This window comes from Anolis sagrei, chromosome 3 (assembly GCF_037176765.1).
Source record: "Anolis sagrei isolate rAnoSag1 chromosome 3, rAnoSag1.mat, whole genome shotgun sequence".
Classification (NCBI taxonomy): Eukaryota; Metazoa; Chordata; class Lepidosauria; order Squamata; family Dactyloidae; genus Anolis; species Anolis sagrei.
The window spans coordinates 203,973,001-204,261,358 of record NC_090023.1 but is presented as its reverse complement, the minus strand read 5'-3'; the positions used below and the strand labels follow the sequence as shown (position 1 = coordinate 204,261,358).

Here is a 288,358-nt window from a genome sequence, read left to right as displayed (position 1 = left end):
GGCCGGGTAAATGATCTTGGAGGGCTGTATCTGGCCTCCGGGCCATAGTTTCAGGACCCCTGCACTAAGGTATCAGCATCTACAATTGCACAACTTTTCTCTTCCTCTCCCTCCTGCTAAAAAACCCAGATATTCTGGGGTCAGAGAAATGACACATTAGCCTTGGCATACAGATCAATCATTGAATATAATGTAGCAAAAAGCAAATAAGGCAATATGGTCATTCCACATAACACAATGCATGAGGGCTATTTCCTGCATATATGTCAGATAAGCAAGTATCATTCATTAAAATGGTGGTGATGCAATACATGCTGTAATTATCACTTTTGTTTCTGAAAGGTGGATTTGGGGCTTGTCTGCATTCATCCTATTCTACAAGTCCACAATGTGTTAAGAGAGGTCATGGAACACTCAACAAAACTCTCTAACGGCCCTGCACTTTCTGGTTAGTGCTGATAGTTGGACCAAGTCTAATCCAAACTGGCCCAGTTTCTACATGCTCCAGTGCCACTATCTACTTTTCCTGTCACCCTACAGTTTCCTTGGCAGAAGGCCATGGATCTCAGGAGAGCCCCTGGCCATTACTGGATGCTTTTGCTGACACCAGCAAAGGTGCTCACATACCCAGGGGAAACATTTCATGGGCCCCTTCTCCTTGGTCAGTGATGGTCAGTCCTTCACAGCTAGATGGCTGGTTGTCATAGTCACAGGAACAACAGGCCAGATAAGGGTCTCTGTCCATCAGGGCTCAAGCAGTCTAGCCCAACTGGACAGTCTGGACTTTCCTCTCACTTCTGCTGCAGCTCAAGAGCAGCTTTGTAAGATCCAGGGCTGGTCTGACGAAGAAATGCTCCAAACCAGGACCAAATTTTGCTGTACTTGTAGATGAGCCCCAAGACATTTTATTGTCAGAAACCTCACATTGAGAACAAATGAATGGAGCTACTCAGGGGAAAGCATAAACTTGGGAAGTTGTGTTTGTTCTTTGTTAAGATAAATGTCTCTGGGCACCAAGTAAGACACTTTTTAAAGTTTCATTTCTTTTCCACTGTGATTTCTCTTCTCAATTGGATGTGCTGAGGACTTTGGAAGAGAATGTGCATGTGCAAACAAAATTAATGCACAAAGATTCCCTGCAATCACGGGCGCTATGGCAGCAGAGAATAAAACTCTTCTTTTTCCAATTGCAGACACTTCATAACTACTATTATTTTCTGAACAATTTAATGTACCATAAAAATGGAATAACTTACTATTTGTACACCTCAAGCTGAACATTCCCTTTGAACAAGACAGCTTTAGCTTCAGTGTTAGAAGTAAAATGGGATTTATTTTTGTCCAACTCTTCAAATGAGAATGTCTTTTTTATATTATTATTTCTAGGTTTATAAAAAGTGATGCATTATCTGTAGTTCAGGATAGATTGTTATCAAGGAACTCAGCCTCACTGCTGTTTGAAGCATTGTGTTGAAGCCTAGACTCCAAAAAGGTGTGTGTGGGTGCAGGGCGGGGGGGGGGGGGGGGGATTTATCTTGACTGTGAAGCATTGATCCAGCAGATCCATGAAGAATCATGTAAAACTGGATTATATGTATTTGCTGTCCTCATTTCAAAGTCTAGCCAAGTCATAATCTACAAAGAGATGTACAAACTCTACATACATGTCAGTGCCTTAATCCAAACTAGCCATCTCCAATACGGTGTCTTCTAGATAAGTTGAACTATGTCCCCCATTAACCCAGGCTGCATCTACACTGTAGAATTATTGCAGTTTGACACTACTTGAACTGCCATGGGTTGATGCTATGGAATCCCAGGAGCTGTAATTTGGTAAGGCACCCAACACTTTGGCAGAGAAAACTCAAGTCCTTGTAAAATTACAACACCCAGATATCTGTAGCATTGAGCCATGACAGTTCAAGTGGTTTCAAATTGCATTAAAGCTGCAATGTAGATGCACTCTCTGACATAATGGCCATTGATTGCAGAAGGGTTGAGTACAGTTGCAGCACATCTGGAGGGCACCAGGTTGGGGAAGTTACTCTAAACCTAGCTCTTTCCTCACACAGCTAAAGGCTGCTCTGGGTTCCAAGGACGAATCTCATCTGAACTGACCAATCAATAGGAGCCCCTGGTGGCACAGTGGGTTAAACCCCTGTGCTGGCACAACATAACACCGACAGATAACAGGTTCAAATCTGGGGAGAGCACGGATGAACTCCCTCTGTGAGCTCCAGTTCTCCATGTGGGGACATGAGAGAAGCCTCCCACAAGGATAATAAAACATCAAAACATCTGGCCGTACCTGGGCAACATTCTTGCAGATGGCTAATTCTCTCACACCAGAAGCAACTTGCAGTTTTTCAAGTGCTCCTGACATGACAAAAAAAATCATGACTCAGCTGTATCAGAAAAACATTGCTCTTTCTATAAAGCAGTAGTGGTCACTATCTTTGCACAAGGTCTGGGACCTTCACCCAAATTTTGTGTGTGGAGCTTAATCAGCTACAATTCAATCAGAGATCATGGAAAGACTATTACCTTAAAACTTGTACCAAAGTCTTCTAGTGTCTAAACTCCAGGAATCTGCAAGGCTTCATCTGCTGCATCACAGACTGTTCAACCAGCCTTTGTGTCCTGGAACCAAATAAGACTTCCTGAATTACAAGCATCCTCTAAAAATATAGTTCCTTTCTACCTCACTATAGAAGAGATGGATACCTATGTGCCAACTGACTGTTTCTTTCCCTCTCCCCTGCTTTCATCAAAATGCTTTTCTAAAACCACTAACCAGAGTCCTGGGTTACTACATCATGAGTTTGTTCACTGAAATGAGTATTTTGACTATCTGTTTGCTTTGCATTCCTCTAACTCCCCATTTACTATGGACTTTTACCCCCCTCCCTATTTTTAAACACTTAGAATCCATTATCTGAGTGTGGACTCAGATAACCCAGTTAAAAGGAGATATTGTGGGATTTTCTGCCTTGATATTCTGTGATAGAGGGCTGTGTGGAAGGGCCCTTAAGCTGTGGCCTATCTGTAATCTCCCCTTTGTAAGCATGTAAATTGTTAATGTCCCCATCATGCACTGTAATTTAAGATCCAAAAAAATAAATGTTTATTAAGCTTATGTTCACATGTACATGATCAAAGACATGTGCAGACAATATGCATTTTGGATACTCTACAGTGTACATTTGACATATAATATTTGAAGTCCAAGCTGAAATATTTGTGCAGTGAATGCTCACTGTGCAATGGACAAAGGAGACAACATGAACCAGCACTGCTATTCATCTGCACTTGTTTATGTCTCTGGTGTTAATTGTGTTTTTGCTACTTGACCTTGAAATGTTGTAAGCTGAAATCTGAAGTTTTATAGATGTCCTCTATCCTACTTCTTTTAGTCCTATCCTATTGTTCCTTATCTAGACTCCACATCAACCATCTTAGAAGGTGAAGAGACTAAGAGGGGTTATTACCATAAGAGACCACTGAAGGAGATACAGCAAGCACTACAGAATGACAGAACGTGAAAGCAGTATGACAACGTCAGTGGCAAAAGATACCCACTACTGACTCCCTCCCATGTTCACTCAGAGGCACTTCGATACTGAAGGTGAAAATGATAATGCTAAGGAGTAGCACTTTCAACTTGGCAATGCTATTTCATTGTTCCCTGCTAAGACATTTACACTTTTACTTTTCTTAAACTTATGCATTTACTTTATGATATTCGGGATGATATTTCAGTTCCCAACCAAGTACTCTTTGTAGAATGTATTCTGCTTTTCTCAACCTAGTGTCCTTCAGATATATCACACTACATTTACTATCATCCAAAATTATACCTTATCCATTCTTCCAGGCAGTCCCGTAGCCAGGATTTTGATTCGGGGGGGGGGGGGGGGGGGCTGAGTCTGAGTGAAAGAGGGTCTACCCTAGCAAACCTTTTGTATCATTACCCCAATACCCCCATGCATATGGGATATATTGAGCATGGTGATCAGATCATGATATGAATAAACATAACAGTTTAAAGAATGTACCAGTAAGGCCTTCTCACGGACCAACATGAGAATTTCGGGGGGGGGGGGGGTGAAGCTCCTCAAGCCCCCCCCCCCCCCCACCTGGCTACATGCCTGCTTCCAGGTCTCTCAGATTCTAAAACTTTTAAAAATAGAAGTGTCCGAGCATATATGTACTACAACTCTTCTTGTTAAGAGGAACAGTTAGTATCTGCATTCTGATCCCTACTCGTGGGAAGGGCTTCCTTTAACCTTTTTTGGTATGGAAGCGGAGTATAAAAATAGACAGCTAGATCTTCACACACAATTTTTCTCTATTTTGGGGTTTCTTCTGTAGAAATGCTAGAAATACATGTTATTTGTTTAAAATAAAGCTATCCCTCCATATTATTTATAGATTTAATTAAAATGTTCTCTCTAGGAATCTTTAGCTCCTCCAGTGTCAGTCTCTGGTCAATTTCCAGTGGAAGTTGATTACATAGGTTAGAGAATGCCTCTCTAAGAATCTCTAGGTCAGTGGTTCTCAACCTTCCTAATGCCGTGACCCCTTAATACAGTTCCTCATATTGTAGTGACCCCCTCCGCCCAACCATAACATAATAATAATAATAATAATAATAATAATAATAATAATACTTTATTTGTACTCCACTACCATCTCCCCAAGGGACTCGGTGTGGATTACATGAGGCTAAGCCCACAATACATCAATACAAGCAATAACAACAACAATAAAACATTTAAAATAAAACTCATAAACAAAAAAGCAATAAAATGACAATAATACAACACACATTTAAAATCTATTTTCGTTGCTACTTCATAATTATAATTTTGCTACTGTTATGTAAATATCATAATGTAAATATCTGATATGCAGCATGTATTTTCATTCACTGGACCAAATTTGACACAAATACCCATTACACCCAAATTTGAATAGTGGTGGAAAAAATGCACAATTTTATCCAAGACTATTGTTTCAGAAGACTGAACACACATAAATTCGATCTCTTTCATACTAATAATATTCCCCTCCCTAAATGATTTAGCACTATAAGAGCCCCAATTCAGTGAATTTGTAGCCATGCATTACCAAATTTTGTGTGTTTATTAAAGAAAGGTAGATAATAGATACAGATAAATATATAGATCAGGAGCAATATCGTGTTGCATCAAAAACATGTTGTTGCAATATCTTTGCGAGGCCAACCATAAAGCACACAATATATCACAACAGCTCTCAAAGCGCACAGGGGGCATCAAGCAAAGAGATTAAAAATCATGCAAACCAAGAAAAGTGAAGTCACTGGTCTACACTGTTTGCAATGTTCATTTAAGTTGGTATTTTTTGGTTATTTTAATAAAAGAATTATCACAATATTGACAGTTTCCCAAGTTGATTACTCAGCCACCCGGTGATTCAACACAATTGAAAATGTGAACTGAGAGTCTTTAAAATGGTAATTGAAAGTCTATTTTTTATCCTGGGTTAGGCAATGGTGGTGAGTGTGGGGGCAAATCTCCTGTATGGGAAGGGCTTTGTGGATCGCCAAAATATTAAAAAGGAAGTCAAGAAAGAAATAACAGAAAAGTTGGTATCAGTACAGACCAGAGTTTTGAGCAGTAGGTTCTAGGAACTATAACTCCAAGAATACCCTAGATAATTGTGTTCTGTTGTACACTGGGCTTGAAACGAATTGCTTTTAAAACAGGACGTGCAACTTTAGCCCAGCGGGAAACCAGCCCCCCCCCCCCCCCGAAGAGAAATTCATAAGGAATTTCACCAGAAACAGTCTCTAGAGGGTTTGTAAAATATAACAAAGCCTTTTATTGGTGAACAATCAACAGAAACTTCTTTTGTCTTCAAAAGATTAAACAAATGCTTCCAAGCTTTGTGCAACTGGTGGCTTCTAACTGTTGCTATTACTCTAAAGGAAAATCCCTTTCCAAACTTCTCCCAGGCTAATTGTGATCCTAAACCTAACTGATGTGGATCCACTACCGGGCTGAACTGCATCTCAAAAGGACCTACCAGTAGGCCTGTACTCACTTAGCTGGAGTTCTTGATGTTTAAAGCCTCTGAAATTCCTCAGGGCTGTAAGGCTGTTTCCCTGGAACCTTTGGGAATCTTTAGATGCTCTTAAGACTGTTCTCCCCCAGGAAGTCTTAGGGGTTGAAGCTTTTGCACAGGAGACCTGGACACATCCTGTACATTAGCTATTCTTGCAGAGACTAACTGAAAATGGCTCCCTTCCCTTCTCTAAACCCAAAAAGGGGCGGGACTGGAGAACCTAATGATGATGAACAGGTGGCCTGCCCTATGACTGCAAACTTTAACAGGAAGCCACCCTGCTGCAGAATCCCAAGCCTAGGATTGCAAGCAAACATTTAATACAAAGCAAATAAAGTGGGAACTTCTGGTACAGCTGTACCAGCACAGATTGACTAGATAGTTCTGGGAATCACAGTGCAAACATCCTCATCATCATCATCATCATTTATACCCCACCTTTCTCCCCAAGGGACTCAAGGTGACATTCTTCTCATCTTCCATTCAGATGTCTAGCACAGGCCTTACCTGGATATTGAGGCCTCATCAGCTGCCCAAACTAGTGCATATCTTTTACTATTTATTTATTATTTACTCTATTTATATATTGCCTTTCTCTACCCTGAAGGGGACTCAAGGCATCTTACATAGAGGCAATTATTCAACCTCCTCAAATTAAAATTAAATTAGATTAAAATTAAGACATATTAAGCATTTCATATTAAAATCACGCCATCCATAGTCATAGTCCAAACCGTTCCATAGTCATTCCATATATTCAAACTCTGTTAATTGCACTCTGTGTGTGTTTTGCTTGCTGAAATTCTCAACTTACAAGAGTCACAGTTCAATGGACTTAAGATCAAATTCTTTCTTTTATGACTTGAATTCAAAATATGAAATGAATTTGAAATAGATAATTGCATTTCTCTATTGGGCATTTGTATTGCGGGTTAACTACTAGGTTAATCAAATGTATTAGACACCAACTCCATTTGTCCCAAGCCAGTGTAGTAAATACTGGCTATAGTCCAACATATCTGAAGGGCTTGAAGTTGAGAAAAGCTGGAATGAAGTGTAAAACATTAGCATCTTTTTTGTGTCAAAATTGTAATGTGCAAGTAACACATACTGAATTAAAATGACAGTTTCCCATGAATTATGATAATGATAGTGTTCATGAAAGAGTGTAATAATAACAGAAATTCAGCAGAAATGCTTGAAGGAAAGCAACATAATGATTATAAAATAAATTGGGGAGGAGTGATATCTATGGCCCATAAGCCTCCACAGCTTTGCCTGGAGCCTGCCAAAATCCCAAGATTGCAATCCTAAATACATGTATTAAGAAGTGAGCTTCACTGATCATTGTGGGACTTTCTTCTGATAATCATGTCTTAAAGATGAACTCTGTGCAGATACAGAAAGAGAATTAATAGTTCAACTTCAACTTTAATCAAGTGGCAGATAGAACTTTACTTGTGAAGCCTTGAATATTCTGTAACCTTCTATTGCAGATGCAGACATTAAAACAATTCAATTTATGGAGATCCTTGTGGATTATTCTGGTTCCAAAGTGAGTGTGTATTCAGGAGGGGATGAAGAGAACAACTGCCTGTTTAGTGCATGTTTTCTTGGAACATTACAGTTTTTCCTTGAGTAAAATGTTCTATAAGAACGGACTTCAACTAGGTATTTCCCCCCATTACTGAGATAATGCTAATCTTTAAAATATTTTGAACCAATTTTAAATGTGTTACCCCAGAATTAAACAATTTAAATGCTCATTACTGCTGCTGTTTTTCATATTTTATATTTATATTTCATTGATGGTACAAAGTTAAACTGTGCATTTCACTAACAGAAGACACAGTGATGCTTTCCAAAAGCAGATTGAGTCAGTTAAAGGGGAATGAGATTACAATCCCAACAGAGATATATTTCCCCATCAGTACTAGAGACAAAATGCTTCTGTGTATCGCTGTGTATCAGGACCAGGCTGTGGCGCAGCTAGTTAGTAGCCAGCTGCATTAAATCACTACTGATTGAGAGGTCATGAGTTTTAAGCCAGCTCAGGTCAGAGTGAGCTCCTGACCATTAATAGTCAAGCTTGCTGCTGATCTGTGCAGCCTGCAAGATAGTTGCATCTGTTAAGTAGGAAATTTAGGTACCGCTTTATGCTGGGAGGCTAATTTAACTAATTTACAACACCATAAAACTTTCCAGCAGCATGCATAAGAATGAGGAAGAATTCCATCAAGGACTCGGTGTCACAAGTGGACAGTGAAGTGGCAGCTCCCCCTGTGGCCGGAATCGAGCATATTCTCATGAAGCCAGAAAGCTGGAATGTTAAATGGCCTCTATGTGTCTGTCTATCTATGTTGTATATCTAATGGCATTAAATGTTTGCCATGTATATGTACATTGTAATCCACCCTAAGTCCCCTACAGGGTGAGAAGGGCAGAATATAAATACTGCAAATAAATAAATAAATAAACAAATCACTTGTTGTGGAGCATAAAGTGGGTGGTCTTGTACTCATGTCTTGCTTATGGGCTTGCTATGGAGAACCTTTTGGCCAGCACATCAAGAGAATTTTGAAGTGGCCTTATTCTCATGTTCTAATAGTGAATTAAATGTAATGTATTAAATATAGAAATGACATGGCCTCTCTTCATAGATCTATTTGAGAAAAATGCAAGATGTAGAAGTATTGGGAAAATGGTGGTTAAAAAGAATAACATATCTATCTATCTATCTATCTATCTATCTATCTATCTATCTATCTATCTTCTCCCCACCCCCTGTACAATGTGTATACATGGAGGAACCTTACCCAAAAGTTAATTACCCTTTCTTTCCTATTCACAAAGAGATGTTGCTTGTAAAAACACTTGAATTTTTGGAATAATTCTGCTACCACTTGAGTGAGTAATTTGTGTGAGTAATTTATCTGTGGGATTTTGTTATTATGCTTGTAAGTAAATATGAGTGACAACTCATTATTTTTTGTATTGAATTGTTTGGAGTGTCCCCCTTCCTCCCCACCCCATGCCATTCACATAAAACTATTAGAAAACAGTATTAACCTTGAAGAATAGTACATATTAGTTGCATGCAGAGAGGTTTCTACAAATGCATTTTCATCTTGTCCTTAGTTTCCTTGAGTTTATCTTTTGGATATGTGTAAGTAAATTATGTTTGAGGGTTGGAAGACAAAGTCTAACTCGTCGAAGTATAATCCCCTAATTCATCCTTATATAAAGAAAGCTCTTAACTTCATGAGGATGTAAAGGAGGGATTTAAAGATTATAGATAGAGTGTTGATATAGGTGCATGAAACTGGGAAGGTGGAAGGAGATTTACCTGATCCTATCTTTTCCATGTCAGTCCATGCAGTTCTCTTTCCCATGCCACATGGAAGGTCAGGGAACTGTGATGAATGGAGTGGCCCTGATATGATGGGAAAGGTTCACTTCTCAGTATCAGATAGAAGTTCCCTCTGGAAGTGGAGCTCTGTTCATAGAATATTTTAGTATGTGGAGCAGATGGGGGTGGTTTAGAGATAAAACAATTTTCTTTTCTGCCACATCATACAGTTTTCCCTGGTCAGTCAGGTTCTCTAAAAAAATTCAGGAAAAGAGGAAAACTAGAAGAGAAAGAGATGGCTAAGGAGTTTACCTCTGTGAGCAAAGTGATTTTGGATCCAGTTCTCTGCTTTCCACAGGGAATATGGTTTAGGATACTGCCATAAAAGAAGTGTTGGTATCAAATGGCCCTCCAGATGTTGGACTACACCCCCCAGTAGACATTGTCAGTATAGCCAATGCTGAAGAATGCTTCAGAGAAAACCTATCACCATAATAATCATCCAAGTTTATGCCACAACTACATAGGCAAAGGGAGAAGAAATTGAAATACTCTGTGTGGGAATCCAAGAGGAAATTGACTACACACCAAAGGACTTCTTGTTAATCACAGGCAACTGCAATGTAAAGGTAGTAAACACTACATAATCAAAGATTGCAGAAAAAGAAATGAAGAAAGAGAGCAATGGGTTGAATTTTTTTTGAAGCCAAACACATTAAAAGTTCTAAACAACTTAGGGCCAAGTTATCTGATATGACCTCCCATATGAGCTTGCCCAAAATTAAAGAACTTCAGAGGAGGCCTTATTGTATGTTCCATCATCTCATGAAGTTAAGTTGGTGAGTACACATAACAGGGCTTTTCTTGTATCAATGCCTCAGTTGTGGAACTCACTACTCAAAGAAAAGTAGATTGGTCCCATCTCTTTGAAGTGAATGGCAGGCAACTAATACAGTGCTGTTCCACATGAAATTCAATGTCTGAGTTCCTGGTTTAATTGTTCTAGTTTTAATTGGCTTCCAGGATTATTTGGGGGGGGGGGGGTTAAATAATATTTTAACATGTTTTAAATATGTTTTAAGCTTTGTATTGTATTGATTGTTTTGTATTTGTTCATTGCCTTGGGAGCCCTTGTAGACAATGAGACAATACAGAAATACTTTTTAAAAAGGATATGTGTTGTACAGTCTTGGACTTTATTTTCCCTTCTGAGCATGTCAACAGCGCCAACTGCGACCATACCTTGGGAAGTCTGACTTAGCCACGGTAGTCCACGCTCTGGTTACATCCCGCCTTGACTACTGCAACGCTCTCTACGTGGGGTTGCCTTTGAAGACAGCCCGGAAGCTCCAATTAGTCCAACGGGCGGCAGCCATGATACTAACAGGAGCGGGGCACAGGGAGCACACAACTCCTCTGCTGCACCAGCTCCACTGGCTGCCGATATGCTACCGGGCTCAATTCAAAGTGCTGGCGTTGGCCTTTAAAGCCCTAAACGGTTCTGGCCCAACTTATCTATCCGAACGTATCTCAGCCTATCAGCCCACCAGGACCCTAAGATCTTCTGGAGAGTCCCTGCTCTCTATCCCGCCGGCTTCACAGGTGCGGCTGGCGGGAACGAGAGACAGGGCCTTTTCTGTGGTGGCCCCTCGGCTTTGGAACACCCTCCCTATAGAGGTACGATCAGCCCCCTCGCTGATGGTGTTTCGGAAGAGATTGAAAACATGGATGTTTAAACAAGCATTCGGTTAATCCGTTGCAACGAACTTTGATGACTAAGGACTGGCAATCATGGACGACGAATTTTGGATTGTGTTTTTAGTTACGAGACGCTTGTGATTATTATTGGTGGCCCAATAATTTGTATTGTATATATGTTTTATGTTTTTAAATTGAATACTGTTTTTAATTGTTGTAAACCGCAATGAGTCGCCAACTTAGGCTGAGATATTAGCGGTATACAAGCATATAAATAAATAAATAAACAGCTGGATGTCTTTTTGGCTTTAGTATAGTTGCATGATTAGCCACAGTGTTACTTGAAGTTGTTATCTACTATAACCCTTGTAGCTTGCTGAGTGCTTTCCAACCTGGAACTGCCATGTTCTGATACTATCATTTTTATTTAGGATTTTCTGATCATAGGGATTTTGTAGTAAAAAGACATTCCAGTGTCACATACACATCACTACTGCTGCCGCTATTTGGCACATTCAGTCTAACTCCTCAGCAGAAAACTATTTGACATGGGACAGCAGTTCTGTTGCTGTCAGCAATGTCTCTTGTCTATGAGGCGCATGCAATTCTATCACCACTACAGAATGGTCCTGCCATTGGGGGTTGCATTAGTCAAATATTTCACTCCACGATTACAATTAAATATTGCTCTAAATAACGACTCTGGCCTATAAATGTTGCCTTACATACACCTTGCTGACAGGCTTTTCTTTCCAGGAGTTGTCGCAGTAAGGTGACAGCTGAATCTATATCATCCATGTATTTATGACTTATATCTTGCCTTCATGCCATTGAACTACAAAACCAGTGTGTGTGACTTGCTTCATTCCTCACTTTTTATTCACAACAACTTCATGAGATAGACTAAGTTGAGAAAGAGGGAGTGATTAACCACCTAGTTAATTTAATGGCTCATTGAAAACCAAAACCTGAACAATGAACACTTCAACTTACCAGTAGCCAGTATATTATACCATTCTTGCTTGATTATCATGAATATGTACCATGATCAGGCCATTGTGATACTCACTTTCTTGACCCGTCCCTCTCATTTGATACCATTACACAGGCTCCAAGACATATTATTGTGTTGAATAGTGACAGCATTAATTGCATGGAAGCATTATCAAAACAGCCAGAGCAGAACCCTTCTTGTAGGATGGTATGAACTAGATGTTTCCTAGTCACTAGGTTATGGGAAGAGAAAGGTGCCTCCTTTTGTATATGGCTATGCCAGAGCCTAATGATCCAAGTTTATAGCACAAGAATTTCTGCATCCAGGCAGAGAAGATTGGGTCAATTCTGGCAAAACATTCAAATCCCTAAAGGTACCAGATCCTGTCTCCTCTTGCAGGTTAAGCTGGATTATCCATGGGTAGTGCTTGGATATGAGACAACCAATAAATACCAGGTACTGTAGGTTATATTTCAGAGGAAGGAAATAGCAAAACCATCACTGAATTTTTCTTGTCTTTAAAAAACTTGTGGAATTAATGGGGTTGCCAAAGTTGAAAGGAGAAGGAGGCAGGGCCATAGTAAGACAAGGAAATGTCAGGACCCTGGACAGCACACTACAATGTCTTCTTAAAGAGGGCATTGGCCCAGTAATGGACTGTGGACAATTTTGCTCTTAAAGAAGTCTGGTAGATGTAGAAGTTTTAGAAACTCCCACTGTGTGCTGCTTGCTGTAACCCTGAAAGTGTCCACTATGGTTTTGTGTGGTCAAGAAAGTCATCCTCCCACTGACTGAGTGGCAGACTTTGTCCTCAGATTTGAAAGATATGTGAAGTAGTACCATGGTTTCTCCCTGAAGTGAGATCCTTTTGGAGAGGTATTCCTGAGTCTCTGACTCTCTATGTGTTTATGGGTGCAATGGCTTGAATGATATTATCCCTCTGTTAATGTCAATACCACATGTGGATTTGTTCTCTCCACACATGGTTACATTGGAAGCTGTTGCAGATGTTGGATAATGACACAGATATCCCAACCCTCAATAAGTGTCTATGTCATTCTCCTTCTCAGCCACAAAACTAGCATTGTGCTTCTGTAACTCACCAAACTTAAAATCCCAAGACTTAATAGGATGAAGTCATGGCAGTTAAAGTGGTATCATTCAGTTGTAGTTTTGCAGTGGGGACACATCCCTTGTTACTGTGAATATATCTCCCCAAAGCCTAAGGGGTTCACTGACTTCCATCCCATGTCCAAACATTGTGCTTCCTTTTAAAGACATATAGAGCTCATGAGCTGAGTACTATCTTCTCTCAGATGAATACACCCAGACATTAAAATCAAATAGAGATCTACCTATCGTCATAGTGAAGATGACTTTCTCTGTGACAGCATCCAATTCCTGAAATTGTCTTCCCAGGAATGTTTGTCTGGCACTTATCCTTTTAGGTGCTTAATCCTTTTTAAATGCTGGTTTTTAATATTTCTGGCTGGTTTTAATATTCAGTAAAGCTGAGAAATAATGTTTCATTGTTTACTGCCCTTATTTATTATATACTAATGCTGTGAAGCATATTAAAAACTTCAAATTAAGCATATAAATCTTTTAAATAAATACATTTGGCTTATTCCAGATTTGTTATATAGACTACAAGGGGTTTGTGTCATAAACAGTCCTGTGTGCAGTGCATTAGTTCAGTCTATTTAATATTTAAACAAACAATAATACCCATATTTGAAACTTCTGTGGTAACCCTGTGTTCTGACAGTCCAATAATGCTTGGTCACTCATGCTTAGTCTTTGACCAGGGGTGGGAATCTCAGACCCTGGGGATTAAGCCAATACTCTGGGGTTCTCCAGATAGTCATACTTCCTATCTTTTCACACTACCTTTTTAAAAAGTGAAATGCTTCTCCTACAGATTTGTTATGTGCAGTAAGAATTGTATGGTAACATATGCTGGTATTTATGATCTGTATCTTTTGCTTTTGGCCTTACCTACCATTAAAATATGCTTCTTCCAATGGGAAAATATCTCTGAAATTCAGACTTTTATTTAGCTTGAAAGAGACTTTCCATCTTCATTTCACAGCCATTGGAAAGAACCTCACCAACCTTTCTCCAAGGATAGATTGATTCCCCAACTGTCAATTAGAGGAGGGTGCATCTGCAACTTTAGAATTAATGTAGTTTGGTGCCATTAATAACCCAGGATATTAGAGTATCCTGGGTTTGGTGAAGCACCAGCTCATTTTTGGCAGAGAAGTCTAAAGATCTTGTCAAACTACAGATCCCAGGCTTCCATAGCACTAAAATATGGTAGTTAAAATGCTGTCAAGCTGCATTAATTCTATAGTGTAGATTCACCCCAGGTCTCTTTTGGCCCTGCAGGCAGTTCTCCTACTCTTTTGCTAAGATCAGAGGTGCAAGCAAAAATACATGAATCAAGACAGGTTTGGGAAAATGCCATCGTTTTGCTTCTCTGCTGCTTCCTACAAATTGTTAACCTAAAACGTCACCCAAGATTGTCTTCAAGGAAGGCCAGGCTAAGGCATACCACATCATGTAATTAATACTCCTTTGGAGGAAGCCTACTATATTTTCTGAGCATGTATGTTATTTTGAGTAGATTTTGCTTAATATATATAACACTATGTAGCAAAATTTGAAAACAAAAACAGTTCCTGGTTTGAAAGTGTAATCTCCTGTTTGTGTAGTGCTTACTTTGAAAGTAGTTGTTATACTCCAGAAACTTCATTTTTTGTGGCTTCCACAAACTATGTTGAATTGGTTGGGACTCAATGAGAGATTCATTGACAAACTGTAGCAAAATGTGCCACAGGATTTGTAATAAACTTTTTCTAGGTTTTATAGTAGAACCAATAAGGAGATCATATTATTATTATTATTATTATTATTATTATTATTATTAAAAGGTAAAGGTAAAGGTAAATGTTTCCCCTTGACATTAAGTCTGTTGCAGAAGTGGTACCTATTGATCTACTCACATTTGCATGTTTTCAAACTCCTAGGTTGGCAGAAGCTGGGACTAACAGTGGGAACTCACCTTGCTCCCTGGATTCAAACCGCTGACCTTTCGGTCATCAGGTTCAGCAGCTCAGAGGGGGGGGCATTTATTTATACCCCACTTTAATTTATACCCCACTTTATCTCCCTAAAGAGGACTCAAAGTGACAATAATCCAGGAACAAAAACTGCTTCACATAGTGTAATGTGGCATGCTTTTGCAGCTCTCAAATATCTGCCTACTCATGGAATAGGCCACATATTATGGTAAACGTGACATTTTGTACATGGATGTCATCTCCATATAGTAAAATACTAGGATAAGTAATTCTAAACTTTAGGGCTGAGCTCTGGGGAGGGAGGCATAGAAAACTATATCCTGCTTTAACTGAGTATTTCAGCCAATCCATTTCCATATGGACTCACACATTACAGTTTCAACTCACACATCACATCTGAATAAGGATGACATCTGCTTCATTGGAGAAAGGTTGGCCATGGCTGAATTCCCAAACTGCATGAATAAAGTACCAATCAGAAGAATCGCTGAGGTGAGATAGTTAATCCAGACTTACAGGGCCCTTGATGATGATGTTAGAAGTAACCATGACATACAAGCAGCTAATGTGATTGGCACTTTTCCATGGTAGCCATGTGGTGGGAACCCATCTGGCTCTAGAGAGAAGTGTTGTTGTGGAATGGAGTGAAAAAGTAGCATGTTAACTGAAATATTTCCACTTGAGAATGTAATTGCCTCTCTGTGTATACATAACTTAGTTTTGATTTTTTTAGATGAAATGGCAAGAAACAATTAAAGTGCTCTTCCTAACCATCAATTGCAGCTATTTCACGCAAACTCATATTTTCATAATGAGAAAATAGAGATAGTAATAAGCAAATTGGGGATATAGCCTGCAGCAGGATTTGTCTAAGGTTTTGACATGCAATAGCCTTTAAGTCCCTCACTTCTATATATCAGAAATACCTGACTGGAAGGAATGTCAATCATTTTCAGAAAGAAACATTTTTACTAAAAGATCCTTATCTTCACAAGTGGGCTTTCCCCCCTTCCTCCGACTTAGGCAAAAATCTCTCTCATATCTCATGTTTTCACTGACATTAAGCTCTTCTTCTCACTTAATCCAAATCCCCCTTTTTTGTAACCTGAAGCAGTAAACTTGCTGACTGAAAGATTGAGCCTATAAATAACTTCTATCAACCTTTTGTCCAGAAAGTCAATGAACTTTGTCTTCCTTTTACTGTGTCTGAAACTGAGGTTTAGGGTCTCATCCTTCCACATTCTTTCTGATTTTAGATTGTTCACATCTTTAAAAACCATTTCACACTAGACCTTTTTTCAAAATGAGATTGTTTCATTTAAAAACAGGCTGTTTTCAGTGTCCATGCAGTTTGTCCTAACTGCTCACTTCGTCTTTAAAAAAAATTGGTTATTCCTAATCAACTGAATTAATAAATTTATGAGGAAGGGAAGGAAGGAAGGAAAGTAAGAGGGAGGGAAGAAGGAAGGAAGGAAGGAAGGAAGGAAGAAAAAGAGGCGCGAGGGAGGAGGAAGAAAAAGAAAGAAGAAGGGAGGGAAGGAAGGAAGGAAGGAAGGGAGAAAAAGAGGAGGGAGGGAGACGAAAGAAAGGAGGGAGGGAGGAAGGCAGACAGGCAGACAGACGGGAGGAAGGGAGGGAGAGAAGGAAGGAAGGGAGGAAGGGAGGGAGGGAGGGAGGGAGGAAGGAAGGAAGGAAAGAAGGAAGGAAGAAAAAGAGGAGCGAAGGAGAAGAAAGAAAGAAAGAAAGAAAGAAAGAAAGAAAGAAAGAAAGAAAGGAGGGAGGGGGAGAAGGGAAAGAGAAGGAACGAAAGAAAGAGAGAAAGAGCTGATGATGCTGAAATGCCTTTATCCATGTTTGTGGTTTAGCTGGATATTTTCTTCTGTTCATGAACACAAGACTCAAACACTTCTCTTTCTACTGAGATTTTAAGGATGATCGGGATTTGTAAAATAAGTGCCACTCAAGTCAATGTTCCTCGGAGTCGTTAAGGAAAGCCGAGCTGAAATTGAACATTGTTTATACTTTTCTATCGCTCATTGTGCTTCCTTGATCACGTCTATTTCATGCTCAGTCTCAGAGCATATGAGGCCAGGACCAGACCCATTCTGGATATTTCTTCTAAAACAACCCCCTCCGTTCTTAACCATATCATCACTCTCTCGATTGTAAATATGGACAAGTAGGAAACAGATTTTGAAGCCATCCGTTGGAGAAATATGTCAGAATAATATGCCAGAAGGGAGGGAGGGAGGAAAAGAGGAGGGAGGGAAGAAGGGAAGTAGGAAGGAAAAGGGAATGAAGGGAGGAAGAAAAAGAGGAGGGAAGAAGGAAGGAAGGAAGGAAGGAAGGAAGGAAGGAAGGAAGGAAGGAAGGAAACGAGGGGGGAGGGAGGGAAGGAAGAAGGAAGAAAAAGAGGAAGGAAGAAGGGAAGAAGGAAGGAAGATAACGAGGAGGGAGGGCGGGAGCGAAGAAGGGAAGGAAGAAGGAAGAAAAAGAGGAAGGAAGAAGGGAAGAAGGAAGGAAGAAAACGAGGAGGGAGGGAGGGAAGAAGGGAAGAAGGATGGAAGGAAGGACGGAAGGAAGGAAGGAAGGAAGGAAGAGAAAGAGAAGGGAGGGAAGATGGGAAGGAAGAAGGAAGAAAAAGAGGAGGGAAGAAGGGAAGAAGAGGAGGGAAGAAGGGAAGAAGGAAGGAAGAAAACGAGGAGGGAGGGAGGGAAGAAGGAAGGAAGGAAGGAAGAAGAAATGAAGCGAAGAAGAAAAAGAGGAGGAAGGGAGGGAAGAAGGGAAGAAGAAAGGAAGAAAACGAGGAGGGAGGGAGGGAAGAAGGAAGGAAGGAAGGAAGGAATGAATGAAGGAAGGAAAAGAGGATGAAGGGAGGGAGGGACGAAGGAAGGAAAGAAGGAATGAAGGGAGGAAGAAAAAGAGGAGGAATGGAGGGAAGAACGGAAGAAGGAAGGAAGAAAACGAGGAGGGAGGGAGGGAAGAAGGGAAGAAGGATGGAAGGAAGGAAGGAAGGAAGGAAGGAAGGAAGGAAGGAAGAGAAAGAGAAGGGAGGGAAGATGGGAAGGAAGAAGGAAGAAAAAGAGGAGGGAAGAAGGGAAGAAGAGGAGGGAAGAAGGGAAGAAGGAAGGAAGAAAACGAGGAGGGAGGGAGGGAAGAAGGAAGGAAGGAAGGAAGGAAGAGAAAGAGGAGGGAGGGAAGATGGGAAGGAAGAAGGAAGTGAAAGAGGAGGGAGGGAGGGAAAAAGGGAAGAAGGAAGGAAGAGAAAAGGGAGGGACGAAGGGAAGAAGGAAGGAAAAAAGTAAGAAGAAATGAAGCGAAGAAGAAAAAGAGGAGGAAGGGAGGGAAGAAGGGAAGAAGAAAGGAAGAAAACGAGGAGGGAGGGAGGGAAGAAGGAAGGAAGGAAGGAAGGAATGAAGGAAGGAAGGAAAAGAGGATGAAGGGAGGGAGGGACGAAGGAAGGAAAGAAGGAATGAAGGGAGGAAGAAAAAGAGGAGGAATGGAGGGAAGAACGGAAGAAGGAAGGAAGAAAACGAGGAGGGAGGTTAGGAAGAAGGAAGGAAGGAAAGAAAGAAGGAATGAAGGGAGGAAGAAAACTAGGAGGAAGGGAGGGAAGAAGGGAAGAAGGAAGGAAGAAAACGAGGCGAGAATGTGGGAGGGAGGCATGTCCACAAGTTAAGAGGAGGTATAATATTTAGATTAATTAAAAGGAAGACAGCAAAAAAGGAGAGAGAAAACAATTCCCCCCATCTCTATTACATATTCAGTGCTTTAACTATGGCAGATCTGAAATTAACATTTGACCAAAAAAAGGCATAGTGTTGTCCACACTTAACAACGATTTGGTTCCGGAAAGAGCTGATAGGGCTAAATCTTCAAGGAGGTCCTATTTTGGAGGAGAGCGCGACACGGGAGACGCAAAGAAGACCTCACTCTGGTCATCGTATAGATAGAATATATTTCACTCTCACCACATAAATACAAAACATTCAAAAATTCAGAACAAGGGTTAGTCGAAGAGGGGGGCGGTCGCACCTTCATTCATGTTTTATTTTTCCATCACTAGTTGCCTAGAAACTTCAGACGCAAATAATTTACAACAAAACCACGATGAGGAGGAAGAGGAGGAGGAGGAAGAAGAGGAGGAAGGCGCCTTTCGTGCTGCGCCCTCGGACGCGCTCTCTCGCTGCTCTTCTGGGTCTAGGAGGAATGCTATAGTATTATCATTATCATTATCATTATTATTATCCACTACATCAACCATTCCACTTTTTTGCCTTTTTTGGTTAAAGAGTTTGGTGGCACATGTGTCATCGCAGTCTGTAAACGCAACGCACCCAAATGCTTTTTTTTTGGAGGGAGATAAAAATTGAAAAGCCGAAGTAGCTAAAAACGCGGTGTAGTTTTGTTTCTCCTTGGTTTTTGTTTCCTAACCAATTTCAAATCCTGGTATTTCATGTCAAAGAGAGAAGGGGGGGGGGGGGTGATCCAGGAAGGCAGAGTTTTAGGAAAGACAGAAGAGTGTTTTTGTTTTGTTTGTACAAAATCCAATCCTAGAATAGGTTCGTTGCCTTTAGCATTGGTTTCCATTTGAAAGGGAAGCCTTTTAGGGGGGAAAATGTGGTCAGAAAGAGGCGAAAAGTTCCTAGTTTCAGGTCGGATTTAGGTTTGTTAGAAAGCCAAAGCGCTATGCTGGAGTTGAAGAGATTCGGGTTTTTCTTGTGCACACCGTTCTCCACATCGCCATCTCTCCGGGTTTTGTTTTGATTTATTTGGCCTCTCAAGAGCTTAAATTTGGATTCAGGCGGGTAAGAGGCGATATTTGACCTCCATTTTCTATTGTTGAAACCATGGACTGGATTCGTCGCCCCTCTGAACTTGGAGAGTTAATATAGAGCTGGTTTTTTTCGGATTTTCGCCTCAAGAAAAGCTTGTTTCTATCCTCTTCTGGGCTGCGTGATGGAATAATGTTCAAAGTCAAATCTGGAAGCCTTTTTGGGGTGTTTGCTTGTTTTTGGCGGGAAGAGGGTTGGAAGAAAATCCACAATGAGGTGAAGAAACATCTCTTGGGTCTCAGCTGCCTTTGAGGGAAAAGGGGAACCCCAAACTCCTATTTGGAAGAGAAACTGTAAGGTCTTGGAGGGTTGACTCCATGGGAAAGGGTTTGAGGGGTATCTTCTTTATTTTCATGTCTCAAAGTTTCGCTTCCAATTATGCCTGAGGTAAAGGGGCATTCCTTCAGGATAGGATACGAATGAGCCCCAAAGCCAAGGCAAAAAAGGAAGCGCCATCCTTTCAAAGTCACACTTAAACATAAATCAATGCGAGAGGTCTGTTTTGTGTGTTTTAGACTCGCGAGCCAAATTTCCCATCGTGAGGGAGAGAAAGACGGCGCCTGTGTGTGTATATATACATATATATGTATATACACACACACATACACACGTATACACAGAGAGAGACGCCGCCTTTCTTTCCCACACTATATATAATGCTTTGATTTAGGCGGGAAGGGCTGAGTGAGGGAAAATAGGTAGATAATAAATACATATAAGGTAAAGGTTTTCCCCTGACATTAAGTCCAGTCGTGTCCGACTCTGAGAGAGTGTTGCTCATCTCCATTTCTAAGCCAAAGAGCCGGCATTGTCCCTAGACACCGACATGTGGCCGACATGACTGCATGGAGCGCCGTTACCATCTACATATATGTGATTCCATCTGATCATGAAGAAGAACTTCCATCTGAACACGAGGAAGAACTTCCATGTGAACACGAGGAAGAACTTCCATCTGAACATGAGGAAGAACTTCTACCTGAACATGAGGAAGAACTTCCATCTGAACATGAGGAAGAACTACCATCTGATCACGAGGAAGAACTTCTACCTGAACACGAGGAAGAACTTCCATCTGAACACGAGGAAGAACTTCTACCTGAACACGAGGAAGAACTTCCATCTGAACATGAGGAAGAACCTCCATCTGAACATGAGGAAGAACTTCTATCTGAACATGAGGAAGAACTTCCATCTGAACATGAGGAAGAACTTCCTGACTGTGAGAGCTGTTCAGCAGTGGAACTCTCTGCCCCGGAGTGTGGTGGAGGCTCCTTTGGAGGTTTTTAAACAGAGGCTAGATGACCATCTGTCAGGAGTGCTTTGAATGCAATATTCCTGCTTCTTGGCAGGGGGTTGGACTGGTTGGCCCATGAGGTCTCTTTCAACTCTATGGTTCTATGTATATATACATATACATTTTTTAAAAAAATCCCCTTGGCATTGAAGTCCATCTCTGGGGGGTGGTGCTCATCTCCATTTCTACCCCGAAGAGCCGGTGTTGTCCATAGACACCACCAAGGTCATGTGGTTGGCATAACTGCGTGGAGCACCGTTACCTTCCCACCCGAAGCAGTACCTATTGATCTACTCATATTGGCATGTTTAGGTTGGCAGAAGCTGGGGCTAACAAAAGGAGCTCGTTCCCTCCCACTGATTCGAACTGCCAACCTTCCAGTCAGCAATTTCTGCAGCTTAGTGGTGGTGTCCCTCACATTCCCCCTCACTTAGCTTTTCCCGCCTAAATCAAGACATAATATAGAATATTCTCTTTCTCCCTCTCTGCAGCTGCTCTCCCTCACTCAGCTTTTCCCGCCTAAACCAAAACATTGAGAACTCTCTCCAGGTCTATGAGTCCAATTGAGGTCTAAATAAGCATCGCCAAGATTTCTTAATTCGCTTTCCCTCCATTCCCCCGGTCCCTCCTTTTTCTCAAAGGCTGTGCAACGTGGGAAGTGAGGAGGAAACCTGGGAAGTTTGGGTTGGGCTGGTTTGTCTTCTATTGCCAGCCTCAGGCTTCATTTCTTGCCTTCCTCGTTCTTCTGAGCTGAGATTCTGGATGCGATTTCAAACTCCCAAAAGCAAAAAATTTAAGGCAAGAGAGAGAGAACACTCACATTTGCCTCCTTTCTCTCACCTTGGACCTTCCTCAGAAATATTGCTAGGTTGGCAGAAGCTGGGGCTAACAACAGGAGCTCACCTCTTCCTGCGGATTCGAACTTCCATTTCAAATCTATACCTCACAACCTCTTAGTTGCTTAGTTTCAAATATACCTCACAATCTCTGAGGATACCTGCCAAAGATGTGGGTGAAATGTGAGGAGAGAATGTGGGTTGTTGTAGGTTTTTCGGGCTATATGGCCATGTCCTAGAAGCATTCTCTCCTGACGTTTCGCCTGTCATAAATAAAAAACAAAACAGGGGAACTCCAGACGAGAAACAATCACCTCTCAACAAAGGAATTCCCCAGCCAGTAAGAAGCCAGACCTTGAAACTGCTAGGCCATTAAATGCTAATCAAGGTGGCCAATTGAAACATTCACACCTAACTCCAACAGGCAAGAGTTCTTTCTCCCACCCTGGACCTTCCACAGATATATCAACCCAATTTTCCTAGTTTCCAACAGATCTGAGGGGGCTTGCCAGAGATGCAGGCGAAAGGTCAGTAGAAAATGCTTCTAGAACATGGCCATACAGCCCGAAAAACCTACAACTCAGTGATTCCGGCCATGAAAGCCTTCGACAACACATTGAGGAGAGAATACTTCTGGAACATGGCCATACAGCCCGGAAAACTCACAGCAACCCAGTGGACAAAGCAAGAGTTGGGGGGGGGGGGCGAGGAGGTCAGGAGGGCGAGGAAATGAGAGGCCACGTTGTTGGGAAGACGGGAAATGTGAGGACTGAGGCGGGAGACGGTGGCCACGGAGAGGGTGGGTGGATTGGATATATATTCCATAAAGAGTCGCCACAAAGAGATCAGTATCAAGCGAGGCCCAGTCAGTCCAGGGCCTTCTTCTCGGCGCCTTCTTTGCTGGCCGTCCGCGAGTAAGGCTCGAAGGCCGAGGAGCTCAAGTAGCGGGCGGAGAGTTCCTGCAAGTTCCCGGCCAGCGAGCCGGCCATGGCGAGGGGCGCCGAGGAGAGCCGCCCGGCCACCGAGCCCAGCAGCGAGGGCACCGGCAAGCTGAAGAGGTTGTGCGGCGGCGGCGGCGGAGGAGGAGGGCCCGGCGGGGAAGGGTGTCCCGGCCCCACGGCGCCGCTGCTGACGGAGGGGTGGTGCGGGGAGCAGCCCCCCGAGGCGCCCGTCCCCGCCCCCCCGCCCCCGCCCAGCCCGGGCCCCCGCAAGGCCGAGCCCAAGGCGGCAGCGGTGGTGGCTGCGGCGGCGCAGGGCGGGAGCAGGCCCGGCAGGCCCGGCGGAGAGAGGAGGCGGCCCTGCTCCAGCAGCCGGAGCACGCTGCACGTGGCCGCCGTCTCCGACACCACCGACTTCAGCTCCGAGTCCTTGCCTTGGTCCTTCTTCTGCTTGGTGCGCCGGTTCTGGAACCAGACTTTGACCTGAAGAGGAGGACAAGAAGAACAAGGTGTCACTCCAGCCAGTAAGGAGAATCGGGGCCCATCCCTATACAGTCCTGATCATCTTATCTCTGAGGGGTTCTCAGCAAGCCAGAGTCCAAAAGTGGCAGGCTAAAACCCAGAACCTCGAGTCATGCCTGATATCGAACGAGACTCCCTCCTGGGCACAGGCACAAGGTGTGACTCAAGCCAGCAAGGAGAATGGGGCCCCATCCCTATACAATCCCGATCATCTTATCTCTGAGGGGTTCTCAGCAAGCCAGAGTCCAAAAGCGGCAGGCTAAAGCCCAGAACCTCAAGTCATGCCTGATCCCGAATGAGAGACTCCCCCCTGGGCACAGGAACAAGGTGTTACCCAAGCCAGGAAGGAGAATAGGGACCCATCCCTATACAATCCACACAGGGCTGTAGCCAAAGTGGGGGGGGGGGAGGGTTAGGGGTCCAACCCCCCCCCCCCCCAAGTTTTCAGGTCAAAACAAAAACCTGGTTTACTCCTGAATTTTAATTGGTTAACCAAATCCCCATGCTAAATTTATGAGAAGCAAAAATTAAAGGAGTCCCTCCAGAACTGCAAGCACTATCTCAAGCAAGTTTTGACAATTTATTCAGTCATTACTTGCAGCGATAGCTGATATAGTGGAAGCAACCAAGTTGGCCCACCCACAACTGGTAGGCATAAGGCATGGGAGGGATTTGAAGCCCCCCATGAAGGAGTCGAGAAAATTGATTAAGTCTCTATAAAATATAGAATGAACCATACTATATAATCAGGAATCCTCAAACTGTGGCCCTCCAGCTGTTTGGGCCTTCAACTCCCAGAATTCCTGACAATTGAACAAGCTCATTAGGGCTGCTGGGAGTTGGAGGCCTAAACAGCTGGAGGGCCACAGTTTGAGGATGCCTGATTTAAATTATGTTATTTTATGGAACCACTTCTCATGATTCGCTAAAAAATAATTAATCCCCTCCCCCCAAAAAATTTTCTGGCTATGGTCCTGAATCCAGATCATCTGCTTTGAGGTGTTCTCAGCAAGCAAGAGTCCAAAAGTGGCAGGCAAAAACCCGGACTGTCAAACCATGGCTGATTCCAAATGAGAGACTCCCCCATGGGCACAGGCACAAGGTGTCACCCAAGCCAGCAAGGAGAATAGGGGCCCCATCCCTATACAATCCAGATTATCTCCTCTAAACTGATCCTAAATGAGAGATCCCCCCCCCCCCCCACACACACACACAGAGAAGACTGCGGGGCTTGGAAGGCGCTGAACAGGCTGCGGTCTGGCACCACCATGTGATGTAGAGCCAATCTCCAATTTTAAGAAATGGGGTCACACTAGACATGCAAGTGTGGAGAAGAGGGTAGAAGAGGGGCCACAGATATACAGAGATACTCAGCAAACAAGAGTCCAAACGTGTAGGAACAGCCAGATGAGAAACTCCCTCCTGAGCACAGAAAAGATTGGCCTGTGGCTCTGGTACCAGGAGATGCAAAGCCAATCTTAAGCAAAGGGGCTATAGAGTGAAGCCCACTACATGACAGTGTGGAGAAGAGCAAACCACAGACCACCTATTACAATGCAGTCTGAGCCACATGCACAATGCACAATGGAGGACCTTCTTATAACAACACCAGAGGCACTCCAAGTGGCCAGCTACTGGTCAAAGGATATTTAATAGAATGCCAAATTTGCAAACTTGGTGTTTTTTAAACACATTACAACTGTACCCTTGGTTTGCAGTGTGGGCTATATTATCCAGTTCAAAGCAGATAATGTGAATTATCTGCTTTGATAAACGTGGAAAATAGCATTCATAACCTGGCCTGTAGCCATGAAGGGGCCAGGGGTTCTACCCCCCCCCCCTTGAAATTTTTCAGGTTACAAAAAACCTGATTTATTCATGAATTTTAACTAGTTAACCGAATCCCCATGCTAAGTCTACGGGGAAGCAAAAATTAAAAGAGTCCCTCCAGAATTGCAAGTACTATCTCCAGCATATGTTGACTATTTATTTATTTATTATTTACTGTAAGTATACTCTGCCCTTCTCAAGGGGGGGGGGGGGCTCAGGGTGGCTTACAAACTATGGCAATAATTCAATGCCAGATTCAGACAATAACAATAACAGTAAAACACAATATTATAAATCTTTGAAAAACATAGACATATCACTTATAAATAATCTTTCAGATTATTAAAAACATAAAAGATCTAGCACCAATTTAACTTTATAAACATTAAACCAATGGCTTATTCACACTGTCATTCACACTGTCAATACTTGCAGCAATAGCAGATATAGTAGAAGCAACACAAGTTGGCCCACCCATAACTGACAGGCAAAACCTAAGGTATGAGGGAAATATGAAAAAGCCAAATATTGAAGACCAAGAAGACAGCAGGTTGGGAACCATTGCAGCAGCTGGTCCTGATGCAGACCCCAGAACATGCACACCTGAACTACAGGTGAAAACTGTGGAAACTGCAGTGTCTCCCACTGATTCATCTAATCTAAGCCCTGCCAAAGAAACCATGGAACAAGAGCAACAACAACTTCTTTTTATACCCTGCCACTATCTCCCCAAAGGGACTGGGGGGCTTACATGGGGGACCAAATCCAAGGCATATAACAAAGTATCAACAAAACACTGTTAAAAACAATTAGTGCAGAATCCACAGACTCTTTGCCAAGATATGTATTTCCTGTGGCTAAGAAGAGGCATCTAATATTTCAACCCAAAGGGTTCAGTAGATTCCCCTTGTTAGCCTGCTCATTTCATGTACAAGGTGCTATCTGTAGGTGTTGTGTGGTGCTTGGAGGGTAAAGGTGGCCACCAGAAGCTTGGTGCGTTGGTGGTGAAACCATTGGTGTGATGGAAAATGCAATAGAAGTCTTCAATAGACACAAAAAACCAAAGTACCATCAGAACAACTTGTGCTTGGTTGGAAATTTCTTGCTAATTCACAGTGGAACCGGTAATAGGAAGAAAGCAGAAGAAAACATTGAGAAACTGCCAATTGTGGAAACTACTGTCCTTTGTCAGGAGACATTGACCTGAGAAGTCATCTGGGGGGAGGAGATTTAAATCCCTCCTGATTTTTTTTTCTGGCTATGTGCCTGGTGTGGACCATATCATCCAGTTCAAAGCAGATGATGTGGAATATCTGCTTTGATAATTGTGGAAATCTGCATTTATAATTTTTGGAAAAACACCTTTTGGAGATCATAACTTTAGAAAAGCATGACCTTTCATGGAAGAGCCAAAACCCCTTTAGAGTAGAATCTTCTTTTGTGGATAGAACCAGATATAATTATGCAAGGCAATGGTTTCAGTTGTTAGACTGAATAACCTGATGTGTTAGGAAAACAAGAGATTTTGCCAGTGCATAAAAACAGCAGAGCTTTAGAAGTGTTTAGAAGTGTTTTTTTCCGGTTTTATGGGAGACTATAGATAGATGGATGGATGGATGGATAGATGGATAGATGGATAGATGGATAGATAGACAGATAGATGTTGTTGTTGTTCATTCGTTCAGTTGTCTCCGACTCTTCATGACCTCATGGACCAGCCCACGCCAGAGCTCCCTGTCGGCCGTCACCACCCCAGCTCCTTCAAGGTCAGTCCAGTCACTTCAAGGATGCCATCCATCCATCTTGCCCTTGGTCGGCCCCTCTTCCTTTTGCCTTCCACTTTCCCCAGATAGATAGTCTCCCGTAAAACAGCTTGTTTTATTTCATGCACTCAAGAGACAAAAATTAAATAGACTTTGATAAAAAATAACATATTTGGTTTACTCACAACCTTCATGTGTTCAGCATACACAACTACAAAACCTATCAGTCCAGTTTCAGATATGTTTGAGATGGTTCTCTTATAACAAAACAGCTATCAACATGTCACATAATCAAAAGGAGGGAGGAGGGAGAGCATGTGGTCTGCAGCCCCCTTATAACTTCTTAGGAACCATAGAGTAAAGGAAGCTGCATACCAGAACATATATACATGAAACAGTAAGCAACAGGATCATAGATAAACTTTACTAGAAAAGGATTGAAGAAGGTTGTCATTTCCAACAGGTAATCTGTATTCTGTGACCTGAATAGGACTGGATGGTCTTTTGTGGTCTCTTCCCATTCTAGGTCCTTTCGCTTTGCTGCTGAATTTGCATGCCAAGTGGGGAATACATCTCCAGTTAAAACAGTGGATGTGCCTCCTCTTAATGAGACATGCCACATTATCTGGTTATCTGTCCACACTGCCATATATTCCAGTTCCAAGCAGATAATGTGGAATTTTATTCAGCTGTGTGGAAGGGGCCTCATTTCTAGAGATATACTCCAGGGACATCTCAGCAAGCAAGAGTGGCTGATTCCAGATGAGAAACTCCCTCCTGGGCACACAGGAGACTGGGCGACTTGGAAGGTGCCAAACAACTGTGCAGATGCAGAGCTAACCTTAAGAAATGGGGCTACAAAGTGGAGTCCACCGACATGCCATGTGAGTGTGGAGAAGAACAAACCACAAAATCACCCACTACAGTGTAGTCTAAGCCCCGCCACATGCACAATGGAGGACTTTCTTACAGCGACACCAGAGGCATTTGAAGTTGTCAGCTTCTGGTCAAAGAAAATTTAGGGATGAATGCAATTTGGTACCACTTTAACTGCCTTGCCTCAATGCTATGGAACCATGCGCTTTGTAGTTTTGGCAGCCTTCTCGGCCAGAGAGGGAATGGGTGCCTCACCAAACTGCAACTTCCACAGGTCTATGGCATTGAGCCAGTTAAAATAGAGTCAAGCTGCATTATTTCTATAGTGTAAATGCACCTGTGTGAATGGTGCCAGTGAAGAAGAAAAGAGTCTCTCTCCCTCTGCCATTTTTTGGAAGAACCCAATAAATAAAATAAATAAATAGCACCACAATAACAAAAATTGTGTCTCCAGTGCCTCTCTGCATTGCCTACATCAGCTACGACCTTTTTAGGAATTTGCGGGGAGGAACAGTCCTATTTGCACCTTAAGGAATATTTCAATAATAATAATAATAATAATAATAATTTTAACCCATCAATACTTGAGATCCTGCTGGAAGGATCTGAGCACCAACCCTTTCTGCTTTGAGACAAACCCCTTCTCCCTGGACCCTTCCACACAGCCCTATATCCCAGATTTCTCAAGGCAGAAAATCCCACAATATCTGCTTTGAACTGGGTTATCTGAGTCCACACTCAGATAATGTGGGATTTTTTTGGCTTGATATTCTGGGATATAGGGCTGTGTAGAAGGGCCCCTGTTCAGATGGATCTTGGGCCTCTTCTGAATGGGCCACTGGGAGCAAAAGCCCTTTCTAGCGTCTGTAGAAACCTCGGGTTTGCCCTTTAGTGCTTCCCTCTTTTTTTACTCTGGGGTTGGGCGTCTCCCTCCAGGCCTGATGCGTGGCAAAAGCGGCTCAACTCTCCTCCTTCCAGTTTTTCGGCTTCAGGCCCGTTAAAGGGCACCACCCTCCTTTTCCAACCCGTCTCTCACTTCCACCCCCCTCCCCTCTTCCTCCCCTCGAGCGACTTTAGATCTCTTCTCCTCCACCTCAAATATGATTTCACTCAAATCAATATCACATGCCACTGGCTCTGGCTTCGGGAGCCTGTTTCCTTCGTCCTCCAACCTCGGCTAAATCTGACAGCCAGAAATGCTAATGAGCTTGTTTGTCATTATTACAGGAAGGCATCTTTTCAAGAAAACCGAACCCTTTCCCTTAATGCGCTTAGTCTTTTTATTTTTGGCACGGATTGTTTCTCGCTTTCTCTCTTGACCTTGGAAGGATACTCCCACCGGACTTTCCGGTCAAGAAATCACACCTCTCTTTTCGCCTCGCTTTCGCGCTTTCTCTCTTCTCTCTCTCTCTCTCTCTCTCTCTCAGGCCCAGTATCCCTTCAACTAAAAGTGATCTTAACCCGAACCCATTTCATGAGCTTGAATGGAGCAATCGACCAGTGATATTATTTTTAGATCTAACTAGAAATGAGAAACCTATCTTTTGCCTCCTCCTCGTCGCTGAGGCCGTTTTGCAAGTTTATTTTATCTATGCACACACAGAGGCATATGCGTCTTGTCATCTTTTCTTAAGGCTTCCTGAATATTTCCTAAATACCCCCCCCCCCCATTTAACTCTTTCATTCCATTTATTGCTATTTTTGCACAGATATTTATAGTATTTGGGAAAGACAGGAATGGCTCAGTGGTCCTTTTGCGAAATCGCCAAAACGCATTTACGAGCCCTTCCACACAGCCTTAAATGCCAGAATATCAAGGTGGAAAATCCCACATTATCTGAGTGTGGACTCAGGGCCCTTCCACACAGCCATATAACCGAGAATATCAAGGCAGAAAATCCCACATTATCTGAGTGTGGACTCAGGGCCTTTCCACACAGACCTAAATGCCAGAATGTCAATACAGAAAACCCCACATTATCTGAGTGTAGACTCAGGGCCCTTCCACACAGCCATATAACCGAGAATATCGAGGTAGAAAATTCCACATTATCTGATTGTGGACTCAGGGCCCTTCCACACAAACCTAAATGCCAGAATGTCAATACAGAAAATCCCACATTATCTGAGTGTGGACTCAGGGCCCTTCCACACAGCCATGTAACCCAGAATATCAAGGCAGAAAATTCCACAAATATCTGCTTTGAACTGGGTTATCTGAGTCCACACTGCCATATATTCCAATTCAAAACAGATAATGTGGGATTTTATTCAGTTCTATGGAAGGGGCCTCAGATAACCCAGTTCAAAGCAGATATTGTGGGATTTTCTGCCTTGATATTCTGGGTTACATGGCTGTGTGGAAGGGCCCTACAAAATATTAACGTGCTGCTATCTGCTGGCCTCTGTTGTTTTACATTGCTAGTATATTAAGTGTCTATCCCTCCAGCTATAATTCCCCCTTGTATCTTTATTTTGCCCCTATTTCTTCCTTCCTTTTTTTAAATCCCAAAATGGCAGGATTCTTCTAAAATTACACACAAGAGACAAGAGTTCATTACAATTTAAGCTATACCTTTCATTGCGTTGCTTCCCAATTAGGCCTACATTTAAATAGCATTTCTATCGAGAGAAGCCCATTACATTAAATGGAATTTACGCCCATGTAAAACCCACACTTATCTTCTTGGGGCCCTTCTACACAGCTCTATATCCCAGAATATCCCAAGGCATAAAATCCCACATTATCTGAGTGTGGACTCAGATAACCCACCTCAAAGCAGATATTGTGGGATTTTCTGCATTGATATTCTGGGATATAGGGCTGAGTGGAAGGGCCCTAAGAAATGAGCCCCTTTTCACACAGATGAATAAAATCCCACATTATCTGCTTCGAACAGGAATATATGGCAGTGTGGACTCAGATAACCCAAGGCCCTTCCACACAACCCTATATCCCAGAAGATCAAGGCAGAAAATCCCATAATATCTGCTTTGAACTGGGTACACAATCTGATAATATAGGATTTCCTGTCTTGATATTCTGGGTTATAAGGGTTGTGTGGAAGGGCCCTGAGATCGGTTACCGAAAGGAAAATAAAATAAAATACAATCTGACAAAAACATAAATAAATAGAAGAATTGTGAGCATGGAAGGAATAAGTGGGGCTAGGGACACAACAGTGGCAACTTGAAAGAGGCCTGTGCGGATTTCCTGGCACTGTGGATCACTATGGAATGAATAATCGAAGGGCCCTTCCACACAGCCCTATAGCCCAGAATATCAAGGCAGGAAATCACACATTATCTGAGTGTGGACTCAGATAACCCAGTTCAAAGCAGATATTGTGGGATTTTCTGCCTTGATATCCTGGGATATAGGGCTGAGTGGAAGGGCCCTAGACTCGGATAGTACAGCGTCCCAAGTTCTGGTTTTAATTTAAAATTGGGCATCTCGAAATTCGGCTTTCTCCGGAGTTGTCCAAAAGAAGTAACTTTAATTCTTTAAAGACAAGCAGCCTAAATGTACTACTAGCCCTTAACCCGTCTTAGGGCCCTTCCACACAGCCATACAACTATACAACCCAGAATATCAGCCATACAACCCAGAATATCAAGGCTAAAAGAATCCCACAATATCTGCTTGGAACAGGGTTATCTGAGTCCACACTGCCATATATTCCAGTTCAAAGCAGATAATGTGGGATTTTATTCAGCTGTGTAGAAGGGGCCCTAGACGCTTTTAAAAAACAACAAACAACAACACCCTCGGATTGTTGTAGGTTTTCCGAGCTATGTTATAGAAACATTCTCTCCTGACGTTTCGCCTGCATCTCTGGCAAGAATCTTCAGTAGTTGTGAGGTCTGTTGGAACAATGAAAATTTGGTTTATATATCTGTTGGAACTAGAAAAACCAATTTTTCCTAGTTGCAACAGATCTCACAACTTCTGAGGATGCTTGCCATAGATGCAGGCGAAACGTCAGGAGAGAATGCTTCTAGAACATGGCCATATAGCCCGAAAAACCGACAACAACTCAGTGATTCCAGCCATGAAAGCCTTCGACAATACAACAACACACTCGTTTCTTTTCCTGGCCAGAAACATCCTGAGAACTTTTTGTGCATCTTGGGCCACTCTTGGGAACAAACCCCTTTAAATCCCGTAAGCGAAACCTGCAAAAGGTCATCCTGGTTTGCAAGGTGGGCATCTTTCGAACTCATTTGCCAACCCATTTGTGTGTCCTTATTTGGAGATACAGTTTAGACGTCAAGAGGTCAACATGACACGCCTAAACTCACCAGATCCCTCCTGATCTTGGAAGCTGAGCAAGGAGAGCTCGATTGAACACTGGGATGGAAGGCTGCCAACCAATACCAGTGTTGTGGGAAATATTTTAGAGGAAAGAACCGGCAAAACCACCTCTTGAATGAGAAAACCCTACAAGAAAGGCGCGCGGTGGGCATATAGGTCGAGAGGTGAATCGAGGGCACGCACACGAGCCTGAATTTTAAATAAATTCCCAGAGAGGCTCGGGTTTGCGGGGCAAATGGGGATATTATTCCTTGGAAACAGTGTGAGAAAGTACAACCTGTCCTCGAAGGCTTTCATGGGCGGAATCACTGGGTCACTGTGAGTTTTCCGGGCTGTATGGCCATGTTCCAGAAGCATTCTCTCCTGACGTTTCGCCCACATCTATGGCAGGCGATGCCTGCCATAGATGTGGGCGAAACGTCAGGAGAGAATGCTTCTGGAACATGGCCATACAGCCCGGAAAACTCACAGCGACCCAAGATATAGTCTGTTTCTGTGTCTTGAAAAAAAAATCTTCCGAAATATATTTTCTTAGCCTATCCTCCCCAGGAGCTTTTACTCAGTCCATCCGCTTACTATGGGCCTTATTTCCCAACACACTCTTATTTCTCTACTTCTCCTTAGAATGTATTGCATCGCCAATATTGAAGGTTGCAATCCACACACACACTGAAACCAATGGCTTCCACAAGCTCTCCAATCTGACAAAATGGAAATGCTTGTATTATTGCATTATTGTATAATTATGTTGTAGTATTTTGGGCTTGGCCTCATGTCAGCCGGCCCGAGTCCCCTTTGGGGAGATGGTGGCGGGTTATAAAGATTATTATTATTATTATTATTATTATTATCATCATCATCATCATCATCATCATCATCATTATTTTCAAATGCCACCTATTTTGAATCTTCTCTGTCTGCCTGTCTTATTTGTGTTGACCCCCCCCCCCCGCCACATCCAGGTGTTTTGTCCATTACTTGTGCTCTCCTGCATTCCCGTTAGGACCACCTTCAAATTGGGTTGTTGTAGGTTTTTTCGGGCTATATGGCCATGTTCTAGTTTCGCCTGCACCTATGGCAAGCATCCTCACTACCTCTGAGGATGCTTGCCATAGATGCAGGCGAAACGTCAGGAGAGAATGCCTCTAGACCATGGCCATATAGCCCGAAAAAAACTACAACAACCCAGTGATTCCGGCCATGAAAGCCTTCGAACAATACACCTTCAAATTATTATTGAAGAACATTGTGTGGAAGGTAAACAAATATATCTCTGAACTCTGGAGGAATACAGTTGAGAATGGGGTCGATTGAGAATTTTGGGATTTTAGGAACACCCCCCCCCCCCGTGGTGCAATGGGTCAAACCCTTGTGCCGGCAGGACTGCTGATCCGAAAGGCGGCGGTTCCATTCAAGGAGCAGGGTGAGCTCCCGTCTGTCAGCTCCAGCTTCCCATGCGGGGACATGAGAGAAGGCTTCCACAGGATGGTAAAACATCCGGGCATCCTCTAGGTAACGCCAATTCTCTCACACCAGGAGCGACTTGCAGTTTCTCACACAAACACAAAAACCCAACATTTTATCCTGGAGACCACCCAATCTAATCTGGGCGTGTCAGTGGGTCAGAGAGGAAAAAATCTCGTTGTCTTAGGCCCTGTTTACACTGACCATTGAACGCAGTTTCAAACGCTCCATAGGAAATCCAGTTTGTGTGATTATTTACACAAACCACAGAGCCCATTCAGAGCTTCCTTTCGCGCTCTTTGTTGAGAGTTTGAATTTAGTTTGAATTTAGTTTGGAACTGCATTCGATACAGTCAGTGTAGATGGGGAGCTTCGTCCGGAGGAGTAACTCACTACCTGAGTTTCGGAGAGGTTGAGCTGCCTCGCCAGCTCGGTCCTTTCTCGCCCGACCACGTATTGGCACCTCTGGAACTCCATCTCCAGCCGGTAAAGCTGCTCCGCCGTGAAAGACGTGCGGGTCCGTTTGGGCCGGTCCAGATCCAGCCCTTTCGGGAGGATAATCTCGCGGATGGAGCCTTTGGCATCTGAAGGAAGGAAAGACAGAGAGAGAGAGTGGCAGCAGGAGAAGGAGACTTTGGGAAACCCGAGAGGAGGGAGAGAAAAGGAAGGAGAAAGCGAGAATTGATCCCAGGGAGAGTCCAACCTTCGTTGTGTACATATTTCCCATATGGAGGCCTTGCAAATGCAACCCCTCCTACCCCAAGATCTTCGCCAAACAAGGCCTAGTTCGTTCGCCTCTTTCCTCTCGATTTACCGAGGCTGTGGCTCTCTTCTTTAACCACAATGCAGTGGCACATACTGGCCACACCTAACCCTTTTTGTGTGTGTGCAAAACACGTCCCTTCCACCCCCAGCTGCCTTTCTTTTCCTTCTTATAGGAAGGGGAAAGTGAGAGTTGAGGGCCTCCAATGCCACCCGAACAAACCCTTCCTTGCCTATCTCGCCGCCAATTCCTTCTCTCTTTACCCCAACACGGTTTGCATCGAAGAGAAGTCCAGATTTTAAGAATCAGGACCCACTATTACAATTTATTAGTCTTGCTTGGCCTTATTTCTATTTATTAAGTGTCTCTCTTTATTTGGAAATTTTAAAAAGTCATGCAAAGACATAAATGCGGGAAAGAGAAAGAGATAAACAAATGAAGGAAAGAAATAAACACATAAAGGAGGGAAAGAGAAAAAACACATAAAGGAGGGAAAGAGAAAGAGATAAACACATAAAGGGGGAAAGAGAGAAACACATAAAGGAGAGAAAGAGATAAATACATAAAGGAGGGAAAGAGAAAGAGATAAACACCTAAAGGAGGGAAAGAAAGAGATAAACACATAAAGAAGGGAAAGAGAAATATAGACATATAAAGGAGGGAAAGAGAAAGAGATAAACACAGAAATACATGTAGAGGAGAGAGAAAAAGAAAGGAAGGAAGGAAGGAAGAAAAGAGGTCTTGTGGAATTATAGCATTGGGGACTTGGAAGAAAGCAAGAGAGGAAGGAATCTAACAGGAAAAAGAAAAGACCACAACAAACCCAAATACTATGGAACAGGAATGTTTGTAAAATGGAATAAACGGGTTTTTCCTCCTCGCTTTTGTTTCTAATCACATCGAACTGCTTGTGATTGGAAACTCTATGAAAAATGACCACAATCGCACCTTTTTCAACCCCACCTTCAGACCCCAACTCTCCCCAATCGTTGAACGAAATGCCTCCCAGGAAGGGGCTTCCTATGGGTGTCTTCACCGTTTTGGTTTGTGAAGAATGGTTTCCTTGCCCCGGATCGAAATCGGGGAGTAGGAAGGGCCTTAAGAGACGGACAAAATAGCCCGGAAAAACCTACAACAACCCAAAAATAGATCTCCTCTCTCCCAGGAGCTATTTCTGTATATTGAGCTCCAGAGGTTGTCTTTCACCTTCTCCTCCAATAAATAATAATAATAATAATAATAATAATAATAATAATAGTTTGTGATACGAAATCCAGCATATAGATTTCGTTTGCTGTGACATGCGGTGCTTTTGTGTCAGTAAAATGTATAATATTAATAACAATAATAATACGAAAGCCAGCATATATTATATATATATACATACATACACACACACACATATCTAAGCACAGTATGACACAGCAAACGGTGTGTGTGTGTGTGTGTGTATATATATATATATATATATATATATATATCGTTTGCTGTGTCATACTGTGTTTTTGTGTCAGTATAATACTAATAATACTTTATCTGTGTTGCTGTGAGTTTTTCGGCCTATATGGCGATGTTCCAGAAGCATTCTTTCCTGGCGTTTCACCCACATCTATGGCAGGCATCCTAAGAGGGTTTTTTTAAATACTGGTAGCCAGATTTTGTTCATTTTCATGTTTTCTTCCTTTCTGTTGAAATTGTCCACATGCTTGTGGATTTCAATGGCTCCTCTGTGTAATCTGACATGGTAGTAAAAGTGGTCAGTTGAAACATTCACACCTACCTCGAACAGACAACAGTTTTCTCCCACCCTGGACATTCCACAGATGTATAAACTCAATGTCCCTAGTTTCCAACAGACCTCACAACCTTTGAGGATGTTTACCATAGATGTGGGCGAAACGTCAGGAGAGAATGCTTCTGGAACATGGCCATACAGCTCGGGAGACTTACAGCAACCCAGTCATTCCGGCCACGAAAGCCTTCGACAATACTTTATTTGTACCCCACCTTATCTCCCCGGGGGACCTTTGGCCTCCTTTGAATGCAAACTAGTAACTAGCGACAAAGTCCCATCAATATCCCCACTGAGTTCAATGGGAAGTAAGTCTAGGGACTAGAGAGGCGCAGCATTGCAAGCGAAGTCTCCCGAAAGTTGGGGAGAAAGACAAGGAAAGACCTGGCAGGCGAGGCAGATATTCGCCTCCCTCCACACAAACACTTTCAATAATAATAATAATAATAATAATAATAATAATAATAATGATAATAATAATAACACGAGAGTGGAGAAAATAGAACTGCTGATCTGAGATGCCTAGCCACCTCTTAGTGCCTACCAAGTAGCCTCGATTGGAAAACAAACAAACCAAACATGAAGGTTGCTGTGAGTTTTCAGGGCTGAATGGCCATGCTCTAGAAGCATTTTCTCCTGACGTTTCGCCCACATCTATGGCAGGCGTCCTCAGAGGTTGGGAGGTTTGTTGGAAACTAGGGAAATTGAGTTTATATATCGGTGGAATGGCCAGGGTGGGAGAAAACTGTTGTCTGTTCGAGGTAGGTGTTGTAGGTTTTGTTGTAGGTTTTTCGGGCTGCATGGCCATGTCAGTTGCAGGTTGTGAGGTCAGTTGGAAACTAGGCAAGGGAGGTTTATATATTTTTATACATTTGTGGAAGGTCCGAGGTGGGAGAAAGAAGTCTTGTCTGTTGGAGTCAAGAGTGAATATTGCAGTTGATCACACTTTTCAATGATTAATTGCAGCATTCACTTGCCTCAAGCAGACAAGGCTTCTTTCTCCCACTTTCCACAAATATATAAAAATATATAAACCTCTGGGTTGTTGTAGTTTTTTTCGGGCTGTATGGTCATGGTCTAGAGGCATTCTCTCCTGACGTTTCGCCTGCATCTATGGCAAGCATCCTCAGAGGCATAAACCTCCCTTGCCTAGTTTCCAAATGACCTCACAACCTCCAACTGACATGGCCATACAGCCCGAAAAAGCGACAACAACCCAGACCTCACAAACTCTGCGGATACGTGCCATAGATGTGGGAGAAACGTCAGAAGGGAATGCTTCTGGAGCATGGCCATATAGCCCAGAAAACTCACAGCAATTCCGGCCATGAAAGCCTTCGACAATACAAAACAGACACTGCCGGATCTGGGATGTCCAGCCACCTCCCAGTTCCCAAACAAACAAACCAAGCAGAGTTGTGAAAGAGAGAGTGGAACACACCTAGAGAGCGAAAGGGAAGAAGGAAAAGTCACACACATACACACAAATGCACGCTCTCAGGGCCAAGAACGCGGCGCTCCTACCTCGGACTAATATTCTCCGACAATAATCCGGATCAGTCGAGCTGGATTTGTTTTTGTTGCAGTCTTCCCCGGGGGCGCCGGAAGCCGAGAAAGCGCCTTGCTGCTGCTGGTGCTGCTGCTCCTTCAAGAAGGCCGTCGAGAGCGTCCCTTCGGCGCCCTTCCCTTCCTTGCCCTCTTTGCTATTGTTGTTATTGGCGTGGTTGTTGTTGTTATGCCCGTTCTTGGACACCCGATTGACTTCCATCTCCGGATTGGGGTTGCACCTAACGTCCATTTTGTCTGGTTTCCCAAACATGTAGTGTGAGATTTAGTTTTGTTTTCGAAAGGAAAGTACCCCAAAAGAAGAAGGAGGGGGGGGGGTTGGGGAAGGAGGGGGAGAAGGGGTGGCGGGGTGTCGCGGTTGGAAACGAGGCGAAGCCGGTGTGTTGGGTGAGGGCACGTCTTCTGACCAGACCGGGGTCCCTTTGAATCCGGCGAAGGGGTCTGCAGAGAGAGAGAGAGAGAGAGAGAGAAGGAGGGAGAAAGAGAGAAAGAAAGAGAGAGAGGCAGGGAGCCTGCGCCTTCCTCAGTCCCCGCGTCCTAGTGCCAGTGTCCAGCTTTCTCCGGCGCCCCAATGATCAGGTACTCCACAGTGCAACTCTAAAGTGATTTAATGCCTCCCTTATTACAGAGGGGAGAGAGAGAGGAAGGGAGGGAGGAGGGGGGAAAGAGAGAGAGGGAGATGTAGTTGTTAGATACCCAGAGGGACGCGCACTCGCTGCTTCAATTGATTACGGGTAATTTTGCAGCCTCCACATTTAGGTTACCTCATGAATACACTAAATTGTTTGGATAATATATCACATCGTAATGGGTGGTTTGTATGCTTGTCCCCAATCAAGTCGAGTTTAGCCAGTGAATAAACTGAAATGATTGGCCTTGCTTTCAGGAAACACACAATCAAAAGACGGAGACTTCCAGAAGAAGGGGAGGAAAGAGAGAGAGAGAGAGAGAGAGAGAGGGAGGGAGGGAAAGAGAAGGGGGAATTAAAAAAAAACTTTTGACAAGATTCAGCCCGAATTGTGAGCAGCCATTATGAACTTTCTTCTCCTTTGCCTTTGACCCTTTGCCGATTGCGGAGAGGGCTTCCTCCTTTAAGACACGCCTCAGAAAAGGCATTGAGAGGCACAGAAGAAGGACCCATGAAGTTGGCTCAAGGAGCCCTTGATGGCTCCACAAAAACAGCCACCCAGGGCACAAACCCCCACCAGTGACCAGTCAAACACGAGAAGAAGAAATGTCCCAGGGGAGGGAATCTTTCTTGATTCAAATGAATACCCTCCCTTCCTCCCTCCCTCACTTTCTTCCTTCTTTCCTTCCCTTCCTTCCTTCCACCCTTCTTTCTTTCCTTTCTTTCTTTCTTTCTTTCTTTCTTCCATTCATTCTTCCTTCCTTCCTTCCATTCATTCTTTCTTCCATCCATCCATCCTTCTTTTCTCCCTTCCTCCATCCCTCCTCTCCTTCTTTCCTTCCTTCCCTTCCTTCCTTCCTTCCTTCCTTCCTTCCTTCCTTCCTTCCTTCCTTCTTTCCTCGCTTTCCATTCTTCCTCCCTCCCTTCCCTTCCCTCCCTCCCTTCTTTCTTTCCCTCCTTCTATCCTTCCTTCCTTCCTCCTTTATTTCCTTCCTTCCTTCCATTCATTTATTCTTCCTTCCTTCCTTCCTTCCATTCACCCATCCATCCATCCTTCCTTCCATCCTTCTTTTTTCCTTCCATTCATCCTTCCTTCGTTCCTTCCTTCCACCCATCCATCCATCCATCCTTCTTTCCTTCCTTTCTTCATTCCTTCCTTCCTTCCATCCATATTTCTTTCCATCCTTCCATCCTTCCTTCCTTCTTTCCTTTCTTCATCCTTCCATCCATATTTCTTTCCATCCATCCATCCTTCTTTTCTTCCTTTTTTCCCTCGGCCCTTCCTTCCATCCATTCATCCTTCTTTTCTTCCTTCCATCCTCTTTTCTTCCTTCCTTCCTTCCCTAGTTCTTTTTCTAGGAGGAGGGAAACTGCAAGTAAAAAAGAATCCTTCCCCTTTCTCCCCAGCCAGCCATCTTTAACTCGTCTCCCCCCCCCTTCATTCAATTCATACATTTGTGTGTGTGTGTGTCCCTCTTCCTTCCTCCTTTCCCATTCTCTGCACCTTGACAAACACAGAACACATTTGCTTTCTTTTCCTTTTTTTAAAAAAGCCTGTTTTGTATTCAGATGGATCCAGGAGAGTGAGAGGGAAGGAAGGAGGGAGGGAGATCTCAACTGCGTGATCCACTAAATAAAAAAAAAAAGGGGGGGTGTTAAGCGAGAGAAGTCCTCCCCCCTCCCGGACTATTTCATTGTCTCTGCTACAATATCTTTGAGAACCGCAACAGCCCATAATCCAATAAGACCATTGATTAGGCTACAATGATTCAATTCAAGCGCCTGGCTTTGTGCGGAGAGCATGCTCCGGCCTTTCTTGTCACCTTGCAGGGCAGAAGCCCCCTTCATACTGCTCTCCTTATTCAGGCCTTTATGGGAAATGTAGAGCCAAAGGAGTGAAAGATGGCAATTATCTAATTGGACTATTAACAAACAATTCTCTGAGTGTGGCTGTCTGGCATTGGTTCTTGGGCGGGGTGAAAGGCCACATGTTGCACTGGCCTCCTTGACAAAAGAGTTTTAGGGGGCCAGGCAGAGAGAGGGAAAGGAGGGAGGGAGGCAGGGAGAGAATGGAAGAAAGAAAGCCAGGGAACTTTTCACACAGCATCCAGGCATTTTTTTGGAGTGAGATTACATCCTTTCCCGCACTCTCAGACTCAATACTTCTATATGAGGAGGAGATGGGGAGGGGACAGGAGGAGAGAGGCTTTTAGTTAACTTTCTCAAACTAAGAATGACACCCAAACTGCAAAACAAGACATTTTGAGCAGTGGGATAGAGCAGGGCCTAGTTAGACCAAAGCTGTCTCCTTAAGCTCTCCAGATCAAAACAGGGAAAGAAAGAGGCATTCTTCGAGGAAAATAGGATCTTGGGTGGGTGGGGGACCAAAAACAACCTCAAATTCGGCCAAGGACCCACTTGAATGGATTATTCATGTGCTGGGCCTGAACAGCAAAGGTACAGAGAGAGGCTTTTCAGTACTCCCACCACACACACACACACACATTAAGCAGGTTTGTTTCTCCTGGAAACTCATTGAAATCTGTGTTTCAATTTGATCACCTCTTCACAGAACCACTTGGGCCTGTGGAAACTACCTGAAAAACTTCCACATTGAAACAGGGAGCTAATTATCCCGGCAGCTGTTGTGGTGTTGTGGTTAAGGTACTGGACAAGAGACAGGGGAGACTCTGTTTTTAGTTCCCATTGAGCTACAAAACTCCTTGGGTGATCCTGGGTGAGTCATGCTGTCTCAGGCAGTCTTTGCAGGGTTACTGTGATGAGAAAAGGAGGTGGAGGGTCTTGTATGGTGCTCTGCTTTGAGCTTAAAGAAAGGAAAATAGCACACAAATATAGCTAAACAGTAATGTCTGTGAATCATCAACAATATTTGCTCATGTACCTATTGCTATGGGAAGATTTGGATTTAAGTATGCATTTACCATCTGCTCCTTGGACACACACCGTGGGGTTAGAAGCCAGTATATGAAGGCACTATATGCTGGTAACCACTCCCACAATGAGCCTGAATCACCAACTTTGCATCTATATAATAAATGAATTGTCCAGACTAATTCCTAATAGCTGAGATTAGTTTTAAAAGGTAATGGTTTATTTATTTATTTACAGTATTTGTATTCCGCCCCTCTCACCCCAAAGGGGACTCAGGGTGGATCACAATATACACATACACAGCCAACATTCAATGCCATTTTTTAGACATACAAGACATACAGACAGATAGAGGTAATTTAGTATTTTTTCCAACTTCGGCTCCTGGAGTTTGCTCAATTCTGGCCACAGGGGGAACTGTTGCTTCATCCACTATGATGCTAATTGCTCCCCAGCATTTTTATGGTATCATAAATTATCCCCCCCCCCCCTTTAAACAGTTCCTAATTTCTCTACTCACAGCTCAGCTATTTTTGAACTGCTTAGGTGAACAGTAAGTGAGGCTATTAACAGTCAGGAGCTCAAACTTAACTTGGGCTTTGAACTTGCCACCTTCAGGTCAGCAGTAATTTATTGCTGCTGGTGATTAACACTTCTGGTTAATCCCCTGAAATTAACTCTAGTCATGTTCGACTCTGGGGGGTGGTGCTCATCTCTATTTCTAAGATGAAGACCCAGCATTGTCCGTAGACAACTCTTAGGTCATGTGGCCAGCATGACTGCATGAAGTACCATTACCTTCCCAGAGAAGTGGAACCTATTGATCTACTCACATTTGCATGTTTTTGAACTGCTAGGTTGGCAGAAGCTGGGCCTAACAGCGGGAACTCACCTTGCTCCATGGATTCAAACTGCCAACCTTTCAGTCAGCAAGTTCAGCAACTCAGCTGTTTAACCCACTGCACCACCAGGAAGCCCTTGAAATTAGTTAGGTATGAGATAATTCCAATCCTTTTTAATATGTAGTGTTGTTTATTTATTATTATTATTGTTATTATTATTAATCCATTATTTTACATGTGGCTGTCCACTACAGGCAGAATGGAATAAGCTACAGTAGCAACAACTTCAGTATGAACAAATGGATTTCCTAATAGTTTCATTGGAAAAGGGAGAGAAGTAAACATTAAGAAGGAATGCATTTTTCCATCAATTTACCAGTTCAATTAAACAATCCAACCAACAATCAATCAAACTGAGTTAAAGATGCCCTTGATTAATCAGACAATATTTTACACAAATTGATTATTGATATGAGTACCTACGCAAACTACAAATGGGAAATCGCCTTGTAAAAGAGGCTTTCCTTTTTTCTCATATCAGAAGGATTGGACCTTCTAAGACAGTATTCCCCTATTATGTGCTTTTGTATGTTGGATTACAACTCTAAGAGTTATTGGCATTTACACACACTACAATATGGGGCTTCCAGGAGACAAAGTCCAGCAAAATGTGCATTCTGAGGGTTGGGAATCAGACCTTTAAGTTGATGTTGCTACAATGCTTCTACACACAATCCAAAAACAAAATATGACCCTTGCTTGTGTGCTCATTTTTTTTTCTAAAGCAGAACTATTCACATTTGATCAACAAACACACTGTCAATTCACATAGTGAACCAATTAATAATGCAGTCACACATTTTTCTGTCCTAAAATGTTGGTGCCTTCTATGTCACGAGGGCAGTGAATTTACTCCAGGTCTTAACTTTAAGGAGGCTATTCAAGATGGCAAACCTATTGGAGTGATCCAGTTCAGTACCCTGGATAGCTCTGTCAACGTTCAGACTAAACTCTAGGGTAGATTCACTAACATTGGGGCCACTAGCTACTTCTGCCTCCCACCAAATGCAAGGAAATGTAATCCCAGGAATTGAGCATGAACCTTTAAGTAGGTTATGATAACCAACTAACCTAACTAAATGTTAATGGGTGCCTTTTAACATGAGAAACCATTGAGAACTTCAGTTCAATATATAATAACAGTTTTCCTCTGTGCTGGACATATTGCTCCAGGGAGCCAGGGCTTCTTGCACTGAAATATGCCTCACTTACTCTGCACTGTTGAATGTCAGTTATATGAACCTTACCTATTAGTCTCCTCATTGTCCACATTAATGGCATCTTTTATGTGCATTGTACTTTACTAGGCTGTAGCCTTTCACAATGGCTGCTTTTCTCCTCTCTCGCCCTCAGACCATTTAGATAAAGGATGTAGCACTGTACATATTTCCTAGGGACAATGACAATAAAAAGCATTGCAATGGTTCATGTAGGAAACCATTAATATCTCTGTCTGAAGGACACTGGTTTGCAAATGCAATAGTCCCCTTAATTTATTATCTCTTGAATGCTCAGCTCTTGATTACTGACTACTCAAAGCATGTATGAACTGACACTGTTATGTCTGAACTGATATGAGAGTTTGGTCTATGGTGGGGCAGGCGGTTTGGTTCATGATGGATCAAGGAACTATTGCTATCCAAGGTGCTGAATTCTACTTCAATAACAGGTTAACAACTCAGGTGTCCCTTGAAAATTTAGAATTCAGAGTGAATTAACCATTGCTTTGGAAATCATCATAGCTCATCCACACATGCAATTCACTGCTTGAGGTGGCAACCTTTTAGTGAAAAACATGCATATATTAACCAAACTGAGTTTTCCATCTCAGGTAGTACTGCGTGGTATGTATTTGCTCTGCTGTTGCTCCTATACACATATAAATCAATACTCTATATGAATATAAACATGTGTGCTGGCTTTAGTGAAAAGTCAGTTTTTTTATAAAGTCATTGGAACTGCTCCAAAATAAACATGCTTGAGATCAGAATAGTTACCTCCCTAGTACATGTATTTTAACCCGATGGTATTCCGTAGATTGTGTATGAATTGGTTCACAATATTTCATCCTAACACACACAAAGCTATGTGAGACTGTGAGAGTAATAGAAAAAGGGATCATGTGAGGAAAGGCTACTGGCATCACTAGACTGCTGAGTCTCTCTGACAATCTTCATATCCAAACCAGATCTAGAAAACCTTGGCTGACAACCAAGATAGTCTATAGGAACATGGAAGAGCATGCCAATGTTGGTAAATAATGTATGATCCTTCAGAAAAGTCAGTGTGGTACACAAACTGAACTTAGTTCAAGAGAAAAGTCAAAGGAATTGTCCTAATTTTTTTTTAAATGCTAAGCAGATTTTGCCCTCCCCAAGACTAGAGAAAATATGCAGTGGTTTCCACAATTGCAGATTTTTCTTTTTCTTCATGATGCCCAACATGAGGTGAATGCGTTTCATGTCGATGATGATAGTAGTGTGTGTATGCATGGATGTATGCATATCTCTGTGAGAGAGAATTGCTTTGTGTACAAAGGTTGTTGCTGCTGCTACTGCTGCTCCATACCTTCAAGTCATTTCTGAGTCATGGTAACCTTTCTTAGGAAGATTTATTCAGAGGGGCTTTGCCTTTGCCTTCCTTGAAGACTGACAATATGTGACTTGCCCAAGTTCACCACTGGGTTTCCATGCCTGAGTAGCAATTCAAACCCTGGTACCCAGAGTTGTAATCCAATACACAAACCACTATTCCTCACATGCAATAATGTGTATGATAAGTACAACTCCTGTGGCTCTCATCCCAATTTTTTACTGCATTCCCAAACTGTACCAATATAGGCCCCACATAGTAGCCATTGTGTGGTGCAGTGGTTCAAGTATTGGAATAGAACTCAGAGAGAGTGGAGTTAAAAACCTCTCTCAAGTATGGAAATGCACTGAGTGAGTTTGGGCAGGTCAGACACTCTCATCTTAAGAAGAAAACAATGCTAAACCTCTTCCAAATAAATATGGCCAGGAAAACCCTATGATAGGGTTCTTACCTATCTTACCTAAGTGCTGGTTCTTACCTTTAAAATCCTAAATGCCTTGGGTCCAGACTATTTGATGAATTGCATCTCCCACTATAGACCAACTCGGACACTGTGATCATCATCAGAGGCCCTACTCTCAGTCCCACCCCTGTCCCAAGTATGGCTGGTGGGAATGAGAGAAAGGGCCTTCTCCATGGCCGCCTCCCACTTCTGGAACTCTCTTCCTATGGAGTTAAATATGGTCACCTCTCTCCTAACTTTCAAGTAACAGCTGAAGGTGTAGCTTTGCTCACTGGCCTACAAGGAGGAGGAAGAGCAGTTGATAATACTACCATTACACCTCTGATTAATAGCTACCATCTGTATCCATGCCCTGTTCACCCCACCAGCTCTATAGATTTCTTGAGCAATGATCAATCTATTTGCCCCCAAGGAACTGGGAAATTGATGCTTCTGTATGATGTTTGATGCTTTTTCTTATGTCTGATACATAAGAAAAAGGCTGTGTTTTTTTATTTAATTCTAGTTGTTAAGTCATAATTTGTTTTTATATGTTGGGTTGCCAAATTTCATTATCATGGATGTATTGTTGTTGGTGTTCGTGCATTGAATGTTTGCCTTTTATGTTTGGAATCCGCCCTGAGTTCCTCCGGGGAGATTGGGCGGAATATAAATAAAGTTTTATTTTATTATTATAGGGTTGCTATAAAGTCTGAACACACACACACAGACATGAAATAACAAATTGGCCCCAGGTGAAGATACCAGTTTACATAGCAGGCATCTCCACAAAATCGCAAACCACTATTTCCATATGTCATCTATATATATGGACACTGGAAATCTTTAAGGCACACACAAGGTGCTAGAATATCCATCACCACCCTACAACTAAGCACAAATAACTCTGTTTGTATCTTAGCAGAACATTAGGCCAGAAGGGCTATAAAAAATGTAGAGTCCTCCTTTTGTACAGATAGCTTGTATAACTTACATGCATGCAATTTTTATGTCTGTATATGCCTTAAAGTGCTTGTGACACTGTTCATCTGTATAAAATAAACATGTAGTTAAATTAAAGAATGTCTGGAATCAGCTGTCTGTTGGGAACCTTTATTGCCAACAAGACAAAAGGATTGCACTTGAATTCTGTTCTTGTAAAATAAAAATAACAAGTGTTTTCAAATAAACCATGTAACATAGGTCTATTATAAAGCAGAGAGAGAAAATATAGTGGTAAAAAGTATGTGGGTGTCTTGATGACATTTCCCCCATGCTTCAGTTATAATATTTTCTACACTTTTATTATGGCATAATAAAAAGATGGAGGTGTTTGGTTCAATTGTGCCATTTAAATAAAAATATTTTGAATTTAATCAAAGTGCTTGAATGCTATAGATGTAATAATAATTAAAAAAAACCAGGTACCTCAATGGGTCAGCCCTCCTTGACCTAAATATACCAGTCTTCCAAATCAAGTGAAAACAGAGTTGGTGAAAAGTTATTCTTCTGCTTAAATAGAAGTCTTCTCCCCACACCCCACCTCATTTATTGTATTTATAGAGAGCTGAAGTGTGCATATGTTTTTTTTTAAATCCCTGAGACACACACACAAAAGGAAATCTCACAAGTTTCCATTCCAACCAACACATTTGTGGCAGTATGATCCCATTTTAAATGCCATGACAACATTCTGTGGAATCCTGGGATTTGTAGTTTATGAAAATACATTTCAAATAATTTTTTGCCAACGAGCTCTAGTGCCTCAGCAAAACAACAAACTCCTGTATTTTATAAGACATTATCATGGTAATTAAAGTAAAATCTTAATACAACCCAACAAAAAAAATCTTTTGAGTCTTGGTTTTTAGGCCTGTTCCTGGGCTTATTTGGGGCACTGATTCAGAAATTTGCATTGGATTGCCACCTCAGTTCTAGTTTCTTAGATAAGGTTATCATGATGTTCTATGAAGGCTGATAGATGGTATATGGTTTGTCCCTCAAAAATTAATGCTGATTGGGAAAAATTGATGCTATTTTTGAAATCAGCAGGTCATGTATACCTAGAAATAGGTCTAACATTTGAGGCACCAAAAAATGTGTTGGCCATTGTAATATTATAAAGGTGTAGCATGAAAGGACCCCTGGTGCAAAAATTTACCTAGATGCGGCTAGTGTGTGAACTAAAGGTAGAAATCCTCACTTTCCATGCTTCCTCTCAAGAGGAAAGGCAAATGTCTCAGGAAAGGCAGAGGTCTCAGATAGACTATTAGCTGGCCTTAATATGTTGGTTTTCTATGTAATGAAAACCAACATATTAAGCACTGTTCATGGAGCACTGTTCAGAAAGATTCACCTGTAAGAGCTCATGTTGTACTACTGGTACAGAAATCTATTGTGAGACTATGTTGCAAGTTGTGATGTTGTGGCTAGCAATACACGACTGTATATAGACATTCAAAGACTATTAGAGTCATTTTGTGCATGGCATTTGATGAGATGGTTTGAATGTTGGACTACAACTCTGGAGGCCAGGATTTGAATCCCCAATCACCCACAACAACCCATTGGATGATCTCGAGCAAGTTATACTCAGAGGCGGCCCTAGCTAATTTTCAACGGTAAGCAAACAGTATTTTGCCCCCCCCCCCCCAACCAATCATTGATATATATTTTCTGTTTGTCGTGGGAGTTCTGTGTGCCATATTTGGTTCAATTCCATCATTGGTGGAGTTCAGAATGCTCTTTGATTGTGGTGAACTATACATCCCAGTAACTACACTTGCCGCACTTGCTCCCTTGCCTGGCCCGCTTTGGGTCCGGAGGTGTGCACCAAAAGTCTCCTCAGCCATTGGGACCAAGAGAGAGAGAGAGAGAGAGAGAGAGAGAGGTGGAGATGCCCACCTTTCCTGAAGGTAGGCGCAAAAACAAAGGAGGGAGTGAAGGTGGGAGATACCTCCAGCCGGAGGGGCTCTTTCTCTCTCTCTCTCTCTCTTGGTCCCAATGGCTGAAGAGAAAGCTAGAAGAAGAGGTGACTTTTGGTGTGAACGCTGGGGTCTTCAGACATGCCTCCGGACCCGAAGTGGACCAGTTGTGGCGGCTCCGCCCCTTGGCCGACCCGCGGATTGGGGAGAGGAGGCGGGTGGAGTGCCGGGGGATCGGGAAAGGGAGCCAGTCATGGGGAAGGGATTGAACGCGGAGAATGATTGAGCGCCAGCTCTGCTCGCACACCCGGTGGCCAGGCGGAGCAGGAATGAGAGGGGTGAGGTGAGGCTCAAGGGCCCAGCCCCTTTGGGAAGAGGATCGTCTGGCAGCGAGGCAAGAAAGCCGAGGCTCCCCCCGGACTGCTAGGTCTGTTGTGAGCTGAGGGGGCGCTCCTCAAGTGGCGGTCGAGGGGCATTTACAGAGGCGCCTCTGCATCCCTGGCAAAAAAGTGTTCTGCGACTGCTTACTTGGCGTAATGGATGAGCCGCCCCTGGTTATACTGTATTTACCATTGTTATCTCAGCATATTAGCATATAAATGTTTAATAGCATTTTAACTATCATATTCAATACTTGGTTTTAACATTGCTTTTGTCAATGTTTCTTAATACTTAAATGTATATCATGTTCCTATTCCAACGTTTGTTTATTTTTCGGTGCTGGTCATCGACCGTAACAAATAAATATATATGTAATTTAGAAAAGAGAAAACAAAACCTCAAAGCTGAAGAACATTGCTTTATTTGTTCTTTAATACAGGCCACTCAAACAAATGTGACTTAAAGCAAAAACACAGACTCAGAAAGACTCAGAATCCACTAGCTGCAGAAAAAACTGCTGATCAGAGGGTTAGCAGTTCAAAGCCATGAGCCAGGGTAAGCTCCCAACTGTCAGCTCTACCTTCTGCCAACTTAGCAGTTCGAAAGCTTGCAATGCGAGTAGATCAATAGGTACCACCTCAGCAGGAAGGTAAAAGGGCGCCCCATGTAGACATGCAGACGGTAAAACATGATTGGAGATGTGTATGGACAACAGACTCCTCTACATGGAAAAATGGAATATGAGCACCTCCCCATGGCCGGAGTTGAGCATCGCCTCCAGATGCCAGAGATGAAAAGAGGAAGGTCTTTACCTTGTCTGTGAATTGTATGTCATTCTGTAAAAAGGCATTGAATGTTTGCCTTATATGTGTACTGTAATCCGCTCTAAGTCCCTCCAGGGAGATAAAGCAGAATATAAATAAAATGTATTATTATTATTATTATTATTAAGAATATAATCTTTCCACAATGTTAATAAAACAGCATCACAGTCCAAAATCAGCTATTAAGCTCTATCTGGTTAGAGAACTGTGGTTCTATCTACCTGTGGACATTTATTTATTTTTATCCATATTCTCTATGAGAATTGTCTAGGTAAATCATGGAAAGTTTTTTTTTAATATCTGTGCTAGTCCTAGAAGGATAAAGTTTTTTTAGACTGAACCTAGAAGGTTTTTTTTTAAAGACTTAGACACTGAACCACATCATCCAGCAATATAAGCTTCTCAGCTTTCTCACTCTTTATTGCCAACTAAAGTTATGCTTCCTCTCTTAATCTCATACAAATGCTTCAGAAAGAAGAAACACCACTCAGGTGTGGTTTAGTTGTACTACTCAACTCTGAAGTGTAATTCCAAGATTGTGCATCAGAGCCTCTGATGCACAATCTTGGAATTACACTTCAGAGTTGAGTAGTACAACGAAACCTCACCTGAGTGGTGTTTCTTTTTTTAAAATAACTTTTAACAAGATGTGGGTGACTACTTTTATTGTTGTGTGTCTTCAAGTCCTTTCCAAGTGAACCTATTACAGGATTTTATAGAGCTGAGGGCAATGCCTCACCCAGTGTCACCCATTAAGTTTTCATGGCAAAGCGAGGAATCTCCAAAGTTTAGCCTAATACTCAAACCACACCATGACAATGCTATAATGAGTGTTTCTGGTTGAACTACGAAAGGCAAGAATAAAGTGTTTGCACTTCAACAAAGTAAATACAAAGTGGGGATAGAAAGAATAAATAAATACCATGGGAGAATATCTAGCAATTATTTCTAAATTAAACCAATCAGGCTCAAGGTCAAAGACTACCTTCTAGTATCTAGTCAGCAGGGCGTATATGTGTCTCAAGGACATTTTTTAAAACCTTGATTTACTCTGGACCCCTCCCAACTCCTCCTTCTAAAGATCACAGTAAAGTCTAGGTAGCTGCTAGGTAAAGGAAAGGTTCCTCATTGACCCTGTTCCTGATTAGTTTAATTTAGAAATAAGTAAGACGCTTAGATGATATTTCCATGGTATTGATTCACTGTGGTCATTAGCATATATGTAATCAGTAATCAGTGTTGATATATATATCAACAGATTTTAAAAACATCCTGAGGTCTACCTACACTTTGCCTTCGCTTTGGTGATATCAAAAACCTTTCTTTTTGTCTTAGAAGCAACATCTTAAACTATCTCTTCTTGAGTAGTTTGATCTTTCCTGAGTAGAAAGCAATTTTTTCCTGACTGTAAATGGTAATATAGCCAGTATGATGTCATAGTTTAGGCATTAGATAACTCTGGAGACCAGAGTTTGATTCTCATCTTGGCCATGGAAATGCATTGGGTTATTTGGGGGAGTCACACATTCTCAGCCACAAAAACCCTGTGATAGATTAATTTTTAGGGTCTCCATCAATCGGAAATTATTAGAAGGCACACAACAATTAAAACATTTTTCAGAATGAGAGCTCCAAAAGATGTCTGAATGCTTTTGTTAAAGGTTTCGCCCGTGTTAGGCTCAATGTTTAGACATTTGCAACAAAGTAAGCTCACCTTAACCAGTCACTTCTACTTTGTTTGAGGTGAACAGTGGGATACAAGGCAAGAAAACTTTGCTGTTGTGACACAGAATAACAGGAGTCTACATTCACCATAAATTCTTGGCTTTGACCTCTGACTCTGGAACTGTGAGAGCCACATTATCTTTAATTGACTCATTCTTCAAATGGGCACTTCATATAGTTCAATATACTTCCTAATGACTTGTAAGCAAGGTTAGCAAGAGAAACTGCCCATGGCATTAGTTATTAAAATCTATAGAGGATTTCAGGGCAGTTTAGGGTTATCCTGCCTTCTGACAGAGGTACATAAGCAGATTGGGAAACTGGGCAGCACGTCAAGAAGCCACATTGATCATGGATAAATGCAAGCTAATGCACAGTGGCCACAACATGTTAAATGTGTGAAAGGATCTGATGGCCTCTGAACATTTGGGACTCTCTGAAGAAAAAGTAACTGTTGTAGATATTAACTGCACCACTTTTATCTGGATCCTTGACCGTGATTTTTCAAAAGCTCCAAAAGGGATCGTTTGGATGCTGAAAAGTGAGATGGTCTAGAAAAATGTCCCAAAAAGAGACATCTCTTCCCCACCCTTCTTAATACCACGATCAGTTTGGGTCATTTGCACATTTATTGGCAGTCTGAAAAGCTTCTGGAAACAGAGATGAAAATGACTGATTATAGGTATGGAAAGAGGCATGTACAAAAGAAGTCTGTGAAGTATAGAATTATTTCGCTTGGCATGAATGAATTAGAGAAGGCCTGATGGCAGTAATCAGACTTATACTTGTGCATTGGACAGCGAACATCTCTCTCCCACATCTCCTTCATAACATAATGTAGGAATAAATTCCAGGTTGAATTAAAAGAGAGTCAAAGATATCTCAGCAAGAGGTATATTTTCTTAGAATTTGCTTCTGTAGTGTGATTCTGCCGCCAACATTGTGATTTTAAAAATGGGGTGTGTAATGGCATGGTTGTTTAATCAAGCATAGCACTGAAGCAAGTCAGAAACTATTTCACAACAACACAATTTTTATCAAGTACACAGGATAAAAAATATCATGGGCTCAAAGTGCATAATTTTATCAGCAATTGTCTGTATTTTTTTAAAAATGAGACACAATGACACAATGTCTAAGTTCAGAAATTATCTGGAATTCCCACTTGTTGGGCCATCTACAGGCAGATGCTGGTTTCCATAAGACTAGAATTTAGACTCCTAAAATTCAAAGATTTCATAAACAAAGGTACTATTTAAGGTCGACCTCAATCTTTTGCATTATCTTGCTAAGTGGGCAAATGACATTTCCTTTATCACATGACCCCAAGTGGTGCAGCAGGTTAAACTGCTGAGCTGCTGAACTTGCTGACCAAAAGGTTGGTGGTTGGAATCCAGGGAGCGGGGTGAGTTCCCACTGTTAGCTCCAGATTCTAGCAGTTCGAAAACATGCAAATGTGAGTAGATCAATAGGTACCACTACAGCTCACCCATAGAAAACCATATTTAATAAGTCTCAGCACTATATAAGTGTTTTGCGTGACCAGTCGCTCTCCTTGCAATGGTGTAGTAACAGTGATGCTGCAGACCATATTTTAGTTCTTGCAAACCACAGGTTGGGAACCACTGCCTTAGTGGGATGTTGTTGAACTGTAGTTTTGATGCCCTTTTCCCAGAATAATGAATAATAAGGGTTGGTGTGGTGTGTATGTACAGTGGCATAGTTTCTTAAAGGCCCACAGTTATTTGTGTTCTCTAGACTTGCAGGCTGATCTGCTATTGAACATAATACAGAGGAAAGAGCTTGAACTTGAAGTTCCAGAGAGAATACTTCTCTTTTTTAAGGTACCATCTCATTTATTTTAGTACCTTAATCTCAGAATTCATTGGTTCTCCTTCTAGCTTTGGGACAGTTGCAGTTATTCAGTAAATGATCCCCCCCCCCCAATTAAAAAAGTAGTCTTTTCTTCAAAAAAGATTTGGGAACATTAAGGTCAGAAATGCTTTTCTCCCAATTTTGCTTGAGAAAGAGTGCTTAGGTTGATCAGTTGCTGACTGCAGGTTTCTTTGCTTTTTTGTTTACCTTGAATTCTGATGGAAGAAACATGATGGACCTATGTTCCTGGAGTTACAAAGCTACAAAACTGGTGCAACACAAAAATGTTAAATTTTTATTACTTCTTAAGTCTCAATGGAGAAATGTATTCATCAATTTTAGCTAGAAACATTAAAGAGGTGAAGATATCTGGAGAGAATGAAGGAGACATGGCTGTTTGTGTTATGTCACTGTACTATCCCATCTGGTATGAAGGAGTTCTCCGAGCCCTTTTAGTGATAACCTCCCATTGCTTTTCTGTTGTAAATGACTTGTAGAATTACAACTGACTTTCCGAATTGCATAGGGAAATTTTGTGTATGTGTATATTCTGCTACACATTGTATTGAGACTCTGGAGCACAACATAATTGCAGAACTTGGAAAGACGCTTTTAAACAGAATGAACATACTGACAAACAATAACTAGAGATGTGGGTCATTTTATTTTTATAATGTTTTATTTCTTTTAAAAATGTTTAATAGGTTTAGTTTTATTGCTCATTTAATGGTTTGCGTTCCATTGTTTTTGCTCCATCTGCTGTAGTTATAGTTTGACTCCCTGATATCCATGGGAGGTACATTTCCAGAGTTCATGTGAATACATGAAACTGTGGATAAAACAAACACTATTGTTTTCAATGGGGCAAATGGCAGAATGGTTTTGAGAAGATGGTGTGACTGTTTCAGAAGGCTCATAGTGAATAACTGAATAAGTGAAACCATGTTTATCTGTTCTGTAGATATAACAACCATGCTGTACTCTTGGCTCTTCTATTGAGTATATATGGGATATTAAGGAAACAAGATCAGAACATCATTATACCACTGTTCAATTATGGCTGTCATAAGCACACCATGTAATAAATAGCACTTATAATGATAATCACACTTTATTTGTAGTCTGCTCTATCTCCCTGAGGGGACTCAGGGCAGATTCCAAGCATATACAGACACAAGGCAAACATTTAATGCCTCAAAACAATGAAGCACAGATACACATATAAAGGTAAAGGCTTCCCCTTCATCTCCAGCTCTGGAGGGTGGTGCTTATTTCCATTTCTAGGCCAAAGAGCCTGCATTGTCTGTAGACACCTCCTAGGTCAAGTGGCTGGCATGACTGCATGGAGCACCGTTACCTTCCTGCCGAGGTAGTACCTATTGATCTACTCAGCGCAGACAAAACCCTGCGCAGACAGTCGGTCAATGCAACTTAAGCAATGTGCAGTCATTTCATTCTTGACAGCAGAATGTTGTGTCACCTCGACATCTTTAAACTTACTCGCCCAATGACACACAGTGCTCACATCAACACAATCACCATAAACAGCTTGCATTCTCTGATTAATCTTCTTTGCGATGACACCTTCTGCTGTCAAGAATTCAGTGACTGCACATTGCTTGAGTCGCATTGATCGACCGTCTGTGCAGGGTTCCATACTTCGTACTTTAACAACACAACCGTTCAATGCTAAGGCTTGCCACCAAAATGGAACTGTAGAGGAGAGTCTACTGAACAAGCCAGTACCTGTTGCATACCAGTACTGCCATCTGTTGAGGAGTTACAAAGGTGGAGGCATTACTTTTCATTCAATCCTTGTATAAACCACGCTGTTGAAGGCCTTTCCTCTTGAGAAACAGGATGTAAATATCTAAATGCACAGATTACCAGGGAATGATCTTAACTCTAGAGTTTTACCGGAATATATTCTTTCAAAGCTCAGCATTCCCACTAGTAAAATACTCTGAGAATTAAAGGCAAATGAACAGCAGACAGAGATGTAATATTATTTTAACAGTGTTATGATTTAGCTGGTTTCATTCAATAGTCTCCTCTTGGATGGAGTCTTTCTGGAAAGTGAAAGCAGAATCCTAGCTAAGTAAATCCAAACGCTGAACAATTTTGTGAAATGCATCTTATTTTCTGTGTAATACACTTGAGATGTGTCTATAAATTACTCATAAGAGAAATGTAGTTCTCTGTTAAGAAATAATGATTCAATTATGAAAAAGGGAGGGGGAGTGAATGAGAAGGGCTTGAAGACCTTGATGCTTTAGTGAAATAATCTTGCCAAACAAATGAAAAAGAAGCCATGTCAGTGTGGTTCAGGGAAGGAGCCAATGTAATGCACCTGAATTATTAGGCTGGCTGCTTTGTAAATGGAAGCCAGTTGTTAATATCCATAAAAACATGATCAAGTAGAGGTACAGTGGCAAAACAAAGGAGTGGAGTGATTGTGTTGGCATAAACAGTAATTAAGTCATTTAAGGAGATCAAGGCTGAGTTGGTACTCAGAGGTGCTGCATATACATCCTTATGGCAACATAAGAAAGGGGTACTACATTGGAGAATGGTACATGTGACATCATTTGTGATTCTCCTGCTTTGTCTCCCCATCTGTAATTTCATGACACCTCCTCTTCCACATCTCAGTATGATCCTTTTCTACAAGGATGCAGAGATGATGGCCACCAATTTAGATGACTTTGAAGACTAAATCTAATTAGGACAGGTCAAGGAAGATAATAAGGTCACCACTGGCATCTAATCATGGGGTTTGAAGTAGTTTCTCTGTGTAAGTAACACAGGGCATCGTTCTTTGAATCAATAGTCCAAAGCATCTCTCAGTTCTAATAGAGTCTCTGTAGTCTGTTTCAACTTACTTCTAAAAGCATACATGTGTTTCTACTGAAGTCTCTAAGCATACAGTTCCTGCACTGAAGTCTAAGCATACTGTTCCTACTAAAGTCTAAACTGTGTTGTTCTAAAATGGAGTGTGCAGCCCCTCCCACAACAAAGAGTTAAGGTAAAAAAAGGTTTTTAAAAAGGCCCAGCTTACCTGTCCAAACATATCTCCTCCTATGAACCATCGTGTGGGGAGGCCCTGCTTTCAATCCCGTCTGCCTTGCAAGTGCAATTGGCAGAGAAGAAGGACAGTGCCTTCTCAGTGGTGACCCCCCCCCCCCCGGCTATGGAACTCCCTCCCCAGGGATATTAGATGGGCCCCCTCCCTCCTGACTTTCTGAAAAAAAGTAAAGACCTGGCTCTTTGAGCAAACTTATGAGAATGCAGTGGAATAGATAAAGGTTTTTATTTATGTTTTATATTGTAATGTTGATTGTTTTTAATGGCACTTTTATGAATGCCTGACATCAAATTGTGTCAATCTGTAATCCGCCTTCAGTCACCCTATGGTTCAGAAAGGCGGGCTATAAATATTGTAAATAAATAAATAAATAAAATTGCATACCAATACACATATATACAATACAGCAAGAAATCTAAATTAGGTGTATACATAACAAATAACTAGTGGAGACTTGGAGATGGTTGCTATTTACAATATAATATGTCTCTCCAATGAATTTTTCCATCACTAAATGTATTGATGCAAGCTACTCAACTGGACATTAAAAAAATAGCTATAGGCAAGGATTTAATATGTTAAAGGTGTCAGATGCTGTCTGCTCTTGTAATTTAAGCAGAGAGAGCCTGCTTAGTATGCAGATGTGATTCAATGAATGCCAGGTGCTGTAGGCTATATTTTAGAAGAAGAAACTGGCAAAACCACCTTTGGTATTTCTAAAAAAAGATTAAAAACCTTATTAAATTGATGGGATCATCATAAGTCATGAGGCAACCTGAAGGCACATAAACACAAGCTGTTATGCTGGTTAATACTCAGATCAAAATCTCAGATATTGGAATGATCTGGTGTAAGAATGTTGATGCCTTTATGGGAACACGTGGCATGATATTATGTAGGACATGACACACACCAGTGAGTTGTTTAATTTCATAACAGTCATATTAATAAACTAAACTGTGGGATGGAACAGCACACAGTTTGCTTCACTGAAATCTTCAAGCAATTTTAGTGAGCAGTCAGAGTTGAAAGTGTTGTGCCCACTTTGACTATCTGAAGCCACAGCTGCTGAAACCAATGGATCTAAACATTGGGATATGCATGTTGGGTTGGTGGTGATGGTGGTATTCCTTTGGGTCACCCTAAAAGGAAAATCACAGAATTTCTTGGTAAGCTTTGCTTAGAAGGGATTTGTTATTGTCTTCCTCTAAGGCTGAGGGAGTGCGGACATCCCTGAGGGCACTTAGATTACATTATTTTTTATTTATTTACTAGCTCCCTTGCCATGCATTGCTGTGGCCCAGTCTGGTGATCTGGAAAATAAAGTAACGAGAAAGTGTTGATTTTTAATATATGTAATTTATTTCTTCTTGTGGGTAAATAGTATTTCTTGCTGTTTCTTTGTCAGTGTTAATGTAGAGATTTCTGGTTTGCCTACTCTGGAACATGCAACATATAATTGTCCTTCTTTAGGGATTCCTTTTAAATCTATGATACTACATCTCTGTGTGTGAATCATATATATCTATCTATATTTATGGCTAGTTTGCTCTTTGTCAGGAGGGCTTTGACTATGTTTTCTTGCCCTGGTGAAGGGAGTTGGAATGGGTGACCTTAGCTATTTTCTGTTGGTCATGGGGGTTTTGTGTGGGAAGTTGCCCCAATTTTGTCATTGGCGGGGTTCAGAATGCTCTTTGATTGTAGGCGAACTATAAATCCCACTAACCACAACTCCCAAATGTCAAGGTCTATTTCCCCCAAACTCCATCTGTGTTCATATTTAGGCATATGGAATATTCATGCCAAGTTTGGTCCAGATCCATCATTGTTTGAGTCCACAGTGCTCTCTGGATGTAGGTGAACTACAACTCCCAAACTCAAGGTCAATGCCCATCAAACCCTTCCAGTGTTTTCTGTTGATCAGGGGAATTCTGTGTGCCAAGTTTGGTTCAATTCCATCATTGGTGGAGTTCAGAATGCTCTTTGATTTTAGGTGAACTATACATCCTTAAACTACAACTCCCAAATGACAAAATCAATTTTTGAGTGATGGTCACTCCTTGGGTTAGTAGGTTTTTTTTGGCCAAATTTGGTGGCAATTTGTCCAGTGGTATTTGAGTTATGTTAATCCCACAAACAAACATTACATTTTTTATTTATATAGATTTAAGATATTTCTAGTCAGTCTTTCTTAGCCCTAAGGCAACTCACAGATTGGCAACAATTTGATGCCACATATTCATAAAAATATATGTAACAAAATTTGGAAAAAAATATCTGTTTCTGATTTGAAAGTGTTATTTCCCGTTTCATTGTGTTGTGCTTAATTTGAAAGTAGTTGTTATACTCTAGTAACTTTGTTTTGGTGTCTGCCACACACTATGTTGAATTGGTTGAGACTGGGTGAGATATTCATTGTGCTGAAGGATGCCCCTCTAAAACAAAGTTTAATAAAACTTCTCCATGTTTTTATTATAGAACCAATGAGGGAATTTTATAATTTATAACCCAGGAACAAAAATCGTGTTACATAGTGTTATAGACACAGATCAATGAGGACCAACTCCATTGCCAAATAACATAGATAAAACCAAGGGTGCATCTACAATGCAGTTTGACACCACTTTAATTGCCATGGCTCCATCCTATGGCATTCTGGGAGTTGTAGTTTGGTGAGGCACCAGAACACGTTGGCAGAAAAGGCTAAGACCTTGTAAAACTACAACTGCCAAGTCAGAGCTGTGGCACCTCAAGTTGCGTCGAACTGCATTAATTCTACAGTGTAGATGTACCCTCAATTAGGTTTAGAAATAGAAAATCACAAGGGATACTTCCAAATTATAGTAATGAGGCTTCGATCAAATATGGTAAAATACGTAATTCATTGTGATGCCCTAAAGTTCGTTTAAAATCAGTGTATTTTTGTTTATTGTTTGTTTGTGGTTGTAAAAACACGAAAGGAGATAAGAAAGGGAAGGAGGGGGGAATCTGCATCCAGTTCTGTGGAGTTTTTTGAAGTTGACACACCATAATCGTCCCGGGTCTGAAGATAGGAAACTTAAGCCTGAAGTAAGGAAGTCTACCCATCTGGAAAACAAAATCTCGAAAAAAGTTAAAATACATCCATGTAAAGAATCTATGTAGGCTTTAGTTACCTCAAAGCTTGGCTTTGTAAGGTTGCAGCCTCAAGCCTTAAGGACATCTAAATAACATAGTAATAATAATAATAATAATAATAATAATAATAATAATAATAATACAAAATAATAGTAAAATGCATAATAATAATAATAATAATAATAATAATAATAATAATAATACATCACATAGTCCTAGACACTTGGGAAGCGTCGGACTTGTGATCCAATACAACAGCCAGCAGAGTGATCTTGTCTGTTGTGGACTCATCTTGTTGTGTTTCAAATAATAATAATAATAATAATCATCATCATCATCATCATCATCATCCAGCATAGAGACCTCGTTTGCTGTGATATACTGAAGTTTTGTGTCAGTTAAATAATAATAATAATAATTTATACTAATAAATATTATATTATATCATATTATTATACCATTATAATGTTATATAATATTATATAATATGGTATAATAATATAATGTTTATTAATATAATATTACATTATTATCAAATATAATATAATATAATAATTTTATTATTATTATTATTATTATTATTATTATTATTATTATTATATTTGAAGGTATCTCTGGTGGTATTGCCCCTCTTCCCAGCTATTCCTTACCTAAGAAAAGCCCATGAAATTCATGGGGTTGACAGCCGACTTAAAGGCACACACCGAATTTCTAGTATTGTAGAGAATGAGATACTGAAATTTTTTCAGATCCAGGACTCTTTCAGTAACTATGTTGAGTATTCTCTTGGTAACTTGGTCTACCCCTTGGGGCCTGGATCAAGAGATAAAAGCGAGGAAACAACAACAACAATCCTTGGGTGTCTAAGCTGCATTTCCAAATGCTCAGGTTTTCAGTAACTGCCATTCTAGACATTTGAAGACATAAATGTCCTTGGGACACAAACTTCTTCTAAGGGGGCAATGCCCTCATTTTGTTTCCCTTCCTCATAGCGACACCTCTGAGTGTCTGTGTCTTTGGGGGACTGCCAATGCTCGGGAAAACCCAGTCGCCATTGAATTACACATAACGGTACCGAACCTGCAATCGAAATCCCACGAAAACTGGGCTGTGTATTCTTGAGAATCCCGTTTGCTTGCTGTATTTCTATGCCGACTTTGAGTGGGAGAAAGACCCTCAAGAGGGCAGCTCACATCTATCAACGAACATAAGACCTTAAATGGAGCAAGATCAAAACATTAATTGGGTTTCTTTCCAAAGTTGTGCAAGTCCACCTAAAAAGCGCACAAGAATTGAGATAATTATTAGAAGATGCAGTCCTCTAGGAAATCTATGTTGTTCTTACTTGCCTTCAAGCCTTTCCTCCCTCCCGTGGCATCTTTACCACAGTGTCTCTCATGATGTATCTAATCTATCTACACTGTAGAATGAATGCAGTTTGGCATCCGCTTTAACTGCTGCGGCTCAATGCTATGGGATCCTGGGAATGGCAATTTGGTGAGGTAAAGCTACAACTCCCATGATTCCATGACATTGGACTCTGGCACTTGAAAATAGCACCAAACTACATTGTAGATGCACTCACTGATAAGGTGAAGAGAGCCAATTCTGAATATGTTTTTAAACTCGCGTGGAGTGAGTGGGCTTTTATAAACTCGAATCCTCTGATCCCAGACTGGATCAAGAACATCATGGCAGCAGGCCCATAGCCAGGATTTCATTTTGGGGGGGGGGGGGGGGGCTGAATTTTTTTCAGGAGGGGCTTCGGGGGGGGGGGGGGGCTGAGTTTGGGGGGGGGGGCTGAGTCTGAGTGAAAGAGGGTCTAGCCTAGCAAACCTTTTGTATCGTTACCCCAATACCCCCATGCATATGAGATATATTGAGTATGGTGATCAGATCATGATATGAATAAACATAACAGTTTAAATAATGCACCAGTAAGGTCTTTTCGCGAACCACCATGAGAATTTCGGGGGGGGGGGGGCTGAAGCCCCTCAGCCCCCCCCCCCAAACCTGGCTACATGCCTGTATGCAGGTAGTCCCCAAGTTAGGAACAGGGTAGGTTCTGTAGGTTTGTTCTCAAGATGAATTTGTATGTAAGTCGGAACAGGTACATTTTAAGTGTAACTCCAGCCATATATAGAGATAGATATTATATATATATGAACATTGCATATATATATATATATATATATATATATATATATATATATGCAATGTTCATTTGTGGGATTAACATAATTCAAAAACCACTGGACGAATTGACACCAAATTTGGACACAATACAGGTAGCAGGCCAACGAGTGACCATCACTCATAAAAACACTGAAAAACACAGCAGAAGAGACTTAAAAAGGCCAAAATCCCCATAAAAATACATTACAACGCATGCACAAAACTATACACACACACACATATATACATACATACATACATACACACGCGCACACACACACGCAAACACTCATATATACACAAGTATATACACACACATAACACCTATACACAGACTGGGCCACAGCAACACATGGCAGGGGACGGCTATATATAAAGAGAGAGGGAGAGATGGAGAGATATTGATATAGATAGATAGAGAATATATATATATATATATATAGAGAGAGAGAGAGAGAGAGAGATAGTTATAGATATAGATATAGATAGAGATATGTAGAGAAAGAATAGAGATATGGAGAGATATTGATATATATATATAGAGAGAGAGGGGGGACATATATATATAGAGAGAGAGAGAGAGAGATCTAGAGAGATATAATTATAGTTATAGATATAAATATATAGAGATATAGATATATAGAGAAAGAGATAGCGATGTATAGCTATATATATATATATAGAGAGAGAGAGAGAGAGATACAGATACAGAGATATAGATATATAGAGAGAGATAGAAAGAAAGAAAGAGAGAGAGAGACCGAGATTGATATAGAGATATATAGAGATATAAATAAAGAGAGAGAGAGAAGAGGAATAAGGATAGAGATATATAGAGAGAGATATATAGAGAGAGTTAGAGGCATATATACAGAGAAAGAGATCGAGATATCCAGAGATAGATATATAGAGATATAGTTATAGATATATAGCTATAGATAGAGCTTTGGACAGCATAGGGAAGGCTTGATATCCCTGCGGTGTTTGTTCTGCTGTCTGTGCCTCTGTTCAGAAGAATGGAGCCACCTTTCCCCCATGAGAACTCTTTCAGGAATGAATTTCCCTTCCTAGGGGTAGATTTCTCTCCTTTCCTGTTGTCTCAGTCCCGTTCTTAACTAGGAGTTATTTGAAAGTCGGATGTTTGTAACTCAAGGACGGCTGGTATGTGCCTTCAAGTCACTTATGATGACCCTAAGGCCAACCTATCATGGATTTTCCTGGAAAGGTTTGTTCAGAGGGAATTGCCATTGCCTTCCTTTGAGGCTGAGAGAGTGTGACTTACTAGGCTGGCCTAAGCATGATCAGGAATTCAAACCCTGGTCTCCACTGCAGATCCGCAGTTGGACACTCAAAATACTACCCCAGTCTGTCTATCCTTTTCAGAAATACATCCGATTGGGTTTTATTTCCCAGCACAATCGCATATTTGTAAACTAAACAGACGATTTCCTTCAAATACGAAATTCCGACACCGTTTTTTGTTCTATGTATTTCTTTCAAATGTACACACCATATTTCCCACAAGGAAGTATGTTGCAGTCCTCCCATTCTTTGAGGGATTTAAACAACATCCACAACTCTATCTTTACCATCTTACAGCCAGATGTGCACAAGCTTCTTTCAAAGGAAGTATTGAAAACGGTTGAAAAGCCAAAGAAAAGAGATTTTGAAAAGAATACACACTCATTCTCTTGTTTCCAAGTGTTAATTTTGGGAAGAGTGCATGCTTCTGCTACAACAACAACAACAACTTTATTTATATCCTGCCATTATCTCCCAAAAGAGACTGTGGCAGTTTACAAAAGCACATGGCAGTGCAATGGAATATAATATACAATGAGGTAAAACACATAACAATTGTAAACAATAACAATGTCAATAACATAAAACAGCATATAAAAGACAGCATATAAAACCCCTGCTAATTAAATTAATTATTAATAAAATAATAATTACATAATTAATGATAAAATTAATTAATAATTAATTAATATAAAACCCCTGCTAATTAAACACAACATAACACAAATCAAAATTAATAGTGATAGTATCACTCATTCCATCCCATTTATTCACTATCAACTGGGTTTGTGATGGTTCAAACAAGGAGTCAAAAACAACCCAGCTTTTTTTGGGATTATATGAGTCTACAGTGCCAGATAATCTGGGATAAGAAGATAATCAGATCCTGGGATATAGAACAGACTAGACCTAGCCTGAGTTTCCAAGTTCTGGGTTACTCCCTTCTTTACTATTTTGGAAGTCCCTCTTCAAGGCTGATAGGCTTACATTCCCAGGCTGAATCTACACTGACATATACAATCCAGATTATTTTTGAACTGAATTATACGGCAATGTGGACTCATATAATCCGGTTCGAAACTGATAATGTGGGTTATCTGCTTTGAACTGGATTATATGGAAGTGTAGATTCGTATAATCCCATTCAAAATTTATAATGTGGATTATCTGCTTTGAACCGATTATATGGCAGTGTGGATTCATATAATCCGGTTAAAAACTGATACTGTAGATTATGTGCTTCGAACTGGATTATATGGCAGTATGGATCCATATAATCCGGTTCAAAACCGATGTCAATTATCTGCTTTGAACTGGATTTTATGGCAGTGTGGACTCATAGAATCCGGTTCAGAAAGGATAATATGGATTATCTGCTTTGAACTGGATTATTTGGAAGTGCAGACTCATATAATCCCATTCAAAACTGATAATGTGGATTATGTGCTTTATATGGCAGTGTAGATCCAGCCCCAGTCCCCAGCTCAATCTCCCTCGTGTGCATCTACACTGTATAATCAATGCAGTTTGACCTCTCTTTAACTTCCACGTCTCAATGCTGTGGAATCATGGTTATTATGACAGCTTTCCGGGGTTTTTGGAGCCTCCCCCAACCACGATTCCAAAGCACTACGCATGGCACTTAAAGGGGTGTCGGGCTGCATTCATTTAACAGTGTAGACATGCATCCCACGTCTTTCTTCCCGTCCTGGGCACCCCCTCCCACCTAATCCACTTAGCTGTCCTCCTTTGCTTCCAACTGGCTTCCTTTGCTTGCAACTTGATCCCCATCTTCGCCCTTCTCTGCCATCCGTCTTAAGTCGCTCTTCTGTCTTTTCTCCTCTTCCTGGGGTCTCTTTCTCCTCTCCTTCCTTTCAGGGCTTCACTTCGAAACAAGCCTCCTCAAATGTCACCAGGTAGTCAAGTTTCTGGATTTACACTGCCATATACTGCAGTTTAGACCCATGCAATGCAGTTCAATCCGTATTATATGGCGTTGTAGACCTTGCCGGCAATGTTGGGCTCCTCGGTGTGCTCCTTGCCTGCACCTCCTCCGAGGAATGAGGGAGGAAAGGGTTGGATCCCGCCTTACATTTTCAGTTTTCTCTTTCCACCCACTTCCTCTGCTCAGTTCTTGAAAGGAGGGGAAGGGAGGGGAGAGGAGAAGAGATGTTGGGGTTGTCTTTTCAGGCACTGCCCGTATTGCTTCACATCTGCACCACCTCTATGGCGCACCTACACTGAAGAATTGATGTTGCTTGACACCCCTTTACCTCCCTTTACCTCATGGGAGTTGTAATTTTACATGGGTTGCTGTGGGTTTTCCAGACTGTATGGCCATGTTCCAGAAGCATTCTCTCCTGACGTTTCACCCACATCTATGACAGGCATCCACAGAAGTTGTGAGGTCTGTTGGAAACTAGGCAAGTGGAGTTTACATATGTCCAGGGTGGGAGAAAGAAATCTGGTCTGCTTGAGGCAAGTGTGAATGTTGCAAATGGTCACCTTGAGTAGCATTGAATGAGCCTTCTTTGCCCCAAACTGTAGTTCCCAGGGTCCTTCCACACAGCCATATAACCCAGAATATCAAGGTAGAAAATGCCACAATATTGGAAGGTTTGTTGGAAACTAGGCAAGTGGGGTTTATATATCTGTGGAATATTCAGGGTGGGGAATAATAATAATAATAATTTGTACCCATCACCATCTCCCCAAGGGGGACTCAGGGAGGCTAGCATGAGGCCAAGCCCAAAAGTACAATACAGCAAATAAAATACAAGGCAAAAAAATCAGAATAAAATACATACAATAACAAAATAAAATAAACAGTGTAAAATAACATAATGGAAAGTTGAACTAGTCTACTTGAGGCAAGTGTGAATGTTGTAATTGGTCACCTTGATGAGCACTGAATAACCTTGCAGCTTCAAAGCCTGGCTGCTTCTTGCCTGGGGGATTTTTTTTGTTGGGAGGTGTTACTTGGCCCTGATCATTTCCTGTCTAGAATTCAACTCTGAAATCAGAACAGTAAATAAAAGACAACACTTAGAAAACAGGTGAATTCTCCCACCCTGGACATTCCACAGATATATAAACCCCACTTGCCTAGTTTCCAACAGACCTCCCAACCTCTGAGGATGCCTACCATAGATGTGGAGAAAACTTCAGGAGAGAATGCTTCTGGAACATGGCCATACAGCCCGGAAAACTCACAGCAACCCAGTGATTCTGGCCATGAAAGCCTTTGACAACACATATGTTATTTCTGGTAGAACCAAAACTTTTATTATCATCATCATAATCATCATTTTGTAATAATTGTTTGCCTTCCTCTGACACCCATTCTACACTGTCATATAAAATCCAGATTATCTGCTTTGATCTGGATGATGTGGCAGTGTAGACTCATATAATCCAATTCAAAGCAGATTCTCTGTATTATCTTCTATATTAATACAGATCTACACTGCCCTATATCCCAGGATCTGATCCCAGATTATCTGCTATGTATCAGATTATATGAGTCTACATTGCCAGATAACCTGGGATAAGAAGATAATCTGGGATCAGATTCTGGGATATTGGGCAGTGTAGACACAGCCTCAGTCAGTGTGACTGGCCCAAGGTCATTTCCAGGGTTTCCATGGCTGGAGGGGAGGGCGGGATCCAACCCAGAGTCCTAGTCCAACAATCAAAGCCATCTTTTTAAAAATTCAGTTACAATTCACTCAAAACAGAATGAGTTTTCCTGCTCCTTGGGCTAACTCTATTTCTTCTGCCTTTAGTATAAGAAGAAGGAAAGATAGACACCATAGCTTCAATCTTAATTGAACTTCCCTTTGCAGTTTCTCCAGGATGAAATGCTGGTGCATGGATGGCAACATCTGTGTTCCAAATCTAGATTATGAGATAATCTGATGGAGGGGTGTTTTTTTTTTTGGAAGGAGATACCTTTAGCTATCTACCTGGTCGCACACTGCTAAGAAGAAGAGACATTTTAGGCCAGTGTTTCTCAACCTCATGTTGTGGTGACCCCCAACCCAGGATATTATTTTCATTGCTATTTTGTAACTGTAAATATGCAGGATGTCTGGCACAAATACCCTATACCCCCAAGTTGAAGGGGGAATAGATTTTGTCGTTTGGGAGTTGTAGTTGCTGGGATTTATAGTTAACTTTCCAACAAAAAACATTCTGAACTCCACCAACGATAGAATTGGGCCAAGCTTGGCACACAGAACTCTAATGACCAACAGGAAATGCTGGAAGGGTTTGGTGGGCATTGACCTTGAGTTTGGGAGTTGTAGTTCACCTACATTCAGAGAGCACTGTGGACTCAAACAATGATGGATCTGGACCAAACTTGGCAGGATATTCAATATGGCCAAATGTGAACACTGTTGGAGTGGGAAACTAGACCTTGACATTTGGGAGTTGTAGTTGCTGGTGGGATTTATAGCTCACCTACAATAAGAGCATTCTGAACCCCACCAATGATGGAATTAGGCCAAACTTCCCACTCAAAACCCACATACCTTGTTTTCTGGTGGTCTTTGGCCACACCCCCTTGCAACTGTCCCAACTCCCAGGTTGAGAAACTCTGTTTTAGGGAGTGGAGGGGAGAAAGAGGGATTGGGCAGGCCTTTTCATCCTCAGAAGCAAAACCTTTTAATGCAGTGGTTCTCAACCTGTGGGTCCCCAGATGTTTTTGCCTTCAACTCCCAGAACTCCTAACAGCTGGTAAACTGGCTGGGATTTCTGGGAGTTGTAGGCCCAAACACCAGGGGACCCACAGGTTGAGAACCACTGCTTTAATGTAAAGACTCCTAAGCTTGGTCCAGGCCAGTGTAGATGCATCCTTGGTTCTGCTTGAAAACATGCTGGTTGAGTCGCATCCTGGCTCTGGAAAGAGGAAACACCCCAACCTTTTTTTTTTCTGCTAGGGCACTGAAGCAAGAAAGCCTTCTTGAATTGCCTCTATTCAAGCCACCTTCCGACTCAGCATTTCCCAGCCAGTCCTTCTTCTGTTTTCTTCATTTTCCAGACTCCACGTGGACCCTTTTCTTCTTGAAGCCCTTCTCCCCCTTTTTCTTGCCCCAGCAACCAAGACTTTCAGACTCCATTCTGTTTTGCTGCAAAAAGGAAGGCTCCTACACTGCCATATAAAATCCAGATGATCTGCTTTGAACTATATTACATGGCAGCGTAGATTTATATATTGTGGTTTAAAGCAGATCATGTGGATTATATGGCAGTGTAGCAGAGACCAAAGTATTCTTTGTCTGGTTTCTGCAGAGGGGAAAATGGAAAAAAAAGCAACACACATTGCTGTTAGAAATTATTTTGCAAATACTGTATTTATTTTCTCATAACCTCTCTGAACACAGGCATCTTTTCTCCTAATATTGACCATTTGCAGGCAGCAGCTATTAAGACTACTTAGGCTGGATCCACACTGCCATGTTATCCAGATGTTTATGTTCTTTGAACTGCATTATATGAATTGACACTGCTATATAATCCAGTTCAAATAAAATAATCTGGATTTTATTTGGTAGCCTTTGGATGCATCCTCACTGTTGAATTAAAGCAGGTTGAACCAAATATTGTACACACCATGGCTCTGTATCATGGATTTCTCACAGTTGTAATTTAATAAGGTCTTTACTATTCTCTGCCAAAGAGTGTTGGTGTCTCACCAAACCAAACTCCCAGGATTCCATAGCATTGAACCATGGCAGTTAAAGTGCTGTCAAACTGTACTGATTTTACAATGTAGATGCTGGCATAGAGACAAGACACTTACTGATAGTAATAAAATGTGGGTGGGTGTGGAGGGGAGCACTAGGAGCAAAAGGCCACTCAGTTTTGCCTCTGCATAGGTCAGAAATACACCATCCAGACTGAAGAAGTAGTCTACACCCATTGCACTAATTGAACCAGTGATAATTAAGCCCAGTCCCCACTGGTATTTCTGCGTATTGTTGCTGCGTTGCTGTTGTTTCTACCTCTGGTGACCCTAAGGCAAGCCTGTCACTGGGTTTTCTTGGAAGAAATGGTTTCTCGTGGCCTTCCTCTGAGGCTGAGAGAGTGTTACTTGCCCATGGCCATCTAGTGGGCTTCATGGCTGAGTCCAGATTTGAACCTTGGGGCCCTTCCATACAGCCCTATAATCCAGAATATCAAGGCAGAAATCCCACAATGTCTGCTTTGAACTGGTTATCTGAGTCCACACTGCCATATTTTCCAGTTCAAAGCAGAAAATGTAGGATTGTTTTCAGCTGTGTGGAAAGGGCCTTGATCTCCACAGTTGCAGCCCAACACTCAAACCACTACACCAGAGGTTCTCAACCTTCCTAATACTGTGACCCCTTAATACAGTTCCTCAGGTTGTGGTGACCCTTAACCATAAAATTTTTTATTGCTACTTCTTAACTGTAATTTTGGTACTGTTATGAATCGTAATGTAAATATCTGATGTGCAGCATGTGTTTTCATTCACTGGACCAAATTTAGCACATATACCTGATACACCCAAACTGGAATATTGGTGGGGTTGAGGGGGTGATTTTGTCATTTGAGAGTTGTAGTTGCTGGGATTTGTAGTTCACCTACAATCAAAGAGCATTGTGAACTTTACCAATGATGGAATTGAACCAAACTTGGCACACAGAACTCCCATGACCAACAGAAAATACTGGAAAGGTTTGTGGGCATCGACCTTGTGTTTGGGAGTTGTAGTTCACTTACATCCAGAGAGCACTGTGGACTCAAATAATGATAGATCTGGACCAAACTTGGCACAAATATTCAATATGCCCAAATGTGAACATTTTGGGGAAAACAGACCTTGATATTTGGGAGTTGTAGTTGCTGGGATTTATAGTTCACCACAATGAAAGAGAATTCTGAATCCCACCAACAATAGAATTGGGCCAAACTTCCCACACAGAACCCACATAACCAACAGGAAAATCTTTGTTTTCTGATGGCCTTTGGCGACCCCTCTGCACCTCTCATGACCCCCCCCCCCCAGGGGTCCTGACTCCCAGGTTGAGAAACGCTGCACCACAGCATGCTGGTTCCATTATTACCACTGAGGCACCTTCCACACATTGAATTGGGTGATATGGCAGTATGGACTCGGATACTACAGTTCAAAGCAAATATTGTGTATTATCTGCCTTGAAAATACACAAATATTGTGTATTATTTGCCTTGGGTTATATGGCTTTGTGGAAGGGCCTTAAGACAGATGTGCTTGACTTTATATCCAAATTATTACTAGCTTAACAAATAACATAGTGACCCAAGATGGATATGTGTTTGTGTTTTTGTGTGTTAACAAAAATAATGTATTCAATGGAATATTATTTTCAAAGTGGTTATAATTACATATGGTTCAGAAGCAAAGTGGTTATTATTGTTAATTTACTTATTCTAAGCAGCCTTCTACAAATACCTCACACCACTCTCCACTTCACTCTTTACTCTTTCATCTCCAATTCATACTACATTCAGTGCCTGAACAAAACACCTGTTTTCTGAATCACCAAATACATGCATTTGAAAATCTTTCAAATTCTCAGCCAATCAGCATTTACCCTCAACATTTCTGGCTCTCACCCCTCCCAAGGCAACACTTACCATATTCTGTCTAATAGCCACACTATATAACAATAATTTACCTTATGGAATGTGTTTTTACTCATGTGTGGGCATGTGGGCATGCATGTTTGAGTATGCAAACATGCACACATATACCTGCCTAAGTTCAATACACCCTTTATGCCATGGAAGGAAGAAAAGGAAGAGATGGCAATGGCAAAAGTCAACAGTATGTAAAGGCAGTTAGATCCAAAGCCACTGTGTTTCACACTCTCTTTCTTCCTCCTTCCTGGGGGTAATAATTTCTCGAAGTCCTGATTGAAACCATGGCCCTCCCCTGGCTAACTGATCTATGCTTCTGGATCAGATATTTGCATTCATATGAACTGGCATATATACCCTGCTGTTGCCTGGCTATGCATTTTCTAATGCTATTTATTAGAAATTAGCTTGACAATGTTATAAATGGTCCCATTAGAAAATGCATACCCAGGCAACATTGGGCACATAAGCTAGTGTTTTATTAAAGTTTCCGTGCTCACCTTCTCATTACAAATAACTCCGGATAATTTTTTCTCTATGCATGAAAAATACACTTTGCTGAACATAGAATTCTGTTAAGAAGTGTATCATTGTTCACATTTTGTCATCTTAAAGACTAATTTCTCCCTTCTCCAACTCGCTCCCTCTTAGACCACTCTAAGAACTTCTCCATGGCCAGGCTCTTGTGCCCTGAGAGAGACTCCTAGGCCCCTTCTACACTATCCTATATCCCAGGATCTGATCCCAGATTATCTGCTTTAAACTGGATTATATGAGTCTCCAGATAATCCGAAATAAGAAAATAATCTGGTATCAGATCCTGGGATATAGGGGTAGTATGGAAAGGGTCCTAGAGTGTCTCCCTGTTGATACTCAGCCTTCTTCCATTTATCACCTCTCCCTTTCAGGTGACCTTATATCTATATATTGTTCTCTAGTGATTGCATCTGGGTGCTGCAGCATGGGGCACATGGGCTAGCAATGTAGGTCATTTTTTTAAAAAAAGCAACAAATAAGGGCAGCTTTTAAAAACCCTGCCAGTGTTTTAAGTTGGACCATGGAGAGTATGTGTATCAAGTTTGGTCCAGATCCATCAAGCCTTGTAAGAGCCCCTGATATACAAACATACATACCTATTTTCATATACATGGATAGATAGATTAGATAGACATGCTCAACAATGTATATTGGCCTATTTAAACTCACAGAGGATATGCAATTTGCAATTTTATAGCAATGGATGTTTTCCTGAATAAACACTTCCATTTAGTTCAATATTGCCTGGAAGCCATTTTCTAAAGAAAGATGGGAAATGTTTGTATTTCTAGATAATTTGTCTACCCCCCACCCCCAATGAGCTGTGTATATGTGTGTGTGTATATATATATATAGAGAGAGAGAGAGAGAGAGAGAGAGCACAAGGGCTGAGAGTTTTGCAAATTGCTCCTTGCCTCACTGTTTTAATTTTCATTTAAGAACTTTGTTTTCAAAAGCTTTGGGGATTTCATCATTCTTTTATATTTTGATTATATATATTTACTAGTTGGCTTTATATTATATCACATCAGTTTTTGTATATCTACCTGGTAATTTTCTTTATATTTGTATTGCATTAATTTTACTTTTGTACTACTTCTTCTGCCCCTACCAAAGACTGTATGTCTTTGGTAGGGATGGCTGTTTTTACTTTGTAAAATGCCGTTTATAGTGATGACACTGCATCAATCAATACGAATGATGATAATTACCATCATAACAATGGAGTAAAAGGATGTTTTATGAACTTTTACAGCCCTACCTGAATATATAGCAGCTTTTTATATGCAAAACACTTGCCCTGCCGAATGAAGACCCTTCAGCTCAACAAAGAAGGTGAGCTGAATAATAGAACCAATTACGATAACATTGCCCAACCAAAAATTATTAGTATCTTGGTTTATAGGCCTATTCCTGGGGCATAGTGATAATAATGAGAATGATTTATTGGACTGACAATGGACATACAGAACTAGCACCCTGGTAGAAGCTTTTTACCCATCATATTTTTATCTGGTGTGAAACCCCTGGAATTGATGTTCTTTGCTCTAATCTGGCTCTAATCCAGTGGTTTTCAACCTGTGGGTCCCCAGGTGTTTTGGCCTACAACTCCCAGAAATCCCAGCCAATTTACCAGCTGTTAGAATTTCTGGGAGTTGAAGGCCAAAACATCTGGGGACCCACAGGTTGAGAACCACTGCTCTAATCTGACCATAATATGTGGCCCAGAGATCTGAGCCCAGAGACTCCAGAACCTTTTTTGGAGTAGGGCATAGTCAACAGTGGTGGCTGTTGGCATTTCTGTGGTGAATCGACTCTGGATTTTAGACCGAACTTTGAAAGAGTTTTCCAAAACATTGAACCTTATCGCCATAATGACTTTTGAAACGCATTCATGCAAATCTACTAAAAATGATCATGGGGATGCCTCATTCTCTGAGCCTCAAAGAAAGGCAATGGGAAACTCCTTCTGAATACATTTTGCCAGCAAAACCCAGTGATGAATTCACCATGGGGACACTCTACATTGGAAATGACTTGAAGGCACACAATAACAACGAAAGGAATTTGATAAGGTTGCATTTCAGATCTGAGACAATTACATTCTAGACATTATACAACAGGTGAAGTTTCTGTAACAAATGGTCTCTTATCATCATACCCAATTTCAACTAGGGTATGATATTTTTTAAAGTTAGTGCAGTCAACATGTACAAGGTTTACAAACCTTAGCAGTTGGAACTCTTGTACTTCCTCAGAAAGTGATTTCCTAACACAAGTAATGTCCAAATGTTAGTGAATTTCTTTTATCTTAAGGCCTGTAATTATGTTTTTCTGAGTCTATAGTTCATCTTGGCTTCATGCTAGGTAATTGCTCCCTCCCTGTCTCTCTCTCTCTCTCTCTATATATAATTTATTTGTGGTATTTGTATACCACCCTTCTCAACCTTGAAGGAGACTCAGGGAGGTTCACAGAATTGGCAACAAATCAATGCAATCGATAAAAAACAGTATAAAACATCAAAATTGACCCTCCCCTGATAAAACATTAAACATTATTAAACACGTCACATAAAATAACATCACATATCACACAGAGACATAGCCATTGTCCATTGACAGTCCTGAGTCACTGCACTTTCAACTTTAACTTTAACTTTAAGTATTCCTATGATGGGCCGAACCCTTGGTTCCACAGCTAGGTCTTTAGCTGTCTCCTAAAGGTCAGGAGGAAGTGGGCCGACCAGATCTCACTTGGGAGGGAGTTCCACAGCCATGGGGCCACTACCAAGAAGGCCCTATCCCTTGTCACCACCAGCTGCACCTGTGAGGCTGGTGAGGCCAAAAGCAGGACCTCCCCGGAATATCTTAACCTACGAACTGCTGGTGAATAGACACTGGATAAAATTAATTTTGGAGAACAACTGAGGTACTGTGCCAGAGTTGAAAGATTATTAATTAAAGCAGGATTTGAGAGAATACTTTTGCATAAAAACAGTCCCCGCACAGAACCTGGTTCTTTATTCTTTGGAACTTTTCACTGACAAACCTTCACTTACTCAACTACATGGACATTCTGCAATTTTGTGGATCTTACACAATCTTAGGCATTATAGATTTCTTTGAAGTATGTATGTGAACAAAAGTAAGATCTTCAACAAAATGTTGCAGGTCAAAGATCTATATGTTCAGGATGCCAGCTACCTGGTTTCTTTGGCTTCACTTCACAACTTTCATCAGCCTCATCCAACATAGTTCAAAACATCTGGAGGGCCAAAGGTCCTCCCATGTCTGAACTAATATCTGGAGCAGCTGAAGTAACTGCAATTTTCTTCACATCTCTTTGCCTGATCTCTGGGGTGGTCAGCTAGGAGAGGAGGACCAAAGGTTTTTCTGCAATCCTGAAAGAGATCAAGCGCCCTCCTGTGGTAAAATCGATATCACTAATATTTCTGTGCTTACTACACAAGGGCAAGCAAACTTCTTTTTTATTTTCTTGTAATTTTATTCTCTTTTTTATTCTCATAACCAGTCACTGACGATTCATTAAATGATTATGACTTCAGTGAAAACGTTCAATTGTCCCCAAACTAAGGCCGTAGGCAGGATGCAGCCCCTCATCAGCCAAAAGCAGGCCCAGACTTCTCCTTGAAATACCGATAAATTTATGTTGGTTAAAATGGTTCTTCATTTTAAATATTGTATTGCTCTTTCATACTTTTTTGGCACTACAGATAGCATTAGTGCTGTGTCCATAAGAATTCATTCATGTCTGAGGGACCATGAACCGGCCCTGTGCTTAAAAAGTTTGAGGACCCCTGCATTAGAAAGTCAAGATAATCTCAGCCACTCATATGAATGATTTTGGATTTTGGAGTATTTGAGATTTTGGAATTCGAAATAAAGAATGGACAACTGGTATCTTGAAGATGGGACTAAAGTTTAGATATGAAGTTCATCTTAGACACATGGCCTGAAAGTCATTTTATGCAAAATATTTTAATAATTTTGTGTATGAAGTTTGCGAACACTGAATCATCAGAAGGAAAAAGTGTTACTATTGCAATTATTTGTGTTGTCATTTTCAGATTTTGGAGTATTTTGAGGGATGCTCAACCTGCATTTGCACCTGTCTTTGTAAATAAACATGAGATGCCCTCCTTTTTAACTAAACTCCAACTGGCAGAGTAATCCAACATGCGAAACCTTGGGGAAAACAGTGTATATAGATTTACCAACAACCCACTCTCAGACATCAACAGGCTATAATTAGAATTTAATAATATGAGTGGTGGAGTGATCTGCATGCTGCTTGAAAAATTGGAGCCTTTTCTCAGCACTTCTGCACGTTCGGCTTCCTAGATTGGACTCCAACTCGCTCCACACAATGTCTGCCCAACTGAGACAAATGCAACACAAATAAGAACAATGAGATCAGCAATAATCTAGTTTTAAATACTATAAACAAAGGGACTAATTGGTGTACCTCTAGCCCCAATAGAATCTGTGCAACTGGTTAGTCTAGGGATGCAAAAAAAATGAAAACTCTGCTTTCCTTGTAAATAATTATTCTTTTCTGCAGTCATGAACTGCAAATTTGGTCTAATCATTTGTTTAAGTACAGTTGGATGTCTGTATCAATAGATTCAACTTGAATATTTTAAACAATCACAAATCAACCATTTCTGATGTTTTATATAAAGGACACAATTTTACTATATCATTGTATATAAAGGGACTTGCGCATCCATGGGTTTTGGTATCAGTGGAGGTCCTGGAACAAACCCACAATGCAGACCCAGGGCCCAGTGTATGTATTTAAGGCATTCAATTATATTTTTACAACGACATACAGTAACCAATGAGGATAAAATTGATTCTTGATAACGTCCTGAGATTCAAAATGTGATTTTACAATACTACAACTCCCAATCACCCTTGCCAACATGTGACATTACAGTCTAAAAAAGTAAGATCTCAGCACTATTAATGAAGACAACTTTCCCAATTGATTCCCTTAATGAACTAATGCCTGATGAAAGACTGATTCATGCCTGTTCTGTAATTAGTTTTGGTCCTTACATCAATTAAACTAGCAAGAAATTAATTCCATAACTAGTGATAATTCGATAATATTAAATTACATGGTAATTTAATTAGATGTTGTTTAATAGTATCTCTTCTTCTTACTGGATAGATGGGGGAAAGAAGGATCAAAATTTCAAGGTAGCACAGATAACGACTAAAATATTAATTAAACTAATTAAGCACAGATAATGGGTGTGTATTATTTTGGATAAAACTCTGGTTTCATGAACAGTGTGGTGATTCAGACCATACATCCTGTAGAGTCACAAAATATATCCAACTCTTTTTTTCTTATGTATGGTGGGAAGGTGGGTTGACATTGTGATTGTTGGCTTCTTCCCTTAGCTTTACTCAGCCTGCATGTGCTGGAAACCCACTTCAACATGGGCCTATGTGTTTCCTCCCCAAACACAACCTATATTCTTGTTTTTTCAATACTATAGTCTGTATTATTGTTGTTAACTGCCAACATGTTGACCTTGACATATGGCAACCCTATGAATGAGAGAAATTCAAGACACTCTATCATCAGCTCTGCTCAGGTTTTACAGATTTAGGGCCTTACATTTCTTGTCTGGGTTTGGAATGCAGTCTTCCTCTTGTCCCAGTGACTTCTACAATACCTTACCAAACACTGTCTTTTTTATTGAGTCATTATAGATTGTGAATTAAATATGTATTTTAATTCTATTGATTTTAAGTTTAATGTTTGTATATGCTTCAAGGTACTGAATAATTGCCATATGTAAGCTGCATTGAGTCCCCTTTGGGGTAGAGAAAGGTGGGATATAAATAAGGTAGATAAATAAATATAGATTATAGCCTTTTGGATGGATACCCATAGTCTTCCTTACACGTTGGGAAGGGAGGGCTCCAAAGTACAGAGATTTGGCATAATTAGGAAGCAACAATGTTGGCAAAACCTTCTCATGCATAGCTGTATGTACTTTGAGATTATCTACTCATGGTTTCAGTTGTGTCCACACAGTGCAACATGGCTCTTTGTCAAGTCATGCATCCTGATCTGCAGTCATAGCAGACAATGCCTATTCAATGGCCAGAAATGTCACATTATGTGCGGATGCAAATGCATGTCTAGATGCACATCTGAATCCACACTGTCTGCACATGAAGATCTCATTTCACCTAATTTAGGCTAGAAATGTTCTGCAATTGGTTTTTGGCTATTGTGTCCACTTCTCTTTTGTGTCCTGCTTCTTCACTGTAAAGTACAAAGGGGCATAGCTGGCACAGAATAGCATATATCACACTGGAGGAAGAATAAGTAAATATACATTTGATGTTGTGGGTGATGTTATTGGCCTTTGTAATATTGTTCCAAGAGGAGCTGTGGGGATAGAGTTGCCATCTGGGTATGTGGCCAAGTCTTGCCTTCTGTATTACCATCCATGTTATGTATCCAAACTCTAAGAATACAGTGCTTGATGCCTTTTGACAGTTATTTATTTTAATATTTACTTTTTTGTTCTGAATTGTACTTTACTTCACTTACTGCTTTACTTTTCCTTACTTAGGCAATTCCTCATTGTACGAGTAAGATAGTCCTCCAAGTTCAGTATCCTGGCGGTGGGTACATAGATGACTGTGGAGCCCTATTCTTGACCTGCATGTTCTCCCACAGTGAGGGCATCAGTTTCCAGGTGGAAGGTGGTCCCGGTCGGGGTTGGCTTGATGTACCTTCCTCTTTGCACATTTTTTTCTTTCACCCTCCATTTGTGCCTCTTCAAATTCTGCAACACTTCTGGTCACAGCTGACCTCCAGCTAGAGCACTCAAGGGCCAGGGCTTCCCAGTTCTCAGTATCTATGCCACAGGTTGGCTTTGAACCCATCTTTAAATCTCTTTCCCTGTCTTCCAACATTATGTTTTCTGAGGAAGACACCTGCGCATGAGTTTTTTTAATGTGTGGAGGTCGGTCAACACAGAGTGAGGTCCCATCTAGTGGCATGGTTAAGACGACGATGGTGGCTTCTCAATCTGTTGCAGCCTTCTTCCACCTTCACAGTTGTTGTAACATGTACCATGTTATCCTCTGCCTGTTTTGCCATTGAGGTCTTTGGGTCTTCAGATTGTGCTTAGTCTGGAACCTCCCCTGTGGCCACTCCTGGGAGTGCACGACTCCAGTCGTTGCAGCCTAAGGTTCATTAGAACACACAAGCCCCCTCACCATGACAAGGTGACAATCCATTGAGGGGGTTCTGAATTGTATTGTTGTGTTAAATGGTGAGCCTCTTTGAGTCTCAATTTTTGGGGAAAAACAGGGCAACATCAACAGCTACAATGGTCATAGATTTCCAAAAAAGTAGACAATATCCTCTACTTTTGTATATATTAATTTATTTTTTACTTCTTTTGTATTTCCAAACATTGGGTGTTTCTGTGCCATGCTGCAGATGATGGAGGAATCTAGAGCAGGTAAAACAAAAATCAAGAAGTATTTGTGGCTGTGTCGTGTCTTGAAAAGGCCTTGTCACCTTTTTTCAGGATGAATAAGCTTTACAGGATTCCTGGAACAAACACATAAAGGTGATTGGCATTCCTCAGCATCCCACATCAAGTCACAAATATGCTTAGAAGCCATTCTGGTCAAGTGAAGGCCACATAACAATAGATGATCGCCTTGTCTTAAACAAGTCCTCCCTCCATTGTTGATACCTTATAATACCGTAAACAAAGTGAAAGTGAAGAAACTGCAATGCAGCTGATTTTGGCCAGTCTAAATTTACAAACTTGTCCATCAGCATCAATACAATGAGTCGATGAAAGCGTAAGACTGGTGAGCTATTTTCATAAAGAAACTCAGCTTCACAGTGGAAATGCTCCAAGTACAAAAAAGCACAGGTCTTGGTAACATAAAATGATTTTTTACTTTGAATGCATACAAAAAAGCACAGGTCCTGGTAACATACAATGATTTTTTTTTTACTATGAATGTGTGATCCTTGGAAACACCCTGAACCAAGGCCTTAAATGAGGCATTTTTAGGCTTAAACCTTGTTTTCACCATTCATATGTTCCTTGAGTGCCCTCTTGTGGCCTTTAGATAGGGTTTTTGGTTGTTGTTGGTAGTTAAGAATAGTATTCCTATAGATTTTCTTTTCTTATACAGAAGGCATAGCTGTATTATTCTCAGCAGCAGAGAATTTTAAAAGAATCTTGTGCTGGAAGCAAAAGTGGCATTCTGGTTAACACTTTATTATATCTTGTAGTGCTGGTCTTTGACACTGAAGACCAGGGATGAAATCCTGGCTCAGCTATGGACACCCAACTGTGTGAACTTGAACAGGTCATACATTCTGCCTCAGAGGAAGACACACAGAAACTGCATCTGAACAAATCTTGCCAAGAAAACCTTATGCTTAAGACTACCTTAGGATTGTCATAACTTGGAAATAACTTGAAGGCATATGGCAATATCTGGTAGTCTACCAAAGTTTGTGCTTTGATATATTTGTTTGATTTTAAAGTGTCATGCAGCTCTTCTTTGGTTTTGCTTCAAGATACTAACAAGACTACTCTTTGGAAATTTTATCACATTACACAACCAAAGGCAGCTTGAAGCTTGTACATCAGCAGGATAGTGAATCCATTCTGGCTTTCAGTGTGAAATTGAAATAAACTATTCAAACTGCTGACTTTTTTGGGGGATAGTGCTTCTGAAGTCAAGGAGCGCCTGGTGACACTGTGGGTTAAACTGCTGAGCCACTGAACTTGATGACCAAAAGGTTGGCAGTTCGAATCTGGGGAGTGGGGTGAGCTCCGACTGTTAGTCCTAGCTTCTACCAACCTAGCAGTTCGAAAACATGCAAATGTGAGTAGATCAATAGGTGCTGCTCTGCGGGAAGGTAACAGTGCTCTATGCAGTCATGCCAGCCACATAACCTTGCAGGTTTCTATGGACACTACTAGCTCCACCTCCCCCCCCCCCCCCAAGTTGGACATGAATAGACTTACTTTATACCTTTACTTTGAAGTCAAGACTAGGGCTGCATCTACACTTGCTACTAAATGCCACATGATGTTGATCCAGTTTAACCTAAGGCAAGGCTTCCATAATGTAGCCTTTTCCCTTGGTTAAGATAAGTTAGGGGAAAGCCCAAAATTTGACCCATGATACAGACTTTCCCCCAACTTAGGTGCTGTGAAGACAGTTGGGCTGTCTTCATTGCCATTCTGTGTTCCCTGGGCTCAGGCAGCCAAGGACATGGGATGGCAATCCCCTACTATCCCATCCCCATCCCCCATGTCGCAACTGCCCTCAGGTGCAACACATCACTTGCCTTCTTCTTGTGTGCTCAGGTTGACATGAACTAGAGTGCCTATGAACTGAATGAGATGGTTCTCCCTGCCTCCTAACTCCCTTAGCACAGCAATGTTCTGTGTCAACCTGAATGCTGGGGACAAGGTAGGTGGCACGTCACAGCTCAGGACATGTCTGGGATGACTTCTAGAGTGACTGTCCAGTAGAACTGAAATGTGTTTAGCCTAACTGGATAGTAGGGACACCCTCCCTCCTCCAAGGCAGTCAAGGGGGTCCCCATAAAGAGGCCATGTGTGCACAATCTGTCTTCTGGGGTGCCAGATTCAACTCACATCAGTTGTCAGTGTAGAAGGGTCCTAAAACTCAGAGCAGATGTATGGTCCTCCTGGTGTGGGATCTGTTAGTGACCACAGCATACAATTTGAGGCACTTAACCTTCATTGGGGGCCTCATTACTATGTATTATCCAAGACTTTCATGGCCAGAATCACTGGGTTGTTGTGAGTTTTTCAAGCTGTATGGCCATATTCCAGAAGCATTCTCTCCTGATGTTTCACCTGCATCTATGACAGGTATCCTTAGAGGTGATCTCACAACCTCTGAGGATGCCTGCCATAAATGAAGGTGAAACATCAGGAGAGAATGCTTCTGGAACATGACCATACAGCCTGGAAAACACACAACAACCTGACCTCATTACTGCTGCTGCCTCCATTGTAAAAGAATATTTAATATACCAGTTAATCAAGCTTTGACCGAAATGTTTTCATTATTCTTTGATTACCACTGCATCTATACATAATCAGTTAAGCCAAAATAGGAAAAAACAATAAGCATTCTGAAATTTTGACTGACCATCATTTATCAATAATTGTTTCAAATTTCTCTTGTTTCTTTTATACACTCAAACACTGGAATGATTTAAATATAAATGACATCAGAATTTGACCACAATCTAGGACAGATTGACCAATACTAGGAAAGCTAAGGCCGTTACTTAACTTTAATGGTCCATTGGTTCCTGCTATTTGTGGTATGCTTCCAAAGAGCTCTCAGTCTCGGATTATTAAACAAAATAATGATGGAGGAGGCAGGTAGATAAAATAGCTCTCTAATGGAATGGCCTGCTGAGCTAATCACTTTTCTCTGTATAAACATTTGATGATATAGAAGGATACGTCTTTGTGTAAGGCAACAAAGAAATGCTTTGGAACAACAGCAAACAGGGTTGATTTTTCTCCTGGGGTGCAACTATTGCACAATTCATCTGATTCTGGATCAATTGTAATTATACATGAAGCTGCTTAGGCATGACCTTCTATGGCTTCTTGCTCTGTGGCAGGATCTCCAATGAAGTGGGTATCTGTGGAGGCTGGTAGTTTCTTATCCATGGAGTGGTAGATCTACTTTAGGTTTCATCTGCTCTTTAAAGGAACTATATGAAATCTTGAATTTTTATCCCTCAAAGAGGTTCAGGACCTTGGATAACTCCTTGGTGCTGCCCAGCATTTGGAAATGATCTAGTTTTCTACTATTATATTTTTAACCTAACACACAGAGTACTATTTAATTGTTTTTAGTTATTTCATTTTGTTTAAATTTTATTTATTTATTTATTTAACAACATTTATATTCCACCCTCACCCTGAAGGGGACTCAGGGCAGAGCACCACATATATACGGCAAACATTCAATGTGGTAACATACAATAAACTACAAACATTTATGCAGTTTTATATTTTTACTAGCCATCCCCTGCCACGTGTTGTTGTGGCCCAGTCTGAATTAGAAATGACCCAGGAATGGCCCAAGACGATGGAACGGATAAGGACTTGAATGAGAGGATATAGTTTTTAGTTTTTAATGTTGTTATTATGCACTGTCTTATGTCTAATTGCACTATAATGGCTCTTTTCGTTTATCAATGTATGTATTTTTATGGCATTGAATTGTGCCGATTGTGTACACTGCTCTGAGTCGCCTTCAGGCTGATATGAGCGGGGTAGAAATAATGCAAATAAATAAATAAATACATAAATAAATAAATAAATAATTTGGAAAATAAAGTAATGAGAAAGTGTTGGTTTCTAATACATGTAATTTCTTTATTTTTGTGGGTAAACAGTATTTCTTGTTGTTTCTATATCAGTGTCGATGTAGAGATTGTCTGGTTTGCCTACTTTGGAACATGCAAAATATAATTGTCCTTTAATAATAATAATGATAACGATAATAATAATAATAATAACTCTATTTATATTCTGCCCTTCTCACCCTGAAGGGGACTCAGGGCGGATCACAGTACACATACATGACAAACATTCAATGCCGCTTTGTATAGACAATACACAGACAGACATAACAGAAGGAGGTGCTATGGAAGGTTGGGCTTGCTCTTGTTCCATCCTCTATGATGAAGAGCTGTCAGGACTTCCTCCTTCCTTTTAGTCGCCCAGCATTTTCTAATCTTCTTTCTTTATGGCATTGTAAAATACCTACCCCGCTTTTTTAGCGGTATCTAATTTCTCTAATCACATCTAAAGCTGTTTTCAAATTGCTTAGGTAAACAATGAGCTGGGGCTGACAGTTGGCAGCTCATGCCAACCTGGGGCTTTGAACTTGCAATCTTTTGGTTGATAGATCTTATAATTGCTGATGATTTACCAGCTGTGCTAAACTTCCAGCCCCTGTGCTAAACCTCAGGCCCTTTAGGGGTCCCTTTCAAATCTATGATACTATATCTGTCATACACATGTGTGTGTGTATGTGTGTGAATCATATTTATCTATCTATATCTATGGCTGGAGGGCTCTTTGTCAGGAGGGCTTTGATAATGTTTTCTTGCTAAGGTGGTAGGAGTTAGACTGGATGGCCTTAAGGCAGCATTTCTCAACCCAGGGGTTGGGACCCCTAAGGGAGGGGAGGCTGTGAGGGTGTGTCAGAAGTGTCACCAGAGACCACCAGAAAACACAGTATGGGGGTTCTGAGTGGGAAGTTTGTCTCAGTTCTAATGTTGGTGGGCTTCAGAATGCTCTTTGATTGTAGGTGAACTATAAATGCCAGTAACTATAATTTCTAGATGCCAAGGTGTATTTCCTCCAAACCCCATCTGTGTTCATATTTGGGCAAATGGAGTATTCATGCCAAGTTTGGTCTAGATTTTCATTTTTTTTAGTCCACTGTGCTCTCTGGATGTAGGTGAACTACAACTCCAAAACTCAAGGTCAGAAAATTTTTGAAGACCCCTCATAAACTATAGCTCAAAATGAAACAATTGGTGGATGTTGAAAATTTTTGAGATGATATCTTAGTAATTTTGAAGGCCTTAAAATGGATTTAGACAAATCCATGGAGGACAGGGATCTCAATACTATGGTACCAACCACTGACCACTATCAGAGGTATATAGGGCCTATGATCTCATGGATGCCATTGCCCCCATTGGCCTAATTTTGGGCTTGCTGTTGGTGTCTGTTTAGACACAGTGTGAAGAGTATGCCAGACTAGTTTAAGTCTTCAGTCCAATTTGCCAGAACTCTTCCGTTTTAAAGCTTAGCGTCCTCTTAAGTGTAGTGGTGGCATGCACCCAGCCCTCTTAAAACATAGTTTCAAAATCCAGCCCAGTGAAATACACTCTTACTACTTTAAATGGCATTGTTCAATCAGGTTCATCAATAATTGATCTAAGAGCAATATTTGTAGAAGCATTAAATTAATCTAAGCTGCTACAGGGAATTCAAAGATCATCCGTGCCAGGTAATTAGGAAAGAACATCAAAGTTCTTGGTGAACACCACAGAATATCGAACTGAACTGCTTATTTAAGGTTTTCTTAAAACCTTTCAACCAAACAGGTTTTAGCTTTAGCGAATGAAGTTGAGTTGTTCCTGGGAAGTAACAGAAAGATTGATACTAGAGGCAGAAATAACATGGAAAGGATAAGGATATGTTCTTACACTGCCCTGCCCTCCCACAAAGAGATCAAAGTTTTAATTCAAAACACATGTGAAATGGGCCGGGGGGTGGGGGGTGGACCAGGTTAGGTCAGTCTGCATAAGTAAGCAAGACAATGTTGGACCTTCTAGAAATCACTAGAAGACCCATGTTGGTGGCCTAGCATAGAAGTCGATGCCTTTTAAACATGCCGGGCATAGCTATTGTTGCTGGCTTATCTGCTTTCTCGTTTTCTCTCGTTGGCTATTCACACATGCCCAGTAAGGGATTCTGGAAGCAGCTGCTGCTTACATTGCCTTTTGTAAGCAAGCTCTCACACAATAGGATTGGTTTGATTATAATCTCATTCTTTTCCAGTTCAAGACTTATTGTACTGTTTATTTATTTATTATTTAAACTTATATGCCGCCACTCCCCTGGGGCTCGGAGCGGCTTACAAGAATAGCTAAAATCTAACAAAGTTTAAAAGCAATTTAAAACAATTTAAAAACAACAGTATCAAACATTAAAAGCCTGTCGAAACAGGTATGTCTTACATGCCCTGCGGAAAGCTGGTAAGTCCCGCAGGGCACGAACTTCGGGTGACAGAGCATTCCAGACTGATGGCGCCACTGCTGTGAAGGCTCTGCGTCTGGTTGCCGTTAGACGCAAGGTCTTGACACTGGGGACTTCCAATAGATCTTGGTCCTCAGAACGGAGGGATCTCTGGGGTTGGTAGGGGGTGAGACGATCCCTCAGATACATTGGCCCCAGACCATGCAAGGCCTTAAAGGTGAGTACCATCACTTTGAAAGTGATCCGGTGCTCAATTGGTAACCAATGCAGCTGTAGTAAGATTGGTGTTATGTGGCATCTCATCGGAATTCCCGCAGCTGCGTTTTGTACCAACTTGAGCTTCCGAATCACCGACAGAGGGAGGCCAATGTAGAGGGCGTTACAGTAGTCCAGTCTTGAGATGACCGTGGCCTGGATCACCATAGCTAGGTCGTCCCTGGACAGGTAGGGGGCCAGCCGTCTAGCCTGCCGCAGGTGAAAGAAGGCGAAAGAAAGCTGTCCCCCTGATTCCAGCAACAATAAGGCGGTGGGTCAAGAGATTGTGGTCGACTGTGTCAAATGCTGCTGTGAGATCCAATAGCACAAGCAGCGCTGACCCGCCCTGGTCAAGCTGGCATTGAAGGTGATCCGTGATGGAGACCAACACAGTCTCTGTCCCGTGCCCCACACAGAAGCCGGATTGGAAGGGATCTAGTCCGGCTGTGTCATCTAGGAATTGCTGCAACTGCTCCGCTGCTGCCCTCTCAATCACCTTGCCCAGGAATGAGAGATTTGAAACTGGGCGGTAACTGGAGGGAACCGAGGGATCTAAATCTGGTTTCTTCAGCAAAGGAGAGAACACCGCCTCTTTTAAACCCACTGGAAAGACTCCTTGCTAAAGGGAGCTGTTTATGATCTTCAACAGAGGGTCACGTAATCCCTCCAAGCAGGATTTCACCAACCAAGAGGGACACGGATCGAGGGAGCAAGTGGTCGGTCTAGCTGCAGCTATGAGCCTATCGACAGCCCCTGCATCCAGCGGGATGAACCGGTCGAGGATGGGCCCAGCAAGTGGCCACGGGGTCTCAAGTTCTCTCACTGTATCAATTGTGGCGGGGAGGTCCCGGCGAAGTAGCGAGATCTTGTCTGCAAGATAGCTCTGAAAAACCTCGGCTGGAGGGGCCTGATCACCACTTTTTGGGACGGTAGGAACCGTCGTTAGAGATCGAATTATTTCGAACAATTTTGCCGGGCGTGAGCTAGCAGACGCTATCAAAGAAGCATAATATACTCGCTTTGCCTCAGTGATAGCATGCTCATAGGATTTCCTGAATGCCTCATAAGCTGATCTCGATGCTCCGTCACGGAGTTCTTGCCGCACACCCTCCAGCTGTCTCTTTTCCCGCTTCATCAGTCGAAGTTCCTCGGTGAACCAAGGAGACCGATTTCGGCGGGGTCTGAGAGGGCGTCTAGGGGCGATCTCATCAAGTGCATTGGATAGCCTGATGTTCCATGTGTCCACCTGCACATCGATCGAGTCGCTGGCAGGCTCCAGATCCCTCAGAGCATTCCGGAACCTACTGGGTTCCATAAGTCTCCTTGGGCGAGCCCAAATTGGCTCGGCGCCCTAGTAGCGTGGGGAGGCATGCTCCAACCGGACTCTCAGGGCGCAGTGATCTGACCATGGAACCTCTATTGTGGAGGCTTGGGTCACTTGAATTCCTGCGCTGAAAATCAAATCTAACGTGTGCCCCGCCCGATGCGTGGGCCCAGTAGTACAGAGGGAGAGTCCTAGTGTCTCCATGGTAGACACTAGGTCCACAGCCGCTAATGAACAAGAGTCTGCATCAGCGTGGATATTGAAATCCCCCAAGACGATAAGTCTGGGGAACCTCAGGGACCACTCCCTGCTGCAACCTGACACTGAAATCTGTGTTTTTCTAGCTCTATTTCATTACTTTCCCAATGTTCATGTTTCTAGAACACATCTAACTAGAGAGACAATAAGGAAGAGATTGGGGGTGTGTTAAAAGAGTTTGCAAAAAGGAACTTCTTTATGAAAGGTTCTTTTTTTGTTTTAATTTATTTTAAATTATCTTGTACTGGGAGAAAAGTAGAATGATCATTCAATCAATCAATGCACTCTACTTCTGCTGTCAGAAAGATTGTCCAAGTACATCAGCATTTGTATTATATCATTAACCCTGCATTAAGAATTTGTCAGATCTTAAAAATGTTTTAGACTAGATATCTGGGGGTTCTGGAAATTGTAACACAAACAAGAGGAACTTTCTCAAACCTTAGAATCTGTGGTTCACTTAGACAATGAGTAGATCAACAGATAACATGTTTGTAGAAAGGTAACGGCACTCCATGCAGTCATGCTGGCCACATGACCCAGGAAATGTGTATAGACAACGCCGGCTCTTCAGCTTAGAAATGGAGATGAGCACCATGCCCCAGTGTCAGACTCGACTAGACTTAATGTCAAGGGGAAACCTTTACCTTTACCTTCGAAAATAGCCTTAATGCAGTGGTTCTCAACCTGGGGTCCCCAGACGTTGTTGGCCTACAACTCCCAGAAATCCCAGCCAGTTCACCAGCTGTTAGGATTTCTGGGAGTTGAAGGCCAAAAACACTTGGGGAGACCAGGTTGAGAACCACTGCCTTAATGCAAATGGTGTTCATGGTACAGAAAAATGCAGCAAGAGTATGAACTGGACCAAAAGTGTTGAATATCTTTGGGAAAACTCATCCCATCAGTAAAAGAGTACATTTAGAATTTGTAAAATTCTCTGAACATATTTTTCTCAGAAAACAATGTGATAGGGTGGCTTTATAGTTGCTGTAAGTTAGAAGCAACTTGAAGGCATGAAACAACAACAGCTTTCCAAAATTTAGAGGATGAAATGGAATGAACACAGTTCAAGACTCTCAGTGGATGCCTCACATATTGTAGATCATAACCATAGTGGTCATGCAGGATTTTTTTTTGTCGTGTCAGGAGCGACCTGAGAGACTGCAAGTCGCTTCTGGTCTGAAAGAATTGGTCGTCTGCAAAGACGTTGCCCAGGGGATGCCCAGATGATTTGATGTTTTATCATCCTTGTGGGAGGCTTCTCTCATGTCCCCGCATGAAGAGCTGGAGCTTATAGCGGGAGCTCATCCACCTCTCCCTGGATTCGAACCTGTGACCTGTCGGTCTTCAGTCCTGCTGGCACAGGGCTTTAACCCACTGTGCCACCAGGGGCTCCAGGATAAAAAATACTTTGAGTGTGTGCGTGCGTGTGCATGTGTTAGCCCCATATAACCTTTGATAGCGACAAGTGCATGTTGTTGTTGTTGTGTGCTTTCAAGTCATTTCCAACTTGCAACAAGCCCATGGGGGTTTCTTGGCAAGATTTTTTCAGAGGGTTTGCTTTTGCCTTCTTCAGGGGGCCCTTCTACGCAGCCATATAATACAGAATATCAAAGCTGAATAACCCACAATATCTGCTTTGAACTTGAATATCTGAATCCATACTGCCATATATCCCTGTTCAAAGCAGATAAAGTGGGATTTTTTTCAGCTGTGTGGAAAGGGCCTGAGATTGAGAGAGTGCCCAAGGTTCCTCGGGGGGGGGGGGGGGTGTTCCAGTGATTAAGCAAGGCTTTGAATCCTGGTCCCAGGATGTCTTAAATGCCCTAAAGGCACCAGATCCCATCTAATCTTGAAAGCTAAGCAGATGTGGTGCTGGTTACTACTTGAATTGGAGACCACCAATGAATATCAGGCAGTAACTATAGACTATATTTCATAAGAAGGAGCTGGAAACCTACCTCCGAGTATTCCTTGCCTATGAAATTCATGGCATTGTTATGAGTTGACAGCTGGGTTGAAGACACATATACACACACAGTGTATACTGACAATTATTCTAGGTTGATGCAAAGGGAAATGGAACTCCTGTGCAGAAGAGAAAGTTTCAGCTGACATCATTTACCTGACCATTTTATATATTTATGGAAGACACGGGAGCTCTCCTCTTCTGCATCTGGCCACTACTTAACATATCACGTAGAAAAATAATTGGGAAGAACAGGAACTGTAATTTAATGCTGTGACCGATTCTGAAGCTATTGGTAATACTCTTGATGCAGAAAAATGAAATGTAAGTTCATAATCCTACATAGAGTTGTGTTAGTGTTAACATGTTGGCTTTTATTCCTTCAAAATGCCTTGTACAGCTACTTTCTTGAGTTATGAGTGACTAATGGAAGATGGAAAAACCTATCTATTAATATTTCAAGAGAGCATCTAGCAAGGAAGATCCAAAATATGAGAGGAAAATCAATGTCCATCTAAATGAAATGCTGTTATGTGGTTACAGGCTTTGGTCACGTTCAACCACACAGTCACAAGCAGTGCCAATTATAGTCTATAATTTGCCTTTAACTCTGCCTCTACCATCATCGCTGTCATCACCATCACCACAAACACCATCAAAAATAATAACAGTATTGCATTGTTAAAGAAAGAGCTTGCAACCATGGGTCAAACACTGGCAAATTATCTGACAAAATAAGCCTACATCCAATGCTAGTTGCCCTTAAAGCAGATTTAGTCAAATCAATGGGTCTATGAATAAACATCACATCATTTTTGAATTGGCCACTGTGATTACAGCAGGAATATCATGTTAAATTTTGAAGAGCAGGAACCTATCAGAATACAGTACAGCTTTGTTCCAAAGATTGGAAGTTCATAGCATAAAATCCAGGTCATAATTCAAGATAGATGTATGAAATGTAACCTTATTCATATATAGTGGTGATTATAGAACTATTATCATAACTGTAATTGTATCTTGGGAAGTCGGATTTGGCCACGGTGGTCCACGCTCTTGTTACATCCCGGATAGATTACTGCAATGCACTCTACGTGGGGTTGCCTTTGAAGACTGTTCGGAAACTTCAATTAGTCCAGCAGGAGGCAGCCAGATTGCTCACTGGAGCATCATACAGGGAGCATACCACCCCCCTGCTTTGCCAGCTCCACTGGCTGCCAATCCAGTTCCGAGCACAATTCTGGTTTTGACCTACAAAACCCTATATGGTTCCGGCCCAGCTTATCTGTCCGAACGCATCTCCCTTTACGTCCCATCTCAGAGTCTAAGATCCTCCGGGGAGGCCCTGCTCTTGGCCCCGCCTCTGTCACAAGTGATATTGGCGGGGGACGAGGAGCAGGGCCTTCTCAGTGGTGGCCCCTCACCTATGGAATTCAGTCCCTGGGGAGATTAGATCAGCAACACCCCTCCTTTCCTTCAGAAAGAAATTAAAAACATGGATGTGGGACCAGGCGTTTGGGCAATCTGGCAGATGAATAAAGGCTGTGATGATGGATAGGAATTGGACAAGGGGGAAAGACATATGAACTCTGAGTTGGCGAACGCTGTGTCTGAGATTGGCTATTGATTGTGTGATATATTGTTGTTTTAATTGTTTTAATTGTTGATCATTTAATTGTTGGTTTTATATATTATTGTATTTGTGCAGGCACCAAGATGTGCCTTTTTGTAAGCCGCCCTGAGTCCCTCCTCGTGGGTTGAGAAGGGCAGGGTAGAAGTATATGAAATAAAATAAATAAATCTGTATTACCAGGAATCAAGAAGAACAGGACCCCTGTTATGTTTTCTTGTCACAGCTCCACTGGTTGGTAGAAATATCAGCTATCGAAACCCTGACTGTTGGCAGTAATGAACCATCTTCTGTGCAGCTGATGCTTAAAGTGGGTCAGGTTGGGAGGTGCTACTTAGAAATGTGACTAAGTGATGCATGCAGATCTCTCGCCCTTTATTAGGACCAACATAACTGCATAGGTCCAGAAAGAAGACTCTACTGAACTCTGTGGTGCTTATTTTGAACGGTATGGACTCAAAGCAAGTTTGAGCTTTAACAAATTATCTTCAGGGAAAGGAAATGAAACATTTCACTTTTAATTCGGAAAACTGATCATCTTGCAATGAAACATTGTCCTTTCGATGGCTGGAATGAAGTAGAAACTCATCAAATGAAAGTGTTATCCAACCTCGGCTCATTTCCTTCATGCTCTCATCTGTGCTAATTCTTCTCAAACAACAGCAGAAGTTGAAAGCTGTGCTATCCCATGCCAGAGCAAGGAGGGCATGCTATTTACCTTGGTGCCCTGACAGAATAATGTAACTCTTAAAAACAACAGCAGCAATTCAACACCTCTGGAGGACACTAGGTTAAGGAAAAGTTGTAGTGCTCCTATTGGAAACCTCCCTGAGTACCCCTGGGGAGATAAGGTGGGGTACAAATAAAGCCCGAACCTACAACAACCCAGTGATTCCGGCCATGAAAGCCTTTGACAATACAATCCCAGACAGAATGGTATCTTAACTTGAATGCTTTTAACCCAGGTCTTAATGAAGGATATAAGGGCAAACAATCCCAGATAGAGTGGTATCTTAACTATGATGCTTGTAATCCAGCCCTTAATGAAGGATATCAGGACAAATGATGCCTAAAATGATGGGAAGGGGAGACTGGAATATCTTCTCCCCCCATTGCCACCGGATTGAAAACAAATCGTTCATTTTTCCAGATCAAAAAAGCATTTTTGTCCTCTGAAAAGGCTTCTGAAAAGGCTTCTGAAAAGGCTTCTGAAAAACAGATTGGGGCCCCCATTGAAATCCGGGACACCGAAATGGATTGCTGTTTACTCGAATTGCACAACCTTAGTAGGAAGAGAAAATCTACCACATATTCATAACGGACATGGAAATCTGAGCATTTAATGCTTAGAAGTACAACAGTTGAAGATAATGGAGTGCCTAAATAGAAGCTCATTGATAAAATAATGCAGGGAGAGTTACTATTGATTATCTAAAAGCCTTCTGTTATGCAGAGAAAGAGCTTTCTAATTTGAACTTCTGTGATCTAAGAAAATTAGAAGAACTGCATACATTCTAATCTACACTTATCTGTAGAGTTAATTGAATTTGGCTTGGCCATCTGCAATATTCCTTCCCCACCCACATTTCAAAGCATATTTTTCTGTACATTTTTTCTGCTAGGAAACAGATCACTTGAACAACATGAAGGGCTTTATAAGGCAGAGATGAACACGAGAAAAGAAAACAAGTATGTGAATCTTTGATCAGTGTGGTCTGGAGATAGATTGGCAGCAATGTCAACCTGCCTCTATTATAGGCCAAATTGAAGAAGGGTTTTTTAAATATCTAGCCAGACTATTACCTGCTTATTACTTGGGCAAGCTACTTGCTCTATGAAATGTGACCATGCCTTACTCTATCAAGCAAAGCCAGGAGGTTAATCAGCATTCTAGATGGCTCAGAAACAGACTGCAACATCTGCCTCTGAGATGAAACAGCCAATAGCATATACTGCAAATAGTATTCTTGTTTGGGAATAACTGGAAATGTTTTTTTCAACTGCTGCTCCCAGAATGTCCACCTAACATGGCTAATGGCCATGCTATTTGGAAGCTTCTGGCAGGAGCTTTCCAAAAAGACCAGAACAATGAATGGAATCAGGATGCCGTCAGTTTTTGGATAGAAACATGGTTTCTCAAGGGTAGAAACATAGTGGAATGGAATGAACAATGGGGACTTCTCAGTGGCTGCACCCAGATTTTGAACTACCTTGCCCTTTGAAATGTGGACAACTCCATCCCTTATTTCCCATTGTTGCCAAGAACAATATAATTCTAGTTGTTATTATCATTGTTAGGCAACAATAAATTTCTCCATTTATGAAATATATTGCTGCCTTAATTTACCTTGGCAGTATGTACTAAGTTACCTTGGCAGTGTGTACTTAGATAATCCTTGGCAGTGTGTACTAAGTTACCTTGGCAGTGTGTACTTAGATAATCATTGGCAGTGTGTTCTTAGATTTCCAGTTCAAATTAGATATTGAGGATTATCTGCCTTGATATTCTGGGTTATATGGCTGTGTGGAAAGGCCCTCAAACATACCCAGTCAACAGAGTGCTGAGTGTGGGATTTTAAGAGCTGTAATCCAACCCCCCCCCCAAACAAACAACAATTTATTTATTTATTTACAGCATTTATATTCTGCCTTTTTCAGCCCAAAGGGGACTCAGGGCAGATCATAGAATACATACATGGCATTCAATGCCTTTAAACAGGCAGGACAGAAAACAGATAGAGGTATTATGTTGGCATTTTCCCAACTTCGGCGTCCTGGAGGTTGTGTTCAGTTCCAGCCACAGGGAGGTAATATTGCTCCATTCTCTATGACAAAGAGCCCTTGATCACAGATCTCCTCCTTCCTTTGATCGCTGGCATTTTTTGGCATTTCTTTTATGGTACCGTAAAATGCCTCCCTGCTTTAGCGGTGCCTAATTTCTCTACTCACAGTTCACAGCTGTTTTTGAATAGCTTAGGTGGATGGTAAGCTGGGCTGAATGTTGGGTGCTCACCCCAACTTGGGCTTTGAACTTCCAACCTTTCAATATGTAAGCTCTATTATTGCTGGTGATTAGCCAGCTGTGCGAAAGCCTGGCCCTTTTGAATGCACTCTTCCTTGTCCATCAGAATCTAGAAGGGATTAGATGGTCAGAGAGACAGAACAGTTTTTTTCTGCCCACCCAGTTGCATGCTTCTAAATCTGGATACAAGTTTTGGTTTCGATTTATGACTCCTGTTTACTTAATCATTTTATAGAGTTGTTGTGTGAGACTGTAAATGTTAAATGTCCTAAATGTCCCTGAGAGCTCTTTTTACACTTGAAAGCAGATAATGCATAAAATTTAAAAGTGGAGAAAACTTTGTTACGGGCGTGAAATGAATTCAGGGTCATTCAATACAGCTGGTCGATGGCTGATTCAAGACAGACCAGGAGTATTTAAAATACATAGTTAACCTATGGAGTTTGATACTACAAGATGTCTTGATGTCAGTAGGTAACTTAGATGACATTTAATTAAAGATACATTGGAAGACGAAGAGTAGAAGACTATCCATAGTAGGGAATAGTGGCGATGAGGTTGCTGCTTTTTGAATACTAGTTGCTGAGAAATGACAATAAAAAGGACAATTGCCATCATGTCTTGTTTATGGTCTTGCCATGGCTGGCTACTGTGGGACTTGGGATACTAAACTACTCCTTAGTTTGTTACCATTTCAGCCAAGAGCTAAGTTATGGCTGAAGCTGGTGCTGGAGGAAGTGATATGGATGTAGTAAGAAATATATATAAGCAGCACACACATAATTGTATGTATTGATTATATTGGTTGCACAAGCACATAGAAAATATAGGAAATTAGATTCTTAGAGGTAGTAGCTGGAAGGCAAAGGAATGTTCAAGTAGTCTGTTCAATGACCTGTTATCTATAAATTTTAAGAACCAGGAACAGGCTGACACAACCTAATGGAAGGAGAAGTGGTAGGGCCTCTTTGACGGATGGGCTGAACATGGAATGCTTATCTATAACCATGCTTAAAGTGCTTTAGAAAAAAGAACTGGTGTATGTAACATGTTGAGAGGGCAAAAGGTATTCCTGTGATGTAGGATTGTGTAATGTGTGTAACTTGCCTGCATGTAACCAAGGAAAGGTATATAATGGGGAAATTTCTTTTGTTCGGGGCTCTGGCTTTTTGGAACGGATTACACCAGAGTCTGCCAGCTGGTAAAATAAGCGTGTCATTTTCAGGTCCCAGAAAGGCACGTTGATGTGCCAACGTCCACATCAGAAGCACTATGGAATGAAATCCAGAGTTGTAAACTTCTATTTCTGGCTGTAGATTTGTACAGGTGAGTTTCTGGTTGATTCTGGGGATTGTGTTCTAAACAATAAAAATTCTAAGTACCACAAGGCTTTTGTTAGAGAAAGCAATGCTTAATGAAACCAAATATTGCAAAAGTCTTCTAGGAGGTGGATTTGTGCAGGTGGCTTCTATTGATTCTTTGAGTTTTAATTTAAACAGGAGGATCCCCCAGTGGTGCAATGGGTTAAAACCCTTGTGCCGGCAGGACTGAAGACCGACAGGTTGCAGGTTTGAATCTAGGGAGAGAGCGGATGAGTTCCCTCTGTTAGCTCCAGCTCCCCATTTGGGGACATGAGAGAAGCCTCCCACAAGAATGGTAAAGACATCAAAACATCCAGGCATCCCCTGGGTAACATCCTTGCAGACAGCCAATTCTTTCACACCAAAAGCAACTTGCATCTTCTGAAGTCTCTCCTCACACACACACATACACACACACAAATTAAACAGGAATGTTTGCATGCTTTGATGCTTGACCTTTTGCGTAATATTTTCAGATTGTAGAAGCTGCATTCCATAAAGTACCTTTTTCAAGCAATGTATTACTATTATTATTATTATTATTATTATTATTATTATTATTTTCTTCCTTGAATTTTCAGGATTTTGTTCTTCAAAGTGATTGCTCTTTTCAGAATCTGTTCCAGAAAATCTCCTAAATCTACAGGGCAGATTCCGAGGATCCATGAGGAAATTACATTGGGGAAAGAGAATAACCCCTCTCTGTTATACTGATGGTTCTGGCCTGCTCCAGTCTTTTACTATATGGTAGATTTAGGTACCCCCTTCTCAATCTTTACATAGGGCTTATTATATAGATCGGGAGTTCCCAACCTTTTTTTGACCAGGGACCACTTGACGAGGGACCACTATCCAACATTAGTACTCAAAGGGTCATGAATCAGTTTTCAGTCAACTTTAGATTCAATTCAGTTATTTGAAGTATTGATTCAGAAAATTGCATTAGATAGACCACATCAGTTCTAATTTCTGATACAGAACATATGCCATCCAGTGGTTGCCATCTGCTCACCCACAGAAAACTGTATTTAATAATCTAGAGCTGATGTGGTAGCAGTAATTTTTCATGGGTAGTCAGCCTCTCCTCATTGCTTCAGCACTATAAGAGGGTTTCACAAGACCAGCCACTCTCCTTGCTGTGTGGTTTCAAGGCAATGGCGTAGTAATGGTAAGGCCGTGTACCATATTTTCGATCTTGTGGACCACTGGTTGGGAACTATGATATAGAGGACAGAGAATCTTTTTATTATGAAAGTACACTGTCTTTGAAGGACTGTGCACCACATGCCTGGATTAAAGATAAAGAACCAACGATAGGAAGTTCAGGTCCTTGAAATGAGGAGCTAGTACATACATGGGTCATGGGCTCCCAGTTTTCTCCATCATGGTTAGGTGCACTATTTTTCTTTTCTTTTTTTTCAGCTGTAGAAATTGTTTTTAAGTACTGTTGGCCTTCCACATTTGTGAGATTAAGTTTTGTGGATTTCATGATTCACAGATTTGAATATTATTTATTTATTTATTTATTTATTTATTTATTTATTTATGGCATTTCTACCCCACCTTTCTCTACCTTGGAGGGGACTCAAGATGGCTTACAAGTAGGCAACCATACGAAACCATAGGATATGTATCATTAAAAATATATAGAGTTATAAAATACATCAAAATAGTTTTAAAACATATAAAACAATACATTAAGAGTTAATCACATGATCCACTAAACGTTGTCAGTGCACATCAATTCCATATCTTTCTATTTCTCAAGTTCTCCAAACCCTTGGTTGCAAAGCCAGGTTTTTACTTTCTTATGGAAGGTCAGGAGGGAGGGAGCCGATCTGATGTCACTGGGGAGGGACATCCCCACGCTAGTATGGTCACTCTAGGATTCTCTGGGTCCTCCAGGGCAATTTCATGGTCATTTGGATGGAAATTGAGCATAGAGTCACACTGGAGGACTTAGGGATTCCAAGAGAGGTCTTAGGCTAAAAAAGATGGGGGTTTTTTGGTTTGCATTTTTTTCCACTTTCATGGAGTCCTAAACGTCTAATGCCCATGAAAGCAGAGAGCTGTAGTACAGTCATGCATAACAATTTGTGTCTCTTTTATTCATTTTTAGTGATGCATTTTTTTTGCTTTTTTAGCAATGCACAAGTGGCCATTCCCTCCACAGGATTCTTTCTTTGTGCATGTAGCCAAGGTCCCAAAAAAAGCTAGCAAAGAAGCACATGAATGGAAGACAGTAAAACAGAATGGGGGTGTTGTTTCTGAAGCTCTGAGGAAATAGCCATTAAACCCTAAGATGACAAAGGCATAGTAGCTCCCGGGGGGGGGGGGGGGGGGATCAGATGCTACATCTTCATTCCCTTATTACATTGCGATCCATTAGGGTCACTCATTATCTGCACTCCGCCGTTCGTCTCCTCTTATTGGAACTCTTCTTTCTGTTGTTGCCAAAGTGCTGGGTACCAAAAGCTATAGTTATGGTCGAAAAACTGTCAAATATCAGGTGACTGACTACCAAGGCTGTGTGTAGCAGGCAGTCATCTCTATGCATTACAGCGTTAAGGGAATCAATAGCCATTCTGTATGCTATATTAGCATCTGACAGATCTACATTTTAAGTCATGATTGGTTGCAAGCTCTCTCCAGGTTCCTTTGGGTATTGTGAGAGGAATTCCTGTTATAAAATCAGGAGCACTTTCCCCAGTGAAGCAGAAACGCAGCATCCTTTCGTTCTGAAGGCAGAAGAGGAGTGCCGGACTCTTCCCCCACTCTGTTCTTGAAAGCTTTTTCTGGCTTTGTCAATTAGAAAGTTTTGAGAAGATGAAATCTGAACCGTGTCCTCCCCAGACACAGAAAAGGACTTGCAGCCAGGTATTTTGGACTGTCTTTCCTCATGCCTGCTTCCTCTGTGCTTTAGTTATCTATGCATTGCTGGGCGCCCTCATGTTTTCCCATGTGGAAGGCAACAGAGAGAGCAACGAAAGTGAGGCGTACAGGAGATTTATGCTGAGTCTTTGGAATCTCTCAAAGGATTTGTCAGGTATGTGTGCATAACATCAACAGAGAACTTGGAAAAATTAATTGCTTCAGAACAGATACCAGTCTTCTTTTCATTTTGAATGTCTGGGTATATTTGAGAACCTGGAATTGCCACCAGTGGCTATTGGTAGGGATTGGCTCTGGAATTTAGTCTGAACTTTAAGTGAGTTATTCAATGTGTTTATCCTCATGCTTCAGTTCTAAAAGCATTTGTTTGTCCTCTTCGAGTAATGTAATTTCTAAAGGACGTGCATTCCAAAACAGATTGCCTTTAGAATAAAAGATAGCACCGTATTTAAAATGACATGGGGGATTATATATGTTGGAGGAGGGGAAGAGAGTTAAGATACATTGTCATTTCAATTTATAGAACTTCCTTTGGTGTGTGTATGTGTTTTTTTCTTGGGTTTTTTTTTTGCCTTTACAATATGGCAGGCATGTAGCCGGGGGGAGGGGGGGGGCTTAAGGGGCGCGAGTAGGCCTTACTGGTACATTATTTAAACTGTTATGTTTATTCATAGCATGATCTGATCACCATGCTCAATATATCCCATATGCATGGGGCTATTGGGATAATGATACAAAAGGTTTGCTAGGGTAGATCCTCAGCCCTCCCCCCTTTGAATCAAACTCAGCACCCCCTGAATAAAAATACTGGCTACGGGCCTGCAATATGGGCATTGTTTCATCTACTTTTGAAAATAAAATAAAGGATTTAGGGGATTGGTTTTAAAGCTAGGGACCATCCTGGAATATGCAAAAAATACATTATGAAAGTAATTCCAAATACATTAATTGTATACTTCTCTCTATACTGAATAACTTCAGAGAACCCAAATATAAGAATTAGGGAGAAGAACTTTTGGATTTCAAGGAGTCGTTCCAAGTCAAAATTGAGTGTCAACACAATATTCTCATCTACTGGAATGTCCATAATTTTCTGCTATTCAGCATGATCTATCTCCCTTATCAATGAGTTATCACTTTGTCTCACATTCTTTTCAACAGAGAATGAGACCTCAAATGAGATATTTAAGAACAGAATGCATGAATTACTCAATGATATTGACTTCATATGGTTTTCCAATCCCAAAAAGAAGTGGTCCTTCCTTGGCTCTCTCTTTTTCTGTTGTACTGTCTTCACAACAGTAGGTAAGTATGATATTTAAAATTTCGTGTTGGGTTTACTCAGATATTTGATCTTATTGGTATATGAAAGAAAGAAAGAAAAACCTGAAGGGGATCCATGAGTCCTTCAAAATTAGCATACCCACCACCATTATCTAAAACACTGTTTCTTAAACTGTGGATCTTGACCTCAAATGGGTTCCTGTAAAAGAAAATAAAGGCCACAAAAATTTAGCAACAATAAAAGGTTTCTGAATGCCACCTAGTGAACATTTTAAACATTTACACAAATCTGTGAGAAACAGCATGAATTGCTTACAGTGTACTCTGCAGAAAATATTTTAGTTGTACTTCATAAAAAGTATTGCCTGTTTAGCAAGCTTAGAAAATGCTGATTTATTATTGTATATTGTATATCTATTTTATGTACCTGTATATCTGGGGTTGCAGAAAACATTCTCAGTCAGAAAGAAACATAAGGCTAAAATTCTAATAACATTGTATAGGAATAAGAGTGGGAAGCACTTCAAGAGAAGGGAGGAAACCCTGAAAATTAACCAAATCTGGCTACCAGTATTTAAAAACTCTAAAATCAGAATAGTAAATAAAAAACAGTACTCAGAAAACAGGGCAATTCCAGACAGGAAACCATCAGGGCCAGCTAACATCTCTTAACAAAGGATTCCCCCAGGCAGGAAGCAGCCAGGCTTTGAAGCTGAAAGGCCATTCAGTGCTAAAGAAGGTGGCCAACTGCAACATTCACACTTGCCTCCAACAAACAAGAGTTCTTTCTCCCACCCTGGACTTTCCACAGATATATAAACCTCATTTTCCCAATTTCAACAGACCTCACAACCTCTGAAGCTGCCTGCCATAGATGTGGGTGAAACATCAGGAGAGAATGCTTCTGGAAAATGTCCACACAGCCTGTAAAACTCACAGCAAGTGGGAATTCTGTGTTTAAATCATGTCTTGTCCTAATTCACAATTGAACATTCTTGCCATTATCCCAATGTGCATCTTCACAATTCACTGGCCAGATTTCTTAGCATCTCTGTTCCATAGCTAAGTATACATCGAGTTACATTAAGTTAAAAATGATAGGATTGCAACAGAAGTCTATTGAACTCATTTAGACTTTTATATCCATTAACTAGATGTATATATTGCTTTTCCACTAAAACACAGCTTAAGCCAATACACTTTAAAATAGAGATATTAAAAATGATAATTAAAACATGAAAAAACATTAGAGTAAAACATCGGTGAGCAATGCATCCATTAAAGAACAGCAATAAAAAATACATGAACTCCTTCTATCAAATTAAAACTTACTTTAGCAACAAGATTGCTTTTAAAAAACAAAACAAATGCCTTTGCGAATAAAAATGGCTTTGCTAGTCAGCGGAAGAACAAAAGCAGAGCCAACCTTGCCTTCCTTTGCAGCATGTTCTAGAGCAGCGTTTCTCAACCTGGGGGTCAGGACCACTGGGGGGGGGGGGGGGGTCGGGAGGGGTGTCAGAGGAGTCGCCAAAGACCATCAGAAAACACAGCATTTTCTGTTGGTCATGGGGGTTCTGTGTGGAAGTTTGGCCCAATTCTATTGTTGGTGGGATTCAGAATGTTCCTTGATTGTAGGTGAACTATGAATCCCAGCAACTACAACTCCCAAATGTCAACGTCTATTTTCCCCAAACTCCACCAGTGTTCATTTTTGGCATATTGAGTATTTGTGCCAAGTTTGGTCTAGATCCTTCATTGTTTGAATCCACAGTGCTCTCTGGATATAGGTGAACTACAATTCTAAAACTCAAGGTCAATGCCCACCAAACCCTTCCAGTATTGGGTTGTTGTACGTTTTTTCCATTGGTCATGGGAGTTCTGTGTGCCAAGTTTGGTTCAATTGCATCAGTAGCGGAGTTCAGAACACTCTTTGATTGTAGGTGAACTGTAAATCCCAGCAACTTAAACTCTCAAATGACAAAACCAATCCCCCCCCCCCAACCCCACCAGTATTCAGATTTGGGTGTATTGGGTATTTGTGCCAGTGAATGAAAATACATCCTGCATATTGGATATTTACATTACCATTCATAACAGTAGTAAAACTGCAGTTATAAAGTAGCAACAAAAATAATGTTTGGGGGTCACCACAACATGAGGAACTGTATTAAGGGGTCGTGGCGTTTACTTACTTACTTACTTTACTTACTTACTTACTTACTTACTTACTTAGGTGATCCCTCATTGTCCGAGTAGGTTAGTCTTCCAGGATCAGTGTTCTGGTGCGTCCGTAGGTGACTGTGGAGCCCTATTCTTGATCTGCATCTTCTCCCGCAGTGAGGCCATTGGTTTCCAGGTGGAAGGCGGTCCCAGTCGAGGTTGGCTTGACGTGCCTTCCTCTTGGCACGTTTCACTCTTTCACCCTCCATTTGCGCCTCTTCAAATTCTGCAGCACTGCTGGTCACAGCTGACCTCCAGCTGGAGCGCTCAAGGGCCAGGGCTTCCCAGTTTTCAGTGTCTATGGCAGTTTTTAAAGTTGGCTTTGAGCCAATCTTTAAATCTCTTTTCCTGTCCACCAACATTCCGTTTTCCGTTCTTGAGTTCTTGAGTTCGGAGTAGTGCACCTGCTTTGGGAGTCGGTGGTGGGCATCCGGACAACGTGGCCAGTCCAGCGGAGTTGATGGCGTAGGACCATTGCTTCAATGCTGGTGGTCTTTGCTTCTTCCAGCACGCTGATATTTGTACGCCTGTCTTCCCAGGAGATTTGCAAGATTTTCTGGCGGCAGTGCTGATGGAATCGTTCCAGGAGTTGCATGTGACGTCTGTAGACAGTCCAAGTTTTGCAGGCATATAGCAGGTTTGGGACGACAATAGCTTTATAAACAAGCACCTTGGTATCCCTACGGATGTCCCGGTCCTCAAACACTCTCTGCTTCATTCGGAAAAATGCTGCACTTGCAGAGCTGATTGTGGTCGAGGCATTAGGAAGATTGAGAACCACTGTTCTAGAGGATTGGTGCAGCTGTGAGAAGGCCTTCTTTTGAGTTCTTGCTAAAACTGACTCCAGTGCTAGTAGGATACAGAGAAAGGCTTCTTTCAATGCCTGAAAACCCGAGGAGGCTTGTATGAGAAAATATTGTATTAGCTAGTAATTCCTTAAATTTTAGTAGCAATTGTTTTGCAGAATGTTTGGGCAACACCATGTGGTCACAACATTTGTAAGGAATTTGCAGCCTGAAAATTCGATTTCCAGCAGTTAGAACTGTGCACTTTAAGGCCAGAATCCTATATCAGCTACACATTTAATGAGCAAATATAGATCATAGAAAGTGTTTTGCATTCACAATCACTAGTCAGTCATTGTTTTGAAATTATTGCCAAAATCTTAACTCCCATCTCATTCGAAACCTGCTTTACTGGACATCAGCTGTAAGGGGAAAAGCAGGTCCATTCTGTCAGTGATCGGAGTGTGCATTAATGATATTTCCACCAGGTTTGGGATGAGAGTCAAGTCAAGAGGGAAATAGTCTACACAGCTGGCTGAGATAGTACCTCATGCCATTATTCACTGAAAATGGATGGAGACATCTTTCATCTTCTTAATGTGGTGTTTCATCTTGTTGTGTTTAAAAACAAATTATATTATTTCTCAGAACCCATCACAAACTCTTATTTCTTTGTTTTTCTCCTGAAATCATCTGTTTTCTGAGGCCCCTTCCACACATTATCTGAATTGGATTATATGGCAGTATGGAGTCAGATAACCCGGTTCAACAAGGATATTGTGGTATTTTCTGCCTTGATATTCTGGGTTATATGGCTATGTGGAAGGGCCCTGATACTGTTTATCATAAACCAGATAATGAGAAGGACACTTTATGGTTTCACTTTGCAAAGGGATGTATTTTGAGAAGGACAAACCATGCCATTAATGGGAAAGGAAAAGCTTAATATCACAAGGAAGGACAAAGACAACTTGCTATATCTACCAGTATAATACAAGTTTTTTTTCAAATGTACACTTTTATTTATACCAATTGCAATTATTACTATTGAAATCATCACTTTTGGAAACAAAATGAGATAAGCACTTGTAATTCTTTGATCAAATTTAAGGCAGAACAATCGTATTAACTATTCCAGGGCTTTCTACAGATCACTTGTTGTTGTTCATTCGCTCAGTCATTTCTGACTCTTCGTGACTTCATGGACCAGTCCACGCCAGAGCTCCCTGTCAGCCATCACCACCCCCAGCTCCTTCAAGGTCAATCCAGTCATTTCAAGGATACCATCGATCCATCTTGCCCTTGGTCGGCCCCTCTTCCTTTTTCCTTCCATTTTCCCCAGCATCATTGTGTTCTCTGAGCTTTCCTTCCTTCCAAGATGTGGCCAAAGTACTTCATCTTCTACAGATTACTACCTCTAGTAAAAGGCAGCAAAAGTACAATTTCAAAATGTAAGAACAAGAAATTGCACAATGCAGGTAATTTTGACAGATCCCATCACATTTGTAAACTAACACCATCTCCCGTTTCTGAGCAAATCATGAACTCTCCCAAGAAGCCAAGATGACTAGACTGAGACTGCTGTACTTTGACCATAGCCCCTTCCACACAGCCATATAACCCAGAATATCAAGGCGAATAATCCACAATTCCTGCCTTGAACTGGATTATCTGTGTTCACACTGCCAGATAATCAAGTTCAATGAGGATTGTATATAGCTGTGTAGAAGGGGCCCTAATCATGAGGAGAGATGACTCACTGGAAAAAGCAATAATGCTTGTTAAGGTAGAAGGCACTTAGAAAATACCACTAAGACCACATTCCTGATGAATAGACCCAATCATGGAAGCTAAAGCCTTGTGTCTGCAGGACTTGAAGGATAGATTGTATAGAAGAGGAATTTGAGGAGAGAAGAAGAGGAAAGACTAAGGAACAGTTATTTATTTTATTTATTTATTTACAGTATTTATAGTCTGTCCTTCTCACTCCGCAAGGGACTCTGGCAGATTACAATGAACATATACAGGACAAACATTCAATGCCATTAGACATACAACATATATACACAGACACAGAGGCAATTTAACATTCCAGCTTTCTGGCTTCATGAGGTTATGCTCGATTCCGGCCACGGGGGGAGCTGTCGCTTCACCGTCCACTTGTGACACCAAGTCCTTGATGGAGCTCTTCCTCATTTTTACAAGCGTGGCTGGAAGATTTTATGGTATTGTAAATTAGTTAAATTAGCCTCCCCGCATAAAGCGGTACCTAAATTTACTACTTGACAGATGCAACTGTCTTTTAGGCTGCATAGCTCAACAGCAAGCTAGACTATTAATGGTCGGGAGCTCACTCCAATCCAGGCTGGCTTCGAACTCATGACCTCTCAGTCAGTAGTGATTTAATATAGCTGGCTACTAACTAGCTGCGCCACAGCCCAGTCCTAGATGAACATCAGATAAATTAAAGCAATCTACAAAAAGAGATCTTCCTAGCTTCTATTTCAAGAGCAAACAGTATCTTTCTCCAATGTTTTTCTCTACTCGATAAACAAGGAGCAATCTGGAATTACATATTTCATCAAAGTTACAAACTTTTATCCCAAAGCCATATCCCTCTAAATGTGATCTAGGATTAGAAGATGGACTAGTCAGTCATTGGTTTTGTCATATTTTGAGAAAGACAAGTGAAGAAATTACAGTCATAATTTATCAGCTATGGGAAAATGAGCAGTAACAGATCAAATAACACTTTATTTTTCTCTTATTTGGTTTATTTTCAGGTTATGGTCATACCTATCCTGTGACAAGACTTGGGAAATATTTGTGTATGCTGTATGCCTTATTTGGCATACCCCTGATGTTCTTGGTTCTCACTGATATGGGAGATATCCTTGCAGCTATACTATCTAGATCTTACAATAAAATGAGACAGCTACAGTCAAAATTGTTAAGCAGACTCTCTCGCGGACCTTACTGCAAAAAGAGGAGAGAGTCAAAACCATCATCACTGAGACAAAACAAAATAGTGCTTCACGAACCTTTAAATATTAAAGAAGTGCTACAAAGCAATTCTTCCTTTAAAACAAAGCCTGGACAAGATCAAAATGTTGAAATGTTTGAAAGACTTATTGCTAGGGAAAATGATTTTCTTGCACCGCCAAAACCTAACAAATTTGAACGGTGGAGTTCGTGTCCTGAACTAGACAAAAGGCCCATGATGAATCACATGGTTGGCAACATTGACAATATGGGGAAAGGAGTAGAAAAGCTGGATGTACCCTTTTTACTGATGACTTTTATTGTCTTTGCATACATTTCCTGTGCTGCTGCTATTCTTCCTCATTGGGAACATGACTTGAATTTTGAGGGTGCTTTTTATTTTTGCTTCATCACCTTAACCACCATTGGTTTTGGTGATGTCAAACTGCGGCATCCCAACTTTTTCTTGTTCCTCTCATTTTATATTGTGGTGGGCATGGAAATTGTGATCATCGCTTTCAAGCTGGGACAAGACAGACTTCTAAGTCTTTACAAAAAACTGGTTTCCTTCATTGGCCGGAAAAACATTCAACATGAAACAGTATGACAGATATCAATATAACCAAAAGGAGAAATGCCAATGCCAGTTTTGGAAGCATGTCCACAGACATCTGCAAGTTAAAATGGATGAAAGATCATACAGGAATAGACTGCTTCACGGGTAGTGAGAAGTGATTGTATACTGGTGGGATGACTCATTTATATGGCAGTCAAGTACAGAGGGTTTGCAAGGGTTTCCTCTCTTTGCAGGATCAAACAGATAGAATAACACTATGTATATCTACCAAAAACAAGCTCCATAGAGCTTGATGGAGCCAGTGGAGTCTGATGTCTCCTATGCCAGTGAAACAGTGAATCTGTTCTAGGTTTCCTTCTGAACTTTAAAGAAGCTACTTGTGTCACTAAATCTTGTGCCCAAAATAGTTAAGCACCTAACAAAGCATTTACACTGCAGAATGAATGCAGTCTGACACCACTTTAACTGCCATTGCTCAATGGTCTGGAATCTGTAGTTTGGTGAGGCATCAACACTCTTTGATTGAGAAGGCTAAAACACATATAAAACTAATGACTCCAGATAATTGGACCAAGACAGTTAAAGTGGTGTCAAGCTGCATTCATTCTAGAGTATAGATGCACTCTTAGAATGAGCATTTAAAATTCAGACTAAAACTCAGATCAGATTCACCAAAACAACTAGCACTGACTGGAACTTATTCAAATGCAAGTATGATAGAACTGCGGCCTATACATACTACTACTTACCTATACACAGTTACTTGGGATAAAGAACCAACTAAACACAGGAGGACTTCTGAGCAAGAAATATATAGTTTTGCACTATAGAATCATTATTTGACAATCTGCTCATGAATATGATAGCTTTATTTTAATTAATTAATTTAATTCATGTCTGTATGTTTAAGGTGATCCTTTGGCTTCGTCACAATTGGGAAATGACACCCACTAGCCAGAATAAGCAAGGGAGAGCAACCATAACACAAGAGCAGTGTTTCTCAACCTGGGGGTCGGGACCCTGGGTGGGTGGGTCGTGAGAGGGTTTCAGAGGGGTCGCCAAAGACCACCAGAAAACATATATTTTTTATCGTTTTAGGAACCCCTTTGTCAGAGAAGGCTAAAGCTCTCTCTGGCTGTCCTTCTCTTCCTTTTTGGAAAGAGAAGGCGAATTCTCTCACCAAAAGGCTTCCTCCTGTTGTGATTGGTTGGCCTCTCAGACAAGGGGAGGGCCGTTTCTGAGACTCCAAGTGGGGAGGGGAGAGCAGTCGTGCTTGGTGAATTGTTGGCGTGGTGCGCATGTGGGGGTCAGAGAGAGTATGCAAGGCTGGAGGGAGCATGGCATGCCTTCAAGGCATGGGAGTTCTATGTGGGAAGTTTGGCCCAATTCTATCATTGGTTCAGAATGCTCTTTGATTGTAAGTGAACTATAAATCCCAACAACTACAACTCCCAAATGTTAAGGTCTATTTTCCCCAAATTCCACCAGTGTTCACATTTCAACATATTGAATATTCGTGTCAGGTTTGGTCCAGATCCATCATTATTTGAATCCACAGTGCTCTCTGGATGTAGGCAAACTACAACTCCAAAATTCAAGGTCAATGCCCACCAAGCCCTTCCAGTATTTTCTGCTGGTCATGGGAGTTCTGTGTGCCAACTTTGGTTCAATTCCATCATTGGTGGAGTTCAGAATGCTCTTTGATTGTAGGTGAACTATAAATCCCAGCAACTGCAACTCCCAAATGATCAACTCAATCCCCACCCCCACCCCCACCCCACCAGTATTCAAATTTGGGCGTATCGGGTATTTGTGCCAAATTTGGTCCAGTGACTGAAAATACATCCTGCATATCAGATATTTACATTACGATTCATAACAGTAGTAAAATTACAGTTACGAAATTTCAATTAAAATAATGTTATGGTTGGGGTTCACCACAACATGAGGAACTGTATTAAGGGGTTGTGGCTATCTCATAGTGCTTCTGCATGGGATTTCCTGGGATTTCAGCTCTTGTACAACTACAAGCAGAGTCAGAGGTCAAGAAAAAAGAGGTTAAGAAAAAATAGGACCCTTCAGAAAGAGAAATGCAGAAATCCAGCAATGTCCTTTAATAAGTTATCATATGCTCCCCTATATGTTTTTACAGAAGTGTAGAGAGAGAGATGCCTTGCCTTCAATAAAACTTCTACAGAGGAAATTGGGTTTTTTTTTCCATGTCAGGAGCGACTTGAGAAACTGCAATTTGCTTCTGGTGTGAGAGAATGCGCTGTCTGCAAGAACATTTTCCAGGGGACGTCCGGGTGTTTTGATGTCTTACCATCCTTGTGGGAGGCTTCTCTTATGTCCCTGCATGGGTAGCTGGAGCTGATAGAGGGAGCTCATCCGCACTATCCCTTGATTTGAACCTCCCATCTGTTGGTCTTCAGTCCTGCCGGCACAAGGGTTTAAACCATAAGGAAATTGGTAAACAGAGAGAAAACCAAAGCATTGTGGTTCAGAAGATTCCGGACCATTGAATAATAATCCAAAGTTTCAAGAAGTTTGCATTAAAGGCAACAACGGTTTCTGTAATGTTTTCTATCACTAGTTAGAATGCTAATAATATACTGGAGAGTGGGGATGTGTCATTTTTCTTTCTATGTGTGGTTTGTATGAGTCTGAGAAAAAAGGACCCTAAAAGAAAGAGTAGCATATACTTCAGGTTTCTCTCATATTATTTCTGTTTCCCTTTTCATTTTAGATTAACTACCATTGATATAATAGTAGTTTGCACTCAACTAATCCAGCAAGAGGGAAGGAGAAAAGGGAGTGAAATCTTACACTTCTTAGTGGGCACAGGTAAATGCAAACTGCTCCAGTATCTCTTAGCTGCAGTTCATCATGTATGACTTGTTGCCATCTTCACCACCCTCAGGCGTTGCTTGGCCGCACATGTCTTGTTTTTCATCTGCTAAATGTTGGAGGGTATGCCAAGGTGAAAAGAACCCATCATTGGCCAGAGAAGCTGAGAATGTAGAAATGAAGAAATGGTGAGAAAATTTGAATGAATCATTCATATTTGTATCAGATTCTGGTTTGTTTCTATTTTCTTGCAAAGTGGCGTGACTTCACTGTTACTGTTACGCTGGAAATAGATGGGTTGCATGTATTTTTGTGCTACTAATAGCTTTTCTGTTATGTAGGGATGAGAAGTTAGCTGATCCTCACTCTTCCTTGAGCTGGTGAATTGGGACATGGCTGGGAGCCAAGCATTATTTCTCTTTCCAACTGCCGAATATTAAACAGATTAGAAACATACTTATGAAAGACAGTGAATGCATTCCTTATCAGCAATGCCATTTGAAGGTATACTATTTCATTGACTAGGAAGGATGGGTTAAAACACAATGAAACTCTAAACAAAAAGTGTGTTATTGCAATGGGTCTGGGGAGCCATTTTTTCCAGTTCTGGGGCATTATTGGGAGACATAGACAGCTGTCCCAAAAATATCCCCAGAAAAGTTCAGAAGTCCACTTCCTGTTTGATAGCACAGGTATTTTTAAATGTTAAACATTGAAAGAAATGTTGTAGCCTATTTAAAAAGTGAGAAGGTGCTCCTAAAGTCTTCTGGGGAAGGAATTTACTCTCCCTTTTGGGGGGTTGGAAAAAGAGCAGCAGAAAAAGACTAGAAAAAAAATCTCTGAGAGTTACACACAGCCCCAGGGCTCCACTTTGGGTACCATCGCCCTAAACCTCTAGGATTTCCCAAAAAATGAGAACGTATTATTCTAAAATGTACATATATATATAACTTGAAACTTTGCCCCCATTTTACTTTAAGAGGCCTCTGTTCTTTTGAGCCCCCAAAGTAGGGGCAGACAACTGCAGTCCAGGAGAATGTTTTCTTTCCCTGGGATTCTCAGAGCTACACCGAGTGCCAAATACCTTCCTTTAATAGTAGAGATGTGCAATTTGGCTAAAATACATGTATTTCATGGTCCATTTTCAGCTAACCCCTCATTCTGTTTACTAGAAAGTTACTCAAATTGGGAAGAGTTTTGTTGTTTTCATTTGGCAAAGATTCATCTCATTGGCTACAATGGAAAATGTTAAGGCTCAATCCTTGGCCATTTTAAGGCCTATCTGCATGAAACCTACCTCGGTTTTAGACCCCATTTAAAACTGAAAGTCTGCCAAGTTTAAGAATAATTCACCAAATTACTGAGTTTTTAGAATTATAAGTAAGTTTTTACCATAACATTTTTTAAAATACGACATACTGCAAGAGAGGATTCTGGGAATTGGCTGGTTGTGTACATTCTCAGCCAATCATAGCATGGACACAACCAGGCTTTTTATTGGCTGAGAAAAAAACTCTCGTCATGCTCCAAGATGACCTCAGAGACTTCAATTCCTGCTCCATGCAAGTGCTGCTGGGAAAGTGAGTTCCCAACAAGGCTCTCTCTGGAGGAGAAGCCTAGGGAACTTTTCCACTGGGGAGGAAGAAAAGACACTGCAGGATCCTCTCCAGGAGCCCCTGGCAGACCTCTGCTACAGATATTATGCAAATTTAACACCTTTTTTGACATTAGCAGATTTTATTTATTGTATCAAAAGCAGATCAAGGGTACAGCTGTAATGTATTTTTAAAAAACACAAAGTTTAAGAAGTTTAAGAACTTGGATTATACTAAATTTCCTTTGACCAGTAGATGGCCACTTGGGGTGCCTCTGATGTTGCTATAAGAAAGTCCTCCATTGTGCCTTCCAAGTTGACCAGTCTTCTGTGCACCCAGGAAGGAGTCTCTCATTTGGTATCAGCCATGGATTGAGGTTCTGGGTTTTGGTGTTCCTGCGAGTATCTCTGTAGATCTTAGAAAACTATGTCCAGTAGCAGATAAATCCAGTTCTCCTGAAATGGACCACCGAATATTACAAATCACTTTTGATCAAACTGATTCGGGCCCAAGCCTACTTAATAGTAACAATTTTTAGGCTAGCTTTGAAAAATAGCCTAAAATTGTAAAACAGTTAAGGGGTTCTGGAACCTATTTAAAAGCAGATGGTGTGTCAAGGTGGGTTAAGAGCTGCTGAAACATCTAGGGAGCCTGTTTTGTGCTCCAGAGTTTGCCCACTCCATCCTAAACTGCTCCTTATTTAGTTTGCATGTAGCTTAGGCACTGCAGATTTGAAACATATTTTAACCCTATCATACATGCAAACAAGCTGCATTCAAATTGTCTGCATTTAGGTATTCATTCACAATCATTTTAATTTTGTGCAACTAATTTGAGATAAAGATCCAAGCTATAACTGGTCAAGTAGAGAAAAGGGTGGCTGAGTATACAATGGTAATGTCTGCATGAAAATGAAATCAAAAGCGCTTTAAATTCTTATTACATTGTAACCGGTAATGGCTTGGCTAAAAGGGCGGATCCTTTGCCATTTACCTATTTCATTTAAATAGTGATATTGTGAAGAATGCATAAACAATATTTACTGAATACCTTGAATAGAGATAGGCCTTTCATCAAAGTTGATTACAATGGATGCTTACACTTGAATATTTGTGGAAGAGACTTTTTTTTACCTTGCAAGAATGCATGTAAACTACCAAAAAGAAAAAAAGATGATTATCACAGATTACAAGCACCAAACAAACAGACAAACAAACAAAAACTGTGCTTACATCCAAGTAACTTCCACCATCTGAAGTATTCCTGGTAAGCTTGCTACCCTGTTTTGAAACCTCCATGTCAACATTTCTGGCCGCCCATTTTTCAATGTGTTCAATTCAATTATACACTTTCCTCTTTTACTAGATGTATTGGAGTGAGTTCATGCTGGTGTGAGAAACGAGAAAGCATCTTTGCACATACCTAGCAGCTTACTAAAATTAATTATCTGCCTTTGAATGGCAATGATGATGGTAAATGGCTGTCTATTCTCTTCTGGGAAAACATACGCCTAAATAAGTGGGGTTTTTTAAACCTTTACTTACATCTTTTTCTTGTGAAGTGTAAGGGCAAGAGAACAGATGGAAGGATGTGTTTACTCTGCAAAACAAAGAGGGAGAAGCTATAACCTTTTGCATATTGTACATGAACTTGCAACTTCCGTAATCATGATCAGCTGCTAGGAATCATGTAAGAATGGGCTCGTATTATTAAAGACCGTACCTGTGTAATATTGTTTGCGCGGTTTAATCAACATTCTTATGTTGTACTTTTAAATCTTATTCCAGAGAGAAAGATGTTTTGTAATATGGATTATGACTTTCTATTTTTAGGATAGCTAATAGCATCAGTATCAATGCTTCTTTACTAACCATATTTTTAGTTTGCTTTTGAAATGGAAGAATAATATGCCTAATGCCATCCCCAAAAGTTTCGCTAGAAACCATACAGAAATATAAACGGGGCTAAAATTATTCCTCATATTATCTATATTTAAGGAGTCTCTCATCCATAATCACGTTGGCCTAAATTCATGTGCTGTGTAATCAGAGGTGGCCCTAGGTAATGTTCAACAGTAAATAAACAGTATTTTGCCCCCCCCCCCCCCCCAACCAACCACTGATATATATTTTCTGCTTGTCGTGGGAGTTCTGTGTGCCATATTTGGTTCAATTCCATCACTGGTGGAGTTCAGAATGCTCTTTGATTGTAGGTGAACTATACATCCCAGTAACTACAACTCGCATATGTCAAGGTCTATTTTCCCCCAAGAGTGCCTCAAGAGCGCCCCTAGGCAAAATCAACTATACTACAAATTCTTACTTTGCGTAATGGGTTGAGCTGTCCCTTTGTGTAATCCAATTAAATAAATGGGATTTCCTATGTATTGACCTGTAATTTAGCAATTTATTTCTGATTAGTAAAAGTTGAGTATCCCTTATCCAAAATACTTGATACCAGAAGTGTTTTGGATTTGAGAATGCTTTTTTGTCTTTTAAAATGTTTACATATACATCCTGGAGATAGGACCCAAATCTAAACATTAAGTTTGGTTTGTTTCATATAGGCCTTATACACACATTTTGAACAATGTTGTGCATGAAAAATTGAAGTTTCAGAAAACAAAGGTGTCACTATCTCAGCCACCCATGAATTTGGAATAATTTGGATTTCCAGATAGTCAACCTGTGTAGTTATCCCATTTTTTCTAACTCTTTCTGTTTGGACATGTCATTCTCTTCCTCTTCCTCCTCTTTTTAAAAAATATATGTCAGCGCCCAAACACGAATCAAGGAACATGAAAGGCACTGCAGGCTACTTCAACCAGAGAAATCAGCCATAGCAGAGCAGCTGAAGCACCAACCTAGACACAGCATATTATTTGAGAACACAGAAATGCTGGACCATTCTCACAACCACCATGTCAGACTACACAGAGAAGCCATTGAAATACACAAGCATGTGGACAATTTCAACAGAAAGGAGGAAACTATGAAAATGAACAAAATCTGGCTACCAGTATTAAAAAAACTCTAAAATTACTACAGCACAACAACAGAGAGGAAACAAACAAGGACATCTAATCACCTCTTAACAAAAGTTTGCTCAAGGCACTGTCAGGCCATTATATGCTAATCAAGGTGGTCAGTTGAAACATTCACACCTAGCTCCAGCAGACAAGAGTCCTTTGTCCCACCCTTGTCATTCCACAGATATATAAACCCTTTTTCCTAGTTCCAACAGACCTCACTGCCTCTGAGGATGCTTGCCATAGATGCAGGCGAAACATCAGGAAAGAATGCCTCTAGACCAGTGGTTCTCAACCTGGGGTCCCCAGATGTGTTTGGCCTACAACTCCCAGAAATCCCAGCCAGTTTACCAATTGTTAGGATTTCTGGGAGTTGAAGGCCAAAAACATCTGGGGACCCCAGGTTGAGAACCACTGCTCTAGACCATGGCCATATAGCCCGAAAAAACCTACAACAACCCAGTTATATGTCATGTTGATATTAGCTGATAGCAGAATCGCAAAGGATTACACAATATCTTTCTCTGTTTGCTGATCCTTATGTAGTCATGTCATGTAGAGGGGGAACACATAAATACTGTCCCCTTTTCCCACTGATTTCCCAGGCAGCCATGGTGGTGCAATGGGTTAAATCCTTGCGCAGGCTAAACTACTGATCTGAAGGTCGGCAGTTCAAATCTGCGAGACAGAGTGAGCTCCCATCTGTCAGCTGCAGCTTCTCATGCAGGGACATGAGAGAAGCCTCCCACAGGATGGTAAAAACATCTGGGCATCCCTGGGCAACATTCCCTCAAATGGCTGGTTCTCTCACACCAGAAGTGACTTGCAGTTCCTCAAGTCACTTCTGACATGAAAAAAAACTGTTTTCCCATGTATCTAAACACAGAGCAATTTTCCAAAGAGGAGAGCTGAAACCATGATCTTTCCATTGTGTTTATTCCGGCTTTTAAAAACGGTAACATTTCTTTGTCAGACTCTTAGCATTTTGATTAAAAGCTATGACTGCAATTCAACTGATGGAAGATCTTTTTGTTAAAGTTCAATCCATGCAAAACCTAAGTGGCTTATTTCCAGGTAAAAATGCCTAATACATTACTGAATACAAGTTGATATGCATAATTTAGTATTATGTTATGTACTGTTGCCTTTCATGCACCATTCTATAGTTTCAACTTGTACCTCTTTGTCTGTCATCTGTCCATCCACCCATAAATGCACACACTCATTATAAGCGCCTGCACTCCAGAATTCAGCACTATACAACTATATAAAATAGATTTTATATCAGTTCTTACCATTTGTAAAATAATTGCAAGCGATTGGGAAAATAGTTCCCAAGGAAAATAATAATAATAATAATAATAATAATAATAATAATAATAATACTTTATTTGTGTTCCTCCCTAGCTCCCCAAGGGGACCCAGGATGGATTCCAGCATAACAATGGCAAACATTCAATGCCTACATAAAACACATAAAATTCCAGAAAAACTCCACATATAAAACCCAACATCAAATTAAGACCTAACATCCATAAATTAAACCTGACATCAATAAATTAAACTACACGTAACCAGACAAAATTCTATAATAACATAAATATAAACAAAACATCCACATTAGTGTACAACAGCCAGCAAGAGTTCACAAAAGAATATGGGTTGGTTATATAGTCAAATGAGGTCATTGGGCTGGTGTGGACCAGGAAAGCCCAAATAGGAATAGTTCTCAACCAGAGGCCCAGGAGGGATCTCTCGACCATCTAATCCTCCTCCTCTCCATATGCTAGTGAGCAAAAGTAGGTCTTCAGTTGTTTTTTAAAGGAGAGGAGGAAAAGTAATGGTGGCTTCAGCTTTTAGACAATGTATTAGTAGTATGTTAATGCCAAGTCATGCAATGTAACCTAGTTGTTAAACATGAAGTAAATCATACTCAACAACTGAGTGGCCTGCAATGCTTATGCAAAAGAATACCATTTAAATTGTATAGAAAACATTTTAATCACACATAGATGTGTGTGGTGAAACAAATAAGTTACAACACATATATATCCTTGCTGTCTGATTATGAGATGGTAACAACAAAACTTTTTTTAGTGGAATAGAATACAGATCAGATTTTTTAAAAATGCATGCTTAAAGTAGCATCCTATGCCAGTCAGGTACAATGGGTGCCAATAAGTGTTTGTGTTCTTATTGGTTAAACAGAATAAACATGCCCGATGGTGCAAATATATATTTCATAATAAAGGCGAAGGAAAGAGAACTGAAGTATCAAATCTCATAATGATTCTGAGGTTTGAGCTTTTATGGCGGATAACCAAAAAAGAAAGAAAGAGAAGAAAAAGATCAGCAATATAAAACAGAATATATTCATTGAACAAGCTTGAGATTGAAAATCGAGCAAAGCACACCAATTATGTGTTGTTGAGTAGGGGAAAGAAAGAAAGATAACCTGAACCATTATGTAATCCCATGGAAACAAGAAACACTTCAGGAAAGACCAACTTTGAAAAGCTAGTGTACTTGATTCTCTGATTCAACAGAATTGCTTGGCTTTTATACTGTGTTGACTGCTGGCTGCCTCTAAACTGAGTACTTTGAAGGAGCAACCCATTGACCTCTAGATATAAGTGAGTGTAGACACTGCTGTTTCTTGCCATATGGGATGCGAAGTCTTAAAAAACAATCATGGATTTTGAGGGCTGTGCTTCCAGATGGCCCACAGTGCTCTTCTGTGAGCCTCTGTTGCTATTCATTGTGAACAATGGGTCAAGTACTGGGGGACTACAATGGAACCAAGGCTCACTGTGTTCATTCAGGTGGAGGCCTTCACACTTTATGTGGATTTGTTTCAGTTGTTCCAGCAGTATGAGAAGGACACAAACATACTTCAGCATTGGAAACTGTCACTGGGGCATTCTGATTTGCTCCACCTGCTCTATTACAAGCTCAACTGAAGAAAAATATCAACTGAAGATGAAGATCACAAAATTGAGCAACGCTTATGTAGTGTTAAGAAAGGACTCGCCTTATTAAACTATGTTCTTAAGTGATAGTTAAACACTAAATATTGCTAACATTAAAAATGGCTATGGTGCAAAAAAAAAAAAACACACCAAAAAACTCTGTAAGGGTGCATCTCTCCAGTGGTTCCTCCAGGTGTTTTGGACTTCAGCTCCCACAATTCCTAACAGCTGGTAAGCTGGATGGGATTTCTGGGAGTTGAACTCCAAAACAACTGGAGGACCAAAAGTTGGGAACCACTTGATCTATACAGACCATATAATGTAGCTTGAAGCCAGATTGAGGGTGGGATGTCCATAAAATGTATACTGCAGGGTGCATTCTGCCAGAAACACCACACTAAAAAACTCACCAAAAAGTCCAGAACAAATAAAAAAAAATCTTCTACAGCTGATCAAAGTACAGGGTTAGTCAAAATGAATAGGCCAATTCGGCTACAATTAATTTTCTTATTGGCCTATTCATTTTGACTAACTCTGTATACCCAATCAAGGTTTGGATCTGAGACCAAAAAAATTAGAGTACTTCTCAAGACAGCCCTAACAGTGATGCACTTTTTAAAAAACCAACCCAAAACACAGTTCGCCGGAAGGTAAATAAGAACACTACTCCCTCTGAAGAAATCATGAGCTCATTCTGAGGGGAAGGCTCACTATCTGCCCTTTGCTTCTCTTTTCCTGTGTCCTGCCATGGTCTTGCACTCATCTTGAATGGTCATGTCGATGTGAAAGGATAGCTCTGGCAGCAGTTTAATGTCAGCTGGGAAGTAATTTTATTTTTAAAGTTTTTTGCGGGGGGGGGGGGGAGGTGCTGGCAGGAATCTTGGAACCTACATAAAGAGTTTGATTCTATACACATATCCACATTGAATGCATTGGTTCAATTTTATGGAATTCTGGGATCTGTGGTTTACAGTTTAGGGAGGGGTTATTTTAATTTTCAGCCAGAGAATTCTAATGCCTCTCCAGTCTACGTATTGCAAAGGATTACCTTAGGAATCTTGGGGCCCTTCCACACAGCCATATAACCCAGAATATCAAGGCAGATAATCCACAATGGTGTAACAGAAGCGCTCTGAAGCTTTAGTGCTCTTACTGAACTTGAGATCTGAGGATTACCTGGGAAGGAATCCCACTGGAGCATTGCAGCACACCCAAATACCTAAGAGTTACCCTGGACCATGCTCTGACCTACAAGAAGCACTGCTTGAATATCAAGCAAAAAATGGGTGCTAGAAATAATATCATACAAAAGCTGACTGGCACAACCTGGGGATCACGACCAGATATATTCAAGACATCTACCCTTGCGCTTTGCTATTCTGCTGCGGAGTATGCATGCCCAGTGTGGGACACATATCACCACGCTAAAACAGTGGATATGTTTCTTAATGAGACATGGTGCATTATCACAGGATGTCTACGCCACACACCACTGGAGAAATTACAATGTTTCGCTGGCATCACACCACCTGACAACTGCTGGTAAGCAGCAACCAGCGATGAAAGGACCAAGGCATTGACATCTTTGGCCTGCACTCTGTTCATATATCAGCCAGCATGCCAAAGCCTTAAAACAAGAAACAGCTTCCTAAGATCTATAGAGATACTTGTAGGAACACCTCGGATGAGAAACTCCCTCATGGGCTCACAGAGAAGTGGACAACCTGTAAGGCGCTGAACAGGCTGCACTCTGGCACCACGAGATGCAGAGCCAACCTTAAGAAATGGGGCCACAAAGCAGAGTCCATGACATGCGAGAAGAGCTAACCACAAACCTTCTATTACAATGCAGCCTGAGTCCTGCCACATGCACAATGGAGGACCTTCTCACAGTGACACCAGATACACTCCAAGTGGTCAGCTACTGGTCAAAGAACATTTAGTATAATGCCAAGTTTTTAAACTCTGTGTTCTTTAAAAATACATTACAACTATACTCTTGGTTCGCTTCGGATATGATAAATATAATCCACACTATCTGCTTTGAACTAGGTTATCTGAGTCTATGTTGTCATACAATCCAGTTCAGTGTGAATTTTAGACAGTTGTGTGAAGGGGCCTTAGTAGTAGTGCCTCAGAAAACCCTTTCCTGTGCCTGGCCCTTTAAAAATGATTTCCCCCTTTTATTCAAGGAAGCCCCCTGTCTGTAATTTCCCCCCAAATCTGGGTACTGCTACTTGATTTGATCTCGAGCTAAAATTTAGGGGTCTTTGCCAGGAGGCAGAGACCAATTATACTAATCAAAGAGTCCTTTTTTCCTGGCGAGACAAAGAAGCATCCCATATTTTTCCCTGATTTCCCAATGAAAGATCTCACCAAGTTGAAGAAAAGCCATTGAGGTTTTATTTGCGATTCAGCTGAAAAGGATGCAGAGCTGCAATCATTCGCTAGCAGAGCATGAGGAGAGTACACCAATACAGTCATATTTATAGTAAATTCAAAATTGTAGAGTTCAAACTCCCCACCCCGGCTTCCCTGTTGTTCCCCGTCGTGATTGTGCGATGGGCAAACAGCTGGGAGGTGGCCCTCCCACCCCCGGTGCCTCTGGACCAATCAGGAAGCTCCAGTGGTTCGTAGGATCCAATGGGGAGATCTCTGCCACCTGGTGGTGACAGCAAATCAGGAGAGAGGGAGGCGGGATGATAGAACACAAAGGAATCTGGGAAGGAGTCTTTAAACAAAGGAAATGCCATGTGGCCTGTGAGACAAAAGCTCAAGCAGGGCTGCTTTGAGTGTTGTGAATAACATGTGTAAAAATATCCAGATCTTTCCTGGCTGTGAGACAGGAGAACAATGAGGGCGAGTGAAAAGAATTAATGATTTGACGAGTGATAGAAACTTTGCCAAACAATTCTTTACTCTAGTGGGCCATCTCCAATGCTAGAGATAAGAATTTCCTTCTTTTATCCATGCAAGTGTGTCTTTGGTGGGAGGTTTCAGTAATCGCTAGTGGCTTTTGTTTCTGAAGGCCAGGGGGTTCCCTTACATATTTCTTTGGAGGGAGAAGGGGCAAAGGGTCAGGAATACAAGGAAACATAAAAATCATATAGAAATTATACACAGGGAAATCATATGCAGGTATCTTCCCATCCAGGACCCCAGAGAGGAATTAATAGTACCAATTATAAAAAGGCAGACGATATCAGGACACAGCATGAATTCATAAGTTGTCTTGAAGAAAGTTCATGGGTAGAGAGCTATTCCTTGAAGAGAGTGAAGTCCAGGAATATAGCAGAAATCAAAAAGCCACCAAAAGGAGTCTATGAAATTCCACTGGGCCAAGACACAAAGCCCTGCAGCACTGGGATGGAAGCCGGTCCCATGGTCCTTGGAAAACTACAGCTCTCTCGAGAGAGAGGCAGAGACCCCAAGGTCTAGCCATTCCCAAAGTCTCATGGGGTCCTCATTGTTGTTAGGGTCTTGGCAAATTGACCAAGACTTAATCCCTATTGTGCAATCTGGTACCCTTATCCTTTGCAGAACTATAAGTTACCATCCCTTGTTGGGCGGGGGGCATGCTCGACTTCAGACTGACAATCCCAAACGTTGTGAATTTTTGGGAAGTATACAAATGTTCCTGATGGGTTATGACTGGCTTCCTTTTTGCATTCCCATTTTGAATTTTGAGTTCAATTTCAGAACCAAAAGAAAAGAAATACATTTTTTTTCACAATGGGTCATGGATGCTATAGACAGACTCACATACATTAATTCTTTTCAAAATTAGTATTATGGTGTCATCAGTATTGATATCTGTCCATGTTTAAATGTCAACATTTAAAAAGCATAATAGGTAAAGTCTACCTGTATTGGGGTGCAGCTTTAGACTTGAAGCGATGCGTCAAGCTGTATTGCTTTTATTCTTCAAATTACATCTTGGAGCCTAGCCATTTGACCAGCATTTATTCAAAGGCCAAAATCTGATCAGAGCATTCTTTTTTGTGTGTGCTTCCATTAACAAATACACTTTATGATCGTTGTGCAAACACATTGGAGCTTTCCAGCAAACAGCAGGGATAAGAATGAAAAAGGTTTCATAATATAGCACTTCCTATTATGAATCAGCTATCTTGATCCCTGTAGGAGAGCAGAAGTGGGCTGTTCGAAAGGAATAACAAAGCACAGCGAGAATTTCTTCCCTTTTTAGAAAATAAAGAAATATGTACATAGTGAGCATTTTCAGAACAGTTTGTAAACAGTGGTTTGTAAAAATAGGCATGCACTTTGGAAATGGTTTCCAGGTCTATGTTTATTTTATTCCCAAATTTTAGTCATCATTTACAAAGGATAATCGATTTTCTATACATGCCTTGTATCTTCTTTCTGAAATTTAAGACGTGCCCTAGGGTTAGGCACAGTGAGGCAGCCGCTTGCCTCTGTTGTGGGGCAGACCTATGCCTTGCATACAATTTGCCATGCCATGAATCCCTCAGACACATTAGATAATTCTGCCCCCATCACCACCATTAAAATTAAATTTTATTTTTACTCTTTTTCTGGATATATTGAATGAAGACACCATCTTGCATTTTTCTTCCTGTAGCTACACAAAGATCTTGGGTAAATCCTTGTGTGTGTGTGTCTGTGTGTCAGAAGCGACTTGAGAAACTGCAAGTTCCCTCTGGTGTGAGAGAATTGGCAAGGACGTTGCCCAGGGGACGCCCAGATGTTTTGTCATCCTGTGGGAAGCTTCTCTTATGTCCATACATGAGAAGCTGGAGCTGACAGGTGGGAGCTCACCCCACTTCCCAGATTCGAACTGTTGATCTTTCGTTCAGCAATCCTGCCAGCACAAGGTGATAGGGGAGATATCCAAAGCTAGCAATTCAAAGCACTTTGCAAACGCGCCTAGTATGTGTTAATCTATCCTAGGCCAATTCTGCAAGGACTTTTATAGACAACATGATCCCCAGAATACACATACTTCAGCATTCTCATCAATCACACAAGTTCCTGCTGAGAAATTTAAGCTGTTCTTCTATATGAATTGATTAATAAAGCGTGTTCTGTTAACTACTTACCTACTTTTACATTTAACTGGTGGTTGGTACAAGTTTCTCCCTATGTTCTAAGGCTGTTGCAAACATGGACTAATGCTAAACATGGCCAGATGTCAAGGTTAAATAAGTACGACATGAGCAAAAGCCAAAACCTAGCTGCCAAGTGCTGGAAGAACCAAACCAAGATAGTATTTAAGAAGCCAAGAATTTTAACATAATGGAACAATTAATATGTGTCATCCCAATGCTCCTCATAAAAGGATCTTCCAGTTTCCAATACATTGCTTTAGAGCACAATTCTCAACTGGCCAAGAGTGAGAACCAGGTTTTTTTTTCTCTTCCCATTTTTCTTCAATTTCCCTTTTTGCACAGACAGATGGACTGGCCCTTTCCGAAACCCCCCACTCACTCCTTCCCCCCTCCCATATCTTCATATCAATCTATCAATTTTCCAATCTTTCTATCACACCGATTGTTCTCCCTCTTTTTTTTGTTATAGTGAAAATCACAATAAAGATTACTTTTAAAAAAAGAGTGAGAACCAGGTGAGCTATGATGGGCTAACACTGTGCATTGGTATTATGGCTATGTCGTGCACTGGAGAAGGTTTAGAGTAAGCACAACTAAACAACTTCATCACCAACCTTTATCTTTCCCTGTTTTTTACTCTTCTGGTGGTAATGTGTAGCTAAAAGAGAGATATCAGCCAACTAAAGCAGTTTCATCAGGAAAAGGGGACTGTGTCTGATACCTAAAATGCTATAGCTACCTCTGATTTAGGATTACATTGCTCACCTATATTCATCCAATTGCATTTAATACTTTTTGATACCTGTATAGTACTCATTTTAGCTGTGCTTTCCCAGAGATGACAAGGGAATTTGCTATGATAGAACGATACAAGTGTTATCCATTGGTTATAATTTGCCATGTTATTAAAAAAAAAAAAACAAAGGGGGAAAAAAAACAAGATGCAGTTGCCCTGGACTACAAGTGAGCAATAACCATAATATCACAATCATAATTCAGAACTAATACATTTGACAAAAACAATTTCTCTCCTTCCGTTTCTCATTTGACCTTGGCTAAATAACTTGGCAAGACCTGTAATGCGGAAAAAACTTTTGCAGAACCCCACAGCCTGGCTCACTATAGCCTTTGATTCCTGCTGTGGCCTCTGGTACCGTCTCCCATTTATTCATGGATGCAATCCAAATCTGGCTCATTATCAGGACTTAAGCCTAATTTATCACCGCCACCTCACTCCTGGATATTTTCAGATTTGATTGGCCTACTGGAACCTTAAGTAATTTCTTAATGGACTAAATGTTACTTCTTACATTCACCTTTCCATATGCATTATTATGGACTGTTCATTAATTTAGTCAATACATATTGAAAGTTGCTGCACATCTATTAAATATGTATGAACTTTTAAAAGCTATTAATATAAAGTGCTATTTTATAACACTTTAACTTTCCTCAGGTAGACACATTTTAATTATCCTATTTAGACTCTTTCTTTCTTTCTTTCTTTCTTTCTTTCTTTCTTTCATTCAGCAAGTTGAAAGAAGACATAACGCTCCTCTAAATGGGTCAAGTATAAAAGGTAGTTGTTGTATAAGTTCTAATAATAATAATAATAATAATCAAACTGCAAAAACTCTGGCTCAAGCCAGTCAAGGTGGTCCCAGTGGTGTTCGGCACACTGGGTGCAGTACCTAAAGACCTTGGCCTGCACTTAAACACAACTGGCGCTGACAAAATTACCATCTGCCAGCTGCAAAAGGCCACCTTACTGGGGTCTGCACGCATTATTCACGGATACATCACACAGTCCTAGACGCTTGGGAAGTGTCTGACGTGTGATCCAATACAACAGCCAGCAAAGTGTCTGCTGTGGTCTCATTTTCCACCGCTTCCACCTGGAAACCGATGCCCTCATTGCGGGTCAAGAATAGGGCTCCACTGTCACCTATGTACCAACCGCCAGGACACCAACTTGGAGGACAATCTTACTCGGACAACGAGGGAATCGCCTAATTAAGTAAGTGGGAGAGTATGGAATTATAGTCCAACATTATCTAGAAAACTTGAATGAAACTCTCACCTTAAATCATGATATTCAACAACAACAGCTATGTTACCACATTTTTCTGGCAGGCTATCTATATATTTAACTGCTGCCAGAAAGAAAGAAATGGAATAGTTTTTGTCATTTCTCATGTGAAAGTAACACATAATGCTATTGTGGTAAATCTCACACTTAACCTCCTGATCTTTTACCTTTTGCTCAGTTGTTGAGGCACATATAGCCTATGAAGACAAAGTGGCCAACCAAGCCATAGTCTGCTGTTTAAAAATCTTTCTTTTGACTAAGGATGAAACAGAAAAGGAAACATTCAGTATCATTCAGTTTTATGTCTGTTTGGATTCTATACAACCTTGGCTGATCAAATATTGAAAATCCAACCATTCCTACTGACTCTTTGTAATTGCCTTGTACAATTGCCAAAATTCCCCAAGGAGACCACAAGGTGGCACAGCCAGACTTGTGGTCTCCATTTTTTGCAACAATAGCTACTACCACCAGATGGCAACAATGAAATACATAAACCATTTGCAAAAACAAAAACATTATTCAGGGTTTTTGTTCTTTGAAAGGAGAGATGGGTGGAATTCTTTGACAGAAATGACAATGATGATAGTTTGGGGTGCAAAATGATTATACAGTATATATCTTGAAGTATGTTTTATCAAATTGGGACATTTCAGCTACTGATTTGGGAGGGAGCCCCAGTTAATTCAACTGGACTTCTAAGTAGAAGCCACAGTGGTACAATGGGTTAACCCCTTGTGCCAGCTGAACTGCTGACCTGAAGGTTTCTTTCATTCAGCAAGTTGAAAGAAGACATAACGCAAGAAGACATAAGACATCCTGGTTTGAATCCACGAGACGGGTGAGCTCCCATCTGTCAGCTCCAGCTTCCCATGCAAGGACATGAGATAAGTCTCCCAGAGGCTCCCCTGGGCAATGTCTCTGCAGACAGCCAAATCTCTCACACCAGTTTCTCAAGTTGGTTCTGTATCAAGTTGGAATGTATGTAAGTTTCTCTGAGTTTCACTGAGAAGTATTCAATAAGATTTCTTCCCAAGAAAATGCATTGGATGGGAAATTAGAATCATAAAATTGGAATACACCATAAGGATCATTCTGTTGAACCCCCTGGACACAGTCAAAGCATTCTTGGCCGATTGTCATCCAATCTCTGTTTAAAACCCTCCAGAGAAGAAGACTCTACCACCCTTCAAGGCAGGTTATTCTGTCGGGGGTGCTTTGAATGTGATTTTCCTGCTTCTTGCAGGAGGTTGGACTGGATGACCCACTAGGTCTCTTCCAACTCTAGGATTCTAGGATTGTATGATTCTATTTTCCACTGTTAAACACCTCTTAATGTCAGTTCTTCCTAATTTTTAGCTGGAATCTCTGTTCCTTTCAGAAGAAATAACACATGAAAGATAACCATAACTGCTCAGTGGTAGAATGATGCCCTACTGCCTACTATTCAAATATGGAATGAAATAATAGGCAAGCTTGCCCAGAATTGCTTGATCCAAATCATAGAATCATAGAATCATAGGATGCAATCTAAATGTAAATTTAGATTGCATCCTTAATTTCCAAATTATTATTATTTATTATCTCCCACCATTTTTGACTTTACGTTGAGAATGATTACACATGGCACAAAGAACAACAATTCAAGCATGCCTTTTAGTATTATGTGAAAATGCTTTTCAAATGGAGATTGTTCCTCGCCCCATCACAATGTCTTCCCCTGCTCTGCTGTCAGAAGTTGGAATTCCTTTCAGATCTTTCCTTATATGACCAATCAACATTCTACAAGCAATAACGAGGGACACATCTACAGTGATCACTTAGATCAGTTTAGAATTGGTTTGGGATAACTGGTTTTGTTGTGTGGATGATTAGATTGCCATGCCTGGAACAGGTTAGATGCTGATTACATTGAGCACAGAAGCTGGCCTCAAGCATGTTCCAGAATCCACCGTATTTTAAGGGATTTAGCTCAGACTTTCCTGCAATTTGGCTTGATGCACTTTAAACCTTTTAATTTGCACTGCAGGATGCTTTAGAAGGAGCTCCCGGTGGTGTAGCAGGTTAAACCACTGAGCTGCTGAACTTGCAGATCAAAAGGTCAGTGGCTCCCCATGTTAGCCACAGCTTCTGCTAACCTAACAGTTCAAAAACATGCAAATTTGAGTAGATCAATAGATACCACTTTGGCAGGAAGGTAATAGCGTTCCATGCAGTCATGGCGGCCACATGACTTTGGAAGCGTCTACAGACAACACGACTCTTCAGCTAAAGTCCTGGTGGATTCATAAACTGGATGGCCATCTGCACCCCCGACAGATGGCCATCCAGCTTATGAACCCACCAGGACTTTACAATTATCTGGAGAGGCCCTGTTCTTGATCCCGCCTTTGTCACAAGTATGTCTGGCGGGGACAAGAGATAGGGCGTTCTCAGTGGTGGCCCCTCGGCTGTGGAATGCTCTTATAATAATAATAACATTTTATTTATATACCACTCTATCTCCCTGAGGGGACTCAGAGCAGTTCCCAGGTAACATCACAAAACATACAAAGTAAAAAACAACATAATTTATTATTTATTTGATATGCTTCTATACTGTCATTCCCTGAGGGCGACTCATGGCAGTTTACAAAACGGCACAATTCAATGCCCACAACATTTTTAATTTAAACATTAAAAATATTTAACACAGGTAAACAATTCATTACAATTAACATCAGTAACACAATAAAAACCATAAGTCGTCTGCATTTCATTACCAGTCATTATCCAATCACGTTGTCCAACCGTTCCGAGATCAGAGTTTAATAGCTACACTGCGTTTGGGAAGGCCTGCTCATATAGCCAGGTTTTAACTTTTTTGCGAAACGTTAAGAGGGTGGGGGCTGATCTAATGTCCCACAACCGAGGGGCCACTGCTGAGAAGGCCCTATCCCTCGTCCCTGCCAATCAAGCCTGTGAAGATGGCAGGGCCAAGAGCAAGGCCTCCCCAGAAAATCTTAAATTCCTAGAGGGTTCATAAGGAGAGATACGTTCGGACAGAACCATAAGATTAACAAAACAAAATATAAACATAAAAATTGTCGCCATAACACACATATTAAAAGAATCCTGCCTGTTCAAGGCAATTTAAAAATTTAAAAAGGCCAGGCCAAGATTTGTGCAAGCCCAAAAATTCTAGGGGGCCCAGGAATTAAGTGCAATGCTATGGCAGGCAACAATAATATTAGGTATGGGTCTGTGGCTGTTCATTCCAGGGACGATTAGAGGAAATGATCTGGGTAATTGGTAGGAAGAATAAGGCCGTATTCTACAATGTGTAGGGCTGAGTTAGAACTGGTCATTTCAAAGGCTTGTTGAAACCACCAGGTCTTCAAGCTCTTACAAAAGGAGGGGAGGGATGGGGCCTCCTTCCCTTTTAACATTTTTTTAAAAAAGTCAAAACTTGGCTTTTTGAGCAAGCGTTTGCAGCCACAAGATAACAGACATAGAGGAAAAAGGAACGACTGGACAATGCTTTTGGATAATGTTTTTAAAAAGGAGATTCAAACTGATATATGTTTTTATTGATATTGTTGTTTTATTTGGTTTTATATTTAATTAACTGTTTTTATTGTATTTTATGTTTCTTATGTTGACTGTACACCACCCCGAGTTGTCTGAGGGCTGAGAAGGACGGTATATAAATATAGTAAATAAATAAATAAATACCCACCAGAGTCAGCTAGACTTAATGTCAAGGGGAACTTTTACCTTTGCCATGCTTTAAAAGTGTATGGTTTTTAAACACTGAAACTGAGAGGCAGCTTGAAGCTACATTATATGGTCATAGAATCATAGAGTTGGAAGAGACCTCATGGGACATCCAGTCCAACCCCCTGCCAAGAAGCAGGAAAATTGCATTCAAAGCACCCCTGACAGATGGCCATCCAGCCTTTGTTTAAAAGCTTACAAAGAAGGAGTCTCCACCACACTCTGGGGCAGAGAGTTCCACTGCTGAACAGCTCTCACAGTCAGGAAGTTCTTCCTAATGTTCAGATGGAATCTCCTTTCTTGTAGTTTGAAGCCATTGTTCAGTGTCCTAGTCTCCAGGGCAGCAGAAAACAAGCTTGCTCCCTCCTCCTTATGACTTACTCTCACATACTTATGCATGGCTATCATGTCTCCTCTCAGCCTTCTCTTCTTCAGGCTAAATATGCCCAGCTCTTTAAGTCGCTCCTCATAGGGCTTGTTCTCCAGATCCTTGATCATTTTAGTCACCCTCCTCTGGACACATTTCAGCTTGTCAATATTTCCCTTCAATTGTGGTGCCCAGAATTGGACACAGTATTCCAGATGTGGTCTAACCAAGGCAGAATAGAGCGGTAGCATTGTTGTTGTTTTTTTTTTTTGTTTCTTTGCTGCTGCATCACATTGTTGGCTCATGTTTAACTTGTTGTCCACAAGGACTCCAAGATCTTTTTCACACTTGCTGCTCTTTTCACATGTAGTGGTCAGTGTAAATGTGCCCAGCTTCTCTCCTTCTGTTTGTGCTTTTTCAATGAGTGATGATTATCCTGTTTTATTTATTGCAAGTCTCGGGAAGTTTAAGCCTTTATGCAGTTTTTCACTCGCTTATATTGTGTTTCACCTGGTAAGACATGATGCTTTGTAGATTGTGCTCCTGATTTGAACAGCACCAGCTGTTGCACAGAAATCTAATTGTTGAAGGACAAGGGCCTTCCCTCCCCTTTAAGTGCTACTCTGACCACTAAACAATTACCGTCTTAAATGCCCGTCAAAGAAAACCTTGGAAGGGCAACACACCAGTCATTTTGCCTGTGTGGGGAACACAGTCAACTGGATAGTCCTTTTAAATTCTGAAAAAGAAACATTGCTTTTAAGAGGTATTAAAAATGACTGCACGAGGATAAGAAATGAGTAAGGATCTCAGTGTACAGTTCTGATAAAACAGTTACTCATCATTGCTAAACCAGAATGACTCTGTTGTGGGAAAGAATGCCCTCCACACCTTTGTCTTTGAGCATGATTGAGCAGGGGAGAGGAACTCATGGCACTTCAGATATGGTTGGACTCCAGTTCCCATCATCCCCAGATTAGTTTTGCCTGGGTAAGAGAATCTTTAGAGGTAACATGATATCCACATTTCAATATTTGAAATCTTTGTCTTAGTGAAAATAGAGTAGGCTTGTTGCTGCTGCTTTAGGATCACGGAGTAACAGATTCAAATTGCAGGACAAGACATTCCATCCAAATTTTAGGAAAAGGTTCCAAATTGGAAGAGCTGTTTGATAGTGAAATATGATGCCTTGTAGTATGGTGGAGTCTTTTTCTCTGGAGAAGTGGTTCCCAACCTGTGGTTCATGGACCACCAGTGGTCCCCAAGAACTAAAATATGGTCTGTGGCCTCACTGTTACTACACCGTTGCAACGAAAGTTACTGGTCTGACGAAACCCTCTTACAGTGCCAAGGCAACAGGGATGTTGGGAGAGGAGAGACTGACTACCCACGAAACGGGTAACAACAAGCCTCCTGACTGCTTCTCCTCCTCCTCCTCCTTCCCCCTGAGCAGAGCTATTCCATGTGGTACCTGGAAATGGGGGTGCCTTGGTGTCTTCATTTTTAGGCCTGTTCCTGGGATTATTTGGGGTGCAGATTCAGAAAATTGCATTGGATAGACCACATAGTCCAATGAGAGGCAGCCAGGTTAATAACTGGGGCAGCATACAGGAGCATACAACTCCCATGTCACGCCAGCTTCACTGGCTGCCAATTTGCTACCGGGCACAATTCAAAGCGCTGGCTTTGGTCTATAAAGCCTTAAACCGCCTTGAGTCGCCGATAGGCTGAGAAAGGTGGTATACAAATACAGTAAATAAAATGATAAATAAATAAACGGCCCCGGCCAAAATTACCTATCCGAACGCTTCTCCCACTATGAACCATCGCGGAGATTAAGATCCTCCGGGGAGGCCCTGCTTTCCATCCCGCCATTGTCACAGGCATGACTGGTGGGGGCAATAGACAAGGCCTTCTCAGTGATTGCTCCCTGGCTATGGAACTCCCTTCCTGTGGGACCAAGCTTTTGGGACAGGGCAATAAAGCGGCAATAGGAAAGATGACCAGGCCAATTAGATTTGACGCGGGTGACTAGGATGGTTTTAAATGGTGTATTTTAATATTTTGATAAATGTTTTTTTAATGTTTATGTATTGTATGTGAATCTGTGTGCTGCCATTGAATGTTTGCTGTGTATATGTTGTGCTCCGCCCTGAATCCCCTTCGGGGTGAGAAGGGCAGAATAAATGTTTTAAATAAATAAATAATAATAAATAGATGATCAAATATGGGTTTTTTTTAGGTGAGCAGATGGTGACTACAGCATTGCATATGTTCTGTATCAGAAATTAGAGCTGATGTGGTCTATCCAATGCAGCTTTCTCAATCAGCACTCCAAATAATCAAACCAAATCTAAAGTTGACCAAAAACTGATTCGTAACCGTTTTGGTAGAGTGGTCCCTGATCAAAGTGGTCCCTGGTAAAAAAAAAAAAAAAGGTTGGAAACCACTGCTCTGGAGGTTTTTAACCAGAGGCTGGATGGCCATCTGTCTGGAGTGCTTTGATTGTGTGTTCCTACATCACAAGGGTTGGACCAGATGGCTCTTGTGATCTCTTCCAATTCTATGATTCTATCATTCTTCACCTTTTTTAGTTGACCATGACTCATGGGAGTTGCAGTTCAGCAACCACATGTTCTAAGGAAAGATGTTCCTTGCTACATAATCAGCAGTGCTGAGTTGGTGACATCAATCCTTTGATCTTGTTTGGCTCAGTGTGATTATCTCCCTCCTGCTATATCTACACTTTCTCTGCTGAAAAACCGTGTGCCACTCCCAACAGTGGAACAACATTATTGTTTTATGAGTTTGCCCAAGGCACTTGCTTGGCCAGTGCTGGAAACTGAATGAAATCCTTCTCTTATTGAGTAACACTGTTCTAATTCTTTTATATCATATCATATTATACTTTTTTCAAATATCATTTATTTGTTATCTTCATCCTTACAGACTATGCAATAACCTAAGCTTTCTGGGCACCAAACAGGTAAAATAACTACAAACATTTAAATGAGACAGCTATAAAGAAAGTAGCACAAAATAAATTCCTAATTTTTATTGATGCCCATCAGAGCTGGTAGGCATTCCAGGTCTGTGGCTCAGATTTAAAATCATGCCATGGCCATAGATTCAGTATCTACACATTCAACCATCACAGCTTCCAAATATCCACATGCAGCCCTCCAAAAATTCAGAGACCAAACCTTGATTTTGTTAGAAATAGCAACCCTTCAAGTTGGGGGGCTGAGTTTGATTTTGGGGGGGGGGTCTGAATCTAAGTGAAAGAGGGTCTACCCTAGCAAACCTTTTGTATTGTTACCCCAATACCCCCATGCATATGGGATATATGGAGCATGGTGATCAGATCATGATATGAATAAACATAACAGGCCGCCAAGCCCCCCCCCCCCCCCCCCCCGGCTACATGCCTGGACCAAGGACTCCATTTTGTCATCATGTATGCTTTTGGGTTCAGTGGAAGTATAAATAGTCTACTATATGTTTATTTTGAGAAACAGTGAGTACAGTTACACAGTTTGGACTACCATAAGATGAATACTTAAATACTTTGGACTATGAACTATTGATTAAGAACGATGCCCTGTTTTCTCAACACAGAAACTGTATCTATAACTGAACTTTAATAAGAAATGTGTATGTATGCTAAATTAATACAAGATGTTTATGAGTAAACAAGATGTGTTCCTGTTTTAAAAAGACTTTATTTTTTTTTTGTCTCTAAGTGTGTTCTGTTGCACGCTGGGCCTGTAATAGCTGTCTTTTCTATAGGACGTATACTTTAAGCCCAGCGGGAAGCCAGGGACGCCTCAAAGAGAGAGGGATTTTTCTGAAGTGATGGTCTTTTGAGTCTTTAAGGATACAACAAAGTCTTTATTATGGAACAAACAACAAATCTTCAAAGGTTCAAACAACACTTTAAGGCTTTCTTAGTCTAGTCTTCAATGGACTGGCACCTGACTTTGATCAACTGAACCTTCTCTGTAGCAAAAACCCCTTTTTACCTCTCCCAGGCTGCTTTCTATCGATGCCTCATTGGTGTGGGTGCTATTACCGAATCCAAGTGCGTCTGGGTATCAAGCAGACCTTACCGGCTGAGGCTTGAAGATATTTCAGCTGAGTTCAGTGAATTTCAGTTTCCCTGGATGGTCAGTTTCCTTAGATGATCCTTTTCTCTGGGTGATCCTTTTTCCTGAATGGTCTTTTCCCCTGGAAGTTCCTTTTTCCCCTGGATGGTCTTAAGAAAGGAATTTTTTCTACGGGATGAGCTGGTCTACGTCCTATAGCTTAGCTACCTTGTGTGAGACTGCCCAAAATGGCTCTTTTCCCTCTCAGAAGCCTGAACAAAGGGCGGAACCAAAGCTTAATTAAGATGGACAGGAGGCCTGCCCTATAACTGCAAACTTTAACAGAAGGAAATAAAGTTGGAGCTCCTGGTACAGCTGTACCAGCACAAAGTGCATGTTTTTAAACTAATAGGTTTCAAGGGATAGTATATGTTTTTGGACAACTGCAATTTCAACTTCAAATAAACATTTTCAAAACTCTGCTAGCTAGTATTTTTTTGTGTGTGTGTGTGCAGCGGCATGTCTTTGTCACTGGCAGTTCAAAGACATGGCTTATCAGTTTAACAACTGAATTCCCTGTGTGCCATTACATGAATGCTTGTGAACATCACTTTTTCAAAGGATTGACTCCTAACAAGGTCATGCTGTTCCTTGACTAGTGGTTTTCAAAATGTGGCTTCCAGATATTAATGGAGATTCATATTTGCCAAAAGGATATGACATCATTTTTTTCTTTTCCAAAAGTTTATGAATGTCATTTTTCCAAAATATCTTGCTACATGATTTAAAGGGCGCCATTTTATTATACCAATGCATACAATGGATTTGGGTATCCATAGGACATCCTGGAGCCAAACCCTAGTGAATATCTAGGACCCACTGTATGAGTAAATAAACACAAAATATGATATTTCCTGAATGATATATAGGTCTCCTTAGCCCATTATAAAAAACCCCTAAATATTTGTGTAATTCAACCCCTCAAGCCACTTTTCACTTTTCTTTTTTAAAAAAATCACTTTTCTAAGCTCTTATGTCAACTCCGAGAAGTCGTAGCTCTTTAAATTACAGTTAGGGGTGACTTGGCAGGGACAGAGATTGCCACTTTTAATGAGTTCAGCAAGTCCAGTCTCATCTGGTTCGATATCTCGTGGTTATGCAAATAAATCTGCAATATTTTTCTAAACAATGAAATTCTGCAGACCTGGTTGAACAACTAGATTTTATCAGAACATAACTATATTAGCTCCAATCATTAACGTCAACATGAGCCTGATCTGCTCTGGTGATTTTGGTTTCATTTTGTTCCCTTGTAAAAAAATATTTCGCATTTTGATGGCTCTAGGATGTGCAATTTAGTTGCTATGGATGTTGAAACAGTCCTCTGTTAAGATTCAAACTTTAAAGTTGACTTACACAGAAGAACAAAGGGGCAGCATGATGTACTGAGTAAGCCAATGCTTACAAATTACTTCTTTTATCTCTAATTTGCCCTTTATCCCTTTGCCCTTTACAGAAGGGGGAGTCATATTAGTTTCATGAAATTAAAATGGAAGCAAAAGACAGCCTTTTTCTTTTGTTTTAAACAGTCATAGAAAGCCTTTAGTCCAGTTCAGTGAATCCAAAACTGAAATATTTGAAAGGGTAATTACTTTCTATCATGGTAGATAGTAAGGATATGGTTCATGTAGACAGTGATTCCAATACATCATACCCCACTCAGAAGTAGTCTGCAACAAAACAAAACTACAGTCTATCCTCCACATCTGTTGGAGTGCAGAATGCTCATGCAAGTGGGCAAAAAACATGAGTAAAAACCTACCACTCTACTTTTTCAAAGAGGACCTTATGGCTACCTTCTGCTGAAAGCTGACAATAGAGTCACACTGGAGAACCTACAGCCTTATCACACGGGCCTTATTACATGCTCCCACCTCCGTCACAAGCACGGTTGTTGGGGACGAGAGAGAGGGCCTTCTCAGTGGTGCCCCCCCTCCTCTGGAACACCCTTCCAAGGGAAATAAGACAGGCCCCATCCCTCCCCTCTTTTCGTAAGAGTCTGAAGACTTGGTGGTTTCAACAAATCTTCTAGACATGACCTAGTCCCCTATATATTACCCTGGTCATTCTCCTTGCAGGCCCCTGGAAATAGCCCATCCCAGCTTTTGTCGTTTACCTATTACAGTACTGTACCCAAATGCCGGTCCCATCTTATTTCAATTTGTACCAGTCTTGATCCAGCCTTTTTAATTGTCCTGACACATTCCTTTTCCATGCCCTAACAAATAGACATGAAGAGCAGGCAGGATTTTTTTCTTTTAATATTGATGTGCTGTTGGGTAATTCCATGCTTATATTGCCGTTACTGTTATTTTTTGTTCATGTTGTGACTCTGTATGTTTTGATGTTGTTACTTGGTAACTGCCCTAAGTCCCCCCGTGGAGATAGAGTGGTATATAAATAAAGTTTTATTATTATTATTATTATTATTATTATTATTATTATTATTTAAAAATGTCATAGGATGCACCCAAGGAACCCCACTTCACCCATCACATGACATAGTGTGACTTCTAGTGGGGCTTCATGGGTGAACTGGGGCAGTAGCTTGGAAGGATGCTGCCACCGCCAACACAAAAGCCTCTCTATGTTCTGTAAGGTACAACAGGGCTTCTGTGAGTGTGTCAACTGCATGGTGATGCTTCCCCGTGTGTGTGTGTGTGGGGGGGGGGGGGGTCAGCTGCCGGCTGGTATGCCTGGATTGCTCCACTGCCAATGATGACCAGATTTTATTTATTTATGTATTTATTTACAATATTTTTACCCTGCCTTCCTCAACCCAGTGGGGACTCAAGGTGGCTTTACATACAGGTAATGATTTGATGCCTCAAAACACAATGTACACTTAAATAAATATTAAAATAGAATTTTAAAAATACATTAAAAACAATCAAAACATTTAAAAATGATACATTTAGAGTTGAACACGTAATCCATGAGCGTAATCCGGGCTGTTTCAATGGTCATTGTAAAATGTTCCAAGTCTATCTATTGCACAAGTTCTCTAGAGGCTTGGTCACAAAGCCATGTTTTCACTCTCTTGTGGAAGGTCAAGAGGGAGTGGGTTGATCTAATATCCCTGGGGAGGGAGTTACACAGCTGAGGGGCCACCACAGAGAAGGACTTGTCTCTCGTCTCTAGCAATAGGATTAGAGAGCCCATTTTCAGTAAGAGGGTATGAAGATAAATGGTGTCTGTATCACTATCAATACCATGTAGGCTGGTGAATCACTACGCCAGACCAAATCCGTGTGATGAGGTCATTTGGGATTCCTAGAGATAACATTTTTAATCAAATCCTCAAATAATTAAATCTGAAAAAGCCAAACCCACAAATGTGGAAAACCGACTGTAGTTATTATTTGTTTTTAGAAGGTGTCATGGAGTAAAATAGCTTGGAAAGTCCTTTCCCGACAATAAGTCTAGCTGTAGATAAGCTTATAAGAATGACTCTGTGGTGGGGGAAGTTGTACCTAATGTACTCAGAGCCTCTATCACCCTTCTTATGCAAAGCAAACATAATTCTTCGAAAGTAACACATGTCATAGAGTAGGGATCTTAATAGTGATATCGACACCATTTATGAAGTTCTTACTGAAAATAGGCGCTCTAGTCCTATGCTCTGATTGTGGAATTAGCTGCACCTTGCCGTTTCTGTTTTTGGAAGCAAATGATCTTGGATCAGTCATGTAGTCAAAGGTAGTGCCATCTTTCTTCTTATACTACTTATACTACTTGCAATGCTAACACCAACCCAATTTATGAAATCTTTCTTTTCTGTTACCATATTCCTTCCCATTGCTTGGTAAGTATCCAAAAGTAAAAAAAATGGCCTTCACAGCCAGACTCTGAATGGGGTTAGCAAATGTGTGATTAGCAATGTGTCTCTGTTGCCAGGCTGGGGCCTGAGATATTAAAGATCTTGTATAATCAACGCCAAGCACGCTATCCACTTCCGTCAGTTCAGCACCACTTGTCTTTCAGTCTTGCAGTCTTGATTTATCTGATGATGTTTGGAATAAATATGTAACAGGGGTTTTTCAAATATTGTTTATATTTTAAAGGGTTTCACCCTTTAGAACTTCTTGGAAGATACTGAATAGGCATTCTAGGACTGTGCTCATTTGGTAGTTGAGTCTTGTAATCTCTTACCTGAGAAAAAGTTCTACTGAGTGAAGTGGAGGGTAGGATTGCACTATGGAGCTGCTATTGTATTCACGTGTTGTTGTTGTTGTTACATGCTATTGAGTCCATTTTAATTTATAATAATCCTATGAATGAGACCTCCATGAGCTCTGGTCAGTAACAGCCTTGTTCCTTGCAAAATGAGGCCCATTCTACAGTGCCATAAAAATCCAGATTATTTACTTTGAACTGGATTATATGGCAGTGTAGACTCATTAATCCAGTTCAAAACCAATAATGTGGATAATCTGCTTTGATAATTTGGATTATATAGTCGTGTAAAAGGGCTGTGGCTCCTTTGATTGAGTCAACCCACCTATAGTTATCATCTTTTCCTACCAGCTTCTACTTTACAAAGCCTTTTTGTCTTTTCTAATGAGTCATGTTATCGCATGATATGCCTAAAATACAGCATGTCTCAGTTTAGTCATTTGACTTCCAGTAAGAGGTCAGGCTTGAATTGTTTTTAAATCAATTAATTTGTTTTTTTGGCAGCCCATGATATCCATGCAATTCTCCAGTCTCATATTCCAAATGAGGTGATTTCTTTCTGTCAGCTTTTTTTTTTAGAGAGACTGGAATAGTATGGCAAGAATGATACTGATTTTGGCATTCAATGATATATCTTTACAATGGTATTCATATTGCATATACAGTATCTGCAGGTGTTGGTCTGTGAATTCACCTCTAGCTGAGCTGTTCAGAGTAGTAAGGGGTTTAACTTGGGTACCCTCCACTCTTAATCCATATTCAGTAGCTCACTGTGATGCCTTTAATAACCGTTTCACAGATAAAATCTCTTGGATAAGAGACGCCTTAAATGATATCATTGGAGCAGAAGCCAACAATAAAGTGTCCAGCAACTCTGTGAGTAGGATTACACTGGATCAAATTCAAGTAATGAGTACTGCTGATGTGGACAAGTTGTTGGGGCAAGTAAGGAGGACAACCTGCTTGCTTTATCCCTGCCCCTCTTGGATAGTCATCCAGGGAGCAGATGCAATTCAATCTGAAATTCAACACATTATGAATGCACCTTTCAGGGAGGGGTACTTTCCAATCTGCTTAAAATAAACAGTAGTTAGAGCACTGATGAAAAATCAATCAACCACCCACACCGCCCAGCCCCGTGGACCTGAACAATTACAAACCAGTCTCTAACGTTCCTTTTTGGGGCAAGGTGATTGAGAAGGCAGTTACCCTCCAACTGCAAGCAGTCATGGATGAATCACACTAGTTTGACCCATTTCAAACCAGCTTCAGAGCAGGATATTGAGTTGAGACTGCTATGGTCCTAATCTGAGGATGGAAGTGTGTCAACCAGTTCTGGATGGGTTACACTCCCCCTGAAAGACTGTGTTCACAGCTTGGGAGTACTCCTGGATCAGTCTCTCTAAATGTCAGCTCAGGTAGATGTGATGGTCAAGAGTGCTTGCCACCAGCTTTGACTGATATGCCAGCTGTGCCCCTTCCTAGATTTGGAGGACCTGAAGATGATAGTGCATGCACTGACAGCCTCAAGGTTGTACTTTTGCAATGCAGTTTACATTGGGCTACCTTTACACCAAGTTTGGAAACTCCAGCTGGTTAAAACATGGCAGCCAGTAGGAGGGAACATATTACACACATATTAAAGTCACTCCATGGGCTGCCAATTAGTTTCTAAGTAAAGTACAAAGTTTTGGCCTTGACCTTTAAAGCCCTACATGGTTTGGGTCTAGGTTACCTACAGAATTGCCTCCTCCTGTAGACTTCACCCCAAACTCTTAGGTCATCAGGAGAATGCTTACGCCAATCGGCCAGAATCTGACTGGCAACCGTTAACCAGAGAACCTTTTTATTGTCCTCTCTCAAGTCTGTGGAAGGACCTTCTCAAAGAGATCTGACAGCAAAATCAGCTGTCGGAATTTAAAAGACAATTGAAGAACTATCTCTTCTGGCAGGCCTACTCAGCTCATTTTAATCACAAATTTTAAACTCGTGCCTTGTGTTTTAATCTTTATTCTGCGTATTTTCATATGTACTTTGTAGAAATAATTTTTAATATGGGTATTTTATAGAATGTTTTAACTGCTTAATGTAATGAGTATCAAATTGGTTTTAATTTAAATATGTATGATTGCTGTACATATTTATTTCTCAAATAATAAGCATATTATTTGAGAACACAGAAATGCTGGACCACTCTCACAACCACCATGTCAGACTACACAGAGAAGCCATTGAAATCCACAAGCATGTGGACAATTTCAACAGAAAGGAGAAAACCATGAAAATGAACAAAATCTGGCTACCGGTATTTAAAAACTCTAAAATTACAACAGCAAAACAACAGAGGGGAAACAATCAGGTACATCTAATCACCTCTCAACAAAAGATTGCCCCAGGCACAGCCAGGTCATCAAATGCTAATCAAGGTGGTCAGTTGAAACATTCACACCTAGCTCCAACAGACAAGTGTTCTTTGCCCCACCCTGGTCATTCCACAGATATATAAACCCACTATCCTAGTTCCAATAGATCTCACTACCTCTGAGGATGCTTGCAATAGTTGCAGGCGAAACGTCAGGAGAAAATGCCTCTAGAACATGGCCATAGCCCAAAAAAACCTACAACAACCCAGTGATTCTGGCCATGAAAGCTTTCGACACTACATTAAAATGTACATATTATGTGTGATGTCTCGGCCTAGGTTTTACCTCTCTGTTTGTTCCCTGTAGTTGGACTGTTCCATTTTGATAAGTTTAGGGGAGAAGCTTAGGTTCCCCCTAGAGGCCGAGCTCAGTTGGTGCAGCCCATTCTGACTCAGAGCCAGAATGGGCTGGTGATAGAACTTGTTATGCCATTCCTTTTGGTCATAGTTTTATAGATAGTTAGCCAGATAGTGTCTGGCCTGGCCTAGCAATTTGAACAGGCCATCCTTATCACATATTTGCCATAGAATAGATAATATTTGCCTATAGATAGATAGTTTATAGACAGTACATATATTTGCCCCAGAGTTTATAGTTTGTTACCTCAGAGTTATACCATCATAATCAATCTTCACCTTTGTACATTGTTGTAATTCATCTTGTTTGTTTAGTAAACTCAATTTGGTTAATTTAGGCTTGTCTGTAGAATATCATTTTTGGGGGCATTAAAGTAATTTAGGGCATACCGATGGTAACTGGGAAAATAGCCAGACACATTTAGTTTTTCATTAGATCTTCCTGGTGTGCCACCATATTATGTATGGATCAATTTTTATCCAATCAATTTGCACTATGAATTTTTAACCCATGACTTGTGTTTACTGTAGTCTTTATTTTGTGTGTTTCAATATATGTATTTTATAGAAATAGAGAAAGGAAGAGTAACAGAGGCAAGAGTCAAAGCAATTCTTTCCATCAGAAAGGACTGCAACTCGCTACCATGCTGATAGGAGGCAGGGAAATGGAGGCTAATCTGCTTTGTTGCTTGCTCTGAGGGAAAGACACCTTCTCACATACCTTGAGTGAGATACTAAAAACCTATCATGGCCTGAACAGGTTTCGCCTATTTAATTTTGATACTTACTACTACCAAATAGTGTAGGCCAGACTTATGATAACCCTATCCTAGGAGTTTCTTGGAAAGATTTCTTCAAAGGAGATTTGTCATTGCCATCCTCTGAGGCCGAGGCAGTATGTTTTGCTCAAGATCATCCCATAGGTTTTGATGGCTGAGCAGGGATTTGAACCACTCAAAGAACTACACTACACTGTTGGCTACCTGTCCAGAATTGCTACTACTTGCCTCTGAAAGAGCTCCCTATCTACTACAAGAAAGCATGCTTTGGATTGCCTAATAACAATTTAAACCTAATCTGAAAATGTCTGGTTGGGGGAAATTGATTTTACGTGCTGGGGACAGTGTCCCGTTAGCAGTAATTTATGGTCTTTAAGGGCATCACAGGAACACTGATTAACACAACGAAACACAGACATCTGTAGTTTGTTGTAATTTCACATTGCATTTGTCCATTCATGACTCTCCACTATATTGTTCCTTTTATTCTGAGACCATTACTAAAAGTCTGCTAAAAATTCATAGAGCAACTTGAGAGAAACAAGGCAAGAATGTACTCTATTGATACCTCGATAAACTATAAAGGAAAGTGCATAAAACTAGGCACATAAAATTCTCATCAGTTTTAATACATAAAAGTACACATTTTCCTAAGAGGTAATAGTTATGCTTGAATAAGCTAGAATGATTTGCAATTCTCTGTAAACTGCTTTGAGTTGTTGTTGAAAAGCAGTGTAAAAATATTCTAAATAAATACTTTCCCAAACCTGAGGACATGAATTAATGTTGTATGGCAAGAACATTGCCATATATTTACATAATAATAATAGTTGTTGTTGTTTCTTCATTCAGTCGCTTCCGACTCTTCGCCACCTCATGGACCGGCCCATGCCACAGCTTCCTGTTGGCTGTCACCACCCTCAGCTCTTTCAGAGTCAAGCCAGTAACTTCAAGGATGTCATCCATCCATCTTGCCATTGGTTGACCCCTCTTTCTTTTTCCTTCCATTTTCCCCAGCATCATTGTCTTCTCTAAGCTGTCCTGTCTTCACATGATGTGGCCAAAGTACTTCACCTTTGCCTCCTTTCTCTAATGAGCAGTCGGGCTTTATTTCCTGAAGTATGGGCTGGTTAGATCTTCTCGCAGTCCAAGGCACTCTCAGAACTTTCCTCCAACACCACAGTTCTAAAGCATCTATCTTCCTTCACTCAGCCTTCCTTATGGTCCAGCTCTCACATCCATAGGTTACTACGGGGAATACCATTGCTTTAACTATGTGGATCTTCGTCACCAGTGTGATGTCTCTACTCTTCACTATTTTATCGAGATTGGTCATTGCTCTCCTCCCAAGAAATAAACGTCTTTGATTTCCTGGCTGCAGTCTGCGTCTGCAGTAGTCTTTGCACCTATAAATACAAAAACAACAACAACAACAATAACAACTACTCCTACTCCGGGACTTCTGAATTCAGACTGACAAGAGTTTTGGAGCACAATACTCCTGACCTCACGATCATGTTAAAAAACCAAATATGGATCGTCAATGTTGCAATCCCAGGTGACAGCAGGATTGAAGAGAAACAACTGGAAAAGCTGACACAATATGAGGATTTAAAGATCGAACTGCAAAGACTGTGGCACAAGCCAGTCAAGGTGGTCCCAGTGGTGATCAGCACACTGAGTGCAGTGCCTAAAAACCTTGGCATGCACTTAAACACAATCGGCGCTAACAAAATTACCATCTGCCAGCTGCAGAAGGCCACCTTACTGGGATCTGCATGCATTATTTGCCGATACATCACACAGTCCTAGACAGTTGAGAGGTGTCCGACGTGTGATCCAATACAACAGTCAGCAGAGTGATCTTGTTTGCTGTAGACTCATCTTGTTGTATTTCAAATAATAATAATAATAATAATAATAATAATAATAATAATTTATTCATAATCCACCCTCTCTCCCTGCAGGGATTCAGGGCAGTTTACAGAAATAAACAAAAATGGCAAACATTCAATGCCAATAAACAAATAAACAACAATCAAAGCAAAACATGAAATCACATAAATCAATATAATTTATAAACAAATCAAAGTCAAGGATCAGACTAAATAAATATGATGAATACAGGGAGTCAAACTAATTAAAACACTATACATTAAAAAGACAATATAATACGTATATTGTTGAGGAGGTTAAGGAAGTATTCAATGTTAAGTGATAATATATATGAAAGGTCCTAATCTTCCTCCTTTTCATAGGCTAGGTTACACAGATGGGTCTTTAAAAGCTTTTTAAAGGAGAGGAGGCGGGGTGGGGGGCACTTTTAGTTCTTTAGGGAAGGAGTTCCAGAGGCGGGGAGTGGCCACAGAGAAGGCTCCCTCTCTCATTCCAAACAGCTGCACTTGAGATGGGGGAGGGACCGAAAGGAAGGCCTCCTTGTGCGGACCACTGTGCTCATACTGGTTGGTACACAGAGATGCGGTTTTTCAAATAATCGGCATCTCTGCGTTCAAACTAGCATGAGCACTGCGGTCCATGGAGGAGGCCCTCCTCTCAGTTCCACCTCTGTCTCAAGCGCATCTTGTGGGAATGAAAGAAGGGGCCTTCTCCGTGGCCGTGTCCTGCCTCTGCAATGTGAATACAGTCTATGTGGAAGGAACATAGAAGCTGCAAAGTCAGTGTAATGTATGGTCTGTCTTTTCCAATATAAGCTTGCCTGAGAATTTAGGATAACCAAGAGAGGCCTTCTTAAAGGCAGAGCTGGCCAAACATATTTGGCCTTTTCTGATGATTTCTATCCCCCTCCCCCCAAAAAGGAGGAGGTTTATTTACATATTGTACATAGTATCTGGAATTTTGAGTGCCTGCAACCAGACTTTGAGATTCTCTGCTGAAAGGCCCTTGACCTTTTCTTTAGAATCCAATAACAAGTGTGCACTGTCTTTTCAAAGGTGAAAACATTACTTTTTTTGCACTGCCACTCCCAGAATCCCACTGACAAATCAGTCTGCTTCACAATCTTCTTCTCAGCTTCTTCTCTGCAATACCATAATATATCAATTCACTTCTATGCACCCCATGCATTTTCTGCTTTCTCTCTCTCTTTTTTCAGGCTCAGAAACTGTGCATTTTAGCATTCTTTTTACCTGTGTGCTCCTGCTGAGGTCTGGTTTTGGGCTGAAGGCAAGATATGACATTTTCTTTCCAAAGTTCAGGCCTCAGAGGGGCATAGATGACGGTTTCTCTTTCTGATCCTGTCTTTTACATAGTTCAGCTACATCCCAGGCAAATGAACTCAACAAGAAAGGGCGCACACCGGTGCAACCAACATTTAACTCTGATGGAGCACGTTGCTATTTATTTTAATTTTTTTGAAAACACATACTTGGAAGCACAGGTCATCATGCAAACCATGGCATAATCACATTTGAAACACAGATTTCTCCTTCCATCAATTTGAACTTCCGCCATGCCTGGAAGGTGGTATTTACTGCTCGGTGCTTAGTCAGTGAAATGCCAAAAGGTTTCAAGAGCAGTAAACAGTCAATATAAACCCAATTTACATGTAATGACTGGATTCCTCTAACCTCAAAGGACGAGGAAGATTATTTGTCAGATGCCTTTTAGTTGGAGAAAAAATTCGAGGGGAAAAATAATAATTAGGTTTGTAACACTGCAGTCAGTGTGATCTTTTATTGATTCTAAAGTTAAGGCAAAGTTGCCCTCAAGGCTCTGTCAAGGGCTAAGAGAATACTCTGTTTGAAAAAGACAGATAAAACAACATGCGATTTAGCCTGGTTGTTAGCCAGCTTTTATTTTGCTTGACAGAACCTCTTTTCTTGTTAGAGTAACAAGAACTGGCAATAAGAGACCATCCTTGCCTTGTGCTCAGTCTAGGTTATATTGGCAGCTCTCATCAGCTATTAATATCTTCTTATTAGCCTGTATTATTTGTTTGGATTCACATTTATTAGGATTTGATCTGATACCACCAAAGAAACATTTCTAAGGTTTCAAAAGAACACAAAGAAAAGGTTGCAATTGGAGCTAGAGTTGGGGGGAAAGGATAATTAAAGAGGGGAAAGAAATGCCATAGGAATCTATCCAGGGCTTGGAAAACAGGAAAAATAATTTTAAAAGCAGTACACAAGTCAAAGTGCATGAGGTTAACTAGCATCTGCAGGATTAAATATAAAATAGTTTTTTAAGTTGTGGAGCTGAAATATCACATCCACAGTGCTGGTTGTGGAGCTGAAATATCACATCCACAGACAGAAAGAAAACCCCTGAAAGGCTGATAAAAGTACAAAAACATCCCAAGGAAGGGTAGTGAGCCCTTCATTGCTTATTTATTTTGTAATAATTATCATCTGACTTTCCTCCAATGAGCTTAAGGAAAAGTAGATGGCTCTCTTCCTTCTTGCTTTAGCCTCACAATAACATTATGAAGTAGGCCAGGCTGAGAAAGAGGGTTTTTTTTTCATGTCAGGAGCAACTTGAGAAACTGCAAGTCGCTTCTGATGTGAGAGAATTGTCCGTCTACAAGAATATTGTCCAGGAGATGCCCGGATGTTTTACCATCATGTGGGAGGCTTCTCTCATGCCCCCACATAAGAAGCTGGAGCTGACAGACAGGAGCTCACCCCACCCCCTGGATTCAAACCGGCGACCTTTCAGTCAGCAGTCCTGCCAGCACAAGGCTTTAATCCATTGTGTCAACAGGGGCTCCTGAAAAAGAGTGATCCACCCAAAGTTACCCTGTGTTGTAGATCAGTCTGAGGCTGCTTCTGAGATGATGGGTCACTGATGATTTAGAGAGGACTGTGGGATTTCCTGGGGTACCCAATGATGAAGATTCAAGCTAGGGGAATGATGCTTCTCTCTGTGAGAAATCTGACTCGGAAAGTGAAAGTGCAGGGCAAGGTCAATCATTGGAGTCAGAAACTGCAACATTAGATAAAGAGTCAGGCAGAGAACTAAGTGATACAGAGGGCTCCCAGGAGAAAACACCTGAAGCTACAGAAATCGGCAAAGGTCTTCGTTTACAGATCAGAGCAGAGAATAGGCATTGCAAGTCAGAGCTAGGGAGAGAATTCAGGGGAAACAAAATGCTTTCACGGGTGGCTATTAATTAGCAAGTTGCTTACCTAAGAGTTAGTTCAGGCAATGTAGCATTTGAGTGAGAAGCTAGGCCTGAGTTCTCTGGTTCTTGTTTCAAGTCAAGCCATTGCTTTTAGATTCAAGTATTCTGGTAGTTTCTATGTTCCTGTTTTGTATTCATGATCATGTTTTTACTAAGTATACCTTGTGCTTGTGGACTTAAGCAATTCTTGTGATTTTTGGCTATCCCTGGACTGTATTACTTTTGAATCTGTATGAGACATTTGGATTCTTATTGGAGTATAGCCTACTGAGAAACCTTTTTGGAGATACATCTTTCTTTATTTCTGATTTTTCCCCCTAGACTTTTGATGCGTTTTTACAATAAACTGTTTGCTTATATTCTGGACTCCTGTGTTTCCAGGTCTGGGGTGCAACACCCTGTGGGTTTGATGGCTCAACTGACACCAGAATCTGGATCTCCCAATTCTAGGACCAGAATCCTAGAACTTGTCTACATAGATTTAAAAGACTGTAGTTAGCTCATAGACACTTTTATTCTGACACCCCATATTTGCAATGATTTTTTAAAATCCATTTCTCTAGTCATTAATCAATTAAAAATAACTTTGCAGTAAACCTTAACTTTTAGGCCTGTGAGTGGCCCTCCAGGCAACTTTGTTTACCTGTAGAGCTGGGAAGAGGAGTTAGCTTCAGATAAAACTGGTTGGTGGGAGGTGAGCATTACTGTGAGAAAGTAGCTCTTTCCCATTTCTTTTAAAAAAGAAGTTTTGTGTGTGTGGATGCTTGTATAACAACATTAGTGCACCTCTGCTTAACAGAAAATACAATATTCATATGCATGACGGGAAAAACTAAAGTGGAATGTCCATGGCTATGAGTTTGAAAATAATGTGAAGGACTGGAAATGCGGACTGCCCCTTAATGGCCAGGTGAGTTAGTCAGGGAAAAATGTGTGGCCAGTTAAGGCAATCTCAACTTTAATATGATAATTCTGTACCTACTGTATACTCTCAGCCTACCAATTCAACTTGTATTGCAGAACACATCATGTGACATGCTGGGCTTGATTAATCCAAGGCTGGAGTTAAAATTGCAACCTTAGATATGCAGATGATACCACTTTGATGACTGAAATTGAGGAAGAGCCGAGGAGCCTTATAACCAAGGTGAAATAAGAAAGTACAAAAGCTGGGTTGCAGTTAAACATTAAAAAATCAAGTTTATGGCAACCAGACTGATCGATAACTGGCAAAGGCTTTGTATTTCTAGGAGCAAAGATTACTGGAGACACAGACTGCAGCCAGGAAATCAGAAGACGTTTACTTCTTGGGAGGAGAGCAATGACCAATCTCGATAAAATAGTTAGGAGTAGAGTCACTGTCAGCAAAGATCTGCATAGTTAAAGCAATGGTATTCCCTGTAGTAACCTATGGATGTGAGAGTTGGACCATAAGGAAGACTGAGTGAAGGAAGATAGATGCTTTTGAACTGTTGTGTTGGAGGAAAATTCTGAGAGTGCTTTGGACTGCAAAGAGATCAAACCAGTCCATACATTAGGAAATAATGCCTAACTGCTCACTGGACAGAAGAATATTAGAGGCAAAGATGAAATATTTTGGCCACACAATGAGAAGACAAGAAAGCTTAGAGAAGATAATGATGCTGGGGAAAGAGGAAGAGGTGTCAACCAAGGGCAAGATGGATGGGTGTTATCCTTGAAGTGACTGGCTTGACCTTGAAGGAGCTGGGGGTGGTGACGGCTGGCATGGGATAGTCCATGAGGTCATGAAGAATTGGAAGCGACTGAATGAATAAACAACAACAACATACCAACTGCAATAATACTGTGGTTAGCAAGTAATATGATTAATTTTGTCAAGGAGCACGTCCCATTTTTTTTTAGGGCCACAAAGGTTCCTGAATTGTGAAAACGTACAATCATATAAAATTTTACATTGTAATTTGGTTTGTCTTACTATGAATCAGATATTTCTGTAGCAATATGTAGATTTCATGGTTAATAAGTTCTAGTTTAAATTCAGTAATTTTGATCTCAATATGTAACCTGCTGGATGTTCTTGTTAGTATGGGCCTTATAGAGTACTTGCCACATGATGCTTTCCTTTCAATTTGCCAACTTAGAAGACTTTTCTAGACAGACTGTGTTACTTTATCTATCTAGTCTTAGCTTGACAGTGAAAGGAATGGTTGAAATGGTTGGAGGCTATATGCTGTCCTGATGCTATACTTGAGAGACGTGCTGTTTCACACTTGTCTCAATACTCATTGATGAGATCCAGACTTCACTACAATAAAATTAACACTGAGTGGATCCAAACAGTCAATGTAATGTTTACAGTGCTTGACAGCATACAGCTGTTTCCGTGTTTTATTTCCCTATTCAAAGAACATAGGGAGAAATCTGCAGGGTTTTTTTTTTTTAAAAAAAAAGTATATGGAGTAACCAAATTGCATTCAGTCAGCACAGCAGGAAACACACAGAATGTAACATAACCCAATATCATAATTACCACTCATTGTAATACTTAATAATTTGCATGTAAACTTTGTCATAAATTACTGTGTGAAACAGGTAGGCAATACTCTCTGGTATTATTGTTAGAATAATTGATAAATTGATATATTATTATACATTATAAAGAATAACTTATGTAGACAGTTCTTTTTATGCACTTACATGGGCCCCTTCTACACTGTCCTATATCCAAGGATCTGATCCCAGATTATATCATTTGAACTGGATTAAATGAGTCTCCACTGCCAGATAATCTGGGATCAGATCCTGTGATATAAGGCAAAAAGCCAAAAAACAAAAATTACATTACAACGCATGTGCAAAACCACATATATACACAAACACACATATATATACACACAAAACACATATACAGAGACTGGGCTACAGCAACATGTGGCAGGGGATGGCTAGTAGTAAATAAAAGTAAAGTGAGAAACTATGCTCAATACCTGGTTATTCTGATTGTTCAAACACACTGCAAATTCCACATCCACCCCATGTCTTGCTTGCTTATCAGTTCTACTTTTATCCAACTTGTTAGTCAAATGGTGACTTAAAATGGGTTATGTCAATAAAAATGGGGCATTCATTCAGGTTAATTTATTGAAAGGGGGGAAAACAGCTAAGATACTAAAGGGAAGTAGAATGGATGTAACAGAAGAAAACAGAGATCAGCTGGATAAGATCAGAACAGAGTGTGCATTAACAGGCAGAGCCTTGAGTTTGGTTCTTCCTTATTGCTTGAGTTCCTACTTCCCTGTTACTGGAATTACTGCCAATTTGGCCAACAGATAATAATAAATAAATACTAAAGCTTTACTAGATTGCTGTAAATTTTCTGGGCTGTATGGCATTTTGCCAGAAGCATTCTTTCCTGACAGTAAAGTGCAAACAGGTATCTAAACATCAGGAGAAAATGCTTTTGGAGCATGGCCATACAGCCCAGAAAACTCATAGCAGCCCAGTGATTCCGGCCATGAAATCCTTTGACAACACAATATTTATATTCTGCCCCCTCTTACAACAGAGAAAACACAATATAGAATATAAACACATGACCACATCACAAAATTAAATCAAAACAACAATAACAACAAATCCTAATACATAGAGGGAAGTAAAACACTATAAACATAGTTATAATTCAAAGGAGGGCATTGCAGTGTGTGTTTTTCTTCCATCATGTAGTCCTGGAAGAGCTACCCATTTCCAATGCTTTCCCAGGGCAAGATAGAATGTCAAATGGAAGGGACTATTTTCTGCTGGGTTATAATTCTAGGTTTCCGTTCACTGTTCTGTTTGCCTATAAATCACCTGACAAACTCTCTGCATCACCTGCAGAATTTCTTAACTGTATCATTTTGCCATTCCTTCCTAAGCTAGTTATTTTTCAAGGAAGAAAGAAACTGCTCTACAATATTGAAAACAGTATTCTAATGAAAACAGCCACTCAGGATGTAGCGCACTGTTCCTCTCATAATGCTATTGTTGCTATGCTCCTCTTGGAGTGAATGATTTGTTGACTGATCTCGATTCACATGGATCCTTGTGAAAGGACTGTTTGTTTAAATACACCTGTATGCTCTGCTGTGCCATGAGCCTGACTGTCTTGACCTTTAGAAGGTTGCTACCACAATATAAGTATTAATAATATATCTGTGCACAAATAAGTGCTCTCAGAAACAATTACAGCCATTTGTGCCAAAGGTGCTGACAAGATCCCTTTTAATATATTTTGGCTTTTTGTATCTGGTAGTGTGAATGTCAGCTCCTTGGAGGCAAAGAGAGCCTGAGATACTAAGCAAGCCAATGATTTAAACTTGAGAAATACTAAATAGCCATTGTCAACATGAACCGCAGTGAGGAGAAGACTGCAAAAGAGGCAGAGGAAAAAATAACCCAATGAACAGGAGGCCTTTCATGTCGAGAGGTTCACAATACAGTGCATCCTCTTAGAAGCGAATTTGCTCCTCTCTGTTTTATACATAAAACACATGAAAATATCTTCAGAAAGAGACTGCATCACAACTGTAGACCACATTTTCTTTGATGTTTTGTGAAGATGTGGTTATTAGTTTTTTCCCCCTGAAGTCATTCCTCTATTGATGTTCCATTAATATGCATTATTTGCTAAAATTCAGTCCTCTGTCACTGAAGTATTATGTAAAGAACTATATTTTATATCTATTGAATGGAATTTAAACACAACTTCAGTTACACATCTGTTTGCAAAATTATGTTATAGATATGACATGCTCTGTATTTAAGCCTGAAATTCCACTTGTTTATATAAACAAGGGTCAGAGGGAATTTGTGCATGTAATACCAGGATGATGAAAATTATTGATGAAAATTAGGTTAAAAATCACAATTAGGTAACATTATTGAATCTTGATAAAGATGAACTATGTAACACTAAGGAGTATTTGTTGTCATGTGTCTGCAAGTCATTTCTGAATTATGGCAATCCTAAAACAAAGCTATTATGGAGTTTTCTTGGCAAGATATCCTCAAAAGGGGTTTGCCACTGCCTTCTTCTGAGGTTGAGAGAACATGATTTGCTCATACAACTCTTTCCCACAGCTAAATGAGATTTGAAACCTAGTTTTCCAGAGTCCTAATACATTTCTCAACCTACTACACAGCCTTTTCCTACAATGCACCTTTTAAAAACTTTGAATGAATGAAAGACATCAAAGCACTTTTCTTTCAAAGCATTTTTTTCTTTCCCTAGACCCTTTGCTTGATATATGTTCTGGAAAATGTCTGCTATTTTGTGTCATTTCAGTTGCTCTCAGAAATATTGCCTGATTGTGGACTGTGGAATCTCTCTTTTTCACTTTTTGAATACTGCTTTAAAGACACAGACTTTGTGTCTCTAAATCAATACCATCACTGTAATGTTGAATATCATCTTATGTTACTTGGAGAAGTGGGTGTACTGCTGTCCGAGGTGCTGAATCCTATCCTTCAAGTAAGTTCAGCAACTCAGGTGTTTCCTTTAAAGGTGAGCCTAATATCCGGAATAGCTTTATATCCCCTCCGACCTGGAAGATGTCAGCCGCCACTAACATATGTTTTTGTTTGCTCTCCCTTCCCTCTCTCAAGATATTTGATCTTCACTGCTGAGTTTATTAAATTGTTAGATCACAGATGGACAAAGTTGGGGCCATGGACTGCATTCACTCCAAAAAGCCCTTTTTGTAGTCCTGCAAGAGCACCTGCGATTCATTCCTTTGTTGTTGTTTATTTGTTAAGTTGCTTCCCACTCTTTGTGATCTCATGGACCAGCCCACACCAGAGCTCCCTGTCAGCCGTCACTACCCCCAGCTCCTTTAGAGTCAAGCCAGTCACTTCAAGGATAACATCCATCCATCTTGCCCTTGGTTGGTCCCTCTTCCTTTTTCCTTCCTTTTTCCCAAGCATTATTGTCTTCTCTAAGCTTCATTCCTTAAGGATTGTATTGTCTTCCTTCACTAGAACAATAGCACACTTTGAAGCTTCTGGGAAGGACACGTGGCTCATTTTGCCTATTCTCCATCCATATATTAACTTGTCTAAAGTCCATACAAATCTTTTATCCAAATATGAAGCAACACTTTTGACACTTCTATTTCTAGAAACAGGATTTCTACATAGGTTTTTTTGTTGTGTCAGGAGTGACTTGAGAAACTGCAAGTTGCTTCTGGTGTGAGAGAATGGGCCGTCTGCAAGGACGTTGCCCAGGGGATGCCAGGATGTTTTTTGATGTTTTATCATCCTTGTGGGAGGCTTCTCTTGTGTCCCCGCATAAGGAGCTGGAGCTGATAGAGGGAGCTCATCTGCACTCTCCCCGGATTCGAACCTGCAACCTGTTGGTCTTCAATCCTGCCGGCACAGGGGTTTAACCCACTGCGCCACCGGGGGATCCATAGAGATCCTTAAGCTTCCTGTAATTCAGTTAGCTTTTTCAGTGTCTAAGTAGGTAAAAGGACACTGAAAAAGCTAACTGAATTACAGGAAGCATAAGGATCTCTATTGGATACATTTTACATTTTTAAGAAATTAAAATTGGTTGGACAGCCCTTCTGAGTTCCACAAAATAGTGACATGCTTCTCCAAGCCTTACTAATTGTCTCTCTCCAGAGTTAGATCAAAATCAAAATCCACAGAAAATGACTATTTATTGTATAGGTAAATAGATAGTTAATTGAACCCCAAAAGGAAGAGGGGGGCGACCAAAGGCAGGATGGATAGATGGTATCCTTGAAGTAACTGGCTTGACCTTGAACTATGATCCAAAATCTTGTCCATGCACTTTATTATTGTTCTGCACTTAAATTAATAATGCTGTATTCTCATACTGCCCTCTATTTCCACTGTTGTCATGTGATCGATGCACTTTATCCATCAGCCCTATCATCACAAATGTCCTTGCACCAGTCCCCCGCTTGTACCCAGAAACTGATTGTTATTATAGAACTCATTGGTTGTTGGTTAATGTCTTGCTTTTATACTCTGTTATAATGTTGTTGTTTTATCTTGACATTTGGGAGTTGTAGTCACTGGGATTTATAGTTCACCTACAATCAAAGAGCATTCTGAACCCCAACAACTATAGAATTGGGGCAAACTTCCCACACAGAACCCACATGACCAACAGAAAATACTTAAGGCCAACCAGTCCAACTCCCTTCACAAGGGCAAGAAAACTTAATCAAAGCCCTCCTGACAAAGAGCCATCCAGCCACAGATATAGATAGAGATATATGATTCACACACAGAGAGATGTAGTATCATAGATTTGAAAGGGACCCTTAAAGAAGTACAATTATACATTGTATGCTCCAGAGTGGGCAACCAGACAATCTCTACATCAACACTAACAAAGAAACAACAAACAAACCACAAGCATAAAGAAATTACATATATTAGAAACCAGCACTTTCTCGTTACTTTATTTTTCAGATCACCAGACTGGGCCACAGCAACGCATGGCAGGGGACGGCTAGTATAATATAATATAATATAATATAATATAATATAATAAATATAATATATTGTATATACATATAATATTGATAATATTATAATGTAATACAATATACTACTACTACTAATAATATTAATAATAATAATAATATATTATTATATATTTTATATAAAATGTAATATTACTAATAATATTACAGTATGATGTTATGGTACAATATAGTGATGTGTAATGTTGATATTGTGCTATGGTAATAGTATAATATATTGTATTTACATTTTACTTGTAAGCCGCTCTGAGTCCCCTTCGGGGTGAGAAGGGCAGCATATAAATGTCGTAAGTAAATAAATAAGTAAAAAAGGTAAAGGTTGTCCCCTGACATTAAGTCCAGTCTGACTCTGGGGTGTGGTGCTCATCTCCATTTCTAAGCCGAAGAGCCAGAGTTGTCTATAGACACCTCCAATGTCATGTGGCCTGCATGACTGCATGGAGCACTGTTACCTTCCCACTGGAGTGGTACCTATTGATCTACTCACATTTGCCTGTTTTCGAACTGTTAGGTTGGCAGAAGCTAGGGCTGACAGCGGAAGCTCACGCTGTTCCCCAGAATTGAACCTGCGACTTTTCGGTCAACAAGCTCAGCAGCTCAGTGCTTTAACCCACTGTGCCACCGGGGGCTCCATAAAATGTAATATTACTAATAATATTACAGTATGATGTTATGGTACAATATAGTGATGTGTAAAGCCTTTGACTGTGTGGATCATAATAAATTGTGGCAAGTTCTTGGTGGGATGGGCATACCAAGCCATCTTGTCTCTCTCCTGAGGAATCTGTACAAGGACCAAGTAGCAACAGTCAGAACTGACCACGGAACAACAGACTGGTTCAAGATTGGGAAAGGCGTACGGCAAGGCTGCATCCTCTCACCCAACCTTTTTAACTTGTACGCAGAACACATCATGCGATGTGCGGGGCTGGATGAATGCAAGGCTGGGGTGAAAATTGCTGGAAGAAACATTAACAACCTCAGATATGCAGATGACACCACTCTGATGGCCGAAAGCGAGGAGGAGCTGAGGAGCCTTCTAATCAAGGTGAAAGAAGAAAGCGCAAAAGACGGGTTGCAGCTAAACATCAAAAAAACCAAGATTATGGCAACAAGAATGATTGACAACTGGAAAATAGAGGGAGAAAATGTGGAGGCCGTGACAGACTTTGTATTTCTAGGTGCAAAGATTACTGCAGATGCAGACTGTGGCCAGGAAATCAGAAGACGCTTACTTCTTGGGAGGAGAGCAATGTCCAATCTTGATGAAATAGTAAAGAGTAGAGATATCACACTAGCAACAAAGATCCGCCTAGTCAAAGCCATGGTCTTCCCTGTACTTTAGCCACATCATAAGGAGACAGCAAAGCCTAGAGAAGACAATTATGCTGGGGAAAGTGGAAGGTAAAAGGAAGAGGGGCCGACCAAGGGCAAGATGGATGGATGGCATCCTTGAAGTGACTGGACTGACCTTGAAGGAGCTGGGGGTGGTGACGACCGACAGGGAGCTCTGGCGTGGGCTGGTCCACGAGGTCACAAAGAGTCGGAGACGACTGAACGAATGAACAACAACAAATAGTATAATATATTGTATTTACATTTTACTTGTAAGCCGGTCTGAGTCCCCTTTGGGATGAGAAGGGCGGCATATAAGTGTCGTAAATAAACAAATACACAGACTGGGCCACAGCAACACATGGCAGGGAATGGCTAGTAGTGTCATAATATGGTAAATGTGAGGACACTGTAATTTGGTGGCAGGGAGAGGTAAGCTTGCCCTATTTCTCCATTCACTTGTTTTAATGAGAGAATAAGCAAGATGGATTCATTTCATGGACTAGGAAAAAGGGGGAGGTGTGGCTGTTCAAGAAAGCAGAGTGAAAAGTGTGTGTTTTGGTGGAAGAGAAAGGAGAGCGGAGGGGCAAAGTGTCAGCAGCATCTCTTTGGCTCCTCTGGCTAAATGAGCACTTCCTCCGATGCCTCCCTAGCATTTATCCCTCCCAGAGCAGCTGGAAAGAGGAGCAGCCATCAGGGAGCCGTCTGATCCACGACAGAAGTGGGTTTGAGAATCCATCAATGCGCCAGGGAAGTTCTTCCTGGGCTTCTCAGCCATAAGCGCCTTTGGGCTCTTCACCGGGACACTCCCCGCTCAGGATACCTGTGTTTGAGCTCAGTGGAGTGCTTGTTGTGGGGCTTGAGCAGCTGGAAAAGGGAAACAGAGGGGAGAGGAAGGGAGAGCGGGGGAAAGGAGAAAGAAGCGGGGCCAGGCGCCTCCTCAAGGAGTCCGATAAGGATCGGTGGCGTGACGTCAAGGAGGAGTCTGGCAAAGCGGAGCGGCGGCTGCCCAGAGGCGCTGGGAGCTTCGCGGAGTTGGTGAAGAGCTCAGCAGGAGCGGGAACAGGAGCAGCAGCCTCGGAAGGAGAGAACTCTTGGGGAGGCAGCCTCACCTGCAAGGTAAGGGGAGCTCTGCGCACGCGCACTCCAAGAGGGACAAGGCAAGGGGCCAGTTGGCAACCCAAAGTTGAGGAGGACTGGTGCGAAGGGGGTTGAGAATGGATGTATCTACACACTGTTGATTAAACGCCCTTTGATTGGCTTTCCACCGAACTTTCCACCACCGTGGTTCCATGCTAAGGGGTCCTGGGAGTTGTAGTTTGACAAGGTCTGCACCTTAGAATGAATGCAGTTTGATTCCACTTCATGTTATGAGAGTTTTGTTCAACAAGGTCTACACCATAGAATTGATGCCCTTTGATAGCATTTTAACCATGGCTCCATGCTACAGGTTTGTGTGAGTTGTAGTTTGACCAGGTTTACATGGGAATGAATGCAGTTAGATAGCATTGTAACCACTGTGGCTCCATACTACAGGGTCCTGGGAGTTGTAGTTCAGCAAGGTCTACACTGTAGAGTGAATGCAGTTTGGTAGCATTGTAACCACCGTGCAGCCAGGCTATGGGGTCCTGGGAGTTGTAGTTCGACCAGGTCTACGGTGTATAACGAATGCCATTCAATAGCATTTTAACCACTTTAGTTCCATACTATGGGGTCCTGGGAGTTGTACTTCAATAAGGGCTACACTGTAGAATGAATGCCATTTGGTAGCATTTTAACCACCATTACTCCATGCTATGGAGTCCAATTACTTGTAGTTTGACCAAGTCTACACTATAGGCTGAATGCCCTTTAATAGCATTTTCTACCACCATTGCTCCATGCTATGGTGTCCTGGGAGTTGTAGTTTGACCAGGTCTACACTGTAGCCTGAATGCCTTTCAGTAGCATTTTCTACCACCATGGCTCCATGCTATGGTGTCCTGGGAGTTGTAGTTTGAGAAGGTCTACACTGTAGAATGACTGCAGATTGGTAATATTTTAACCACCATGGCTCCATTCTGTGAGGTCCTGGCAATTGTAATTTGACCAGGTCCACATTGTATAATGAATGCAGTTTCATCCCACTCGAACTGCCATGCTATCCTGGAAGTTGTAGTTTGACAAGGTCTTCTCCTATGATTCTGTATCGTGCAACTCCTATGATTCCATAGCACGGAGCCACAGCGGTTTAGTAGTGCGGTTCAGTAGTGCATTAAACTGCATTCATTCTGCGTAGAGTACATCTGAGTAGATGTACTCAGAGAGAGATCTGGAACAGTGGGGTAAGAATAGGGCAGGAGTGGAGAACTCATTGATGTCTTATGGATTTGTAGGGATTAGGCAATGGGTCAAAAGAGTAGAGCAAGGCAGGTATGAAGGGAGTTGAGGAGAGTGTTGTGGAAACACTGGAAGCAGAAGTAGTTGAGTGGTGTGTCTGAATGCAGCTCTTTTACCGTTAACATGAAGGGTCATCAAATAATATATCCGTGGGTGCACCTACACTACAGAATTAATTTGGTTTTGATGTCACTAGAACTGCCATGGCTCAATTCTAAGGAATCTAGGAAGTTGTCGATTGACAAAGTCTTTTGCCTTCTCTGCCAATGAGGGTCAGTGCTTCACCAAGCCACAACTCCTAGGATGCTATAGCATGGAGCCAGGGCAGTTAGACTGGTGTTGAACTGCATTCATTCTACAGTGTGGATGCACCCGTTGTCATTGTTCTGCAAAACCCCTCAAAAAGACTACTAATGACTAGACCTCTTAATTGTACAATGTAAGGGCTCATTGTGCAGGGTGTTATGGGCTTGTTTTTGGATAAATTGGCTTATGTGCCAAAACAAACCTTTGGGATTGTGCTGGGACATTTGTATCCTCAGGAGATAACTTTGGAGGAAGTAAGTGTTCCTAAAGCATGCACAGAGTGTGCTTCCTTCACCTTCATGGACACTAAACCCATCTGAGATCAGGAGCCAGTGTTTTCAAGATAGAGAGGATACTTCTGGGCAGGCTGGATTTCTGGATTTATTTATCCATTTGGTCAGTGCTATGGCACAGCCTTTAGTGGCCAAAGGAAGAGCAATATAAGACACGTGGAAACTGAATTACTTGCTTTGTAAGTTTGCTGCCAGAAAGTCTTTTAGTAGTGACAGCTATCTATGCAGAAACTGTTTTTTTATTATGAATGGTAGCACCTGCTTTTCTTCTTTCTGGAGAGGCTCAGAAATATGTTTTGCTGCATAAATAGTAATGCAGCCTGGAAACCAATTTTATGGATCATTTCCTCGCAGTGATTGCAGGAAAACTATATTAGATTTGGCAGTTCAACGTTAAATGCAAATGTGGATCAGAGAGAATGCATGGTGTGTGTTTACCATTTTTGGGTTCTGATTTATTTTTTTTCAACAGTGACAGATGCCAACTTTTGCATGTTTGCCTTGTTTTTTCAATGTAAATACAGTTTCCACCTGTTGATCTAGACAGTATTGACAAGTTAGTCAAAGCTTCGCCTTTTTGTCCGTTAGAAAAAAGAGAGACTGCTGTGAGAGATGCATCATTACGTTGATGTAGGTGATGTAGTGGTCCTGTGTGTCTTGTCATTACTTCTCTGTGTTGTGTGCCCATGCCTTCCAGTTGAAGCAGCACAAGTAGATCTGATATTTCTGATCTAGATTTTTGAAACATAATCCTTAGCGATCCAGGAGGTTATGTGTTTGTATTTGTAATTGTAGAATGCATTTGTTGTTAACCTCAGCTGTTTATTGTTTATACAAAATGGCAAAATATGATTCAGCAATCAGAAATTATAATTAGGGATTTTTTTCTGAAATGTGGATTGTCTGGAGGAAACTATAATTAAGGAGAACTTTGTTAAACAAAAGTGATATAACGGGAGTTGTAGATATTTATTATTAAAAGCTGAATGGGAATGTGTTCCAAGAAAGTGAAACAAGCAAATCATATTCATTGCATACATGCTGATCACTCATGGTGAAGATTGTAAAGGAAGGGATAAGTGCTTGGTGTTCTTAGGGGATTCTGATATAGAAGTAGATGGCAAGTGCACCAATCTGAGGTGCCTTAGCATTTTATCATGTTGGACAATGCTCATATCTTTTTCTATATCTTATTATACTTGGATGTCTAGACTCTTTTTATGTCTATTTGTGTACTTTTTGTTTTTGTCTTTTACTATTGATATGGTCAATAAACTAATCAATAAACTTTGCTATTTCTAACTTTACTGCATTTATTTTTCTTTAAATACCTCTTTGTTGCATCTCGTACAATTTAAATGTTTTTAACTGAAGTTTTATGACAAATTGCTTCCACTATATAATAAATTGGAATTGTAACAACCATGAAAGGTTGACTGGAAAAAACATGCATGATTTCATTGTGTGTGTGTATGTGTATGTGTGTGTGTGTGTGTGTGTGTGTGTGTATGTATGTATATATCTTCCCCACTGATTAAACCAGAGATTTTAAGTAAATCCTAAACACAGAAGCAAGTGTTGACCCTTTTTTATTATAACCAGGGATGGAAGAAAAGTAAACATTTTTACTTTCATTGTGGTAACTTGGGAATCATGTTCTCTCTCGAGAAGACTTCAATAAGAACAGCAACAAAAAAAAAAAGATAATGCTTCTTAATTCTGGATTTCTATTCAAATATCCTTTTTTAAATGTTTGCAGAATAAGCCATTACTCAAGGGAAGCTAAACCATGGCTTGGAGTGAATTTGGTGTCCTCAATTGGCTCAGAGAGAGCCGACAATCCCGGAAACTAATCTTACTGATTGTCTTCATCGCTCTGCTTTTGGACAACATGCTGCTCACTGTCGTTGGTATGTAGTTTTCTCCCTCTCTCCATCCTACATTGTATTTATTTATTTCGCATTGAAGAACACAAACAAAAAAATAGATGGTATTTTGAAAATCAACTGGAAACCAGTAATTTGAGATGCATTTCTAAAACTACTTTAAACATTTTACTACAGCTATTATAGTCCTCTTTGTATATGTTTGCATAAGCTGTTAAATGATTCCATAGATAAAAAGTAAAAAAAAAGAGTATTAGCAATGTCTTTTTTTATTTCTATTGTAACTTCCGTTGTTCGTGGTTTTACAAACTAAACTGATGGAGAAGATAAAACATGAGATGTATGCTTCCTTTTGATGATCTTGTTTTGCTCCTTTCTTTTTGTAAGATTATTTAATGTCAGCAAGCCACAGCATTTAGTCATCATAATTTTTGAAAATAGGATCAAATTTAATTAACTTGCTTGTTCTCGACCATTTTGGTCAGAGAAAGAAATACTGTACTGAAATCAAAGTGGAATGCTTTCCGACTCCATCACTGCATAATTAGTACTAAATATGTTTACAGCTTGACTTCACGCACACACAGCTCGTAATAAAACCTCTTTCATTCATGTGGTCTTATATTTGCATGTCTACTTATGGAAGTGGGTTTGAAACAAGGTTTATCTTGGAATAACACAAAACTTCTGTTGTGACTCATTTCTGGGAAGGAAATTGCTGTCGATCATTTGCTTGTATAGCCATTTAACGTTCTATATTGAGACTGCAGGAAAAAGGCCTTCTCTGCCATAAAATAAAGACCATGAATGATTAAAAATGCAATTGCTAACACATGCTGATTACTATAGGTTGATAAGATGTCACCATGAGGGACCATACACACAGCTCACCAAATCTTTCATGGCTGTATTACCAATCCTTGATCCACCCCCTTTGTAATTCTAGTGATTGTAGGGGGATACTTGCACCATATTTCTATCTACCCTGGAGTGGTTCCAGCAAAGGGTCTGCCATATTCCAGCTCTTCAACACTAGACCTAATTTGCATGTTATGCAAATTATTACAAGTATGCATTTTATTGTTTTTTCAGTTATGCAAATTCAGCACATTCATAGTTGCATTTTTACAAATATGTCATGTGTTGCAGACTTTGTAACATTTTTTTATTACCTACCCTTCTAAGAGAAATAGTGCTGGACTTGGAAAAGAGAAGCTTAAATTTATGTCTATCTTTTGTCATGGCATTTACCACATGACCATGTAGTATCACTACCTCTCAGCAACTCTCAGCAATTATTACAGGATTGTTGTGGATGGTCTTGTGATGACGGTCATGACATTTTATCATGCAGAGGACTTCAAAAGCTACTGTATTCTCATTGTGTGGGTTTTTTTTTGTTTTTTGATTGTAATTGCAATGAGATTATTATTTTTTGACAATAGTAGAAAGGTATAGATCTAAGGAGAGCAATGACCAATCTCGATAAAATAGTGAAAAGGAGAGACATCACACTGGCAACGAAGATCCGTGTAGTTAAAGCGGTGGCATTCCCCGTAGTAACCCATGGATGTGAGAACTGACCATAAGGAAGGCTGAGTGATGGAAGATAGACACTTTTGAACTGTGGTGTTGGCGGAAAATTCTAAGAATGCCTTGAACCGCAACAAGATCAAACCAGTCGATACTCCAGGAAATAATGCCTAGTTGCTCACTGGAGGGAAGAATATTAGAGGCAAAGGTGACTTTTTTAAAAAATCAGGAGCGACTTGAGAAACTGCAAGTCACTTCTGGTGCGAGAATTGGCCATCTGCAAAGGTATTGCCCAGGGGATGACCGAATGTTTTGATGTTTTATCATCCTTGTGGGAAGCTTCTGTCATGTCCCCACATGGAGAGCTGGAGCTGATAGAGGGAGCTTATTCATGCTCCCCCTGGATTCTAACCTCTGACCTGTCAGTTTTCAGTCCTGCTGGCACAAGGATTTTACCCACTGCTCCACCGAGGACTCTATAAAGATGAAGTACTTTGGCCACATAATGAGAAGACGGGAAAGCAATCACAGACAACGAAATTGGATTATGATTTTAACTAAGAGATGCATTGGTCTGTATTGGTGGCCCAATACTGTGTACTGTACATGTATGTGTTTTATATTTTTAATCGGAATTATTGTTGTTTTTAAATGTTGTAAACCGCAGTGAGTCGCCGTTTTAGGCTGAGATATTAGCGGTATACAAGTGTACCAAATAAATAAATAAAATAAATAAAGCTTGGAGAAGACAATGATGCTGGGGGAAATGGAAGGAAAAAGGAAGAGGGGCCGACCAAGGGCAAGATGGGTGGATGTTGAAGTCACTGGCTTGACCTTGAAGGAGCTGGGGGTGGTGACAGCTGACAGGGAGCTCTGGCATGGGCTAGTCCATGAGGTCACAAAGAGCTGGAAGTGACGGAACAAATAAACAACAACAAAAACATCACAGGGAACCCAAATGTGATTTCCATTTGATTAACAGTGGAACATGGAGGGGAAATTAAGAAGCAACACAAAAGCTGTGCCATCTTCCCTTGTATTATACTTCACTTTGTACCTTCTTCTCTTGCTTTTTGCACTCTCTCTCTGTCTTTGAAGTCCTTACTCTTTCTTCCCTCCTTTTATCTTTCTTGCCTTACCTCATACCTTCACAAGTCATCTCTTCCTCTTTCAGCTCACCTTCCTTTACCTTAGCAACTAGGGCATGCTTCTCTTCCTTACTAGTTGTACTCTACTACTTGCACTCCCATCATTTCTTTCCTCCTTGTTCCATGACTACTCTTCTCTTTCAGGTCCCTACTTTTCTTGCTCCTTGTATTCTGGCAACGTATGCCTTCCCCTCCCCCCCCTTTCCTTGCCTAACCGTACACTTTTCCTAGTAAATCTATCTCTTGCGCTTTGCCACGAAAATGTCTGTCTCTCCTTCCTCCCCTTCCATTTCACCTTACCTTGTGTTGCTACATCTCCCTCATCTTGTATCTTGCACTTTACGCACCTTTTAGCTTCCCTCCCCAGTTTGTTTCACTTCTTGCCCCATGACATGCTACCTTCTCTTGCTTTGGCACCTTTGAACTTTTCTCTCTCTCCACTGCTTGTTTCACTTCTTGCTCTCTAGAGAAGAAAGAGTTGCCTAAAGCTGCCAGTGTTGCTTTAAAGATTGGCCAGATGAAAGAAGTAGTGACACAGCTCCAGTGACATAGAAAGCAGATGGAGAGCAGATGGAGATAAAATAAAATGGTGGAAAGTGATAGCAGAAGCAGTGGTCAGTCCTGGGCAAAGTGGGCGAAGGGGAAGTGGCAATCATGGAGATAGTTCTTTCTCTCCCACATCAGGTAGAAGACCCCTAAGTGACCCCCATAAGATGGAACTTGCTTTTTTCTTGGTCATTTGAGAAAATAAATAATATTGCTTCAAAATAACAGACTCAATGGAACCTTAAATACTAATTATATTTGTCTTGCAGCTTTTACCCTGCTTTGTTGCACCAATCATTATTTTTACAAGCAACACAAGGAGCTTTACAAAGCAGACTTTAGCCAGACATCCCTCCAAAAGCCAGACTTTTCTCCACAAAGTTGTAATATTGACCTAGAGAAGTGGAAAATGGAACTAGTGAGATAACAGGTCACAACTATCAATCATATCAATCTCCTTGGGGAGAGAGGGCGTAATATAAATAATCTGGGCGTAATATAAATAATCACAATATCTGCTTTGAACTGGGTTATCTGAGCCCACACTGCCATATATTCCAGTTCAAAGCAGAAAATGTAGAATTTTATAGAGCTGTATGGAAGGGGCCCCAGTTATTCTGCTGATATATTGTCTTCTCAGTGCTTTGTGCCTTTTTCTACACAATTCTCTTTTCATTGCTTGGCTTCTTTTTTGTGTAGTGGTCTTGACAGGAAAACACCAAGCAGCAATGCAAATAGGCACCAGATGAACACTCATTTACGACCTTATTGTCAATAGGATTGCTTTTATAACAGCAGTGCTGTATCTTGACCAAAGAGTAAGGGCCAGCTTACTTTGATGTTATACTCCTGTCAAAGTTACCTTTCTGCTCTTGAGTAGAAAAATATGCCTCTGCAAATATACTGCTATATCACTGGTTACACAGTAATGGGCATGCTGTGAAAGCCTTTCACTTATCACATCACAAAGGCTTCTTGAATAAATATAATTGCTGTCACAGTAAATAAATACAGATGCTTGTAAGACACTATGCATGTAAATGACTGTTGATCTTGTCACTCATATTCTCTGATAAATGTGCAGCCTCATCCGTTTCCGTTTTATACGATCACATGTTTTTCCTTAATTATTGACGTAATTAGAACGCAGTATGCAATTAGGATTTGAGACCGCATGAAGAATTTTACTGTTACCCCTTTATTCTTTCTGTTTCATTGATTACTATGATAATAAGCAAAGCCTTACTCTTTGAGCAACATGTTCAGTCCTAAGCACATTACCGTGAAATGGAATTTCCAAATTTCCGTTCCATCATTGGATTGTACTTTATTTGTAATATTATTTAGTATTTCATCTTTGCTGAGACACCTACAGCCTGCTGCTACATACTGTTATTTCTGAAAGAAAAAGTATTATAGCCACTGTACTACATTCTATGGTTTGATAAACAAGTTATATTTAAATCCAATTGATATTCATATAAAGAGCTAGTCATTGTTTGTACTGGTGATAAAGCTTCAATGTGAATTAGTTGACTATCCAGAACAAACCCTAAAGGCATATCTGTTAGTACAGGCAATCCCCAAGTTATGAACAAGGTTCTAAAGGTTTGTTCTTAAGTTGAATTTGTATATAAGTTGGAACATAAACCTTTAAAAATCTAACTCCTGTTATATGTGTGTGCAAACACACACACACACACACATATGCATGCATACATGCTTTGGATAGCATTGGGAAGGGTGAACACTCCTATGGGGTTTGATTTGCTATCTATGCCCCTGTCCAGAAAATTCCATCTCACTTTCTGTCCCTATGACTATTGGATTTTGAAAAATGTGGCTTGTTGTAGAAGCAAGAATTGGTGATAAAGCTTCAACAGAGGCACCTTTTCCCCATGATAGCTCTTTCAGGAGTGAATTTTCCTTCCCGGGGAAGATTTTTCTAATTTCCTGTTGTCTCACCCTCATTCTTAACTATGAGTCATTGGTTAGTCAGAAGTTTGTAACTCAAGGATTGCCTGTATATCCTTTATGATGTTGAGTAGACTGCAGATGGAGAACTTTTTAAAAGACTTGTAAAAGTTGAAGATTTTGTTAATAAATGTTAACTGCCACCTCTTGTACACTAAGGCAGTTCTCAAGGAGGTATATATCTCTGTTAACTTAGGCCCCTTCCACACACCTGAATAAAATCCCACATTATCTGCTTTGGAATATATGGCAGTGTGGACTCAGATAACCCAGTTCAATGCAGATATTGTAGGATTTTCTGCCTTGATATGATGGGTTATATGGCTGTGTGGAAGGGCCCAAAGACACTAACAAAAAGGCTTCATTTTGCAAAATCTTTTTGCACCTCCAAGTACTCTGGTTTTCCTCCAAGTGCTCTGTCTAGTTGGAAGCCTTTTAGCATCATCAGCATTTGGAGAATAGTGAAGGAAGGCTGGAGTAACACAAAGTTTTGGTATTGCATTTTAGCAATATATCTCCGGTAAATGTTACAATAAGCTGGAAAAGAATGGGAGTCTCCTCTATCTGATACCACTGTCGTTGTGGGTGCCAGCTTACAGCAGGCGTGGTGAACAGCATGTCCCTCCAGAATCCTTTACTGAGCCTGCATGAACAACAAAACAGATAGAAAAGGGGGAAAGCAGAGAAGCCTGCTTCACTGGCTTCCCCACATTTGGCAACATAAATAGAAATCATAAGAAAAGTAAAGGCTAGTGAAGGAAATGCCATTCCTAATGCGTTTTGGAAGAAGCTCTCAAGTTATACCTAGAAGGTTGAACATGTTTTATTTGCCTGACCTGTTTTTTTCCCCACGAGCATTTTGTTAGTTTTGAATATTTTTTGTTGAAACCTGTTGAACTGCTCTCTTTTTTGAGGTATAGAAGCTATCCTTATTCTTTTAATGTTATTTCTATATCAATAGCACATTTCCCATTAAAGAAGCAATGTTCACTTAACATCTACTTCATTAACTGTACTGTATTTCAACAAACATGAATTAAGATGGGAGAAAAAAATCATACTCATGCCTTGGTTTGCTTCTGAACTGTCTTCCTATGATTCAGCTTATTATATATCTTTAAACTATCTATCCTTACATGTTTTCTGACAAAAACATACTGTATATACTCGAGTATAAGCCGAGTTTTCCATCTTTTTTTAGGCTGAAAAAGCGCCGCTTGGCTTATACTCAAGTCATATATTATTTTTCTCTGTTCTTGTTGTTGTTGATGATGACGATGTTGTTATTATTACATCATTATTTTACTCTATTTATTATCCTTATTACATTTACATGATTTTACTCTATTATTATTATTATCATTACATTTATTATTTTACTCTATTTATTATTATTGGAAGAATATGTAAGCACATTTACACTGAAGAAGGTTAGAATAATGAGTTGGACAGTCTTATCTTAAATTGCAGTTTATTTAAATATTCAAAAACATTTAACCTACTGATGCCTCAATTAATGTAATTTTATTGGTATCTATTTTTATTTTGAAATTTACCAGTAGCTGCTGCATTTTCCACCCTTGACTTATACTTGAGTCAATATGTTTTCCTTTTTTGTGTGGTAAAATTAAGTATCTTGGCTTATATTCAGGTCAGCTTATACTCAAGTATATACAGTACAAACCGAAAGCTACCAAAGTCTTTATTTATGTATTGGTTCAGTGAAAGTACAACCTTCAATTTATTTTTTCTATCCTGATTGTGAAATCCTTGTATTTCCTGGCATGATATTTGTTGTATCTATTTTTTTTCAGTGCCGATTATTCCCAGTTACCTATACAGCATGAGACACCATAAAAATGCAACAGAAATCCAAACCATTCGGCCAGACACACCGTCACTAAGCCCAAACAGATTTCAAAGTATATTCTCCTACTATGACAACTCTACGATGATTACTGGAAATCATTCTGAAGGGACAAGGCCAGGAGATTTTTATCATGCACAGACAGAGCAAATGGTGGTAAATATGACTAAGACACCACCACCAGCATCTGACTGCCCCAAGGAAGACAAGGACCTACTAAATGAAAATGTACAAGTCGGTTTACTGTTTGCTTCCAAAGCAACCGTGCAACTTCTCACTAACCCTTTTATAGGACCAATGACAAATAGGTATGCTTTTCCTTTTCTGTGCTAAAGTGGTCTTTAATTCTGAACTGTCATTTTGTGTGTCTGAATTTTGCAGAGAGATATTCCTTCTTTCTTCAATTATTCCTATTGCACACAAGTGATTATTGTATGTGTAGACTGCTTTCTCTAGTAGAAGTATATGAATACTAAAGCTTCAATATACCTGCAATATTTCCTAAATAACAGGGCCTTCAGTGAAGTAGATGTCAATTGATTTTACTAATTCTAAGTTACATTCCTTTTGTACTCCTTGAGAGGCACCATTTTATGGCATTTCAATACCAGAATATGGAATATAGAACAGTGATTAGACATATAAAACTGTTGTAAATTGATTTAGACTTTGATGTAGACTTTGGAATACCCTAAAGGTAACAGATACTATATGCTCTTGGAAGCTATTCAGAGTTAGTTCTACATTTGGATGGTAAACTACAAATATTGTCAAAGGCTTTCATGGCCAGAATCACCTTCATCTATGGCAGGCATCCTCAGAGATTGTCAGGTCTGTTGGAATCTAGAAATATGCAATTTATATATCTGTGGATTATACAGGGTGGGAGAAAGAACTCTTTGTCTGTTTGAAGTAGGTGTGAATATTGCAGTTGGCCACCTTGATTAGCATTTAATGACCTAGTAGTTTCAAGGTCTGGCTTCTTACTGCCAGGGCCAGCTAATCAGCTCCCAACAAAGAATTCCCCTAGGCAGTAAGAAGCCAGACCTTTAAACTACTAGGCTATAAAATGCTAATCAAGGTGGCCAACTGCAACATTCGCACCTACCTCAAACAGACAAGAGTTCTTTCTCCAACCTCACAACCTCTGAGGATGTCTGCCATAAATGAAGGTGAAATATCAGGAGAGAATGCTTCTGGAACATCGCCATACAGCCCAGAAAACTCACAACAACCCGAACTACAAAAAAATGCCAAGTTGTAGGGTATATTTCCGAGGACAGAATTGCCTGAACAATCTCCAAGTATTCCTTATCTAAGAAAATCCTGTGAAATTTATGGGGTCACCATAAATCAACAATGACTCAAAAGTGCATGTGCACATGCACACACTCTCATATTTTTCATTATTTCATATGGATGCAAGAAAATTCTGTGATAAATTCTCCCTAGGGTTAACATGAGTTGGAAATTACTTGAAAGCACTTTGCAGCAACAACAATGAAGAAAAGTATAAGGTTGGGGAGCCTGCGAATGGCATCATTATGGCTTTGGACATTCACCTCTGTGACAGGTGGTAAGAAGCCACCATTTTACTGTAAAGCAAAACTGGAAAGTTGGTTATTTCAAAGCTGCTTGGAAGTGTAGAAGTCTGATTGAAAAGCATGGGAGTCTTTATAACTGGTGTGTATTATTTCAAAGCCTCCAGTGCCACTTTTGAGAACAAAATTCTCCTTTAAGCTGAAATCATAGCTTGTGGTCTGGAAGCAGAAATGGCTGTAGGCTATTTTAAGCATCAAGTGGTGGTTTTGTTGTTTGGTCCAAACCTGTTTGTTGGAGTCTTCCCCTCTAGTCTTTTGTTTCTAATGACAGCAAACCACAACATAGGAAATGGATTAAACCTGGGGATATGGATTGCAGCTTTGCAGGAGACTAAGGCCACATCTAACACTGCCATATAATGCAGTTTCATAATGTAGCTGAAATGAACTGCATTATGTGACAGTGTAGATTTATAGAATGCAGTTCAGTCCAGTTAAACTGAATTATGAAACTGTATTATATGGTCAGATGGGGTCTGTGTTGCAGAAAACCCATACGGCAGAACTTGTTCTGTGTGGATTCTGCAACAAAACGTCATTCTTGAAGTCTAAAACATCACATTCTGTTGCACGAGTGTGAAACATTAACAGGTCTTATCTGACAGGAGCTTTTGTACACTCCATCAGATTTGTTTTGATGAAGTGAACTGTAATCCTCTGGCAATTAGCTCACTTGATGTACTGGGAAAGGCCATTGCGGATTGACTCGAGCAGAGGATGTGAGGACCACCTTGTGACTTTGTGACCACGTGTCTCCTATTCTCAGTTTGCTCTGTGCTCCTGTACACCAGATGGGTTTTGAGGAGGTAGCCAATGAGATAGAACTGTTTGGGTTCAAATTGCACGGAGTGACAGGACTCAATGTGATTAAGTTTCAGGTTGGGTGGGATGAGATAGTTAGGTTGTGTTGAGCTTCCAGGAACTCCTTCAGGGAGTTGACTCTGGAGCTCCGGTTCTATTACCTTGTAGGTTTGTATTTGCTATGTATGTTACATACTGTCACAACTTTTTGGACTAGCAGAATAAGGATCCTCTTTAGGGACTCTTGAGTTTAGGCAGTGGAGACAGGTCTGGATTGTCTTGGGGACACATGCCTTTATGGCACCTCCTGGTGGCAGGAGAAGATGTCTAGTGGAGCTGTTCCAGTGGTCATTTCTCTCTTCATTCTCGTGGTCCCAAAGTATCGGTCTCATCTATAATTAGGCAAGTTGGATCTGGGACCCATGTGTTTGAGGCAATCCCTTTCACAGCTGTAACTAATAAAGTTGTGCTCTGTTTTTCCTTGTATATTGAGTTGCATATATATCAAAGACAAAGTGCATGCAATTAAACCCACAAGTGTTGTTATTGATTTGATAATTTCAGACCTAGGCCAATTTCTTTCCCTTGTTGCAAAAATTGGGGAATATGAAACAAATGAGAAGAATAAGATGGTGTTGCACAAAATTCTTGCCAGAATTGAAGGAATAGCATTCTTAGCGGAGCCCCGTGGTGTGTTTCCAGCTCAGTAATAGAAAATGTTTTCATCTTTCCTTCTTATGTTATGTCCAGAGTGTGCTTTCAAAGCAAGAGGGAGTAAATCCTACATTGTTTATAGGCATATCTACAGTACATAATTATAACATTTGATACGCCTTTACTTGGTATTTTATAATCCAAACTGTTTCAGTTTTTGTTTTTAGGGGGGGGGGGGGAAAGGGAAATATTACAGGAAAACCTGTATCTCCCCAATTTATATATTCCGATTCAAAGTACTCAAAGTATCCCCTTGTAGCTTGAGGATGACTGTCTTCCAGATGTGTTGTCTTGGCGATGGGTCTGTAGGTGACTGTGGAGCCCTATTCTTGATTCACATCTTCTCCCGCAGTGAGGACATCGGTTTCCAGGTGGAAGGCAGTCCTCTTGGCACATTTCTCTCTTTTGCCCTCCGTTCACACCTCTTCAAATTCCACAGCACTGCTGGTCACAGCTGACCTTCAGTTAAAGTGCTTAAGGGCCAGGGCTTCCCAATTCTCGGTGTCTATACTATAGTTTTTAAGGTTGGCTTTAAGTCCATCTTTTCAAAGTACTGGGGTTGGGGAGCCCTAACCTTTTATTCTGATTTAATATTAGAGTTGTAAGTCACAAATGTAATTTCTTTCTCTCTTACCCATTTACAAAAGCATGTCACCACCATTATAGCTGGTCACCACTTTCCCTTGTCTCCATCCTACAGAACGCTAGGATTTTGAGTTTGATTAGGACTTTAGAATTCTCTGCTTGAGATCGCTAGCTCATTCCCTTAACACTTTTTCTATGTATCTTGCCAAAACAATTTTCAGAATTCTGTAGGAGGGAGCAATGACAGTTGAAATTATATCAAACTGTAACATAGCTTTCCTCACTCCTTTGTTTCATATTAGGGGAGCCTGGTGAGAAATACATCACTTCTGCAAGACACACTTTGGGGGGGGGGGGAGTATATCTACACTGTAGAATTAATGCAATTTGCTTCCATTTTAACTGCCATGACTCAATACTATGAAACCCTGGGATTTGTCATATGGTGAGGTGCCAGCACTTTTTTGGCTGCGAAGGCTAAAGACCTTTCCCCCCATGGTTCCACAGCATTAATTTATGGCAAATAAAATTATGTCCAGTTGTATTTATTCTACAGAGTAGATGTACTTTGGGTTTCTACATTGCTCTGAATCATAATTTTCAACAAAGCTTCTGTTTTAATTGAACCACTTTGGCGGGGCCTTGCTTCAAATGAGGCAGTTGATCGAGGTGAATCCAAAGTAAACCTCTACTATCCTTCTTTAAAGAGCTTTTGGCAATACTATATGTAAAGGGACTTGCAAAAACAGTAGTTACAGAATCAAGCACAGCGATGCTGATAGTGCCTCCTTGTACATTCTAATAATTGTTTCCCATTGAACTGTGATTGCATTTGTTGGTGATGTGCCCAATTATCCCTTAAGACCACCAGTCAAAACATAGCAAAAACAGAGACTGTTATAGTGACCTTGTTCTTCTCAAATGTACCATGAAATTAGGATAACTCTTTAAAATATTAACATTTGATAATGGATAGGGATCTGGAACTGATTTTGAGGCAATGGGACTGGGTGTTGACAGATGGGTTGCTAGTAGAGTAAATATGCAGGTTTTTCTACAGGCAAATATGATAAGAAATATATTGCTCCAAAGGAACCAATGTATGAGAGAATTAATATTTTTAGAAGATAAATTACCAACATTCCCCAATTATCATGATCATATGTTACCTCTATATTACGAAAGAGTGTTGCTCCAGAATCCTGTAGTTGTCACTGAGAATGTCTTAAGCATTGGTTTCTGCTCTTTTCTGCTTCCATAAAATATAATAGATGGAAATTGATGCTCTCCAGTTCTACTGGCAGTCAGTGATATGTAACACCCAGTGAAGGCTCTGAGAACAGCCTGATGCTTTAGTGTTGTAACTAAATTGTCATGGCTTGGAGGAGACAACTAGAAAGCAAATTAAATTGTACAGAATGTTCTAAAAGGCCATTTTGAGTTTTCCAAAGGAAATAATTCTTTAAAAAACATTTGAAGATAAACTTTTGAAGATAGCAAGCCAACATTTTGTGTCTGTTTTCTTTTCCAGAATAGGATATCAGATCCCCTTGTTTGCTGGCTTCTGCATCATGTTCGTTTCAACAATTAGTAAGTGTTTTTTTCTCCTGAGTGCTGCAGGAAGGAGGGACAGGGAGGAAGGAAGCATATTTTTATATTGCAGGACCTGCCAGTCTCAGATTAGATAGCCTTTGGCTCTTGGATTATAGTCGGAAATATACGACAACTTGTCAGAAGTATACCTTAATGTGTTTTAACATTGTTATAGAACCTCAGTGTTCTATAACACTGAGGTTCTATAGTGTGGTGCATATATTATTGTTCAGAGTATTATTTCCTTGCTCAAACCAAAGTAGATGGCGAAAGGGGTCTTTCTGTATTTGACAGTGTGCAAACCATAGAAACATAAGCAAAAATATCTGTGGATCCCTCTCTGACAAATGTCACAGAGGCTTATTGAATTGTGTCAATTTTTCTTTTTCATTCATTGGGACTTGAAAGAAGGCTGTTTTAAGCAATAACTTTCCAGAAAGTTCGAACCATATCTTGGCTGGAGCATTTCCTGTGGTATTTTGCATTAAGGCTGCATTGTGAAATATCTGCAAAGATACAGCATTGACAAAGATGTCTCCTAATGCTTGCTTTTCCTTCCTTTTTGTTAGCAGAGGACTTAGATACAGATAAATTCACTGATACATTTAAATGCAAGAGGGGGAAATAATGTCGTTAGCATTGAAAGTGTTGTGACTGTCACGGAAAATGATCAGTTAAACACAATGAATTTATCCTTAACTTGTATATCTAGTTAGATTTAATCTAATTGTTGTCTTAATGCCTTTTCACAGTGTTTGCCTTTTCAGAAAGCTATAAGTTACTTTTCATAGCAAGATCTCTCCAAGGAGTGGGTTCTTCTTGTTCTTCGGTAGCAGGTAGGTTCAAACATAAGCACGATCGCATGGATTTTGACCGCTTGATCTGCCCTTCTGAATTTCACCTATAATTTTCACTACTAATGATGTATTTCATTAAAAATCAATATTCATTTTGATCAACATCTTATAGATAATTTACAAGTATTTTCTGTCTTTGGGCAATTTTAGGATGTAAATCCAGAATCTAAATGTTAGGATCCTAAATCTGGCAAAGTCTGAAAAGTCTTAATATCAGTGTTATAGATCTGATGCCATTATTATATTATGTATCATATAAGATAAGATATATTGATATATATTGATGTGGTTGGTTCTCTTTTCTGATGGAAGGCACTTTGATTCAGTGGACACTTCTTTGTATGTGGAAAAGATGAGGCGTTTTCTCACTATTTCCTTTTCCTCTTTTGCTAGCCATACCATGCCAATGGATTAGCCAGCATTTTGGCACAGATTTAAGGAAGGAGTGCAAGAAATAGCAGAGCAAAAAGAGGAAATAAGAGAAAATCTTGTTGTAACAACTGATCGAGTGCCTTAAGTTTAATTTAGGAATAAGTTGTGAGGTAAAAGTTGTTGACAACATGGCTACCAGGCGGCAGAGAAAGCTGGCTGAGGAAAGAGAGGGAGACCAAGAAGAAAGTTCGAGCTCTGAGGCAGAGACAGAGCCAGTGCCTATGTCAGAAATGGCTTTTAAGTACAAACTAGAGATGAAACGATTGGAAATAGAGGCAAAAGAAAGACAAAGAGAGAGAGAACTGGAGATGGAGGCAAAAGAAAGACAAAGAGACAGAGAACAGGAGTTAGAATTGAAGAGAATGGAGTTTGAGCTAGAGAAGCAAAGATTAGCTTTGTCTCAAACATCCAGTGATATCCAGGAAGGGAGATCTGGAGTGGATACCCCAGATTTGACAAAGAAATTCCCAAAATTTACCAAGGACGATTGTCCAGAGAAATTCCTAATATCTTTTGAGAGATGTTGTCGAGATTTTGGGGTGGCTAAGGAAAAATGGATGACATACCTTAGGCCACAGATAAGTGGGAAACTTTTGCAGATTTATGGACAGTTGCCTGAGGAATCTTATGGAGACTATGATCTGTTTAAGAAACAGATTCAACAAGAGTTTAGATTGACTCCGGAATATTATAGATTTAAGTTCAGATCCTTAAAGAAAGATAAAACTCAAAGTTTTGCTCAGGTGGCCTCAAGATTATCTCAACTGTTCGATAGTTGGATAAAGACGTCTGAGGTGGAAGATTATCAACAGCTGAGGGAACTTTTAAAGCTGGAACAGTTTTTTCAGTTAGTGCCTTATGATATTCGCTGGGTGATTCAAGATCGCAAGCCATCCACTATTGTAGAGGCAGCGGTTATGGCAGATCAAATAACAACCTTGAAAGAAGGATTCAAAGGGGAAGATTTGCCAAATGACAAAAGAACAAACAGGCAGCCATTTTATTCACAACAAACGCACCCACAGCAAGAAAAGGGTGCTGACTTAGAAAACACCATCTATAGGAGGCAGAGTGTAACAAGACAAACTGCTCCTGAGGTAAAAAGACGATGCTTTCAATGTGGAGAATGGAACCATTTAAAATATCAATGTCCCTTGTTAAGGAAAGAGAAAACAACCCTTTTTGTGAATAAAATGAAAGAAACACCAAAGGCAGAACCGGATACTGTTTCAAAGGAGAGTTCAAGCTCAGAGCCTCAAGAAAAACAATGTTTGTTCATCCTGTCAGGCAGCCCATCTAAGGATTACTTAGAAACCATTTCTATTGATAACAAAGACAGGAAAGGACTTAGAGATACAGGTTCCGAAGTGTGCATAGTACACCCTGAAATAATACCTCAGAAGTTTCAGCAGCCAACCTCTGAAATAAGATTAAAAGGCTTAGGTCCTGCGATACCAACAGCAGTAGTAACTTTGCCAATAGAATATGAAGGATGGAAGGGTATGTGGGATTTTGCAGTCAGTCCTGACATACCATACCAATGTTTAATTGGAAATGATTTGGCTGAAAAGATTGAGAGCTGGAGGATGGCGTGTGAGGAGAAAGAATGTAACAATGAAAGCCCTGAACAAAAAGCCATGTGTTTTGCCATACAACAAGATGGGGACGAGAGTCCAGAAACCAGCGCTACAGTGGCTGAGCTTGTTAGGAGGACGGGAGGAGTTGAAGAGATTCGGCAGGAACAAGGAGCCGATGTTTCTCTTAAACCTCTATTCACTTTAGCTCAAAACCCCACAGTATCGGCAGAAAAACAGCCCTCCGAGTTTATGTTAAAGAATGGTGTTTTATATAGAGAAACCAGAAGTGTGAACTCTACAGAAGGATCAGTAACATGTAGTCAGATTGTAGTGCCTCAAAGTTTTAGAGAACAGCTGATGAGGGTGGCACACGAAAACCCTCAAGGTGGACATTTGGGTGTGAGGAAAACCACGAAGAGAATTACTAAGAACTTTTATTGGCCTGGCATGTTCCAGAGGATCAAAGAGTTTTGCCAGTCTTGTGACATCTGCCAGAGATTGAGTACTGGAAGGGATAAAGTTAAAGCTCCTATGATCCCTATGCCAATAATTGGAGAACCATTTTACAGAGTAGGCATTGACATAGTGGGTCCTCTTTGTAAACCAAGCAGACGTGGTTACCGATACATATTAACCATGATCGACTACGCCACAAGATATCCAGATGCTGTGGTTCTGACTAACATCGAAACAACAACAATTGCCAATGCCCTGTTATCCATTTGGGGAAGAACTGGATATCCTAGAGAATTGGTTTCGGATTTAGGAACCCAGTTTACTTCCAGGCTTATGTCGAAATTGCTTGAGCTATGTGGAATCAGACACCTGACTTCAACAGCTTATCATCCACAGACAAATGGACTAGTTGAAAATATGAACAAGACTTTAGTCAAAATGATAAAGTCTTACAGTCAAGAGAAGCCATATGACTGGGACGTCAAATTGCAACAACTGTTATTCGCCTACAGGACCGTCCCTCATGACAGTACTGGCTACAGTCCATTTGAATTACTATATGGAAGGAAAGCTCGTGGTCCATTGGATCTGATAAGAGAATATTGGGAAGAAAGTCCGGCGACAGATCCAGTTCCGGTGTCGGAATATTTAAAAGATCTGCAAGCAACAATGCAGCTAGCTAGAGACATTGCTCAAGAACATTTACTTGCGGCTCAGCAGAGACAAAAAGACTATTATGACTCTACTGCTAAACCAAAGATCTTCAACATCGGAGATGAAGTTTTATTTTTATCTCCCAACAAAACCAACAAACTTCAATTGGATTGGTCTGGACCCTGGAAGATCATCAGAAAGCTCAACCACATAAACTATGATATTTTTGATGAACATTCTAATGTAGAAAGAAGAGTACATGTAAACATGTTAAAGCCTTGTGTTGTAAGATCTGCGAATGTATGTTTTGTTGTTTCAGAAGAGGAATCCGGTCCCTTTTCTTTTTGGGAGGGTGATCGGGAACAGTACAAAAATTTAGATCGGGTAGATATGAATATAGAATTGTCCCAACCACAGAGAAGAGAGGTTGTGGAAGTTTTAAGTAAAAATTGGCATTCTGATAAATGTAGTATGTCAACAAAGGAAAATGGCTAGATAATGTAAAAGGTACGAATAACAAATTGTTAAGATAGAGTTTGTGTTTACAAGATTTTATATTTGAAATTAAACATGTTTCAGGTAAACGAAATTTAGTTGCGGACGCCTTATCTAGGATTCCATAGGTTAAAGGTTTGTATGTATATGTAATTGAAATGTGTTTAACCCTAATATGTTTCCCTTTCAGAATTGATGTATATGTGTATATTGTTGAATAATATGTGGAATTATTTTTTGCCATTCTAGGATTGAGAATGGTCCAAAAATAATTTTTCTGAGGGGGAAGGTGTAGAGATGTGTTTATTATAAAGTGTTATTTATAATGTGTTTGAATCTGTATTTATGTATTACATTGGTTGCCAGGGCCTAGCTGTGAGAGATAGGTTGCCATGGTGACAAGGCAAAAGAGGAGGTGGGCGGAGCTTAAGGAGAAAAAGGTTTGAAAGTGACAGTTAATTTTCAGTCAGGAGGAAGAGACCCTGAGAAGAAGAGCAGAGCCAGTTAAGGGCTCTGGGGAAGTAGCAGAGTCGGGAAAGGACTCTGGGAAAAGTAGTTTAGTCAGGAGGAAGAGACCCTGAGAAGAGGGCAGAGTCAGTTAGGGCTCTGTGGTGGGAAGCTTTATAGATTCAGTTAGTTTTAGTGATTGTGAATATTTCTTCAGCAAGGTAGCTGAAGGGAAACCTCGTTAGATTGCTTGAGTAAAAAGAATCTAACAGAGAGGGTTTTAGGATCGCCAGTAGTGGAAGACTGGGGATCAGTGGTTTGATCCGGTAAAGGACAAACAGTGTGAATATTCACAAATAGGAACACTGAAATAATAAAGCACTTCACTGTAGAAGGAGTTTATAAGAATTGTAACATCTAAAGCCTGAATGTATCACAGCCAAGCCATATTGTAACCAACAAGCATGTGCCAAGTTCAACATCTCAATATTGCAACAATTACGCTTTGTTAATAATAAACTTGTTCTCTTTGTTATTTTAAACCTGCCTCCTCCATTGATTTTATGTTTGGTGCATTCCACTCTACCAAAGTTACCTCACAACGCAAATAGGAGTAAATAGAGACTTTAAGACCAGCGTCTTTACATGGGATAAAGACTTCTTCACATATTTTTGTTGACAAGCGGTGGCATTAACGCTTCCTCACATAATTTTTTGGTAGCAGCGGTGGGATTCGTGTAACAACTGATCTCTAGTTTGTACTTAAAAGCCATTTCTGACATAGGCACTGGCTCTGTCTCTGCCTCAGAGCTCGAACTTTCTTCTTGGTCTCCCTCTCTTTCCTCAGCCAGCTTTCTCTGCCGCCTGGTAGCCATGTTGTCAACAACTTTTACCTCACAACTTATTCCTAAATTAAACTTAAGGCACTCGATCAGTTGTTACACGAATCCCGTCGTCTGCCACCAAAAATATGTGAAGAAGTCTTTATCCCACCAAATGGGATTATCAAAAATGTAAGGAAGTCCCTAGACTGCTATTAAATTAAACTGCCACCAATAAAATGTAAAGACGCTGGTCTTAAAGTCTCTATTTACTCCTATTTGCGTTGTGAGGTAACTTTGGTAGAGTGGAATGCACCAAACATAAAATCAATGGAGGAGGCAGGTTTAAAATAACAAAGAGAACAAGTTTATTATTAACAAAGCGTAATTGTTGCAATATTGAGATGTTGAACTTGGCACATGCTTGTTGGTTACAATATGGCTTGGCTGTGATACATTCAGGCTTTAGATGTTACAATTCTTATAAACTCCTTCTACAGTGAAGTGCTTTATTATTTCAGTGTTCCTATTTGTGAATATTCACACTGTTTGTCCTTTACCGGATCAAACCACTGATCCCCAGTCTTCCACTACTGGCGATCCTAAAACCCTCTCTGTTAGATTCTTTTTACTCAGGCAATCTAACGAGGTTTCCCTTCAGCTACCTTGCTGAAGAAATATTCACAATCACTAAAACTAACTGAATCTATAAAGCTTCCCACCACAGAGCCCTAACTGACTCTGCCCTCTTCTCAGGGTCTCTTCCTCCTGACTAAACTACTTTTCCCAGAGTCCTTTCCCGACTCTGCTACTTCCCCAGAGCCCTTAACTGGCTCTGCTCTTCTTCTCAGGGTCTCTTCCTCCTGACTAAACTACTTTTCCCAGAGTCCTTTCCCGACTCTGCTACTTCCCCAGAGCCCTTAACTGGCTCTGCTCTTCTTCTCAGGGTCTCTTCCTCCTGACTGAAAATTAACTGTCACTTTCAAACCTTTTTCTCCTTAAGCTCCGCCCACCTCCTCTTTTGCCTTGTCACCATGGCAACCTATCTCTCACAGCTAGGCCCTGGCAACCAATGTAATACATAAATACAGATTCAAACACATTATAAATTACACTTTATAATAAACACATCTCTACACTTGTGTCTTCCTTTGAAGACACTTCTGTGCCAAAGAGCCCAAATGCAGAGGGGACATAGCAGTCGGCTACAACTTTCCATGCTGAAAAAATATGCTCAGTTTACTGGGTTGTTGTAGGTTGTTCGGGCTGTATGACCATGTTCTAGAACATGGCCATACAGCCTGAAAAACCTACAACAACCCAGTGATTCCAGCCATGAAAGCCTTTGACAATACATATGCTCTGTTTATGTCATACATGTAATATTATTTCGTTTAATGTGTTTCTGATCTTTTCTATCCTATCATATCAATTCTCCTTTTTCCTGCATACAGTGAAAAATGACAATATTACTGATTTACCTGTGTTTTTTTTTTCTTTTTATGCAGGCATGGGCATGCTGGCCAGTGTGTATCCTGATGATGAAGAAAGAGGCAATGCAATGGGGATAGCTTTGGGAGGCCTGGCTATGGGGGTATTGGGTTAGTATGTGATACTGATTGGAGCAAAATATATAGTTTCAGACAATATGTGCCTCTCTCATAAAAGAGAGCAGTTTATTAGGGTATAATAAATTTGTGGTTTATGACTGCTTTTGCACTCATACATCTAGGAACATGTATACATGGTTCAGTGATTGTGTGCCACCTTACTTGAGAGTAAGCACCGTGAAACACAGTAGGATTTTATTCTCTTTAAAATTCACAGGGTTGCTTAATTCCGGATTATTTTTCACTGTTGGCTCCTAAGGAATTACATCATTAATATACAGATATATCATTGTCTTTTCTCCATTTCATATCTCACCCTAGAGTCCTGGGCAAAATCTATACCAATATTTAGATAAAATATTTCCATAAGAAGTATTAGTTCTTAAAGGCTTTTGAAAATGCTAACAACAGTACTTACTCATGCATCTCTGAATATCAAATACAGTCCTCTCTTTGTAAAATCAACGGTATGCATGGATATGCTCCCAAGGATATGCTCAATCACATTGGCATTTGAAGTGTACTTTATTAACAAGCTTGTATATGTATACCACACACCTGTTCCTTAACATTTGTTCAACAGTCTTTTGCCATTTATTTTTTTCTAGAAAATATTGCCAACCAATTCTTGACTTTATTTGAGAAAGCAATAACCCTTACCATCACTTAGATTTATTGACGTAAACAATATAATTATATAAACACAATAGCCACTAGCTACTGCTGGTAATTTTGATACAGATTTTGCTATGACTAAATAACTGACTCGGTAAATCTGGAAAATAATATCCATAGTATGCTATTGATTCTTTTGCCACAGATTTTGTTATGACTCTATACAATGTAATTTTCTTTCTTAGTGGGCCCACCCTTTGGAAGTGTGATGTATGAATTTGTTGGGAAGGCTGCACCTTTTCTCGTGTTAGCAGCATTGGCTCTTTTAGATGGAGGTATGTCAACAAGTCAGCTTGAATCCCATTGATGGCCAGAACTAGAGTAGCTGTATTGCAGTGGTTCTCAGCCTGTGGGTCCCCAAGATGTTTTGATCTTAAAGTCCCAGAAATCCTAACAGCTGGTAAACTGGATGGGATTTCTGGGAGTTGTAGGCCAAAACACTTGGGGACTCACAGGTGGAGAACCACTGCGTATAGTGAGTCTATGCTCAGTTTTCCTTTCTGCTTCATATTTCTTGCATTATAGTGGATTACTAAACTTCATTACTAAATGAAGCTTAGGAATTTGAAGAAAAGATTTTGCTGTCTTCTTGCAAACTCCAACACTAACATTTCACCCACTTACATGTACACGGAAGCATTTACATGTGTGTATGCTGCAGAGCTCATTTTTGGTACATATAGAACACCATGTGAACACTGATTGTCTGTTTTGACATATGGACGGTCACACAGTGATTTTTTAAATTAAGTAACCTTGGCTTTTTGGAGCCCGCATTGGCCCAGTGGGTTTAACTGCTGAGCTGCGGAACTTGCTAACCAGAAGGTCGCAGGTTCAAATCCAGGATGCGGGGGTGAGCACCCTCTGTTAGCCCCAGCTTCTGCCAACCTAGCAGTTCAAAATGTGAGTAGATCAGCGGGAAGGTAATGGCCCTCCATGCAGTCATGCCAGCCACATGACCTTGGAGGTGTCTACGGACAACGGCAGCTCTTTGGCTTAGAAATGGAGATAAGCACCAACCGTCAGAGTCGGACACAACCTGACTTAACGTCAGGGGGAAAACTTTACTTTCACCTAACCTTGGCTTTTGAGAGTGACATATTTGAAGGAATTTTAAGTAGACAGTTTCTCTACACATCTGCAAATCAATCATTGCTTCCTAGATTTTATTAGGAGTTCAAATAATTATAACAGAATGACTTGCACAATATTCATTCATTATTTATTCACATTTATTTATTTTACACAAATGTGAAGCTTGTTTCCAAAGGGCACCAAATCCCTCCAAAATGAAAAATCAGTTTTAGGTGGCAGCACAATATTGGCTCAGTGTAGAATATTATGTATAGATAGATCAAAATGGAGCAAATCACTTTGTTACAGGTTTTGGATAACTGTATGTCCTTGGCATATTTTTTTTCCGATTCCTGTAAAACTTGTTCAGATGGATTTGGTTCTTTTTGGAAACAAGATCTACAAATATGTTGACTTTGGAGAATCTTTTGGGTTTATTTTCCTCATTAAAATGCATAAATTGTGGGTTGTTTTAGTCATTATCGATTTTTTCCCACATTTTTTATGATGACCAGTTCCAAAATCCCTTTTCCCCACAATGAAAAATATCTAATTACATCCTTGTTGACATTTAAATACTGATTCGAAGGCACTACTCTAATTGGGACTACCAAGAGAATTCAGGCCATAATAGTTGTGATCCAGCAAATAGTTTTGTGTTGCAGAATTATAATCTAGATAAATTATCTGTCCACTGTGATTTCTTTTCCTGCAGCAATACAGTTGCTAATTCTACAGCCATCTAGAATACAACCAGAAGTAAGTACTTGAACAAAAGATTTTAAAAACAGAGGCTTATATTGCACTATTCTTAACCCGGAGCCACTTTATCTGTTGTCAGAGTCAAAAAGGAGCATCATTATTAACTCTAATGAGGGATCCCTACATCCTTATTGCTGCAGGTAATTGTAGTTATTATGCAGTTGTGTTTTTGTGTATTGTGTATGTAATAGTCAGTGGGAGAATAGCATAAGAAGCTAGATGAAGGAGACTATTTATTAAACATGCATTACAAAAATAAGCTCTTGTTTAAATCGTATGGACAGATAAACAAACAGCAATGATGTTTCTGATATTTATAGATATTAGACCCAGTCTGTTCACTTAGTGACCACCAACTTGCTTAATGAAACACATAAACAGGATATGTGTACTATAGGCTGGGATGTTGGCAAAAATTGCCTTTGATGTGAGTACTGAATTTATTTATTTATTTATTTGCTTTATTTCTATACCACATTTTTCAGCCTGATAAGGCGACTCAATGCGGTTTTCCAAGTTCTATAGAAGTGGAATCCTTGCAGGCAGACATTGTCCCTGAGCTCAGATGGAAAGGATGCAGACTAACATAGAGCTAGGGATAGGGATAGGGTCAGGGACACAACGATAGATGCTGGAACTCTACTGCCATATAATCCAGTTTCTGAATCCAGATTATTTACTTGGAACTGGACTATATGAGACTATCTACACTGCCATATAATCCAGTCCACTACTTATGGAGAAAAAGAGTGCACGCGTAAAGTAAATTATAAGAAACAGTTCTGCTAGTTGTTGTAGGTTTTTCAGGCTATATGGCCATGTTCTAGAAGCATTCTCTCCTGATGTTTCACCTGCATCTATGGCAAGTATCCTCAGAGGTTGTGAGGTCTGCTAGTATTTATGACAGAGAGATCAGAGGGTGATAGTAAGAATTATGCATGATGAATGATAATGTAAGTAATAGAAATAAAAGAGAAAGGCAAAGAGAAAGCAACATATTTATGCATATGCATATATAAATGGAGATATGTCTTTTAAAAGTGTTTTTGGTAGTATTTTTAAAAGAAATATACCATCAGCATTAAATAAATAAATAGATCAGAACAAAATTTGGTTACCAGTGTTAAAAAAGAAAAAAAAAACAGAATTAGGAACGCCACTCAAAAACAGGAACACTCCAGACAGCAAACAATCAAGTGCTAGTTAACAACTCCCAAGCAGAGAATGCCTTCAGGCAACAACAGCCAGGCTACCTCTATAGAGATACCCTCACTGATTGACTTTGCAGCTTCATGGCTACTCAGCGCTATTCAAGCTTGCTAATTGCACTTGCTTTACACAGACAAGGTTTCTTTCTCCCACTCTGGACATTCCATATATATATATATATATATATATATATATATATATATATATACACACACTTGGCTTCTGTTCCAACCTTCCTTATCAACGAAGAGAGCAAATATCTTGAATCCCCTATGGCACATTTAACAAATTTAGAGGTTTCTATTCATTGAAGGGCTTTTACCCTGGCTCGGTGCCATGCTCTCCCATCGACTGTACTCGAAGGCCGCTACCGGAAGATCCCTTTCCCAGAGAGACTCTGCCCCTGTGATTTGGGTCATATAGAAACAATTGAACATGTGCTCCTCTAGTGCCCGTTCTACAGGGATATCTATGCCAGGCTTATCTTACCTCTGATATACAAGCACCCAGGCTGTTCAGGACAATTTTATACCTCTCTGCTAATTGTAGATACTAATTCAGCTACAACCTACAACATTGCAAAGTTTTGTGCAGCAGCATACAAAATCTGTCAGGGGATGACTGGTCCCAAAAGTTAACCGTGTATCCATTAATCATCTTCCTTGATTGTATAATTTGCTGATAAGACCTGTGCATTGCATGTTTTTACCCTGTTCCTCTTTCCGCTCCCTCACCCCCTATTGTGCTTCAGTATTTACATTTTAAATGTACTAAACATAAGTTCGTATGAAACTGTGATGTTTATTTCCTGTGCTGGTCTATGACTGAAATAAATGATTTGATTTGATATATACACTCCACTTGCCTCACCTCCAACAGACCTCTGAAAATGCCAGACACAGATGCAGGCAAAATGTCAAGAGAGAATACTACTGAAACATGGCCATACAGCCCAAAAAAACTCACAGCAACCCAATGATTCAGGCCATGAAAGCCTTCAACAAATAAATAATAATTTGTTACCTACCTCTCCTCATGGTTTGAAGCAGGGTACAGCATAAATGGAGCAGGTGATGTTTGATTCAGACATCAATAGCAATAGTATCAGAGCACCTACCAGCAGTAGTATATGTGTATATCAGAAACTGCCATGAGTACAAGCCTTACTTAATCATAAAGTAGCAGGCCAACATGTTTTGGTTCTTGCTGTGACTGTTTTGACTAGGCATACTGCAATCTTATAATTGAGTCAAGTGTTTGCTGGAGAGAACTGTGATGTTTTCTGCAAATGTATTTCGTATTCATATTCTCTCTCCCTACTCAAGTATATTAAGTCTAAATTAGAACATTCAGTCTATATATCATATCCTTCCTTGATTTAGAATATCATTCTTCTACTGTAGTGAAGTATGCCACTTTTTTGTAGTCAAAGTTCGCTTTTAAAGTTTCAGAGATCACGTTTCTTTAGCTAGGGCAATATTACTTCATCGTGCTTGTAGATAGATGAGTTCTTCAGGTACCAATGATGGTGGAAAGATCACATTAGATGTAACATTTCATTGTTCATTGTATGAGCAGCACTGAACTCTTGCTTTTTGCCCTCAGGACCACAGCCCTAGTGAGACCACAATGTTGTTTTGGGGGTTGTACACACACATAAGCTAATGCACCTTGGCAGATTTGAGCAAAGAATGACAGCAATGGTCATTTTTGTGCTGAACTGTGTGATGAGGGAGTCTTTCCCCAGAAGAAAGAATTCTGCTATGGCTTAAGACATATTGCACTTAGATTTTAAAGATAAACAATTCTTGAGCTTCTAATGGCTGCAGTTTTGGTTTGTGGAGATTTTGATTGCCATCAAAGTGTTGTAAACACATGTTGGAAGTGCATTCCTCAGTGAATTGTGCAATAGGACGTAACAGAGAGTTCGTTCATAGATTCAGAGCTTCTTAATATAGAAAAATATACATTGCAGTCCAGGAATGAAACATACATGTATATATTTTGCCACATGACTAAATAATAATGTTGATCGAGAACATATTATGGTATGTATTTTTATTTATCGTGTCAGAAGCAAATCGAGAATACAGTAATGGTATATAAGAAACCACAAACAAAGTTAAAAACTTGGCATTATGCTAGATTTCCTTTGACCAGAAACTGTCTACTTCAAGTGCCCCTGGTGTCACTGTAAGAAGGTCCTTCATTGTGCATATAGGAGGGCTCAGACTGCATTTTAGTAAGTGGTCTGTGCTTTGGGTTGTTGTAGGTTTTTCGGGCTGTATGGCCATGCTTTAGAAGCATTCTCTCCTGACGGTTCACCTGCATCTGTGGCAGGCATCCTCAGAGGTTGTGAGATCTGTGGTTTGCTCTTCTCCACACTCGCATGTCATGAACTCTACTTTGAAGCCCCATTTCTTAAGATTGGCTCTGCATTTCATGATACCAGAGCTCAGTCTGTTCAGCGCCTTCCAAGTTGTCCAGTCTTCTGTGTGCCCAGGGGGAGTTTCTCATCCTGTCTCAGTCACTGGTTGAGGTTGCAGATTTTAGTCTGCCACTTTTGGACTCTCGCTTGCTGAGGTGTTCCTGCAAGTATCTCTCTAGATATTAGGAAGCTGTTTCTTGATTTAAGACGTTGGCATGCTGGCTGATATCCAAACAGAGGATGGGCTAGAGATGTCCATGCATTGGTCTTTTCATTGCTGGCTGATACTTCCCGGCGGATATCAGGTGGTGCAATGCCAGCTAAACAGTATAATGGCATGTATACATAGCAAGATAAACACAACTGCCCAGTGTACATGGAAGATATGCCTAGAAGTCCAGAGGTGAAGTGAAATGAGTATTGCCCAATGCTATTAAGTCCATATCTCTTACAAGGTTCATCACATATTCTTTTGAACAGAGGAGGCACATCAATGACATATTAAGTGATGGACTTATGTGCTAAAACAGTTCTGTAATTATTTTTACCACAGGCTAAACTGTTAATGGCAATTGAGGTAGTACATGTGTGAACATTTTTCGATTCACTCCCTTGGAGCCAATGTGAACTGGACAAGAAAGGGGGGAATGTGCTCTCTACCAATTTTTAATGATGTAAAATAGGGTAATTTAGGTATTTCATCTCATGTTATAGTGTGTTTAATTGGAAATAATCCTTCTAAACTTTAATGAGATTTGATTTAAAATGAGTCTAAGATGTCCCAAATTTCTTAGAAAATCTGACTCCTTAGCAAGCCATAATGAGCATATTCCACAAGCCTAGATACGTGTATCTAAATAAGGACATGAATCTGCTCTTAGTTCTATTTAGCTGTCTTTCTGTCTAGCATAATGACAGGACTATCTTTGCAATCACATTTTCCCCTATGAAACTCTGCGGGCTTCTCTCGCTCCTGCCTCCGTCACAAGCATGATTGGTGGGGACGAGGGAGAGGGCCTTCTCAGTGGTGCCCTCTCCCCCCCCCCCCAACTCTGAAACTCTCTCCCTAGGGAGATTAGATTAGTGTCCACCCTGCCCACCTTCCGTAAAGGCCTGAAAACTTGGATGTTTCAACGTGGCTTTGATTAATTGGTTCATCTATTGACCAGGCCCCTCTAACCCTAACTCATTGTCTGGCCTTGTAGCACTTTGTTACCTACCCCACCCTTACAGTTGTATTGTACTAGTCCATGCCCCGCTTTCCTAGATCTGAACACACCTACTATTCTCCCCTACTTGCTGATGGTTACTGTTGTTCTTATGTTTTTATGATGTCTGTTGTTTGATTTTATTGTTTTAATTATTGAAATGCAATGTATTTTAATTTGTGCTATATTTTATTTCTGTTTCTGTTGGGCTGGGTTCCCATGTAAGCCTACCCTTTGGGGAGATGGTGGCAGGATATAAGAATAGTTACTACTACTACTTTGTCAACTAGACTTGGATTCAGACACAGACAACTCTCCAGTTTTCTCATTGTTCTCATCCAAATGACAGAGACATTAGGTGATGAAAAGCAATTTTTAACGAAAGAACACAATTTGAAACAAAATACAAGTGAAGCTGATTATTCTTTTGCAATGAGTGATATGGAAGCCAGGTGTTATAGATCCAGTCATAAATTGGCCATGGAAATCTAAAATTGTTCATTGTCCTGACCAGGATTTAGCAGACTTTCTGAATGTCACCAGACACTATGATCATCTGTGTTTCCTCCTTCAAAATAGTATAACCTTTCATTGTTTATATTTTGTACAGCTAGCAAGTACATGAAATTATGGGTTTATGTGACTTTCACCCCACCCAAGCAATTTAGATGTAATCAGTATTGTGTATTTGACAGGCAAGTCTTCAGAACACATTTTCTTTCTGTCAATGTTGCCCTTTCCAACTGTTGATTACAATTTAAGTGAAATAATTCCAGCAATCTGTTTTCCACCTCTTTTCAAGGATCAATATGCTTTTCAAATATGGCAATTGCTATGCTGGAACCAGCGTTACCCATTTGGATGATGGAGACAATGTGTTCCAAAAAATGGCAACTTGGTAAAGTGTGATGAACCATTTTCTTTGATTTCTTTTTTTTAAAAAACGAAATGGTGTAATGTTTGTGATAATTATCTAAGAATGTTTCATGATAGGTAACAACATTTCATCTCTAAAATTTATCTCTGGCTAATTGAATGTATATCAGCAAACAGAAACAGATTCCTTGATGCTGTGTATGCTATCACAACAAGGGAGAGTTCATATTACATCAGGAGTGACGTAGCTCAGCCAGGAAGTGTTGAACATGGATCAGAACAAAATTCAATTAGAAACAAAAAGCATTATCTAAATCACCCTTCTTAAGGCATTTTAGATTTTTGTCTATCTTCTGTTTTCCTTATGGGGCCTTTTCCTCAGAAATGTAAACACAAATGCAGCACAATTATTGCATATTGGGATTATATCCAATGCTGCCAAGCTGCTAGTGGAGTCTAGAACAAATATTCCCTCCTCTTGTGTAACACCTTCTCTTCTGCTTTTGAGTGATTTAGAGCATATTTGCAGGGAGAAAAAGGGTGGGGAAGTCTCAGTATATGAGAGGATACTCATTTGCTTCACATCAGATTTAAAATCTCATCACATGGAAGTCCTTGATGTGGGGGACAGCAGAAGGATCCATAGGATAGTGAGGCAAATCATGGGACAAGGGGCAAATCCGTCACCCAGTGCCTTGTATCACCATTTGCCTATCACAAGCTGGAAAGTGTGCTCCCACACTATCTCCATGATATTCTATCTGAACATGGGTAGTCTCCCATGTTCAGATTTCCCCTTTAGAATACTTTGTCGATGCAGCCGGTATGGCAGAAGTAGATGAGCATCATGTGATGAGATCCAGCGGGCTCAGTGCTGTCTGCGTGGGTTCTACAGTGGGGAATATGCCCCATGTGATGAGGTCCTTAGCCAATGAAATGTAGGGTCCTTTCATGCTACATAATTATAGCACTGTGATTCCACTTTAACTCCCATGGTTTCATCCTATAGAATTTAGGAATTTGCCGTTTCGAGTTTGGAGGATACTCAACCTTATTCTAGTGCCTCACTTATCTACAGATACCACAATTACAAAAGAAGTAGCCATAGCAATTAAAGTGGAATCTTAGTTCTACAGTTGTGCATTGTGAAAGAGACCACATTTGAAAGGAATATGAAGTAGTTTTGACTAACATTTTTGCTCTCAGATTCTGGTTAACAGATATACTGTTCAGATTCAGTGTATAAAAACAAACTTGATCAAAAGTAATATTACATATAACATATTTGTCAATGGTAGAAATAACTGTTTTTAGGCATAAGTATGTAGCGTGAACATGGTATGTTGCATCTTCATTGCCTACTGTTATCATGACACAGCTGTGCCCGGTTTCCTCTAAATGTGTCAGTGGGACATTGTTGATGAAATATGCCATGTTGGCAAAGTTTCATATGTTGTAGGTATTGTCAACCAACTCCATCCATTTCTGTTGCACAACAGCACTGACACAACAAAGTTGTGTTGTTGAATGACACCCAACATGCAATCAAATCCACATCTGAATATGCATATATATCCACATGCATTGCAAATACATCTGCGTTCACACTTATATGTACAATGGTACCACATACACAATTATGCTCCCACAGTGATGAACTGTATGCAAATATTGCTCTTTGGACAAGAATGTCAAGCGTGATTTCCCCTACAGAAGTAGTTGGACATTCAACTACACAACTTTGCCAGTCAACATAAATGTTCATTACATGTATAAATCTACATATGGAGATGCATGCACCCTTTGCAACATTAAAATAAGATTTATTTTTTGTAAATCTTAACTTTCCAAATTAATCTATATGAGTGCCACTTATGATGGGAACTCTTGAATTTCTCTGTATTCTTCATTTTAGTTCTTCCCCTTTTATCAAGGTTCACAAATATATTTAATTTGGATTTTTTTTATTTGTTGTATGGACACATACACTCCCTCCCTCCAAGGGAGTGTATCTGATAGTGAGTATTCTGTTTCAAGAATAATAATGCTCTAAATTTGATGGTTAATCTTGATAGATCTGACAAAAGACTTGAAATAACCCGGATATTAGATTTTTTGGTTCAGGCTGTAAACTTTTATTAGATGTGTTCTAATCAAAACGGCTGTGCCTGAATTTATTACTTTTTCCAATGCTTCGCTGAAACCATTCTTGATAAGATATCCCATTTATATTTTTCAGGCGTTGCTTTCATTCCAGCTAGCATCTCTTATCTGCTTGGAACTAATCTTTTTGGGGTCCTTGCACACAAAATAGGACGGTAAAATGCTGTATTTAAGTATATCTAATTCCTTGACAGAGTTATACAGTATATTGTAATTTCCTGGTGTTCTTTAAAATAGTTAGTTTATGAAAAACATCCCGTGTAGTTAATCATAAGAGAAAGTATTATTTTACTACATTCATCTCATTAGTTGTAATTCTACTCAAGGAAAATTTATGCTTAGTGTCTACTTATTTTGATGACTAACAATATTTCTTCTTTGATAGGTGGCTTTGTGCTCTCATTGGAATGATTGTAGTAGGAATAAGCATTTTATGTGTAAGTAAAAAATTGCTGCTCTTCTACTTTGAAATCAATATATATGTTCTATATATAGTTTTGTGTTGTGCTGTTGTGGTTGTTTTTGTGGGCATGCCATTAAATCTGGACACAGTGTTTAGAATCCATTTTAAATCAATCTTGTCAATAAAACTGTATGATTGGTGTTGGCTACAATAGTACCAGCAACAATAGGACACAAACATTATCTATTTTGCAAGACAAAGTCCTAAGTCTGAATTAAACTTATTGAAAACATATAGAAGCTTTTGTCCTTTTAATTTTCTGCAAAACGGATCTCTGACAATATGGTGTGGAATAGGTGTGATTGCTGCGTATCAAATGCTAAGCGATCAATCTGTTGGAAACATATCAGATTTGAGGTGTGTCCTATATGCCCTCAGTACAGTACTGCTTCATAAACTTTGAAATATTTGAGATCCTGTATTAAACAGAATACTCTGGGAATTCTCGTAAACATATACAGGATTGCACTGTAAGGCTATTAGGAAGTAAGTTCCACATAACAAAATGATCTTCCTATGCACAAGACCAGGCTTGCAGAAGCAGATATGAAACAGTGAAAATGAGACTTTTCAGTATAGGTCTAGGGAACAGAGCTTGAGTTGGTCCATATTTCATGGGATGTGTATATAGTTTGAAGACTGTTTGGAAGCTTCAAGTAGTCTAACGGGTGGCAGCCAGGTTCCTTACTGGAGCGGGGCACAGGGAGCACACAACCCTTCTGTTATACCAGCTCCACTGGCTGCCAGTCCACTACCTAGCACAATTCAAAATGCGGGCTTTAGCCTATAAAGCCCAAAACCAGTGGTTCTCAACCCGTGGGTCCCAGATGTTTTGGCCTTCAACTCCCAGAAAACCTAACAGCTGGTAAACTGGCTGGGATTTCTGGAAGTTGTAGGCCCAAACACCTGGGGACCCACAGGTTGAGAACCAGTGCCCTAAATGGTTCTGGCCCAGCTTACCTGTACAAACGTATCTCCCTCTTGGAGATTTAAATCGTCTGAGGAGGCCCTGCTCTCAATCCCAACCCCTTCACAGGTGTGAATGGTGGGAACAAGAGACAGGGCCTTCTCAGTGGTGGCCCCTCAGCTGTGGAACTCCCTCCCCAGTGAAATTAGATCACCCCCTCCTCCCGCCTAACCTTCAGAAAAAGTGAAGATATGGTTGTTGGACCAAGTCCTTGGGCAAAAAGTTTCAGTGCAATAAGTGACTATGGAATAATGCAATTGGAAGACCTGAATGGCTCCTGGAACATGTCTTTGGATTATGTGATTTTAATTAATTGTCTTAAGTTTGATATGTTTTAATATTTGTTTTATACATATATGCTTGTTTTATTCTATGTATCTATATATGGCATCAAATTGTGTCTTTGTGAGCCGCTCTAAGTCCCCCACAGGGTGAGAAGGGAAGGATATAAATACAGTAAATAATAAATAAATTAAATATAACTCCCACTATTAGTTTCTTTGCAAGAAAGCAAAACAATGAATTTAGTGGCAAATTCTTATGAAGTTGTGGGATCTGTATAGTCAGACCCTACTAATTTTAGTGCAGTCTAATGTTACAGCTCCAGTTCTCTAATTGTAAGACTCAGTGTGTGTGAATATCAAAATTTACCAAATACAGTATAATAGGTGTGTGTGTGTGCTTTCAAGTAATCAATCAACTTATGAAGACTCCATGTATTTTTGGGGCTATCTTAAGCCAAAAATCCCAGGGCTGATCATGCTTAGCTTACAAGATCAGTCAGAACCTGATGCCTTTAGAGTATTTAAGCTATTCAATATAATACCTTAAAGCTAAAATCCTATTTCTGTAAGACCTGACTCCTTTTCTCAGAATGTTAAAAGTTGAGATGCACTGAATACTTGCCAGGAATCAAATGAAAAAGATATGGCACAAAGCAACATTCTCTTTCTTCCCCCTCCAGGTACCACTTGCTAAAAATATATATGGACTTATAGCACCAAATTTTGGAGTTGGCTTTGCCATTGGTAAGAAAAACGCATTGTTTAGAAGGAAATTTGACATTTGATTGTGTGTTGTACAGACAAGACTATACAGTCTACATATTAATCAGATTTTGGAATGCATCCCCCCAAGACCTGCTACATTATATAGATGCTACTCACACTGTTGGCTATAAACTTGACTGGTTTGCATTTGTAGCTTATTCTGTGTCACATTATTAACACATATTTGCTTTTCTTAAATAGCTGGCCAAGTCTTTCTCCTGTACCTCTTTCATTAATTCAAAATTCAATGCTTCCTTTAGATAGAATGGAAAGAATGAGCAGAGTCATATATTGAACATCAACACTTGTTTACATTTTTAAAAAGCACATTTATCTCTTCAGCCCTGATTTTCACTTATGTTATGAGGATCCGTGACGGTGGAGCAGGTTAAACCTCTGAGCTGCTGAACTTGTTGACTGGAAGGTCAGTGGTTCAAATCCACAAGACTGAGTGAGCTCCTGTCAATAGCCCCAACTTTTGCCAACCTAGCAGTTGAAAGCATGAACATGTGAATAAGTAGGTACTGCTCAGGTGGGAAGGTAACGGCACTCCTTGCAGTCATCCCAGCCACATTACCTAGGAGGTGTCTACGGACAACACCAGCTCTTTGGCTTAGAAATGAGCACCACTTCCCAGAGCTGGACTTGACTAGACTTAACGTCAAGGGGAAACCTTTACCTTTACCTTAATTAAAGAGAGGACGGAAGGGAATACACACACAGAACCCTAGGATACTTCTTTCACAGATTCCTCTCTGTGAAAGAAGTCAGCACTCCATTTTCAGAGAATATCAAATTCCAATTTAGTATTCATCAATTTAATATTCATGGAATTACATAGCAATAACCTTGATAAAATATACTAGGTTTCTGTTGTTATTTATTAGTAATAACAATAATTCCTTATGCTATATCTTCCCAGTATACAAAGATGTATGTCTAATCCAAACACATATAAACATATTGAAATATATTTCTTCATTCTACTGGGAAAATATGGGCAGATTCTCAAAATTATTGGCTGTGAACTTCCTGAGACTTTTGTTTTGTTACACTATGTAACACAGTTTTTGTTCCTGGGTTATAAATGTCATTTTCTAATTGGCTCGATCATAAAAAACATGGAAAAGATTTATTAAACTGCAAAAACTTTGTTTTTGCGGGACATCCTGCAGCGCATTTTGCTATAGTTTTTCAAATAATATTTCACGGAGTCTCAACCAATCCAACGTAATTTATGGCAGCCACAAAAACGAAGTTTCTGAAGTATAACAACTACTTTCAAAGTATGTGCCATACAATTAATCAGGAATAACACTTTCAGACCAGGAACAGAACATTTTTCAAATTTTGTTACATAGTATAATCTGGCAAACTGATGTTTGCTAGATTTTTAAAAATTGTTTTGCTTTACAGTGGAAATATTACTAAGGAATTGGTTTTCTTTTTCTTTGTATTCTATCTCATGTTCACTTCAGTTCAAAATGGCTTCCAATAACTTGGCTCAGTTAGTAACATTTCAAATTTATCAAGCCTGATATGAAACAGCCCTTAAGTTTTGTCTGAAAATTTGAGATTTGGCCCTGCAAAGAAAGATTGCCAACCTGTGCTCTGTCACCTCCATGGGCCACCAGTGGTCTGCAAGAATTAAAATATGGCCTTACCAGTATGACACTTTTGTAACAAGAGCAACTAGTCTCACAAAACCCTCTTATAGTGCCGAGGCTTTTTAAATATGGTTTTCTGTGAGCTAACAGATGGCGACTACTGGATGGCCTATGTTCTGTATCAGAAACTAGAGCTGATGTGGTCTATCCAATGCAATTTTCTGAATCAGCACTCCCCCCCCCCAAAAAAAAAAAACCCCAAACTGAATCTAAAGTTGACCAAAAACTGATCCGTAAACCTTTTGGTACTAATGTTGGAGAGTAGTCCCTGGTCAAAGTGTCCCTGATCAAAGAAAGGTTGGGAATCACTGGTTGACAGTATCTGTGCTAGTGTTTGGCAAGTGTTTTTATCATTCTAATGGATGCCAAAGAGGGTGTGTGCAACAAGGCATCTTCTGAAAGTCTCTGAAATGTTTTCTTCTAGTTTTTTTTGGGAAAAAAACATTAACATTTAATTAGATACTGCAAGGAGGGTTGTTTGGCAGCTGTTGCAAGACCTTTTGAGATTGCATTGAGATCAAATTTTAAAAAATGAAAATAAGAAAATGTACCGTATCTAGTCATGTATAAGTTGACCTCATGTTAAGTCATGGTCAGATTTGGGGGTAAAAAATATGGATTTTGATATGATCCATGGAGAACTATTGTCACAATTTCTCCAGCCAGACATTTAGAAAGGCCAGAATTGAGTCTTAGGCTAACATGGCAGCATGATCAGTCAGGAAGATTTCTGTACTCCTGACAGCAACTATTTAGTGTCTTGGCTTTTGCTACTTTATTCGGAGAAGAGGATGGTTGCTTTTTAAAATAAACAGTTAAGGTATAGTTCTCACATTGATCCATGGAGATGTTGGACTGGATTAATTGGGCTGATTTACCCCCCTAAATTTTCTAGACTTGTACATGCGTATATAGGGTATGTGAAACGGAATACACTATATTAACCATAACAATGAATTTGTTCAATAGTATTTGTCCATGGTATTGGCATATGCTTTTCGATTTAATTTTTAAATGTGAGAAGAAAAACGTTGCTAAAGCAGGCTTTGCTTACATCTTATAATCAGGGATGGTGGATTCCTCGATGATGCCGATTATGGGTTATCTTGTTGATTTACGTCATGTGTCAGTCTATGGGAGTGTTTATGCTATTGCGGATGTTGCATTCTGCATGGGATTTGCTTTAGGTAAGAGCTTCATTTCCTTTTTATATATGAAGTGCATTTTACATGTTAGCTGTTTTGGATCCCAGCATTGTCTACTGCAAAAGTAATTATATCTTATGTTGTTTAAAAAAATGATTTACCTACAAATCTTAGTGATGTAAATCTTTAATTATGTAATAACATTACCATAAAGAGTAAAGACACATCTAAGGGCCTCCTGGAGGCACAGCGGGTTAAACTGCTGAACTTGCTGACCAAAAGTGGTTTGAATCCAGGGAGCGGGGTGAGCTCACGCTGTTAACCCCAGCTTCTGCCAACCTAGCAGTTCAAAAATATGAAAATGTGAGTGGATCACTAGGAAATGCTTGTGGGAAAGTAACTGTGCTCCTTGCAGTCATGTGGGCCACATGCTCTTGGAGATGTCTATGGATAATGCTGGCTCTTCAGCTTAGAAATTGAGATTAACCCCTCAGAGTTGGATATGACTAGACTTAATGACAGGGGAAACCTTTACCTTAAAGACACATCAAAAGCTTGGAACAAATATAAGGCATGCCATTGTTTTTTACAAAGTTTGTAAAAGTTCACTTGCAGAGAAAATGCTGGCGATTAAGGTTAGAGATGAAAGATGTCTCTTCCTCAACAGTATTAACATACAAGCTCCAATCATGTCACCTGTGCTTTTTGAAGGTTTATGGAAATGCTTTATCAGGAGTTTTTATTTATTCATACACATTTCCAAACATACATTTCTGTTCACATGCTATTATTTTTCATGTGTACATATCTCAGACATTTAAGAAACCATTTGTATTTCTGAAGGTCCTTCTGCTGGTGGTGCCATTGCCAAAGCAATTGGTTTTCCGTGGCTTATGACCATTATAGGAATTATTGACATCCTCTTTGCTCCTCTGTGTTTGTTTCTGCGCAGTCCGCCTGCCAGGGAAGAAAAAATGGTAAGCAGAGCACTAATCTGTTTTTTATTTCTGACTTTCCTGTGGTAAAAGAAGTAATAATCATGGATGATATAAAGCCTTTTGATAGATTTAGTACTGTGTAGCTAAAATGAGAGACGTATTTTCCCCCAAACCTCTTATCCCAAGTTATAGTTCAAAGTTGGGTAAAACAAGAATAACAAAAGCAAATAATGCTTTATTCATTTCACTTAAGCCTTTTCCAGGGGATTGCAATACATTAGAATGCAAGTGAACTCTCTTGTATTGGTTGCTTGTTAGTCCAAACTAGCACAGATATCAACTAATCCAATTCACTTCTACTTATGAAGTTCCCCTTGACTCAGTGGCTCTCGTGTAGTTGAGAGTAAACATTGGATTTAGACCAGTGATTCTCAACCTGTGGGTCCCCAGGTGTTTTGGGCTACAACTCCCAGAAATCCCAGCCAGTTTACCAACTGTTAGGATTTCTGGGAGTTGAAGGCCAAAACATCTGGGGACCCAAATCAGAACCACTGATTTAGACCATTAATTGCATTCAGTATTTTCAGTATTACCTTTATAGTAATCTGGGGTTGGTCTGGAGTAGGCTTGTGCACAGAATCGGAGGAGTCATCTCCCTTGATCCAAACCGGCTTTTTGGGCTTGGTCAAATGGTCGTAATGGCAAGGACTCAGCCCTCACGTTTTTCATCTGTAATGGGGCCATGTGACAGCTGATCATAGCTCCTCCTCCCCTATTTGGCATCATGCGGGTTTCCCTGTGAGCCCTGCCTGTTCTTTTTTTTTGGGGGGGGGGGGGGTGGGTGGGCTTGGCCTCTGGCTTGACCTCTCTTGAATCTTTTTGATTTTTCTTTTTATTTAGTGGGACTAACTAGGTGTTGGGAACATGCAGGACATGTTTGGGAGCTTGGAGAGTCACCCTTTTATTTTCTTTTTCTCCTCCTCTCTCTCAGAAAATATACTTCTAAAAGATAATAATAAAAATGTATTGTCGAAGGCTTTCATGGCTGGAATCACTAGGTTCTTGTGGGTTTTTTCGGGCTATAGAGCCATGTTCTAGAGGCATTCTCCAGACGTTTCGCCTGCATCTATGGCAAGCATCCTCAGAGGTAGGATTCCAACAGACCTCACTACCTCTGAGGATGCTTGCCATAGATGCAGGCGAAATGTCAGGAGAAATGCCTCTAGAACATGGCTCTATAGCCCGAAAAAACCCACAAGAACCTAATAATAAAAATATTATTATTAATAATAATTCCAGCAAACAAAAAGAAAAGCCTCATTCTCAGAAAACTACTACCACCTAGCTACTCTCCTCGAGTAGAAAGTAGAAACAGCTTTAAGGAAGCATTAAACCTGAGAAAGCCGCCTGCTTCAGACACCAATAAATCGACTGCTATATCTACTAACAGAGTTCTGTTCTTTTGTAGGCAATACTTATGGACCATAACTGTCACTATAAACCCAAAATGTATACACAGGACAGCATCCAGTCACATCCGTTAGGGGACGATGAAGAATCAGAAAGTGATGAGTAATGTACAAAAGGCGTAGTTTGATGTATACATGTTTTTCCTGTGAAGCATCTCGTCATTTTTTTAGTTGTACTGTACTTTTTTTGAAAGTGAAGTAGCAAAAATAATAAAAAGACCAAAGGTATATTTTATTGTTACCCCTGATTATGAAGCAGATTACCCACTGCCTTACAAAAGGAATAAAGTAATTTTTATAGTTCTTACAGTATTAAATATTATTTATGTATTTAACATTGTGCTCTATATTTTTGAAAAAAAATGAAGTGTAAATGTGTAAATTTAAATTGAAGTGTATGCTTTTACAAAGTTCATTCACAAATATTTCCCTTATTATTTTTCTATTTAATTCATCAGCAGAAATTAGTGCCTGAAAAGATCCATTATATTCAGAAATGACTATACCATTTGCCCTTCTCAAACAGTTTGGTTAAATGGTAAATGAAATGTCACCCTATTTTTCAAATCTTGTACACAAGTAAAATTTTCTATTGTTAATAGAAAAAAAAATCAGTGTAAAGAGAATGTAGTATTTGTGAAGACATTTGATAGAACTCCCCTATTGGCTCACCCAGTGTTCCAAATGGTATTGATGTTTATAAACAGATAGTAAGGTCTTCTGTATTACGGGCATTTCATCACTCGTCTGTGCAACCCTTATACAAATATTGATACACAAATATAATCTAATGGTACAAGTTTGAAGTGGGATATTACTGTGGCTCTATGGCAATATGGTATTAACTAAAACCACTCAAGACCAATATGTACCAATTTATGCCAGAAACAAGAGCTGTCAACTTTTGAACTTTTGTGTAATATCCCTTGTGAAGAAATGTAAGATTATCTGGTAGGCAAAAAGAAAATTATGTCTATTAAATTGCAGAGGTTCGACATTCAAAGCAAAAGAGCAAGATATTGGTTTTCTTTTAGAAGACTTTATTTTGGGGGGTACAAATTGAAGGACATGCCTAATCTAGACTTAGAAATAGAGCAGGCTTCCTGCCTCCTGATTGACTCTTGAACACTGCGGTCCAAACAATATTGTGCTAGATGGGTCTTTGGAAAGAAGACTGGGCAATATCTTTGTGGGAGGGAGTTATTCCATATTTTGTTCACCCTATAAAATAATCAACACTACAATTGTTGAGCCCTACGGCAGTTCTAGTGCTGAATGTATGGAAGGATTAGTCTCTGAATTGTTCCAATAGCAATCCTAAGAGTTCTTGACCATGCATAAATATCAAATGTTTCTCTAATGTTGTGTACATGTCATCTTGTTTGTAAAACATGATCTGTGCCTTCTTTCATTTATCAGCAGATAAGTTGTGTTTTAAAGCAGACAGCCTGTTTACATAGTTTTGTAAAGTGTATATATCTATTTTGGTCAAGGTATTAAAATGTTGTTGTTGCACTATTATGTTGATAATTATGCAGAGAAATAACAACTTGAATGTTATCATTTACTGAAAAATAAAATAAAGGGTAACAATTTGATATTTTGCTTTAGTTCCTGAACCCATTAGTAGACTATACTTTTAGGCTAACCAAAGATTGCAATTGAATATCCCCACAAGGGATATTCCCATTTAGGGATTTCTTCCCAGCATAGTACGGATTTAAATAAATAAATAAATAAAACTTACTAGAAGTATCGGTCAGTCCTCCTATTTGCAGATTCAACCATTCATTGGAACTCTGACTGGCTGCTGCTACGGATGAAAAAAATCTCTCTCCTTTCCTGATTGGGGCATTCTGATGCGAGCAGAATTCTGGGAAATGTAGTTTAGGGCAGGGCCTTTGGCACTCTCTGCCACAGGGCTCCTCACCTTCTCTAACTACATTTCCCAGAGTTCTGTGCTTTCTTTTCCAGCAAACTACACTTTCTCCCTGCTTTCCCTCTTATGATGGCGAGACACCATTTTTTTTGGTTGCTTGGCATAAATATGGAACTGATTTTGTGAGGCTTCCAAGTATTACAATATTAAAAAAGGATTGGGTAAGTTTTGAATTTTAGATGCAGGCCACACCCAGGTGTTGGATATCACTTTGGAAGTATAGATTTAACAAATTTTAATACGACTTACAAAACCTCCAAAATTTTTGTGCAAGCTTGCCACCCAAGTACGGGCAGCCATAGAGCATTATGTTGTTGGGCTGAGTTTACACTGGATGATATTAAGACCTCATAAATGCAAGCAAAATCAATACACTGCTCTTGAACACACTCTTGAATATTCTGAAGTATGATGAAGCTCTTTGCTAGATATGTTGAAGTTCCATAACAGAATTACCTCTTCAAAGGCACATACACAAATGCCATCCTATACAATTGGTACACTGTACATGACTGGGTCTTCAAGGTTTTGGACAAAAAAAAATCTTACCTTTAACCAGACCTTTACCCTTAATGAGGAGATGTACCAGGAATCATTTCCATACCAAGTAAGTTTTCTTCTCTTCAGTCAAAGACTTGCAGAAATTGTGGAAGCCACTACTTTAAAACATGTCAATATATCTTCATGTACATGTGATGAGAACATAATTCCTTCAGATTTCAACTGGAAATATCCTGTAGATACTAACAGCTTGTAACAGGAAGACTGAGAATGTATTTTTAAAAAACTTTTATTAAAGCTTATTCTCATGATAAAATCATATCTTACAATCATCTCAGGCAGATTTCCATAAATATGTCAAGTAGTTACATACCACTGCATGAAGATATTCTTGCTTTCAGTGGTATTTTTATTTTCTATGTATGGTAAAGCACAGAAGCAAAGAATATAATAGGAATGTATTAATACAGCTTGCTTCTCAAGATCAGTGTTTATTATAAATATGTGTTTTTGTTTTTCCTTGTTGCTACCATACAATTATTTTGCCACCATTCTCACGCAACGTTTAGAATATTGCACTACATTTAATTTATATTATACAATCATCATAGAAGAGTATTGATACCCAACTACATATGCCAATTTCATTAACTGATAGAACAGTAAGATGTTATTTCATAAATCTAATATCTTCATTATTTCTGAAGTTGTTTCTCATCAATAAATGTTTATAGAGTGAGTACCTGGACACAAGTTAAATACTAATGGAGAGAGGCATAATTCATTCAACAGATTATTTGTTTTTGGTTGGGGGTGTTATGAAATAGTTTAGGTTATAAAGCATTTTTTTCAAATATAGAAATATGCTCTTTTTTTAGTTTGGACTGTATTTTCATTTCAGCAATTATTTAATTTTGGAAAATTATTTACTACAATGATTACAGCAAAGCACATTTGTCACAATAATATGAAGTACTGTTTTCAGTCAAAGTAAGGATGATTTAGATATGCTAACTTTAGGTTTACAAAGATATTTTTATGGTGCAGTGCCAAAAGAATTATGAGTATGGACAATCAAGCCTTAAGACATAGATTTAAAACCTCAAAATAACATCTCCGGCATCAGATCAGTTGGGGCTTTTCAAAAAAGAGTTGACAATGTTCACTGTAGTTCCTCTTGGGCTCCAAATCCACTGAAAGAAACTACATGCTATATTAACAAGTTGAGCATCTGACTGCTCTTTTAATGCGTATGGCATTACAACCAGTGAAAAGCCAATCATTTGAGAAATTTTGATTACATTTTATCCACTTAAGTATTAGAACTTTGAAGTTGTAGTTTCTCTGGCAAAATCAATGCTCAGGTAAACAGAAAAGGCTACAGTTCAATTTCTCTAATGGGTGGTTAAGCAGGATTACATTATAGAGTGATATGTTCTATAAAGCTAGACATCTCTACTTTTACATTGAGATGAGAACCTTGCTAGCACATCTCCAGTAAACTGCTGCGTAACATTGGTAGAACTTTGTTGGGGCAAAATCTAATGCCCATGGTTTTTAAGGGGAAAAAGGGTTAAGCATTTATCAAGGGTCATTCAAGAGTTTCAATTAAATATTTTAGAAGTTGAAAATTCAACTAAGCCAAAGGAGAAAAATGCATTCAAACATAATGAACATCTCAAAGTCTATGAATGGAAAAAGTATGGAAAGCAAAAATGTTGATATGTAATAAAAGCTTTACTAAATTATTGAAAATAATGCCACAGTATTGGCTATGATGCATGATTGGCAAAACCCTAGAAACCATCTGCAACCCACAACTCTCTCCTCTCCAAATATTTTGAAGAGTTAAATAATGTGACAATAAAGATTTTCAGAACCTGGTCCCATTGTGGGCGCTATGATGGTGTTAATGTAAGCATAAGATAAAAATCTCAAGACTCTGCAATTAATAATGAAAAGGAACAAAAAGAAAACCATCATGTTAACATAAAACTTTAGAAAAAGTCAAAATAAATTAAAAATAACCTTCCAGTATAAATCCCCAGAATATTTCTAAACACATTCTGGACCAGTGTCTTCACACACAAAAATGGTGGTGTTGTACATAGAAATAAAATGCTAACCATTTTTTTTACAGTTTTTCTTTAAAAAATGGGAGGAGCAGCTGTATGCATCATACCAGTGTTTAATAACATTTTGAAGTATTCGATGTGGTTTTGATTAAGTGCAAAGTATTCTCCCAGTTTATCTTTCTAAAGGCCAAATGTGCAATATCAGTCTGCTGATTCATGAGGTGCGTGAAGTTTTTCTCCTTCTTTTAGGAGACTTTCAAGTACTGGCGCCATTGCTAGAGCATTATCGTCATCATTATCCATATCTTCCATTAAGTTGTAATCTTCATCTTTCCTGGATTCCAGGTCTAAAGCTTCAATATCTTCGATGCCTGCTCTATAATGAATCATAAGGAGTGTTAGGGCTTGAAGTCGTTCTCCTGATTTAGCCAATGCAGCAGATAACACCATTTTTTTCCTTGTATCTGTTGTTTCTTTCTTTTCCCTAATTAAAGAATTATTGTTTTCCAGTTCTTGGTCTATTTCATTTTGCAGTTTTTCCAACATAACCTCTAATTTTTGAATTCTTTCCTCAGTAGGCAAGCTTCTGTAAAGATCTCGGCCTATCTCTTTAACAGCAATAAACACACTATCATCAAGTCCTCCCTCCTTTCTTGCTAACTTTATTGTTGTACCCGATGAGGTCTTAGAAGGGCTACTTGAACCACCAGTTTCTGTATCACTAGCTTCATTATCAGAAGGATGTGGTGTGTGTCTTGGTGAAGGTTCCGCTGTGTCAGTCCCTGGCTCGCTGACACGAACTTTAGGAACCTGACGAAGATTCAATAATCGGGTGCCGGTATTCATGATGTGTCTTGTTAAACCAGTTGTTCTAGTTGCATTTTTCAATTCAGGATCAACACGAGACACTCCTGTAAACTGAGTATCTTGGTTTTCAAATTTAAGAGTATGTAGGGCTCGCTCAAGCCGTCTAGTGGCCCCTACACAATATGGGGCATCTGTTAGGCATCTTTCTTGACATTTTTTGTGGCAAACATATGCACAAACTACACACTGTGAAGCTGCTTTTGTCCAAACTTTCTTTTTGCAGTAGTCACACCAAGTTGGATTCTGAAACTGGGTGTCTTGAAAGTTGTGTTTGTTTTCAGTGTAAATTATTTGTCCAAAATAAGGATCCTCTTTTTGGACACTGGGAGCTGCTAAGGTTTCTGAAGTAGGTTCTTTTTCTTTTTCCATCAAAAAACTTGAATCTTCTGATTCACCCTCTTTTAAATATTTAAAATGTAAAGTAATGTCACCATAACAAAAACTTTCATTGAAACCTTTGAGGGAGGTCAATGTACGCAATGCAGTTCTACTTACTGTAGCTTTCGGTGCAGGAGGGTTTAACCTAACTTGTCTGATGAATTCCATGGAGGACGTAGCTATACAATCTAAAGCTATTTCTTCAAGGTTTATGCTTTCGTATCCTAAACAGATAAGTCCCCCTAGTTTGAAAGGGTCTCTACACCAAATGGCGACATTCAGGTACTTATGTTCTTTCTGCACTTCAAATATGTAAGAGGAGACCTTTGTTCTTGCCCATTTACCTAATCGATTGCGATAAGGGATTTCTGGTGTTTCCCATGCTTGATTTATTATATTTGGCCTAAAACTTTGTGAAAATTCAGACGTCTCCTTTGTTGTTTCTAATTTATTTGTACCTGGTTTGTTTGTACTTACTTTAGGAGTTTGTGAACCCTCTGAAGAGTCTTTTATCACTTCTGTTTTGTTTGACATAGGCTTGTTGGTACCTGTTTTCAAATTTTGTGAGGGTTCTGTGGTTTCCTTTGCCATTTCTGGCTTGTTTGTAATTGGTTTAGATCCTTCAGATTCTTCCCCTACATCGCTACTTTTTGTTGATTTTTCTGAACTTCCCTCAACATCATTTGAAGATGCCAGCTTATCTTGCGTTTGAAGGGTTGCATTCATATTTTCAGCATTTTTTAGTATTACTGCTTGCTTGGCTGCTTCTTTGAAAAGTGCCCTTGGAGACAATGGAGTGTCATTAGAAAGTAGTGTCATTTTAAGCTGTGGCCTGGGCGGTACAGGAGGCTTGTTTGGTTTCTGTGGTTGAAGGGTCGCATCCACATTTTCAGCATTTTTGAGTATTACTGCTTGCTTGGCTGCTTCTTTGAAAAGTGCCCTTGGAGACAACTGATGACCTCCTAAATTTCCCTTACGATTTAATATTGGTGAAACAGATCCAGGTGGTTTAGAACCAAGTGTAGAAGTATGCTTGGGGCTTGTTGTTAACAGATCTTCTTTATATTCACTTGATTTTAGTTCACCGGCCAAGTCCTCAAATTCTAAATCCACGTCTTTAATCTCAGCTTCTGTTAAGGTGACGCCATCTGGCAACACTGCATCATCTACCTGTCCGAGAGTATCTTGTATTCCAACCGGCCTCTCATAATATACTATGACTCTCTCACCAGCCTGTCTGATGAGCTTTAGTACTTGGACTGTTGATGTAATTCTAACTCCTGTTTAAAAAAAGAAAGAAAAAAAAATCAACAATAATGAAAGAACATTACTGAATTGCCTGAAGATAATAACCAAATACCTTAACTTCAGGATGCTGCACCTGGACCTCTTATCAACAAATCTCTAAATAATAATACTCAGGGCTAGGTATGCATTTCTAACACTGAATATACAACATGAAAATACAGAAGTTGGCAGAAATAATGTTGGAAAGGTGGGGGGAATGAACCTAGTAGGCACATCTCAGCAGAGGTGGGAAAAGCTTGAATTCAGTTCCTCACCAATCCAAACAGATGATCAGTACTGTCAAACATAACAAATGAAATCACCTGGGCAATAACTATGTATATGAAATCCAGGTCTACACCACACTGCACAATGTTACAGCACTGATATAATTTAAACTGCCACGGCTGCATCCTACAGAATTCCAAAGAATATTCTACCAGAGAATTCTTAGTACCGGAAGAAACTATAAAGCCCTGGTTTCCACAGAATGAAACCATATCAGATAAAATACAGTACAACTCTCCTATTTGTGAGGGATACATTCCTGGACTTACTGTGGAGAGATGAAGCCTCAGGTAATTGTGAACCTTACTGAAATGAATTACTTCTAGCAAAAGCATAGCATGGAATTGTGCTGGAGGACCTAGAAAATGCCTAGAGTGAATGCTTCTCTAACATTTCTAGCTCCTTCACTGCAATTCTGTGGTCAACCTCTAGCAGAAGCATATCACAGAATCATGCTAGAGGATCGAGAAAATGTCTAGTGCATTTTTGGAGTTGGTTAACTGAAGTCTGAAGTACTAGTCTCATGGATACAGGAGATGTACTGTAGTATGAAATTACAGTGTTATTGGGTAGGGTGAGATAAATCTATTAATATTATTTTTGTCATTGTAACTTAGTTCACAGACTATTACTTTTATTACTGTCACTTCTACATATTATAGGAAAGAGCTTGATAGTCAACACATCCAGAGAAGGACGACCAAAATGATCAAAGCTTTAGAAGTGAAACCCTACGACAGGTGGCTGAGGGGGCTGGATATGCTTAGCTTGGAGAAAAGAAGGTTAAGAGGGAACAAGATAGCCATTTTTAAATAATTGAAAAGGTGTCACATTGAGGAGGGAGCAACCTTTTTTTTTTTTTTTTACTGCTCCGGAGACTTAGGATCATAGATTCAAATGGCAGGAAAAGATATTCCATTTAAACCTTAAGAAGAACTTTCTGATGGTAAGATCTGAATGGCAACAGAATATGTTGCTTGGAACACAGTGGAGTCTCTTCTATAGGTTTTAAAGCAGAGACTGGATGGTTATCTGTCAGGAGTCCTTTGATTGGGTGTTTCTGCATGATGGAGTTGGACTGGATGACCCTTGTGGTATCTTCCAACTCTAATAAGTCACATCTTGCTAATATACATGAATGTATCTGGCTAGATCTTGGTTTTAGCAGCATGCTAATTGAATGTTAAATGAATTTATTGATGAATTTTTATAATTGAGTTTTACTGTTTTTAATCAAATGTATATGTTGACAGCATCACTGATGCTCACGTGAAGCTGCCCTGAGTCCCCTTGTGGGAGAAGGGCGGGGTAGGAATTAAGGAAATAAATAAATAAATACTCATGACAAGACACAAAAGAACCTGTGTGACATATATGTACAGGAAAACCTGGAAAAATCTCATGCACAGAATATCTAAATTGCATGAAATTTTTGTACTGAAATCAGAAGTATTTCAACTTTTGCCAGAACTGTTCTACAATTGATATTAAATAAATACAATATATCCATGATATATTATTTGACATTGGTGTGTGTGTGATATCTGCATAATTGTTTCAGCCAAATGGGCAGGTACCTAGCATGTTTTATAACAAAGTAATGCCTTAACTATAAAAGTCACAATAAAATATGTTTATGAGCTTCAGTTATGAAGCTTAGAACAAAGCTCCATCCTCTATTCATCACAATACTATCAGCAGCAATTATAGTACATAATATTTACTGTTACAACAGTACACAAAAGTGGGCTTGACAACATATAGTGTATATGCTATTGATAGCCTCCAGATATTTTTTCTCATGCTGCAGGAGATGGAAAAATCTGAAGGAAGATACTGGAGGAATCACAAATTGTATTCTGCAAACACCTTGTCACTATCTTGAAGAAGGGATATGTTAGGAAAATCACAAACTGCTTTTCTGGATCAGAAACTTTAGTTACCACAGTTTGAAGCTCTTCTCCTACACAAATGGCTATGTATACTTTGAAGCATTACTGGCAGCAATGTAAGGATATCTTGGCTTAGGTATTTTATAAAACATGGAATAAAACATGGAATAAAACCACATCTCTCCTGAAGGTTCAATTTTTCTGTAGGTTTTAACATGTGACATTTGGGCAGCGAAATAAAACTGTTGTTGAGGAAAACAGTACTGAATAAGATTTGAAAAACAGATGATTATTCACACCTTTAAATTTCAGGAACAAAAATTTATATTTTCTGTGTAAAATAAATATTTAGTTTAGTCAAATGAAACAAACGTAGTCCTTTATTTCAACTTGTGTCTGTCCCTAAGCAGCTCTGAAACAGCTGAAAATGATTATAAGATGTATCGTTGGTAGAACTACATGTTGTACACCTCCCTCCCCCCTTTCAGCAAGGGATATGTTCCAAGACCCCATGGATAGCTAAAACTGTGAATAACCCGATAAAGTTTTATAATTCATTTAGCTCCACCAAAATGTACCATGTACACTTTGATGTTGAAACTAGACATGAAGAATTAACCTGAGAAACCAGAGGGCAGAAAAAGGCTTTAAAATAAGAGTATATATTTAGCTAAGGTTAAAATCCGTCAAAATTCTGTGTTCCCAGAGGAGCCAGTGTGATACTTAATCCCTTTTCATCATCTCTACATGGAATCTAGTTCACACATGCTGAAGTGTTTTCTTCCTCTGTCTGTTCAGTCATCACAAACTGCAAATCACCCAAACACATTTATTTTAAAGTAAGGTACTTCTTACATAATTAGTTACACAAGAAATTTAAAGAAGGTAGCTATACACATATTTTACTTTGCAAGGTAAGCACAATTCTTCAAGCATGAAGAAGCTTTAAAGCTAAAACTGTAAGAATTTTAAGGACCCACAGAAAGCAATCAGCTGCAAAGTCAAGGGCACTAAGATTGTCTTTGTGTGATGCTAGAAAACACATCTTATAACTTTCAAAAGCTATCTTTCTTTTTAAAAAAACATAGAAGTAAAACCATTTATGAAAACAGAAAGCTGCCCCATTATGGGCACAATGGATGTGAGGGTTATGCTAATCCATTTTCTGCCACCAGCTGTGAGGGCTACCATTTGAACTCTCTCTGCCATCAATGTGTGGGCATCAATTGTGGAGACCTCCTAGCCTTGTGGTTTCTTTGTGAGACTTTTTGCATCTTATAGCCCCATACTGCCACCAGACACCAGTATCCCCTGTGTAAGATTCACAAAGGAAAATGTATATACTAAAAAAACAGATATATGTGAATATAAGATCACGCATTATTTATGCAATATATCTAAATTGTATCTCTTGCAGTTGTATCTAGCTGATTCTGACTCGAATCTATATATTCGACCCTGGCTAACTCTTCTAAACACTCAAACTCCTAAACCCAAGTAATTTCTAAGTTTGACAGACACAATCTTCTTCCCAACCAGCTGTTATATATCAACCTTTACAAAATTCCTCTAGACATTCCAGTAATCACTATTCACTCCAAACATTCCATATTCACACTATTCCAAGGGATCCCCAATATGTAACATGTATTGCACATTAAATACATAATTATACTCTATTTTAATATATCCAATAACTGTTAACAACATGTTCGTATGTCCTTGAATCATAGTGGGCTATCAAGTATCTGGCTGGGGAGAAGCTGCAGGTATTGCCCAGTACTTAGAATTCCCAGCATTTAGGGAAGATAATGAAATAGATGATACTGCAATCTAATCTACCGGTATAGGAAATGAGTTCAGCACACAAGGACATCATACAGAAAAAGAAGGAATTGACAAATTAATCAATCTGTAGTTCTCTTTGCTAAAGATGGCTAAAGATTTTGGTCAGCTGATTTCTAATATTTCACAAATTTCTTCACAGAAAGGATGGAAAGAACATTTTTGTAAAAATAATTAATGTGGTAGACTATAAAACTGAGATGATTCCTTCCTCTATGATGCTGTTTTCAAAATTTCCCTGACTGAACAATATTCCATTCTAGAAAATGTAAAGTTTTTTAGATAGAATTACATGCATCAACATCATATGTACACTATAGCAATTTGAACTTGCTGTGACAATTCAGAGACCTTGGGATCAGAATGAATAGCTCAAGGAAAATCTTCTTTGTGCAGTTCTGATAATGGAAAATGTGATGTTTTGCATCTTTCATGTAAGTCTAATGTAAAGTCACAAGTGAGTACTTTTGTTACTTACCACCAATTGCAATAAGTCTGTCACCCCGTTGAAGATCAGCAGCCGCAGCAGCTGAGTTTGGTATGACAGTCTCCACAACTACATGTCCTGATTCCCCTTCCTTAGCTTGTACTTGACGGAGAGCAAGTCCGACACTTGGTGAATTTCCTTTAATTAGTTCAACCTGAGGAGATGGCAAATGTAAAGAATTACCTTCAGTGTATTAACATTGCAAATTTGCATAATACATTGTCTTAAATTCAGTTGCTTAGCCTTAACTTCAGTAGATCCATTGAACCAATTGCTGAATAGTAAAGTAACATTTACAAAAATCACACTGATCCAAGGGGTCTAATTTAGTTTGGATTTGAAGTTGGATTGAGGACTCTGTACAGCATCTTCTATTTAGAAAAAAAGAGATAATTTAATCTGTTATCTGACAGGGACAAATATTTAATGGATAAAGTTACTGTTTTCACCCAGCAGCACAAACACTTCATAATCTAGGTTATTACATTTTAATATTTGTTTCAAGTTGTACTATTACTTAACAGTATATCACATGATTCTCACCATCAGGTATTTTTTATATAAGTATTACCTGATTTAAAACAATTTTTGTGAACTACAGGAGTGCAACCTCAGCTTTCTGATGTGGAGACTGCCAGGGTTTTAATTGCTGGTGTATCAGGCACCAGCATTGGTTAAAGCTGGGTTGTTGTTTTTTAATTCTGGGAAACTTGTTGATACGAGCACTAGACCACTACCTCAATTAGCACTGTGCTACAGTACATGCCAACTTTATAGAACAACTATGTTGTTAATGTATTCAACCAAGACACCTCACAAAAACCAATTTATTCCTTCCAGTGCTTCTATAATTCACTAGCAGTGAAATTTGTGTAATGATCAGTCTCACTGAGAATTTCATATGAAATGCTGAAAACTGGACAAATCATTTTTAAATTAAGAAATTCTGTATAAGAACAAAGTGATTTTTAAAAGGAGACTTTATAACTATTTACTACAAGCAACATCCTATCCTTTTTAAAAGACGCGGCCATGGAAATCAACTGCTGTCTAGTCTTGGTTTAGACATTTGAAAAAACGGCATCTCTGTATACAAACCAGCACAAGTGCTGCGGTATGCAGCCCTCCTATCAGTCCCACCCTCATCTCAAGTGCGGCTGATGGGGACGGGAGAGGGGGCCTTCTCCATGATTGCTCCCCGCCTCTTGAACTCCCCTCTCTAAAAAACTAAAAATGCCCCCCCTCCTCTCCTTTAAAAAGCTTCTAAAAACACCTCTATACATTTTAGCTTATGGAGAGTAGGAGGAGAAATTACACCTTATATATACCTTGCCTAGCTATTGAACACCTACCTTTATTAGTTTGCTATATACCATCTTAACTCCAATAATATTTGTTGATTTTAAAGAGTTCTTAAGAATTTAATATGTTGTAAATGTGTGAATGTATTATGTCATGTTTATTTAGGTTGTAATTTTTTAAAAATTTTATTGAGCTTGTTTGACTTGTTATATGCTATTCTTTGCATTGAATGTTTGCCACTGTTGTAAGCTGCCCTGGATCCCTCCAGGGAGATAGGGCGGGCTATAAATAAAGCATTTATTATTATTACCTAATAACTGAATCACAAATGTGGCACATGGAAGGTTGGAAGTGATACAATTTACTTTTCTGTGTACCTCTGATACATTTTAAGACATTTAGCATTTAAAAATTGAATTGCGTTTAGAAAAAAAAATGCTCATGGAGTCAGTTTGCCCCAAAATGAAAGGAAATGTGAATAGAGCCACAAGAGTAACAGAAAGTGTTTCTAAGAGCTTCTGTTTGTATCCAATTCACTTCTGACACTCAATTTCATACCAGCTTCAGAAATAAGTTACAGTTCCATGGTAAAGCACAAATGGGGAATAGAGATGATCAATTCCTGGAATTGGATAGTTGGTCTGGGAAAGACCTTTTGCTTGAGATCATGGAGAACTACTCTCAGCTGGAGTATACACAATTCAGATAAAACAGTTTCATATGTACAATGTCTTTTACTTCCCTGCTTTAGAGCTATACTAAAACAAAAATGGCTTTATTTTTTAAAAACCTCGCTGTTCTCAACATAATTGTGATAGCTTATGTCTGTTTTTGGATAGCAAAGCAATCATTTTTCAGGCCACACAGAAATAACCAGTTTCTGTGACATACAGGAAGCTCTTTAGCAATTAGCATGAATTGCTCAAAGTATTCCAAACACAGCCACTGCAGGTGGCAATTGCAGGAGATGAACTGACAAGAGACAAAGAACTGCCAGAGCAAGCAGTCAATATTTAAGAACAACTTGTGCACCATATTTTTATTTTTCAATAGGACCTCAGTTTAGATGCGTTTTTACCACTGCTCTTCCAAACAGAGCAATTGAAAAAGAATGTCAGTGCAGCTCCTGCTGAATCATTCTTATTTAGTGCACTGAACACTTACAAAATGTAATTCTGTGATAATTTCTTAGAACTAAAAAAATCGGAAAGTATCGATTTTGATTCTTCAGTTTTGAAATTCATTGACAGGCTTTTAAAAAGAAGGTTTTTAAGATCAAGTTAGGGGGAACTGTGGTTTTAGCTCTGAATATGTTTTAAATGAGTTTTATGGATTTTAGCTGTTAATTTTTAATCCCTACCATTGATGTTTACTTCTATTTTAATATCTGTATACTTGTTGATTTAAAATTGTATTGAAATGCTTTTAATGTAAGCCTTTTGAGTCTACTTTGTGGAAAGAAAAAGCAGGATATAAATAAACATAATTATAATAATAATTTTCTCACATAGTACTTGACCATGGATCTGTTACTGGGAATTCATCTATCTATCTATCTATCTATCTATCTATCTATCTATCTACCTATCTCATGTGGAACTGGACAGGATTTTGATGGGAACATTAAGAGATCTGAGATATAAGTGGTGTGTATTAAGAAGGGTTTGTCAAAATTTAGTTTAGAACATTCCTTGCTATACAGCTTTTTCACTATTTCTACTGAAAGACAGAGTTTATTTTCAGACCATTTCTAGAAAGAATTCTGTGCATCTACTTTTCACACATTCAAATATGCTATTATTGATTTTCTCTATATTTTGTTTCTCAATTCTGTATACTAACAGTGAGCAACTGTTAGAGCGTAGAGGACTACTACTCCTTACAACTCCATACTACTCCTTACAAATAATGAATAGCAGGATGTAGGCATCCTTTGGAGAGAAAAAGTAAAATAAAAATCCTCTCAATTTCATTTCTTCCAGGAGGAATCAGGAACAATATCACAATGCTTTCAGCCATCTCTTTTCATTTTAGACCAAAAGGAGACCTTTTCTCCCATTGGGAAGTGATATGTTAGTTTGGCTACAGGGCCCCTACAAAAGTGTCAAAGCCATTTCCCTCGTGCCCCTAACAAGCATCCCTGGCTTTTCCACATCTCCCCTATACTCTGTCTTTCTTTGGTTATCATTTTATTGGAATTAATGCACATTCCTGGTGAATTTCCACAAAGTCCTAATGGTTGCATTTCCGTATACAATAGACTTTCAGTTAACCGGAACCCAAGCAACTGGCAAAGAAATAGAATAAAACACTTTAAATAAAAATTAGAACAAAATTAATTTTTAGCAAAAATGTAAGCTGAAGTTAAGTTTGTCTTTATTTGTTGTTGTGCTTTTAATTACTGTATTTCAGTGCATAGTATGGCATAGTAAGGGATATGGTATTAGGCCTATATTTAGTAGTAGCCCTCAAGCAACCAGAAACTTCATTTATCTGGCATCTACCAATCCCCATGGGTGCTGATTAACTGAAAGTCTATTGTAATATTCTTGTTCTGTATAACACATCTTACTTTGCTAAAGCAAGCTGAAATATTTAGTGAACTCGCGTTCAAACAGAAAGTATTCTGTGTTTCTTTATCATTTCAAGATCACTCCGTTCTGTCAATTACCATAATGCATCAATAAGGAACTTTTATTTCCTACCGAGGAAATTTGTTAGCCTTCAAATGTCACCAGAAAATCGTGAAGAATAAGCCTCTGTTTTTCCTCACTGAACTTTTGTGGCTCATATCCTTTGACCTATATACTTTCATATCCTCTAAACAGCACTGTGGCAAAATAATTAAAACTGAAAAGATTCTACAAGATGTTGGCATTTAAAGTATTTGAGTACTTGGAGAAGAGAAAGCTAAATCAGAACTAGGTCCTTGATGTTAAATTGAAACAATAATGTTTAGAATTTTGCTATATAAAATAGGTATAATTTATAGATATGTTTAGATAGCTGAGTGGATTTGATTTATGGTTAAGTTCTGTAAGATAGAATTAGTGAGGAAGGCACAGCACTGTCATCACTGTCCACCCTCATTAAAAAAAGAGTTTGCTGTATTAAGGTAACATTTGGCACCCTCATATTTTGGTATCCATCTGCTTGAATCTTGCTATCTGGCAGGGACATAACAGAATACACGTTATTTGCAAATCTTGCTTGAAAATGCAAACTGTACCAATTTGGTAGATATTCTATCAGCCTTTGACAGGAAGTAAGATTTGATAAGAAGTGTCACTCTGTTTTAAAGCAAGGTCCTTATAAAGGCTTAGGGTAGTTGCAGATACATCTATCATAGAATCATAGAATCAAAGAGTTGGAAGAGACCTCATGGGCCATCCAGTCCAACCCCCTGCCAAGAAGCAGGAATATTGCATTCAAATCACCCCTGACAGATGGCCATCCAGCCTCTGTTTAAAAGCTTCCAAAGAAGGAGCCTCCACCACACCCCGGGGCAGAGAGTTCCACTGCTGAACGGCTCTCACAGTCAGGAAGTTCTTCCTCATGTTCAGATGGAATCTCCTCTCTTGTAGTTTGAAGCCACTGTTCTGCGTCCTAGTCTCCAAGGAAGCAGAAAACAAGCTTGCTCCCTCCTCCCTGTGGCTTCCTCTCACATATTTATACATGGCTATCATAACTCCTCTCAGCCTTCTCTTCTTCAGGCTAAACATGCCCAGATCCTTAAGCCGCTCCTCATAGGGCTTGTTCTCTAGACCCTTGATCATTTTAGTCGCCCTCCTCTGGACACATTCCAGCTTGTCAATATCTCTCTTGAATTGTGGTGCCCAGAATTGGACACAGTATGTTGACAGAAAGTGTGTTATTCACACAAACATTTTTGTGTGACCTTTCACATATTAAACATTTTCATCTAAGGCTTCAAAATGACTCACACAGAACTTTTCTCAGACAAAATATTTACAAAAACAAGTATGAGCAATGATCAAAACATGATCTTGGTATGTTGATGGCTATATAATTCAAAGACATTGCTATGTTAGTCCAGAATATCAGTCTGTGAAGCATCTTAGAGCAGGGCTATCAAACTCATTTTCACTGAGGGCCACATCACCTTTACAGCTGTAAGACTGTATACGTGTAATGATGTTGCCCTGGCATTGCAAGCTTCACAGGCCACATAAAATGATATGGCAGGCCAAATTTGGCCTGCGGGCCTTGTGTTTGACACATGTGCTTTAGAGACTGCGAGAACAACATTGATAGCATAAACTTTCAAAGATGTCTACTTCCTCAGGTGCATGGAATGAATCTTCTCATTATTCTCATATTTAAGTTTTCAAACATTTTGTATTCAGAAATAGCCTGCTCACTAGTAGTACAGGATAGAAACACAATGATAGTGTATATATAATCAGGATCAAACAAGTGGAAACAAGTAAAGTTTAGAAGTGATTGACAATTCAGATATTTTAAAAACTCTCTGGTGGAATCAAAATTTGGGTACTAGTGATTCATAGTTTTTGAAGCATGCATTTAGATTTAGGTGAGTGTGTATACTCTTACACACACTCATCCAAACCTAAGTGCATGCTTCAAGCACTATGTTATGTGGTCAGAGTCTTAGATTGAGATCATTCTCATTCTCTCTTGCTCACACAATTCCTGACAAAGAGTGGGGTGTTTTTTGTGTGTATCACTACCAGCACAGGTTTTCCAAGACTATTTACCATTCTGTTTTGTTTCAAATGACAACAAAAGGAGAGCCAGATGATCATAGTGCTAAACAAACAATACCATTTTCAGCTAGTGATATCCTTCCTATCCATATTTCTCATTAAGTAACTGTTGTAAACAGAGCAGGAAAACAAGAGCACACACACAGGAACAATATTAACTAGGCTATATTAGAATCTTGTAAATAGGCTTCAGTACTGTACTTTACTCGGAAAACACCAGGCAAGCTTTAAAATGCTACTCAAAACCAAGCTCAATGAACTATCTTGTTTACTTAAGTCAAGAAAACAAACACAGTTACCACTTTTACAAGCCGGTCCTACTGTTTATATAAAGAATTAGCTTTCATACCAAGACAAATTGAAATCACTAGTCATTGTAAATCAAATCCAAATAGGAAACATGGCTGTCTGCAAATAGTATTTAAATCTCTGTCTTGTGTCCAATATTTATGCAAGCAAACAAGCAGATTATTATGTGAACACAAAACAGATCGTCAACACAGTGCATCTGTAGGGAAAAAAAATAGTCCTATTTCCTTTTTTATAGGACTATGGGTGACTTAAGAGGGGGAAAGCCCTTTCACCTTAGATACTTTGCAGTTCCAACAATACCATCAAGTCTGTGTATTAAGCCACACCAATAACAAACAGAACTGGAACTAACTCATCCATTAGACCATACAGAGTGAATCACTAATGTGTGTAAAAAAATAGCTCCTAATGTTGTAATCAACTGGTTGTTATTGTCTACCTTCAAGTCATTTTAAACTTATAGGTTTATTTTTTGCAAGATTTGTTCAGAGATGGCTTGCTTTTGCCTTCTTCTGAGGCTAAGAGAGTGTTACTTGCCCAAGGCCACCCAATGGGTTTCCATGGCTGAAAGAAATTTGAACCTTGGCCTCCAGAGTCAAGTCACTATACCACTCTGGCTCGTAGTCTATTTTTAACCAACTAAATTATACCTGCATGTTTCACAGTTTAAAAAGCATTCCTATTGTCTATTGAGGACTCAAAATAAAACAGAATGGTCCTTTATAACATATGGCATAAGATTTTGTGGAGGGCTAGATGAGAATGAGAAAAAGCCTTTTACCTATTTGGAGAAAATTAATCAATTACCCAGAATCTATCATGTTCAAACTTTAAAGGTGGATTATATTTAAAGACAGTCTGTCAGCAAAATAAATAAATCAGCTGCCAGAATGCTAGTTGAGGCTTGTAGTCTTAGAGAGCAGAATTTGAGTATTGTGAAACAATAGAAAACAACTGTTTAATTAATTTATTATCACTATATTTATATTGCTAGAGAAAAGAACTGGCACTTTGTGAAACTCTCTATTTAGCTGCATTTGCATCTTGTGTGGGTACCATTTGTTGCTCCAGCACAAAAGAGTTTGGACCAGCTTTATATTAACGTATTCAGATCCCAATATTAACCTTGGAAGCACTACTCTCTAGCTCCCCATAGAAAAGATGCAGACAATAGGTAAATAATCATTTCCGTATGAACCCACATTTTTGGAATTTCCTTCTAAGACAACTTCATTTACCATCACATTTACCCTTTCATTTACCCTTTCATAATTTTCACTTCTGGTTCATTGTATTTTAATCTGATGTTTTGTGGATAATCTTTTTTTAAAAAAATTCTCAATCCCAATTCCTTATTTTAAAAACTGCCCAGTGGAGGCTTATCCATAAATATTTAGAATAAATATATATAATCTATTTTGATCACCAAGATTTCAGAAAGAGATGCATCACACCACAATCTCTGTTTAACTAGAGATGCCAGAAATTGAGCCTGTAATTTTACACAATTTATGCAAAGAAATATGGTTTAAATCTGAACTGCAATCTCATCTTTCAAAAATCTTCTCTCTGTATGACACTGTTGGGGGATCAGGAAGAGACAGCACTGAAATAAAAGCAAGGAGGGATGTGGCATCAAAACAGGGTTTTTTTCAAACTCTGTAGTTTTGGGGTTTTTTTTTGTTTTGGTTTGAGGGAATACTTTCCTCTTTTCTTCTCCTAAAATCTAGATTCTGCTCCAAACAGCCAGATGGGGCAATATTCAGCACATCTCTGAATACATTAAGAAAAGTGGCCTATGCTCACCAGCAGGATTGGAAATCAAGCCGAAATGAGCATATGTGACTACATAAATTAAGAATATATTATGCACAACATGTCAGTTACAATGAAATATTTCTAATACCACTGGCAGAAGATAAAGATTCATGGTATACATTTTTACTCTGGTGTCAAGATGACTAAGAAAGCTAAGTATTTTGCACTCAATATGAGAAAGCAACAGCTAGAGGGTCTGAAGAATACTACAAAATTCTCACACCTGAGAATAATTTGCTTTTGCATTTATAAATATTACACTCCACAAGACTCTGGTTTTCCTGAGAAGTGACATTTCCAAAAGGACCGAAATTTTCTGCACAGGATATTTTTGGGAGATGACGTGAGGAAGAGAGGTTAATCTCATTTGGCTTCTTTGACAGGATTAAAGACTGAAATGGCAGACTTCAATAAGCTCAATAAATTGCTAACAGCAAGAAACATTTGATTATGAATCTTACATTTGTAATATCAGCATTACTTGAAATTTAAGACCACTTTTTAAAACACTATGCATCATAGTACTTTCATATATAGAAATATATAGATAAATACAGTGTCAAAACTCAAGAGTAATTCATTACAAATAACTAGAAATTTACAATGATTTCCATCTCCATAAAAAGATATAATGTTATTGCAATTTGTCTGTACTTCACTGAAAATATGATACAATGGGCTAGATTCTTGATCCACTTCACGTATCATACTCACTCATGGTTTAGACTCTAAACATTAAGAGTGATAAGAATGAATTTTGAAATATGGAAAACCCATAATCTAAATACTGCAATTACATACTACAGCAAACATGTTACGAGAAGTGTTAAGACTGTATGCTTTGTATAGGAAAATATTTCAAGTTCAATCACTGGTATTTCCAGATAGAGCTGGAAAATAACAATGACTGAAACACTTATGAGTTGCTGCTAGGCAGTGCAGCAGTGGTCTGCTTCTGTACAAGGCAGTGTCCTGTGTCCATTGAAGATGCCATGTGAACTTGAACTTTTTATCTGCATAAATAAATTCTTGACATCCCACACTCAGTGCCCTTCCATGCAGAGTATTGCATCCAAATAATATAGCACATACACACAGTGTTGATTCCACTTGTAGCTTCAATATACAGGCATTCCCCGCTTATTCGATGGGTTAGGGACCAGAGCACTGTCAAAAAGTGGAAATGGAAGAAATGTGGAACCCTGTCTTATAAGCACAAATACTGTATTATAAGCACAAATATCAATATTATCAGCACAAATACTGTATCATGAACACAAATGTAGTATTATAAGCACAAATATTTTGTAAGACAAAAGATACACTATGAATGACTTCTATAGAGTACTGTCCACAAGAAGGCACTGGAATCAATTGAGAGAAAAAAGCCGTACATGGTCACAAAAATGTTGCACTAACATGACAAAAAAGTGGACCACGCGTTGAATGTATGAGTTCTGGTTATAATACAAAACAGTCGAAAGAATGGGCCATCAAAAAAAGTTTCATAAAAAAGCGGGGGACGCCTGTACTTGTTTCTACACTTCCTCCTCCACCACCTCAACACTGTCACTATGAAATCACAACCATCCCCATCATTATACTCGAACATTTTGGCTACACAGGGCACATTTCTTTACCATGCAGAAATCTATTTAGGAATTTTTACCATTTAGTGCACACAGTATGTCCAAAATCCTTATTTAGGTATGCAGTCAGCCAAGTATAAGATACGATTAATTTGCCTGCACAAAAATACCTGAATTACAACTGACATTTTAAGTGATGTGCTGGACAAGTTTAATAACCTAAAATCTTCATTAAGAATAAATTATGTACCAATATGCCATAACTGATATGAGATTAACGTTTTACTACTGTTTCATAATGTAATAAAAAGTGAAAATGCCAACACAAGACAGGAATGTAAAAAAAAGAAAAGAAAAAGAAAAATCTAAACCTGTGTTCCACATAGCTCTGGGCACATTTACTTCTGCTGTAATTCCCTATTGTTTGAAGATCATATTAATGAATCTGTTTAGTTCCTATTTCAATATACCTAAACATTACAACTCACTGATTTAAGTGGGCCTGCATTGGTGTTTTGAAACTGCAGTTAAAATTTAGTAATGGGAAAATGAAATACTCCTGAATATTTGCATAGCTTCATACCACATAAGATAAAGAATGTATGACTAGGTATAATAGATTATGCCAGCATAATCTGAGGAAGACCCTGAAGGTAGCTTCAATAGTTTTGTTGAATGCTGTCTGCCTAGAAGCCAGCAATATATCCATCACTACAGGTAGATAGTCCCCCTTCAACAAGGCCTGTTAGTCAGTTTTAAAGCTGCTATTTGAGTCAGCCTGCAGCTAGGTGAAAGACAGAATTTTGGTGGAGTATTCTTTGAGAAATCTTGGCTGCCTATTATTAGGTGAAGGTGCATTGAAAACTATGGAAGCCACAGATAACAGAGTGATTCCTTTTCCATCTGGAGTTTCTAGAGATGCTTGGAAATGAGTATGACACAGAAAAAGAACAGAGTCCTCAGATGCCACAATTATTGAGAGCATCTTGGACTTCCACCTATGCTTGGCGGTGGCTGGGAGGGCTTTCGCACAGTCAAAACTCGTGTGCCAGCTGCGACTGTACTTCGAGAAGTCTGACTTGACCATGGTAGTCCATGCCTTAGTTTCCTCAAAAATAAAGCTGTTGTTGTTGTTGTTACTCAAGGTTGGATTACTGTAATGCACTCTACGTGGGGCTGCCCTCGAAGACGGCCCGGAAACTGCAATTGGTGCAAAGGTTGGCGGCCAGATTGTTAGCTGGAACAAATTACAGGGAGCGGGCACACCCCCCCCCCCCCCCCCCCCCGTTTAAACAGCTCTGCTGCCTGCTGATAAGTTTCTGGTCCCAATTCAAAGTGCAGGTCATCACCTATAAAGCTCTAAACCAGGAGTTCTCAAACTAAGGCCCGAGGGCCGAATACAGCCCTCCAAGGTCATTTACCTGGCCCTTGCTCTGGGTCAATCTAAGTCTTGAAAGCACACAACAACAACAACAACCCTAGCCAAAAGTAGGCCCACACTTCCCACTGAAATATTAACAAGTTTATATTTGTTAGAATTGTTTTTCATTTTAATTATTGTATTGTTTTAAGTGGTTTTTTTGCACTACAAATAAGATATGTGCAGTGTGCATAGGAATTCATTCATGTTTTTTTCAAATTATAATCCAGCCCTCCAACAGTTTGAGAGGCTCTGACCTGGCCCTCTGTTTGAAAAGTTTGAGGATCCCTGCTCTAAACGGTTCAGGACCTGCCTATCTTTGCGACCATATCTTCCCCTATGAACCCACATGCTCTTTAAGATCTCTGGGGAGGCTCTGCTCTCACTTCCACCTCTGTCGCAGGCTCGTCTGGTGGGGAGAGAAAAGGCCTTCTCAGTCATAGTCCCTGCTCTGGAACTCACTCCCCAAGGAGATTAGGCTAGCACCCTCCCTTGTCCACCTTCTGCAAGGATTTAAAGACATGGATGTTCCATTTTGCTTTTAACTAGGCAATTCCCTTGACCGCTGGCCCAAGTTAGGACCCAAAAAATCTTGTCCTCAAACACTTTACAATTGTTATATCCAGGTCCTTAAGAGGTAAATCATTCTTACTCTCAACGCTGCTATACAATACTTACACTTTACTCATTAGCTGTATACTTTAATGCTGTGGCACCAGACTGCCCACACACGATGAGACATTGAACTTTGCTATTGGTTTTCGGTTCTGATGTTCGTTTTATACAGTATTTAATGTTGTTGCTTATATTTTGTTATATTGCTTTTGTTATTATTTTGTTGATATGCATTTTAATGTGCTATGTTTTAACTGTTCTGTTGGACTTGGCCCTATGTAAGCCACCCGAGTCCCTTCGGGGATATGGGGACGGGGTATAAAAATAAAGCTGTTGTTGTTGCTGTTGCTGTTATTATTATTATTATTATTATTATTATTATTATTATTGCTCTTCTGAAACTGGAGATAGACTTGGTCAGCTTGGTGGGTGTCATGCGACCAAAAAATGTCCTGTAGGAGGAAGATGGGGCATTTTAGATGGGCAGGGTAGCAAAACTCTCTGGACAACAAAGCAGAAGTGATTTATGAAGATCAGAGGCTGGAGAATATTCCTTTTCAAGGAAATCCTGGGGATCTAGGGGAAGTCCTGTAAGATGCTTGCAGTAGGAATCTTTGGAGTTAGAAGAGTAGTTCAACTCTACAGTCCTCATGATCTAATGAGATCTCTTTCCAAGCTTGGGAGCACTAGGGGCTCACCATCTTTGTCAACTTTATATGAGAATATGGTTTTGCTTATATATTGGGTAATTTGGATTGTCACCACCTCCTCATGGAAAAGGAATCTATTTGTTAAAGCACACCTCTCTGCTGCTACAAAAAGCGAATCTCACAACTGAGAGGAAAATTGGTGGTGCTGAATACTGCCCATAGAAAGTTGAACAGTATCCATTTAAAAGGAAAAACGATTTAGTCACATGAGCTGTATCCTAAAATGGCTACACATCTGAAAGATCAATCTGGGAGGAATGGGAAAGAAAACATGCCTGGAGCCATGAACAATTTAAAGGCCCCTGCCCTCCTTAGCTTCATTCAGGAGGAAATGGAGGGACATCATCTCCAGGAAGAGGGTAAATTTCTCAATTAACCTGAACAATCAAAAACAAAGAAAAGGCCTCAAAGATCAAAAACTAACAAACAAAATACCCTGGGGTTTTAAGGCAATGACCGCCTTTCAGAATACAGTTTTAAGCAATCCAAGAGTTCTTCTCCTCAAAAAGAATCCAAGTACAAGGCAGTCCCCAAGTAACAAACATGATAGATTCTGTGGGTCTGTTCTTAAGTTGAATTTGAATGTCAGCCAAAACAGGTACATTTTTAAGTGTAACTTCAGATAGATAGATAGATAGATAGATAGATAATGTACGTGTGTGTGTGTATACATATATGCAAGCTTTGGATGGCATAGGGAAGAGTTAACACCCCTGTGGTGTTTGTTTTGCTGTCTGTACCCCTGTTCAGAAGATTTTATCTCACTGATTATAAAGCTTCAGTTGAGACACCTTTTCCCCATGATAGTTCTTTCAGCAGTAAATTTCCCTTCTGAGGGGTAGATTTCTTTAACTTCCTATCATCTCAGAATTGTTCTTAACCATAAGTCATTTCCAAGTAAGATGTTTGTAACTAGGGGACAACCTGTACTTCCATTAACAGTTTCATTCAGTTTTGCTATTTAAGTATTCTTAAACTCGATACAAGTAATTTAAGTTCTGTTCAAGCACATGGTACTGGCATCATTGTAATGGTTGAAAGACTGTGATCTTCTACATTAAACAAACTTCGTCTATTTCAAAACGCAGTTAAAAAGCTTTCTTGGAACTTTAACTCACGGATTTGTATTCATCAATCTGGTCATATGAATAGCAATACTGCCCTCTGGTGTTTAAATTTATTCAAACACAGAAAAGAAATAGCATGATGAATATACAAAATGACAAGCATGAGCTGAGCAAAAATTGGAAATCATGCCGCTAACTCAGTTATGAACAGATGGCAAAATTCATTTGACAGAAATCTAGAACACATTTAGCCAACAGACTGCCATGTGTTCAGTTATTTTGTGAATATATTTCATACAAAGAGAGAAAAATGATTATAACTAGTCATTACACAAGTCTTGATTGCTAGAATTATTTCTACTACTTTCTCTCTTTTGCTCAGATTGTTTTCACCCCAATGCTAAGAAGTAGGAAAGACACTAAGCAAGTTTTCTGGCCACAAGGAGATGTGAATTCTAATCTACTCCGGAACAGTAGCACTTTAACAAGCCAGCTCTCAATGAATATAACCTGTGGAAAATAAACTAGAAACTAGCAAAAAAAAAATAAGGTGCATATACACTACAGAATTAATGCAGCTTGACATAACTTTAAATGCCATGGCTCAATGCTATAGAAGTATGGGAGTGCCAGTTTAAAGAGGTATCATCACTTTTTGCAACAGAAGGTTAAAGACCTTCTAAAGCTGAAACTCCCATGATTCCATAACCTTGAGCCATGCCAGTTGAAAGGGATGTCAAACTGTATTAATTCTACAGGGTAGATGCACCCCTACTCTCAGTAAAGAAAGCATTTCATGCTCCTAAACTAGTAAAGACACTACACAGAGTTTTATTTATCAATAGGACAAACCTTTTAATGTTTTATCAGGGGAGGGTCAATTTTGATTTTATACTGTTTTTTTATCAATGGCATTTAATTGTTGCCAACATTGTAAACCGCCTTGAGTCCCCTCCGGGGTTGAAAAAGGTGGTATATAAATACTGAAAATAAATAATTCAAAACATCTGTTCACAGAGATACTATACCTTTACAAAACTTTATATACTTCATTATTTTTTAATTTTTATTTAGCTAACGGGCAGCCATTTCCCACAGTCATATCAGAAACTTCTACTGGAATGCCATAATGCTGATATAACCTTATCCCAATCTATGAACTGAACTTATACAGAACAACTAAATTTGACAACTGCCATATCGAATGATCACAAATGAATGAATCTATGAATTATATTTATATTCTAGGTTTAAAAAAATCATGATTTTGCCCTCTTCTTGGCATAGTTGTGAAACTGCAGAAATCAACACTGGGATGTACGTTTTACTCTTTCTCAGTTCTCCATGCATGGGAAGACTTGTTAACACTATCTTTTTCTCAACACTGCTTCCTTTCCTGGAACTGTTTTTCAAAATTGAGGGTCATGTAATTTGTAGTCTGAGGCACCAAGGAGCAAATGATGACTAAGTTGACATAAAGGAAAAGTATAAAGGCCTTATTTTCTGGGAAATGTTTGGAAGAAGTGGCTGGTTATTTATCTACAGAAAATGATGCTGATCTTCTCCAGAAAAAAAGAGAGAGGCAGAGAGAAGACGTATCAAAAAGAGAAATGGGTCTAAATAGAATTAATTACAAATGCTATATTTATTGTATTTTTTATCATCTAAAGAAGTTAAAGATGACATAGATATTTCAAGAGGGTTGTAGATCATATTTTCTGGCCATATTTCATGAACCTCTGAGGTCAAGAAGTGGGTGATTCCTTATGACTGCATTTGCAGTAAAAGTTCTTATTTGTTTACATGAAACAAGGAAAGAAAAAGGCCTGTAAATAAGAATACCAAATATATACCGTTTTGATGAAAGTTCGTTGTTTTTCTTCCCAAACATTCTCACTCAGTTCAAATGTGCAATGAATAGTGACTTCCCTCTCATAGGATCCAAAAATAAGTAACCTGGAATGCAAGAATATTAGCAACATTAGTATTCAATAATGTTGTTACCATCATTTTTTTTTACATTTCTTGTAATACCGTAACTATGTTAATTTGCTCATATTAAGCAGAATGTACAGATATATACAAGTATTTTCACAACTCAACGTTGTTTGTAACATCAGAAGTGCAATGAAGCATTTACTCCCTCTAGTGGAAAAGACAATAAATCAGAAGTGTTCAGATCCAGTTTCTTCACTTCCCCAAGAGAGCAAGCTGGATCTTCTTGTGCCACTCTTATCTTGAAATCCGGCAAAAGTAGTAGTTAAGCCTATTCTTTCAAGCTGTGAAAAACATAATTTATTCCTGAAACCTCAGAAACACTCAAGACGGAAAAAGAGGTCTCATAGTTTATTGATATATGTATTGTGGATTATGTTTTTATGCTTTTAAACTGTATACTGTTGTTTGTTATAAGTTGTTGTAAACCGCGTTGAGTCGCCGGCTAGGCTGAGAAACGGCGGTATACAAGTATCGCAAATAAATAAAATAAATAAATAGTTTTCTGAGAATTTTAATTATTGAGAATGACAAATAAATTCTGAGAATTTTAACTATTGAGAATGACAAATAACCCACCAAAACCATGTTTAGGTATATGTGAAAGTTTCCCAGATGCTAATAGCCTTTGGCCTGTTTTCCATTTGTCTTCAAAGACAGTGCCATATGAAGAACAATCTGTAGTCTTTTAAATTAAGAAAGACATCGATTCTGGCTGATGCTGTGCTTTCATTCCAGCGTAATACATGTGCACCAGTGGCTTTATTTGTAGAATATTTATTTGTTGCTTGAAATACTTCCATGACTCACCTTGATTTAAATGTTTTAGCTTGTACTAGACTAATTTTAAAGTATATGATCCAACTTTATATGCTTGCCATTTCTAAGCTTATATTTAGCTTTCATATTCAAATTGTCTTTAGATTAATAATAGCTACAAAAAGAACTGATTGAGAAATATTGTTGTCACAGACCTGCTGGTGTAATTATAATAGTGGGCTAACAAGGTCAAGAAGAAAAAGACCATGGAAACAGCAGTGGCAAAGCTAAGCAAACAAATGCATCAGCAGCCTGATGTTTGGGTGGATTATCACACCCAGTATAATCTGGAAGCTATTTTGAAAAGTTACATGTGATGACTTTGTCCTTCCTTGCCATTACCCCATGCCTCTGGAAAAACTGCTATTGCTAGCAGAATGGACCTTCTGGCTTGCTCACATGAAATGCAGCATATTGCTCAATGCTGCCTTCATGAAAATTATGTATTTTATTTCCCTCTTCTTTCTTTCTAAGCTATTTTCCCAATGGTGATTGTTGTTTCCGCAGGGCTTTGTTTTGGGCATCCTCAGGTCTCAGGTTGGCAGCCCCACATGTCTTTGTTGATGGTGTCCATCCATCTTTTCTTTGGCCATCCACATGGTCATCGTCCTGCAATCTCCAAATGTAGTTCTGTTTGTGGTACTCATGTTAGTTCTCTTCTCATGACATGGCTGTACCACTGTAGTCTTGCTTCCTGCATTTTCTCGCTAATCGCTTATATTCCTAGTCTTTGACAGATGTCATCATTTGGCACATGGTCAAGATGTGTCAAGCCACGTGTCCATCTTAGCATTTTCATTTCCATTGTGTTAAGGGTTTGTTCATGTTTCTTTTTGGTTGCTGGCCAGCACTCTGCCCCATAGAGGGCTACTGGGCAAACAACTGTTGTGTCGATCTTAGCCTTGAGTTGTTCAGGCATTTTTGAGTCGCACAGAATGCCAGCAGTTTGCCAACATTTCAACCAGGCTGCACTTATTTGTCTGGCATTGTGTCGCCATCTATGGTTTTTGGTGCTATGTTTTCTGCATAGGGATGCACAGTCTGCAAATCTGCTGTTGCAGTGTCCATGAAGAGTATGAATAGTAATGGTGGGAACGCTGATCCCTGATGTATGCAACAGTGATGTTTAAGGGTGGTGAAATCCCTGCTGGGCAGCGGACCATACTTGTTGTATTATTACATAGTAGCTTTATCCATGTTACACAGTCTTCTGGTATTTCATGTGACTGTAGTGCTTGCCAGATAAGATCATGGGGAGCCCGATCAAATGATTCAATTTATGGGTTCACTTACATTACAATAAACATAATCCAGAACTATTTTCTTAAACTATACTTAATCTCTGGGGCTAATTTTAGTCTATTTGTGACCTTTCATTACTCTTTTTCAACACTTATTTTGAAATGGAAGTTTACCATTCCTTTGTGTTTTGTTGACATGCATGGCAGTATGTGTTCCAATGTCTCTTAATCATTTTAAATGTTTGGTCCTCTTTATGATGTTGGGATTTTTACTCTCATGACAAATCAGTCTATCCAAGAGTTTGAGATGATGAAGGTTGCAGTTAAAAGACATAAAGAAGGATACATCTCCCTTTCCTGTAATGTCACTTAGCAATGTTTAAAACTTATTAATGCAAAACAAGATTTGATTATTTTGATTTAAGCAGACACATGAACACCTACTCAGAAACACACAAAATAGGAAACCTTACTTACATATAAGTGTGCTTGAGACAGGGAAGCTAAATTATTTTAGTTCTGTCAATAATCATTTACAAAATAATGGACATTTCATATAGATATAAAAGCAAGTACTGATCTGCTAAGGATTTTATAACCAAGTACTGTATATTCTTTCCCTACACATGAGATTACTTTTTGAGAGAAATCGGGGCTTCAAGAGATCTCCCTTAACCGCCGAAGCCGTAAAGAGTGCGGCCTTGACGTTTCAGAGCATAGACGACATCCATGGCGGTGACGGTCTTCCTCTTGGCGTGAATACCACCCAATTGATTTTAAAAATCCACATTTTTATATTGGATGTCTTTTGATCTGCTTTAAAATCAGAGAGGAATCATAATTTGACTGCAGTATTTCAAAATATCATATTATCCCTAAGGCTAAAGTGAAACTTGCCTGCTTATATCTGAAATGCTATATTTGGCTGTGTATCCATTAAGATTCTATAATTAAAAATTGTTGATTTAAAGGGAGGATAAAGAAGCAACTATTAAGAATTTAAAGCTGATAAATTATCAAGTATTACCCAAGAACTGAAATATAAGGCAAAGCATTACATGCAGCAAGGCAATATTTAATTCTTGCTGATATTGTTTCTTATTTTTATATTTTGTCTTCTATATCTTAATGTTTGTGAGGGTTGGAAACATATTCTTTTTTCCTATTTATTGATACATCCATTCAATTAACAAACCTTTGCTATACAAATCTTATCTCGATATAAGTTATTCCAAAAGTCACTTTACATTATATAACACTTTACACATTTCTTAGATGTGTATCTCCCATTACCCATACCCCCCACCCATGTTCCCCCTCCCTCCTGGGACAGCAATTCCAAATGATGTCATTGCATCAGTTTAACTGTGTGGAAGGTACTATATCTTCCACACAGTTCATATAGTTCAAGGTACTATATCTATCAACTTTGTCTATTTTATTGATTAGAATAGGCCATTTCATATACCAGTTTTGTTTTGTACGACTATTCATATACTAGTTTTTCCTTTGATTAATTAAATCATTGATTATATAAGATAAGACCACCATATTTCTAAATCCCATTTTGTATTGTCTCTCCATCCTCGGACTACTGTAACCTGTACTGCAGCTATCATATATTTTAGGATTTCTGTCCAATTATTGTTATCTCCCTTTGCCTCTATAGTGAGAGACATGAATCTCTCTTTATCCAACTTTAATTTTTTCCCTATTATTTCTTCTATTACATTTCTTATTTTACTGTAATTGTTCTTAATTTTTCTACAATCCCACTACATGTGGGAGAATGAACCTATTTCCCCCATACTTATGTCAACATTTGTTGGAAATATTTCCCATTATATGAGTTAATTGAAGGAGGGTTCTATACCATTTAGAGATTATTTTCTTTGATCCTCATATGTTTAATTTTCTGAATGTTGTCAATCCAAGACCTGAATAATTTCTCGTTAAAGTTATTTTTTTTTCCAATTCTCTATAAGGGTGGTTTTTGTGTTGTAAGATAAGGTGATTAATTCCTTGTACAATAACCCAACAATTCCAAGCCCAATCAACCAAGTTAAAATTTAACACATTAAAACGCATAAAAATATAATAATAATATATAAAAGGCATCAAAAGCAACAACCAATAGTATAATTCAAGATAAGATAAAAAGGTCTTTGCATTTAATCTTGCCCTAGTTTGAAAATTTTCCATTGGGCTCCACAAAGTCCCCTACCTTTTTGATACCATTTTCTTACAGGGCCTTTATTAGGTTCCTGAATGTCTTGTCCTTATTTTCCAAGTTTTCTAATGGGAAAGGGTCAATTTTATATATTTATAAATTATTTTGCCATTTTTTCCCAATTAACAACATTGTTAAGCAGGGGCCAACCTTTAAGTTCTTTATTTTTTTTTGTCTACTCTCTCTCTCATACATGTTCCCCTTTTCCAACTATTTCCTTCCTTTTCTAATTGCACCCTTCCTTTTGACCATTCCAGTTCAAATTCTAATGACCTGGCTAACTGACTTGCCTCATAGTATACTCCCAAAGAACCCCCCCCCCCCAATCCACCCACATATTCTTAATATAAATTTCTATATAGACCTGCTTTATGTTTATCACTGAAAGTATATGGTTGCCACATTGCAAAAAGCCACATTTAACATAACAGGACTTGCATATGATTTTACTGTTAATATCTGAAAACAAGTAGTGTCACTTTTAAGAAAAAGAAAGGATTGTTTTGCAGCGCACTTACAAATAATACTAACCTAGATTAAAATGTGCTGCTAATAGTTATTATCAATATCTCACAGCAATCTTCAGTTAGTGAAGAGATATCAAATGTTGTGCTTATTGTAACTGAAAACATTTTAAAGAAAAATCAGTTGTACTTGTGCACATAGTTGGACTTGTGTTGATATCTTATCCTTACTTTTAAGTTCCACAGGCCTAATCCACAATCTAGTTCAGGCCATATGCATGAATTTAAGAAACTCTATCAAATCAAAATTAGAAATAGTTCTAAGTACTTACCTTGCACATTCTATCAAGGAAAGTTTCAATCGTCCTTCAGTTAGTGAAAAATCTTTTATACTGAGAAGCCGATCCTGATATTCTTCATAGGGCTCAACTTGAAATGGAAAGAAAGGCTTGAACCTAATTTAAAAGATAAATATAAATAAGACCGTGATATGAAACAATTACAAAATTATAGCTATGACAAAACAGAATAGAGTTCAGGAGTGAGGAGTAGAAGAAAGAAAATAGATATTTTGCAATGCTGTGATCTGTATTTTCACAAGTTAGCTCTATGGGAGACATCCACAGAAGCATAATGATCCCAGGAGGGGGAGGGGCAGAGGGTGGGACCAGACGCGGATCACCCTCAGGTGATCTCCCCATCCTTATGCTGGGAGGAAGGTGAGGCTTTGGCGGGCCCTCGGTCTCCGCATGTCTCTCCCTTCTGCCAGCATCGGGATGGGGCTTCGCCTCATCCTGACACCGGGTGAAGGGCAAGGCAAGCAACAGGCAAGGCGGCTTTGGAGCCACTTCACCTGCCACATGCCTTTTCACAAGGCCAGGCTTCTCCCGGCATTGAGGCAGGAACGCTTGTCCTGTCTTTATGCCAGGAGGAGGGCCCAAGGAAGGCATGCAGTGACTAAGAGGGCTCACAGCCATCACATGTCTTCCTCCCTTGTCCTTTCGGCGGAGGATGGGGGAAATTTTGAGGGCCGGGCATAAGGGCTCAGAGGGCCGTTTCCGGCCTGTGGGCCTTAGTTTGCCCATGCCTAATGTAGATGCACCCTGAGTTATTGGAATATGGGTATCTAGGACAGGCATGGGCAAACTTAGGCCCTCCAGGTGTTTTGGACTTCAACTTTCAGAAACCCCTGCCAGCTTACTGGCTGTTAGGAATTGTGGGAGTTGAAGTCCAAAACACCTGGAGGGCCTAAGTTTGCCCATGCCTGATCTAGAAGATATGTATTCAAATGCAGTAGACTATTACTATCCAATGTTCCATTAAATCAATTTCTTGGAAAAAAGCAGAGTGCCTTTTTGTTACAACATCCTAAGACAATGCAAAACATTCTTTTTTCATATCGTTCTGTGCATTTTATCACAGCTCAGACCTCATGATCTACTCTTCCACAGAGTATCTTTGTTTTTCATGAGAACTGCAGAATCATTCCCAACAGGATGAAACATTTTCCTTCACTGTCAAGCAAAGCATCAATTTAGCCGTTAGGCACCAAACAGAAGGATACTGCAATGATCTCTGGAATGTCATTAAACCCAGTGTTAATGACAGGCAAATCTAGAGTTTGGAAGCAATGAGTTACAGGTATCATAATTAGCCTAAAAGTACTGGGGTGGGGGAGAGAACAACGGTACATGAAAATCATATTTTAAAAATATCATACTGAGGAGAATTGGTTTATTATTTATTTAGTGGTGCAAGGTGTTCAGGTTTTTTGTCACTTTCAAACATTACTTTTAGATTTTATAGATATTATGACAGAGAACATTCATTCCATTCTCTTCTTATTCCTATATGCATATTTTAACAAAGAAATGAGCTGAGCATCAAATGATTTAATGAATTACCTTTTCATCATTGCAACAGGCAACTTTTAACACACTTTGAAAAGTAAATCAATACTTTAAATAAATACTCGCATGCTCTGGTGAACCACAGCTTTCAATGTTTTGGAGAACTAGAACATTTCTTCTACCCCACCCCAGGTGTCATCAGTTTTTATTTAGCAACAGAGAATGATGACTACTCAGACTCTGTAATATAAAAGCACATTTTGAAGGGATACAGCCAAGCAATAACTAGCACCTTCAGTCAAATTGTAAGGATTATTAAAACAGCCTCCTTTATGGAGGAGGGAGAGGCATAACTTTTTTTCTTCCATCCTCTCCTCTTTAAAAATCCACTACAAGCACTTTCTTCACAAAACCCTAAGTTGACATGGAGAAAGAAAGTGAAACCAATGTCCAATGCAAAAACAAAAGACACATTTTGTGCTATAAATTCATTTTAGCCACTATCTGGCAGATGGTTTACTCCATAAATAATTTAATATCAATTTTTGCCGGAACGTCAATAAAGGAGAATATGACTTTTTCTACAGCTAAAATGGATTCTTATAGACTTCAAAGCTGGCAGTACAGGCAGTAATGCAAATGTTTGGGGGTCCACAATTTATGAACCCTAGCAGTTTAGACTTCTCAATATGGTTGGGATGAAAGTAAGAGTGCCTTAAGGTCACCAAATGCGTATCACCAGGTGACCTTTGGCCAGATGGAGGACAGAACCTGGATTTCCCAAGTCTCATTCCAGCACAGTCTAGACCAGGCATGGGCAAAATTCGTCTTCGTCGTCCCCCCCAGATATTTTGGACTGTAACTCCCACAATTCCTAACAGTGGTTGTTAGGAATTGTGGAAGTTGAAGTCCAAAACATCTAGAGGGCCAAAGTTTGCCCTTGCCTGGTCTAGACACTATATGAAACTAACCTTGCATAAGCCAATGTTTTAGAAATATAAGAATCTACCTAGACTTCTGGAAGGTTCTGGAATAAAACTATTTCTAAAAAGTAGGTCATATTTCTGAACATACTATGGCATATTCTTTTATATTCTGTTGACTGGGAAAAGGAGGGGTATAAATTTCATAGATAAGGAATAAATAAATAAATATAGCTTCATTGATAACCATGAAGCAATGACCACCAAGCATCTGCTCTACCCAAACTGAGCTTTTGCTAACATTGCATATACAGGCCAAGATCCATTACTCCAGAGGTAGGAACTGCATGGCCTATAATTTCTAGCATTCTGCAAAACTGTCTATTCTGGCTAGGGCTGCAGGGACTGGCAGCCTAACAACATTATATAGTTTGTTAAAGCAACATTAAATGATAGGAAATTTCACATATTTAACATTATGTTAAACTATAGTACCTTCAAAACTAGAATAAGGTGAAGGCATTAACTAAGAAAGTCAGTGTGATATAATGATTTGAGCACTAGATTACAATTTGGAGAGAAGAGTTCAAATCCCCTCTGAACCATGGAAACCCACTGGGTGACTATGGGCAAATTCCACTCTCTCAGTTTGAGAGGGAGGAGAAGACAGATCTTCTTTGAACAAGTCTTGGCAAGAAAAATCCCATGATAGATTCTCCTTGGGTTGCTATAAGTCAGAAACAACTTGAAGGTACAAAGCAACAAAAATGGTTAAAACTGTGTAACTAATAAAATTTAGAATACACAAGAGGTTTACAGATGAATAAAATCCAGTTGTATTCATGTACTGATGGATCAGTATCTGCAAGCTCAGCTAATTTCTTCTTCTCTGAATTTGGAAAGAAGGGGGGCTTTCTCTAGAACACATTTTGAGAAAATATGAAGTAAACACGAATAGGATTGGACTATGGCTTCTGATTTTTTAATCAATACTATTTCCAGATGTACTACAGAACTTAATTTCCCCAATTTACTATCCTTTTCTGTGCTTTAAAGCAAACAACTCCAGAAGAATGTAAAGCCCATTTAGACTGCTCAGCAGAGTGTACAGAAATGCTAGCTTTGTGCCACATGATGATGCTGAGATGGCTTGAAACACATGAAAAAACTGTTCTCTTAAGATCTATTTGTAAAAACTAGAGGACATCACAGGAGGAAATGATAATTACTTTGGGAATTGAGTTGAGTCAGATTCGAACACCAAAGATAAAAAGAGTGAAATCTGTCAAATATATATCAGATAAACATTTGCATGTATTGAGATATAACAATAAACAATAGATTTCATTAATCTACAAAACATAGGGTGGTTTTAACCAACCCATGCATTCAGAGTAGCTACAAGGAGGTGGGAATCTTTTGCTTTTCGTATTACATCTAAACATTACATTGTAGTTAATCTTAACCATGGTTCATCAAAATAAGATAAAGTTGTAAAAATCAAGGTTTTAAATTGTTTTCTTCCAGCAAATCACAGTAGTTTGTCAGAACTAGGACATAATTCTTAATCAACAGTTAATAAACATTAAAAAAATAAAAGCTCTAAAATAATATTTCCAATTGATTGTGGGAAACATTTAAAAATGCAAAGTTCTTTAATGTAGATTTTTCACATTTCAAATACAACATCTATTAAACACAAGATAAACTACAAAAGAGCTTTCTCAATAGGGACAGCATTGAAATTATGCAGTTCTAATGAAATCTCTCTTAATATCTAATCCCAACTTCTTGTGTCAGTGTCATATCACTCAAATCATCATCTCATGTCTGTACTCTCAATGACCTCTGTGTCTAAGGGGATATCAAATGACTGGATTGCGAAACAAACCATTATAACAAGAATCAGGACAATTTTGTCCTCTTCACATAAACTAGTAATGCTCCTTAGAAATAATTTGTACTGGAAAGAACTCTAATAGTTAGTCATAATATTTTCTTTACCATATGCATATGTTATTACTAAACAATGGGTTCATACTATGGACTTCTACAAAGCCCCAGTCAAATAAGATGTGGCTACTGCAATGCATTTTGCATGAGGCTAACTTTGATAACTGTCCAAACAGCCATATCTGTTGCAGAGTTGCAGAATGTGAAACTCCAAGAACAAATTACTCTATTGCTCCAAAACTACACTGGTCTATAATAAATGGGTAATAGCGTTTGAATACATTCAAACTTCAGCTTATGTGAGCTTGTCAAGATACTACAATATGTATTATTGCTGTTCAGATACAGTGACCTTTGAAACATTCTTTTAGTACATCTTCCACTAACAAACTTTCATCCTGATGAGGCAGTTTGTGAATTCAATGCAGAATAATTTCCAAACTTTCCATAATTAAAGATGTAATTTTTCAAGAAAAAAGAAGATCAGCTCTAGATCCATTTCCTACCCTGCACAAAACACAAGACTTGCTCTGTAGCCAAATCTTGTTGATTTGTATTCCTTAAAAACTTTGCACTGGGTTGATTCAAGAATGTGCTGTTCACTCTTTTGAAAAACATATTTAGAGAAATAACCTCAGGAAAAGCCAAATAGTCCTGAAAAACAATCTCTTCTTTTCAGAGAAACATACAGAAATTTAGAGAATGGAGGAAAAATACTGATGAAATCATTTCAGTTTTAGGAAACTAATTCCTGGGCATATAGCAGACATCCAATACTCAAATTGAAGATACATTCTGAATGGAGTGGATGCTTCTATTTTCATGGGAGAGCATACAGGTAGCAATTCAATGCTTAAAGAAATACATTACTCAAGAGTTCAGTATTTTCAATGCTGAACTTTATATCCAAATAGGTTACAACCTTGGCCAATAGATGTAACCACTTAATTTTATTAATTATAAAATTGGTGGTTTGTCCTCTCATTTTCCCTAACTTTTTGAATAACAAAATATAAGATAAATATGCTTAGGCAGTATAGGACAGCAGCTGTCTCTTTAATACTCACACTCTTATACAAAAATATATTGTTACATATTTGGATTTTGTAATATGTAAAATAGTACCATTTATATGGCAAGCTATTAATTAAACATTGTACATTGTTAAAGCAATAAACTAAATTCAGGTCTAATATGAAAACAAGTATAGTATAGGTTGTTGGAGGTTTTTCAGACTGTATGGCCATGTTCTAGAAGCATTTTCTCCTGATGTTTAGTACAGTATAGTTCAATATAGTATGTATTTCATTCACATACCCACTGCCATAGGTTTCTGGCTTTTCCCCAGGGGGTGGGTGAGACATCCCCATGTCACCATGGTCTTCGAAATTTGTAGAAAATTAGCATCTTTAAACATATTTAATATCTGTATTCATATTTCTTCAATAATCTTTTGCTGCTAAAAATTTTCTAATTTCTGGGCTTTCAGCCCACCAGTCTCTTGTGTCTCCTTAATAACCAAGCAAGATGCAATTTCATCCTGTTCTCTCTCTCAGGTGTATAACATGTACAAAAAAAGCATAGCTACTTCAATATATCTGCTATTTTATTTAATGCAAAATTTAAGGAGTCTGCCATCAAACTAAAGAGAATACAATGAACAAGTTCTATAATCTTTCTCCAAATCACAATGCATAATATCTCAGAAAACTTTGTGATTTATTTTTTTAAAATACACCACAGAAAATATAAAACAATGATATCACTATAATCATTCTGTTTCTTTTCAGCTATGCTCTATGGCTCACAGCATAAGTTATGCTCTAAGACTAAAATTGTGTATTTTAGTTATGTTTAATTTATTGTCTTGCATTATTATTATTTGATATTTGAGGTTTAAGATGTTATCACCTGTTTTCAATTTTTTATTGTTTTCTTTACGGCATTGAATGTATGCTGCTGTTGTAAACTGCCCGACAGCCTTCCGGGGAGATAGGGCAGGATAGAAATAAAGTTTATTATTATTATTTCTTTCACTCAGCTTTCCAGTCCTTAACCTATATGACACACTTCCTCTTTCATTAAGATATATCACCTAGATTAATGAAAATCAGAGTTCTCAAGAGCAACAAAAAAAGTAAATGTGTGTTTCTCTTTTATGTAACAGACGAATATCCTTATTATATACCCAACTCCCGCACTGATTTAGCTGTGCTAAGCAGATTAGATATCTAATGGATGAACTGGCAAGACCTTGAATTAGAAAACATGACAGCTGTTAGTTTTCATACTACTGCAGTAGAAATATGTTTTCAACCAATCAGGTGTAAAAGGTGAACTAAAAGCAGAATCAATGCCCATGCTACAAAATAGCATTTGGCACCTTCAGATATGGAAGAAATACTAGAAAAAAAATCACATAAACTAAAATAAAGGCTTTGGAAGACACGGGGAGGAGAAAGAAGCCACAACATTTTCCATACTGGCTTGAAAATGGCCAGATGTCAACTCTCATATATGGTTCTGTGTTATCAAACATAACTATTTTAACTAAGTGTGCATTTGTATTCACTTTTTGGCACCAAATAAAGTTATCATTTGCTCATCTTCATGTAAGTAAACTCTTAAAAACACAAAGTTTGTTTAGAACTTTACCCTAGTTATCCAGTGTAGATTACTCCCAAGTTAAGTGTACACAGGATACATGGAATGTAGTCTTTATTTGTTTTTAGGAGGGGGTTAGGGGAAATGGCTAGCTTAGTAGTTTTGCCTGATTGTTTCATGGGGGCTCATTCCTTTTGCCCAGTCTTGGCTTGATTGCATGTTGGCAGTCTGCTCTATGCCTTAGATAAACAACAGCTTATCTGTTTTATGTATTAGAGAAGAAATAAAATGTGTACAGGAGGAAAAATATTTCAAGGGATTTTTTTATTAAACCAACCCAATTCAGACTGCATTTTTACTATTTAGCCAAGATGTAATTTATCACCCCAAAGTTATAAAACTGGATGTCCAAGTAAGATTTGTTTTATTCTATACTGTTGAATGTTATCTCAAAATAGTTTCTTCTTTACTCTTAAATAGTAACTTTAAAAGAAAGCGGCAACGTAAGTGGCATCTTAGTCCTCATTTCCCATTACTTTCTCCAGATGTCACTATTGAATACTATGTATTTTCACAGGAACAACCAAATTCAATCAAGTGCTATGTCATAAAGAAGGGAAAGATCTGCCAGCTACATCACCCACACCTCATGATCAACTGCATAAAAAACAGCTAAAAGACACAAAGAGGATGTTGTTCGGAATAAAGAAAACCTAGGGCCCCACACTGAATTCATAAGGTAGTATTTAGTTCTCAATTTTTTTTCTCCAGTGGAGAGGAATTAGTGTGAGAGTATGATGGTTTTTAGTGTTGGACTGAAACTTTGGGACACCCTATCTCTCCATAACAATTAGTGCATTCTCACCTAATAAAACTCCTGACTACACAAACACTCTATCAGACAACTCAGTTTAAACTCGCCTGATCAGTTTTGTAACTCTTAATAAAAACGTTCCTGTAAACCTCTGAGAGATGCAATCTATTTCCAGACAGAAGTCCATAGAATCATAGAGTTGGAAGAGACCTAAAGGGCCATCCAATCCAAACCCCTGCCAAGAAGCAGGAAACTCATATTCAAAGCACCCCCGACAGATGGCAATTCAGCCTCTGCTTAAAAGCCTCCAAAGGAGGAGCCTCCACCACACTCTGGGGCAGAGAGTTTCACTGCTTAACAGCTATCACAGCTAGGAAGTTCTTCCTAATGTTCAGGTGGAATCTCCTTTCCTATAGTTTGAAGCCATTGTTCCATATCCAAGTCTACAGAGCAGCAGAAAACAAACTTGCTCCCTCCTCCCTACGACTAGGATGGCCATCATGTCTCCTCAGCCTTCTCTAATGCAGGATAAACATGCCTAACCCTTTAAGCCACTCCTCATAGGGTTTGTTGTCCAGACTCTTGCCATTTTAGTCACCGTCCTCTGGACATTCCAGCTTGTGAACATCTCCCTTCAACTGCGGTGCCCAGAATTGGACACAGTATTCCAGGTGTGGTCTGACTATGGCAGAAATGAGGGGTAGCATGACTTCCCTGGATATAGACACAATACTCCTATTTATGAAGGCCAAAATTCAATTGTCTTTTTCAGCTATTGCATGACACTGTTGGCTCATGTTTAACTTGTTGCCCAGCTTCATTTAACCTTAGACCATGGTCCAGGAAGCCAAGTAATTCCTGATGGCACCATCTACAAAGACAATTGTTGAATTCTGTTATACTCCTCTCCCTTCCTGGGCCACATCCTCTAAATAGGAAAAAAAGAAAAAAAGATGACTTGGGCAGCAAGGCCAAGTTACAGGGATCAGCTGCAGGAGAGGGCTATTGTTTTCATGTCCTCCATGTGGAATTTCCAGAGTATTCTTATTGTCTATGAGGCAGGGGAAAGGAGGAGTAGATTACACTAACCTCTAGTTTGATTTAGAAGGGATTTACCTGTATTCTAATTCTTTCCTTTCATACCTAGCACAACTGAAAATACCCTGTGATTTATTTGTAGAAAAAGTTTCAGCAATAAATCACAGGTGATAAACTGAGAGAATATATAATGTTAAAATGTGTATTTAACCAGCACTTACATATGTGCTAGATGAAAGTGCTTCACAAGAGAGAAAGACATTTCATTTGAGTGCCATGTTACTAAACATGCACATTTTCAAAATAGATTTGAGGGTATAAAATCTTTAATATAACAGATGGTGACCCCAGAGAACTGCCCTAATTTAAGTAATTTTCTACAGCCAACAAGCATATTTATACATATTTTCCTGGGTACTACATTTACGTGCTAATGAGTTTTTCCTTGGGCAAATTACTTAGCATTTGATTCAGTCCTTAATAAAAGTCAATAAACCCTTTACAAAATATGTTCAAAGGCAATCTTATAGTATTAACTAGCTCTGAAGCAGAATTCAAAATCAAATATATAGTGAACTGATGATTCAATGTTCTTTTTCTATCAACTTCTTAAAACAGGCTGCCTTTTTTCTCAGCATTTTACATTAGTTTAACTCACAAATATTTGCACACATACACTAATTACTCTAGCCTCCAGCTTTTAGCTGTTCTCCCCTGAATTCAGCATTTCCCCTCAATGTGCCAGAGACCAGTACCACATTTATGTCCCATTAGCAGCACAAAAAATGGGGAGTAGGGGCGTACCAAAGACCAGAACTATCCAGAAAATTAACTCTACCAGAATTTTGTAATAATGCTAATAGTTTCTTTCAGAGATAGTCATGTTTTCCTGTAATTGCTGTTTTATTTTAATCTTTTCACATTCATCATTTAAATTCTTCTTTAAAGTGGAGTAACTGCTATCCTGTATTATTCAATGTGAAGTCATTTATAACTAGTCTGCCTATTATTTGTCCCTGTATTGTTGGATCATATACATTTGTAGCAAATGAAGTCTAGTCTTCTGCAATACTAAGTTCCTATGTGTACAATATAATCCACAATTTAATAATTAACTGTTTTGATTAGCTAAAACAGATGTTCCCCATAAATCAAACTGCAGATTCTATGCACAAACCTTATTGTTACATGCTTCCAATTTACAGAAATTCAAGTGTTTTCCTAGGAAAAATTAATTAGAAGTGTTTCCTTTCTCTAAGGCTGAAAGATTGTAACTTGTGCAAGATTACCAAATGGGTATGTCTGAGTGCAAACACAAGTCCTCATTTCCCAGAGTACTAATTCAGCAATTCAAACTTCTATGCCACACTCCCTCTGTGTATACAGATAGTACTTACAAAACATGCAAAAACCAAACAGAACTTTAGAAAAGGATTCTCTCTTCAGGCAACCAACTAAAATAAGTAAGAGCTGTTAGACAGTAGAATCATGCTGCCTCTGAGTGTTTTGGAGTCTCAAACTCTAGCGTTTTTTAAACAGAGTCTGGATGGTAATCTGTCGAGAATTCTTTGATTGTGTAAGGGGTTTGGACTAAATGGCCTTTGTGGTCTCCTCCAATTTTGTGATTCTATGAACTCAGAATCTGTTATGCTCAGATGTATCTTACATTCAAATAAGAATTAAGGTTAACAAGTGATGATGTAGAACAAGGATCCTCAAACTTTTTAAACAGAGGGCCAGGTCACAGTCCCTCAAAACTGTTGGAGGGCCAGATTATAATCTGAAAGAAAGAATGAATTCCTATGCACACTGCACATATCTTATTTATAGTGCAAAAAACACTTAAAACAATACAATAATTAAAATAAACATAAACTTATTAGTATTTCAATGGGAAATGTGGGCCTGCTTTTGAATGATGAGATAGGATTGTTGTTGTTGCTGTGTGCTTTCAAGTCATTTCAGATTTAGGGTGACCTTGAGCGAGGGCCGGGTAAATGAACTTGGAGGGCCGCATCTGGCCCCCGGGCCTTAGTTTGAGGACCCCTGATGTAGAATATGACACAAAGGTACATTTTCATGTCACAAGGTCATCTTTTTTAGAGACTGACATTATAAATTTATGATCAATATTTCATATGAATTAGATGCGACGATATAACAAATTTGCTTTTGTCTAGAGAAAGACAAGTTTTTAAACTAAAAAGCCACTGAAACGAATACTGGAATGAACTCTTACATTTACAATTATAATAACTGATTATGAAGATTTAAGTTTCTAGATTCCAGCTCACATTAGACACAGAGCTACAGGATGAAACAAAATACAGGCCAGGGATATTTTATCTAGAATTATTACTCATTAAACAAAGAACAGTTGTATGTCATACAGACTGAGTGTAGTGGAGGATAATACAATAACACTTAACCAAGATTCTGTATTTTTTGTTAAGACTGAAGTGGGTGAACTTTACCGATAATACAAAGATTCAAAAAGCCTAAGGAAATGAACTTGGAGCTAATCTGCATTAAGATGGTCTAAGTATGCATTGTTGCTAGAAAACATTTTTCAAAATGTCTTATTGAGCCAGAGCAAGGTTCAATCCATCAATTCTTTGTGACAACACCAGCAACTGCAAGTACTAGGTGATCCGTTAAAACTGTCATATTAGACTCCCTTCTGATAAATCTTGCTCTATGAAACCGACAGGTAGAGGGACAAAACCTTAGGGCGGAGATCTTGAAGGTCAGCACTATTACAGTCCCATAGGAAGCAACAGCAGAACTGAAAAAACCATGGGTATGGAGCAACAAGGGGAAAGTAGAGAATGCTACCAGTTTATGAGCAGCTTATTTCCACAAAGCCTGGCTTCTGCAATAGTCCTCTAAACTCATGGTGCTCTAGGAAGGCTGCCTTGGAAAATCACCAGTAGTATATAGGCAAATTTTCAAACTTTCTCTAAGCATCTTTAACTTCAAAAATCGATGCAAAGTCAAAAACTGTGGAAATGGAATATTTGGAGGCTGGCATTATACTCTCCAGATGATGACAGCATTATCTGTCTTCCACACTGTTGCCAAACACATCCTTGAAAAAAGTAAACCCTGATAGCATAACAGACATTGTCATCGTGGACTCATAAGATTCCAGAACAGATTTTTTTATAGGTGAACAAAATAGAACCAAAATCATTAAGAGGGTAGTAGGAAACTGATGCTACCTGAATGCATGACAACTCTGGAGTGCTTTCATAAGCTGCCCTGAGTCCCTTCGGGGAGGTGGTGGTGGGGTACAAATAAAGTTTATTATTATTATTATTATAACAACAATAGAAGGTTACATTTTTTAAAGAAACCACAAAAGTCAACACTTCACAGCAGTTTTCATATACATTTTAGGGACCATAGTCCTGAGACACATCACAGTGTTTGTGTGCACAAAAAGGGATGGCACATTTTACTAGTGGTAAACGTAAATGAATCGGACTGCTTTCAATCACCTGCAAAGACTCCTGTGGCACGTTAAGACTAACAACTGTTGTTTCGCATAAGCTTTTGCGGATTCAAATCCACACACCATGAAAGCTTATGCCAAATAAAACTGGTTAGATGTTAAGATGTCATAAGATTCTTTACAGCGGTTTCTGTGGCAACAGACTAAACAACTAGGCCTTCAAACAGAATCTCAGTACAAATTTTGTGTTTAAGAGACAAGCAGAAAAACAGTAAGAAAAGGATCAAAAGTTCCTTAATGTCACCGAAAGGGCAGTTGTCATTCAATAAAGAAACTAGGAGTACAAATGCAAAGCCCTTGGCACAGTGGAAAGGAGCTGAGAAACCAGATCATACTGTCCCCTTGCAATTGCAGTTATTCCACATATTTAGTAGAGGAATGGAGCATAACCTTAAAAACATGAAATCTTTAAAAATGAAAAGTTCTTGGTTGTTTTGGATAATTGTTGTCAAGTCAACCTTAGCTTACAGTGACCCTATAAAAGAGATCTCGGATTCATTTAAAGATCCTAGCTAAAAAATGTCCTGCCATTTTTAATTCTGTTCTGTTTCCTACCGTTGCATTCCAATAATTTATCAGCATGTTCTGTTTGTTCAATTTATTATCCCTTTGTCTCTGTAGCTGGAGAATAAATTAGGATTATGGTTTATTAATGGGTGTTCCCTGAAATCTTATTGATATGACTTGGTCAGGCTTTGCATTACATCCTTGCATTATATTTCTCCACACTATTACTGCCACACCATTTCTTCTTAGTTTTTCATCTCCTGAGTAAAAACCACTGTGTAATTATCTGACTCAAAATGTCGCATTTTCCTCCACTTTAGCTTGCTCATCTCAAGCACTACAATATTTATGCACTACACTTAGTTTATAATGTCTAGGTTCCTTTGATTCATCCTTTCCTATGCATTGGATCACTTTGGACTTTCCTTTCACTTCTGAGCACATCAATAGCTGAATATCCCTCCTGCCAGATGCATCCTAAACCACAGCGCTACTAATAGTTGTCCTCTGCTATCTACTAATATTATTATTATATTTATTTATATCCTGCTTTTTCTCTTCATCGGGAGACAAAAGAAGTAATTTGTTCAGTGCGAGTTTTGTATTCTGGTGCTCTCTTGCTTCATTTTGAATTTTCTCATCATAAGTGTTTTCATGGTAAATGACATTCATAGGTGGTTTTCCATGCCTCCTTCTGTATGGTATTGATAAGAATTAACTACAGTGCCACTGTCATTGTCTCTGCTAGTGTAACCCCCCCCCCCCCCCCTCCCAATGCTACTGCCCAGAAGCCAATTGGTAAATTTAATCTGGCTCCTCAGCAAATGCTTGTCTGACCCTGGAGAGTCTACCAGCAGCATTAGTGTCAACAACATGGCTTCTTGACTCAAAGGCACATGCAATCCCATCAACAAAAGGTAACACCATTAGTGGGTTATTGGTATTGTCTATAAAATCCCCAAAGAAAGAAAAGTGAGAATGAAGAATTTAAAGTGAAAATTCATTTAAGCAGACAAGAGTTCTTTCTTCCACAGATATATAAACCACACAGATATACGAGAGTCCTCACAACCTCTGAGGATGCCTGCCACAGATGTGGGCGAAACATCAGAAGAGAATGATTCTGGCACATGGCCATACAGCCCGGAAAACTCACAGCAACCCAGGTCACCATAAATTTAAGAAGAAAATAAAAAAAAATGTACGCATAGAAGTGGCTTGCACCAGGTGAGTAGAAAATTCAAGAAAACTTCTGAGATTTACAAAAATATTGTGCTCTTATTACTGTAGTTTCAAAAATTCACTTCATTCAAAATCAATTCAAGCATCCTTGCCCAACAGTCTTGGCACACTGACACTTTCCTCTGAGTATCTATAGGCTAAGTATGCAGAACCTGTGGCTCTCCAGAAGTTGTTTGCCTACAATCTCAGTCCACTTGCTACGCTAGCCAGGACTAGAGACTAGAATTCAACATTTGGAGATTCTGCATTCCTGTCATAAGCAAAGAATACAGAATATCAAGACAGATGCAGAGAAAGCATTCATAATTTCCCCAAAGAACCTAGCAGCTCACAAAGTAAAAGGGATTATGAGTTTTTCCATTAGGCTTTCACAGTAAAGTGCACCTTTTTCTAGACAAGACTATAGAGAAAGGTAAAAACAAAGTTTTCTCTTCCTTTCCTTTTAAAGAATTATAACATAAAATTGTTAGACTCTAATTTAACCCTTGCATGATCAGCAAAGTAAAATTAGAGCATCCTTCAATACATGGCTCTCCAACCTTTGGTTAAAGACCTCTAATAATGGAAGTTTGCCTGTGGTAAATGATTCCAACACAACTCTGTTCTTATTTAAAAGTTTATTCTAACAATGATTGATATGTAGCTTTTTTATAACTTAAGAACATGAATTCTAGTCTTGCCTTCTTAGACAGCAGAGAGCAAGTCCTTGCTATCTTTTCTCCAAAAGTCTTTCAAAAGTGAGTTTATTACTGAAAGAGTTGAACAAATCCATGCTGTCTTGTACTTATCACTGCACTATTATCAAAGTGCTTGTAAAATGACCTCTTTATGATCTGTTCTTGTATCAAAGTCCAACAGGCTGTCTGTAGTTCCCCTGACCTCCTTTTCAGCCTTTTCAAGAGTGGGACGATTCACATCTCGCTCATGCTCCCTGATTGTTCATAGTGATTACAAAAGTACAGCAATACTTGTGCAAGCTTGCAAAATCTTCCATGGGGGGGGGAGGGGGGGGAAGAGAATGGCAAAATAAGAGCCTTTTCTCATTTCATCACACCTACCAAGCAACAGACCTAGTGTTTCTTTCATCTTCTTTAAAATGTACAGGAAACGGCTATCTGTCATTCTTATACCTGTTAGATCTGCTCTATGACTTTTGACTTTTGACTTATCCGACTTTCCCTTTCATTTATTATAGATGCTTGTACAATTTTGCTAATAGACATTTTCTATAATCATACCGATACTTTAGATGCTCTATTTTCACTTTCTCATTAGAATTATCTGCAATTAGTAATAAATTCTGTCCTAAACATTCTTCACCTGTTAGAATAAAATCTCAAATTTCATTTTTAACAATGTACTGAAATTTGCCTTCCTGATAAACAAGATACATGTTTGGCCTATGTTTAGCAAAAGAGATCGAGAAATCAGATGCTGCAAGATAAGCAGTGACCTACTAGTTGGAACTCTCTTCAAACGTCTAGTACAATTTTAGAACCCCTCATCATCCTAAATTACAAAATCCTATACTATCCACATGAGTGGCTGATATTGGGACAACTTTGTTTTCTGATGGTTCAATGTTCTAAAACTTTATTTCAAGCCAAAAATAATGTATTAAAAAGTTAATAAAACTACCATCAGGCTATGTGTATACAAAATATAAATGAATTTTGTGTTTAGACCTGTACATATAAACAAAAATCCAAAATAATTTAAAATTCAAAACACTTCTGGGCTCAAGAATTTCAGATAAGGAATACTCAGCCAGTCCAGACATGGCAATCATGGAGTTCCCAAACACTGTTGGGACTCCCAATCCCAGCATTCTTTACTGTTGGCTGTGTTGGATAGTGCCACATAGTTTTCATCCCTGGTCTAATATGAGGTGTATGGCTCAGTGATGCAACTAGATGGCTGGCTACTAAAATACGTCATAGAATTATAGCTTCATGAATGTGTATGCAAGCCACGCCCACAGACACCTTCAGAAAGTGTGGTCTGTGCATCTTTGAAACACCCCCTCATACTTTCTCAGTGATGTAACCAGATGGCTGACTACTAAGATATGCTGTATAGTTTTGTGAATGTGGATACAAGCCATGCTCACTGAGCCACACTGAGTCCTTCAGGAGATGGTAGCGAGGTATAAATAAAGGTTTATTATTATTATTACCTTCAGAAAATGTGGTCTATGCACTTTTGAAACACCCCCGAATACTTCCTCCTCATACTAGATGGCTGGCTTCTAAAATACATTGTATTATAGTGGTTCCCAACCTGTGGTCTGTGGACCATCAATGGCCTGCAATAAATAAAATTTGGACTGCGGCCTCACCATCACTACACCATTGCAATGAGAGTGACTGGTCTTGCAAAACCTTCTTATAATACTGAGGCTTATTAAATATGGCTTTCTGTGGGCGAGAAGATGGCGACTACTGGACGGCATATGTTCTGTATTAGCAACTAGAGCTGATGTGGTCTATCCAATGCAATTTTCTGAAGTTGACCAAAAACTGATTCATAACCCTTTTGGTATGGGGAGTGGTCCCTGGTCAGGGTAGTCCCTGGTCAAAAAAAGTTTGGGAACCACTGCTGTAGAGTCATAGTTTTGTGAATGTGGATGCAAGCCACAATCACTGACAACTTCAGAAAATGTGGTCTGTGCACCTCTGAACCCCCCCCCCCCATACTTCCTTGCTTTCCTTCTGCTTCCTCGCCCACCAAATGTAGATTGTTCTGTGTTTTAATTGCTTATATGCTTAGATTGTTTATATTTTTATGAGATGTGTTTAATTTAAATTTTAATCTATTACATTTGGCCCGGCCATTGGTTTTTAAATGCTCGTGTGTCACTGTTGATTGTTTATTTTGTGTTTATGTGATTTTTATATTAATTGTATTGTATTGATTGTTGTTATTGCTTTTGTTTATTGATGTATTGTGGGCTTAGCCTCATGTAAGCTGCACTGAGTCCTTTGGGGAGATGGTAGCAGAGTATACATAAAGTTTATTATTATTATTATTATTGTTGTTGTTGTTGTTGTTTACCTGTGTGGCATTGAATTTTTGCCGGATTTGTAAGCCACCTTGAGTCCCTTCCCAGGTCGAGAAAGGTGGGGTAGAAAGGAAGTAAATAAAAATAAATAAATAAATATCCTCTCTCTCGAGATCTTACCTGATTTTATAGTGAGGTAAAGTATGCTTGCGCTTAATCACTTTCTTGAACTGACTGACTATGATGGAAGTGAGTTGTGGCAAGGGCCTCCCTTCAAATTGCGACTTGACCTCCAGGTCGATCACCGGTTCGTCCACGAAACAGAAGGACCAGTGCGTGAAGGGCAAGCGGGTGAAGACCAGCCTCAGGCGACCCACCACCCTGGAGATCTTGGCGAAGAGGTAGGCCGACTTGCCGAAGACCAGGTCGGCGTCGATGGCCAGGTGGAAGCCCCCCTGGTACTCGAGGTCCAGCTCGAAGTCCAGCTCCTCGGGGCAGCCGTCCTCGCTGCAGGTCACTGGCCGGAGGATCTTGATGTTCTTGAGGAGGGGCACCACGTTGCCTAAGGAGACGTCGCGCAGGCTCAGCCCCTCCAGGACTTTGCCCGTCACCTTGGTCTGGAGCAGCTCCTCGAACTCCACCTTGATCTTCCTGGTGACCCAGTGTCGGAGCAGGGACGTGTCCTTGAGCTCCCTGAAGAGGAAGAGGTTGATGGTATTGAGCCAGTAGAGGGTCTCCTCGGTGCACTCCACCGAGGAGAGCGACTCCTGGAGCGAGGGCTGTTGCGAGGCCGGCTTGGGCTCCGCGGAGAAGCTGATGAAGCCGGCTAGGTACTCCCTGAGGCTGGTGTCCGGCACCACGCGGGGCGAGAAGGCGCTGGGGCCCGGCCTCGAGATAGAGCCCTCGGGGGCTTCCGGGGGCCTCCGGTAGAAGAGCAGCACCTGGGCCAGGAGCGTGAGGATGGAGCCCAGCAGGGCCGAGAACAGGATCCCATACACCGACAGCATGGCCCCGCCGAGGCCCCACCTCCCTCTCCGAGAGGCCTCCCTGCCTGCGGCCCTCGCCTCCGCCTCACGCCTCACGCCGCCGCCGCGCCCGGCAACGAAGGAGGAGACGGCGGCGCCGGCGCCACGACTACCGGCGGCGCCACGGCCCCAAACCCCGCCTCCTCCATCTTGCGGCCTGGCGGGGCGGCCTCAGGCGCCGGCCACGACCCGCTCCTTCACGCAACAACAGCAAGGGGGCACATCCGGGTCTTTTCCCTGACTCTCTTGTCTCCGCGCGCTTCCCCAGCAGAAGGCACCAACTGCCTCTCTCTCCCCCCCCCCTCCTCGTGCTCTGATTGGAGGAGCCCGGCGGGTTACGTCATAGGGCACGCCATGCCGCGCGCTGAGCTCATAATACTGCGGAAAGAGGAAGGGGCCTCGCGCGCGGCGGTGGGGGGGAGGGGTGGTAGAGGAGGGGGAGGAGGAGGAGGAGTGGGAGGGGTCACGACGGGGAGGGAAAAAACACATTGTGGAATGTGAGCATGCGCACTCCTGGCCTGTGCGCTCCCGGCTGCCCTTTTTGTTCCTTCACCTGCTACAGCAGGCATGAGCAAACTTCGGCCCTCCAGGTGTTTTGGACTTCAACTCCCACAATTCCTAACAGCCGGTAGGAATTGATATCCACAGGCCTGTGGACAATTTTAATAGAAAGGAAGAAACTATGAAAATGAACAAAATCTATTTTCAAAGAAAACTTCTAAAACAGGACAATAAATAAAGAGCAATACTAAAAAAAAAACACACAAAAAAGAGGAATCCCAGACAAGAAACAATGAGGGCCAGCTAACACCTTCTAACAAAGGATCTCCCCAGGCAGCAATCAGCCAGGCTTTGAAGCTACAAGGGCATTCAATGCTTTTTTTTTGGTCTCAGGAGCAACTTGAGAAACTGCAAGTCGCTTCTGGTGCGAGAGAATTGGCCATCTGCAAGGACATTGCCCAGGGGACGCCCAGATGCTTTTGATGTTTTACCATCCTTATGGGAGGCTTCTCTCATATCCCCGCATAGGGAGTTGGACCTGACAGAGGGAGCTCATCCGTGCTCTCCCCGGATTCTAACCTATGACCTGTAGGTCTTCAGTCCTGCCAGCACAAGGGTTTAACCCATTGCACCATCGGGGGCTCTGGTCCAGAAGTTAAATCCCACTGATTTTAAGAAATCTCCTTTTCAAGAAAGTGGTCATTGGATTGCAATCTGAAAACAATGCATAGAAAGAAATTATTATTTTATACCAGCCAAATTACGGCATATTCTACTCTACTCTTGAACCTGTTGGGTAACTTTATTAGAAAATTGATTGTGTCTTATTTCCCTCCTCTAGCACCACAAAAGAATTGCCATATTTACTGTTTTATGCAGACGTAAAGTATATTCCAGATTGCTATCTGCCTTCTCAGATCTGCATTGTGTAGAGTTAGCGCTCTGTATCCGCGGATTCTGAATGCATGGGTTAAATACATACATATATATGTAATCCAAAAGGCAAACTTTGATTTCACCATTTTGATTTATACAAATCCATGTATTTTAATATCTACAGGGCACAGTACGTGAGGTCTTGGAACCAAACTCCTGCAGATACCAAGGGCTCACATTATACCTATTTCAAAAGACATCCTCTCTGAATATAATTTTCACTGTGCAACAATTTCTAGAAAATTTTTGGGAACAAAAACAACCTCTGTACATGGCATTCATTGACCTTGCAAAGGCCTTCAGTACAATGAATCACAGTGCTCTTTGGACCATCTTCCAAAAACTGGATGCCCTGATAAAAATGTGAATATCCTGCGAGCAATTGGACAGCAATGGCTCCCTAAGTGACCCATTTAAAGGGGGATCAGGTATCAAACAAGGATGTAACTTATTTCCCATCTTTATAGCTATGATTCTGCGCCTTGTTGACGGGAAGATTCCCACTGGTCACTCCTGACATGGGGGGAAAAAATCTTATGGACAATGTATTGGATTAGGTTCCAAGAATAGTTTGAGGTTTTGTCAAGATTTCTCTTATGTAGGTTTGGACAGAGGTTTGTGCGGGTGTCTTTTTAAAAAAATAAATGTGTACATTCCTCCAGTACTGATTTTTTTATTTTAAAAAAAATGTAGGTTCTTGTGGGTTTTTTCGGGCTATAGAGCCATGTTCTAGAGGCATTTCTCCTGACGTTTCGCCTGCATCTATGGCAAGCATCCTCAGAGGCAGTGAGGTCCGTTGGAATTAGGACAATGGGTCTATATATCTGTGGAATGGCCGGGGTGGGGCAAGGAGCCCTTCCCTGCTGCAGTTAGGTGTGAATGTTTCAGCTGATCACCTTCATTAGCATTAGAAGGCCTGCCTGAGCCTGGGAAAATCTCTTGCTGGGAGGTGTTAATCTGTGCCTGGTTGTTTCCTCTCTGTAGTTTTGCTGTTGTAATTTTAGAGTTTTTTAATACCGGTAGCCAGATTTTGTTCATTTTCATGGTCTCTTCCTTTCTGTTGAAATTGTCCACATGCTTGGGTTTTTTCGGGCTATAGAGCCTCTAGAACATGGCTCTATAGCCCAAAAAAACCCACAAGAACCTAGTGATTCCAGCCATGAAAGCCTTCGACAATACAAAAAAAAAGTGTTTAAACACCCACTGTTTGTTTTTTCTGAAAAACTATAATGTCTGTGCAACAGACCAGGGTTCTGGATACTTTATATGCAAGGATTAATTTGATGACCGCGATGCATTTCTAGATTCAAGTGAATGTTTGTTGAACTGCTTTTTAGAACTACAATCCTAAAATTGTCAAGCTGCTACTGAAAACTATTTTGAGGCTGAAAAAATGTTGAATATACTGGCCTATTCAATTGGAACGGACTATTAAGAGTACAGGCAGTCCCTAAGTTACAAACAAGATAGGCTCTGTAGGTTGTTCTTAAGTTGAATTTGTATGTAAGTCAGAACAGGTACATTTTTAAAGTGTTGCTCCAGCCAGATATAGATATATAGATATAGTTATCTTTGGATTGCACAGGTAAGAGTTAACACCCATATGGTGCATCATTTGCTGTTTGTGTCCCTATTCTGAATATTTCACCTCGATTTCTGTCCCTGTGATAACTGGATTTTGTAAAATGTGGCTTGTTGTGGAAACTAGGATTGCTGAGAAAGCCTCAGTGGAGGCACCTTTTCCTCGTGATAACTATTTCAGGAGTAGATTTCCCTTCCTAGGGGGAGATTTCTCTCTCTTCCTGTTGTCTCAGTCCTGTTCTTAACTATGAGTCATTTGTAACTCAGATGTTTGTACTTCAGGGACTATTTTTTAATTATCATGTCAGAAGCGAATTGAGGGTACAGTTATAATGTATTTTAAAGAACACAAACTTGCCATTATACTTGATTTCCTTTGACCAGAAGCTGGCCACTTGGAGTGTCTCTGGAGAACTAGTAATAAACTTGGGGACTGTCTGTACTTTATTACTAGTTTTCCAGACTCTGCACCATCTTACTTTTTCTGAAACATTGATATGTTACTACTATTGACTTTCAGTTATAACTAGTTTGAAACCACCTAGATTCGAATATGTTTCTGAAATCTTGGAAAAATAGCAAGACACCCCCAGTGCATTAAATGCAAACAGCCCAAGCATTGAGTTAAGCAGTATTGGGACCTGATCCCAATGTAATCTTACAAGACTGGGGAAAAAAAGTCTGGGAAGTTTGGAAGTTTTTCCAGCCAGTTAGCAGAACAGGAAAAAAACTGCATATTTGTACAGCCCTTAATTGCCCAAATAGAGAACACGGAGTGATTTTTATCAGTTTTAGAATTGTTTCGATTATATGGGGAATTATTTTCATAGTTATTACAAACATGGATGTCTAGATGTTATACATCATTAGGCTTAGAATGGATCGGTTGCCTCAATAAAGGAGTGAATTACAAGGAAGAAGCTTTCTAAAATAAATTAGGAGAAGAATAGATGGCAATGCATGTTTTACAACTTTAGATAAATATGAGATATTGGTGGATCAAATCCATCAAGTGCTATGTTGTATTATACCTTCTAAATAGTTTATCTTGCTTTGACTCAGGGAGAAGATACATATATTTCACATTAATACAATTTAGACGAGGGAAAGGGGACTTCCATCAACCTTGACATAGCCAAAAGTTAAGGACTATGGAAGTTACAGTCCAATAAAATCTGAATGGCCATATGAATTGTTTCAAGATGTGCCTATACAGTCCGTAAAACACAGAAAATACAACAATATTCCACACATGCAGCTTTATTTAAGGGTTCACGCTATTGCTGACATTTGTTTTGTACAGCGGTGCTGTTTTCAACAATCCTCTATGCATGTCAGTAGAAAACATAAGAAAGGAAGTAAGAAAGGTGACATTTTTGGAATCAGTAGATCTAATATACTCAGAAATAGGCCAAATATTACATTTTCAGTGTAATGACACTGTGATCAATAAGTGTTAGATGTCCCACAACCTTGGATGTGTTTCCATATTTCACTGACTTCCTGGCTTGTGAATACCATAGAATTGACTCTATATGTCCAGCAAATTTTATGTGGACAACAATAACATGAGGGAAAGGGTTCACCACTATGGCAGCACTCATTATTCTTCCCTGCAACAGCTGGCAAAGCACTCATTAGAGGAAAAATCTTCATGATTTAACCATGGAGTGCCAGTAAAAGTCCTGAGGAATATTGCAATTGAATTTTGTTTCTATTTTTAAGGAAGCATTTTTTTTAAATTAAAAAAACCTCCTTTTGAAATTGCTAAGAGGCAATGTGTGTTCTGCTAGGAAACAGATGCCGGGAAAGATCAGCAGTACAGGACTAATGCCCTTCTGTCCTTCTTGTGGACTTTCCATTACCGTGGTCACTGAAGTCCAGAATGCTACACCAGACAGGCATTTGGTCTGATCCATCAGGGCTGTTCTTGTAATGATTAAACTATTGGATTACTAGTCTGTTAGATTGCAGCAGGATACCCATATCAGCAGAGGATACATTCCCAGCTAAGTCATGGTTACCTGAAACCACAAATATAGCTAAACACCATTACATTATTTGGGCTTCTGGTCCAATCATATCATGGAGATGCCCAGGAGCACCTAGGAATTTTTTGAGATAGTAAAACTTAATAGTACTTAACTTAATAGTAAAACTTTATTTGTATTCTGCAGGAGGACTCAGGGAAGATTCCAACATACAAAAAGGCAAACATTCAATGTCATATCATTCCTCGGCTGTGGAATGCCTTACCTGTAGATGTCAGACAGGCCCCTTCGCTGTTGGCGTTCCGGAGGAAGGTTAAGACTTGGCTTTACAAACAAGCGTTTGGCTAAACAGTGCAACTGAATACAGGAAGACGGTAAAATCGAACATAGGAAAATGGTACAAGGATTATGAGAACGGATTCTGATTTGCTGTTGAGGCGTTATGATATGATAATGATTGTTTTTTGATTTTGTCTGTTATGTATAATGTGTTTTAATGGCTTATGATACTGTTGTGATAACCTGTATTATGTAAACCGCATTGAGTCACCTAATTGGGCTGAGAAAAGCGGTATAGAAATAAAGCAAATAAATAAATAAATAAATCCTTTCTATAAATTTGCCAAGTCATCCAGAGCAACTTTGTGGCATCACCAGGAGGATCTAGCAAATTCTTGGATACACAAATGTTCTCCAAATGCAGGTAAGTGAAACCACAGGTATTGGTTCTGCAGTTATGGTGGTCCTATTGAATTAGTTTAGTTAGGAGTCCCATTAATATCAATCACTGGGCTAATTTGATTGCAGCACTAAAGTGAGGTTAAAGTAGTGTGCAAAAGAGCTTTGGTTTCACATGTTCCTTTCCTATCAAGCCCAAGTCAAAATGAGAGTGGAAGCATTTGTTTCCATTTTGAGTTAACCAGTTTACAATTACTGTATATCAGAAATCTAATTCATTCTTAATTTCAGTCAGGATTTATGGAAGGAGTGAACAGAATGCATCCCTCTAGATCAGGCATGGACAAACTTTTACCCTCCAGGTGTTTTGGACTTTAATTCCCATAATTCCTTACTGTTGGGGTTTCATCCCTGGCTGCACAAGTCTCTAGCCCTCAATGAGTAGTTAGCTCAGATAGATTAGAATGGGAGATTCCTTCCCCAAGTTCCCTTTGCATGCCTGTCTCAAGAAGGGCTTAGGAGGGGTGTTGTCTTACTCCTCCAGCATGCCACTATCTCCTCCCCCTTTGAATACTTAGCAATGTGATATCTTCAAGAAAAACATAACTTCCTCTTTAAAGATATTTTTATTGCCCAGGGGTGGCCATGCAGCCTGCCTCCATTTTCTGGGTCTCTTCTTCCCTTTGTTCTTCAAGCGTGGGGATGCATCTTCCCATTCTCCAGCCAAGATGTAGTTGCATAGATGCTATTTTGTTATTTTTCCTTTTTCCTTTCCTTAGAAGATAGCTCAGTGAAGCTAGTTAGCTCCAAGAACCTTTCATATCCAGAATGGATTTCTTTGGATTTTAATAAACATATTATTTTTACTCCTATGAAGTTGTGGATCTGCAATCCTGTTCCATCCTGCTGAATGAAACCAATCCTTCCTCTTTACATGTAAGCTTCTTCTGGTTATGATTCTGGCACTCTGTTATATTTTTGTGGAATCACCCCCAAGTGAGGGTTATTTTGAGCCTAACAGCTCCAGGTTCCCAACACTAACAGGCAATTGTTATGAATTGTGGGAGTTGAAGTCTGGAGAGCTGAAGTTTGCCCATGCTGGATCTAGATGCTGTAGAATTGCAGCTCCCAGTATTTCTCTTCATTAGATTTATTAGTTGGAGCTGATGAGAGTTGGAGTCCAACAACATCTGTGTCCACTAAAAGTTTAGGGGAACAAGCCAGTTCAATAAGTCATGAATTGGATTCTCTTCATCTTGTTGAAGCTTTACTATAACTTGACAAGCAGATTGACTACCTGGAGGAAAGGAAAAGGGCTTATGTTTGAAGCTGTTCTTACTAATACCTAAGTATGGTTCCTGTATCCACCAATCATCTCTTATTCTCCACTCCCATCATCAGATCTTGTGCCATCAGACCCAGTTCTGCAGAAAAAGGCATATTATATCTGAAGTAATAGAAATAAAATTTTAAATACAAGAAAATCTCATTTTGAACAAAAAGCATAAAAAAGCAAAATACTCTCCCAGAAAATGCAATGGAGATATGGTCAAATTTATGTAACAAATTTGACCATATCAAATTGTTTTTAGCTTTTTTAATGTGGAAAACTGGAACATAAGTCATAAAACACATTTCTCATTTTGGTTACTAGCTTCACACATGTGGGCTGTTAAACTTCTAGAAAAATAAACTCTTCCTCTATTATTTACATTTCCTGCAACATTAGAGAAATTGTGAAACCTGCTTGCTGTTGTTATATACAATTATTTTCCCCCTCAAGATTGTTTCCTCTGTTCCATAAAACAATTTATTGAGTGTGGGAGATTAAGACCAAATAGCTTCATGACTGTGTCCCAACACAAGTTTACAAGGCAGTCATATGCACATTTACCTCACCATTCATTTCTAGTAAAGATTACAACATTAGCCACAGGCAACATCTTTAGAAAAAGTGGATCTCATTTGCTAAATATAGGTTCTATACATTACACAAATTCATTATAGTTGAGGAGCTGATAACTAAAGGATTGGTCCAGAGGCCAACCTTCCAGGGTGGTAAAACAACCCTACTCTAGTCTCTAAGCATGAAGGCTAGAGGTGATGGGAGCTGTTGCAAAGCACATCTTGCAGAAGATAGATTGGAGTGGAGCATGCTGACCCAATGCTAAAAGCATTATTAGCCATTGTATGATGGATGGCAATAGTAAACATTCTCACCTATAATGCAATAGAGAATGGCAGTACTCAAAGTTCATTTCCAACTTAATATTTAACTGATAGTAAGTGATGTCTCATGGTTTCCATGTCAGCTGGATGGTGAATTGACCAGGTTTTTGGTTCAAAGGAGTTATCCAAGGGGCTGGCTTCTATTCTCAAAATAGTTCTGGCACTTGGTTATCTGCTGTATGGTTCAGATTAAATCCTGGAGCTATTGACTGCTCCACTGACATAGCAGCCACCAGCCACCATTGCAATAGTTTAAATGTATATTTGGTTATCTGATAGAAAGTAACTGGGATATATGCCAATAACACATGATCATACAGTTTATTTTACCTTACCTCATTATTTAGAATACAGAAGATTAATGCTGAATCAGAGGTCACAAAACTAAGGCCCATGGACTGGATGCAGCCCTCCAAAGTCATTTACCTGGCCCCCACCCTAAAACTAGACTTAGGGTCACCTTAAGTGTGAAATTACTTGAAAGCACACAGTAACAACAATCCTAGTTAGCCAAAAGGAAGACCACACATCCCATTGAAATACTGGTAAGTTTATGATTGTTAAAATGGTTCTTCATTGAAAATATTCTATTGTTACTTCATGGTTTTTTGTACTATCAAATTGATATGTGCAGTGTGCATATCATGTTTGTTTGTTTTTCAGCTGTAGTCCAGACCCCCAACTGTCTGAGAGACCATGAACCGGCTCTCTGCTTAAAAGTTTGAGGACTCCTGTGCTGAGTACATTTTTGTGCTGTATGCAGTCTGCACATAAAACCTTATGCCAAATGAAAGAAATGTGTATAATTAGGATATTCTAAGATTTAAGTAAACTATAATTAAGTGGGTGCATCCTTACAAAATAAGAACAAAATAGCACCCTGTTGAATCAAAACCAGTTTTTCCTGGCCTGGCAATTTTTTAAACCATCCGAAATACATCGTCCATTGGTGAACTGTGAGCTACACTTTCCCCTCTGCTGATTTAAATCTAATCCATATTCTCCTCTAGGAAAACTGGAGGTTAATCACATGTGCCTGGGCAAATTTTTGCTCATTCTTAATTAATCCATTCTATTTTTAGAAATTCGGAGAGAGCTACACAGGATAGTGAGGTTCTTAGCCCTGGGAACTTGCAAGGCTATTCAGGACAAGATCCAGACAGTCCTAGTCTTTGCCGTTTCTTCAAACAATGACCACACTCTTTTAAACCATTGTAATAGCCTTGAGGATTATGAATTCTTTCAAAATGAAATCAGAGATGCTGGGTCATTTAATGGTGTTCAAAACAAATTCTTTGCTTGTGCATTGCCCTTATAGAAATGCACTTATAGAAAATCCGTCAGCATGGAATTTGGTTTGATACTCCTGTTGGTTATATAACTGCACTTGGTCAGCCTCAGAACCTGTTATAGAATTGCCAAGAAGAGCCACTAAAAAGAGTTATCTCATGTTCAGGATCATCCCCAAGATTTTTGCCACTCCTTTCCTCACTGAATGTTTTCTGAGGTGGATAGAGTCCTAAATCTGCTGCTTGGGGTGGTCAGTACAACTTATCATTTTTGCCTATTTCAATAAGGGTGTTAATGGCTTGAGCATGGGCTATGACCCTAGAGACAAAAGTTTATTTCCCCATTTGTCCATAGAAACCAATTGCCAAATTTGGGGCCAGTTACACACTCTTAGTCCTCCAAAAACCAGCGAAAGGTTTCCTTTAGGCCGAGCCACCATAAGTTGGAAATGCCTTGACGGCACACAACAACAGCAGTTGGCATGATGTATTGGCCCACAACAATTGTGAACGATAGTCTTCTCAAAGCATCTATTGATATCCCTTTATATCTGAAGAGTATTTTATAACTAGGATTGCTGTTACAGGATCAGCTGAGGCTTAGTTTATTTGCTCTGCAGCGCTTTCCTGTTTGATAAAACAACTGCCTCATTATCTAAAAATCCATGTTGGCTTGTGCTATTAACACTTCCTCATCTCTGTGCTCCTGCTGGTTTAATAATTGCCCATGTTGCCTGCCAAGCTCTGTGCTTACCAGAGAAGCATGTTTAAATAGCAATAGAAAGCAGCATGCACATTTTGTTTAGTGTCTGTCACATTTTTGTTTGTGGAGATACTGACAATACATTTGCACAGAGTCACACTACTTAAAATACTTATTTTGATGCCAATCACTGGTTCTCCCAGCTATATATGTCCACTCTAGCAAACAGGCTTGAACAGAATTAGATCTAAATCCCTTTCCCATGCAATTCAGATGTTTCACATAGCATGCAATGATTTCCTAGGCAAACAAAAACATTGCTGGCTTTTCTCTCAAGCGCTTGGAAAATGAAGCACACTTTAAGAGCCATGCACGATTGGATCAAGAGTTTTTCTTGCGGGGAGAGAGGAAGATAGAATGTCCTTTAAAGAACTGGAAACTGAACATGATGACAAATACTAAACAACTGTACTTAGGGTTCAGTCTCAAAGGTTTTTATAACATCAAGCAAATACTTTGTGTCAGGCAGAACAGTTCCTCAATGGCTTTTACGTACATTAAAACTGGATCTGGGTATCCTGCCTTTGCCCGACTGCTTTATGGAGGCAAGGCTGAAGGTGCTGCTGTCAGATGTAGATGTGTGACTTTCTACTATCAAATGGCATATGACACTGAAATTAATTTAAAAGGATTTGGATATGTCTGTTTTGGACAGATATGCAAAAACATATTGCTGTAGGAGGAAAGCGATTGGTAGGCATATGATATATAAGATTAATGGTGTATTCTCAATTGTTCTTACTCTATTTTAAGACTCTATTTAGACTCCATTGCTAACAAGTTTAATTTCAAATATTTATTTTTGGCATCCAAAACATTTATGATTCCCAAAGTGTCTAGATTCTTCTTGCAACTCTTAAGTGATTCTCCCAGCTAGATATGTCCTAACAAAGTGATTTCCCACGTAGATCAAACAAAATATATAATCAGTCCCCCTTTATTCATATGATACAATTCCCCTTACTTTACACCAGTGGTTCCCAACCTTTTTTTTTTTTTTACCAGGGATCACCTTGACCAGGGACCACTTTGACAAAGAACCTTTACCAGGGACCACTTTGATCTCTCCAACATTAGTACCAAAAAGGTTACGAATCAATTTTTGGTCATCTTTAGTTTCGGTTTGGGGTGCTGATTCAGAAAATTGCATTGGATAGACCACATCAGCTCTAGTTTTTGATACAGAACAAATGCCATGGTCAGCAACAGGGAAGGAATAGCAGGTGGCATGAAAGGAACGGAAATAGGATATAGGGTTATAGCCTGTGTTGGATGGGATCGCACTCCCCCTGAAGACGTAGGTTCGCAGTTTGGGTGTGATCCTGGACTCATCGCTGAGCCTGGAATCTCAGGTTTCGGCGGTGACCAGGGGAGCATTCGCACAGTTAAAACTCCTGCGCCAACTGCGCTCGTACCTTGGGAAGTCTGACTTGGCCACGGTAGTCCACGCTCTGGTTACATCCCATTTAGACTACAACGCTCTCTATGTGGGGTTGCCTTTGAAGACGGCCCGGAAGCTCCAGCTAGTCCAACGCTCGGCAGCCATGATACTATCAGGAGCGGAGCGCAGGGAGCATACAATTTCTCTGCTGCACCAGCTCCACTGGCTACCAATTTGCTACCGGGCTCAATTCAAAGTGCTGGCGTTGGCCTATAAAGCCCTAAATGGTTCTGGCCCAAGTTACCTATCCGAACGTATCTCTGCCTATCAGCCCGCCAGGACCCTCAGATCTTCTGGGGAGGCCCTGCTCTCTATCCCGCCTGCTTCACAGGTGCGGCTGGCGGGGACGAGAGACAGGGCCTTTTCTGTGGTGGCCCCCCGGCTGTGGAACGCCCTTCCCATGGAGGTAAGATCAGCCCCCTCACTGATGGTGTTCCGAAGATTAAAAACCTGGATGTTTGAACGGGCATTCGGTTAAACAGTGCAACCAATGTGATGATTACAGGAATTGGAAAATTGGACGACGAACTGGATCATGATTTTAGTTATGAGATGCATTGTGTTATTTATTGTTGGATTAATATTGTATCTTATGCCTTGTGGTTTTACATTGTGTATTGTTGTTGATTTTATCCTTGTTGTAAACCGCGTTGAGTCGCCGATCAGGCTGAGAAACGGCGGTATACAAGTATAAGAAATAAAATAATAATAATAATAATAATAATAATAATAAAATAAAATAAAATAAATAAAAATAAAGAGGAAGGAGGCTCGCAGACCAGATTTTCATCCTCACGGCCCACTGGTGGTCTGCAGTCCACAGGTTAAGAATCACTGCTTTATATGTTCAGAAAAATGTGGATTACAGTACAAGAAAGTCTGTGGATCTTAATGAAATAAGTAACTGTTTTTTTAAAAAGTTTTTTTTGTTTTGTTTTGTTTTTGCTATGGCAGCCACCGTTTGCTTTCTTACCTGAAGGAAAACACACTGCTTTGATTTTAGAGTTGTCACACTTTTGAGATTAATGTTAAAGCCATTAGCATGCATTATGTTTGTCTTGTACACTCTTCGGCAATAGTGTAGGTATATTTGCCTCAGAAGGAGCTCATGTATTCCTCTGTATTAATAATATATAAGTTCAAGTTAATGAGAGGAGGAAAGGCAGTTGTCTTAATTGACTTTCTGAGATACTAATCTGTGGCTCATTAGCTTTAAACATAGGTCTTGCAACTCTGTGCCATGCAGAAATAATGTGCTTTAGCTAGAAACGCGGCACAGTAAATGCAACATGATGTTCATCCATTATTCAGTTTATAAATACACACACCCCTCTGTTTGTTCTCCAGAGAGTTTTAGGAAGCAGATGATTAAAGGCAGAAAGGACTGAAGATAAGCAGGCATAATAAAAGGCTGGGGAAGAAGAAGCTGGCACTAAATATATAGGGACAACTGGCAGATAAGCTACATTCGGTGGCTGTAGGGAAAGCATCAGTTCTTAAAAACTTTCAGAGCAATCCTATCTAGTACTTGGAAATGTTGCAACTCGCAGAATGCTCAAGCTAGCATAATTGTTCATCCTAAATCCAGATACTATACTATTTAATACTATATAATTATTTAATACTCTATAGTTCTTTTTCAGATCATCTGGATGTCTGTATATGAAAAATATAAGTATTGTTTACATAAAGTGGTTTTGCTTTACTGCTGATACCAGTTTGAGGCTCGGATGGTGATTGCATAGACCGCATACCACTGATGAACTTTCTTTTGTACGTTTGTATGGGAGTTTGTTGTATGGCAGCCACAGTTTGAGGCTAGCGTCAGACTGCATTAAATTGTCTCTGTAGATGGGACCCATGATGATTTTCAATGAGGACACTGATGTTTTTGAAACATCCATATCAAGAGAATCCAGATGTTCCATTTATAAATGTGCTTTCTGGGAATATTTGTACCAGATGCAGCCTGAGAACTTCCTATTATTAGTACTATATTAGCATCAGCATATTGCATCTAAGCTGAACAGATAAACAGCTTAAAAAAATTATTTAAATACACACACACATACACAATCCCCCAAGCCTGCTTTTAAGGACCAGACACCACATGGAACAAGATAGTCTTGGCTCCACACGTATGGAGACTTCTTGACTTCCTTTGAGAATGATTTCCACAACTAACATGCCAGTGGGTTGCTGTGAGTTTTCTGGGCTGTATGGCCATGTTGCAGAAGCATTCTGGAACAAAATGAACAAAATCTGGCTACCAGTATTTAAAAAAATCTAAAATCAGTACAGTAAATAAAGAGCAACATGCAAAAGACAGGGGGATTCCCGACAAGAATCAATCAAGGTCAGATTCCCCCGGCAGGAATCAGACCAGGCTTTGAAGCTACAAGGCCATTACATGCTAATCAAGGTGGCCAACTGCAACATTCACTCTTGCCTCAGGCAGACAAGAGTTCTTTCTCCCACACTGGACATTCCACAGATATATATAAACCTCACTTGCCTAGTTTCCAACAGACCTAACAACCTCTGAGGATGCCTGCCATAGATGTGGGCAAAACATCAGGAAATAATAATAATAATAATAATAATAATAATAATTCTTTATTTCTACCCCGCTACCATCCCCCCAAGGGACTCGGTGCGGCTTACATGAGGCCAAGCCCACAGCACATCAATAACAAAGGCGATAACAAATAATCAATACAAAACAGTTAAAATAAAATAAAATAAAACTCAAAAACAAAAAATACACAATAAGCAATAAAAAATATCAATAACATACATGCATGTAAAAACCAATGGCCGGGCCAAATGTAATAATTAAAATTTAAAATGCTGGGCATGAACAAGGTAAGATAAGCTAGGATAGGGTTTTCAAGGAAAGATGAGGACACGCAGACAATCTTAAATCAATATTAAAGTGCATTTGAGGACATCTTGCTAAGAGTTTTCCTATTCTGGGAAGGCACACTGGAACAACCATGTTTTCAGGCTCCTCCTAAAGACTGCCAGTGTTGGGCATGTCTGATATCCTTAGGGAGTGAATTCCAGAGTTGAGGGGCCACCACCGAGAAGGCCCTCTCCCTTGTCCCCACCAATCACGCCTGCGAAGGAGGTGGGAGCGTGAGCAGGGCCTCTCCAGATGATTGAAGAGATCGTGTGGGTTCATACACAGAAATACTTCTAGGACATGACCATACAGTCTGTAAATCTCACAGCAACCCAATGATTTGGCCATGAAAGCCTTCAACAACTCATTAAAATGCTAATTTAGAGAAAGCCTTTCTTATGTACTCGCCAACCATGCTTCTTTGAGTGGTGAGATACCCATGCTGAGGATTTCCAATTCTGGGCTACTAATTTGGAGAGGTGGCCATTCAGATATCCTTTATAACTTTTTGTGTCAAAACCATCACCTTGAATTGAGTTTAGAAGCACACTGGACAACAAAACAAACGATATGTCATCCCTGAATAACTCAACAATGCCAAAAACCAACGGGCAACCATCATAAGTGCCTATGCACCAACACTAGACGCTGATGAAGACATCAAGGAGAAATTCTACTGTCAGCTGGACACCGTCCTATTGGGGATACCTAAGGAGGACAAAATCATCCTCCTGGGGGACTTCAATGCAAGAGTCGGGCGAGACTTCGACCTGTGGCCAGGCACCATAGGAAAAGACGGGGTTGGAAACAGCAACTCGAATGGCATCCTGCTTCTCACCAAATGTGCGGAGCACAACCTTGTCATCACCAACACGCTCTTCCGCCAGAAAAACAAGTTCAAGACATCATGGAAGCACCCCCGGTCAAAGCATTGGCATCTCTTAGACTATGTAATCACACGTGCCAGAGACCGCCGTGATGTACTCCTCACAAGAGCCATGACAGGTGCTGACGACTGCTGGACCGACCACAGGCTAATCCGATCCACGATGGCTATCAAGATCGCCCCCAAGCGCAGACTCCAAGGAAGAAAGACAAGGCGCAAAATGAACACCCAAGCCCTTCAGGAGCCCTCCAGGCGAGCCCATCTCCAAACAGCACTCAAGGACCATCTACCCACAGTACACCCCGAAAATGTTGAGGAACATTGGAACAAACTGAAGACCTCCATCATCCAAGCCTGCGAAGAAACTATTGGATACCAAGCCAAGAAACATCAAGACTGGTTTGACGAAAATGACATCGAGATCCAACAGCTAATCGACAAGAAAAGGAAAGCCTTCCAAACATGGCAGAGAGACATCAACTGTGCTGCTAAGAAAAAGATCTACGCCAGTGCAAAAGCTGAGGTCCAAAGAAGGACAAGAGAACTCAAGAACATCTGGTGGACAAAGAAGGCTGAAGAAATCCAACACCTGGCAGATACCCATAATGCTCAAGGATTTTTCAAAGCCACAAAGGTCATCTATGGGCCAAGAAACCATGGCATACAGCCTCTACGCTCATCAGACGGAACCAAACTCATGAAGGACCAAAAGTCAATTGCACTACGTTGGAAAGAACACTACCAAAGCCTCCTAAACCGCAGCTCCAGTGTGGCCGAAGAGGTCCTCTCACAAATCCCGCAACAACAAACCAGGGATGAGCTTGCAGCACTGCCTAGTTTGGAAGAAGTCAGCAATGCCATCAGCCAACAAAAGAACAACAAAGCCAGCGGACCGGATGGGATCCCTGCTGAAATCTTTAAAGAGGGAGGACCTGCGCTGACACACCAACTCCACCAGCTCATAGAAAAAGTGTGGGTGACCGAGAAAATCCCAGCAGACTTCAAGGATGCCACCATCATCACCCTCTTCAAAAAAGGGGAAAGAACAGACTGCGGAAACTATCGAGGTATCTCCCTTCTAACCTCTGCTGGAAAAATCCTCGCAAGAATCCTTGCAAACCGCCTTCTGCCCCTCTCAGAAGACACCCTCCCAGAATCCCAGAACGGCTTCCGCCCCTCCAGAGGAACTGTGGACATGATCTTCACTGCACGACAGCTCCAAGAAAAATGCAGGGAACAAAACCAACCTCTGTACATGGCATTCATCGACCTTGCAAAGGCATTTGACACAGTGAATCGCAGCGCTCTCTGGACCATCCTCCAAAAAATCGGGTGCCCAAGCAAATTTGTGAACATCCTGCGGCTCCTCCACGATGACATGATAGCAACAGTCTTGGACAGCAATGGCTCCCAAAGTGACCCATTTAAGGTGGAATCGGGTGTCAAACAGGGATGTGTTATTGCCCCAACTTTATTCTCCATCTTCATCGCCATGATACTACACCTTGTTGATGGGAAGCTTCCCACCGGAGTGGAAATCATCTATCGGACAGACGGCAAGCTATTTAACCTCAGCAGACTGAAAGCCAAAACCAAGGTCACAACAACATCTATTATAGAACTCCAGTATGCTGATGACAATGTCGTCTGTGCGCATACAGAAGAAGATCTACAAGCCACTCTCAACACCTTTGCAGAAGCATACACGAAGCTTGGCCTGTCACTGAACATCGAGAAAACCAAAGTGCTGTTCCAGCAGTCACCAGCCGCCCCCTCTCCAATGCCAGAGATACAGCTTAATGGTGTAACATTAGAAAATGTCGACCATTTCCGCTACCTTGGCAGCCACCTCTCCACCAAAGTCAACATCGACGCCGAAATACAACACCGCCTGAGCTCTGCAAGTGCAGCATTTTCCCGAATGAAGCAGAGAGTGTTTGAGGACCGGGACATCCGCAGGGATACTAAGGTGCTTGTCTATAAAGCTGTTGTCCTCCCAACCCTGCTATATGCCTGTGAGACGTGGACTGTCTACAGACGTCACATGCAGCTCCTGGAACGATTCCATCAGCGCTGCCTCCGGAAAATCCTGCAAATCTCCTGGGAAGACAAGCGGACAAACGTCAGCGTGCTGGAGGAAGCAAAGACCACCAGCATTGAAGCAATGGTCCTCCAACATCAACTCCGCTGGACAGGCCACGTTGTCCGGATGCCTGACCACCGTCTCCCAAAGCAGTTGCTCTACTCCGAACTCAAGAACGGAAAACGGAATGTTGGTGGACAGGAAAAGAGATTTAAAGATGGGCTCAAAGCCAACCTTAAAAACTCTGGCATAGACACTGAGAACTGGGAGGCCCTGGCCCTTGAGCGCTCCAGCTGGAGGTCAGCTGTGACCAGCAGTGCTGCAGAATTCGAGGAGGCATGAGTGGAGGGTGAAAGAGAGAAACGTGCCAGGAGGAAGGCGCGTCAAGCCAACCCCGACCGGGACCGCCTTCCACCTGGAAACCAATGCCCTCACTGCGGAAGAAGATGCAGAGCAAGAATAGGGCTCCACAGCCACATGCGGACCCACAAGGAAACCCATGATGGAAGACCATCTTACTCGTCCAACGAGGGATCGCCTAAGTAAGTAAGAGATACCCATGCTGAGGATTTCCAATTCTGGGCTACTAATTTGGAGAGGTGGCCATTCAGATATCCTTTATAACTTTTTGTGTCAAAACCATCACCTTGAATTGAGTTTAGAAGCACACTGGACAACAAAACAAACGATATGTCATCCCTGAATAACTCAACAATCTACTGCCAGGTTTTACACTAACTAGCGTCTGAATGCTTTACAAGAGGAGGTTTTCCTCCTTTCCTCTGCCTTCAGTGCTATCCTAGCCCAGAGGAACTTGCATAAGCCAACAACCCAAAGACAAACTAAATCAGCAACAGGCGAAACCACACAGTAAAACAGAGTGGCTGTATCGAAAACAAAATCCCAGGAAACCCCATTTATCTTCCCCTCTTTTTTCTCCCCTTTTGGTTGACCTAAAATCAGGTTTATTGCTTAGTGATATTAAAACAGGGGAAATCCTTTAGAGGGAGCAGAGTTATCAGTCAGGCTAATCCCTTCTTGCTACTCTACCTGCATCCCTTTTAAGCTTTGTCCCTGGCTCACCCACTCTGTCAAAGTCAATTTGAATGAGCCGTGTTTCTAAATTTGCTCTGGTAATGGTTGTTAGCTTCTGTGTAATGCTTGATGGGAACAGCATGTGGCTATTGCCATTTAAAAACAAAGATATCCTCTGCCTAAGTAGACATGTTCCGCATTGCTATTACCCTATTACTCTTCCATCCTAGATAGAATCTGGGAGTCCATGGTGAGGCAAAAAACACTTCCCTGAGTCCTGTTTTTGTGCTATACAGAACACTAATCTCAAGGTAATTGTCTGTGTTTAATTTCGTGCTAGAGCTTTGTAGCCCTTAATACCACCTCCTGGCCAGCTGTTCAGTGCATCTGATGTTATAATGTGAGCTCTGCTTTCCCACAAACCCAAAGACCCCTTTTCATTTGTACTTTCAGAAATGTTTACTATCCAATCAAGGGCTGGTCATAGCAGTCCTTGCGTTTTCATATAATCTATAGGATTAGAATGGCACTTTAGAGATCAACCGGTCTATTACCACGTCAATTCTCCTAAATGCAGGCTCTGCAATGCAGGTTTCAGCTACCGCATTCCTGACACAAGGATATCTAATCTCTGTTTTAATATTACCAGTGGAGGAGAACCCATTATAATTTGAGGCAGTTTGTTTTGAACAGTCTGTTCTTTCTCCCTGAGCAGCCTGTCCTGAACTACTGAGCTCCTCTCACTGTTATGAAGTTTCTCCTAATATTGAGCCAAAATCTGCTTCCCCGACTTCTTGGTCCGTTAGTTCTACTCCTGCCCTCTGGAACAACAAGAGACAAGGTACAATTCATCTTCTGCCTGGCAGCCTTTCCGATATTTAAAGTCTGCTGTGATGTCTCCCCTTAATCTTCTTTTCACCAGGTTAATTATACTCATACTTCTTCCTCTTGGTTTCCAGGCTCTATGCCATCCCAGCTGCTCTTCTGTGGACTCTCCTAACTTGTCATTCGCTGTTTTAAAATGGAGCACTCAGAACTGGACACAGTACCCAAAATGCAGTCTGACTAATGAAGAATATAAATAATTATTACATCCCATGACCTGGACATTGTTCCTCTTCTAAATCAGTCTAGGATTGTATTAGCTATACTGACTCCTTACTTACTTACTTACTTACTTGGTGATCCCTCGTTGTCCAAGTAAGATTGTCTTCCAAGTTAGGTGTACTGGCGGTGGGTACGTAGGTGACTGTGGAGCCCTATTCTTGACCTGCATGTTCTCCCGCAGTGAGAGCATCGGTTTCCAGGTGGAAGAGAGTCCCAGTCGGGATTGGCTTGATGCACCTTCCTCTTGGCACGTTTCTCTCTTTTGCCCTCCATTCATGCCTCCTCAAATTCTACAGTACTGCTGGTTACAGCTGACCTCCAGCTAGAGCGCTCAAGGACCAGGGCTTTCCAGTTCTCGGTGTCTATGCCACAGTTTTTAAGGTTGGCTTTTAGCTCATTTTTAAATCTCTTTTCCTGTCCTCCAACATTTCATTTGCCATTCTTGAGTTTGGAGTAAAGCAACTGCTTTGGGAGATGGTGGTCAGGCATTTGGACAACGTGGCTGGTCCAGCGGAGTTGATGGCGGAGGACCATCGCTTCAGTGCTAATGGTCTTTGTTTCTTCCAGCACGCTGACATTTGTCTGCCTGTCTTCCCAAGAGATTTATAGGATTTTTCAGAGGCAATGCTGATGGAATGATTCCAGGAGTTGCATGAGGAGTCTAGATAGCCCACATTTCACAGGCATATAGCAGGGTTGGCAGGACAATAGCTTTACAAGCACCTTGGTATCCTTACGACTGTCTGTGCTGGCTCCTATTCTGCTTAGGGTTCATTGAGACATGGGCAAACTTTCTAACTTGGGGGCTGCGTGGTGGGCTGGGAGGGAGAGGGTTCTCCCCAAGTTCTCTCTCTACCCTTTCCTTCCCTTCTTCTTCTCTTTCAGAGGCAGAAAGTGAAGGGAAGACAGGAAACATTTAGATCCCAAAAGGCTTAGCCTTGGTCAGGATGAGATGGTGGATGGGAGAGAAAAAGTGTATCCTTTAGAACCCATATGGCCTACTTCTGATAGGTAATCCTAGAGCTGGAAGAGATCCCAAGAGCCATCTAGTCCAATCCTCTACCATGCAAGAAGGCACAATCAAAGCACTCCTAATAGACTGCCTCTGCGGAAAAGCCTCCAGAGAAGGAGACTCCACCACATTCTGAGACAGCCTATACTACCCTCCAACAGCTCTTACTCTCAGGAAGTTCTTCCTAATCTTTTCAGTCAAATCTCTTTCCCTGCCATTTGAAACCATTGCTCCCTCATGCCCTGGTCTCTAGAGCAGCAGAAAGTCAGTTTCCCCCCTCCCCCTCAGTAGGACACTCTTTTAAAACTTAAAACATGGTTCCATGTTCCCTCTCTACCTTCTCTTCTCCCAGTGAAACATCCCCCAGAAGGAAAGGAGGAAGGAAAAAGAGAAGGGAGGGAGGGAGGGAGGGAAGGATGGAAAAAATTTGGGGGAGGGAGGGGGAAAGAGAGACGGAAGGAAAGAAGGGAGGATGGAAGGATGAAAAGATGGAAGGGAGGGAAGGTGGCAGGGAGAAAGAGGTAGATAAGGAAGAGAGGGAAGAAGGAGGGAACGAGAGAAGGAAGGAAGGATGGGAGGGTGAGAGAGGGGGGTGCTGAGAAAAGAGCCCAAAGGGGCGCATCCACCCCCGGGCCTAAGTTTGTCCATACCTGTACTAGATCCTTTTTTCATATGTTGATGCTAAGAAAGGTCATCCCAATACTTTGGTTTTGTTTTTATCTAAAAGCAAGACTTTTCATTTCCCTCTCTCTCAATTTCATCTCATGAGTTTTGGTCCAGTGGTCCATCCTGTTTCTAAACCCTTTTGATTCTTAATTCTCTTTTCTGCAATGTTGGCTCTCCTTCCTAGTTTTATGTATCTGTACAACTGAAAAAATAACCCCCTCACCACTCACATCCAAGTCTAAATGCTGAGCACCATGGAGCCTTGCTGCAATCCACTAATGACCTCCCTCCGGGAAGATAATGAGCCATTAATTGACTTTTGCTGAGTTAGCTGTCACTCTGGTAGCTGTAGATCAACCAACTATGGACCAATCTAATTGTAATATCCTCCAACACACATTTTAACATCTTTTCAACAAGAATATTAAAAAAACCTGAAATGTTTTGTTGAAATCAAGATGTGCTATTCCTACAGTATTCATTTATTATTTGTGTTTGTTTGTTTGGAGTTTTATACTCTACCTTTCATACACAAAAGGGTCACCGAGTGGTTTGTTGCTGTTGTTAATGTCATGTGCCTTCAAATCATTTCAACTTACAGAAACTCCAAGGAGACCCTATTTCCAGGGTTTCCTTGGCAAGTGGTTCAGAGGGGCGTTGCATTTGCCAACTACTAAGACTGAGCAAGTGCATCTTCCAAGATGGTGCACCTACACTGTAGAATTAATGCAGTTTGAAATAATAATTTAATAATAATGTCTTACCCGCCTCTCCACATGGCTCCACATGACTCGAAATCACTTTCACTGCCATGGCTCAATATTACAGAAGCTTGGATTTTGTAGTTTTATAAGGTCTTTCGCCTTCTCTGTCCAACAGTGCTAGTACCTCACCAAACCACAACTGACATGATTCAATAGCATTGAACCATGTCAGTTAAATTGGTATCAAATTGCATTAATACTACAGTGTAGATGCACCCAAGGTCACCTAGTGGATTTCCAATGCTGAGTGGGAATCTGAACCCTGGTTCAACACTCAAACCAATATACTGTTCTGGCTTTCTAGTTTACAAATGGTTAGTTGACAGTTCCCTACCCTCAGGCTTGTGTGCTTATGTGCCTTTAGGTAACTTGTAGATGTATTGTGACCTCATGAATTTCTCATGGTTTTCTTATGCAAGGAATATTTAGAGATGGCTTTGTTAGTTCCTTTCTCTGAAATGTAACATCTTGTCTTCATTTGTAGTCTCCTATTCAAATAATATCCATGGCTGAGCCTGCTTTGCTTCCAATATCGGATGGGATCTGGTGCATTTAGGGTATTTAGGCATACAATCTTAATAAGAAATAGTACACAAGAGAGCATGAATTGGAGGGAGGAAGGGGATTAAGTCCTGCAGATACTGCTTATGCTCTTCCTCTGAGGACACAGCAGCAGTGGTTGGGTCAGAGGGAAGGCCTTTCTTTATCTGCTGGGCCTGGGCATTGCCATGATCCATGAAACTAATGTCTCTACCAAAATAAAAGAAAAAGAGATATCGTTGGTGATCTGGCATGACTTCTCCCAATAACCCAGTGATTCCCAGGCCTGTAGCCTGGGGGGGGGGGGGGGGAGAGGGGTAGGGTTTCAACCCCCCTTCCCCTGAAATTTTTCAGGTTAAAAAAAACCTGGTTTACTCTTGAATTTTAACTGGTTAACCAAATCCCCATGCTAAGTCTATAAGACGCAAAAAAAATAAGAGTCCCTCCAGAACTGCAAGCACTATCTCAAGCAAATATTGACAATTTATTCACACTGTCATTACTTGCAGCAATAGCCGATGTAGCGAAGCAACCAAGTTGGGGGGGGGGGGGTTGAATGCTCTCATTAAGGAGGCCAGACTTGGTGGAGGTGGTTGACAGGGACGGAGCTGCAGGCTATTGAAGGCTGCTCTGCCCCCTGCTGTGCTCTTTGCTTCAGCGTGACCCTAACCCCCCCCCCCCCCGAAATTTTCAACCCTCCCCGAATTTTTTTTCTGGCTACGGCCCTGGTGATTCCCAACCTTTTTTTGACCAGGGACCACTATTTATCATTAGTACAAAAGGAGTTACGAATCAGTTTTTGGTTAACTTTAGATTTGGCTTGGTTATTTGGGGTGCTGATTCAGAAAATTGCACTGGCTAGACCACATTCACTCTAGTTTCTGTTACAGAACATAATCCATCCAGTAGTCGTCATTTGCTCGCCCACAGCTCTAATAATCTAGAACTGATGTGGTGGTAGTAGTAATATTTTGTGGGTAGTCAGCCTCTCTCCTCCCAACATTCCAGTTGCCTTGGCAATATAAGAGGGTTTCGTGAGACTAGTCACTCTCATTGCCATGTGGTTTTGAGGCAACGGTGTAGTAATGGTGAGGCCGCGGACAATATTTTCATTCTTGCAGTCCAGTGGTGGTGCACAGACCACAGGTTGGGAACCACTGTGAGAAACCCATGCTGACTCCTAGTCATGTTGTTGTTAGCTACCTTGAGTCCCTATGGGAGAAAAGGCAGAATTAAAATGATGATGATGATGATGATGATGATGATGATGATGATGATGAAGAAGAACATAGTACTTTCAAGATGGCCACAGATTGACTATTTAATAATCTATTCTAGATATTTTCCTGGTGTTACTTGGATTAAATGTTTCTTGCTTTTTAAGGATGGGGACCACATTTGTGCATCTGCTTACATGTTCACTCCAAATTTGTAGTCAGTGGCTCTGAAATAACATTTGTAAGTTCCCTTAATGTCAAGGGATATAAATTATCTGCTCTTTTAAACTTGAACTTAAAGTCAAGATAGGTGTTTGTTGTTTTTGTTTTTACTCACAGTCTGATTGCAAGTCTGAGTTATGTAAGGAGCTGTTTACTTAAATCAATTTCAGTAGGTATGTCTTAATGTTTAACATCTAGAAAGCAACTAACACCACCCCTGAAGACATCCAAAGAATACATTCTTTGTGCTTAAAAGAAACTCAGCAAGAGGCAAAACATGACACAACAGGACATGACTTACCACAAGTCCACCGGTGGAGCCCCCGGTGGCGCAGTGGGTTAAAGCCCTGTGCTGGCAGGACTGAAGACTGACAGGTCGCAGGTTCGAATCCCGGGAGAGGCGGATGAGCTCCCTCTATCGGCTCCAGCTCCTCATGCGGGGACATGAGAGAAGCCTCCCACAAGGATGACAAAACATCAAAAATCATCCGGGCGTCCCCTGGGCAACGTCCTTGCAGACGGCCAATTCTCTCACAACAGGAGCGGTTGCTCCTGACACGACACACACACACACACCACAAGTCCATGAGGATTTCATCACAGAATTATTGCATCTGAAAGCACTCATGCCACATTATTCTTACACAATTATTGGTAAATATCAATAAAGATAAGATTGTACTCATTCTCTGAAGAAGAGAAGGCTGAGAGGAGATATGATAGCCATGTATAAATATGTGAGAGGAAGCCACGGAGGAGGGAGCAAGCTTGTTTTCCGCTACCCTGGGGACTAGGACGCGGAACAATGGCTTCAAACTACAAGAGAGGAGATTCCATCTGAACATTAGGAAGAACTTCCTGACTGTGAGAGCCGTTCAGCAGTGGAACTCTCTGCCCTGGAGTGTGGTGGAGGCTCCTTCTTTGGAAGCTTTTAAGCAGAGGCTGGATGGCCATTTGTCAGGGGTGATTTGAATGCAATATTCCTGCTTCTTGGCAGGGGGTTGGACTGGATGGCCCATGAGGTCTCTTCCAACTCTTTGATTCTATGATTCTATGATTCTTTTATTATAAAGCCTATGGTCATAAGATTATGTCTCTATTATTTTAGAGTTTTTAGATGTAGAGTTTTGCTACTAGCATGGAACAAAATTCAGGTGCAATTAGAAAGACATTCAGAATGCTGCAGGTTCACATTTTATTGCATTAATGTTGTGGACACATGTTAACTTACATCAGTCCCCAGAGTTGGAACATACTGTGGGATTCTTTCTCAACGGATTAACACAAGAAAGAAATAAGAACTGAAAAGTGCTGTGTTTAGTTGCATACTTCCTTTTTAGTGGTTTTATTACTCAACCTTAACATTTCCTTGTTGATTTGACTAGTTCATACTTGATTGCAAAAGGATATGGTTCAATGGCAGTAAACAAAGTTTACATACAAAAAGTCCAAATGCTGGATTTACCATTGTGCTTAGGTGTGCTTAAGCACAGGGCTCTGTTGGCCATCTTCTTTCAGCCCGCCCTGTTTTACGATGGATTTTACTTATGTGGTACAATTCTAAGTTTGATGGCATTCTGTTTCAGTGTGATACCAAATATAATAATAGTTTTTGGGAGTGTGCCACAAAGCAGGCAGCATGGACTACCTGGCCTACTTCCTTCAAGGCCCAAGAAAGGGGACTCATAATTTAGCTAGCACATGGCCTCATTGGTCCAAAGTCGGGCACTGAAAGGGTCCAAGGTTCAACCTCTGACATCTCAGAGGAAGGCTTGGAAAAAAACTCATCTGAAGCCCTGGGGAGCTTCTGCCATTAAAGGAAGACAATACAGAGAGCTAGATGGACCAATGACCTGATTTGATTATATAAGGCATACTTCCATGTTCTGCATTAGCTATGTGAACTTTCAAATGTGCTAGTTTTCTCCAATGTACAAAAAAAAAGGGGGGGGGTATGACAGAATATATGCACATTTTCTGCCCAAAATATTCTAGCATCAAACTAAATATTCTTAAACATCATAAATCATTTTCACTTTCACAAATTAATTTCCTAAGGTGAATGTAGTGTGTGTGTGTGTGTGAGAGAGAGAAAGCGATTTTGCTGTCCATCAAAATTGCAATGTGATCCACTGTCATATTATGGTCACTTTCATTTAGATCAAAAGGGAAAAGATACAAAACAGCAAACTAAAAAAGAAACACTAAATAGTCAATTTCTTTTGTTAGGAATAGTCATGAAACGTCCTTGCAAGGCAAACATTCTATTTTTTCTTGATTTCAGTTTGTCATTGGAAGGTTGACAGAGACTTCTTCAGGCATGGAAATGGAGGAGGTGCAACATTCCTGCTTGTGTCCTAAAAGGACTTCAGTGTAAGGCTCCCCAGCCTGGAAATGAGAAGTGAATACATCTTTATCTGCGGCAGTCATACCATCTGGGTTTGGGGGGGGGGGGGGGTGCTATCCAGAGACATTTGCTGGCAACTCTGTTAATATTCTTTCTCAGTTTACAGGTATAAGGTTACTGTAACCAGTGGACCATGCATCTGACTCATTGCAGTAATTCTTTTTTCTATGTTCCTGGGCTATTAGCCAAGACTTAATGTCGCATGGAACAAAACACCCAGATTTCACATCAAAAGAACCTAAATGCTATGCTTATAATATAGTCTGCTTTTTCAGGACTGCACCAATCCAAATCTTCATAACAGAGCTAGAAAAAGAATGAACATAGAAAAACACTGGAGCTATCCATGACCAAGAAGCAGCAAGTAAATATTTCTCTAGAACACAGGTTATCATAGATCACTTCAGAATATCATTGTATTTTTTAAAAACTACCTTCCAAGAGGTAAATCAACAATAACTTGGAAGGTAGATTTTTTTAAAAAAAAGTAAACTATAACTTAAGGAGACCCTGAAGATGCAATGGGTTAAACCCTTGTGCCGGTAGGACTGAAGACCAACAGGTCACAGGTTTGAATCCAGGGAGAGCACGGATGAGCTCCCTCTGTCAGCTCCGCTCCCCATGCGGGGACATGAGAGAAGCCTCTCTTAAGGATGGTAAAACATCAAAACATCCCAGCGTCCCCTAGGCAATATCCTTGCAGACGGCCAATTCTCTCACACCAGAAGCGATTCGCAGTTTCTCAAGTCACTCCTGACACACACACAAACTATAACTTAAACACACCATTTTAAATATTAAGATTAAAATTGAGAAAAGAAGAAAACAAGAGCATTGCTCAAAGTGACAAAAGAGCAGGAAATATTTTTTGGAACATGGAACATGGAAAAGTACTAAAGATGCTTTGAACTCTCCATTTTTCTCTCCTTAGAAAGTAGACATAGAGATGTAGCTACTCTGAAGGAAGTTCAGCTGTGCTGAGTGGCATTCCTCCAACTAAGGGTTGTTGTTTCAAAGGATCCTGTTTACAGACTACAGGTAGCCTCTAGCCAAAGGGAATCTGATACAAATTCCTTATGACAGCTGAGCATATGTTTGTGAAACTACATGTGGGAAACTGATCGGATTTTTCCTTAGCCCTCTGCAGGTTAGAATACAACAGGGGATACGGGCACACTCTCAGTTTTTATGAAGATAAAGAGTCAAGTGATGTCAGGTAGTACTTGCAGGTGCATCTTTATTCTCCTCCCACATGCCCACATGGAGAACAGAAGCAAAGCACTCTTGACAAATGCTTGCTAACTCTCTCAATAGGCAGGGGAAAGGTGCCAGCTATTATATCCCTGATGCATAACCGGAAGTAATAACAGTAATGCCTCTCCACCAGCTCCTGTAACCTTGGGCAAGAAAGGACAATTTGGGGTGCATCTGCACTATAGAATGAATGCAGTTTGACAGCACTTTAACTGCCATGGCTCAATGCAATGGAATCATAGGAGTGTAGTTTGGTGATGCAGGGAAAGCTAAAGATCTTATAAAACTACAACTTCTTTGTTTCCATAACACTGAGCAATGGCAAGCTATGGTGTACAGGCACTCTTGGGATGACATAATAACTTCCAGAAATTAGATTCTGACTCTTTGCTGGCCAGATTAGAACATGGGCTAGAGATGCCCTATTTGCCTCTCCAGTTGTAGCACATACATCCCTTCCTACTTGATTTTGAAATTTTTGCTATATGTTTGATGTCATTTTTATTTTATTGGCAGTTAAATTGAGCATACTGCAAAAGAGTCTCCAGGGACAGTTTCTTTAAAATATGGACCAAATCTCCAAAGATGTTTTCTTCTGTTTGGTGCAAGGAAGATGTGCACTTCTAGTAGGGACCATACTTAATACATGCATGGCCATTAGTGTGTAGCTTGCAAAGCTGAGATCAAATACAGTTTATGTGGCAATTGGACTAAGGACCCCAATGTGTGTATGGATTGTCATGATCTCCCACAGTTCAGTTCAGCTAAGGGCTCATCCAGGCAGTACCTTTATCCCAGGAGCTTCCGCAGCAAACAGCATGGTGGCCAGATGCTGTTCCCACGAAACGTGGGAAAAAGCCCTACAAATGGCAAAAACACAAGATTTTCAGGTGCAGGAATATCCTGGTTCTGAGCCAAAAAGCTTCATGTTCAAATGTCTGTATGTCCCTGCACTTGGAAATCATGGGATTTTTTTTTATTTAGGTTTGTTCCCGAATTTTAGATGTTTGCTCCTAATTGGTCGATTCCTTAAAAAAAGGTGACAATTGAGTAGAAGGTGAAAACTTTGTTTTTGTGCCAGAAATGTCATGAAATGTGTGGAGGGCACATTTTCTCTGGCCAAGACAAAGTTGTGGCCGCCTAGTCAACATTGTACATCTTTTCATAATAAGAGCAATCAGGAACAGACATGTATAACCCAGGAACAACACCCTGTCTGCACATATGGCCCTGCAGCTTATATAACCCACGAACGGAACTTATATAATGATTTGCATCTTCACATGTTCGCATCTTAAAATTTTTTGTTTGTTTTAAAAAAAACGCTGAAATTTCCAGCAAAAGTCCTGCAGAGGCTATCTTGGGAGCCTCTAAATCCCGCAACAAAACAGCAAGTGTGGATGATGTGGGCAGAAATCCTGGGACCAACAGATCTCTATGTGGACCTCTTCTGAAGTCCCAGGATTTTTTTGCCCATGATTAAAACCCATGATTTTCTGCTGTCTGGATGCCCCTGAGAAGTAAGACATTGCCTCAGCAGTGATCTGGAACAACTGCAGAGGTTTTGTAATGAATGTACGGTATATAGCACAATACAGAAGCTATATTCTTCAGAGTGCTGTAGTCAACTGGTTAAAGGACAATGACATTCTTTGAGTAGCGTTGGCTTCTAGCTCCTAGGGTATTTAAAGTGAGAGAAAGTATTTGGGGGAATGTTCCTTAGGACTTTCTGTATCTAATGAAGACCAAAATCAAAGGAATTCCCTTGGATGTCAGGGATGGGATGCTAAATCTGGTGCTGTTGGATGAACCTGAAAAGGGCTGCATGGTGGTGGATCTATGTTTTTCTTCAAACTGCTGGTGCCTTTATGAAAGCTCACAGCAATTAGAGTCATCGGATAATTACAGCCTAGAGCTGTGTTGAAATGCCTTCTAATTGCCTTTGGACTCCATCTTTCTCAGCAAATATCAACATTAAATGTGTAGACCCATAATTATGATCTCTTGGTAGAAGAGGCCATAATTATTTCTTGTCTTTATTCTTGCTGTGATAGCTCACTCTCCATCTAGATTCCTGTATATTCTGCAAAAGCTTTTGGTTAATATCATTAATGGTCTATCATGGTAGTCTTTACCTCAGGCTGAAGGAAGCCATAACATTTTAATGCACTTGCACCAATTTGGAAATTGTGCTAAAGCATTTATTGTTATATTTCTTTCCCTCAGTTGTGTAGTTTTAAATTTCCTTCTCTTTTTTAAAAAATAAAAGTTTAGATTTAAAACACACAGCACAACTAAACTATACAACTAAACAATGTAACGGGCAACATGTTTCATGAGGTTTGCTTTGTCTTTTTTGAAGATGTAAATCAGTGGTCTCAACCTTCCTAATGCCGTGACCCCTTAATACAGTTCTTCATGTTGTGGTGACCCTCAACCATAAATTTATTTTCATTGCTATTTCATAACAGTAATTTTGCTACTGCTATGAACCATCATGTACATATCTGACATGTTGCCCATAGATGGATTTTCATTCACTGGACCAAATTTGGCACAAATACTTGATATGCCCAAATTTGAATACTGGTAGAGTTGTGGGGATGGGGGGGGAGTTGATTTTGTCATTTGAGTGTTGCAGTTGCTGGAATTTATAGTTCACCTCTAATCAAAGAACATTTTGAACTCCACCAATGATGGATTTGAACCAAACTTGGCATACAGAACTCCTGTGACCAACAGAAAATACTGGAAGGGTTTGGTGGGCATTGACCTTGAGTTTTAGAGTTGTAGTTCTCCAGAGAGCACTGTGCACTTAAACAATGATGGATCTGGATCAAACTTGGCATGAATCCTCAATATGCCCAGATGTGAACAGTGGTGGAGTTTGGGGAAAATAGACTTGGATCTTTGGGAGTTGTAGTTGCTGGGATTTATAGTTCACCTACAATTAAAGATCACTCTGCACGCAGCCCACAATGGATCTGTAGCAAGCTTGGCACACTACCTACATGGCCAACACTGAATACTGGTGAGGTTGGCGGGGGGCTGTTTTTGAATTCTGGGAGTTGTCGTTCACCAACACCAAAAAGGAAGAGAAAGACAGGTAAAGAGATCTTCAGCCTTCTCTGCCAAAGGGGTTCCTAAGACCATCAGAAATATGTTTTTTGTGATGGTCTTTGGCGACCCCTCTGAAATTCCCTTGCGATCCCCCCTAGGGGTCCCAACCTCCAAGTTGAGAAACACAGATGTAAATGAACATTTGCAGCAGCAACAATCTCCACCTGGTCAGAAAGTATCTGGAAGGAGACTTTACCCCATGGGCCTCTTCTCCAACTGATTATTAAAAGTCTCCTATAAGAGAACACAGACTTTGGTTCAATAAGGGTGCTTTGATCACAAAACATTCCATCCTCCTAGTCCAATGTTTATTTTATTTTTTCTCTTTTCCATTGTTTGTTGATGCTTGTTCCCTTCCCTTGTTATTTACTGGACTGCTTGTATTAATACATAAATGCTGCAAACATCCAGTGTACTCTTACTACCTGTACATGAGCTAATAAAACATTCAATAACAAAATAAAGATAAATCTGCAAAACAAAGCACACAGCTTTATTCCTTAAGAAATGGTTTTAAAAGGGAACATATATGCAGAGTTTTAAACATGTTTTTCAAAAGCTTGTAGATGATGTTATGCATAAAGGAGAAAAAATAAGAATGAAAAACAAACTAGTAGTATGTCCTGAACTATAAAGATATATAACAGAATATTAAAGTTTGGATGGCTCGTGACAACTTTTTTCCAGTTTTTATTTATGCAGTGAACACAGCTGATAGGAAGAAAATGAACTTATTTGAGAGGTAATGCTGAAGAAGAGCTCTGTAGATACTTATGAACTGTTAAAAAGACAAAAAATGGGCCCTAGAACACATCAGGCCTGAGCTCTCCCTAGAAGCCAAGATGAAGAAATTGATATTGTTGTGCTTTGGTTATCTCATGAGAAGATATGACTCACTAGAAAAAGATGATAGCACTTGGTAAGGTGGAGGGAAAGAGGAAAAGAGAAATACCACATTCCAGGTGCATTGTCTCTACCAGGGAGAAGACAGTCCTGAAAATACAAGACCGGAGCAGGGTCAATGATGGATAGGGTGACTTCGAGGTCTCTCATTCATGGGGTCATCATAAGTGAAAGTCAACATGAAAGCAGTGGGTTGCTGTCAGTTTTCTGGGCTGTATGGCCATGTTCCAGTAGCATTCTTTTCTGACGCTTCTCCCACATCTATGGCAGGCATCCTCAGAGGTTCTGAGGTCTGTTGGAAACTAGGCAAGTGGGGTTTTTATATCTGTGGAATGTCCAGGTGGGAGAAAGAACTCTTGTCTGTTTGAGGCAAGCGTGAATGTCACAATTGGCCAACTTGATTAATATTTCATGGCATTGCAGCTTCAAAGCCTGGCTGCTTCCCGCCTGGGGAATCCTTTGTTGGGAGGTGTTAGCTGGCCCTGATTGTTTCATGTCTGGAATTTCCCTGTTTTCTGAGTGTTGTTCTTTATTTACTGTGCTGATTTTAGAGTTTTTTAATACTGGTAGCCAACAGACCTCAGAACCACCCAAGATACCTGCCATAGATGTGGGCAAAGCGTCAGGAGAGAATGCTTCTGGAATATGGCCATACAGACCGAAAAACTAACAGCAACCCAGGCCCCTTCCACACAGCTGAATAAAACCCCACATTTTCTGCTTTGAACTGGAATCTATGGCAGTGTGGACTCTGATAACCCAGTTCAAAGCAGATATTGTAGGATTTTCTGCTTTGATATTCTGGAATATAGGGCTGTGTGGAAGGCCCCCCAGTCATTCTGGCCATGAAAGCCTTTGACAACATGAAAGCCATTAATAATGATTTTCAGAAGTCATTCAAACTTCAAGTTGGGAGGAAAACTTACTTAACCATCCATTCTATGTATTTTTAGTATATGTGTCTCTTTTTATATTACATATATTATCAGCCTCATTATAGCAGGTATCTAAATCCTTCCTCCACACATAAAATAAATACAGTATCTTACTCATTTCTAAGAAAACTGATTTGGCTGCTATGAATAGAAATACATGTGCCTAAAAAGCTTAAAATAAACACTTGACATGCACTGAAACAAGGATCAAGATGTAAGTTTTAGGAGTCTTGGGTAGGGGTAAAGTGGAAATCTATACAAGACGAATAGCACTGCATATGTGACAATCTACTGAAAATGCACATTTGTAATGCTGTATACAATACTGTATATATTTTACAGAGGCTCCGTAGTATTCTCAAGCAAACCCATTCTGCTTTATCAGATTCCCACATCATCTCCATCCCGTTTTGGAAAATGTGAGAAAAAAAACAATATTTAAAGTAACATGTATTTTTTGCCCACTTTTAACTATTTAAAAGTATTGACAGCTATATTTTCCATACAGTTTGGTTTACTGAAGTTTGTTTATTTTTTAAAGTTACCAGTTTTCCAAGGGCAGGTAGTAAAAAATGATTTTGTCACAGTATGGTTCACAGGCTTTAAAAGCATCAAGCCAAAAAAGCTCTTTTCTTTATTTGGCAATGCATTACAAATTCTAAACCAAGTGTTTTAATGGAATCATCTGTCAACATAAGGCTGGGCAAGAGATCGTTCAAAAATAAGTATAAAATGCCTTAGCACATCCTAAATTGATTATCAGGAAAGCAATGACATAAGGATGAACACTATTAAAGGAAATGCATTTCGGTCCAGGAAAAGGTGGGGGAAACCCTCCCTCCGCTCTTAAAATAAATGTCTTATTGATTCGGGTGATTTGCTCTGTCTTCAGGTTTCTAGTAAGCCTGGAAGAAAACCCTAAGGCAATACAAAGTGCCTCCATTGTTAACCACAGGATAATATACCTCCAGGACAAAATTTCCTGTTCTTACGGTGTCTGTAACATTAATAACCACAAGCTAATAATTTCACAGAAGTATACAATATAATTGATTTTTCTTTCTTTATAGAGAGAGTAAAAGCATAAAGATACTTTGAAATGGTCAAAGCTCTTCATGCCAGAAAGGACAGATGTGGCATGATTGGAGTATAGTGTCAATAGGAGTATAGTGTCTAAATCCAGGGAAGTCATGCTACCCCTCTATTCTGCCTTGGTTAGACCACACCTGGAATATTGTGTCCAATTCTGGGCACCACAATTGAAGAGAGATGTTGACAAGCTGGAATGTGTCCAGAGGAGGGCAACTAAAATGATCAAGGGTCTGGAGAACAAGCCCTATGAGGAGCAGCTTAAAGAGCTGGGCATGTTTAGCCTGAAGAAGGCTGAGAGGAGACATGATACCCATGTATAAATACGTGAGAGGAAGTCATAGGGAGGAGGAAGCAAGCTTGTTTTCTGCTGCCCTGGAGACTAGGATGCAGAACAATGGCTTCAAACTACAAGAAAGGAGATTCCATCTGAACATTAGGAAGAACTTCCTGACTATGAGAGCCATTCAGCAGTGGAATTCACAGCGCCAGGGTGTGGTGGAGGCTTCTTCTTTGGGAGCTTTTAAACTTAGGCTGGATGGCCATCTGTCGGGGGTGCTTTGAATGCAATTTTCCTGCTTCTTGGCAGGGGGTTGGACTGGATGGCCCATGAGGTCTCTTCCAACTCTATGATTTGATGTCCCAAATTCTTTAATTGTGCTGCAAATTATGGGTAGTGTGATGTCATTGAAATAGACAGAGAAGTATTTGAAGTGACCAATGTTTAGGAGAGTTGATTTTCAGGATATATTTTATTGCTCTTTGATAGCTCATTAATATGTATCATGCCTTCTTGAAAAAAGAGAGCAGTTTGGCATGATTGCTTCTGAGTAATGCAAGTTGACTTTCAGTACAGACTAGACAGCATTCCTTTCTAGCTGTTTACCCTTTTGCTTAATAGTTACTCTACAAGTCAGGCTGACCAAGCAGCAAATGTTTGGGTCCTCTTCCCCCCACCACTTTTGAAGATAGAGCCAACATTTGCCCTCCTCCACTCTCCTGAATCTTTTCCTGCTTTCTAGGAATTCTCGAAGATTACACTATGCAACAAAATTAGAAACATTTTCTGTTCCTGGTTTTAAAATATTATTTCCTGTTTAATTGTTATTGATAAAGACATTGAACAATACTGAGTAAAGGCTTCACTTTAGAAAGGAAAATGCCCATTCTTTTGGAAGGGAGTTCCAAAGGTTGGGAGCAAAATGCCCTTTAGATAACATCTGCTATATATATAGTTTCTAACCAGTACTTTTGGACTGCAACACAATCCAACAAAACTTGAAAACATCCTGGTTTGAAAGAGTTATTTCCTGTTTAATTGTGTGGTCCTTATACTCCAGAAACTTCGGGGGGGGGGGGGGGGTTCTGGCTGCCACAAACTATGTTGAATTGAATGAGACTATCCGATATTCACTGAAAAACTATAGCAAAATATGCTGCAGGATGTCCTGGAAAAACAAAGTTTCGCAGTTTAATAAACCAGTTTCATGTTTTTATGACAGAACCAATTAAGAAATGACATTTATAACCAGGAACAAAAAATGTGCTATGTAGCGTTACAGTTAGTGGTTCTACAATTACTTTTGCCAGTTACTTTAAAACCCTTGGAAGTAGTTCATATGGTCCAGAAGACTTCAATTCATTTAGAGCAGTGTTTCTCAGCCTGGAGTGGGGACCCCTGGGGGGGGGGGGGTCATGAGGAGGCATCAGAGGGGTCGCCAAAGACCATCAGAAAAACAGTATTTTCTGTTGGTTATGGGGTTCTGTGTGGGAAGTTTGACCAAATTCTCTCATTGGTGGGGTTCAGAATGATATTTGATTGTAGGTGAACTATAAATCCTAGCAAATACAACTCCCAAATGTCAAGGTCTGTTTTCCCCAAACTCCAACAGTGTTCATATTTGTATATTGAGTATTTGTGCCAAGTTTGGTACAGATCCATCATTGTTTGAGTCCACAGTGCTCTCTGGATGTAGTTTAACTACAACTTCCAGTTCAAGGTCATTGCCCACCAGACCCTTCCAATATTGTCTGTTGCTCATGGGAGTTCTGTGTGCCAAGTTTGGTTCAATTCCATCATTGATGAAGTTCAGAATGCTCTTTGATTGTAGGTGAACTATAAATCCCAGCAAATACAACTCCAAATTGACATAATCAACCCTCCCCCCCCCCCAAAAAAACACCCCAGCATTCAAATTTGTGTGTATCGCGTATTTGTGCCAAATTTGGTCCAGTGAATGAAAATACATCCTGTATATCAGACATTTACATTACGATTCATAACAGCAAAATTGCAATTATGAAGTAACAATGAAAATAATGTTATGGTTGGGGGTCACCACAACATGAGGGACTGTATTAAAGGGTCACAGCATTAGGAAGGCTGAGAAACACTGATTTAGATTATCCTACGCAGGTATTCTTGTACTATATTCTCTTAACCTATGTTGTGCTGCATTCTCTTGCTGCTTCATTTCCCCAAAGTTGAGTTCTCCTCATAGGAGAAGAGTGAGGCAAAAACACTATTGAGCAGTTCTGCATTTTCTCTACCCCCATTAGCATTTTGCCACACGGTGGATCTGCTATTTTTGTGCTCTTCTTTTTGCTATGTCCCCAAACCACTTTTTCATTGTGATTTCTCTATCAAGCCCAAGATTATTCTATGGTTTAGCTGTTTGGACTTTCTTGTGATATGTGTTGACTGTTTGTTTGAATTTCTTGTGCAGTCTCTTTGTTATCTGAACTTGGCGGAAAGTTCTACAGACATCCATTATAGTTTTTTAGATGCCTCCCATTTTTTCTCTTCATTGGAACTGTTTGAAATTATACCTTCAATATCTCACATATAAGAAACCCCAATTTATCAAGAACTCCCTGCTTTTTAAAAATATTCCTAACAACTTGCTAACAGTCAAAAGTTCCCTAAGTTTACTTACATTCCAGTTATCTTACATTCCAGAAGGCATGTTTGAGTATACTTGGGATTCCTTTCCCACTATACAGGGTTAGTCAAAATGAATAGGCCAATAAGAAAATTAATTGTAGCCGAATTGGCCTATTCATTTTGACTAACCCTGTATAACAAACTCCATAAGGATATGGACACCTCTACCTAAGGCTCCTGCAACTTCTATCTCATTAAGCAGGTCATCACTGTTGATTAGGATCAGATCTTAAATAGCTGGTCTTTGTGTTGCCTTTTCCACCTTCTGGTCAATGTAATTGTCTGCAAGGCAAATAAGGAATTTGTTTTAGTGCTCCTCCACTGTGCTATGGTGAACAAAACCAACAGTTCCTCAATAGTTATGCTTCAACAGCAAAACCTGCTGGTCTGTTATGTTTATCCTATAGCATGACTGGCATTTCTGGAAGCTTCATTACACATATTTTTCCTCACTTCCCACATATTTCAATATTATCTACAGGTCGGGAAAATGTGTTCATAACATAAGAGAGGAGCCTCTGGTGGTGCAGCAGGTTAAATTGCTGAGATGCTGAACTTGCTAACCAAAGGTTGGCAGTTCAAATCCGGGGTGCAGGGTGAGCTCCTGCTATTAGCCCCAGATTCTGCCAACCTATTTATTTATTTATTTATTTATTTACTGCTCTTATATTCCTCAATTCTCAGCCCAAGGGCGACTCATTGCAGTGTACAACATAAAAACAGGTGCAAATTACAAGACATAATGCAAGATATCCACAATCATCATTATCAAAAACATCTTATCAAACATCAACAATACTACAAAATTTCTACTACATTCCGAATCGTCTCATCGTCAAACCCACAATCCGATATCATTTCCGTTGTTCCATTCCTATGGTCAAATCTCCAGTCATTGCACTTCTTGATTAAATGCCTTTTTCTGCATGTTTACAAACTGTAACGAGTTAGGAGAGAGGAGGGACGATTTATTATTTATTACTCTTAATGGTGCCACCAATGTGTGATGTGAGGTATTATTGGGAGATATGGCACACTGGACGCAGAATTAATGGAGGTGAGGCAGTCTTCAAACAAAAGTTAACAAGTTTATTGAGCACAAAGCGTGTGGTTGCAGGTGGTAACTTTTCTTATGGAACTCAGAATAATGCTTGGTTAGATGAATGTTACACTCTTTCAGGTTATACAGTATCTTCTTGTCATAGAGCACTTGCTTCGGACAAAGTATCAATACAGGGATATTTCCCTTATTTGATCCTTCCTAGATCAAATTCTAAATAAGCTATTCTTTAGCCTCTCCTTGGACTAAAGAATTCCGGCTATGTTTCCCCCTTTCGGCTACCCTAGCCAGAGAAACTTTCAATAGCCAGACCCGGCTTTCCAAAGCCTCGAAACTTTGCTTCAGAAGTCACTCAGCCACCTTTTCCTCTCCTTCTCTCTCAACTCCTCACTCTAACTCCTCACAGCTAAACCCTAACACTGACTGAACTTAAACTGTCGTTTTTCAAACTCTCCCCTCTAAGCTCCTCCCACTTCTCTACAGCATCGTCTCCATGGCAACGCACTCCTCTCAGTTAGGCCGCTCCAGCATTAGTGCAGCCAATCTAAACACAAATACAGTTAAAGTCATACAATTTATAATCAACTTCTTTACACAAACCTAGCAGTTTGTAAACATGCAAATGTGAGATCAATAGGTACCACTCTGGCGGGAAGGTAATGGTGCCCCTTGCAGTCATGCTGGCCACATGGCTTTGGAGATGTCTATGGACAATGCTGGCTCTTCAGCTTAGAAATGGAGATAAGCACCAACCCCCAGATTTGGTCATGACTAGACTTAATATCAGGAGAAAATCTTTACCTAAATATTTATTTATTTATTTATTTATTTACAACATTTCTATCCCATCTTTCTGAAACCCCGAGGGAGGACTCAGAGTGGCTAACACTGGCAACAATTCAATGCCGCAATATCAAAATGTAACCAACAATATAAAAACCATAAATACACAATTAAAACAATAACTTTAATTATACAGTCATATAGCCACATAACATAAGAGAATGCCAGAGTGAAAAACCAGTGACTTTCCAGATATTCTTAAACTCCCTCTCCCATCAATCCCAGCCAAGACAGCCAAGGCATCAATCAGGATTGATGGGAGTGGTAGTTCTACTTCTTTTCTCTATGCAAATAATAGATGAGTTTTATTTTGCTGTGATCCTTTATCTTGGGAGGAGAGTGTGAGAGTGCTCTCATAGCACTCTCAACTCTCAAATTCAACTATCAAATAATTTTCTTTTTTTTTTCACCTTTGGTTTCCTACAGAGAAGTTCTTTCCTTGCAGGAAAATCACCAGACATAAATGAAGAAATTGATCAAATCCATTCACTCACAAGGTTAACACCACAAGTAACTATTCAGAGTGTTCAGCTTGACTTTTGGTAAATCCCTCTTGCAGACTTGGAATTCTAAGAATGCCAGAGCTGAAAGTACATTAGTCTAGAGCAAATGCCTCTGCAAAGTATCCCAGGGTGATTCATCTTGCTTGTGCAAGGTTAACTGTTAGTTGCGGAGGGACCAAATGAAGGAAGAGAGGCAACCTGGTATTCCAAAGAATCCTTCATTCTTAGGTGAAGTCAGCATTTATTATATGTTATAAATAATAGTGAACAAATCAACATGTTAGTGTTGTCCCCCACTATTCACCTCCACTTGTAAGTGAAAAGAATAACATGTGAGTCATCTGACAAAATGTTGAGTCTACCTGTTTGGTGTCTCACCCAGAAAACCCGGTATGTCCCTTTCTAGTATGCTCCATTCCTTCCTCTCACCATTTTCCATCTTCTCTCGCCAACAATCAGCATTTTCTGTCCACTGACTATACAAAGTTTTCATTAAGGTTTTAAAAAATAGTATCTTTATTCAATTTTCTCTACTTTTGCAGGAGTCCTATGTCCCTAACCGAAATAATGTGATGGACTGACTGTATATGAAATGTGAATGAATTTTGTGTTTAGACTTATATCTCATTATATTTGTATACGCAAATACAGATATTCCATAATCCAAATAAATAAATAAACAACATTCAAAACACCTCTGATCCCAAGCATTTTGGATAGGGGGTACTCAATCATGTGTATTTACTCAGATATAATCTCCATTTGATTCAGCGAGATTTATTCTCAGGTTAGTATGGATAAGATTGCAGCCTTAAGGATTCAAACTCTCAAAACGAGTTTTCTATTAGGATAGGAGCTCAAAGAAACTCTACATAGTTCTGTTCCCTGTAACATTAGAAGGAGTCCGTTGTTATAAGCATTACTCTTTATTGCACAAATCAGCAATTCAAATCTTTGTGCCTTTGACTGGAAACAGAGTGTCTCCCAATGCCTCCACCTGCGTGGAGTAGTGTCACCAATCTGGGACCACTTGATAGTTCAGGAAACAGTTTAGTGAAGTGGAATGTGCTTTGTAAAAAAAAGTTGTCAAACCAATAGAACCAACATTTCCAACAGCCACAGAAAAATGATCATCCTTTCTATAGCCCACATTTTCCCCATATTCTTTGCTCCAAACCATTATTTTGCTATGTATAGCTTCTGCTTCCATACCTTCTTAGCATACTTCCTGCTGACTCCATCTACAGCAGAGAGAGTTGTTGGGCTTCCATGCCAGTGGAAGAGTAAATCCACTCCAAATTTTAGTCTGTGCTCTAATGGAAAATGGAACCTTGAATGGCTTTAAAGTTCAGTGAAAACTTGGATTTGCTCCAGTGACCTACAAACCACCAGCTACCATTGCTACGCCGTCATATAGTTCTTGTGGCCAAGTTCCTATTCTGCTCTTGGAACACTTTGCAGCAATGTTGGCATTGACTTCATGTGATGCTGAGCTTGCTTAATCCCCAGATACCAGCCTCCATCAGATTCTCCAGTGATGTGCCCTTTGTCTTTTTATCCTTTATTCATACCATAGGATAGATGTAAAAGACTGCTGATTAATTTATTGGATTCCCATAAACTTAATTTACTAGTGCTTTTGGCTCAGATCCCCCCTGCCCCCTGCCAAACTTACAGACATGTTGAGGTTGGAGTATAGCTTCCTAGAGTTGTGCATGGAACAGTTTCCCTTTGTTTCATCCAATATTTTGTTACTTTTGTTACCTTCAAGAGCATGTAACAGGAATCCCCCTCCTGGTAAAAGAAAAAAGTCAACTCAACATCAAAGTAAGTGGGAGCCGATCATTGGCTTCCCCTCTACTTTTGTGAGTATGTGGCACTCCAAGCCTCTTTGCCTTGGTAAAAGAAAGTGCATGTGTAGTGTGCAGACCCATCATGGGCGCCTGCCTGCAGCCAAGCACCTCCTCTCAAGTAAGAAAGTCACCATCAGAACTTGCCTTCTTGTCTTGAGAGTGTGTGTGTGTGGCGTGCAGGTTCAACGCAGGCACCTGTCTGCAGCTGAGCACCTCCTCTAAAGCAGAAACAGGTAAGAAGCCTCCTTAAAGCGCACACCTGCCTGCAGCTGAGTGCCTCTCCTCTAGAGAAAAACAGCTTAAATGCCTAAAGTGACAGGAAGGGGAGCCTGGGAAGCACCCCCCCCCCCATTATGGGCTGATAGAAAATGGATCTTTTGGCACCCCAGAACAAAAATAGATATCTGCCCTCCTGATTTCAGAAGCCCCCCAAAAAATGGATTGGGGGCCCCACCAAAAGCCAGGACACAAAATGGGTCAAGGTTTACTCTGAATGCACAAGCCTATTGGAAGTGTCAGGGAACAGAAGAGGAACTTAATTTGATGATATAGTTACTAGACATTTCTAAGGTTGTGTTTATATTGGATGGGTTACTCTGAAGTATTTATACCCTAAAACTGCCTTGGATCCAACATGAACCTGTTAAATTCCATAGCACTGGCTAATAGAAATTAAAATTGTATCAAACTGCATTAATTCTACAGTATAGAAGGACACATGGTTTCTGAGTAAATAGGTCTCTTTTCAGGTTTGACAAGTTATGCCATCACTACCCGCTTAAAAAATAATCTCTAGCCTGCTTTCTTATCTCTTTATTTATTTAAGTCAGCTGAGGTGAGTATTGCAGATCAAGTAACATCACATTCCATGATTCTTATCGGGGCTCCAAACAGCTGAGCAGACTGACCTTCAGGGAACAAAATATTTGTCCACATATTTGACTTAACTGGGGAGTAAATATTACTTAAATGTAAAAAGAGCATTTGCCAAAACATGCTGCAGGATTTTTCAGAGTCTTTTGGGAAACAAGTGCCAAAAAAAGGGAAAACAAAAGTGGTTTTTGCTCTCTCATTGTGAGGATGACTGTCTCTTACTCAAGGTGCATAAACACTGAAGATTTAATACAGTTTGACACTAGGGGTGTCCAACTTGGCAAAAAACCCGTGCTGTTTTTGGTCGTGCTCCCCCCCCCCCCCCATTCCGTTTACTGGGAAATTCCTGAAATCAGGAGGAGAGTTCCATTTTTATACTGGTAAAAGTTGTCCCATTGGTGGCAAGGAGAAAATTTTAGAGATTTGTTTCTCCATCATTTTTAGGCCTATTATCCTGAAACTCACCTCAGTTGTAAGCCACATTTATGACTGTAAGCCTGCCAAGTTGCAGAAGGTTTCACCAATCCACTGATTTTTGATAA

General features: G+C 40.0%; 4 protein-coding genes and 2 long non-coding RNA genes across 7 annotated transcripts; 3 read left to right on the top strand and 3 right to left on the bottom strand.

Annotated features, from left to right (window-relative positions):
• Positions 1 to 20,669: 20,669 nt before the first annotated feature.
• Positions 20,670 to 39,088, bottom strand: VAX1 (ventral anterior homeobox 1). The gene is made up of 3 exons (XM_060766818.2): positions 37,991 to 39,088; positions 34,308 to 34,495; positions 20,670 to 23,624 (listed from the first exon to the last, which is right to left on the bottom strand). The coding sequence occupies exons 1-3, from the start codon at positions 38,283 to 38,285 to the stop codon at positions 23,070 to 23,072; spliced, it is 1,038 nt and encodes a 345-aa protein (XP_060622801.2). The 5' UTR covers positions 38,286 to 39,088; the 3' UTR covers positions 20,670 to 23,069.
• A 20,077-nt stretch (positions 39,089 to 59,165) lies between these two features.
• Positions 59,166 to 64,947, bottom strand: LOC137096652 (uncharacterized). 2 transcript variants are annotated; one of them, XR_010909588.1, is made up of 3 exons: positions 64,623 to 64,947; positions 60,070 to 60,232; positions 59,166 to 59,403 (listed from the first exon to the last, which is right to left on the bottom strand). It is a non-coding gene; the product is annotated as an uncharacterized lncRNA (long non-coding RNA). The 2 variants fall into 2 exon arrangements; XR_010909587.1 differs by lacking the exon at positions 64,623 to 64,947 and having other exon boundaries at positions 60,070 to 60,783.
• Positions 64,948 to 72,390: 7,443 nt separating this feature from the next.
• Positions 72,391 to 105,564, top strand: KCNK18 (potassium two pore domain channel subfamily K member 18). The gene is made up of 3 exons (XM_067466270.1): positions 72,391 to 72,418; positions 97,592 to 97,825; positions 104,744 to 105,564. Exons 1-3 carry the CDS (start codon positions 72,391 to 72,393, stop codon positions 105,547 to 105,549), a joined length of 1,068 nt encoding a protein of 355 aa, XP_067322371.1. The 3' UTR covers positions 105,550 to 105,564.
• Positions 105,565 to 153,727: 48,163 nt separating this feature from the next.
• On the top strand, positions 153,728 to 197,424 carry SLC18A2 (solute carrier family 18 member A2). The gene is made up of 16 exons (XM_060768505.2): positions 153,728 to 154,277; positions 157,896 to 158,046; positions 165,038 to 165,398; positions 170,323 to 170,381; positions 171,137 to 171,220; positions 177,632 to 177,724; positions 178,594 to 178,683; positions 180,198 to 180,241; positions 180,324 to 180,384; positions 185,892 to 185,987; positions 188,205 to 188,283; positions 188,514 to 188,565; positions 190,523 to 190,586; positions 193,342 to 193,461; positions 194,263 to 194,396; positions 195,826 to 197,424. Exons 2-16 carry the CDS (start codon positions 157,926 to 157,928, stop codon positions 195,931 to 195,933), a joined length of 1,566 nt encoding a protein of 521 aa, XP_060624488.2. The 5' UTR covers positions 153,728 to 154,277; positions 157,896 to 157,925; the 3' UTR covers positions 195,934 to 197,424.
• Positions 197,425 to 198,539: 1,115 nt separating this feature from the next.
• On the bottom strand, positions 198,540 to 246,505 carry PDZD8 (PDZ domain containing 8). The gene is made up of 5 exons (XM_060768504.2): positions 245,342 to 246,505; positions 228,048 to 228,170; positions 222,820 to 222,922; positions 207,377 to 207,539; positions 198,540 to 202,866 (listed from the first exon to the last, which is right to left on the bottom strand). The coding sequence occupies exons 1-5, from the start codon at positions 246,166 to 246,168 to the stop codon at positions 200,543 to 200,545; spliced, it is 3,540 nt and encodes a 1,179-aa protein (XP_060624487.2). The 5' UTR covers positions 246,169 to 246,505; the 3' UTR covers positions 198,540 to 200,542.
• Positions 246,506 to 246,617: 112 nt separating this feature from the next.
• On the top strand, positions 246,618 to 251,816 carry LOC137096503 (uncharacterized). The gene is made up of 2 exons (XR_010909509.1): positions 246,618 to 246,814; positions 251,382 to 251,816. It is a non-coding gene; the product is annotated as an uncharacterized lncRNA (long non-coding RNA).
• Positions 251,817 to 288,358: the final 36,542 nt, after the last annotated feature.

Coding starts and splice junctions, on each gene's coding strand:
- SLC18A2 (XM_060768505.2), top strand. CDS start 157,926: ATGGCTTGGAGTGAATTTGGTGTCCTCAATTGGCTCAGAGAGAGCCGA. Junction 158,047..165,037: donor CATGCTGCTCACTGTCGTTG/GTATGTAGTTTT, acceptor ATTTTTTTTCAG/TGCCGATTATTCCCAGTTAC. Junction 188,566..190,522: donor TAGGAATAAGCATTTTATGT/GTAAGTAAAAAA, acceptor TTCCCCCTCCAG/GTACCACTTGCTAAAAATAT.
- PDZD8 (XM_060768504.2), bottom strand. CDS start 246,168: ATGCTGTCGGTGTATGGGATCCTGTTCTCGGCCCTGCTGGGCTCCATC. Junction 228,171..245,341: donor TTACCTCACTATAAAATCAG/GTAAGATCTCGA, acceptor CTTTTAAATTAG/GTTCAAGCCTTTCTTTCCAT. Junction 202,867..207,376: donor CAGACTTATTGCAATTGGTG/GTAAGTAACAAA, acceptor TTTTTTAAACAG/GAGTTAGAATTACATCAACA.
- VAX1 (XM_060766818.2), bottom strand. CDS start 38,285: ATGTTTGGGAAACCAGACAAAATGGACGTTAGGTGCAACCCCAATCCG. Junction 34,496..37,990: donor TCGGAGAATATTAGTCCGAG/GTAGGAGCGCCG, acceptor TCCTTCCTTCAG/ATGCCAAAGGCTCCATCCGC. Junction 23,625..34,307: donor TCAACCTCTCCGAAACTCAG/GTAGTGAGTTAC, acceptor CCTCCTCTTCAG/GTCAAAGTCTGGTTCCAGAA.
- KCNK18 (XM_067466270.1), top strand. CDS start 72,391: ATGAAGACCCTTCAGCTCAACAAAGAAG. Junction 72,419..97,591: donor CCTTCAGCTCAACAAAGAAG/GTGAGCTGAATA, acceptor TTTGTCAATTAG/AAAGTTTTGAGAAGATGAAA. Junction 97,826..104,743: donor TCTCTCAAAGGATTTGTCAG/GTATGTGTGCAT, acceptor GTTTATTTTCAG/GTTATGGTCATACCTATCCT.